Source organism: Lepidochelys kempii, chromosome 3 (genome assembly GCF_965140285.1).
Source record: "Lepidochelys kempii isolate rLepKem1 chromosome 3, rLepKem1.hap1, whole genome shotgun sequence".
Lineage (NCBI taxonomy): Eukaryota > Metazoa > Chordata > Testudines > Cheloniidae > Lepidochelys > Lepidochelys kempii.
The window spans coordinates 109,580,120-109,859,997 of NC_136382.1; the positions used below are offsets into that span (position 1 = coordinate 109,580,120).

Genomic DNA, 279,878 nt, shown 5'->3' on the forward strand with positions numbered 1-279,878 from the left:
TTAAATCCTTACTTTCGGGCTGTCAAGTTTCCTTCCCCACTCTGAACTCTAGGGTACAGATGTGGGGACCTGCATGAAAAACCCCCTAAGCTTATTTTTACCAGCTTAGGTTAAAACTTCCCAAAGGTACAAACTATTTAACCTTTTGTCCCTGGATTTTATTGCTGCCACCACCAAGCGTTTAACAAATATAACAGGGAAAGAGCCTGCTTGGAAACTTCTTTCCCCCTCAAAATGCCCCCAAGCCCTACACCCCCTTTCCTGGGGAAGGCTTGATAAATTCCAATTTGCAAAGGTGAACACAGACCCAAACCCTTGGATCTTAAGAACAATGAAAAAGCAATCAGGTTCTTAAAAGAAGAATTTTAATTAAAGAAAAAGTAAAAAAGAGTCACCTCTGTAAAATCAGGATTGTAAATACCTTACAGGGTAATCCGATTCAAAACATAGAGAATCCCTCTAGGCAAAACCTTAAGTTACAAAAAGACACAAAAACAGGAATATACATTCCATTCAGCACAACTTATTTTATCAGCCTTTAAACAAAACAGAATCTAACGCATATCTAATTAGATTGCTTATTAACTCTTTACAGGAGTTCTGACCTGCATTCCTGCTCTGGTCCCGGCAAAAGCAATACACAGATAGAGAGAACCCTTTGTTTCCCCTCTCTCCAGCTTTGAAAGTATCTTGTCTCCTCATTGGTCATTTTGGTCAGCTGCCAGAGAGGTTATCTTAGCTTCTTAACCCTTCACAGGTGAAAGGGTTTTTCCTCTGGCCAGCAGGGATTTAAAGGTGTTTACCCTTCCCTTTATATTTATGACACAGGCATTAAAAAAATTTCCCCTGTCAACATCCACACTATGCTAACAGGCACAGGTCACTTCTCTCTCTCTTTTTCTTTTCAAATGAAACAGTTCTCAAATTTATTTTGCAAATCGTATTCAATCATTTTTTTCAGTTCTTCTTAGCACAGATGAAGTAAGAGCTTGCCAAAAGCATAGCATGATTTAACAACATCTGAGTTATATAACCTTAACAATTAAATGGATTTATTTTTTAAAGCTTAACTACTTACATTCTCATTAGTACCTGATATCCTCTCATTAGTAGCCTTCTCAAACAGCCAACTTCAATTTTTAGAATATCTTCATTCCAAAGGATCCCAGAGGTCTTTTTATCTAGAGAGAGAATTTCACTTATTTTGGGGTGGAACATTGCACACAGTAATACTGCCTGACAATTTGAGGATAGGTGAAGAGGAATACCATACCCACTTGAAATGGCAGGGGGCATTTAGAGAGGAAAAATTAAAATTGCCCAAACAAATCAGCTGAATTTTCACCATATTACTGAGGCTAACACCATTACTCTTCTGAAACATGACATGGGTCTCTTAACGAGCACATGTGGTTCGGACCTTGGTTTTACATTTCATGATATTTCCCACAGCACAATGCCCATTAATACTCTGCTGGTGCATTGGTTCAGTACTGTCTCAGAGGGAAGTGTGCCACCTACTGAATGACCTATGCTACTTGCTACAGCAGAAGAGGGCTTTCTTTGAAGGTAGCCCATCCAAGCACCGACCAGGCCTTCACACTGCTTAGTTTGTGAAAGCTAATAAACTCAACCAAACCTGCAATAGGCATCTCTACCAAATGAACAAAGGTATTACAGACTGACTCAGTCCTTCACTTGTAGCAGTTGTAGTAATAGTGTAGCTTGAAATAAAATGAAATTCTTGTTTCTGAAAGCCAATATAAAAGTTGTGCCTTCTAACATTGCTGCTGCTGCAGCTGCAAGTGTGCTAAGTCTCAAAAATGAATTCTGTAACTGCAAAAAACTCAAATACTAAAATTCCACTATGCTTTCCACATCAACTGGATGTGCTGGTGTACCGACCTTGAAGGTATTTGCTAGCTATGTGTCCTAACAAATTAGGGAACACCCTCTCTTGCTTCATTGTCAGATAGTAGTTCCCTTTGTGTACTTTCTTCAGTTACTCATTTGATTGGGCAAGAACAGAGGAAACTCCCCTCAAGTGCTGTCATAATCTGTTAAAGGCACCTAGAAAGTTTCCTGTGGTTACCTGCATCTTATGTTATCAGGTTACTCTGCAGAATGTGTCATGCTGGACTCAGAGTAGCAGCCGTGTTAGTCTATATCTGCAAAAAGAAAAGGAGTACTTGTGGAAATTTGTTAGTCTCTAAGGTGCCACAAGTACTCCTTTTCTTCATTCTGGACTATTACTGAAACATTATAATGACATCTTGAAAAAAAAACTTGGCACATATTTAATGATGGTTTATTATCCTTTTAGCAGCTTGTACTTATTTGACCTTTTACTTATATAAAGTACAGTAGGATTTTAAGGTCCTTGTACCATCAGTAGATTTAAATATATAATTAAATAGCAGATTTTAGTTCCATTTGGAGGACCGGATGATTCAAGATATTCGTTATGGGAACCTTTCACTTCTAAGTCATCGATCCAAATCCAGTTCAAATATGTGGTGGCAAACCTTGAGCATATAAATCCTGATTCATTGAAATTCTTGGTTATCAGGACATAAGTCTTTAAGAGATGGTCACACATCTGTTAGTTTAAAAAGGAGCAAACTTTTTCATAAAAGTTCTACATCTACATTTTGAAAATATAAGAAATTTTTACCAGCTCTCTGCAGCAAATAAGTCTTCATATGTTAATCGTCCTTTAATATATGACAGTCTTTCACCATAATTAAGGAATAAAGACACCAGTATTAAAATGGTGGAAATTTGTTAAAATATATTTCAATTCAAAAATAGCTTTTTTCAAAAATATAAGCATTTGTGAAAACATTTTAGCTTTTTCAAAATTTTCTATTCTGCTACATTTTTCAGCAGAAGCTTTTGATGAAAAATTCAGCTTTTGCTTCCAATTATTTTTTTATTCTGAGAGTATAACAAGAGATACAGTTGCAAAATATATTTTACATTCCCTTCTTTTGAAACAGAAACATTAAAATAAATCTGGCATTTTTTTTTAAAAAAACCTGTAATTGTGTAGGTTTCAGAGTAGCAGCCGTGTTAGTCTGTATCCGCAAAAAGAAAAGGAGTACTTGTGGCACTTTAGAGACTAATCAATTTATTTGAGCATAAGCTTTCCTGAGCTACAGCTCACTTCATCAGATGCATTCAGTGGAAAATGCAATGGGGAGATTTACATACATAGAGAACATGAAACAATGGGTGTTACCATACACACTGTAAGGAGAGTGATCACTTAAGGTGAGCTATTACCAGCAGGAGAGCCGGGGGGGGGGGGAACCTTTTGTAGTGATAATCAAGGTGGGCCATTTCCAGCAGTTGACAAGAACATCTGAGGAAAGGGGGTGGGGTGGGGGTGGGGGGAGGAAATAAACATGGGGAAATAGTTACACAAAGTAAAACTATTTCCTCATGTTTATCCCCTCCCCCACAATGTTCCTCAGATGTTCTTGTCAACTGCTGGAAATGGCCCACCTTGATTATCACTATAAAAGGCTTTCTCCCCCCTCTCCACTCCCCCCCCCCCCGGCTCTCCTGCTGGTATTAGCTCATCTTAAGTGATCACTCTCCTTACAGTGTGTATGGTAACACCCATTGTTTCATGTTCTCTATGTATATAAATCTCCCCACTGTATTTTCCACTGAATGCATCCAATGAAATGAGCTGTAGCTCACGAAAGCTTATGCTCAGATAAATGTGTTAGTCTCTAAGGTGCCACAAGTACTCTTTTTTTTTTGTAAATGTGTATTGATTTTGCTAGGAATTGGCCAATTCTAGTATTTAAAACACCAATGTAAAAATCTCTTTTCTGAATGCCAGAGGTTTATAAATGTGAAATATTAAGGACAACAAACTTCTGTATTAGTTGAAAATATTTTGGACTTGTTATGATAGTTTTAAAACATATTGTATCTCCACTTAGAAGTCCATAATATATTTTGTAGTTTATAATCCATACATCATTCAGCTGTAATAAACTGATATGGAAAAGAAATGAATCAATCAATCAATCAATCATATTCAAGAAGTACATTTCTAATCTACTGATACATGACAGTTGCTAATTAAGTAGCAATCTGCTCCTTATAAAGATAAAATATGTTTTAAAACTACATATTTTAATAATAGTTTTTAAATGTTAAAAATATTGTACACTGTAATGGAAACAACACTTCTCTAATGAAGTATTCAACATCACTTAGGACCTGATTCAATGGGAGTTGGATATGGTCTTTATAGTGCAGTCAATTTAGCAAAGCCCCAATTCAACGAAGTACTAAAGTACTTATTTCTAGTCTAGTGCTAAAAACACTTGCTATTGGTATAATGATTATGTCCAATAAAGGAATTACTAGGCAGTCTGTTCTGCTTTGGACAACTAGAACAGGTCACATAACGGACCCTAACATGTTATATGTTCATTCAGTGTAGACGTACTCAAGCTCCTGTGTACTCTGGGTCAGGATCCTTTGCCACTGCAGCTCTCTGGTGCAACAGGCTGGAAATTATGTGACAGCTTCATTTAAATTATTATTTTTAAATGAACAACAAAATGAGGGTGGACGTCATGGCAAATTGTTTGGAATGCACAGGACCCTGGAATGTTTGTGTAGATCAGATACCAGAACTAGTGAAAAGCAGAGAAGAAAATAGGCATAAAATTATAGAAATTTTCCCCCAACTTCCACTTACTGTCAAGGTTCCTTCCCCACTCTGAAATCTAGGGTACAGATGTGGGGACCTGCATGAAAAACCCCCCAAGCTTATTTTTACCAGCTTAGGTTAAAACTTCCCCAAGGTACAAACTATTTTACCTTTTTCCCTTGGACTTTATTGCTGCCACCACCAAGCGTCTAACAGATATATAACAGGGAAAGAGCCCGCTTGGAAACGTCTTTCCCCCCAAAATCCTCCCCAAACCCTACACCCCCTTTCCTGGGGAAGTCTTGATGAAAATCCTCACCAATTTGCATAGGTGAACACAGACCCAAACCCTTGGATCTTAAGAACAATGAAAAAGCAATCAGGATCTTAAAAGAAGAATTTTAATTAAAGAAAAAGTAAAAGAATCACCTCTGTAAAATCAGGATGGTAAATACCTTACAGGGTAATCCGATTCAAAACATAGAGAATCCCTCTAGGCAAAACCTTAAGTTACAAAAAGACACAAAAACAGGAATATACATTCCATTCAGCACAGCTTATTTACTAGCCATTTAAACAAAAGGAAATCTAACACATTTCTAGCTAGATTACTTACTAACAAGTTCTAATACTCCATTCCTGTTCTGTTCCTGGCAAAAGCATCACACAGAGCGAGCGAGCCTTTGTTTCTCCACCCCCCCCCAGCTTTGAAAATATCTTGTCTCCTCATTGATCATTTTGGTCAGGTGCCAGCGAGGTTATCCTAGCTTCTTAACCCTTTACAGCTGAAAGGATTTTTCCTCTGGCCAGGAGGGATTTTAAAGGTGTTTTCCCCCAATTTTCACTTACATTTCAACATTTTTGAAATTCTCCCAGCATTATCAAATACAGACCACATTCAGAACAGAGCATGAATGTGGAAGCCTCCATACATATACAAAAATCAAATGGGCATAATTTTGTGTCATTTTCTCTGCACTGGTCATGCAAAGAGGTCTGTTAAATTTTTTTGGCTAAGTGCTTTTATCTTCAAAAGAGCAGAATGGGGTTTTTAGTCTGAGAACAAAAATAAACTAGAGGCTATAGGCCAAATACTGCATTGACTTATGATCCCTGCAATCCATCTTAAATTAATTGAAATGCCTGGTGTGTAAATCAGCACAGAATTTGGCCACAAGCTCTAACTTTAAAAAAAAAACTTTCAGTGCACTGATTAGATGAAAAGTGGGAGTTACTGTGAAAAATAAATCAATCATTTAAACCATTAGCTCAAGGCACATCTGCAGTCAAATAAAAGGAAATAAGATACTAAATTTTATCAGCAGAGATATAACACAAAAGAGGTGACTGTTAGAAGAATACATTTTGCCTGACAATCATATCTGGGCAATCCTACTGACTTCAACCCAACAGGATTTCAGTGAGGTTGTATCCGGGTAAGCAAAGGCAGTAATATGGCTGAGTGTCATAGAATCATAGAATATCAGGGTTGGAAGGGACCTTAAGAGGTCATCTAGTCCAACCCCCTGCTCAAAGCAGGACCAATCCCCAACTAAATCATCCCAGCCAGGGCTTTGTCAAGCCTGAACTTGAAAACCTCTAAGGAAGGAGATTCCACCACCTCCCTAGGTAACCCATTCCAGTGCTTCACCACCCTCCTAGTGAAAAAGCTTTTCCTAACATCCAACTTAAACCTTCCCCACTGCAACTTGAGACCATTACTCCTTGTTCTGTCATCTGCTACCACTGAGAACAGTCTAGATCTATCCTCTTTGGAACCTCCCTTCAGGTAGTTGAAAGCGGCTGTCAAATTCCCCCTTATTCTTCTCTTCTGCAGACTGAACAATCCCAGTTCCGTCAGCCTCTCCTCATAAGTCATGTGCTCCAGCCCCCTAATCATTTTTGTTGCCCTCCACTGGACTCTTTCCAATTTTTCCACATCCTTCTTGTAGTGTAGTGTGGGTCAATAAGGTCTAAGATACTCTGTGCTATACAAGTTACCATAACGGAAGAAGGATATTGGTGAATTGTAAGACACCACAAAGTGTGTTTGTCTTCACTGCAATATAAAACTCACAGCACCAAATCTCAGAGCCAGGGTCAATTGACTCAAGCTGTAGGGCTAAAAGGGTATCTTTACAGTTCGATAAAAGTCTGGGCTCAGACTCAGGCGTGAGCCCAACCTCCACCCCTTCCATCTACACAAGAATCTCTCAGACTCAGACCTAGGATTCTAGGACCTTGCGGGGATAGAGGATCCAAGCCCAAGTCATGCCAAGACCCAAGGTTCAAGCCCTGTTGCTTTGCAATGTAGATTCAGTCCCCTCAACTTGGGTCGTGGGAGTCTGCCAAAAGTATCCCAAAATCCCATAGACCAACTTCCTTTGTCCTCTCTGTCCCAAGATTCTCCAATTGACTCAAGTGAAAATGGAAGCCACCCATCCCCAGCAGTTCAGTGAGTCAGTCCTTCCATTATCTTCTGATCACCTACCTGCAAACTCACCGTCAGAGAGCCTTTTGTGTTTGCAATGGAGACTGACCACAACAAGCCTTTTGCAAAGTGTGCTGCTTCTTGGTCACAGGAGCACAACCAGATTTTGGTGAATCTTTGGTTCAAGGCCAACAAGGCCAGTGGACTTTAGTAAGAGTACCAGGAATGACCACACATACCAGCAAATAGCCAAGAAGTTTGCAGCATTACAAATTGAATGTAAAAAAACTGTCCAGTGACCAGTGCAGAGAGTGGGTTCAGCGACTCAGGAGTGAGTACCAGAAGACCAGGGACCAAGGATTAGAACTGCACCTTGGGCAACAAACTGATATTGTGCCCGTTTTATGAGGAGTTTCACAGAGCCAACCATGGTGCATGATGACCTAGTCAGCCTGGATGGTGCCATGCTGACCCTAGAATCCAGCAGGGAGACTAATGGGAGCCAGCAGAAGACACTGAGTGAGGACCATGAAGTCACTCTGTTGCTGAAAACCAGTCCCAGAGCACACTTTAGAACAGGATCAGCACCAAATACTGGGTCCACACTCAGAGGTGCTATTTGATGCACCCCCTGAGGACCATCCTGCTGCTGAGCCTGAAGCAGACATGGAAGGGATGGAAACTGCCCCCGAGCCCAGCAAGTTTCTGGCTCCACATTAATGTTTATTGATACAGTAATGGGAGGGATTTCCACTCTGAACCAATGCAAAAGTTATGAGAAGCCTTGGCTAGCAGTGTATATCCGCTAATGGCAGATTGTATCCCAATGCCTTAGCATCCCTCCTCCCCTTCACCTGCACCACCTGGAGTTCAAAATGGTGACCAGGAAAAGCAAACAGTGAAGGACACCCTTAAAGAGTACTTTTACTGGAAAGGCACACATTTTTGCAAGGGCCATTCCTATTTCTTAAAAATAATAACATGACATTACCATGCTTTGAAGACTGCCACTCTGTAAGCACTTAACAGACTCTGGAGTCATGTGGAAACAGTGAATTCTGTGTGGGTTTGGGGAAGTGTTTTTCATTTCCAAATCTTGTCCATTTCAGCTACAGGTAGTCCATCCACTCCAGAAGTGATCAAATCATTTGTTCCAAGTACAACTGCAGTTTGAATTTCTGTCCAGTAATGTGCATAGGGTGGGGAGGAGAAAGACTGTGGAGTTGTGTGTTTGCATGCCGCCATTACAGGGTAAGCCATATGGAAACTAACACAACATCCTTTTGATTCCCTCATGAATTCTGACCTGATCCAATCCCAGGTGCTGATAGCTGCAAACTTTCCCTGAAGCAGGAACTCCAGATGGCTAATCACTTTGCAGGGAATGGCATATTTGCCAGGGACACTTCAGAAGCTGACCAGCCCATTCCACTCATAAATGTGCTGTTCAGTCACTATACATTTGAAAACTTTGAATAAACCGCAGGTTTCCCATCAGTAGCTTGGAATAATGACTTCCTTTGCAATCAGGCACCACAAGAACACTTATGTCTTCCAAAATGTGAAAGGCCTGAAATGATAGAAAAAGCTTTTATAGTCAGGCCATTGACCGCCATCCCCCCTGCCCCCCTCCCAAAAATTATCAATTTTTGTAAAACAAAAACAGTTTAGAATTTTTAACTTACTATTGTCTCTGTGTAACCCATGCCTGCTTGAAATGGCAGTCTGTCCCCGTCTAGTGGCAGCTAGACCAGCTAGAGATTGATGAGTCTGCTACAGCCTTGACTAAGTAGAGGCTCATGCATTAAGCTCCAGAGGTCCCAAGTTTGATCCCGGCCACCCCTGACTCAGGTCTGTTGGCGTTACATCTTGCAGCACTTTAACTGTGAATAACCAGGCTCTCTCCAGGGAGAGTCTGTGGACTGAAGCATCCCTTTCACATACTTTCATACTGAAGTTCAGTCGTGAAATGAAACATTTTATGTCCTTGAAATTCCACAAGAATTAATTCTGTACTCCTCCACTGAACTCTTTGAAACAATAACCCTCTGTGCCTCGTCCTATTGCAGGACCCTTGACCTCTACTGGCTGCTGTACCTCCACAGCTCGACCTCAGTGTAGTACTAGGCTGGCCCCACATATCTTCATGGACTGTTCCAAAAGGAAGCATTTCTGGGATGAACTTATGGTTGAAGTTCTTGATGGGGCCAATGAGCAGGTCCAGTACTGGAAACAGAGTGACTTATGACTCCAGAAAACACATGCCAAGAGACGGGAGAAAAGGCTGAGGCTCCCCGCACAGCTTGAGGACAGGGTTTCAGTGCTGGAGCAGGCACTTGCTGCGCAGTTCCTAGAACAGGAAGAGAAGCTAATGGAGGAGGAGGAGGGAGCACAGTGGAGAGGGTAAACAGCTTGGAAAACTCCCAGCAGTAGGGGGTTTCTGCCACGTTTGCACTTTTTCAAGCACTTTTTTTTGTTTGTTTTGGAAATGTTCTTTTATAACTGGGTGCTTGGGTGTTGTAAGGGCAGCTGGCCTGCCTGGCAATGGGTGACTGTTGTATTGTATGAACACATGTTTACAAATAAAGATTTTTATGTCATCAAGAAAGTTTATTGCTACCACTGCATCTCATCATACAATCACGTATTTAGCTTTATTATCTCAAATACTGATCAGGAACAATTAGGAATTAGTAAGCAAACACTATTCCTCTGTACAGTTAGGTATAGCAATCCACTCTTCAATTACTTCCTTATATAAATCCATACTCTGAATCAACCTCCCCCCCATTTCATAAGTTGTCATGTCATTCATAACTACATTGCATGGCAGCCAACTCCCCTTTTCTCCCCAAGCACTGAACCCTCCCCGAATCAGTTAGCCCCATTGAAAACCCTGGCATCATGAACTTTCCAGTGCAACTCACATTGACATTCATAAATTGATCTCTACGGTTCACAATGTGCATAACAATGGAGTAGTCCTCTTTGCAGTTTATGTACTCGTGCTTCTTGAAAACGGCAAACTATGGACACACAAGTCCCACCAATGGCCCTGGCGCAGTTTGAAAACCCCATTCTCTCAAAGCCAGCAATTACCTCAGGAATATCTTTGTATGCCCGCCACCTTGGAGTAAACCAAACCCTTGACTGCCACCAAACTGCCACCAAACCTCTACCACCACTGTACACACTGTCATCTTTCCAACACCAAACTGCTTGACCACGGACCAGTAGCAGTCTGGGGTAGCCAGCTTCCAGACAGCAATCTGCTTCTGAACTGGCAAAGGTGCTCTCATGCCTTTATGCTGAAGGGTTGGGGCAAGCTGCTCACAGAGCTCCAGAAATGTAGCTTCTTCATGCAAAAGTTCTGAACCCACTGCTGGTCATCCCAAGTCCCTGTGACAATGTGATCCCACCAGTCTGTGCTTGTGGCCCAGCACCAGAGGCACCAGTCTTCATAGGGGGCTTCAGTGGCTATACGGAGTGTAACAAGCAGCACCAGCTAGTGCGAGTCTGCCATGCCAGGTTGCTCTTCCTCCTCCTCCTGCTCCATCCGAAGCTCTGTCACACACCTTTGGTGGGTCAGAAAACGTTGCCAAAATGTCCACCAGTGCCTCATGGAAGCTCTGCCTGTTTCCTGACACAGGAGTGAAAGTATAAGCAAGAGAACTTCATGAAAAGGGGTCTCCTCCATGTTGCTTGGCAGGCTGTTCAAACTTCCTGTAAGGTGCAGGGTGGGCAGGAAAGCTTTCCCACAGTGCACCACGGACAAAGGGCTAGATTGGCCACATTTGGGATGATCACTAGGGAGTCTGGGATATGGTTGGTTTGACTCAGGTCTGCGTTCTGCAGTGTAGACACCAGAGTCCCAGATTCAAGCCCAGGTTAGAAAATTCTGAATGTGCAGATGCTCAGCCCCTGGATTCCCTAACACGGGTCAGCTGACCTGAATTCCACTAACCCTGGGGTTCCATTGCAGTGCACGCTTACCCAAAATCAGAGTGTACCAGCTCAGGTTCAAGCTGGAGACAGAGCTCTGAGACCTGCCCACTTCATGGGGTTTCAAAGCCCAAGCTCCTCCTTGAGTGTCTACACTGCACTATTTAGCCCCACAGCCTGAGAGCCCTGTGAGCCTGAGTCAACTGACCTGGGCCACCCACAACAGTGCCACGGATGTTTTATTGCAGCATACTCATACCTGAAGGCATAGGTGCTGGAACTCAGGATGCTGCCGCACTCCCTGGCTTGAAGTGGTTTCCGTTACATGCAAGGTTTACAGTTTGGTTCAATGGCTCTCAGCACCCCCCTACTATACAGATTGTTCCAGCACCAAAAATCTAAGGGGTGAGAACACAAAAGGTTTCAGAGAGTTCAACTCAAGTGTAGTGCTGCTGGAATAGTTCAGAATAATACTAATTAGAGAAGTAGTGGCAGTCACCTCAGCCAGCTGGTGACCCTAACTTGCGTATGATTTGGAATCTCTATTCGTATTACCCCAATAATGCTGTTTCGCTTTATGCAGCAATTCCAGAAACTTTTCTGCTTCAGGATCTGCATTTTCAAGGAAACATAGGATGGTGTAGCAATTGGAGCTGATGCAGAAACGGATGCTGCTTTCATAGCAGGGGTAGGACTGGGCATCTGAGGAGCATATCTAGGAGTTAATCCAAAGCCCACTCAAGTCAATAGGCTTTTTTCTTTTGCCTTCAATGAGCTATGGATCAGGCTCATAGAGAGTGAGGGATCAGCAAGAAAATAAAGAAGGCTGGAATACAGAGCAGGCAAGGGAGGGTGGGACAAGTGAAGGGGGAAATGAAGGAGAGAGAAACAGAAAGTGAAGGGGCAAAGAGAGAATGGAATGAGTGGAAGCACTGAGTGAAACTAGCAAGGTAAAGGGCCCTGACTAAGGAAAGGACTTGAGCATGTATTTAAGTGACTTCCTGAATCAGGGCAAATGTGCTTCAAGTTAGGCATGTATTCAAGTACTTTCTGAACTGGGGTCCTAGTTTCTTCATCCCCTCTTCTCCTGTACTTAAAGCTGAGCATGTGCTTAAGCAGCCTTCCTGAATAGGGATGCTTAATTTCAGTGTCTTAACTATTTTTCTGAAGTAGGCAAATGTACAAATACCTTCATGCAAAAATGGCTTAAAAACAGATCCATTTGCATGACTGGAAATAAATAAGAAATAATAATAATTTGCATTTTCAGAACAAATATTTCTGAAAATTGTTTATTTCATGAAGACATGCATGACAGATGGCATGAGCAGTGGTAAGGCATTCAAAACAGTACAAAATTTCTGTGTGTTCTATCAGTTACTTCCATGCTCTGTTCCATCCATTAAACACTGCGGGTTTTTCCCCCCTTCATAAACTCGACTTAGTCTTTTAAAACAAATAGTGCTTTTGTTATGCATTGCAGACTGAAAATTCTGGTAATACGTAAAAAACCATTCTCAAATCTCCCAAGTTGATGCCAGTGGAAAGATATTGCTTGAATTATTTGCCTCCATCATCATTCAACATACAGTGCACATTTCTCATTGCTCAGGGAGAGACCATTAAATAGTACTAACCATTTAAAAACTATTAATCTGTATAGCACAGTTGGCACAAGTAATACCTTATTATTAATAAATTAAACCCACTATAAATATCCTAAATATCCAGTCAGGTTAGTAATGGAAGGCTAGAACCATCAACATGAGTTATGCCACTTGATGGAATATATTTTATATTGATATACATTAACCAGATTTTTACTGTGATGTACTATTATTTATAATTGTGATAAATTGCTATTTATAACATATAAAATAGCTACACCATTCATAAAAGTTCTTTATAATGGTTTATAGTCACTGGGATCAATAATTACCCTTTCTTTCTTGAGTTATAGGGGCTTTTTATATGTCCCAGTTCATCCAAGCAATTAATCCTTGACCACTGTGAAGTTTAACTATATTCCTGCTTTTGAACTTTACGAGCCTTAAGTTAAAAAAATGTATAAAGGTCTAACTAGAAAACATTTAGAAAAGTAGGAGACAGGATGTTAAATGGGTTTTCTCGATTCTAAGTCAATCATCATTATTACTGTTCTCTCTGAGTCAGAACACTGTTAGAGCTGACTGCCGGGGTTCATTTATTGGTCTGTTGGGACAGTCTGAGATTTAGTCTGATGTGAGAGAAAGACTTCAGTCTGCTGGAAAAATCAGAGGAGACTCATATGTGAACAGGAGAGTTTTAATGGATCTTTAAAATCATCTTTTTAAAGGAAATGTGTCTCTTGGTGAGTCAGCGTTCACAATCATGGCAGTTAGGATAACAAACTGGCCTGCATTAATCAGTAGTCATATTTAGAGGGCCTTGTACTCTTCTCCCCCAATTCCTTGCATCTGTATGTGTTTTGTGTGTGTGTATGTGCATGAATGTGCACTAACTAACCCATGCTAAATTTTAGGATTCAGCTAAATCCTTCAACCTGCATCTGCTCCTATTGAAAATGATTTTTCTAGGTGACCACCATCACTGTGGAATCTAACTGTGTCTCAGAAAGTTAATACATTGATCCCCACAACAGGGAAATATAATTATCCCAATTTTATGGATGGGAAACTGAGGCAAAGAGAAGTTGAGCTCCAGATCTTCACCTAGCATTTTGCAGTCATGCAGGGACATAAGAGGGGAGCAAACTTCCCCACTCCTCTCAGCGACCTCCCCTATACCATGGCTACAGTCACTGCGTGCCTGCTCACTTCCAACACACAATTGGCTAGAGTATGTATGGAGAGCGGCAGGGAATGGGCTGAGCCTTGACTCCACCATCCATGTGCCATCCAGTGCAGCTGAGGTGGCATGGAGCATGAAGATAAATAATCTGTCACTGTCAGGGCCAGTAGCAGATAGCTGACCTTCAGGGGCAGGAAGGGAAGTGTACCTTTCTGAGACATATAATTCCTGCTCTTCTTGTGTGTTGCCCCTTACATAGGGGGAGAAGACATTACTCAATCTAGTGCTATGGGCCTGATCCAAAACCCACTGAATTACAAGGCACGACTTCCACTGTCTTCAGCGGGCTTTGGATCATTCCCCTAATAACTTGCTAGTGTCACGCAGTAAGTGTGTGGTAGAGCCAAGCATAAAACCTCAATCTCACAAGTCCCAGGCCAGTATCTTACTCACAAGTCTAGATTTCTGCTCAAATCAATGGTAAATCTCACTGAATTCGAAGGAAACATAACTGGGTCTCTTCTGCATGATTTTCTGGTAGACTGGCAATACACAAACCAGTGCACATAAATCAGCTTAGCTGATAGCTTAGATACATGCAGGCGATTGTTTACAGTTCACATGTGTTTTGTTACATACACAGCCTGAAAGAGCCTTGTGGTAGCAGGGATCCTAAACGCAGTAACAAAACTTGTAGAGAAAAGGGAGGCTATAAGGAACTAAGTAATTTGTAGCTCTGTGTTATAACAACAACAAGAACTAATGGCTGTTACTTAAAGTTGGCCTATTATTGCTTTTTCCAACATTCAGTTATAATAATCAGACTAAAAGTGAAGTTAGGTGTTTTATTTTGTTCTGGGTTTTTAGTTTATTTGTTTGTTTTAATTTTCATGGATCAGTTGCATAATATTATTTGAAATTCCACAAAGGAAACCCTAAGTAGAACTAATGTTAAAATGCAGTATTTTTTAAATTTAAGAACATTATTAATCTCTGTTTCCTTTTCTTTTATTTTGGGGGCTCCTGGATTTAGACAAATCTGATTTTGGGGTGCAGTATTTACCTTCTCCTCCACAGAATAAACAGCTCAAATGGAGAGGGTGTGCTTCTCTTACAGTCTTTTAAGCAAATAGATTTCATTGGTTAAATTAAACGGAGTACTTGTGGCACCTTAGAGACTAACCAATTTATGTGAGCATAAGCTTTCGTGAGCTACAGCTCACTTCATCGGATGCATACTGTGGAAACTGCAGAAGACATTATATACACAGAGACCATGAAACAATACCTCCTCCCACCCCACTCTCCTGCTGGTAATAACTTATCTAAAGGTTTCAGAGTAACAGCCGTGTTAGTCTGTATTCGCAAAAAGAAAAGGAGTACTTGTGGCACCTTAGAGACTAACCAATTTATTTGAGCATAAGCTTCTGTGAGCTACAGCTCACTTCATCGGATGAAGTGAGCTGTAGCTCACGGAAGCTATGCTCAAATAAATTGGTTAGTCTCTAAGGTGCCACAAGTACTCCTTTTCTTTTAGCTTATCTAAAGTGATCACTCTCCTTACAATGTGTATGATAATCAAGGTGGGCCATTTCCAGCACAAATCCAGGTTTTCTTGCCCCCCCCCCCCCAACTCACTCTGCTGATGGTAATAGCCCATCCAAAGTGACCACTCTCTTTACAATGTGCATGATAATCAAGGTGGGCCATTTCCAGCACAAATCCAGGTTTTCTCACCCCCCCACCCCCATACAAACTCACTCTCCTGCTGGTAATAGCTCATCCAAACTGACCACTCTCCTTACAATGTGTATGATAATCAAGGTGGGCCATTTCCAGCATAAATCCAAGTTTAACCAGAACGTCTGGGGCGGGGGGGGGGGGGGAGGTAGGAAAAAACAAGGGGAAATAGGCTACCTTGCATAATGACTTAGCCACTCCCAGTCTCTATTTAAGCCTAAATTAATAGTATCCAATTTGCAAATGAATTCCAATTCAGCAGTTTCTCGCTGGAGTCTGGATTTGAAGTTTTTTTGTTTTAAGATAGCGACCTTCATGTCTGTAATTGCGTGACCAGAGAGATTGAAGTGTTCTCCGACTGGTTTATGAATGTTATAATTCTTGATGTCTGATTTGCGTCCATTTATTCTTTTACGTAGAGACTGTCCAGTTTGACCAATGTACATAGCAGAGGGGCATTGCTGGCACGTGATGGCATATATCACATTGGTGGATGTGCAGGTGAAAGAGCCTCTGATAGTGTGGCTGATGTTATTAGGCCCTGTGATGGTGTCCCCTGAATAGATATGTGGGCACAGTTGGCAACAGGCTTTGTTGCAAGGATAGGTTCCTGGGTTAGTGGTTCTGTTGTGTGGTATGTGGTTGTTGTAAGTATTTGCTTCAGGTTGGGGGCCTGTCTGTAGGCAAGGACTGGCCTGTCTCCCAAGATTTGTGAGAGTGATGGGTCATCCTTCAGGATAGGTTGTAGATCCTTAATAATGCGTTGGAGGGGTTTTAGTTGGGGGCTGAAGGTGACGGCTAGTGGCGTTCTGTTATTTTCTTTGTTAGGCCTGTCCTGTAGTAGGTGACTTCTGGGAAAAAAAAAAGGGGGGGGGGGTGAGAAAACCTGGATTTGTGCTGGAAATGGCCCACCTTGATTATCATACACATTGTAAGGAGAGTGATCACTTTAGATAAGCTATTACCAGCAGGAGAGTGGGGTGGGAGGAGGTATTGTTTCATGGTCTCTGTGTATATAATGTCTTCTGCAGTTTCCACAGTATGCATCCGATGAAGTTAGCTGTAGCTCACGAAAGCTTATGCTCAAATAAATTGGTTAGTCTCTAAGGTGCCACAAGAACTCCTTTTCTTTTTGAGAATACAGACTAACACGGCTGTTACTCTGAAACCATTGGTTAAATTGTGTGGTCATACATTCTCCTGTAAATTACTGAGATTTCTGTATTATGCTTGGGATGCAGTTATTACTGGGGCAGGAAGGGAGACAGTGGAGAATGGAGGGGGGGGCTGTTTCATTGCTTTTTTTCCATTCTTTTCATTTGTTAAATTAGAATGGGCATAAATTGGTCTATACCCCAATCTCCCTCACAAGGATTGTTCCAACTCAGCAAAGTGGAATCTTCACAAGTTTCAGCTCACAGAGTTTTCCAGCAAATCTTCCATTGTATGGGTGGGGGTGAGTGGTGAGGCAGTGGGGGATGAGTCAATGGACTTACTCCTGATTTACATCTTTGTAATTGAGAGCAAAATCTAGACTCCTATGAGTTATTCTTGAGACAGAATGAAATTCTGTTTGCAGATTATAGAGGAAGAGGAACTGATTTGTAGTGACTTAGCCAGCAGATGCTGTATTTGACCAACTAGTGAAAAAATACCTGAAGAAGAACATGGCTAAAACCTAGTTGAGCTTCACCGTCTCTGTAAAAAAAAAGATATTTAGTCAAGATGAACGAGAGGAATGGACATGGTGGATTATCTAAATAGGCAGAGATTCTGGTTTCAGTACTGTTGAACAACCGTAATGAAGCATATTTTACTGTAGTCTTGTCTAGGTCTTGCTGAGGAAGAGAAGAACGTGCTAGATATCAGTGCCATTGGTCTCATCTTGAGTCTTATTTGGGCAAGATGTCAACTGACAGGGACCTAAGTCTTTGATTATATTGTCTAATGCAAAGTCAGTGGCCAATATGGTTAATATTATCGATGTCTTGATCACAAATTAGGCCCTCACTGTGCACGTATTATTGAGAACTGGTTAAAGCTCATGGAAGAGGAAGTGTGTGAACTCCTTTTGTCTCTGTGGGAGCACAGGGGACATTTCTTCTATGCTCCAGAGAAGGGTGGAGATTGACAGACCCTCAAAGGAGGACTATGATTTGAGGAAAAGATTGGGTGAAAGTTTTTGACCATCTATTGGACTTTTTTTTTTTTGCTTGCACTTTCATTTAACCCCCAAAAGGGGCAGGGGTATTGCTTTACTAGCAGACTAAACTACCCAACCAATGAGACAGAACTCATTTGTATGACAGAAAGGTACACCTCTGTTATAGTCCCTCACTCCAAAACAAATTTCAGCTGCATGTATCCACATTGTGGGTAAATGCTGGGATGGAGCTTAAAATGGATTTTCTTATACAGCTGCCCACTAGACCAAAGTAGCTGGTGGAAATCACAGAGTTTGCATCTAGAGTATGTTGAAGTCATTAAGACTTATTGTTCTGGGTGACTTCAATGACCACGTGGATGATGATAGCTCTTCTACTGCAGGTTAGCCTAGGATCTTGTGAATCTACTTCAGGATCTTCAGCCTACAGCACAGAAAAAAAATCTCAGATTCAAGCCAGAGTGTTTGTTGAAGCATATCAGGGAGAAAATTACTGTCTTTTCTGTTTTAGTTTCCGCTAGTGTAACTCATTTGGATTCTAGAAATACTTGGAAGATTCAGGCTATGATCTGCAAGCTTAACTCCTGTTTTACTTGGCAGATAGAGTCAGACAGGAGACATTAGCTCCGTTATTGGAGGAAAACTGTCAACACTTCTGTTCAGAAGAACAAGCTACCAGCATCTCTTAAAGAAGCTCCTGTTGGGCTCTTGCTGAAGAATCGACAACTTGAGAATCTCTCGGAGAATCTCCTCAGTCTCTGGAGTCTTCATATTTCTTTAAGCCCTGCCAATCTGGTTTTCACCACGGGCATGGCTGGCACAGGATAGCTCTGGTCCCTTTGTTCAATAATCTCCTTTTGGCAACTTCCAGTAACAAGCCAGAGTTGTGATTTAGTTCCAGTGTGCACTACTTTGAAATATTCCCCCAGAGCTTCTGTTCTAATGTCTAATATTCTTATACTAATATTTCTGCAAGATGTAAGTGTTGGCAGAAAGTAAGCAGGAGTCAATTGTATGACAAAAAATCACTTAGAAAGTAAAAAAAAAGAGTTTTTCCATTGCCTTTTATATAAAAGACAGATGGACTTGGGAAGAAAATGTAATTCTTCTTTCTGAAGCAAATATCTTTGAGAGGCACTTCTGTCTTTGAGGAACTGAGTCTGGAAGAGCTGCCACTGTGCAAATGGAACTCAAGAGCAGTGTAAAGTAGTTCCCCATTTTTCTGTTATACAATTACATGGTTAAATGTTACTGTCATAAATATAAAGGGAAGGGTAAACATCTTTAAATCCCTGCTGGCCAGAGGAAAAACCCCTTCACCTGTAAAGGGTTAAGAGGCTAAGATAACCTCGCTGGCAGCTGACCAAAATGACCAATGAGGAGACAAGACACTTTCAAAGCTGGAGGGGCGGGGGGAACAAAGGGTTCTCTCTGTCTGTGTTGCTTTTGCCGGGACCAGAGCAGGAATGCAGGTCAGAACTCCTGTAAAGAGTTAATAAGCAATCTAGTTAGATATGCGTTAGATTCTGTTTTGTTTAAATGGCTGATAAAATAAGTTGTGCTGAATGGAATGTATATTCCTGTTTTTGTGTCTTTTTGTAACTTAAGGTTTTGCCTAGAGGGATTCTCTATGTTTTGAATCGGATTACCCTGTAAGGTATTTACAATCCTGATTTTACAGAGGTGACTCTTTTTTACTTTTTCTTTAATTAAAATTCTTCTTTTAAGAACCTGATTGCTTTTTCATTGTTCTTAAGATCCAAGGGTTTGGGTCTGTGTTCACCTTTGCAAATTGGTGAGGATTTTTATCAAGCCTTCCCCAGGAAAGGGGGTGTAGGGTTTGGGGACATTTTGGGGGGGAAAGACGTTTCCAAGTGGGCTCTTTCCCAGTGGGCTCTTTCCCTGTTATATTTGTTAAACGCTTGGTGGTGGCAGCAATAAAGTCCAGGGACAAAAGGTAAAATAGTTTGTACCTTGGGGAAGTTTTAACCTAAGCTGGTAAAAATAAGCTTAGGGGGGTTTTCATGGACGTCCCCACATCTGTACCCTAGAGTTCAGAGTGGGGAAGGAACCTTGACAGTTACACTACATTTTCACTACATATAGGGCCAGATTTTCAAAAGAGCTCAGTACTGAGAAGCTTCCATTGTGATACTTACGGTCTGATTTTCAGAGAATCTCAGTACCCAAGCTGCTGAGCTTCTTGTTTATAGATGGTGAGCCCTTCTGAAAATTCTGGTGCATTGTTCTGTAGCGTAACAGAGCCTTTGATATGCTTTTACCTGAGCTATTTATACATTGACACATGTTTAAGGATTGTTTCCTCTGTTGCTGTTTTTCCACAGATTCGGGTAAACAGTATTTACACGTAGTGGGAGAGGGTATATGGTAAGTATGGAGCGGGGGGAGGACGGGTATTAATTTAATATTATTTAATTATAGGCCCCAATCTTCCCACTGTGCCCTGAGAGGATTGTTGGAGATAAGGCAAGGGAGTACAAAAATGGGCAGCACTACTTTAATGGTACCATCCCCATACAAAAGGTAAAATATACTGTCGTTGAGTATGCAGTCACCAACAGGAAGATGCCTCTCTAGTACACTGTGCCTGTAAGGTAGGAGGACAGTGCTGCTAATGTGTCTCAAAGTAGAAATGTAGGCAGGGACACAACCCAGTCCACATAAGGGATGCATTCTGACAACCATCTAGTAAAATGCTAAGGCTGGGACAGGGATCTGGGACAGGGTTAGCGTGGACTACAAGAGCCTAGGACAGGACAGTTTTTATGTCAGTGAAACAAAACGTAATTCAGAAGTGCAGCAATGACCAATGAATACTGATACCATGTTGCAGTCACAAGCTTGTATCTGAAGGAACACACACAGGTAATCAATCATATGTCTGATGGGCACCTACGTCCCCTAACTTATCATTGTACCATGGAGTAACACACCTTCATGAGCCAAAAACATCCAGTGACTATACCACATTCGTCACAACAATCATGTCCATCAAATATTGTGCAAACAACATCAACATACCAAGCAACATCATGCAACAAACAGTTGGCAATGGCTGTGACATCCACATTTCCCAAAACACTAAAGATTGTCTATGCCTCATCTCCTGCATATCTCCCATGCCCTGGCCCTCCCAGCTCTTTGTTTAGGGATTGACATTTACCCTTTGCTGTGTTCATAGTTTGCTAATCTGTTATCTCTGTACTATGGCCCATTGTCACCACTGTGCACAGATAAATATAGCACACTTTTCTCTCTATTCCTGTTTTCTACTGACCACCCTGACGTGCATGACAATGGTACTCAAATAACACAGTGGAGGCTGCAGTTTGAGAAATAGATATATAGATAAAGTGTAGATATATAGATAAAGCTTTCTAGTGCATCTTTTGTATACAGCTGTTTGTGTACAGATTTTGTGCGCACATGTCTGAAAGGTTCAATCAAGAAAAAAAGGCCAATTCTGCATGATCCATACAGAAGTGGTCTCTTCCTTTGGCCAAACTTCTATTACTTTTTTACATGCCCATATTTTTGGGCAGGTGTGCATCACTAGGGCTATGCTGCTCACCATGTTTTATTAACTGGGGAAGCATGACAGTGCTGTTTGGGTTCATTGCTGTGGTGGGTGGACGTGTGAGAAACTTGCCTTCTTTTTCTTCTTGCATAAGTCACAATTTTAACATGTTTTCTCATTGCAAAAAGCAGGACAATTAGGCCCATAATGCTGAACCAGAAAAATTCAAGTCTACATATTAATCATATCAGATACTTTTAGTGTAAATTAGATTGAAAATTAGTCTCAGCCATCTGGAAAATGAAGTGTGTGTGTGTGTGTGTGTGTGTGTGTGTGTGTGTGTGTGTGTGTGTGTGTGAGAGAGAGAGAATATGCTTGTCAAGTGTTGCAGGGAGGGATTCTGTTACCAGAGGCCCCAGTCATACTCCCACTGGAGTTTTGCCATTTTCTTCAGTGGGAGCTTGACTGGACCCAGAGACAGAGAGAGATCCACCAACAGCTTATGCTCCTGCCAAAGGGAATATGCTTCTAGCAGCTTCTTCCCTCTTTCCTTGCAGATTCCTGCCATTATGAAATGGGAGTGGAATTCTGATCACCTGTCTCAGAATCCCTGCTCTTACTTCTCCAGGGGTGGGAAAACAGGCTTCCAATGATTTCTCTGTCTCATCCCCTGGTACAGAGCTTGGTGGCACCAGCCCACTTATGTTAAACATTGCTTGTGTGGGGAAAATTATGTTTGGTCTGCCATCTTAGCAACAAATAATCCACACAAATAATTGTTCTAAAAAAAATGTATGTTAAAAACAGCAACAGTCCTAATACACCTTTTAATTTGTACATCCTTCTGTGCTCTTGTAGAAAGACGAGCTTTATTTTCTCTCAATATATTTATGAGATGATAAAAATGAGCTAAATTAAGTATGATCAGGGAACCCCATTTGCTCTTATTGAAGCATCATACAATGAGTGCAAGAGACAGGTGGCATAAGTGCTAAAACAAGGATGGAGAGTATATGCTGCAGGGAATCAATCCACTACATTAACGGCTAACGGCACACTCAGTATTTATCCATTATTTATCACATGAGTATACACTGTCTAGACTGCAGATGTGCTTTCATAGTGGAGTTACACTGATTATTGACAATTAAAGAGTAAGGGAGCTGATCTTAACAAATTAATTGAAAATTAGTGAATTGTAAGTAACTCCACGTGGAGTATGAATTCAGTCTAAAAATACAAGTTTTTTCTGTGAAAATTAAGTGATTATGATGTATTACTTGCTGTGCAAATGTTATAATGGTAGAGTTCCTGGAATAATGCAATAACAATATATCTAGTTCAATATGTGAAAAATGGTGTGGAGCTTATGACAGAACCACAACTAATCCTGAAACTACTGGATGTTTTCTTTTGTACATATTGTTTCAGTTGAGCTGCTTTTTGGTTTTGTTTTAATATTCTGTTTGTTTGTTGTTTCCTTTTTTACTTGTTACATTCAAATGAACTGTCAACTAAGAACACTGCTGATGAGTCTAGTGAGGAATAACGTTATTCAAGATTTATTCTTTTCTAGATAAATTCTACCCATGTTCTTATGTACTATTTTTTTTCTGATGCCATGAGGACATTGGCCTTGAACAAGCAAACACTAAAGCACATGCTTAACTTTAAATATTTGGGGAGTGATCCTGCACCATTAAAAACAATGGAAGTTATGGCTCAGGCTTAAATGCTTAGCCAAATTTGGACATTAAAATTAAATAAACTACAATCAAAGTAATTTACAAAATTTTGTGGGAATATCTAAAAAAACAACTTCTCATAAAAGGTAGAGGAAATGGATGGTAGAATGAAGCAGCCTAAATGTATCTTAGAGTTAACTACCCCCAATATATAAAGCACTTAAAATTACTTCTAGGTCTGGGAATACATAGGTGTGTAGTTACCTATTTGAAATTTGTACTCATATTGGCTGATTTATTCATGTTCACCTCCAATATACCCCACATCCAACATACCAACAATTTTCCCTGTGTAAATATGCCAGTGGTGGGATCAATAAAGGCTCATTCAGGACTGTTGGCCCTTGAAGGAAACCAAATTTCCAGACTACAGAGCTATGGAAACTGCTCTTTCTTATATCAGAAGTTTGCCTATAAATGCCACCCACCCACATTAATGGCTGGGGGAAACGGATGGGGCCACCGTTGAAAGGGGAACAGTCCCCAGTAGCAAGGGAGGGAGATGTTTGCCAAGGGACAATATGTAGCTCCTCCCCCCGCAAGTCTCTGGCACTATTGGCCAGCTGGGAGAGAAGGGTGCTGATTGACCAGCATTCCCCAACTCCCAGGATTTAGCCCAGTGAAGGGCTAAATGCACTGTTCCAGCAACCCACCCTACCTACCTGAACTGGGAACGAGAATCCGGCCTATCAGATGGTGTGTGCCTAGCTGATCACCTATTTAGGGGGTCAAGAAGCAATTTTTTCTCCCAAGGGCCAATGGGCAGAGGACAAGGTAGCTTTTTGCCTTCCTCACAGCCTCTTAAGTGGGTTAAGTGTGAACACCTTTAATACCTAACTGAGGTACTGGAGTGGTGATGTTTATTCGTTCCAACTTGCGGTTGATTTCCAGTGTGGTTAAAAGAATAAAATGAAAAGTTCCCAGAGGTAAAAATACCTGTAATTTTGGTGCTGGGCCTTGGGCTAATGTCATAAGGACCTTCGTGGGTTGAGGTCAAACTTTGTGGCCCTCTAGAGCCGAGGTCCCCACCCTGCTGCACCCTCTGTCCCACTCATGGTGGGGATGGTACTAGGACTCTGAGAGCTGAGTCCGGGGGGCGGGGGGAGGGGGTAGGCTAAGGAGAGCAACCCCATGTTATGGGTTATATGGTAAGGAGCCCTGTAACTCTGGTCCCCGTTAATGAGGTATATGATAAGGAGGCCTCTAACTCCCACACTGGAACTACTTAAATGCCTGGTATAGAAGAGTATGGGTGATGGGCAGGTAGCGCCCCTCCCCTGTATTCAAGTTTAATAAAAGTTGCAGCCTGCCACTTAATTCCATGCATGCATCTGTGCTCATTTTGCCACTGTGTCCGCATCAAATTGACCTTTTAACTATACCAGTATATAGATTGTCAGCAAATATAATGGATGCAATTAGATAGCTATAAGTGCTAAATGACAAGAGGAAGAACAAAAAGTTCCATCAGTCTATGGACTTATTTTTACTTTTATCCCAGCCCAGCAAGCTCTGAAGCTCATAATGTAGGAACCAGGAGAAAGTTATTTTATAGCCCTCTCAATATAAACCAGTAGGGTGGGAGGATTTCTTTTAAAAAAATATGTAGAGGAGTTAATTACTAATTAAAAGTTAATTTATTCATCTATATTTGTGAAAATATAGATACTCTGGGAAACGGAATATAAAATTTTAGCACAGCTGGCTTTCACCTGAAGATCAGCCTAGACATAATCTTCTGACTTTCCCTTGCTTCTTGTCTCCAGGTATAACATTTACCACCATAGTTACCAATTCTTGACAATCACATGTCATTCCTAGCAGGCTACATGAAAAGGAGAAAGAACAGAGTGTTCCACTCTAGGACTGCTATCAGGTTCAATTAATTGATCATCAGACCACATGCATATAGAGAGTTGAGCAAAGAGTGGAGAAAGTTATTCACAAACATATTTGCTAAATCCAACTTGCAATTAAGTGTGACTGTTTCCTTTTTCACTTTTCTGTGAACATGGTGTGAATGGCTTTTGTTTGCAAGAGTGTTTCAGGAGATGCTTTCAGTTTTGTGACTGTAGATAGATGGCAGACAAGTAAAGGAGCATATTCACACCAAAGTGCTCACCCATCTCCCTCATGTATACTGGCTTTGTGTGTATAGGAATGAGACAGTTAGGAGGGGAGAGCGTAAGTGAGTCAGGAAGCCAGTGACTTGATCATTTAGTATAGGCAGCAGCAAGAAGGAAACGGTAGAGAGCAGTAGAAGGGAGGTGCTCAAGGAACATAAAGGTCTCTTGCTCTTCCATGTTCTGGGGGGCTAAAACATGTATCAAGGTGTGGCCAGATACTGCATCAGAGGAAGTGAGACACATCAGTAACTGGCACAAATAGCCTATGGAACCATCTCCACACATGGCACAGTGTCAAAAGAGTAATGACAGGGAGCCTTGGCACAGAAAAACATCAGACAGCAGGACCAGTTAGGGAGGAAAGGGATACAAGCAACAGCCACAACAGTAGCAGCAAGTTGGGTAACAGATGTACGGTCATGAGCACTATATACAAACCTCGGCAGACAGAACAGCTTCCAGCTGATGATGGAGTGACCTTTGTTGCTGCTGCCTTTATCTGGCAGGTGATACAAGCAAGAGATGTGGCTTGCTGCTAGGCAGCCACTCTTATGGAGAGAGCAGGAGCTGGCAGAGGGTGAGCAGCAATCTGTTGTTAGTTTTCAGTTGCTTTTTCTTAAGACATTTTGAAAATGTAACCAACTTAACATCCAACTTAACCAGAAACCTGAGCGCTGGAAACGTTGTTACTGTATATTTTTCCATTTCGGCTTTTCTTTGAATAGTACAGGAGTTGTCTCTGCCTCTAATCCCTTCCCCATTGTTAGTGTATATTTATACTGTACCGTACCAATGCAAAACATATTTGATTGACATCTGTGCTCTTGGGACAGATAGTGAATCCATTAATTACATTACCAGTAACATGCTCAGTCATTGCATATGTAAACAGCATCACATGAACCAAGTGTTTAGATACTGAAGAGAAAAATTAAACAAACTAAACTTTCATATAGCAGCACCATAGCCAACCTTCTCCCTCTCTCCTGCCTTCCACTTTGGGCAAACATTCACAGCATTACAGGGTGCATTTTCTTGTTTTCTTTTAAGAAAAGTAAAGAGAAAGATAACTTCTTTATATTTGATCTAATACTTAATATTAGATTTAAATGGCCCCAATTACAGTAGACTTTGAAGTCAAGTTTCATTAGGTGAATGAGGTGAGCAGCTTTGCTGATGACATTGGGACAAATCCTGCACTTTTTAATCAGACAAAAAGTACCATTACCCTTACTCAGGTAAAGATAGCAGGATTTTGTCATTAGATAAAGTATCTTTGACATGTAATAGTTCTAAAAATTGTCTTCACTGTAGCAGGCTTTTTCTGAGTGCCTTTTTCACTTCTAGTATGGCCAGCAAACACCTTTTTGTGTCCATTGTAAGAAAATCTTCCTTTCCCCACCTCCACTCATGTCAAACTGAAGTGTAGTATTCACCATTTTCCAAGAGAGTTTGCTTTGGCAGATTACATGCACTCAGCCTCAGGCACTAGAAATGGCAATATCATCAGGAGCATCAGCATGAACACATTGTGATGAGACAATTCTAATAAATTTCCTATGAATTCAAACAGTTTGTGTACTACTCACTGAGGGAGGCAAACGGAATGTAGCAGAGTACCCTGTAAATACATTTCCATTTAGACTCACCGTTCCCTAATACAGTGAAAAAAGAAAAAAAAAGAAAAGGAACTCCCTTGCCCAAATCTCAAGTCAGCATGCAAATACCATCTACTGCCAAATTCTACTGAAGAGGGTATTTTACCTTCACGACTCCTAATATTGCCTAGAAATTCACTGAATGCGCCTATAAAGAAAATCACACCAAGAACGTGGTTCTGTTAAAGCCATGTAAACACTGATTAAAACATGGAGACTAAGAAGTTACATTTGATACTGCCAAAATAGTAAAACAGCATGCTCACATTATTATTGCTGAGTGTGCAGCCTCAGAGGGCCTTGCACGTTTAACATGGAAGACCCACTGTGGCAGCACCCCCTTCCTAGAATACATCCAGAATATCATATAATCAATGGCCCACTCAACCATTCCCTACTTTTGTTGACAAGCTTTTTAACAAAACTCTTCTAATAGATGGAACCTATCAACCGGCTCCCATGCCAGAAATAGCAACCCCCTGACTCTCCTCCCCCAGTTTCTAAATCCCTTCCCTACCCCCTGAATGACAAAAATGACCCAACACGCTGCCAAACTCTCTCACCTACAGATGAGCTACTGTGTTTGAATCATGGGAATCCAGTTGAGATCCTGCACAATACGTTTATATACCAGGCCCTCAAAACTCTAGGGCCAGCCCTATATATCATCATACTTTACATGTATATATGTATCTTTTCATGATTTGCACATTGTTTAGAAGTTACTTACATTTTAAGTGTTTTAACCATTGGTAAGTTACAGGTATACAGCAAGATAAAGGGGAAACCAGTAAAATACTCATCTTTATTGGACTGAAAAGAGAAAAGTCCATAGAAAACACTTGGAAGTCAGACTCTCAAAGATTTTGCTGCATGCTCCCTAATTGGGGAGGGGCTTAAGGACCGATGAGGAAAGCAGGGGATAGAAGATCTAAACCCTGTACAGCTCGATAATCTGTATGTAAATCTTGCAGATCCCAGGAATACTGTGCATGAAATCAATCCCCTCTATTGTACTCCCAGGGCAGCATGGCACTTGCTGAAGCCATGCTTCTATTGGTTTCCCTGTCCATACCTAAGCCAAACTCCCTTCTCAAGGGGTGTACAGACCGAGATCTTGAAGCTGCATTAATTCTCTAGAATATCTACCAGGATCCCACAGAGCATGTCACAGAGAGTGGCAGTTCCCTAAGTATCCCTTCCCACACTGCAGAGCTCAAATACCAAGGTTGCATGATGAAGAGGCCTCCGCTGATTGTTGTAAGGGCAGGGAGCATGTCACAGAGCTACTGCTTCTCCTAACCCAACACCAGTTCTCTGCTTCCCTCCAACAGTATAACTGGAAAGAGCACCAAGTCCTTATTGTTTGTTCAGGTATTGATTGTAAAGGGAGGTCTGTACACATGGTGTCTGTAGTAATAGTAGTAGTTTATCTCAGCCTGCCCAGACACAGCTGCTGCCTGTTTTCCTCCCTCAACCATAACCCTCCTGGGCTGGCGGACTCATTTGATATTTACTCCTCCATTCAAACTCATTAAGAGGCCTGCCCATTCAGGGTGAGGAAAAAGTCCAAATACAAAAACCTCTTCAGCCCTCCCCCAGCCTCAGTAGTCTCTTCTTTGTCCACCTCTGCCCGCCCACCTTCAGCTCTGCCTCTAGTCCTTTCTTCATTAGAGTCTGCCCTGAACTGACACAGGGAGTTGAAAGGGGTTTTCTCCTACCCTCTCCAGAAGTTCCTGTGGTCCCTAAGCAAAGACTGTTACCAACATGAGACCTTCAGCTCACATTATTACCCCAGGCACTGTCCTTCTCTTAATTCTCCTATCCCAGGGTCTTTTTATGTCCTGCCTCTTCGCAGTCCTTTTCCTCCTGAACATCCGTCTCTTTCCCAGGTCATTCCAGGCCTCCTCTCTGGACCAGCATGGCCCAGATATATTGCCTCAACCTTAGTCTTCCCCATAGGGAGGGAAAGCTGCCTTTTTTATAGTAGCCTCTATATAGTAGCTACTATACACCACGCCACAACTCACTTTGAGGAGAACAGACAAGTTCATGAGACAGAGAAGCAAGAAAGGGGGAAAGAAAGGGCACAACAGTCCAGCCAACAACTATGTCTCCTCCAAGATTACACCTCTCACTTCCGTGGGAAAGTCTGCAAGGCATGAATTGGGATCCTCAGCCACTTAAAAACCCACCAATGAACCCCCTTGGCAGACATCATCTTTGCATCAAGGGATAGCAGAAGAGTAAAGACTTCAGTGGCACAATCAGACACTTAGAACACATTTATATTTTTAGAAGGTTCAATCTTTTGTCCATCTGTTCAACTCCAATTCTCTGCAACAGGACAATGAACAAAAAATTATTTATTTCACTCAAGCCCCCCACTACAGAAGTACCCTGTGACTCACAGACTGTTTGGAGTGGACACCTGTTTTAAATGGACCACAGGAAATGCCTGTGTTGTCTTTTCATAAATTGACCCCATATGTGGTTGGCTAAAATTTAGTCATCTGACCTGTTAAAAAAATATCTGCTGCCCACAGTCTGATGCAATTGATATCCCACAACACTTACTGGAAGGCAAACTGGGAATGTATGTAATTTATATCCTTCTCGGTGAAGGAGATCCTAGTATTTAATAAAACAGTGACTTAAGTTTAAAAACAAAACTGGTGTCACTGGTTCTCTACACTACTGAATCACATATATACATCTATTGTGCTCTAATCTCCCAGACTAAAACAAAATAAGCAATCTTTGAAACATCCAGGCAATACTGCCTGCATGGAATTACAGTTGTTCTAAAAGCAGATATGCAAAACACCATTTTATTATGGTTGGATATTTTAAAATTTGATCTGTAAACAAGAAAAATAAATCTACATGTTTAAGAGGTTCATAATTACCATTTCGTAAGACCAAAAGCAATACATACAACCATGCATTTAAAAATATGTTTGTTTATTTTACATGGACACAGGGGTACATCATCTCATATTCACACTCATCCACTCTTCTTTATGTGTGGATGTGAGAGCAAGATGGTGTTAGCATGTTTGTGTGTGAACATAAAATATGAATGCATTTATTCATTTGTGTGCTTGTGTATCATTGAGCATGTGTGCACAAGTGCGTGTGTCTGTGTGTACACACAAGCTTGGGCATGCACGTGTGTGTGAGGATGTGTGCATGCATGCTAGCAAGTTTCTGTATTACATGTAAGCATGTGCACGTGTGCTCAGGTGTATGCATGGGTGTACGCCGGCGTTTGTGAACAGGTGCTCAGACTCTGTAGTCAGACTGGGTCATGGAAGTGCAGGGGCAGCGTGGGTGAAAATGCAAGGCTCTACAGGATAATGACCCTGCCCATATTTATTTCTGCATGTCACCGCATGCTCGCTTTTTGTAGCGCTGGCAAGAAGAATATACAAGTCACACTCACACAGCCCCAGAGGCGGAGGGGTCACCTGCTCCAGGGGTGTCTCCGCTGAAGCAGCAGCAGCAAGCTCAGGGCAGGTTTAGTAGATTGCCATGGTAACCCCTCCTCCAGCATCTCCTCCTTTCCCCGCCCACCTTTGCTCCAGGAAGCACCCTCTTGCCTGAGGAGCTCCGGCTGAGCCGCTCTCCCCGCGGCCGGGCGCGTCTCCCGCGCACAGAACAAGGGGGAGACCCAGGCGCGCGCTCGCGCTTCCTCCCCGGGCCGACCGTCGCGCGCCGCCCGCGCGCCGCCGCGCCAGCCCCGCGCGGGAAGCGCGCCCCCGCTGCCTTGCAGCTCGCAGGCCCCGCTTGCAAAGTGGCGACATGGCGCTCGTGCCCTGCCAGGTGCTGCGAGTCGCCATCCTCCTCTCCTACTTCTCCATCCTGTGCGCGTACAACGCCATTGACATGCCAGCGCATCAGACCTATGGAGGGAGCTGGAAATTTCTGACATTCATAGACCTGGTAAGTTGCCCTCACCTTCGCCCTCCAGCCTGCGGGAGCGTCCCAGCCTAAGCTGCTCCCTCCTGTGTGTGCACTTGGTAAGTGGCTGGAGGTGCCTCCGGGAGCTCTGGCAGGAGAGTCACTGGCCAGCCTGCAATGTTCTGGCCCAGGCGTTTCAGCTCCCTTGTGCATGGGGCTCCCTAGTCCCACTTCCCCCACAAGAGCATCATAATTAGGCGACTTTGTGGGTGGGAAAAAAAGAACTTGCCCTTTTGTGACTCATTGGTTAGTCTCTAAGGTGCCACAAGTCCTCCTTTTCTTTTTGCAAATACAGACTAACACAGCGGTTACTCTGAAACCTGTCATTAAATGGGTAACATTGAAAAGAGCTGGTCACCAATAAAGCAGCAGCAATACTGGATCGATTTTTAAAAAAAACTCCTCTGGCCTGTTTATTGTTTATAGTTGAACAGGCCACAGCAGCCATGTTTGTGTCAACAGAACTGTTAAACATGGTTTTCCTAAAGCAAAATATAGGAGAATATAATGCTGACCACAAAACATACTGTCAAAATAGGAAACATGGCTTGCCACACCTGGCCACCAGAATAATCTTGAGCCTAACACGGGTGAGGTAAAAGTGCCACAAACCACACATTTGGCAACCAGATTCAGCCAGTTTTTTCCTCCAATCCCACCAGTGCACCTGTCGGTTTAGACAAGAACTGTTTCTCACTGCAGTTCAGTGCAAAGATCCAGACCTTACTATCATGCCATAAGACCATTGGGAAAACCCATATCCAGCACTTCAACCATGCTGAATCCAAAAATTGTATCCCTGAACTCCATGATCATACAGCCTAAACAGACAGATGTTAATGCACCTAGTCCACCAGGGGGAAAAAAACAGATCCTGATGTATCCAGGTGCAATACAATGACAAACCTCATATGCAGCACCTGGACCCAGTGGTTTCCCTGCTGAATCCTCAAATTAGATGACAGAATTAGACAAGGCATTATACCATTGCCAGGCCACCATAAAAGTCTAGACCCTGATGCAAGAGCACAGCAGAAACCTGTACTAGCACAATGCCATTAATTTTTGGGCTCAAACTCAAATTCTCCCAACTAAATAGAGCACAAGTGTAACTACTTCTACTACACTAGCTGCTGATAATGCTTGCTGTCTTTTAGATGGTAGAATTTTTTAATTTAGAGCCTAAAACCTATGTGATTTGCTGGGATCCAGGTGCCAGATGCAAGATTTTGTGATACTGTTACCCTAAGGTTAATCAGGATGTAGATTTTCCTGGTGGGGTAGGAGCAACTATTCCATTTTTCTATTTAAAGAAGAGAATTTTTGTGTTTAAGGCCAAGTGCCAGTTACAGGTGTTTGCAGTGCATGCTATGGCTAAATGTATTCTCAGTTTTGACAGTAGGCAGGTGTGGGCTTGACCCAAACAACTGTCTATATCTAATAAGATCTATTTTTACATATGTTAATTTTTCATTGTACTTTACAAATGCAGAACTTTTGTTTTGGGCTTTTCCTATTGAAGAGTTAGCAAGCTTATATTGTTTAAAATTTTAATATTTTAAAATTCAGCTAGAGCTTATTTAATTTTAAATTTTATTCTTTCCCACTCTCTGAACTTTCAAGCTGTGTAGTAGGGTATTGTTGAAAAAAATAGTTTACACTTATAAGATCAGAAATTCTCAGTAGAATTAAAACCAGGATATTTGAATTATAGGTCTCCCACACACACTTCCTTTAAACTTTGAGTTGTTGGCAATGCTATCTCTTAAACCATTTGCAATTAACATAATACAGTATTAAACAAAGTGAGAAGAGAGAAACTCTTTGACTTCAAGTACAAGGGAGATTATTTTGCCCTATCTGGCATTGATATAAGAGTTTCTCCAATATTCAGGTTTCCTGATCATTCATTCTCTGGACATTTTGATCACAGCGTTTAAAAAGGAATCCGTTATTAATGACACTATCTAATGATCTCAATGTGGCAAGTCTGGCTGCGTTGCTGGTTCTGTCTATAATTCCTCTATAGCAGAATTGTCCTTACTTATTATTATTTATTTGTAATACTGTAGTGCATAGAAGGTCTAATCATGGACCAGTACCTTATTGTGCTAGGGTGAGTACAAACACAGAAGAAGGATCCTCTCTAAAGAGCTTACAATCTAAGTCTCTGGGTAACACTGACTCTAGAGTGCTAAGTTGTAGAAAGCCATTTCTTGGATGTAGGATGAGCTGCAAATATGTTCTGTTCGTCCAGAATTTATTTACCTTGGGCTTGGCTTTGTAAAACCTAGAAGTTTGGCATGTATGTTATCTAACCTATATCACTATCCGATTTTGCTCTCAAGACACCAGGATACAACTCAAGAAGTGTCTTAACAGCATTCCTTTTGTCAAAGTGAAATTTATATGCATATTTTGCTCTTCTATTATGCTGTTTGACTTGTTTTAGATTTTTCCCTTTGGGATGCTGGGCTGCACTCAGTGACATGGATTAATAATCCAACTCCCACTGAAGTCAAACAGAAGTCTTTCCATTTATATTAATAGCAGTTGGATCAGACCGTAACTGACTAAAGCTAAAAGCAGACTGTCTTGGTTTTGGGTCTGCTTAACCCTTTACCTGGCTTTCTTGGCCTTACCATTATTATCTAATCCTTGGCCTAATAAAAACAACAAGTAATACCTACCTCTTATAGTTTTTCATCAGTGAATATCAAAGCACTTCGTAGTCTTTAATGTATTCATCCTCACAACGCCTCTGAGAGGTAGAGTATTATTATCCCCATTTTACAGATGGAAAATAGAGGCATAGAGAGGCAAGTGCCTAACCTGTAGTCACACAGGAAGTCTATGACAGAATAAGGAATTAAATCCACATCTTCCAAGTCTTAGGCTAGTGCCCTAACCACAGGACCATCCTTAGGTGGGTGAAGGCTATTTTTAATGTAGCAAAAGTATTACTTGTCAGTAAATAACAATTATTCCCCCAAAAATTATGGCCCACTGTAACAATTTCACATGGACTTTCCCACCATGCAGTCTGATGTGGACTTTCTCACCATCACATTCGTCTATGCATGACATGATCAAAGAGCATCAGGTAAATGTGTGGTTTTTAAATATCTAGTAAAGTAGTCAACTATAACCATGTGCTTCTGTCCCTTAGCTCATAAGGGTCACCCTTTATGGCCCACTTTCCAAATCTGACAGCAGAGAAATATTAATGGTTTCTTAAATAGGGTATGTGTCCCTGACTGCTGGTTTGGTCAAGAAACCGAATCACTTGGATTTGTCTCCTAATTCCTAGCCACCAGACAGACATCTTTAGTTGTTGACGACGTTCAGTAATATCCAAGGGGCCTAATGGTGTCTCATATAAGGATACATTTCTCCATTTCTACTGGGTTAACTGCCCTGTCTTCAGGAAATAAGATGCTATCAGAGCCAGTGAGGCTACTGTTCTCCAGAAGGAAAGTTTGGATGTTTTCAGGCACACTTGCACTATATTGTATGATGGCTTTAAGGCTTGCAGAGCTCTTTTGTAAGTTTCAGTTTCCTCAACTACTTGCAATGTCCCTGCATCAGTCACATTCAGAAAATGTCTAGACAAAATATCGGCAACAGAATCTTGGCAGGCATGTATTCTCACCGCAGATTGTACATCAACGAGCTTAGACTGAGTCTTTGACATCTCACTGGCACACAGTGCAAGCACTTGCTGTTTACGAGGGGTATGAGAGGTTTGTAGTCAGTCAGAAGTGAGGTTTGGAATCTAATCTGAACAAGAAATTTGGACATTTTTTGCATGCTGAGACTGTCGTGAGGCATTCCTTCTCAATCGGCACAAGAGTCTCAACATCAGTCAGTCACCTGGAGAAATTAGGCAACTGGCTATAGCTGGCCATAATGCCCTGGCAATAATGCTTCCTCTAACCTAGTTATTAGTATCTGCGCTTAATATGGTTGTGCATCAAATGATACTATTCGGTAGCTGAAAAGAATTTGAAGCAAAAACTAAATAGCCAAAACATTCCTATTCTCTGCTCATTAATTTGTACTTTATCCTTGCAGTAGATTTCCAGCTCTTTCCCTGCTTATAAAAATCTGTGCTTTTGGGGAAATTCATGGACTATGAAGCCCCAGAGTAATGGCCAGTTCCCATCAAAATTAACATTTATTTGTTTTGTGTCATTTAGTTAGAGGGTGGATATCTACTGCATGATCTTTCAGACTGTTCATCATAATATATCCATTTATATAGTCCGTATTTGTCTGTTTTGCCTAGCAACAAGTATACTGGTAGAATTTGGATGTCCATTCTCATATATTTCCTTAGATGTGAATTCTTAGTCTTTCCTGTCCTTGAATTTTTAATTCCTAGCAATGGAACGTTTACCTAGTTCATGGAGCAATATTGAAGGTACATTTTGACAATATACCAGTTATGCTTACCACTGCTGCTGCGAATAACCGCCTCTGCTTTAATTTCTCTTCTTGGCATGTAAAGGTAGATGCTGTTCAAAGTAAATGTGCCTCCTTATTCCTGGTGAAAACTTCTTTATAGCTACAACAACATTTTCCCTCCTTTTCAACCCCACAAACTTAATTAGGCCTCACTAAGTTACCTACAGTGGAATGGTGAAGAAGGTGGTTCAGATGGGATACATTTAAGAGCAAACATAATAAGATGTGTAAAATTTCTTGACTTGGTATCTGCCCTCCTCCACCCAGTTTAGACTTTCAGAGTTAAATATAATTTGAAAAGCTCTGTTAGATTGGAAATGGTGTTTGAATGCGTAGTAGGAAGTGGAGGTTGGCCATTTGTTATGTATAGTAGTCATTTTGATACTTCTATCTTAATAAAGATAACTGTGATTTATTAACAACATGGTCTTGAATAATGTTGAACGTGTTAAGTATATTCATAACTTATGATTCAGGGTAGCTGGAGTTAGGAAAGAACTGATTCTCTCCCACACCCCCATTCCAATGTGTAACATTGCATACATTGGCTCTGTAGTTTTGCTTTGTTTTGTCGTTCCATTCAAGAGTAAGATTTTCGGTGTCATATCTGTACCTTCTTTTACCTGCAAAACACTTAGAACACTGTGGGGCACTACAAGAAACAACGGCAATGATCTGTATAGTAAAGCATCATGTATTAGCTGCTGTTGGACTAATTAGCCAGATCAGGTGTCTGATCCTGCATGGCTATGGCAAATTTAATGTTCCTGTTACCTTACCAAACCTGGAAAAGCTCTATTCTCCTGCATCTGGCACATTTACCATTGTCTGCTTCATCAAATGTACGGGACAATCTAGATTTCTGTTGAAACAATGTTGCAGTTGAAGTGATTTGAAACTATCTTAAAGGAGTTTTGTTCTTCCCCGTTGTTGGCATGATTTGGATCTGTATTCTCAGGCACATCCTTGCCAGAGGCAATATACACCAATGCTAGCAGCCTATGTAACAAACAAGGCCACGAAATCACACTAGTGAACAGAATGACTGGCTCCTTAAGCACCTATCTATAATATGTAGGGAAAAAACTTGCATGATCATGCGGGACTTAAATCTGAGTGAAATATGCTGGAGATCTCATTACACCAGTACTGAAACATCCTTGGAATTTCTAAATATTGTGGATGAAAGTTTCCTAACTCTAAAAAGTGTTGCATCCAGCATGAGGGATTTCTATTGACAGTTGAAGAGGAATTGATCCAAGAACTATAACATAGTGATAGCTTAGGCATAAGTGATCATGACTTGATCACATTTGTAATGTGCAAAAAGAATAAAGTCCAAACTACTCACCATTTAAAAGGGCCAATTTCACAAAGCTGAAAATAATTAGGAGCCAAACCAGCTGGGAAAGAGAATTTAAAGGAAAAAATGTGAAAGAATTGGGAATTCTGTAAGAACATTTTACTAGATGCCCAAATGCCACTACCACAAGAGAGGAAGAAGGCAGCACTGGTTAAAAACCATCTTGACTTAATGAGTCAGTGAAGGCAGCTATTTAAAAAAAACAAAATATAAAAATGAAAGAAAGGGGAAGTTGATGATAATGAATATATATATATATGGGAAGCAAGGAATTGTACAAAGGGGCATAGGGCGAAATCTGTGGCCAGGAGAGTTGAGGACAAGAAGTTCAGTAGCAGAGCGGGGGTGGGGTGGGATGTGGGAGCTATCCAATTTAATAGCGACTGAATGCAGTGCATATGCTTACCTGTCTTTTGGACAGTTGGTATATGTATGCACGCAGTGCAAGCAGCTCATGGCCTCAGAGACACAGTATGGGCTCTTGAGGCCAGAGTGGCTGCACTGGAGAGGCTAAGGGAGATGTAGGGTCAATGGTGAGCTGGAGCCGGTTCGCTAGAACCAGTTGTTAAATTTAGAAGATTTATTTATAAATATATTTATAAATTTATTATTAGGGTATGTGTCACCTCAGGAAGGGATGCAGAGTTATAATTTCTAGACACCTTAAATGACTGCTTCTTGGAGTATCTTGTCCTGGAACCCACAAGGGGAAAGGCAGTTCTTGATTTTGTCTTATGTTGAGCACAGAATCTGGTCCAAGAGGTGAATATAGTTGAACCGCTTGGTAATAGCAACCATAATGTAATTAAATGTAGGTTCCTAGTAGAGGGGAAAATACCAAAGAAACCCGTTACAGTAGAACTTAACTTAAAAAGGGGAACTACACAAAAATGAGGAAGCTAGTTAAACAGAACTTAAAAAAAGAACAGTCACAAGGATGAAAAGCCTGCAAACTGCAGGAAAACTATTTAAAAACACCAAAAGAGAGGCTCAGACTAAATGTGTACTCCCCCCACTGCCCCAAAAAAAACAAACAGCGAAAGAACCAAAAAATGCCACCAGGGCTAACCAGAGTAAAAGAGGTGGTTAGAGGCAAAAATACATCCTTTTAAAAATTGGAAGTCAGATCCTACTGAGGAAAATAGAAAGGAGCATAAAATTTGGCAAGTTAAGTGTAAAAGTATAATTAGGTGGCCAAGAAAGAATTTGAAGAGCAAAATCATACAATGTAATGGGGGCTAATTTAGCTACAACTAGTCAGGAGAAAGATCTTGGAGTCATTGTGGATAGTTCTCTGAAGACGTTCATGCAGTGTGCAGCGGCAGTCAAAAAAGCAAACGGGATGTTCGGAATCATTACAAAAGGGATAGCGAATAAAACGGAAAATATCTTATTGCCCTTATATAAATCCATGGTACTCCCACATCTTGAATACTGCATACAGATGTGGTCCCTTCATCTCAAAAAAGATATACTCGCATTAGAAAAGGTTCAGAAAAGGGCAACTAAAACGATGTATGTAGTCCATTAATGGCTATTTGCCAGAATGGGTAAGGAATGGTGTCCCTTGCCTCTGTTTGTCAGAGGGTGGAGATGGATGGCAGGAGAGAGATCACTTGATCATTACCTGTTAGGTTCACTCCCTCTGGGGCATCTGGCATTGGCCACTGTTGGTAGACAGGATACTGGGCTGGATGGACCTTTGCTCTGACCCAGTATAGCCGTTCTTATGTTCTAACTAGCTGAAGAAACAAAAACTAACAGCATATTTTTTAAGTACACCAGAAGCAGGAAGCCTGCCAAACAGTCAGTTGGGCCACTGGATGATTGAGGTGCTAAGGAAGCACTCAAAGGAGACAAGGCCATTGTGAAAAAGCTAAATGAATTCTTTGTATCAGTCTTCACTACAGAGGCTGTGGGGGAGATCCCCACACCTGACCCATTCTTTTTAGGAGACAAATCTGCGGAACTGTCCCTGACTGTCAATAGAGGAGGTTTGGGAACAAATTGATAAATTAAACAATAATAATTCACCAGGACCAGATGTTGTTCACCCAGGTGTTCTGGAGGTACTCAAATGTGAAACTGCAGAACTATTAAGTATGGTACATAGCCTCTCTCTTAAATCAGCCTCTGTAACAGGTGACTGGAGGGTAGCTGCTGTAACATAGATTTTTTTTAAAAAAGGCTCCAGAGGTAATGCTGGCAATAACAGACAGATAAGCCTAACTTCAGTGTTAGATAGATTTGTTGAAATTATAGTGAAGAACAAAATTATCAGACAGATAAACACAGTATGTTGGGGGAAGTAACAACATGGTTTTTACCATCAAGAAGGATCTTGGAGTAATCATGGATATCACAGAGTTCTGTAAAATCATGAATGGTATTGAGAAAGTGAATAGGGAGATGTTGTTTACCCCTTCACATAACACAAGAACTAGGGTTTACCCAGTGAAATTAATAGGCAACAGGTTTAAAACAAATAAAAGGATGTGCTTCTTCACACAATGCACAGTCAGCCTGTGGAACTCCTTGCCAGGGTATATTGTGAAGGCCAAAAGTGTAACTGGATTAAAAAAAAATTAGCTAAGTTCATGGAAGATAGGTCCATCAATGGCTATTAGCCAAAATGGTCAGGGATACGACTTCATGCTGTGGGTGTCCCTAAACCTCCAACTGCCAGAAGCTGGGAGTGAATAACGGGGTAGATCACTTGAAATTGCCCTGTTCTGTTCATTCCCCTGAAGAATCTGGCACTGGCCACTGTCAGAAGACAGGATACTGGGCTAGATGGACCATTGGTCTGACCTAATATGGCCATTCTTATGTTGTTAAGAAGGAGGTGTTTTGGGTTTGCTTGTTTTTTTAAGAATATTAGGAACAAAAATAATCCTAGCAATCCATTAGTAGGTGGGAATGGTAGAATTGTCCATAATAAGGCAGAAGTGTTCAAAAAATATTTCTGTTCTGCATATGGGAAAAAAAAACAGATGATGTAGTCGTATCAGATGATGAAATACTTTTCATTCCAATAGTAATTCAGGGAGATGTTAAATAGCAGCTACTAAAGTTAAACATTTTAAAATCAGCACATCTGGATAACTTGCACCCAAGAGTTTTAAAAGAACTAGCTGAGGATCTAGCTGGACCATTAATGTTGTTAATAACTCTGAACACTGGGGAAGTTCCAGAAGCCTGGAAGAAAACTAATGTTGTGCCAATATATAAAAAGGATAAATGGGATGACCTGGGTAATTATAGGCCTGTCAGCCTGACTTTAATCATGGGCAAAATAATGGAATGGCTGATGTGGCACTTGATTAATAAAGAATTAAAGAAGGGTAATATAATTAATACGAATCAACATGGGTTTTTGGAGAACAAATCTTGTCAAACAAACTTGGTATTTTTGATGAGATTAAAGTTTGGTTGATTAAGTATATTACATCAACCATTTTTACCATTGTCTTCTGTATGGCATTTAACTTAGCACCACATGACATTTTGGTTAAAACAGACTGCAGCGGTTCTCAAATTTTAATGGGATCGGCAGGGCTGGCTTAGACTTGCTGGGGCCAAAGCTTGAGCCACACCTCCGGGGGCTGAAGCTGAAGGCCGAGGGCTTCAGCCCTGGGCATTGGGGCTCAGCTTACAGGCCCCCTACTTAGGACTGAAGCCCTTGGGCTTGACTTTGGCCCCCCCACCTGGGGGTGGGGCTCGGGCAGGCTCAGGCTTGGCTCTCCCTCCTGGGGACATGTAGTAATTTTTGTTGTCAGAAGGGGGTCACGGTGCAATGAAGTTTGAGAACCCCTGGACTAGAACAATATAAAAAACATGGCACACATTAAGTGGGTGCAGACTGGCTGACAGGTCTCAAAACATAATTGTAAATGGGGAAGCACTAAGCAAGTGTGTTTCTGGGTGGGGAGGGATTGGTTCTTGGCCCTGTGGTATTCAACATTTTTTCATCAGTGACCTTGAAGAAGAAAAAAATCATCACTGATGAAATTTGCAGGTGACACAAAGTCTGGGGGAATCATAAATAATGAAGATGACAGATCACTGATTTGTGTGATCTGGATTGCTTGATAAGATGGGCAGAAGCAAAAAATATGCATGTTAATACTGCCAAATGTAGAGCTACCCATCTAGGAATAAGAATGGGGGCCATACTTATAGGACAGGGCCTCTATCCTAACAAGCAGTGTCTGCTGCAGTTTCCACGGTATGCATCCGATGAAGTGAGCTGTAGCTCACGAAAGCTTATGCTCAAATAAATTGGTTAGTCTCTAAGGTGCCACAAGTACTCCTTTTCTTTTTGAAAAAAACTTGGGGGTTCTGGTAGATAATCAGTTGAATATGAACACCCAGCACATAGTTGTGGGCATAAAACGCTAAAGTGACCCTTCGATGTATAACAGGATTTTTGAATAGGGAGGTTATATTATCTATATTTGGCACTGGTGCAACTGCCATTGGAATACTGTATCCAGTTCTTGTGGCCACAGCTGTCTCTGGGTCTCTCACACACACACACTAACTCTGGGTCACACACTCACTGTGTCTGGGTCACGTGCTCACACACACTCACTCTGTCTCTTTCATACTCACCTCCCAACACATACTTATATTGTTGTTGTTGTTTCTTGGTACTTCCTGCAAGGCACATATATTCTCTGTAATTTTATTCTTTCAAAGTGTGTTATTTTAGTGGTTTGACTGGTCCATGCATTTAATAATTTTTATTTCTCTTACACTTAAATCTAATTCTTTGACTAGTGAGTTCTAAAATGCCTAACCTGTCCTGGGTGGAGTAATTATCCCTATGATAACTTTTAAAAAAATATATTATAACTAGGTTTTTTGTTTCTGCTGCTGGCACACATCCACACATACCTCAGTGCACATAAAATTTATTCCACATATGGATGGAAAAAGTTAGAGGGAACACTGGTCACAGTTGAAAAAAGATATTGACAAGTTGGAGAGTATTCAGAGAAGAGCCATGAATATGAATAAAGGATTAGAAAACACGCCTTATATTGATAAAAATATTGAGCTCCTTGAATCTATTTTAACAAAGAGAAGGTCTTCATCGTCATTTGCACATACTTGTAAGGGGAACAAAAAATTGATAATGCGATCTTCAGTCTAGCACACAAAGGTATAACAATCTCCAAGGGCTGGATGTTGAAGCTAGATAGATAAGATGCACTTTTTTAATGGTGAAAGTCATTTATCATTGGAACATTTACCAAGGGTTGTGGTGGATTCTCCATTACTGTTAATTTTTAAATAAAGATTGGATGCATTTTAAAAAGATATACTCTAATTCCAACAGAAATTAATTCAGGGAAGTTCTATAGCCTGTTTTATACAGGTCATCAGACTAGATTATCACAGGGGCTTAGGGTGACCAGATGTCCCTATTTGATAGGGATAGTCCTGATATTTGGGGCATTTTCTTCTGTAGGTGCCTATTACCCCCCCCAAACCCCTGTCCTGATTTTTCACACTTGCTGTCTGGTCACCCTACAGGGGCTTCTGGTTTTATAATCTATAAAATTGGCATACTGATATTTACCCACCTTTGTCAAGTGACTTGTTGGGAGAGACAGGGCAGTTTGAGATTAAAGGCATTACATAAAAGTGAACTATTATTTGTTCTTCCAAAGGATGAGTCACCAGCATGTTTACACAGCATTGTAAAGGTCCATTGCACACCCTCTTGCAAGCTCAATATAATGCTGCAGTTGAGCCCCACCTCAGTTTCCCCTGATTAGGGCAGCAATAGATTCACTTGAAGAGCATGGGCAAGAAAAGCTAACATACATTAACAAAATAGCATGTCCCCTTTTAATAAGGCTTCAGGACAGGAGCAATTATAATAAACAGTTCATAAGGTCCTTACCTCAGGGACCTGGTTGAGAACTCCTAAGCTTAACATCTCTAATACCAAGTCTCTGCATCTGGTTAAGCTGTTCTCCTGCAGCCTGAGCAAAATCCCCACCTACTATAGTTTACCATCCCCACACCCTTGCATTGGTTCCTCTTTCATATAACCCAGCTCTAGGGTGTGGCAGGGCCACTTTGATTGCACCCAGGCTCTTCCTGCTGTAGCCTCCACCCTTTTCCATAATGGGGTAATACAGTCCTTCACAATCATCCTGTTCCTACTGTAGCTGTTGAGTACACAATCAGGAGCAATGATTTAGTTGTCAGTTCACAGAGCAGGAAGCTACAGAATTGCTCTTTACGGGATAACGAAGTGAGATTTCTTAATGGTGTTTAATACATTTGAGAGAAAGAGAAATACATATGTATGGGAGCCTTTTAAAACTGTATGTTTTACAGTTTTCTTTAATCTCTCAGGTTGTAAACATGTCAGAGAAACCGTTCTGAATAGCACCCTAGACACTAATAAAAATGTAATAATTTCACTCTTGTGTTTCTTATTGTGTGTGTCATGTTTCTCTGTTACTTTTGTAAAGCTATTGTAAACCGAATACTATTTTAGGGCTACATTTAAAATTTTTATATTAATATGACTTTATTTTACAACTAGAAGTTAATATATAAAACATGTAATTTTCATAATAATTCACAAATTATGTCCGTCATGAAATTTCTAATGTGTAGTATTTTCTTTTTTTGCAGGGGTGAGATTTGAGGTTTTCTATATTATTTATAGGCATGGTAGTGGCTTTAATTCGTAACACTAGAATTCTTTCACTAATTTACCTTACATAAGTTATAGGTATGATTATATAATAGTGCTACATTATTAAATTTGGTGAGAAATCTGGAATGTTGCTAGAACAGTGTCAAGCAATGGAAACTCCATCAATGGTTTCTTGAGAAATTTCCAGTCCTCTCTGGGTTTTTTAAATGTTTCTTTTAGTGATATGGGTAGCTAAATCATTGCTATTTATATGCATGTGAAAAATTAACTTTGTTGTGCACTATATAAAATATGTCTTGTTTGAATCCAGGAATTTTGGATGCATCTAATGTATCATATGTGCATTAGGTTGTCCTTTTTGGAACTTACTCCCAACATAAAATGTTTAAATGATATATAGTTGCCATTTTAAATATATTGCTTTTATGTTCGTGAGGATACATAAGTATAATCCAGGGACAAATTTGCTGACTTGGTTTAACTCTGTTGAAGAAAGCTTGTACAATAAGATAGTTAGCTGATATAGAAAGTTGTTGGACTTTGTTTTCATTAAAAATGAAACAAGGCTCTGAGCCATTGACTTCATTGTGGCTGTCTGTCCGTGGAGTGGTTTGTATGCATGCAAAGAATTGCAGGATCAGAGACAAAATACGTGCAATCACTTATTTTATTTCTTAACCTGAAAAAGGAAATGCAACTTGATCATTAGACACCAAACATACAAATCCAGTCAAGATATTAAAAGTAAGAGTCAGATATAAAAAATAAGAGGTAGGTTAAATCTTCACTAATGTATTATTGTATGTATAATGGATATACAAAGACACAAATATACCCAAAAAACCCAATAAAATTATATCAAAATTATATAAATCATTCAGAAAAAACTTCAGGAAACCAGAATAGCAAAACATTGAAATTCCACCAAAGTATACATATGTAGGGATTTCTTTTGCTTGCTTTTTTGTTTGGGAGGGAGGAAGGAAAAGTACAGTAAAATAAAGTAAAGAGTTCAGTAAAAATAAACCATATTGCAACAGATTAAATACTAACGTGTATAATATAACAAGATAAACTATGTGCTGTACATGCAGAGAAACTGTTTTAAATCCACAAGATACTATTATGCCAAGTATTTGACTGAATGAGATAGATTTAATAAAATATCCCAAATTCCTTCCATTGCACAAAGTCTTCCTTCTTTTTCTTGCTGCAACTTTTCATATTTAATCACCACAGATATTATATTCCAACATGCAGACACTGACATTTGGATATGTTTTCAGTTCAGCTGCATTAATTTAGGTCCTGATCTTACAAGGTGTTCTGCAGGGGCGCAGGTGTTCACCCTCCTGGAGTTTCTGGTAGGATTGTGGCTGTAATCCAGTACAACTCCAACCACTAAATGCTACCTAAACCAGCATCATTGGTAGCTTTATATCTTTTCAGCAGAATTCTAGACTGTGTAATGTATAGAAGTGTAGGTGAATTCACATGATATTGGATGAATTTTTGTACCTGAAACTAGAATGCTTTAATTACTGAGCTGTACATACAATAAGGTCCCTTTATCTGAATTACTGCTCTAATAAAGATGAGTCTGGGGACTGCTCTTCTCGTTTTAACTATAGTTCAACATAGGCGCCAGCTCCGTGGGTGCTCCGGGGCATGCTCAGCACCCACAGGAAGTCCCATGGATCAACTCCTCCCCCTCCACACCAGCCCTCCCTCCTGCCTGCGGTCCCCACCAATCAGCGCCTTCCCCTCCCTCCAGTGCCTCCCACATGCCTAGGATCAGCTATTCAGCAGCATTCAGGAGGCGTGGAGGGGACAGGAAGTGGTAGGGAAGAGCAGAAGCAGGAAGAGGTGGGGTGGAGGTTTGGGGGAAAGGTGGAGTGGGGGTCGAGCATCCCCCCCACGAATGGAGAAGTCAGCACTTCTGAGTCCAGATATACCTGTGGCTTATAAGAAAGGAAAGCTGACCTGAACATGTTGGCCTGTTTTGAGTACTTAAGTGGAGCGTACGCTTTTGTTTGGGTTTCTGCCCAGGGGTGAATTTCATTCCTAGTGACTGCTTTGCCAGATCTTTCCCCACTCAGTTGCTTTTATTTTTATGGATATATCTTTTTTAGCCAGTTCTTAAGAAGTTCAGTAAGTTCAAAGTCATCATTAGTTTTTAAAGCATTGCAAAGGAATTTCATTTTGTGCTCTTTTTTTCTTTCCTATTATGAGATAAACAAAGGGTTTTCAACTCAAAATGGTGAAATTCACCACACCTGCGTAAAGCATAACTAACTTCAGTGGGTGGATTTGCTTCCTTATGTCTCCATAAAAATTCAGATGGAAACTGATCATTTTGAGAACTATTAACAAAATATCTGGCATTTGGATAGGAAGAAATTGAATCAAGGTAAAATTTCCAAGCTTGCTTCTATATGATTTAACATCAAATTGTAAATATGGTAATTTCTTCCCGCCCCTATTCATTGGATTAAGTAAGTAGGTGATCTCCAGTAGCTTTTTGCCCGCCAGTTTGGGGAGCTGTATGGTACCCTCCCTTCCACATAGTTTTCATTGTGTGGTATTCTTCTGCATCATGGAGGAGGCCTGCAACATTTCGAGGATTTATTGGAAACAAGTTAGGCTCATCTGAAATGTTTGAAAACACACACAGCCTGATTCTCATTTACACTAAGGCCACTTGATGCCACTCTAGCTTTGTAAACAGGCCCATACAGTTTTACCTTGTAGTGTTTAAGATGAGACTTCCAGGGCCTACAGTCCCTGCGCACCCAAACTTGCCATTGACTCACCTCACTGATGACTTGCGTACACAATACATTTCCAAACCCATAATTCTCAAAGGGTGTAGCTCCATCAGCACTAGCACTAGTGGAATCTATAATGCAGACAAGTTATGGGCGTTTTTACCGTCAAGTTGTCTAACAGGGTTAGTTGTCACAGACCTTACAATGCCTGCGCCTTGTCTACAATATATTTTAAAAATGGTAATAGCACAAGTGGAACTTCATCTTTTGGTGGGTAGAGGTCTGAAATGTCTTAGTGAAGACAAGGCATAGGAGTTTGCCTCAGCAAGGAATTCAGGATTGTGCTCTAAATCACCACACAAAACAAGGCACGTTTAGACTCCGTCTGCATAGGCAAACAAGGTGTGTTTTCCCAAATAAGTTAGCTCAAGTGAGTTAGATTAAGTCAATTGAAAATGACCTTAACACCTGTCTAATGCCTTTTAGATCATTTGAGCTGGTTACATGGTAGCCTAGGAGGGAGCCTAATTTGAATTTTAATGGGATTTCAGTGTCTGGATCTCTTAGATGGCTTTGAAAATCTCCGCCTATATCTTTGCATGGCTAACATTTTTCTTTTTCTAATCTGGCTGTTTATGTGCTAGCTGGTGAATTTTGTTTTCTTTTGTAATTGTGTCTTTACATGTATATAATTAGGGACCTAGAAGCCTTTTCGCATTGGCACCATATAAATAACAAATTGTTATTTATTATTACTGCTCTTCTTAATAGAGTCCACACAGGGATTAGTGGGAGTTCTACATGCAGAGCAGAGGTGGCATGTGTCCCTAAAATGTTCTTGATCAGATATAACTTTAAAACAGGGATTCTCTACTTTCTGATACTGTTGTACATTTCTGTTGCGTGGATGAATGCAAATGCTTAATAACTTGATGGCTGAATGAAAGAGTTAAAGACAACACAGAGAGCAAAATGCTCCTCTCTGGTCCAGCCCAGAATCTCTGTGAAGACCTGGGACAAAGGAATAGAACCCTACCCTGTAGAGGAGATGTGGCTTTTAATTCCCCAACTCATGGAAATGTAAATGGAATGTGAGAGTCCCACCAAAAAAGGACTGGGTTCTGTAGAGCAGTGGTTCTCAAAGTTGGTCCGCCGCTTGTTCAGGGAAAGCCCCTGGTAGGCCGGGCTGGTTGGTTTACCTGCCACGTCCGCAGGTTCGGCCAATCGCGGCTCCCACTGGCCACGGTTTGCTGCTCCAGGCAAATGGGGGCTCCAAGAAGCGGCATGGGCTGAGGGATGTGCTGGCCACCCTTCCCGCAGACCCCATTGGCCTGGAGCGGCAAACCGCGGTCAGTGGGAGCCAAGATCGGCTGAACCTGCGAACGTGGCAGGTAAACAAACCGGCCTGGCCCGCCAGGGGCTTTCCCTGAACAAGCAGAGGACCGGCTTTGAGAACCACTGCTGTAGAGGAAGCAGGAAAAAGGAGAGGAAATGGCAAATGCTGAATTGGAGGAGACTCGTTGAGAAAGGAAGGAATGGGGGTTAGGTTTACTGCCTAATTGTGCACTGATAGAGGGACACTACGAGGTATCAGTGTGAAAAGAGGGGAAAGATTAACACTTGGGATGGGGGTCAGTCAGAGGCTGTAATACGCTGATGTTTAGATCCAGTACTGATGTTGATCAACTGTGTGGGGTGTGTGTGTGGAGAAACGAAGAGTGGAGATGTGGGGTGGCCAGTATGTCGCTAAGCAGAAGCAGCCTGTTAGCCAGCTATGGCTCCCAGTGCTGGTGCTAGCCCATCGGGAGCCCTAAGTAGGAATTTCCCCCCTCTCCAATACTAAAACAGGTACATTCTTGTAATGAGAAGTGAATAGAGGGCTCCCTTGAGCTGCTCAGGGCCCTAAACAATTGCTCAGGGACTGTCTACATTGGCACTTCATCGGCAAAACTTTTGTTGTTCAGGGGTGTTAAAAAACACACACACACACCCGAACAACAAAAGTTTTACCCACGAAAAGTGCTGGTGTGAGCAGCAATTTGTCAGCAGGAGCGCTTTTCTGCCGACAAAGCCACTGCTGCTTATGGGGGGATGGAAGTTTTTTGTCAGCTCTCCTGCCGACAAACAGCAGCTATACTGCGTGTCTTTTAGCGGCACAGCCGTGTCGCTAAAAGCTGTGTAGTGTACCCATAGCCTTAGTCTGCTTATGCCTAGCACTGGCTCTGGGGGCTCCCTTCCACTTACCAGGCACACACTACCCTCCCCTTCATGTAACTTGAGCTGCTTAGCACCCTTCTACGCAATGGAGGGTGCCTACAGAATTTTGCCCTTAGTTAGAAACCATAAGCACCAGCAGATGTAAAGGTCCCCATTTGCTGTTCATTTGAGTTTACAAACAAATTAAAATTCCATGCTGTGAAAATGTGCTTGACCTTAATTTTCTTGTTATAAGTGTGTTCCAAGCACTGAAAATTTGCATGCACAGTAGACACAACTAGTTACATTCATATATATATTTTTCAGGAAATGAACCCTAGGAATGCGTGAATCACAAAGGAAACCGTTACCTTGTTGAACTATCAGATAGAAATATACTTTTAAACTTGGCATTCAAGAGTTTGAAAGAGAACTGGAATTTTTGGTGGTGCGGCATACAATATATGCATCTTTTGACAGATCATTTGACAGATCGTTACTTGGGCATGCTGCACATAACAGGAAAAGAGTTATTTTTTTAAAAAACTCTTTCTATTTGATATACGCTTTTATCCTGTGCACACCACCGTGGCATCCAGGTACCTTCCAGTAGCAAATTAAACTATTACTACTTGAAATCAATATACTAGACATATATTCAGTTGATAAAAGTTGACTGAGTGAAGCAGGGATAGAAAATTACACTGGTCTGAGGTCCAAGTCTTCCTTTAAGTCTTGGATGAGTGTCAAAAAACACTCCTTGACTGAGTGTCCAGAGACACCCTTAGGTCTTGAGCTAGCTGACCTTATCACAGCTAGAAAAGAATGCTCCTATATCAGTAGAAAGCTGGCATTTGTTTCTTGTCCTATCATATGACTACAAGATATTCAACAATAAAATCCCGCCCGCCCTGCGCCGCCCCCCACACTTAAATACCAGCATGATTTTAGAGGCTGTTCTCAAGGAATAATGTTCTACTCTGTTGGTAATATGGCATTTCAGGCTTTCTGGTAGGGTATGTTATAGTTCGTAGCTCTAGTGGTTTGAGATAGAGGCCACTGAAACAGTATTGCCATCTTCATTCAGAAATCTTGAGTTAGAGCACCCAAAATCATGAGTGGCTTAAAAATAATGAGATTTTAAAAAATAAATGGAAGAGGTATGTGATGCTGGCAGACTAGGTATCAGTTCATGCCAGAGCCCCAGGCCAATTCACTTGTGTATCAAAGTGATTGTTAAATGTATAAGAGTATATTTGGTGTTTAAACTTCATGAAAACTAGTGTGAGGTTACTTGTGGTGTTTTCACTTATCTATATACCGTTATAATTAAGGCTAAGATTTAGTCATGGGTATTTTTAGTAAAAGTCATGGACATTTCACAGGCAGTAAACAGAAATTCATGGTCCATTACCTGTCCATGACTTTTACTATAAAGAGCCCTGACTAAAACTTAGCAGCTCCTGGGGCCTCGAGGTACTGTTGCTCTGGGGGGGATCTTGGTGTGCCACTGCTTTGGGGAGCCCCAGCAGCTGACAGCTGGCCACTGCTCTGGAAGCAGGGGTTGACACCAAGGCTCCCGGGACCGCTGCTTGGTCAGCCGGGGCAGCTCCTGGGACTGCTGCTGTTCCAGGACCACTGCTGCTCTGGTGTGGCTGGCCCTAGGGTCTACCCCAGCAGCAGCCACACCAGCAGATGCAGAATTTATGGAGGTCCCGGAAATTCACGAAATCTGTGACCTCCATGATAGACTCGCAGCCTCAGTTATAATGTAGTAGTGAACATTTACATTGTATATGGCCCTATAACTAAATAACCCATCAAATGAGAAAGCAGCCTTGTGCAATGTAAATGAAGAACTTTAACAGAAAAGTGCTAATTTCAAAGCAAGTAGTCATGGTGTGTGATGACTGGAGGTCAAAGACTCCAAATGCATCCCTCACTCTCCATCATCAAATGGAAAGCTCACATTGGTAGTGACCCTGTCAGCTTGTTTTCTGCGAGAAGAAGCTATAAGGTGGATTCAAGGAAAGATCCTGCACCTCTGGACTGTTTGGACTCTTACAGGGAAGTGTACCAGATGCAAAGTGCAGATCCCCAGAGACAATCTGGTACCCTGAAAAGACTTTTGGGAAACTGGCAGTTTATTACATCACTGCCAGCATTTGGAATTACAAACTGTGACTCACCTGTTCATATATTTTACCTGCTTTAACCCCTCAATAACTCTCACTTCCTTTTCTTAGCTAATAAACCTTTAGTTGGTTTACTGTTGAATTGGCTACCAGCGTTGTCTTTGGTGTGTGATACAGAGTACCAGTTGATCTGGGGTAAGTGTCTGATCTCTTGGGACTGGGGAGCAATCTAAATGTAATATGATTTTTGGTATTTGTGACCTTTTATCACAAAGTCCAGCTGGCCTGGGTGGCAAGATAGACTGGAGAGCCTAAGGTGACTGCCTGTGATTCCATGGTAAGACTGGCATAGTGATCCAGAAGTTCACATTTGTCACTGACTTGGTGAAATCTAATTATAGAACACACCACCAGTTTGGGGTGTCTGCCATGTTTTTTGACAGTCTGCCCTGAGGTAGGCACTCACAGTTGTGAGCCACTCCATACAGCGTGACAAGGGGCTTTAATTGTCACATGGGTTATGAGCCATTAGGGGGAAGCTGCCCACCCCCAATATGTATCTGAGCATCTTGGGTTCAAAATTCAACCTGAAATGCATATGCAAAAGGTAGGCATCCCAGTGGCTGGAGGAGGATTCCACTTATCCTCTCTTTACCCTGGTGGTGGAGGAGCTTTCATTTTATCCCTGTCCATTCCCATTCCTTATCACTGTCCTGTCTCTGTCCCTTTCCTATCTCCATCCCTACCTTAACCAATCCCTCTCTCCAATCTCCTCTCTCACATCTGCCCCTATATTCACCCCATATTTTCACAGGAACCTCCTACTCTTAAGATTTCCCTACTGGTCCTTAAATTCCCCCATTCTGTTGAGTCTCCTTCTGTCCTGCATATTCTTCTGAAGTCCCAACTCCTGTACCACAATTTTTATTTACACCTCCCAGTCTCCTTTCTAAACCCTATATTCTTGTCCCCAGTCTCTGCTCTCCACCCCACATTCCTCTGCTCTCATCAGTCTTTCTCCTACCCTCCATATTCCCTGCAATCCCTCAGTCTTTTCCCCTGTCCCCGATATACCCCTTGGTCTCCACCTTCACTTGACCTCTTCAGTCTGCCTCTTTCCCCCAATTCCCCATCTGTTCACAGCACCCTATGTATCCCCCTAGCCACTGAGCAACAGCCATCTTCCCAGAGAACAGCCTGGCTTCTATCTTGTTGTAAACAAAAGGAGCTGGCAACAATTTTACTAGGAGTAGCCTCATTTCCTCATTGAGACTGCAGGGAAACTTTGGCTATCTTGTCTGAGGGCCGTCTGGCTTAACTTCCACTGAGAGTAATGGCTGGTGATGCCACTTTGCATAAGGGAAAATTTGTATGATTAAAGCTGGAATCATGTTACAAGAAAGTGTGTATGTTTGTGTGTACACACACAAACACACACACACATAAACAAATTATGAGACTTATGATAAAATTATGAGGTAGTAACCCTGCGAATCGTCTTAAAATTCAGATGCTACAACGGAAATGGTAATTAGAATGAAATGATTTTAAGTTCCAATATCTCATTGCTTGCCAGGACTACAAATACTTTGCTATACCAGTAATAAATAAATAAATAAATTCAGAATCAGCATCTGTTTTTAAGCAATCACACTTAACTAGTTACAAGGAAGAAATCAATGAGTGTTGCCAACTCTTCCAATTTTATTGTGAATGTTGCAATCTTTGATGTTTTCCTTAAAGCCCCAGCTCCTGTGTTTATTTGGTTACTGAGAATCTCAGCTTTTTTTTTTTTTAAGTAAGTTTCTAGCCCTCATTGTAGCAGAGAAAAGCTTTAAAAATGTAAACCATACAAGCCTGAGAACCAGAAGGGAAATAAAAAATGTACAATTTATTATTTTTCTAAATATCATGTGATTTTTATGTTGCCTCATGTTTTATTATTACTACTATTATTTTATTTTTTTACAAACATGTGTGGTTGTCAGTACTGAAGACAGCCCCTGAACATAATTGATGTTACAGTTGGAGAATCTGAATAACATCTAATACAGGGCAATCAGCAATCACTATTCAAACATTTTCAGTTGTTTGTGATTTTTCACATTTGTCTATTTGAGGTGAAAATACAAGTAAATGCTGACAAATGATTTTAGTGATATTTTATATTTTTATGAAATAAGAAATTGGGTTCAAAACTATGCCAAATGTTAAGGTAATTAAAATGTTCCAAGATCAGTTGCTCACAGAATTCTGCCTGGCATAAAATAATCTGTTTAGAAGTTGGAACTGAATTCAAAAGGAAAATGAGTTTCCTTTTACTTGTGTACTTGCTATCATGCAGGTTGACAGCAACAGCATTCATTGAGGGAAAAACAATGTTTTAAAATTTACAACTTAACCTGGTTTATTGATTATTATTATTAATTGAAGGGACTTCTTTTTTAATAGATACACAGATTTAAGCGCCGCGTGGATGGATGGAGGGGTGTCTTTGCAGAGAGAGCATAGTTATGGTTTAGCAAACTGGGGGTTTTCAAACTGCGGGTCATGACACAGCACTGGGACGCGGAATGTAAGGCACTGGGTCGCAGTGTTTTTGGTCAGTACCACCGACCAGGCCATTAAACGTCCTGTCAGCGGTGCTGCTCAGCTAAGGCAGGCTAGTTCCTACCTGTTCTGACACCGCGCTGTGCCCCGGAAGCAGCCAGCAGCAAGTCCAGCTCCTTGGGGAGGGGGCACAGGGCTCCACGCACCTCCCCCACCCCGAGCACTGGCTTCACACTCTCATTGGCCAGGAACCAGTCCGCGGTGCCAGGACAGGCAGGAAGCAAGCCTTAGCACCCCCGCTGCACTGCTGACCAGGAGCTGCCCGAGGTAACCCCATGCCCCTGCCCCAGCTCAGAGCCCCCTCCCACACCCTGAACCACTCATTCCCGGCCCCTCCCTGCAGCCCTCAAATTGGAACAAAAAGTTGAAATCTCAGAATTTTTCAAAAAACAAAATATTCCAAAATAATTTTGACATTACCAAAATATTTTGAATTGATTCTTAGAGTTTAAAGCCAGAAGGAACCATTCAGTCATCTGGTATGGCCTCCTGTGTATTGCAAGGCATTCAATTTCACCCAATTACTGCTGAATGGAGCTAAAAAAACTTCCAGACTTTGTGCTATATAAATGTTGAAATGATAAAATCAAAACAAAATGTTTTGTTAATTTCCACTTGAAAATTTCATTGAAATCAATATGTTCCCACAAAATGTGTAGATTTGATTGAATCAGCATTTTCTGGTAGAAAACTGTTCCTGTGGAAAAATTTTGACCAGCTCCAATTATTAATAAATATTTTAAATCCTTACCATCCTTGCCTTATTGTCCCTAAGCACACTGCCATTTTCACAGAAACATCCTGATCTTGCAAGGTGCTAATCACTCATAATATCCATTATCGTGAAGGGAAATCTGTCTGCACTGTAATTCAAACTATAGTAAAGTAAATCCCATACACATTGAATCTGATAGTGAAAGCAAAATGAGGGAGAGACGAGATAACTATCCACCCCACAAAAGGCATATGAGTATAAGCCTTTGTATTACTAGGTAGGTCCTAGATGCTGAGTGTGTGTATGATACAAGATAGATGAGAAAGTGGAGTCCTTGGAAATATTTAATTTCCTTACAGATTGGCAATTCTTGGCCAACTTCTTTTCCCTTAAGATATGATATTTTGTCTGTTTTGGGGCTTGAGCCCAATGAGTATGATTGATCAGAGTTCCAGGTGCTGTGCCAGAGAAGAGGCTCGGGTGATGTATGTCTGTGTGTAGAGCAGCCTTAGGAGAAACCTGTTTGCATTGGGCGGATCTGTCTCTGTCTCCGTGGCAAATACTCCAAAGAGGTCTTGTAGGTAAAGCAGCATTGTAAACACTGGTTAGCCAACCTCCATTCTGTCCTTTTTTGTTTGCAACTTCTAGATGGCTTTTGTATGCTGGTTTTGGATTGAACACTTTGCATTGATTTTGTGGTTGCAAACTGTACATCCTTAGTTTTACACAAAGCACCAGGGTAAAGTGACCTTTGCAAAAGACTTCTTCAAGCCTAGTAGGCGAGGCTCAATCTCCAAGACTGAGCGTAGAACAGCTCCATCTTTTATTGCTATAACCTCTCCTGATTTACTGCAGGAAATTACTGAAATGACTAAGCAGAGTACCAACACACTACATAAAATGCCAGGATGATCTCCAAATTACTATGACAAATTCCAAAGAAAAAAACCTTAGTGCCTGCATGATCAGATTATAGAAATGCAGGCCACATCTCAGTTTTCTGGAAATATTGATGAAATGAGAGAAGCAGCAACAACATCAGATGGCAAAAGATTTCATTCTGGGCTTCCCCCTAGAATCTATAAAGGCTGTGTTGGACTGGAGCAATGCTCCTGCAGTTTCTCCCAATTCCACATTAAGTACCAGTGGGCATTAAGGAGAGCTGACTGACTGGTGAGCTACAGCCTTTAACCTTTACCTTGTAAATGCTTATCTTAATGTCATCTAGTTAGTACCAAATAGTCCAAGAAGTGGATGAAAATATATGTCTGTAAGCATAGATGAAGAGTTCTTGATTTGTCTTTGAAATTAGATTAATAAATCCTATTACTATAACAATAAAAGCATATTACTAATGAACAAAACTGCTTGGCAATTCTGTTGTGCCTTTCATCCTAAGATCTCAAAGCATTTTGAAAACATTAACTAATTAAGCCTCACAACATCCCTCTGCAGAAAGGCATAATTTAAATCAATCACAGACCCAGTGGGAAAGATATTGAAATGTATTGGGCTAGAGATGTGATGAATAATACCTTTTCATATAGTCATTTCTGTCATGCTATGTGTATTTTAAGAGAGAGATCCTTTATCTGAAAAATGTACAAAGCAGCCATGGAAGGCTTTCATCCCCAGGACCTGGCTTGTAGAATGTTAGTGGAGGTTTCTTTTGAAAGTGTATAGAGTGGTATTGTCCAGGCATGTTTGAGTAGGATGTGTATTTCTTTTGGCTGCAGGGAAGTAAGGTACAGTTGTCATGCCCAGATGGAATCTTTGAAATATGCATGATAGTGGCAGCTGTGTGTGGGAAGAATGACTTGGAGTGTGTTGAGTAGGAGGCTTGTTTACTGTGTTAGTCTTCATGTAGCTACAAAGTTGAGTGGAGAGGCAAATGAGGAACACATTTCATGTCCATGCATTACTGCCTCACTATGCCAGACAATTGACTATTCTAGAAAAACATTATCCCTTTCCTTATAAAAAAAAAATTGTAAAAGGTTAGTGAATTAATTAAAGAGACTGCGGGAAAGTATTACAGGCTATTGCCTGGTACTACATCATCATTTTGGGCAAACTGTCCATCCTGGTGTAAATTCAGTTTAGCAAGGATTCACTGTAGTTTTATGGATGTCCCCATTATAAAAAAAAATAATCTTCTGTCTTCACCCCCACCTTTCTGATGTTATAGGACCACACCTTTCCTTTTTATATATAATTTCATATTTATCTTATAGAGTTTTCCTGTTGAGAACTGGGTTGAGTGTACTGTGAATTCTGCATGGATGAACATATTGCTATGGTAGTTTCTTCTAATTATGAATTTCATGCATTCTAACATTTGTCAACATTTTTTTTTTTTTAGGCTCCAATCCTGTGAACACTGAAGTGCATGCATAAGTGTTTGCATGCTAGAGTTTACTACAGTTGTTAGTTGTATATTGCAAACAGTATGCAAGGAACTTTCCAGAGAGATATGATTACAAGTTCCCAGCCCCAAAGTTCTAAAAAGACAGCATATCAATCAGGGTAGGAGGATATAGGGTGCAACAAAAGTAATGTGATGGAATGGTGAAGTGGAAAAAGCATCATGTTAATTCAGTCTCTCTTGTGGGATTTTTGATTGATTGTTTTTAATTGAAAATCATAAAGATATAAATTATCTCATTAATTACCACTTTTCTGTATGAGTACAAGGGTTTATAGTTTTATTTTTTTCCTTTCAAGAATGTTTTCCAAGGGTATTTTTTAATGAATACATTCTTTCACATTCCCAAACCAGAGCATGAAATTAATATTTTCTGAATAATTTTGCTTCCCCTCTGTTATGCAGCCTAAAAAGGACTTTGATTCTATTAAAGAAAATTGGTCTGAAAAGAAAATTAGAAGAAAAGGCATATGTTGTAAATTAATTTATGCCAAGTTTTATGTCTACGTCTTCAAGAATTAGAATATTATAAATTTTCGTAGAAGGGAATACATTTGATAACAAAAGTATGTTCTTACAAGACAAGGGACAGAACTGAAACCTTGAAACAGAAGCTCTTAAAATTTTAGGATGGGGCTTGGAGTCCATTCTCCAGATCTGAATGAGCCCTGTTCAGTGATGGGTTGGATACCAAATTGGAAGATGGGTTTTACAGTTTGGGTTCAGATAAAGTTGTATATCTACTTTCATAGGATTTCAGAAATCTTCCATGTTCATCTGAACTTGAGAAATTGCTGCCATTTTAAACTGTAATCTCATGAGAAGAGTTTGCAAGACTTTGGCACAGCTGAATTTTGAACCTAAGCCTTTTCTCAGATTTGGGCCTGAATTAACGCTAATGTAAACACCCCCTTTACTGAGTACCTTGTACTCAGGTTGCTAGGACTTTGGTTGAACCATGCTTCTCATCTGTTTCCAAAGTACTAAGTACACCTAAAACATTCTGTTATTAACAACAGTGGGACATAAACAGACATGAAAAATGGAGAAAAGCAGGTGGAAGCAATCTTTGTACAGCAAAATTCTACAGATCATTTTTTCTTATGAGCTGTTTGAAGTGCTCTCCATGCTTGTATTTACTGGTATCATTCTTTAAAAGCGAACAGTGTTGGTATTTATATGTAATCTGATTTATTCATTTTATTATTTTAATACTGATTTATAGCCTGAGCTCTCAACCTTCTCTTTCTGAGGCTCCCCCAACATGCCATAAAAACTCCACGACCCACCTGTGCCACAACAACTGGTTTTCTGCATATAAAAGCCAGAGTTGGCGTTAGGGGATAGCAAGCAGGACAATTGCCTGGGGCCACGTGCCACAGGAGCCCCTGTGAAGCTAAGTTCAGCTTCAGCCTCGGATGGTGGGGCTCAGGACCCTGGACTTCAGCACCATGTGGTGCAGCTTCAACTTTCTGCCCCGGGCCCCAACAAGTCTAATACTGGCTCTGTAAAGAGTCACAGTTAGCTGTCACCAAACGTTTAATATCTCCAGTTCTCACTGTTTTCAACACTGAGATGTTAAATATATATCTCAAGGCAAATTTTCCTGGAGCTTTAAAAAGAATTGAATTGATCAAAGTGTTAGAACCATCAAAAAGGAAAATTAATAAGTGTTTGTTTCTGTGTTGGACAAACACAACATCTTTAGAATACTTCAAACAGAAGATGTTGCTGCAAATGGAGTGTGAAAAAATTATCGGTTTAATTAGTGGTAAACAATCATGGCAGCTAAAGAATTTTAGGTGTTTATACTGTTTGATTTAATAATACTCCAGATTTGCTTTTGAGAATTTCACTTGGAGAACGGTGGTTGTTTTATTGTTCTCTTAGCCTATTCAGAATTAGTGGAGAATTTAGCTTTATTACGGTTTCAACTTCTGTAGTACCTTTCCTCAAGTTTTAGGGCCTCTACCTCATACCTGGTGTTGCCATTTACATCTCTTCAAAGTGAGCATAAAAACCGCAGTACCATTCTGATTTGCAGGTATCTTGCCCTCATTGTGCACAATTATAAATGACAACACAAGGTACAAGGCAATGGAAATTCAGGCAAGTGATTGATTTAGCCTTATAATACAACCCCATGAGTTAAGTACCCCTGTTAGTATATCACCATTTTACAATGTACAGCTGAGACACAGAGAAGATACATGATTTTCCACTTTAAGGTTAGAGTCTGTAATTGACACCAGAACTCCTGACTCTTCATTCTACCTACTGGACAATGTTTTCTCCACCATGAGAGGCAATTAAAGTATTTTATCATCTATTTATTATTTTAAAGCTGAGAGGAAAAGCAAGTGGTTGTGATTCTAAAATATGTTTATAAATATTTCAAAGAAGTGTAAGGGAGTTAGGTGCCCAGAACCTTTGAATTTCTTTTGACTTCAAGAAGCATAGTTCAGTGGTCAGAGGGCAAAATCAGAAGTACTGTTATCTATTCCACATTCTGTCCCTTGATGTGTCACTCCAGAAAAACCAGTTAAAACTCTGTGCCTCAGCTTGGGCATCTAGGAAATTGGGATAATGGTAACTATTATTATTTCATGGTGTGGTGTAATAAGGAGTAATTAATATTGGATTCTCTACTGCCTTGTACCTTGTATTATCGTGAAACTCAATGGGATTTGGTTGCCTAACTTCCTTAGGCTCCTTTGAAGAGTCCATCTGTAGTGTAAAGCTTAGTAATTAAAACACTATGTAAATATTGCTATAACATATATCAAGAGATAATTTCTACAAAACATTGCTATCCTGGAATGTTCAATATGGTATTAGTGTCTACATATTTTACCAGCTATACAATAACTGGACATCAAGGACTGAGTTAAAAACATACGTTCCTGTACAGAAGATCCAGTCATGGGCCCTGTGGACCTGTAAACCCTTAACATGGGACTTGCGTGTTAATTTGGTATCAGATCTGACTACAGAAGGTGGGATTTTCAAAAACATTCAGAGTTGGCCTAATTTTGCTCCCAATGAAGTCAGACAGCCTCTGACTTCAGTGGGAGCAGAGTTAGACCTACACTGAGTATTTTTGAAAATCCCTGACAGAGTATGTTACACTCCGAAATGAAAGCAAAAATAACTGTGGATCCAAGATTACAGCTGTGTAAGCGTGCAAGTTGGTTTTCAACACCGGATGTGTATTATGTTCTTCAACACATTTAACAGAGGTGCATGTTGAGGGCGGGGTTGTGCCCAGTCCTACCTAACTGCATTAGCAACCGGAAGAGGAAAGAGACTGCCAGGAGCCACCTTCTCCTCTCCAGCCATCTCCCATCCCCTTGTGTCCTTGTGCTGGGATAAAAAACAGTAGCTGTTCTTGCAGTTCCCTGAAGACAAGGGCAGCACAAGTCTAGTGCCACCAAAAACACTAGTCTCACCTAAGAGGGTGTGGAGTCTTCCCTCTCCATATTGGCCAGTAGAGCTAGTTCTACACAGGAATGGTAAGGAAGTACCCATTGCACTCTCCCAAACAATGCTCTAGAAACCATGGTCCCCCTGTGCTTATAGAGGCAGTGTGCCTGTCCTTAGCACAATGTTTCCAGGAGGTCCTGCTGTGGCAGCATGACTCCATGCCTCCCTTACCATGAGTTATGACTTCAAGCCACAATATAGCTGTTTCAGAATTGTCATTTACTTAAAAACTCTTTTGGTCTAGATTTTCAAAGGATGTACTTTGTATTTCAAAGGATTTTCAAATGAAGTGTTCTTTTAGGGACACAGAGACACAAAACTGCTAATTCAAAAATAATGTGCAAAAATAGAATGAGTTTGAGTTGGTCTAACATCTTCAATAACACTTTAGAAAATAATTCGCTCTTTGTCAGTGTATAGGTCCTGTAATATGTCCCTGCTTGTATCTAAGTCCCTTATACCATTAACTGCTTGAAAAACTAACAGAGCTTCTTAAGACAAGCCATTGGCCTTATATTTCCCCTTGGAAGTAGTCTTACGGTTACAAACTTGAATAAATGTGTGATGTAAAAGAGCATCATGGAGATGGCTGAATCAGAATTAGCCAGATTCTGACACCGAGGTTTCAAAAGATACAGAATCAAATACCCTCAAAGAGATATCACTGAATAACTCTTAGCACAACCTGAATGTGAACAAAGAGAGATAAGACGTACATAATACTTGAATGAAGGAGATACCTTTCTATTTCAGGTAAACAGCAAGACTGTAAAACAAATTATATTTTAAAAATACACATATAATATATTTCTGTAAACTTTGCTCTTGGTTTCACTGAGGTAAAATCAGATTTTGGCCAACACCAAGCACATCAGAACCCTTGGAAGGTCAGTTTTTTTGGCTATGTTTGAACAAACAAAATCATCAGATTTGCAAAGCAGTACTGATACAAACTTTTTAAAAATGGAGGGACCTCCTGACAACACAGTGATCTATTAATCAGACAACTGGATGGTAATCAAATAACCACTTGTCTTCACTCCTGAGCATCTGGTAATGGATACAAATCCAAATGTACAAAGATCGCTTGTACTGATATTTATGGAAGAGTTGAGCGTAGCTAGTCTTTTGTTGCCGTTGCAGACATTGCTATGATCTCCAGTTATAGGAAAGGAGAGATGTCTAGAAAAATCTTTTATTTTTTTCCTACTGAAGGTATTTTCAAAGGTATTAACAGAGTAATGAACCAAATATAGTGACTGTACATTATATACTCTTAGGACCAGGTCCTCAGCTGGTGTATATATATTGACTTAATTTGCCAGATATTGAATAAAAAGTTTAAGCAGAAGGTTGGTACATCACCAAGGCAGCAACCAGTAACAGCACATCTCTGAGTGGGTCATCATCAATCAGAATCAAACCTGGGACCTCTGGCTCTTAATACATGACGCTCTACTGCCTGAACTGAAAGAGCCAATTCTTTTAACCAGTGCTGTAGCAGGCTCATCAACCTCTAGTTGGCCTAGCCACCAGGAGAGGGGGACAGAGTGCCACACTGAGCAGGAATGGCTTACACCTGTTAATACTGCAGAAGTGGTACCATGTATGCACCCAAGTCCTCTTGTGGAATTTAAACTTATGATCTTCTCTACTAAAGCCAAAGTGCTACACATGAGCTATGGGAATACCTTTGTGTAGTTAAGATCTAGTTGTTCAGTGGAAATCACCCCAAGTCCTTCTAGCAGTACTTACGTTACACTTCTTGATAGCAAAGAAGGGATATCATAGTCCCCGCTTGTTTGGTAAGAACAGAATATTTCTCCTATATGAAAACCAAGACACAATTTTATTCTTTAATACAAGCACACTAATGCCTTTTCTTTCTGTTACTGCCTATTAGCACTTCCCCAACATGTTGACTGTTAGTAATCTCATAGTTGATCATTTTGTTTTCTGGTTATGTACTTTGCATGATACTCTTATTTGTAACCCCTCAAGGATTTGGATTTTATCATCTCTTATCTGCACATAAAGCACATATCATTTTTTCAGTATTCCTTCTTGGTGTTTTAGCAATTCATATCTAGTTGGGTCTAGTTCTAAAAGAATATATTATATTCTTGTGGGCAAATATGTAATACAATATTAACCATCAACTTCCATCATAGTAATTCATATGCAACAAAAGAGAAAGATAGAAACAGGTTTATCCTGCATTTTCAATTTCCTGAGAATATAAAGGAGTGGATTCTGTAAGATCTCAGATCTTCCTATCTGATTCTAACTGATTCATGCTCAGTTTATCACCTGTATTTTCTTATGTCCCTTTCATTTATGAATTAGATTAGGGAGATTTTATTCTAGGCTTTATCTGCATTGCCAGGGCTCATTCCCCATCTCCAAACAGCTTGTTGTTTCTGCTAAACGGAAGAGCACTGAAACAGTTGACGCTGTTCACATTTATTTTTTCATTAATAATCATCGGAGTTACCAAGCTATTGGTACAAATTGGGCATGTTGCACATAACAGAGTTACTGTGTCAAATTCTGCCCCAAGTAAGGCTGCTTCCCACCACTCCTGCTTTGTACCTCTATCTTAAATGTGGCTTAACTGGCTACATGAGGATTCCCATGTTGTAGTGAAAACCCCTGGTGACAGAGAGATAATGTAGCTAGCTCTATACCATCCCTCCTTTCAGCTCTGGCATAAGGGCTATGGCCAAGGGAAAGGATGAGGCTGTAACTCTGATTTTATGCCAGTGATTCCTGGCCCCATGGGAGTTATTGGAGCTGAACGTAATTCAGTGCAACCTAAAGACTGCTCTAGTTACACCATGGAATGTGGGAATGCAAAGTGGCTTAAATCCATAATTTGCCTCCCTGTATCCTGAGCTGCACTAGTTGAAACTCTGGTGCAGCTGAAAATATGTGACATTATTTCTTGTCTTTGTCTGCAAACTTACTAAGACAAAACTGCATTGTTTCACATTCAGAAGGTTTGTTAGCAATTAAATAGACTAGAAGTGCAATTTTGTTTTAAAAAATTTAACTTTTCAGAAGCTGATTGTACCACCAGATAATTGCTAATATAATGTAGCATTGTGTGCAGCTTTCATCCATCCCTTGTCTGGATTCAGGATGCTTAGTCATTTCTTAAATACTTTTGCAAAAATCTTCCGCCCCACGCCAGGTATCTAGTTTTTATAAGGAAAAGGTTTTTTTTCCCACTTGTTATAATCTTTGCAGATTTCCTTCCTGGGCATTCACTTCAAATGCTTGATTTTTAAATTTTAAAAAATGAAGAGGAAGAGTCTGGTAATAATGTGTTCCACAATCTGTATTGCAAGTAAATTTAAAGTTTAAATGTCTCAGCTACAATGTCTTTTTCCTAAACGTGTTTTCGATTTAGAGACTTCTTGAAACTGCTTTATTTTAGATCTCAAAATATGATTCCTTAGATTGTAAGCTACTATACACCAAATACAATAGATTCATTATTCTTGTTTTGTTCCCATGTAGTAGGGCAAGCTAATACAAATGTGCCTACAGTCTGCAAATCTGTGAACTATGCTCCCTTCTCAGATTATGATCCACAATATAGTATTCCACTTCTCCCTCATAATAAAAGCATAAGCAATTCTGGCCAAATATTTCAAACATGTCCATTAATTTTGGGTGCCCAATTTGAAACTAGGATTTAAGGCCAGATTTTTCAGAAGTGGTCAGCATTTTTGAAAGTTTGGGCCCAACATATATCAAGTTCATCACACAAAGGTTGAAGATGCCCAAAGTCAAAGGCCACTCTTGCAAATGTGGCATCTGTGCCTTAGTGTGATGTGCAGTTGTACACCATTACTGGTAAATTCTGTGGTGTACTAGCATTAGTTGCAGGTTGGTATGTAATCTCACTAGTGTGAAGTCACTCCATAGAGCACACTGTACCCTATCAATCCAGATAATTGTACGTCGATGACTGTACCTATTAATTTCGGAAGCGAATCCATATGCCTTCTTCAGTTGACTGTTCTCCTGCTTGTTAATTACATATTGATATCTCAGTACTGTTGCCAGTCTGGATATGGATCTGGGTACAATACAGTATATGTGATTTCTCTTGGATGGAGATGTCCTTTTGATGGATGGAGATCAAATATCCATGCTAATATTGTTAGCTTTGCCTTTGAGACCATTGACCATGAGGTGCTGTTGACCTGCTTATGGATGACAGTGTTACTCTTAAATGGATTTATCCTTTCTCTCAGAGCAATCCTAGAGGGTGCTGCTGGGCAATAGCTCAGGTTCCTCGAGGGCTCTTTCATGTGAGGCTCTTTGGGATCCCATCTTCTCCAACATATATGTGATCCTATTTAAGAAGGCTATGGGAGAAGCATGGGTTGTCTTCAGTACTATGATGGCACTGATCTTTACGTTTCCATCACTAACTCGGATGGTGCAGTTGAGTGTTGTTCATAGTGTCTGCTTGAGATTGGGGCATGAATGATTGTGAACACGTTGAGGACTTGAGCTCTATGAAACAGAAGTGATAATGGTAGATTAAAAAAACAATGAGATGATATGGCAAAATGTCTGTTCCCCTGTTTGAGGGGTGCTGTTTGCCATTTGTTACTTGTCTTTAGACATTAGGAGTCTGGTTAGATTTCCAGTTACTAGATGATAAACCTTCTGCAGTAGCTGAGCTGTTTTTTTCCATCTGTGTTTATCAAGAAGATTGCCTGTGACCTCTTTGTGATGCAGACCTTGCTACGGTGATTTGCACCTTTTCACCTTGAGAATAGATTAATGCAATGTTCTCTACTTGGGTTCTATCTTAAATCCATTTAGAAGCTGAACCCAGTGCAGAATGCAGCAACCTGCTCGTTAGGTGAGTCTTTCCATGAAGACATTTTACGAGTGTTTCATGACCTACGGTGGCTGCTTCTGGGTTTCCTGTTTGAATTTAAGGTGTTAGGTGTTGATTTATAAAGTTTTAAATGGTCTGGGACCTACCTACTTGAGAGACAGACACTGGTTCCATGTCATATTGCTGCAGCTAAGATCAACACATGTACTTAAGATGGTATTCTCTTGATTTAAAAGGGGGCAGATGGCAGGGCATTCTCCATAAGTACTTCTTAGCTTTGAAAACTGCTCTCCTTTTTTGTCTGAAATAGCTTGAATTTGTTGTCCTCTAGGACATCTTTTTTATGGGGACCTTTAGGGAGAAGAATATTATATAAGATGAAATTTTGAGGGAGTGTGGTGTATTGATTTCTTGTTGTAAGGTTGAGCCTGCAATTATTGTAGATGGTCGGCACAATGTTACTGGCTTCTGTCTTTATGGTTGTTTTTAAATAATTGTTAAAGGGATCTAGAGTTTAAGATTAATGCCTTCTTTGTTCATTCAATAAATACATATAAATAAATGCATACAATTATCTGCAATTGTAAATAACTTGCTTCACAACCTTTTCCTTTCATAGCTTCTCACCTTAAGTGCATTATTTCAAACTGAAAAGTTTTTTTTATTTCTTTCCTTCTGTGCATTGTTTTCCAGCAACATATTTAACTGATCTGAGCAATGAGGAAGCGGTGAAAGTCAAATATCTGTGCATGTCAGTGTGGTTTTAGATATTTTATTTTTGGTTTTTAACAGTATGTAATCTGTCCATAGTAATTGTTTAACCATCTGTAATGAAGCCCATAAGTTAGCTCAGTATATGACAATGCAGTGTAAAATCAACTCACTGCATGTGTAATATTTAGAGTCCTATAAATTGGAGATGGATGAAGAGTGCTAGGTCACCTACTCCATCCTTCTACTGGTGAAGGGTTTTTTATTCTTTGGATGGCAGGTTCTGTGAGGGAGGAGGAGGAGAGGGCTGGTGTTACCTTAGAGCAACACTACCACCAGAGAAAGTGCAAAACGTACAAGTGCTTTAAAGGGAGAGGAACCCAGAATGATGTTTGGGAAATCCTTTCAGAAGTCCACTTAGACTTTTCTAATGCCCTGAATCACTGTTTTAGGGAGATGAGAGTGCCTTTTGCATACTGTACATTCTTATCTTGGGAAACTGGGAGAAGGTAACCTGCACTGTTTAAAAAAAAAAATGAAGAGATTAAAATGTATGCTACAGTAGTAGTATTGTTGTGGGGTTTTCCATGGATCATTTAATTATCCAATTAATTGAATTTACAGTATGGAAATAAATGGCATGATGGATTAGCTTTTAGCAAGATTAGTAAAGTTAAGATTAAAATACACATCACTCATTTTAGTCATATGGTTGTGGCACTTTAAAAAAAAAAAATTACCTGAAATTTTCTTGTCACCTATACATTGAGAATAAAAATGTTGCAACTATGTGTATTTGAAACATAAAAATGTTCTGTAGGTTTTTAATTTATTCTGCTGTTAAGTGTTCCACTGTAGTATTCATATCTTTCCTTTAAATTAAGTGTGTATTGTTTTTATGAGGACTATTACAACATCTGTAGTAGGATAAAAGCCGCTATTCTCACCAACAAGAAATCCCTACCTACGGCTACAGAAGCAGTCATCACATTATTTCTGTGCACTTGGGGAAGTTTATGATTGAATGTCAAGCATTTTATAGATCAAAGCAATCTTTATTTCCTATTTTCCTCAGACTGGTTAGCTAATATGATTTCAAAGAAAAGGCTATAAAATTGAAAGCTATGATCTTTTAACTTGAAGTGCGTGTGGCTTTTCTGGACTGCAATTTTATTTCAGTGTTCTGTTCTTATAAAAGGATGTTGTTCTGCCCATATTAGATTTACCGTATGAGTTATTGGCTTATTAACCCATGAAAAGGATAAGACTCTTGTTAACTTCAACCCCTTAGAAACAGATCTAGGTTAGCCTCGAAGGAGTCTTAAAAGCATGAATTCCAAGGCCACATAAGATCTAAACTATAGGCCAGATACATGGAATTTGGCATAGTGAGATGTAAATTGCCTCTCGCTATTAGGGTTGCCAGGCGTCCGGTTTTTGACTGGAATGCCCGGTCAAAAAGGGACCCTGGCAGCTCCAGTCGGCGGCCGTTAAAAGTCCAGTCAGTGGTACGGCGGGGGCCCGAGGCTAAGGCAGGCTCCCTGCCTGCCCTAGCTCTGCGCAGTTCCCGGAAGCAGCCACCAGGTCCCTGCAGCCCTTAGGTGCATGGGTGGCCGGGGAGGTTCTGCATGCTGCCCCTGCCCCCAGTGCTGACTCCGCAGCTCCCATTGGTCGGAAACCGCAACCAATGGGAGCTGCAGGGGCAGCGCCTGTGGGCGCGAAGGCAATGTGTGGAGCCTCGCTGGCTGCCCATGCTCCTAGGGGCTGCAGGAATCTGGCAGACGCTTCCTGGGAGCCACGGTAAGCACTGCTGGGACCCAGCACCCCGGTTCCTCTCCTGCACCCCAACCCCCTGCCCCAGTCTGCAGTCCCGTCCCAGAGACTGCACCCCACACCCACCCAACACCCCAACATCCTGCCCCAGCCTGGAGCCCTCTCCCACACCCTGAACCCCTCATTTCTGGCCCCACCCCGGAGCGCACACCCCCAGACTAGAGTCCACACCCCCTCCCATACCCCAATATCCTGCCCCAGCCCAGAGCTATTTCCCACACCCCCAGACCCTTATCCCCAGCCCCACCCCAGAGCCTGCATCCCCAACTGGAGCCCTCCCTCCCTCCCACACCTCAACCCCTGCCCCAGCCAGGTGAAAGTAAGTGAGTGTGGAGGAGAGCAAGCGATGGAGGGAAGGGGGATGAAGTGAGTGGGGGCAGGTCCTCAGAGAAGGGGTGAGGCAGGGGCAGGGCCTCAGGGAAGGGGTGGGAAAGGGGTGTTCAGTTTTGTGCCATTAGAAAGTTTGGCAACCCTACTCACTATACCACTAAAGCTCCTAGTGAGGAAAATGGATTAACTCCAAGGGAATACAGGCAGTGAGCCCAATTCCCAAAGTACACAAAGGTTCTTTTATGCTGCCAGAATAATGAGTGGGCTTCCCTGAGGCCGCTTATAGCCTGCATAAAGGGTTCTATGCCACCCCTGCTCCTAGTCCCCCCATACCTCCAGCATAACAGGCATCGGGATGGGGAGTGAAGTGATGGCCTTGGTCAGAGCCTAATGCATGACAGCTCTTCTCATAGGGACTCTGGGAAGCAAAATAAACTCTGCTCAAATTTACACCAGGGACTGAGCAGGTCGGCTGCTGCCCCAGAATATGGCAACTGCAAAGGTGGCTTAAAGCCACTTGTGCACTCTTCCTCTATGTCTCTCTTCCTGGCCCAAAAGCAGGAAGGGAGGAACTGAGAATTGAGTCAGTGGCAAAGAGTGGAGAGGTGATTGGTACATAATACCAACATATCTCTCAGGCGCCTTATGCATGCTTCTTCCCATTTGTCGTTGCTTGCTTACTTCCTGGCTTACTACACTGACTCTCTATAGTAATCCTGCTACAAGGGAGTTTATGCTGTAACTTCTCCTCACCTGAGCAGATTTTCCATCTCTGGCCTGCACTCCAAAGTTCTCACCAGCATAAAGCCAGGATGAATTTGGACATACCAGTTTATTCAAAATAACTGAATTTTGTGTAGCATCTTTCATACACTCTATTGCAAAATGTTTTATGGATAGCTTAGTGGCAGATCAGGTGAAGTAAAATTAACAAGTTCTCTGTGGTGTTAGCACTGCTGGAAGTCCAAATGTTTGCTATTGTGAATCAGAGCAGAGCAATAGGGTGGAAGAGCACAGAAGGTAAGGGCAGTGTATAATTAGCATGCTCTCTGAAGCTGCCACATTTCAGACCTTGTTAATTTTAGTTTGTTGTCACGCTTGGAACAGAGAGGTCAGATAGCTGCCAAGAGCAAAGTGTCAGTACATTAAATAATGTTGGAAGATACAGGAAGACTATTCCAGACAGCAAGAGCTGCAGAGGAGAAGGATTTTGTAGCAAGGTTGCATATGGAAGGGTAGAAGAGGCCTGTGCTATTTCCACCAGCAATCAGAAATTTAGGATTGCTTCCCAGTGTGGCTAAAATACGTCTGCCCACATGTATCACGCATAAAATAAGAGAATGAATGTGTAGGAGACAGCATAGTCCCAGGGATAGGGCACTGTCTGGGAACTGGGAGACCTGGGTCTGCCACTGATTTGCTGTGTGACCTCGAGAAAGTCCCTTTATCTCTTTGTGCCTTGGCTTCATCACTGTAAAATGACGATAAAGATACCTAAGTTCCTTTATAAATCATTTGAGATCCATAGCTGGGAAATACATCATAAGACTGAAGTATTTCACCAGTTTTCTAGCCTGGGTGAATAGTTAAAAGGTTTGGATTACAATGCAATGCCATTATTTCATTTTCTTTGAAATCAGAATATTTATGAATGTAAAAAATAATTAAGAGTTTAAGAATTGTGTTCTATTTGACACCTCGGAAAAAAAAAGTAATTTAATAAAAATACAATCCTAATCAGACTTTGAACTCAATATTTTCAGGATTCCTATCATTTTTCTAAAGCAGAAATAATATCAGATCCAATAATTTTGACATCATTAAGCAAAAAACCAGGTTAGGAAAAGAACAATTCTGTCATATCAAAAGGTATTGGAATCAGACATGTTAGAAAAGGGTTAGCCATTTAAATAGTCACATTTAGCAAGGCTGATTAAGTTTCCTTATTTCAGTTTTGATTTCCCATGTGTGTGTTTGAGTTTTAGGAGAATAAACAAGTTAACACTAGTGTTAACTTTATAAGATAAATGAAGGGACATTGAAGGCAATTAGATTGTCAAACATTTTATTTATTTATTTCCTGTGAAAATGAACATTGGCATTATGGAATCATGGTCATGACCCAATAGTTAAGGTTGTAACTCAGTACGTTACAAAATGGCATCACTATCTCTCTGAGAGAACCCATTGTTAAACTCAAGGAGATCCCTAAATGTTCTTTGATCACAGCGCTGTATTGTGCCCAGGACTTTGCTTAAGTGTTTAGTTACGAGTAGAAGCATATTTGAATACAGCAGAAAATTGCTAAGCTGCCTTTTGTTACCCTGCATGCCTTCATAATCAATACCAAAAATTATTAGTCTCCTCTCCTTTGTTTTCAAGAAAGTTTTAATAGCAGAGTCCTTTACTGAAGTCTAATTACCAAGACATCTTGACTGTTAAAAAAAAAAAAAATTCTACATTTACTAACATGCTGCAAAGATCCTTCATAAATTTCCTTTGGGCTGAACAAGGGACTTAATGTTGCCTTTGGGAAGCAACTGCTCTTATGGTAGATTTGAGTCACTGTTGACTGGTGCAAACCAGAACAACCCTGAGGGCTGATTTAACTTGTCCTAGCATCTTTTGTGGGTAGAAAGAAAGGGGGAGTAAAGTTACTGATGTGCCCCCTCTGCTGCTCCAGATGCGCTGACCACTGCATGGTGGGGACAGTAATACTTACCTACTTGGCTAGGTGGTTGTGAGGATTCATTCATGTTTTTACAGTGCTTTGAAGAGACAGATGAAAATATTTCTTTGATTATTTCCAGCTTTGGGATCATGGTTTTCAGAAGACAGTGTTTTTCTTTTCCTATTTCCATAACTGTTACAACACTACTGAGATTCATCAATCTTGGTCATTTGTGAATGTAACATGAATGACACATTCAGGATTGATGAGTCACCAGTTAAAAAGTAGCTGTTTCCTTATTGATTTTTTAAAAAAAACAACTCATTTAATCATTCTCCTCACTTTTTTCAAGTCTTTTTTTCAAGTCTGCTCTACCAAAATGATCTACACCTGGTGGCTTTCAGACAGGTTTTTTTCAATATTCAATAAGCAGATCGGTTGCAAATATTTCCAGAACATTAGGACACTTAAATTGAACTTCATGTGTCTGTTGCAGGGGGGTCCTACCAGTCAGTCTGGAAAGATTACTCTTTAATAAAATTTATTTATTTTGGGGAATAAATAGTTTACGTGTCAAGTTTTAGGAACCTTCCAGCCATCAGAAACCTTATCCTGAAGTTCAGTTTAGTACAGACAGCTGCAATGCAAGACTTTTTACCCTACTTAACTAACTATCCCAAACAGTGCCTAGAGTGCTGCCTTTCCTGCTGATTGCTGAGCACTGCTTAGGAGACACTACCAATCCTCCTGAAATGTATAAAATTAGCATTTAAGACAAAATAATGGCATAACTTTCTGTGCAGAGTATAATACTAATAAGATTAAGTTTTAGCAAAGAAAAACATAAAAGATGTAATCTAATAATACCAAAATACATTCTGAATAAACTATATTACACATGTTTGCTGACTGGATGATATAAGTTTAATTAAATTATACTGTCTTATAAACAGAATATGGTAGGTAGTAATGGCAGCTTTTGTACGTATAGTGCAAGAAAGCAAGGGGGGATTGGGGATTATTACAAAATGAATGTAGTACAAGCTACTTAAAATCAAAAAGATAAAGATGAAAATGGAATTGTAGTTTCTTAAATGCTTCTACAAGTGAAATTCATGTTTCCTCAGATATATTAGATGGGGTGAAATAGAAGGAGACAAATCTAAAATTGGGGGAAAAAAACCACCTAAGAAAACTTTCTTTTTCTGAAGGTGAGAGGTTGGAATGTGTGTGTCTGAGGGGAGTGATCCAAGTAAAAATTATTGCACTGATTTCAGAATGTGTAGTACTCTTCAGTCTCAGAATCTGGTAAAATTCTTATTTATATTGCTGTGATATACTGTATTTTGTCCATTCCATCTCTTCATGTGCTACATAGTAGAAGATTCCTGGCTGTTAGCACTTCTGAACCAGATGGCATATTCTTCTGTCATGTTGAGATCATGCTGAAAATGCCATCTATGTAAAACAGCTGAGACATAACACTTTGACATCAGGTTTTCAATAGTTACATAGCTATTGGTTTTTATCAGTTACCATTCATTTTTGGCCATTAATTTTTTTTTTGAGTTTTATTTACAGATGAGAATGAGTATATATTAAATGCATTATTAACCCCCCAACCCACCCGATTCCCCACACAAATACTGGATTTCTAAGGATTTTTGCCAGTTTACCTAACTCAAGTCCTGTCCATAGCATCAAAGAACTTTATATGGTTTTGAAAAAAATATTAACCATGTTATGGAAACTGCTTTTAAAACTACGTTAGTACAACCACACAGCTTCTCTGGTAAGTGTGTCATAACATATCCAACATGGTTCTTGAGAGGTAGTCAACTCTGGTAAGGCAGAATAGTGTTTCTGACTAAGGCCTGAATGCAGAAAAGGAAGTAGGCATCTAACTCCTTATTTTAGGCATTTGGATCCTGGTTTCAGCATCACTGCAATACACAACTCTGGCTTCCCCCACCAAATCCTCTAGGCACCGAAACTCACTTGGCACCTAAGTTTTTGTAGTAAAAGTTTCCTTAGTGCCTGTGTTTCTGCCCTGAGCATGTGCATTGCTGCCTCATTTTCAGTGACTGGACACCTATCTCCTGCTTAAGCCACAGAGCAATTCACAACCTGGGGAAGACAGGCATTTGGCTGCCTAAGGTTCATGCAGGGCCTGATGCAATAGGTGTGCTCAGAAGCAATTTACCAGATTGAGCCACTCGGGTGAGTTCACACACAACAGTTGGGGAAGCAGGGAAGAGGAGAAGGACTTCCCTCAGAGCTTTTACCCTAGTACTTAGAGCTAAACCACCTGGGTTTGGGAGACCCCTGGTTCAACTGCCTGCCCCATGTGAGGGGGTGAAGAGATTTGAACTGCAACCTGCCACCTCTCCAAAAAGTGCTCCAACCAGTGGGCTATGGGATAATCTGATGTGACTTTCCCTCAATCTCTCCTGTTGTTGTTGTTGTTGCATTCATGATAAATGACAAAAGAGTAATTGGAGCAGAGAGACTGGACTGGACCTGGTGTTTCCCACTTCCTGGGTGAGCTCTGACCATCAGGTGCTATAGAGTCATTTGAGGAATTCTCGTGCTTGTACTGTCTCCCTCTCCCTCTCCCTCTCTCTCTCTCTCTGGCCGCCCACGTGACTCTTTAAGAGAGAGAGCCAGGGAGAGGGAGGCAGCACAGAGTATGAGAATTACTCTATAACCTTGTGGTTAAAGAGAGAGAAGCCTATATAACTTAGATGGCAAAGTCCCATTTTCAGAAGTGATTTAGGCACTTAGCAGCTCAAGTTCCACTGACTTTCAGTGAGACTTAAGCTCCTATATAATAATAATGTCTTCTGCAGTTTCCACAGTATGCATCCGATGAAGTGAGCTGTAGCTCACGAAAGCTCATGCTCAAATAAATTGGTTAGTCTCTAAGGTGCCACAAGTACTCCTTTTCTTTTTGCAAATACAGACTAACACGGCTGCTACTCTGAAACCTGTCATTAAGCTCCTGTGTGCCTAAATAACTTTTGAAAGGACTTAGCTGTTTAAGTCATGTAGCCCTTGCAACACAGAGTAGAGCAACACCTAAATACCTTTAAAAATCAAAGCCTAAGACTCAATCTGGGTTCTTTCCTTCTCATTCATGAGCACTGCATGCCAGATTCTGTGCAATCTCATTGGTTTAAAATCATGCTCTCAGTTACACCGAAGGAACCCCACTAGATTTCAGTGAGCCAGATTGGCACAGTTGTGTAAAAGGTGGAGGAAGAGGGTGAAAGGAGCCAGTGGATGGTGACCTGTGTCATGTGATATGGAATTATTAATGTCTTATAACGCTGACTCATGTGATGTGACTAAATCCAGGAAATAAAGTTGAGTCTCTTTTTCCACTTCCTGTGTGTCACATTCTTATTATGGGAGCTTTGTCCATATTTGTGCATTACAGTCTATACACTAGGAGAGGACTCTCAGGATAGGATGAGGGTAGTGACAGGATTCCAGATTTTTATAAGGCTGGCCATCACTGCGGCATTTGTACACCTTCCATAAAAAATAAACACAATATATATCTCTCTACTGGCAAAAATAAGTTTTAAGGTATTGTTGGGATTTAAATAAATAGGAATGTGCGTATGTGTGTATGCATTGAGGTGTCTCTGAGCATTCCAACAATAACTCTAAAACAAAGAAATGGGTTTGGTATTTAGGTTTCCTTTGCCCTACTCTGTATTTGTATCCCTTTTGCTCTCTCTCTTACATTGTTTTTTTTTAAGAGAAGGTACTGTGTGTTATGGACCAAGTATAGGTGGTATGTCCTAGTAGTCAGAGCAGCAGTCAGGGCTAGTGGGCAGAGCAGGCATCCAGGTTGGGGAACGAAGCCAAGGGTCAGCAGCAGAGTCCACTGCCAGTTACCAGAGCCAGGCGTCAAGCCAGAGTTAGAGGCAGGAGCCAGGTGATCCTCCAATCAGAGCTCCTGTGGGTGGTGCCTTGGCCAGGGATATAGTCCTAGTAGCATCTCAGCCCACTGGGTTTCAATAGGCATTGGGTGGAGGGCAAGATGCAGCAGCTGTGTGAGGGACGCCCCGACCTTTCCCCCCCAGGCCAGACCTAGGTTCAAGACCCAAGACATCACACTGTTTTGTGTTGTAAAAGCACCTGCCACATTGTGGGACCTACTGAAAACAAATGAAAAATAATAAATCATCCAAAACACCTCTTGGCACTCCAACTGTGTGGAGGAGCATTGGCCACATCCCCAGATGGGCTCGGCTATAATAGCGTAACATTAACTACTCAGCAGATTAACTAGAATGCAGCTGCTCTTCCATCTCTGGCTCTTAATTAACAAGGCTTCTTCCCCAATCCTTGCGGGTTAGAAGAAGGTGACTTCAAGTAATTTGCAATATTTTTTGTAAGTTTTTGAATCCCTATAAATTTACTTAATTATGTATTGAGTGGTATTCTTCTTTTGTTTGAAAATTGAAAAAAAAACAACATCAAAGTTCAGTGCCCAAGTTTGTCATCCAAGATGATGGCAAATGGGAGGAAAAGGGCAACCTTCATGCCATCCTCCCTGTTAAGGGCTTTGGCATGACTAATGCCATCAACATGGCAACAGAACACTGACCAATGGCCTCATTGTGGAAAAAGCAACCCAAGCAATATGGCGCTTTTAGGGCAAACACTGAAAGAGGAAACATATATTCATACCTACATGTATGGCACTTCAAGAAGGCCTTTCTCCTGAAAAATTTAGTACTATCAAACTGTTCTTTGACATATATTTAAATAAAATTTTGTGAGTTCATGCTTACATTTTCATCATCATTTTCTTTCTTTTTAAGTTTTATTTAATTTTATATATTTATTGTCCATGAATACCATGTATTTCTCTGTGCTGTAGCTCCTGGTTCTAATATTCTCAGTACCATCCTGCAGTATTACACTCAAGCATGCATTCCCCAGTTTGTTTGCTCCCCAAGTTAACAAAGAGACAGAGATGGAAAAGGAGCTGAGAAGAATGCAACAATCATGCGGACACAGGAAATAGCGGAGGAGTCAGTAGCTGTGGAGAAGAAGGATCAATAGCTTGAGTTAGTCAAGAGTGGTAACAGCCCTAGCAAACAATTGCCACCCTAGGCTGCCTTCTGTAAACACAGAGCAGCCCAATGTCAAAACCACTTCATTACTCTTGTCTTACCTGAATGTGCTCAGGATATTTGAACTTTGGAGGATTTTGCTGTTGTAATTCACATTCCCGTGTATATAAAGATGCTAAAACAAGCATGGTCCCAGTACACCGATTCCAATCAATCGCACTTACAGTAGCCAAACAGACAAATAGTCTGGCCTAAAGTACTTCAATGTGTCTTAAATCACACTACCATGCTAACTGCTCAAGCATAAAATATGTTCACAACACCAGATTATTTTACTGATCCATTATGTCAAAAGCCTGAAAAATAGAAACAACAGTGCTCGAAGGTGACAAGGAGTGTAACAGATAATCTGAGGTAATAAATCATATTAGGGTTGTTTTTTTCCCAAACCATGGATTTGGCAAACTATAAAAAGTGTAATTTATGTGGACTGACAGATACCAGCAATTTTTGTTTTCGCATGCTGGTAGAGCTAAAATTTGGTGCTATTGTTTGGGCTGCTTGTTCTCTTAGAAGAGAGAGTAATAACAAATTCATATAAGGCTGCCTTCAAGGGACAACTTGTTCAGATACTGACAATATTTGGGAATTGCGAATGAAATGCCTAGAAGTTTGGAGATATAAATTATATTCTCAGAACAGTGAACTATAGCCACAAACTCATAATTATGAATCCCTCAAAAATACATTCCCCTTCTTTTTCACTGGAAACTTACCTGTAAGTAAACTAGGAGGTAGTATTACGTGAAAAGGTATGTTAATTTTATGCACAACCAGGGCCATTTCTGGAATGTATAAAGGCGATTTCACCCATTATGTCAATTTCTTGTTTTTGTTTCTTGATTACTATTGCATGTTTGTTTTACATAATGGACCTGTATTTATTTCTTTTTGTAAATCTGTGCTCTCTTCAAACTCTGTTCACAGGCTACCAGTATCTCTTTCTACATGGATGAGATCCAGACTTGCAAATTTAAAAAAAGAAAAAAAAAAGTTTGCCTGCATTTTGCAATTTTCACCGGGGTCCTAGTGGGGAGCCAGCTGTACTCACTCAATTAGGGTGAACTGCAAAGAAGGGGCAGACAATCCCAGTAAAGTTGGTGGATATTCCAATAAAATTTATCAAGCCAGTATAAAACAGCATCTTTATTACCTCACTGGTTACTCAGAAGTCCAAACAACACAGTTCCCTTAAAGTGATCCAGCCTTAGGCCTCCATTCAGGTACCTAAGTCAAATATGATGATTTTTGAAAATCTTCTTTCATCATATAAAAGAAAAGGTTCTACCTATCCCAAAGAATTGGACACATTACCTCCCAGACTAATGAAAGTTTCAGATCTTACCCAAATACACACTACAGCCAATTCTTATTAACTAAACTAAAATTTATTTTAAAAAAAGAGAGAGAGTATGGTTAAAAGATCAATATGCATACAGACATGAGTTCAATTAATTGAGATTCAGATTCATAGCATAGATGGTGAGCTTTGTAGTTGTAAAGAGTTCTTTCTGAAATAGTTCATAGTTTACAGTCTAACGTCCAAATATATTCAAGGTATACCAGCATAACTGGGACCTTAGTCTTGGGACTCAAACTTCCCCTGATGAAGCCTAAGCAGATCTGAGATGAACAGGATCAGGTTCCAAGGTCTTTTTATACAGTGTTCTAGCATCTACTTGACTGCACAGTCGTGGATAAACAATAGACTTTTGATGTAACTTTTCACTTTCTAAACACTACCAGTAATTAGTTACACAAATTAACAGGGGACAGTTTGCTTGTTCCTGCACCGTTCGCAGATTATTTGCTATACATATTTCAGGGAAGGGGTTGGAATGGGAGCAGGGAAGGGGTGGAAAGAGGCGGGGCAGGGCCTCATGGAAGGGGTGGAGTGGGGGCGGGGCTGGGACAGCAGGGGGGTGGGTATCAGTGATGCGGCCCTCAGGCCAATGTACTAGTCCTCATGTGGCCCTTGTGGTCATTTGAGTTTGAGACCCCTGCTGTAGAGACTCATATTTTCAGCTCTGGAGGTCCCTGGTTCAATTCCCAATTTTGGACAAAAGGGCAGTTGTCAAGATAGCACTTCTTATGCATTGTATGTAGGGAAGAAAGTGATTAGCCATAGCTCTGTGTGCTATTTGTATGGGGGAGCTGGGGAAGCTTCCTCCCTAAACTCTGAAGTATTTATTCCTGGCTCTATTCAGTAACTCTCTGTCAGGAAATGTATTTTTCCCTCCTGTCTTATATTTTTCTGTAGTTTTCATTGTTAGTTGTTAAATTTATTTGTTATACATTATCCCTCATACCACAACTTTTGAATCCTATGGATAGCTTCCTTCCCATCAGTATTTTCACAAATTCATCACTATACATTATGATAGCATTACATTTCCCCCCATGTAATTTTGTCCTCATAGCAGAATAACTGAAAGAAGCAGCTCAGTTTATGATTGATTAGGAAATGTACAATTTCAGTTCCCTTTGGAAATGTGGGTGTTTCAGGCTATATTACTTTGAATAGATCTCATTTCAGGAAATCATAGTTAGATTTGCAAACAACCTATTAGGTCACTCATCCAAACTCTGCCAGTGCAGTATTGGTCCCTACAGTATATTCTTGAATGTTTTGTCCAATCTCACTTTGAATGACTCAAGCAATAAGGCTTCCACTACTTCCTCTGGGAGACTATTCCATGGTCTAATAGATTTCACTGTTAGGAAATATTTCCTGTCACTTGGCCTACATTTTCTTATGCTCAGATTCATCTAGTTATTTGTAGTTATACTTCTCTAGACCTCCCTTAACAGGACCTTTTCCTTCCTTGATACTTATACCCTTCAGTAAATTGTAGATGGTTAACAAAAAGAAAAGGAGTACTTGTGGCACCTTAGAGACTAACCAATTTATTTGAGCATGAGCTTTCGTGAGCTACAGCTCACTTCATTGGATGCATACTGTGGAAACTGCAGAAGACATTATATACACAGAGACCATAAAACAATACCTCCTCCCACCCCACTCTCCTGCTGGTAATAGCTTATCTAAAGTGATCATCAAGTTGGGCCATTTCCAGCACAAATCCAGGTTTTCTCACCCTCCGCCCTCCCACACACAAACTCACTCTCCTGCTGGTAATAGCCCATCCAAAGTGACCACTCTCTTTAAAATGTGTATGATAATCAAGGTGGGGTTAACGGATCTCTTTGGTCATCATTTGGCCAAGGTAAAACATTTTTAGCTCTTGTAATCTTTCCGTATAAGTAGGCCATCTGATTGGTGGGGAGATTATTTTTGATTAAATGCTGTCTTAAAAGAAGCAAAGAGGAAAAAATGCATTAGCATCGTGGAGTTTCAGGGGACCCAAAATCTTATTTTTAAAATCAAAATGTTTAGGTTTTTTGAGTTTTAAGTAGAAGTGGAGAGTTTCCCCAAAGAACTTAAATTTTTTTTTCTAACTCTAACAATTTATCATGTATCATGGCTGGCATCATCAGTGCATGTTTTGGAATGTTGCTTGATCTATGTTTTGCACTAGTTTTTAAGAAAAATGTGTGCCTCTGCAGTATGTGCGGAGGGAGCTGTGGCAGCAGCAATAACACAAGCTGTTCCGTTAGTGTGGTGATGACACAGGATGCTCAGTGGGCATTTGAAGGCCTGTTTGCTAATTTACAGCCAGTAGTGAGAAAATTGAGCTTCTGGAATTCTGCAACAGCATCACCAGACAGCTCAGGTAAGATAGCCAGGTGGAGAAAAAATGGAGGGAAGGATTCTTGGGGTAGAAATAATTTTTTCATGTTGAATCCGAACAACAGACCCCTCACTTGTAAATCAGTCCCTCCAACCATTTAATCATTTATGTTGTATTTTTCTGAATTCCCTCTGACTGGTATCATAGAGTCCAGAAATATATTGTTGTCTCACTTGCTTTTTGTTTTTGTTTTTTTCTTCCATATTGCAAGTTCATATCCACTACCATCCTTGTAGGGTTTTCTAAGGTCCCTATTCTGCCAAGACTTGTGCATATATTTAATTATATTTTGCAGAATCTGTACCCAAGTAATTTTTTCCTATTTAATATAATAATGCTTAGCTCTTACATAACACTGTATAAACATGAACTAATAATCCTCATATTGGAATCTCCCTGTTGGACTGGTAACATTGAGAGGTTAAGTGACTTTCCCAAAGTGACACAATGAATCACTATCGGAGCTGAGATTTGACTTGAGGAGTTCCTTGCTGACTGTCCAGCACTATGCTCCATCTCTATGGTCCTGATTCAGTAAAACACTTAAAAACACGTATGTAACTTTAGGAACACACTTAAGTGCTTGGATGACTCAGAGTCTTTATCTGTATCTCTATTGCATCTGATGATCTGTGTATTTATAGTCTTCAAGATTGGATTTTATTTCCATGCAGGTTATCCAGGCTGTCTTTTTTGGGATCTGCGTATTGACTGATCTCTCCAGTCTTCTCACCAAAGGAAGTGACAGCCAAGAACAAGAAAGACAGTTAAAAAAGCTCATTTCCCTCCGTGACTGGATGATGGCTGTTTTAGCCTTTCCTGTTGGAGTTGTAAGTATGGTGCTAAGCAGTTAATTTCACTGCCATGCAGGTGCATCATTTAACTTGTTCATTGTTTCCTGACTGTAAAAAGATTGACATGATTAGCAAAAGGGATAAATGACTGAAAAAAGGGGGAAATGGGAGCACAGTTTTGTCACACTTTAGTTATCCTGAAGATAACTTTCAGTTACTTTTTAATTTCATTTTTTAAAAATAATCCACTGTTGAGGCATCTGGATTCATGATATAAATAAAATGTACTTACACATTAGGACGGGGTGGACAAACTACGGCCAGTGAGCCGTTTTAAGCTGGCCCACGAACTCCTGCTGGGGAGCAAGGTCTGGTGCTTGCCCCGCTCCAGCCGTGGGGTCCAGGTCGGGGGCCACACCATGTGGCTCAGCCCTGCTCCAGCCGGGGCGTGGCCCTGCTCCAGGGCGCACAGTTGGGGGCTACACCGCATGGCTCCCGGAAGCAGCTGCGTGGCCCCACTCTGAAGGTTGGGGGCCACTTCATGCACACGAGCCGGAGAAGGGATATGCCGCTGCTTCCGAGAGCTGCTTGAGGTAAGCGCCACTCAGAGCCTGCACCCCTGAGCCTCTCCCCATCCCCCAACCCCCTGCCCTGCCCTGATCTCCCTCCTGCTCTCCAAACCGCTCGATTCCAGCACGGAGCACCCTCCTGCACTACAAACCTCTCATCCACAGCCTCACCCCAGAGCCCTCACCCACAGCTAGAACTTGCACCCCTTCGTGCACCCCTGCCCCAGTCCTGATCCCCCTCCCGCCTTCCAAACCCCTCAGTCCCAGCCCAGAGCACCCTCCTACACCCTAAACTCCTCATTCCCACCCCTACCCCAGAGCCTGCACCCCCAACCAGAGCCTTCACTCCCTCCCACACCCGAACCCACATGTTGTGAGCATTCATGGTCTGCCATACAATTTCTATTCCCCAGTGTGGCCATCAGGCCAAAAAGTTTGCCCATCCCTGCATTAGGGTCTTGATCCTTTGCAAGTATGAGGTAGGTTGGCATGTAGACTGTTTGGGATTCAAGTTGGATTCTTTCTATATTGCACATCATCATCAGTGATAGAAGCTCTGCCCTCCATGGGTTTGCACAAGTGTAACTGACTGGAGTTTGCTAAGCAATTCTGTTGATGATGCAAAAGAGAGTAGAATCTAGCACTCTCCCTGTTAGCCCTTGGGCTCTTCAGAGCTAAGAGGAGTAAAAACATGTTTTTGTCATTAAGGTGCACTAGTTTCTCTCCAACACACAGAGGGGGCAGAGTAAGAAGGCATTTATGAGTACTTTTCAGAGTAAAACTGCTCTTCTGTGGCTCTTAAATCAATGGGACTTTTGCCATTGACTACAGTGGTGCAGGATTGGGCATGACGCAACTCAGATTGCCAGTGCTTTCCACCCAAAACTTGGACCAGGTTAGCAGAAGATTTGTGAACCTTACAATAAGCGCAGGCCCAAATTGTCAAGCTGTAATGAGACTGGAAATCATGCCTCATTTTTTGTTTCTTTATGAAAGTTTGCCAGTTCTAATTGCAACCTTGTGAACCACTGTTCGCCTTGTACTGTCTTCTAGCTATACTGTACTGTATGAGGTCTCATTGTCGACAATGTTTCATAACAACTAGGTATCTGTTGTAACTTTACAGTTAACACACCAATTTAAAATATCAAATTTTATATACTTCATCAGGCTTTGTTCAAATCCTTAGTGTGATATTTTACAGTCCACTCCATGAAGAAATACAGAATGCTTGTGCAAGGTTATAAAATATAAAACACATGTACAGCATTGTACAGGTGTTCCCTTCCCAGAACACCCAGTTGGTAGCCTTAAATTACTCATTAGCCATTGCTAAGGGTAACTGCTGCTATTCGTATTGGGTTAACTGGCTGCAATTTTTCTACTATGACATAAGAAACACACAGTAATAATTAATGTACTTTTAAAAAATACCTGGAAATAAACAGGCTTGCAAAATATCATTTTTTACAATTATATTTTGAGGAAGATTGGGAGTTATGTAGTAGTTGTGACTGTGACTGATAACAGATGCTTTTCCTGCTGTTGTTACTAGAAAAGAGAGAGCCCCTTAAGAACAGCATTACATTATTTTAAAGTTTTTAATTGATTCTTTTTGGGAAAAAACTCACCATATTAGCTTTTACACACATCAAGAGACACATTCTCCTGCCTTTTCTGGCTCTCTCGCCAGCAATTCAGTATCCACAATGCCACTTACGATACTATGTTTCTCTCTCCTCTGTTTTAACTCTCTGCTGGCTTTTGTGTACTCCTTCAGTACCTCCTCTCATATTCCCAGCACTGAAACTTTTTAAGACCATTTGAGGCCTCCTGTGAAGACATTAGCTACAGCTTCTGTTGGCAGTAGCTGCAGTTTCTAAGCATTCGGAGCTATATCTATTTTTTTTTTCTTTCAGGCGTTACTTGTTTTGCCATCTGTGGAGGAGGAGCTAGCAAGCATTGTAAGCACTCTCTAAATGAGATGTACAAATGAGCATTCTCTAAATTAACCAGTTCCTAGGGGATATACTTCACACATGGGAACTAGCTGGTTTCCTAAGGGTTAAAACACACACAAATGTCCTGTTGTCTTGTCTTTGTTGGTTAGTTATCCTGAACTGGAAATGGCCCTTAGGGGCTGGGTGTGTGTCCCTGAGTTCTATTGTCAAAGAAACCGAGAAAATAACTAGCTAAGTATATTGTAAATATAGTCTTTCTCTCTTTTTTTTTTTCCTAAAGGTGACCTCCAGATAGGGAACAAAATGTCTTTGCTTCATTTTTTGCTCTTAATTTTGTACAAAGAAGGCCTAAAAAGATTTTGTTGTTCCCGTCTCTCCTGGCTGCTGGGAGACAAACAGTAGAGCCTCCGAATGTAACACTCAGCAGCCAGACTCAGACTTTTCTGAATGTCTGGTCCTTCACCAATCAAGAGTCCCTCCTGAAACCTGACTCTTTCTCCGATTCATCAGTTACCACTCACTGGGTATGTCTACACTACGGAATAAGGTCGAATTTATAGAAGTCGGTTTTTTAGAAATCGGTTTTATATATTCGAGTGTGTGTGTCCCCACAGAAAATGCTCTAAGTGCATTAAGTGCATTAACTCGGTGGAGTGCTTCCACAGTACTGAGGCTAGAGTCGACTTCCGGAGCGTTGCACTGTGGGTAGCTATCCCACAGTTCCCGCAGTCTCCGCTGCCCATTGGAATTCTGGGTTGAGATCCCAATGTCCGATGGGGCTAAAACATTGTCGTGGGTGGTTCTGGGTACATATCGTCAGGCCCCCGTTCCCTCCCTCCCTCCGTGAAAGCAAGGGCAGACAATCGTTTCGTGCCTTTTTTCCTGAGTTACCTGTGCAGACGCCATACCACGGCAAGCATGGAGCCCGTTCAGATAACCGTCACCGTATGTCTCCTGGGTGCTGGCAGACGCGGTACAGCATTGCTACACAGTAGCAGCAACCCATTGCCTTCTGGCAGCAGACGGTGCAATACGACTGGTAGCCGTCCTCGTCGTGTCCGAGGTGCTCCTGGCCACGTCGGCTGGGAGCTCCTGCGCAGACATGGGCGCAGGGACTAAATTTGGAGTGACTTGACCAGGTCATTCTCTTTAGTCCTGCAGTCAGTCCTATTGAACCGTCTTATGGTGAGCAGGCAGGCAATACGGATTGCTAGCAGTCGTACTGTACCATCTTCTGCCGGGCAGGCAAGAGGTGAGGATGGCTAGCAGTCGTACTGTACCATCTTCTGCCGAGCAGCCATGAGATGTGGATGGCATGCAGTCCTTCTGCACCGTCTGCTGCTAGCCAAAGATGTAAAAGATAGATGGAGTGGATCAAAACAAGAAATAGACCAGATTTGTTTTGTACTCATTTGCTTCCCCCCCTCCCCTGTCTAGGGGACTCATTCCTCTAGGTCACACTGCAGTCACTCATAGAGAAGGTGCAGCGAGGTAAATCTAGGCATGTATCAATCAGAGGCCAGACTAACCTCCTTGTTCCAATAAGAACAATAACTTAGGTGCACCATTTCTTATTGGAACCCTCCGTGAAGTCTTGCCTGAAATACTCCTTGAGGTAAAGCCACCCCCTTTGTTGATTTTAGCTCCCTGAAGCCAACCCTGTAAGCCGTCTCGTCAGTCGCCCCTCCCTCCATCAGAGCAACAGCAGACAATCGTTCCGCACCTTTTTTCTGTACGGACGCCATACCAAGGCAAGCATGGAGGCCGCTCAACTCACTTTGGCAATTAGGAGCACATTAAACACCACATGCATTATCCAGCAGTATATGCAGCACCAGAACCTGGCAAAGCGATACCGGGCGAGGAGGCGACGTCAGCGTGGTCACGTGAGTGATCAGGACATGGACACAGATTTCTCTGAAAGCATGGGCCCTGCCAATGCATGCATCATGGTGCTAATGGGGCAGGTTCATGCTGTGGAACGCCGATTCTGGGCTCGAGAAACAAGCACAGACTGGTGGGACCGCATAGTGTTGCAGGTCTGGGACGATTCCCAGTGGCTGCGAAACTTTCGCATGCGTAAGGGCACTTTCATGGAACTTTGTGACTTGCTTTCCCCTGCCCTGAAGCGCATGAATACCAAGATGAGAGCAGCCCTCACAGTTGAGAAGCGAGTGGCGATAGCCCTATGGAAGCTTGCAACGCCAGACAGCTACCGGTCAGTTGGGAATCAATTTGGAGTGGGCAAATCTACTGTTGGGGTTGCTGTGATGCAAGTAGCCCAAGCAATCAAAGATCTGCTGATATCAAGGGTAGTGACCCTGGGAAATGTGCAGGTCATAGTAGATGACTTTGCTGCAATGGGATTCCCTAACTGTGGTGGGGCCATAGACGGAACCCATATCCCTATCTTGGCACCGGAGCACCAAGCCGCCGAGTACATAAACTGCAAGGGGTACTTTTCAATAGTGCTGCAAGCTCTGGGATGCAGAGGGAAAGGTACATGACGCTCGCATCTTCAGGAACTCTGGTCTGTTTCAAAAGCTGCAGGAAGGGACTTTATTCCCAGACCAGAAAATAACTGTTGGGGATGTTGAAATGCCTATATGTATCCTTGGGGACCCAGCCTACCCCTTCATGCCATGGCTCATGAAGCCATACACAGGCAGCCTGGACAGTAGTCAGGAGCTGTTCAACTACAGGCTGAGCAAGTGCAGAATGGTGGTAGAATGTGCATTTGGACGTTTAAAGGCGCGCTGGTGCAGTTTACTGACTTGCTTAGACCTCAGCGAAACTAATATTCCCACTGTTATTACTGCTTGCTGTGTGCTCCACAATATTTGTGAGAGTAAGGGGGAGACGTTTATGGCGGGGTGGGAGGTTGAGGCAAATCGCCTGGCTGCTGGTTACGCGCAGCCAAACACCAGGGCGGTTAGAAGAGCACAGGAGGGCGCGGTTCGCATCAGAGAAGCTTTGAAAACCAGTTTCATGACTGGCCAGGCTACGGTGTGAAAGTTCTGTTTGTTTCTCCTTAATGAAACCCCCCGCCCCTTGGTTCACTCTACTTCCCTGTAAGCTAACCACCCTCCCCTCCTCCCTTCGATCACCACTTGCAGAGGCAATAAAGTCATTGTTGCTTCACATTCATGCATTCTTTATTCATTCATCACACAAATAGGGGGATGACTACCAAGGTAGCCCAGGAGGGGTGGTGGAGGAGGGAAGGAAAATGCCACACAGCACTTTAAAAGTTTGCAACTTTAAAGTTTATTGAATGCCAGCCTTCTTTTTTTTGGGCAATCCTCTGTTGCGGAGTGCCTGGTTGGCTGGTGGCCCCCCCACTGCGTTCTTGGGTGTCTGGGTGTGGAGACTATGGAACTTGGGGAGGAGGGCGGTTGGTTACACAGGGGCTGTAGTGGCAGTCTGTGCTCCAGCTGCCTTTGCTGCAGCTCAACCATACACTGGAGCATACTGGTTTGGTCCTGCAGCAGCCTCAGCATTGAATCCTGCCTCCTCTCATCACGCTGCCACCACATTTGAGCTTCAGCCCTGTCTTCAGCCCGCCACTTAGTCTCTTCAGCCCGCCACTTACTCTCTTCAGCCCACCACCTCTCCTCCCGGTCATTTTGTGCTTTCCTGCACTCTGACATTATTTGCCTTCATGCATTCGTCTGTGCTCTGTCAGTGTGGGAGGACAGCATGAGCTCGGAGAACATTTCATCTCGAGTGTGTTTTTTTTTTCTTTCTAATCTTCACTAGCCTCTGGGAAGGAGAAGATCCTGTGATCATTGAAATACATGCAGCTGGTGGAGAAAAAAAAAAGGGACAGTGGTATTTAAAAAGACACATTTTATAAAACAGTGGCTACATTCTTTCAGGGTAAACCTTGCTGTTAACATTACATACATAGCACATGTGCTTTCGTTACAAGGTCGCATTTTGTTTCCCCCCACCCCGTGGCTACCCCCTCAACCCTCCCCGTGGCTAACAGCGGGGAACATTTCTGTTTAGCCACAGGCAAACAGCCCAATAGGAACGGGCTCCTCTGAGTGTCCGCTGAAGAAAAGCACTCTATTTCAACCAGGTAACCGTGAATTATATCTCACTCTCCTGAGGATAACACAGAGAGATAAAGAACGGATGTTGTTTGAACGCCAGCAAACATACACTGCAATGCTTTGTTGTACAATGATTCCCGAGTACGTGTTACTGGCCTGGAGTGGTAAAGTGTCCTACCATGAAGGACGCAGTAAGGCTGCCCTCCCCAGAAACCTTTTGCAAAGGCTTTGGGAGTGCATCCAGGAGAGCCGCGAATGCCAGGGCAAAGTAATCCTTTCACATGCTTGCTTTTAAACCATGTATAGTATTTTAAAAGGTACACTCACCGGAGGTCCCTTCTCCGCCTGCCGGGTCCAGGAGGCAGCCTTGGGTGGGTTCAGGGGGTACTGGCTCCAGGTCCAGGGTTAGAAACAGTTCCTGGCTGTCGGGAAAACCGGTTTCTCCGCTTGTTTGCTGTGAGCTATCTACAACCTCATCATCATCATCTTCTTCATCCCCAAAACCTGCTTCCGTGTTGCCTCCATCTCCATTGAAGGAGTCAAACAACACGGCTGGGGTAGTGGTGGCTGAACCTCCTAAAATGGCATGCAGCTCATCATAGAAGCGGCATGTTTGGGGCTCTGACCCGGAGCGGCCGTTCGCCTCTCTGGTTTTCTGGTAGGCTTGCCTCAGCTCCTTCAGTTTCACGCGGCAGTGCTTCAGGTCCCTGTTATGGCCTCTGTCCTTCATGCCCTGGGAAATTTTGACAAAGGTTTTGGCATTTCGAAAACTGGAACGGAGTTCTGATAGCACAGATTCCTCTCCCCATACAGCGATCAGATCCCGTACCTCCTGTTCGGTCCATGCTGGAGCTCTTTTGCGATTCTGGGACTCCATCATGGTCACCTCTGCTGATGAGCTCTGCATGGTCACCTGCAGCTTGCCACGCTGGCCAATCAGGAAATGAGATTCAAAAGTTCGCGGTTCTTTTCCTGTCTACCTGGCCAGTGCATCTGAGTTGAGAGCGCTGTCCAGAGCGGTCACAATGGAGAACTCTGGGATAGCTCCCAGAGGCCAATACCGTCGAATTGTGTCCACAGTACCCCAAATTCGAGCCGGCAAGATCGATTTAAGTGCTAATCCACTTGTCAGGGGTGGAGTAAGGAAATCGATTTTAAGAGCCCTTTAAGTCAAAATAAAGGGCTTCATCATGTGGACGGGTGCAGGTTTACATAGATTTAACGCTGCTAAATTCGACCTAAAGTCCTATTGTAGACCAGGGCACTGTGGTGTTAACCAGTAGGGAGAGGGATAACAAAATATAGGAAGGCAGATTCTGGCACATTCACTTGAGTGGGGCTACTTGTAGAATAAGATACTATGCAGTGTGATTAAGGGTGTGCCCACAAGTAGCTTAGGTCTAATGCCATTATTGTTCTGCAAATATATAAAATATGAAAATATGCAGTGAGGTCTTTATACGTCAGAGGCTGTAGAGAAATTATTATACAACAGAGAAAAATTAAAATTCCCTAACTTCCCCTATTCTCTCAACAGCTTCCTCCTTACAGAAAACAGTACTGGAAAGCAGGTTTCCTTGACAAGTGCCCAAACAGCTCTCTAAAGGGCTTCTCAGTGGTTTACATTAGGGGCATGTGGGAATCTCAAAATAGAAAATTAAACAGATGTGAATAAAATGCTAATTAGATTTCTGATTGAAACCAGAGTGGTCATGCTTAAAAACTTGTCAGTGGCCTTACACAGCTAAATTAATGTTACATAAATATTTTGTGTTATTCTGTGTTCTTTATACAGAATAATTCATATATTGGGATAAAGTTATTCAAGGAAGAATTGGAAAGTTTTTAAGTGCAATAACTGCAGTTCTGAGAATTATTCTAAATAATTGGCTCTCAGTTTCCTGCTTTCTAAAGTCTTCAAAATGGATTGGTCTGAAAAATAGATGAGAAAGCAGGTTTCCACTCCCAAGTCAAACAATGATGTGTGTAGTGGGGAAAAAACCCTAACAAAACACAGCTTTTTATTTATAGTGCCTCCTCATAAATAAGTATCACAGTTAAGCCATCGGGGTAGCCTGGTCAACATCCTCCTCCCTCCCCACAAAAAACAAAACCAACCTTTCCCCCCCCCCCAAGTAAAACACAACAACAGCAATGGAAACAATAGCCAGAAGATATGCAAAACCTTGCCTCTTTTGTGTTATGTTCTATATTTCTCCAGCTGCTCAAATGAAACATGAGCTGTTTTAGGAGCATAAAAAAAAAAACATACGAGCTTGTTAGATGGAACCAATAACCATCACTGACTACCTTGTTGTCCTTTTTAATAGGACTTTTAGTGATAGATTTTCTGTTTTTATTTAATGAAACCAGAAAATAATGGCCCAATTTTGCCATTCTTACTCATGGTGAGTAGCAGTTTATTCCATGAATAGTCTCATTGGACAACATTCTGATACCTTTACTCCAGTTAAGTGGTACCTTACGGTACTATTCAATGTGAATAAGTGTATAGGAACCTGATCCATTAAATTAATGGTACGGTTTGCATACTAAAGTATTGCTCAAAAGACCTCATTCCTATTTATGCGAAATTCATTTTCCACCAACCTAGCAGTAAAAAGTGGCCTTAAAGTGGCAGTAAATTAGTCTAGAGCAGTATGAAGTACCCTTAGTGAGACTATGAATGAATCTCAAAGCGAATAAGGGGATAAGTGTGGCAGAGTCTCTTCCAATGTTTTTAGTTTATCCCTCTTGTTTTCTGTTTGTTTGTCACAGATCACAAAGTCTGCCAAGTTTTCACGGCTAATTCAGTGTTTTATGTAAACTGTATATGGCAGTATCGTGTTTCTTGTAATTCACGTAGTAGAAGAAGAAGGTGAATAGGTATTTCTAGGTGATTAAAATTGTGCTTTTGTATTTTCAAGAGCTCAGCCTCTTCCTGTGTATATAAAAATACCCTTTTCCCTAATCCTTCCCATTTCAATAATCGTAAACAAACTTTCAAAGATTTATCATTTATCTTTTGGTATTCTATAGTTGGCTTTTTTTTAAAAAAATTCTTTTAGCCACACACACAGCTGACCTATTGAGTATTTGCTGGAGGAACACTGAAAAGATCACTCCTGCACAAACCTAACTAGTAGTCATTCTGTCTTAGAAGCCATGCATGGAAGAGATCTTAGGTCTTCCAGTCATTTTAAATCCTCTTCCCCTGTCTTCTAAGTCTAAGAAAATTACTGCAGATATTTGCCAGCTGTCCCCATCTAACGCCTTCCCCCTACTAGCCTATAAATGACAGGAATTGCCACACTAGAACAGACCAATGTCCTAGTCTGATATTTTGCCATCAAGAGTGGCCAATGCCAAATGCTCCAGATGAAAACTTAAAACTCTAATTGTGCAGCTCCATCCTGTGTAGGAAATTTCTTCCTGTAACAGAATGGCTTGCCCCCTATTGTCTGGAGGGCCTGGGGCTAGCTAACCTGGATTACTAAAGAGACACAGCTGGGTTGGATCAGGAACTTCCCTATAAAAGGCAGTGGGTGGCTGTAGTGGAGGGGGAAAGCTCAAGAAGCTATGACAGAGTCTGCAAAGAATGAGGAAAGGCTCCTGCAGGGAAAACCCTGACACGAGGGGATTTTCCCCAGGCATAGACATCTGGCAAAGATCCAGTCGAAGCAGGGGATAGAGTGCAAAGGCCTCAGGAAGGCCTGGGAGGAGTAAGAGAAACCTTGTGTGATGTGGACTTATGAGTGGACTTTATTTGAGATTTTGTGTTTTATTGCAATTTGTAAACCCAAACTCCAAGGAGGGGTATTTAGGACCAAGAAAATGCCTGAAGTGAAGTTTTATTTGAACTGTGCAAGAGGAAAAAATGAGGTAGGCTGCCTGTAGCATGACCCTGGGCCATGAGGGAGCAAACAGGAGGTGGTTGGCCCACTGCACTTCCTAATTCCTCAGCTCCTGCCCCTCATGACTTTCTTGATAGGCCTTTATAAAATGCATTTGGGTGGAGTGTCAACTGGTGTAAATAGGTGTAGCTCCATGGAAGTCAATGCTATGCTAGTTTACATCAGCTGGGGTTGGTCATAATGAAACTTCACATTTATATAGTGCCTTTCGTTGTGTAGGATCCCAAAGATCCTCACAAAGCATACACATATAGCACCACTTTACTACAGCCACCTCAGAGAGGAAGTCAGAAAGCTTACATCAAACTGCACAACAATGTGTGGAGAAGAAATTTTGCCCAAGGTCACAGGAGAAAATCTTTACTCTTACAAAAAGCACCAGAGGGTCTTTTTGTTCATGCAGAACAGATAAAGCATCCAGTTTTCCCTAGAAATCACTCAGGAAATGAGTGAAACTTAAATGTATGGGTTATCCAGAAACAAAAATATGCAGTAAAAAAAATTCCATTCATTTATATGGTAGTTTTTTTGGTTGGGTGCACATAAACAGCAAATTACACAGTTTTGGCCTCCCTCTGTCAGTTTCTTTGCTTCAATTTCTTTTGTTTTACTAATGCCCTTGGTGACTCAAAAGGAGAAATAATGAACAGTTTCCTGTTTCATGCTTTAAAATTTCCCCCTCAGTTGTATTTTGTGTTCTTTCTGTGTTACTTTCTGAAGCTTTAAAGCTGAGGGGGAAATTGAGTAATGTTTTTTTCTGAAGTGGAAGAAGGAAATTGTTTCTTGGGCCTTAGTAATGCTTTTGCAGCTGCTGTGTATTGTTTAGTGATATTGAGTTGCATATTACAAATCAGTTACTCCTTCTCAGAGGGAACCCAAAGCCCACTTGAAAAACCGACGTGCCCACTTGTCTAGAGTGTACATAGAATACAACGAGTAGCAAAGGAGGCTTTTATGTGCTATTTAACTTCCTCCTGACTATCCAAGTGGTATTGTCTGCAGAAGGGGAGAGAAGGAATTAACATAGGTCATAATTTTGCCATTCTTACTCATGTGGTGCAGCACCTTTGTCCACAAGTAATCTCTTACTGCTGCACAAAAATAAAGGTGGCAGACTCAAGTTGGCAGGAAGCTTAAGGGGCGCAGGCCAAAATGCAGCAATGTGACTATGACAGATATGGCAATTTCCTGCAATATCCCTGAGAAGCCTTACTGAATTAAGTTTAAGTAGCTTTGTAGTCCATTGTATTAAAAATACAAAATTTATGTATCATTGTGGGATTGTATGTAACTTCACTGTGGTGCGGGGGGTGGGATGTGGCCAATGTAAACCCTGGGATGTGTGAAGCTTCAAAGGCCCATTTTAAACAATGTGCCAGACAAGAAGGAACCTTTGTGACAAGCAAAGCTGAGTGGGTTTCCTAAGAAATACTTGGAAGGAAGTAAAATCCCACCTCCAAACCCAACTGTTTAAAGCTACACCCTATGGGGAAACCCACTGTCTGCTGATTACCTGTTACCAGAATCTGAAGATCAGAGCCCTGATTTGCATAAAGGAGGGTCTCTCAGATTCATGGAGGTGTCAGAGCTAACAGCTGTTATGAACTTGTAACCACAGAAAAAACCCTTGGTGGGATTTGAAGGGCTGGTCACCTGTCAGAGCCCTTGTTGGAGTTAGGGGTGATCTGGTAAGCTCATTAGCATATGTTTAGGTTTTCTTATTGTTTTAAATATGTTTTCTCTGTAATGCTTTTACTTTAACAATAAATGTGTTTGTTTAGACAGGACTGTGTGATAACTTACAGCTTCAGGGAATTATACTGTTTATAACCTCTGAGGAGAAAGCAAAGTGGGCCTGCTTAGGCAGTCTGCCTCGCTGGGGAACTCACAGTGTAGGTAGGAAACTGTGCGGTCTGAAGAAAAAAAAAACCTGGTCAGGAGGGAGAGAGACTTGGGCCTCTGTCCAGGAGAGGTGGTGGCAGAGGAACCGGAAGCCTAGGGTACGGGTGCCTTTGCTGGCCCACAGAGGGGGAATATGGGTGCAATTGCTCTGAACTGTGACAGTGACACCCCCATAGAGGCAGATTCTCTGCAGCATTAGCATCCGCTTTGTGCAGCAGAGTTGGGGAAAGGGAGAGAGCATCCCCGGGAGCTGATTATAGCTGCCTGGCTCTTTGCTACAACCTTGAGGCAGAGAAACTTGGGAGCAGCTCTTATTTGCACAGGTTGGCCTTGGTATTCTAGGAATAACATGGAAGTTGGGGATTGCTGAAGTGCATGGTGCTCTAGGCACTGCTTCTTCCCACTCCCATCATGCCTCTCCTGGGTCCTGAGATACTCCCTGTGCAAGGGACTGCAAGGAGGGAGGTATAGAAGCAAGTTCCAATGGCTCTTTGCCTACCTGTGCTACCCCAGTTGGGCAGGGATTGCAGTACATGTAAATGGGGAGCTCATTTTCCCCTTCCCCCTCACTGAACAGCCACATGAAATCTAGCTGAGTTTAGCCCAAATTAAATTACACTAATACCGATATAAACACTCTCTGATATTGAAGAGAATCTTAAACCTATTTAGAAATGTCAAACAATTGCTTATTAATCAAAGCAAGCCACAAGGGTGGGTAGGAAGCTATGTAAAATGTCCTAGAAATAAGATTTTTCTGTCATCCATATTAATTCATAAAAAAAGTTGGGATCAACCACTTAGAGACATTGACCGACCAATGTGAGAAGTATTCCTCCAATTAAAGAGACTTAGGTCAGTGTGGCAGCCGTTGAGTCTGAATGTCCTTCTCTTTGTTGGTTTACATTAGAACTGTAATGTTTTATTTTTTGTGTCTTTCCTTACGTCTGCCTGTGGTGGTGCTTTGCTAAGCAGCATTTACCGTCTGTAGCTCCAGATGGTTGCAACCAGCTATGTTGATTTAATTCCATCCATTGGCTGACTTTGGTTAAGAGACAGATGGTTCCTCCTCTCTTTTCTTACCTTTACCTCATTTTCCTATCATTTTACTTTGCCCCATGCAAAAATCCCAGACCCAAGTGTTTGCCAGTTTAGCTGGATTCATTCAAATATGTTTCAGCTTTACCTTTGGTACCATTGCTTAATGTAGGATTTTCTCCATACAGAGTGCTTTCGAGCCTGATTTTCATGCTACATATGTTTTGATGTCCCAATTGGTCTTAATACATTCTTAGTGACCCACTGCAATACAACATGACTTCAAGGAAGTCAAAGGAGTTGGGAAACTTTGCTTTATTTCCCGATTGTTCAACTGTTCATATTTTGGCAGATAAGTGTCAACAGGTGTGTAAAGAGCTCTGTGATGCCAATACCAATACTGGCACAGAGGAGAGACTTCTTGAAGAGCACTTTATACTTTCAGTATTTTGCAGGCTGTCCATCATAACCTATTTTTTTCCTGGCGCCTACGCACAAGTTGAAGGGTCCAAACTTCTTTTGAGCACCAAAAGCCATCATAACAGATGGGAAAGTGTGTTGGAAACTAAGGAACTATGTACTGTATGTGCGCTGAAGGAACAATTTACCAGTCTACATCATCCAAACGTCTGTCTTCCTTAAGCATACATATCTGTGGTTAGGACGAGGTGCCACCGGTAATCTGTAAGCTAAATTTTAATTTCCCAAAGCCAGAGGCATATGAAGTGAATTATGCTCATCCCATCCACTGATAATTTGCTGACCTTGAAACACCCTTGCCCCCATAAACCCCACATTCCTTGTTCCCACTCCTTAGTCCCCAAAAACCATCCCTCACCCAGCACAATTGGACACATTCCCATTGAATTCATTGAGAGCTGCACCTGCTTGCTGTAGGGCTAAATTTGGTCTAATCTATTCTGCATGGAGATCCTGTAATCTCTCCTGAAACTTACCAGTGAAAGATTCCTGGACCTGTTGTCAGTTTTTCTGTAGCAAGTGATAGCCCTTTTATCCCTACAGGACTGTGAACATAGTTTGAACTGAACTCAAATTACAAAGAAAACAGTGTAGGTTCACGGTATTTAGTTCTATGTTTTCTTTCCAACATTCAGGGTTTTATTAAGTTAAGCTAACACTAATATTTCTATATTGTGTTTATTTTAGATAGACTGCATTTTCAGGAAGGGAGAATACAAATTTAAAAAGAAAGCAGACCTTAAGAGGTTCATAATGTAAACATAGCTTCAATGGAAGCATAACCTACTTCTGTGAAATCTCCATGGCTGACAATGGAGTGTTCATAACACTCTGAATCAGGGGCAGGACTGTTAAATAGTAGAGAAAGAAAATGGAGCTAAATTAATGGTGAGCAAACCTCAAAAAATTTAGCAGTTCCAGCCTTCCAGTACTTATTGCTTTCAGTTAGGATAAAAATATTATGAGAAAAGCCTTTCAGTCTTTCTACTTTCATAGTCTTGGAGAGAAAGAGAAAATGCAGAGGTGGGTCAAAATAAAAAATGGTATAGAAAGAAGTTATCAGCTTTTTTGAACTTCAAAAGAAGTTAAAAGGTTTTGTACAAGCTTTGGCTAAAGGTTTAGGCTAGTATTTATTTTATTCAAACTCATTCTTCCATCCTCAGGTAAGGGGGGTGGGGGGAGAATGAATGCTCACTCTTTGGGCATCTAATAAGTTGTCTCTTTGACAAGAGCCAAGATGAGTTTCATATGGACAAGTGAGTAGGATGTTGGAAACCTATTTTTTTCTTTTGGACCTCTGTGCATAAATTCTGTGAATAACACTTCAAGGGTTAGATTTATTTCTTGGTTAAAGTGTTTGGTTGCGAAATGGGACATAAGAAGTGATGGCCTTCTATTCAAGGGTGAATTTCACCCCATATGAACAGAGCCCTAATACTCTTTATGTTGATATATGCTGTATCTTGTGAGATTTCACATTGTTTTCTATGCTGTTAGCGGTAAAACATAATTAATATACCACATCTACTACTAAAATATAGTACTCAATTGTAACTTGGCCCCAAGTATATAACTAAAAAAGTTATTTCTCCAATCTAAATGTCAAACACAGAAAAGAAAAATTGTAACTTTTGAGAATGTAAAGAACACTCTCGACCACACTGAAAAAAAGGAAGACTGGGTTTATGACCAATAATGTCTGTCTGCCTGTTTGTAGATCTTTAGGTAGATGTAGAGCTATGGATAACTAAAATGAAAAAAGGCAGTGAAATCAGATAATTGACCATAAGCATTTTTTAAATTGTCTTTTCTTTCCCTTCTTTCAGTTTGTTGTGACAATGTTTTGGAGCCTCTATATCTATGACAGAGAAGTGGTTTACCCAAAGCTTCTTGATAATTTTATACCCTCTTGGCTGAATCATGGAATGGTGAGTATAGTAACACATGCACTGTCTTATGTAACCAAAACTGTTAAGAGACTGGTTTCACCATGTAATGGTTCATGCATGTCTTGTACTAATGTCTGTAAAATTCTGATGAAAGAGCACACGATAATTAAGGAAGAAAGCTGAGCAAATGTAAAATCTGTACGTACTTTAGTCCCTTATTCTAGACTTGGAATAGACTTCTGCATATGCCTGGAACCTCCACACAAAAGTCAGCGAGCCTGGAGCCCAGAACTGGTATAAGTCAGCATAGTTTATGGCGCTATGCAGATTTACACTAGCTGAGAATATTACCCTTACTGGTCAAAGCGTATGATTATTAGGCCTATTGAAGGAATCAATATGATTATATCACTGTAATTTGTGATGAAACCTGTTTTAACAATATGCTGGAAAGTGAGAGAAGCTTGTTCAAGAAATTAAATTAATTTCCGTGGGCCATACGGTACCCTTGTGTATGGTTAAAAAACTAACAAAAGTGCTAGCTGCCTAAGTATACCAAAACTGTGTAGCAGAACCTACGTTAGATTATCCTTTTGAAAATGTGGACGTGTGTGTGGTTTTTAAAAAATGCTATTGGAGAAAAAATGGTGTAACTGCCACAGTACAAGGGGCATATCTTTGTTCCACCCCCTTTGCAAGAGGCAATGATATGCCTCTGAAACAGTAGGATATTCTTGCTAGCCTTCAACTAATGTGGCATTTTGTGGATGAGGTAAAGCATTTGATTAAGAGCCCACTTTGTTACCAGGCACTTACTGCAGTACATGCAATAGTGAGCTCACAGATTTCATGCTTGTTTCACACATCTTGTCTGACTGGACCTGTGTGAGATATTTTATTATACCTTTCTGTTGGCATCAGAGCATGGCAAACCATTTGGCACTGTTAATCTGTAGCTACAGCAGAGGCCATCCTTCAAGGGCTGTGCACCACATGGCCAGAGCAGATCAGAACTGCTCACAAATGTCGATCTTGATGAATTGTTTCACGTTCCAGGGGTGTACGCAAACTGGCTGTGTAGTTATTTATTGTTTCCCTAACCTGTGGGTATGGGAAGCAGCCTGGGAATCACTACTGCTAAACAGAGCTGTAACTTCTGCCAGATACTTTGCCATGTTATATGCCAGTTTTAGAGGGAATAATACGATGTAACATGCTCTCTTGCTGGTGGATCTTCCCATGTCTGTTCAGACCGCCCCCTGTCAGTTCTGAGGTCATCCACTAAGCACTCACAAAGGCTGCCAAGCTGTACATACATTCCTATTTTCCACACAGCATCATGCAAACTCTGAGGACATTCCTCCCAGGTGACATTCTGCATACTGAAAATGCCTCACTTGTGACATTTTTTCATAGACCTCCATTGTGAAGCACATGATAATGTGTGGCCCTGTGTATTCAGGAAGTCTCATCATCGAGACCACAAACCTAAAGGGCAATTCAAGCCCATGTTGTTCTGAAGAAATGTAGATTTGCTGAAACATTTGAAGAGGGGTTTTGTTTAAAATCTTTGCACATTGTAGCATTTGCTGAAATGAACTGCGTGCAAATGTCTGGGACATTTTTTATTTTCAACTGTAAGTATTGTAGAAGGCAGTTTTGAATGTCTTTTGAAGGAATTGTTTGCCTTGTCAGTCTCTATTTATCCAAGCATTACTTTGGCTGGGTCACAAGTGAGGCTTCTGGCTATTGGGCTTTTCACCGTCTTTTAATCTAATTTTATCTGATGTTTTACCCATCATATTATCTTCACCAGCTTTCATTCTAATTCATTCTGATGAATTGCCTATCAGAATATGAGATTTGGGGGATTTTCCTCTGGAGAGAAATATTTTCTGCTCTTAAAGTATATTAAGTATATTTCTCCTCAGTGTATTAGCACTTTATTTATGAGCAGGGCTATTGTTTTGACATGGGAGGTTTTAGGAAGTGTCATGAATTTGTTTTTGGTGAAAAGAGCAAAAGTCATGGCAATACAGTTTAGAAAAGTCAAAAGTTACAGGCATTATTTTGTTCCCAAATTAAAGTTTATTCTCCCAATTTTTACTACATTTTGATAACTTTTGAAGACAAGAGTTGCTTTATTGGAACCATGCTTTATAAACCAAAGCCTACATAGAAGACTTACAACCCCAAAAGAATTAAATGTGTCGGTGAAAGTCCAATAGCAGCAGTTGATGAGTTCATGCTCTCTATTGGCCTCTCATTCAGCCCAGTGGCACAGCACTCAATGCTTAACAGCTGCCTCAAATGTTAAGAACTACAGCGGGTTGGGAAATACTATGAAACTAAGCCATTTGCCATTTGGGGGAGAGGTTTTGACTTAAAATGAGAAAGCTTCAATCAAAATGAAAATTTTCCACATACACGAAAAATTGTTTGGGTTGAAAAGCCATTTTTGTTGTTGTTTTGACAACAATATTCTGACTACTCTACTTAACTCCCTGTTAACATCCTGTCAATCCACCCTTCAACTTGCAAAAATTCCTTAGTGGGAAAAGTTATGGATATGGTTGTTTTTTTTAAAACAGGAGCAATCATGACATCTATGGTTACCTTGGTAACCACACAGGGAATCAACCCTGATTCATTATGATCAGTAGTAGTATGGGCATACATCCAAATATTTCAGGATATTCTTATTTTAGATCCTAATTGGAGGAAGCTGGGGGTTCTTCTTTGGTTTAGCCCTACAGAGTGCTCCTTCTTATGTTAGTCCTACCTGCGGTTTTTAGGCCAGCCAGAAATAACTACATGTAGAGCAGCTGAAGGAGGGCCTGTTGATGCCTCCTGACAACAATAAAATGCATCTATAATTTATTATGGAGCGGTGGTAGTGGAGCTAAGATGAGGTTGGTGCTTTCATCTTATTATAAGCCTAATTTTTCTTTCTCTTTGTATCTTCCCCAAAAATGAACTTATCCCCCTGACATTTTTTGGGCAGCCTCTCATTCCAGAGTAGAGTTGTTGTTGTTGTTTTTTCTGGGAATATTACCAGATATCAGAATAGGAATAGTGTTTTGCAAATGTACCCATCTTTCAAATTGTAAACGTTTTCCTGACTGGCTTGGCCTACAGACTCTCCATTTGTTTTGTTTCCCTTTGTCTTGCTGAGACTGTTAGGGCTTTTTTGGGATGGGGGGTAAGGGGTGAATGGGGGTGAGAAGTGACTAGCCCAATGGGGAAGAATTAAAAAAATATGTAACAAATAGCTTCATAATAAAATAAACTGCACAGCAGGATAGGCAGAAAAAGGGTTAAGTAAGAGCCCATTAAAGCAGGGATAGAAGTTGAAACCTTGGGGAAGACCTTGAGAGGAAGGAGGAGTGTTTCCCTGCCCAAGTCCAGGCCAGGTGAACTGGAATCTGATGGTATTGCTCAGTGGTGCTGGAACAGTTTTATAGTGAGGATGCTGAAGGTGGAAACCATGTATTTGGGTTGTTATTACCACTTCAAACTGGGGGTACAGTAGCACCCCCAGCAACCCAAGTTCCAGCACTGATGGTATTGCTATACTGCTTAAAGAGACTTTGTGAGTGAGGGATAGTTTGCTCTTTCACTATCATTTGTTTTGCTCTTTTTTTGGAATTTTTTGAACCAGTCTGTGTCCTGACTCTGTGCACTGGATCAGGAAGAAATGCTCTGTGTAGATCTGTGTGGGCCTCAAAGTGTTAGGCTACAATATTTTGTTTCTCTCCTCCTTACCCCCCTCCCCATTGTCCTGTTATCTGCAACTACAACGTGGCTCAGCCATACAGAGCTATTTTCATTTGTATATAATGCAGTCTAGCTAACACTGTTTCTGAACAAAAATTCTTCACCCTTTAAAAAAAAAGTTAGACTTTCTAGAAATGAACGTTCACAAGAAACAGCAAATAAATATCCCACTTTTAAAAAATAATCATCAGTCACTCACCCAAACTCATTGTTGTCCCTGAAATTTGCTGTGATCAAAGTAACAAATTACTAGAAGATTATAATATCGCCTATTCTATCAAGGGATTTACATTTCTCATTTACCATAACACATAACATATATAACACCTTTAGTCTCTTAAAAAAAATCTAGATGTGTTAGATGGTACAGAATATAATTAATACATATAAACTTGCAAGGCTATGCCCTGTATGCTTATATAAGTCCACAGCATCACACGCTGATTAACATCTGCTAATTCGTCACTCATAGCAAATATTCTTCTATTCCACCAACACATCACATTATTAGAACTTATATAGAATTCAGAGATAATTTAATGTAACCTGGGACTGTATTTCTTTTAAAAAAATACAAACATCTAATAAACAATATATAAAATCATATACATCCAGCAGCATATTTCCATTGCAGAACAGAACAAGAGAACAAAGTTAAGTCTGGGTAGGCAGAAGTGAAGTGCAGTGATCGTGAATGATGAAGGATTTATATGGTAGTGGAGACCCTATTCGTTGTGTCCAAATGTTTGGGTTTAAAAAGATGAAGAATTTTTTAAAGGAAGTGTAACCAACTGTTGTTAGATATTAGCTAGACTCCAGTGAAACACACTTAACATTAACCTGTTTTTAACAATGTATTTTTTAATAAAATTTGGTATTTTGGGACACTTTACACTTAAATATGATTCAAGGTAACTATATTTTTAAGAGAAGACAAGGTAAGTGAGATCTTTTATTGGACCAATTTCTGTTGATGGAACGGACAAATAAATTTTAAGAACAATTGAAAACAATGGCAATATGATGTTTCTTTAGTTAAATTTTTAAAGCTGTACTAAACTGGCACTGTGAATTAAAACAGGAAAAAATAGTAACTGGACCAAGTTTGGTTGCCTAAAATAGCTCCGTTATCCATGCTATTTGGCATATTTAGTACAGTATTTGATTTGCCCATGCCTAAACAGTAATAATCGTTATATTGATGCTTACATCACATATACTATGGTAAAGAGGCCAGAGTACCTAGATTGTATACATTATGTATGATTTTTGTTATACACAGAAATTTGTGTAAAACAAAGACCTAACTTGAAATAGTGATCTCACCGAAGTCAATGCCATTGAGTTTGGTGGGCCAGGATTTGACCTGTTTCATTTAGTGAAGTGAATGCCACCCCTAAATAACCCAGGTTGAGTATATAGTTGTGTAAACCACAGGCTACATCTTCATTTTATACCGAGCAGATTATCTGAGAACAATGTGATTACATCAAGCAATACCTGTTTATAAATCGCTTATATCCTCTATTTATCAAATGTTTTGTAATTTTAGCAGACTGCACGACTGAACACAGCCTTGGTAGTTTGTTTAAATTAGTTCTAAAACTGAGCCCCTTCATCAGACAAGTTATTATTCAGTCTTGGGTATAGGGTCCTTCGCTCTGGATATACTTTCTATTTTTTCTCCTACATCACCAAAGATCCATATTGTTTTAAAAGTGCTTCAACCTCATGACTCTTACTGTGTCATTGCTCAGTTCTGTGGGCCTACTTTCTAATAACTCGCTTTCAGATTTGATCTCCAGTGATCTTAAGTATTGTTAATTAAAAAATAAGCTTTAGTTATTTTAAACTGTTGTGGTGCTGGGTAAAATTTGCGTCATATTGTGGCTACATGTCAGCAGTGGATGAAGTGGCACATATATATTCTATATTTCTAGGACTTGTCTTCACTGCATACATTCTTAGCTTGAGTTTTAACTCTAGGTTTGTCCCTAACTCAACTCCCATACACACAAATATCTAGCTAGGTCAGAGATGGGCAAACTGTGGCCTGTGGGACCACCCTGCCCGGCCCCTTGCCCGGGAGACTAGCCTCCAGCCCCTCCCCCACTGTTCCCCCTTCCCCACAGCCTCAGCTCACTGTGCCTCCGACGCATCACTCTGGGCAGCGAAGCAGCGAGCTCCTGGGGCAGCCCAGCTGCAGAGCCTGGCCTGACCTGGTGCTCTGTGCTGTACAGGGAAGAAATAGTTGCTCTGTGCTGCACGGCTGCCTGTCCTGGTGCAGCTGTGCTGCCAGCCACTGGTGCTCCAGGAAGCGCGGTAAGGAGGCAGGCAGCAGGGGGGCTTGAATAGAGGGCAGGGGAGTTTGGGGAGTGGTCAGGGGCTGGGGGTATGGATAAGGGTTGGAGCAGTCAGAGGGCGGAGAACAGGGTGGTTGAATGGGGGCAGGGGTCCCGGGGGAGGGGCAGTCAGGAAGAAGGGGGGGTTGGATGGGGCGGCGGGGGGCAGTCAGGGGTCAGGGAGAAGGGGTGGTTGGATGTGGTAGGGATCCTGGGGGGGCCATCAGGAAGGGCGGGGGTTGGATGAAGCAGCGGGGGGCAGTCAGGGGCAGGGGTTCCGGGGGCAGTCAAGGAGAAGGTGTGGTTGGATGGGGCAGGGGTCTTGGGGGGGCAGTCAGGAAGGAGAGGGGAGTTGGATGAGGTGGCGGGGGGCAGTTAGGAGCAGGCAGTCCGGGGTTGGTCAGGGGACAGACAGCAGGGGGTGGATGGGACAGGGGTCCCCAGGGGGCCATCAGGGAACAGGAGGGTTGGATGGGGCAGGAGTCCCGGGGGGTGGGGTGGGGGGGGCCATGTCTGGCTGTCTGGGGAGGCACAGCCTCCCCTAACCAGCCCTCCATACAATTTCAGAAACCCGATGCGGCCCTCAGGCCAAAAAGTTTGCCTGCCCCTGAGCTAGGTCCTTTTAAACAAGAGCTGGCTGGCCTGGGAAGGACAGGAGGGGAAAAGCTTGAATGCTGCTGTAGCTTGAGCTGGTAGTGCAGTGGGGATGCAGCAGTTTAAGTTACAACTCCTCCTCAAATGCTAATCCGGTCACTCCGCTAATCCGGTCACTCCGCTAATCCGGTCACTCCGCTAATCCGGTCACTCCGCTAATCCAGTCAATTACGCCATGTAGCTCCACTGCTATTTTGCAGTGTCCTTACTCTCATTCTGAAGTAATTCAAGTGTTCTAACTCAAGCTCACCCTTACCGTGAAAACAAACTCTTAGGTCTAGTCTACGCTTTCAAATTAGACCAACCTAGTTATGCAACTGGACTGTGAAAAATGTCATGCCCTGTATGACATAGTTAGGTCAACCTAACTCCCAGTATGGAAACGACTAGGTCGATGGAAGAATTCTTGCTACTGCCTCTTGAAGGGTTGTATTAATTACGTTGACAGAAATGCCACTTTCATTGATGTAAGAATCTTCTACACTGGGGCACTATAACAGTACAACTATCAGCTATGCTGCTGTAGCATAGATATACCCTTAAACGTTTGAGTTTCGTCCTACAGGTTCTAAGGAGATGTAAAGTGTCCTCAACTCTCATTGGCTTCATTTAGAGCTGACGACGCTCAGTACCTTGCAGTTTGCACCTACCACATGTACAACACACACTTTAATAGTAAGTATAATAATGCAGTACTTTATACTTTGTGCTTACATAGCAACATGTGAGCAGGCCTGCATATAGAATTTGTCCAAGTTATCACATGGTTTCAACAAGAGTCCTTGTTTATTTCTAACTGAGAACATCCCAGATTCTTAAAATACTGTTTACATATATAATACACACACACATTTTCTAGGAATCTGGGATGTTCTCAGTTACATGTGTGCGTGTGTATATATATTTGAATCAATTTAATTTGTGGCAGGGAAGATAACACAAAGTAGTAAAATTTACTGAAGTGTTTAGCGGGTTCAAAGATCAGAAATGATGAGCTATCTCAGGGATCGGCAACCTTTCAGAAGTGGTGTGCTAAGTCTTCATTTATTCACTCTAATTTAAGGTTTTGCGTGCCAGTAATACATTTTAACGTTTTTAGAAGGTCTCTTTCTATACGTCTGTAATATAGAACTAAACTATTGTTGTATGTAAAGTAAAGTTTTTAAAATGTTTAAGAAGCTTCATTTAAAATTAAATTAAAATGCGGAGCCCCCCTGACCGGTGGCCAGGACCCGGGCAGTGTGAGTGCCACTGAAAATCAGCTCACGTGCCGCCTTTGACATGCATGCCATAGGTTGCCTACCCCTGAGCTATCTCAATATGAAAATACAGAAGAGAGAATCTTGTGGGAAATATGGGCTGCCTTTACGGTGCTGGAAAGTTGATTATTGTATGGATCATGTGCCAGTGTAGTTTATAATATGATATTTTCCTTTTTTATGCTTCTTATTCTTTGATGATGTTTACTGAAAACAAAAGGATTACTAGAAAGACCTCTTAGCTCCCTTTGGTTTAAGTGAAAACATACATGCCAAAAAGGGACACGTAGGAGACATGGAAAAGAATTATGGAGCAGAGCATGTCCAAATGATACATTTCCAGCCTCTCTTACAGATTCTCTCTCCTCTTCATTATTGTCAGCTCAAATTAAAGATTCAGACAATTGAAGAGTGGGATGGATCCGGTGCTGTGATGTGTCCTGTTACATTTTTTAACAAACACATCTTACAGATCTAGTGAATCTGGAGAAGCAGAGGACTAATGCCAGAAGAAAGCACTGATACTCAATTGTCTTTTTGATTCAAGAATGATTCAGGCCAATGCAGAAATAGGAAAGCCACATGAAAGATGTTTTTGATCAAAGCTCATAGTGACCTGGCCTATATAGATCAAGTAAAAGTTATTGACAAACCTACGATTCCTTAGTCACTCCATCAGGAGCTCAGAATCAAGCCAGTTGCTCAATGAGTCTCTGTGAGGAACAACTAAGAAAAAACCATGGTTTTGTTTTTCATCCATATTGTCTCTTACTAGCATGCTGCACCCAGTCCCTTTGCAGACAAGCTCTAATAGAAGACTGTGGACTAAAGTACATTTAACAATTCATACTGCTTCTTGTACAAGAACACCCCATTTATGGGCCATTTAATTCAATACTCCAATAGCTGCTAACATCTGACAGGCTTGCTGGAAGTGAATTGTAATGTGGTCTCTCTGCTCGACTGATATCTAAATCCATGGTGAGCATCTCAAGGATCCTTCAGTTTAATTAAGCTCTCTTTTATTTTTATATATATATATATATATGACCATCAGAGGCTGATTATAAAGATTCAGAAATGGGACCTTTAAATAATGTTTCAGAGTGTAGACACTTGACTATGACATTAATTGAAAGGTTTACTGATAGAAAGCACGGAAAGTGTACAATTTACTAATGAACCCTGTTTCACGTGGAATAAATATCCATTACTTGAACAGCTGTCTAAATGATGGAATACCAAATAAGTAGACATCATTGTGGGCCCAGGACATTTAACTAGAACACTGAAAATAACTTTCCTGGCTTTGAACACTTCTTGCATGGTTATGGTTATGCTACATCTTCTGATATATCTCTTCATTATCTGCCAGTTCCACAACTAGAACATGAATACAGTGATATCAATTATCCCCACACACTGGGAAGAAAAACAGCAATAACATAAAAACTTATCTTGGTTTTCTGTTACTTTTATGTGGAGTGCTTGGAAACTGGATGTATGTCAGAACTTGTGTCAGCATAGCATCCAGAAACTGAGAGGCTCCTGGATAAAAAATGCTGGATTATGAGAGTGACATCCCCTGACATTCTGAAAAAAGACCCTTTACCTAATACAAAAAAGCACAAGCCATTTTCTATAAAGTAGGATCTGTGCCTTAACAATACTATGCACCTGTCAAGTGAGATTACTCATTATAATGTAAGTCTGAGATAACACTCCTTGCTGGACATGTGTTGGATGCTCCTCATTATCAGTCATTTCCAGTTGGTGCATCTGTGGTCTATAGGAAACGCACACTGCCTTCTCCAAGACTTAAGTATAACAATGACAGGTCTCTGTGACAGAATGCACCCCTGTATTCACTCCCTACTAGGGATGTAAAATGTTAACCGGTTAACCGGTAAGCATTAGGCTTACTAGTTAACTGACATTAACCGTTAACCCTCTGCTGCGCTGGCTGGACCCCAGCCCTGGTCCTGCCATGCTGGACCCTGGACCTGCTGGACAGACCCCGGCCACGACACACCATACCCCAGCCATGCTGGCCAGACTCCAGCTGCGCCACGCTGGACCCCAGACCCTCAGCGCCGGACCCAGCCACACTGGCCAGACCTTGGACCTTGGCTGCGCCACGCCAGACCCCAGCTGTGCTGGCTGGCTGGCCAACTGGCCCCGGCGCCAACCAGCTGGTCAGCCAGCCAACCCCAGCCCCACGGCCAGCCAACCAGCCCCAAGAGCAACCCCAGCCTCTCTCCCTTTAATCAGTTAACCGTTTAAACGCTAGACAAGCTGACGCCTCTAGCCAGGTGTCACCAAAGCTGATGGGCAATCACATATCAAGTGGCCATCCTTTGGCAAGGAAGGGGGGCAGGAACAAACAGATCTACATCTTAGCAAAACAACAGTATGTAGCCTCTTTCGCCAACAAACCCCTTGTCTCCATCCTTACAGTGGGAATGAACTTTATCTAGGTGTAACCCTCAGGAAAATGCATTTCACAGGGTGACTGAACTATAAAAGCGAGGGGCAAGAACACACCAAGTTCTCTCTCCCTATCCATCTCTCTCTCTCTTTCACCTAAGGCAACAAAAGAAACACCCGTTAGATTTTGGAAGCAGATCCTGACCTGGGAATTTGGTCAGCAATGTTACTGGGAACATGTAGTAAGGGACTTCACTTTGAACCAAGTCTAGTTAGTTATGTTTTAGTACTAGGAAGCATTTTATCTTTATTTCTCTTGTAATCATTTCTGACTTTAATGCCTTATACTAGTACTCACTTAAAACCTATCTCCTTGTAATTAAATAAACTAGTTTTATTCTTTAATCAAAACGAATCCAGTGTTTTGGTTCAACTGGGCTTTGGGGTATAAAATCATAGACTATCAGGGTTGGAAGGGACCTCAGGAGGTCATCTAGTCCAACCCCCAAATGGTAACTCCATTTACAGTAGCAGACTGGTGAATATTGATTCCCTTAGAGGGGCAATGGACCTAAAATCTCTGAACTGTCCAGGACACTGCAGAACACATATTTTGGGAAAATTTGGGACTGGGACTGTGTTTGGGTCACCCTGAAAGTGGTAACCAAGGCTGGTGAAAGCCAGAGTGTGACTGGAGTATGTATGCTGGCAGGCAACAGCTATACACAGACACTCAAGGTCTGACCTGCATGCTGTTCGGCTGTTTGTGAGAAGCCCAGATTGGCAACTACAGCAGCAAAGCATTGTGAGGCACCCCAGGTTGCACTGCAAGGGTGACACACTGCCTCACTGGTCTGGATTGCACCCTGGAATGTCATAATCTCTCATAAAATGCATTTGATTACTTAATATCAGTTGAATGTTCCTAGATCTGATCCCTACTGAAAAGAAGTATTCTTACAAGTTAAAAGCCATATTAAGTTAGGTTTCAGAGTAGCAGCCGTGTTAGTCTGTATCCGCAAAAAGAAAAGGAGTACTTGTGGCACCTTAGAGACTAACAAATAAATTTGTTAGTCTCTAAGGTGCCACAAGTACTCCTTTTCTTTTTGCATATTAAGATCGTTTTTGTCCCCAAGTCAAATCGTTTTTGTCAAGCCACCTATCACTGCCCACACGGGAACCTAACTCATATTCTGGCAGAAAATAGGGATGAAGGTAAGAAATGTGAACACCAAGGGAAAGAAAGGAAGAGAGAAGCAAAGAGAATAGAATGAGAGAGATGTCAGGGAGGAATAGCTGACTGTGATGGAAAGACAGGCAGGGGAGGTGAATCTGATCAGGGGAACAGGGACAGATCACAAAACAAAAAGCAGATGTTGCTCCAGCGTGTGACAAAAAATAAATAAATGAAAGACAAGGAGAGGGAATGAAAATGGGAGCAGAAAACAGTGTAGACAACAGGAAGAGAGACAAAATGGTCAAAGAAGAACTGAGAGCGGGGAGAGAACTATAGAAGAAAAAAAGGAAAGAAGAGGGAAAGGAAAATGTTTCATTCATGTGTCTTACTTTGCATTGCATGCCCTCTGGGAAACATCCCACAGTTCTGTTAATTACAGGGATGGGGGAGGAAGTTGATGGTGTAATGATGCTGCTAGTGAGACTTAAGCCAACTTGCTGCTGTTACTGTTGGACATGTAAATATATTAACAGGGCAGATGTATTTAATATTTGCATGGTGACAAGTCAGTTTTCCCCCCTGAATTTCAAGTATTGGTAACATTTATCTTAATGTTAATACAAAGATCTGTTTCTGCATAAACTATATCTGTGTGGTATCGGTAGACTGGTGTCAGTATCTCTGTGTATCCGTTTCTTTTTGTCCTTTAATTAGCAGTGTGATACATTATCTCAGCTCCCTAGCTAACCCTCAGAATATCATGTCTTCTTAAAAGAAACCAGTTTAGAGTAAGATCTATTTGTGCATATTGGCTAAAACACATGGTTTGTGCTGCACATTGAAATAGTCAAATAAGCTGCTTGCTAGAGGTCACTATTATGATGGAAAGTGACTCACTTTGTGACACCAGTGATAAGGAAGTCTAGTTTCAGAATTTGTAATCTTTCTGCTTTAATATTGGTTTAACATTCAGATGTATGTTGTTGACTTTGCTGTTCTTTAAAATATTGAAAGCCATGTTTTCAGAAAATTGCACATGCCGACATTTTCACAAGCATGATCATACGCACAAGTGACCAGTGAAAAGCCACAGGGTTAGAAACTCCCTCCCTCTTTGCGTTATATGCTGAGCACAGCTTGTCTGGAACCAGGGATTTGGCCCTAAAATTTGGTTGCGATAAAACCAGTACTACCACAGGACAGGATAGAAACTGGTTTACAATCTAATAGTTCACTTCCATAATTCTGATCATACATGGTCAAATGCAGAAGGCTTGGGAATGTTGATTTTAATTTTTTTAATGTTTATTTAAAACACAATTTACATCGCTGACTACATGATCTTTTGTGATCATGAGCAATTCTTTTGTAATGATTAAACTGTATAGTAGTTTTCTTAACAGGTGCATTTTTGTGATGCTAGTTCATATTTTATCTTGTTGTGATTCTCAGGAAATAAATATAAAATACTGTATAAAGGTAAAATGATTATACCATCCTGTATGTACATATGGATATGGATCTGTTCTCCCTCCTCAGCTAAAATAACAAACTTATTCTCTGGGTCCTCTGACATCAGAGATTTCTAGGACCCTTTTATATTCATATTTCAAGTATTTCTCCTTTTCCAGAGAATATAAGCAGACAATAGGATCAAAATTGAAAATGATACACTATTATGACTAATAATAGCTTATATTCAGATAGTGCCTTTCATCCACAAGAGGAACAATACAGTATATTGCAATGGAAAATTTATATGCAGTTTTTCTTGGGTTGGAGAGGAAATGGCATATACTGTGTGTAATGTACAACAGCCTGCTTTAATGAGTTTGTAAAATAATTGGAGCAGAAGTGATTATTTGAGAGTTTAATAGCTGATAGAGAAAGTATTCTAAAAGCACCCCATAAGCAAATCACTTTGGTTGTGCTTGTACTTTTACCAGTCCATACAAGCACAGGAAAAGGTAGAAATATCCTTATAGAAAAGTAGTGAATGTTGTATACATTCAGTTAATAGTATTTCAGGTATACTTTTGTATAGCTAGCGGACAAGATATTTTTACGGTAACTTTTTTGCACTCTTAGCAAAATGCAGTGTTGTGTATGCTAGAGACCAGCAGCTGACATCCATTAGCATGTAATCAGGTAAGAATAAATGTATCCATGTTATAAAAGTATAGTTGTGCTCTATTGTACTCACTGTATTGAACCCTGCTTAGTAAGCTAAAACCTGACTGCCAGTATTCACACATGTGGCAAATATGACAAAATCAGACCACAAATATTTTGCAGCATTCCATGGTATCTCATGTATTTGTTTAATTTGCTGCTATAGCAACTAGATTCCACCCCGTTAGGGTTGTGGTGGTGGTGGTGTTTTTTTCCACAGACCTATGATCTGCTTGGTTTAAGTTTGGCAGACAGTATTTCCTTCAATTGAAGACATATGCACCAACTCAGTGACCAGATTTTTACCTATTTATCATTGCTGGAGCGAGCCATTATTTCACACAGAAGCAATATCAGAAATCATTTTCTGCCATTGTCTTTGTAATAAATAATCACTTTTTAAAAGTTCTCTTTTTTGCCTTTTTAGTTTTCTAATTACTCTCTTTTCAGTTGTACTTGAAAACAGGCAGCATTTCTGCAGAAAAACACTCTAGCCAAATGATTAATGCATGGAACTAGTGCCACAGCAGTAATGCTGCATACCTGCTGATCTGCAGAAATCAAGGATTCGGGAGTGACCTTGAGACGTAGTCTTGCCTACGGTGACTGTGAGCATCAGCTGTGACCTATCTTTGGCCAGGAGCTCCATTTGCCCCCCATAACCCAATCACACCCTGTAAGATATAAGTAATAAATTCCATTTGCATTTCTAGTATCCTATAGTGGGGGGGGGGGGGGGGTCAGCACAAGGGAGAGAAAGGTGCCAACACCACCTTCTGGACAGCTCAAAAAGTGGTATTAGGAATGGCTTTGGCGGATGCTGTGTGCCTGTCTTTTAGAATGACCATCTTAGCTCCCTGGTGCAATGAAATGAGTGAGGAAATAAGAAAAATGGCAAAAAGCAGACCAGAAGCTGCCTTATCCTATTCTTGTTACAACTACTACTTATTATATCACTTGTATTTTTGTTCAGAACAAATGATGCAATGAGTTTTAATTAATATTATTTAAATCCACAGAGCTAGCAGCCCAGCTAGCATAGGGAGCAAGGATACAGCCTGACTAGAGAAGGGAGAAGAATTGAATGCTGGTGGTGCAAAATCTGTTTCAAAACCGTCCCCTCCAACAGCACAAAGGCTCCCTGCAAGACTCCTTTCTGTAGGGAAGGAAGCAAATGCCCATATCCATATACAGCATAGCACAACTGTCTGGGAGCATTATGGTGGTCTTTTATTTTCACTTTGCTCCCAAGTATGAAAAAGCATGATGTAGCTATTAAAGGACAGGACTGAGCTCCAGGAAGCCTTGGATCTGTTCTTGACTCTGCCACTGAATCACTTGGTGATCTTGGAAAAGTCTTACTGGGCTTGAACCTGCTATGTGCTAGCACCCTGAACTCCCATTGAAGTCAGTGGGAGTTGAGAATGCTCAGCGTTTTGCAGGATCAAACCCTTAAAACTTTTTTGTCTTAGCTTGCCTGCCTGTGAAATGGAGATAATAATACTGTCATACCTACATAATGGGGTGCTGTGAGTCTTAATTAATGTCTGTAACACCCTCAGATGAAACCTAATATAAAAGTCAAAAGTACTGTTATTTTTGTAACAAGGTGTGTCAAATATTTGTCACGGATTGTGGCAGGATACCAGAACTGATGAACTAATGGTGTGATCCAGTTCCGTGTAGGGTATACATGACCTATGTTTAAAATGATAAAATTATCCATGGATTTTATACTAAGGTTAGCATTGCCAATATCTCAAAAAATGCTTCCGATTGACCTGGTCCATGTGCACTATGGCAGCAGGCTAGGATGAGTGCAGAATGGGAGTTCTTCTTCGAGTGATTGCTCATATGGATTCCAATTAGGTGTGTTTGTGCCACATGCACTGTCATCAGAAAGTTTTTCCCCTAGCAGCACCCGTCAGGTCGTCTGTGGAGCCCCCTAGAGTGGCGCCTTCATGGCGCTCAATATATGACTCTGCCGACCCGGTGCCTCCTCAGTTCCTTCTTGCTGCCAGTGACAGTCGTTGGAACTGCAGTGACTTGCTTAGCAAGCTCTCCTCGTTTTCCCTCATTTTCAGTTTAGTTTTGTTTACAGTTATTCCTAGCCTCGTTAAGTTTAGTTTTAGTGTTTTTGGTTGTTACAGCAGATAGCTGTTGGGAGGGGAGGTATTCCACTTCACGTCGACCTCATTCCCCACTGGGACTTGGGGTATGCCTAAGTTCCAAGGGTTCAAACCCTGCAAGGCCTGCAACAAGCCCAGGCCAACGGGCAACCCCCACGACACTTGCTTAAAGTGTCTGGGGGAAGCACACCAAGTGGACAAGTGCAGCATTTGTAAAGGGTTTTGCCCCAGAACAAAAAAGGAGAGAGAATTTCACCTCAGGCAGCTCCTTATGGAGAATTTCCCCTCAAGCAGCACTTTGACCGCAACCTACATCGGCACAGCAAGACTTAGCACTGAGCTCATTGGTGCGCAGCAACCTGGCAGCAGTGGTAGAAGCAGCACCACGGAAGGACTCAGGGAGAGCCCCGCAGCGGCACTGAAATTGTCAGGATTCATCCGGCACCAGTCCCATTCCCCAATGCAGAAGCAATACCAGAAGCAGGGGAGGAGTGGATCTATGATTCCAAGACCCACCCCTTTGGAGCTGGCCAGTGGGGCGCGTCCCAAAGAGGAGCACCCAGGGCCGAAGACTTTGGAGCTGGCACCATTGACCTCGGTCCTGCAAGGGGGATCATCGAGTCCAGTGCCGTTGGACTCCCCGAGCCAGGTCATTGAGGAGGTGGAATTGCCATCCACCCTGAACACCTTTGAGGCCGTGAGGAACCTCATTGCCATGATGGCACCCCAGTCCTTTGAGCCAAGCCTCCGGTACCACAACGTCGTAGCAACGTCTTGAGGCAAACCAGTGATGCTTCATCCCTCATCAGTGCCAGTGGAGTCCCGGCACCGCTCGGAGTCCCGGCATCGCTCACACTCACAGCAGTGGTCGCACTCGCAGCACCAGTCAGAGACACAGCACCGCTCCAGGTCATGCCAGCGCTTCCAATCACAATGCCAATCCTCATGCTGATCCCCGTTTTGCAGCAGGACCATGGCCAGCGCAGTGGCCATTTTGGACCCTGTGGGTGTACCACCAGGCCCAGGGCACCCAATCCAAAGGTGCCCATTCGGTGGCCTCTGAACCGCAGCTACCAGAGGCATCAGCCAATCGCCCCATCCCGAGGGGTGCCAAGGAGGTACCAGTCACACTACCTCCCCTGGAACCAACCCCAGCTCCTGAGCCTGATCCATGTGTGGTTGGCCCCAACAGAGAGGCAGGACAGGAGGCCCCTGGAGACTAAGAGGGTCAGGAGGACCCTGTTCCCCCATTAGCCTCCTCCTCATCCTCCATGGACTAGGCTGTTGCAGGCACCTCCATCTCTGGACCACCCCCGTAGACAGCCATGCCCACCAGGACCTCCTTCTCAGGATGGTGCGAAATATGGGCCTGCAGGCTGAGGAGGTGCTAGAGTCAGAGGATCCAATGGTCACCATCCTGGCCCCGGAAGGCCCGTCACACATGGTTCTATCCCTCATCAAGACTGTACAGCCCAATGTTAAGACCATTTGGCAGACCCCAGCCTCCATCCCTCCCACCGTGAAGGGTGTGGAAAGGAAGCATTTTGTACCATCTAAGGGGTATGAATACCTCTTCACACACTCACAGCCTTGTTCATTGGTGGTGGCTGCAGTAAATGAAAGGAGAGGCAGGGACAACAAGCCCCAGTGCCTAAGTCCAAGGATGCCAAACGCCTAAATTTATTTGGACGCCAAGTGTATTCCACGGGGGGTTACAACTCAGGATGGCCAACCAGAGGCAATTCTGAGTTGATACAGCTTCAACTCCTGGAACTTGATGCTCAAGTTTAAGGAGCTGGTGCCAACTGAGTCCAGCGAGGAGTTTGGAGCAATAGTGGAGGAGGGCAAGGAGGTGGCATTGACCTCTTTACAGGCCTCGCTGGATGCTGCAGACTCAGTGGCGCTCACCTTGTCCTCCAATATCGCCATGAGGTGTAGCTCATGGCTGCAGGCCTCGGAACTCCCACCCGAGGTTCAACAGACCACGCAGGACCTGTTTGATGGGGCAGGTCTGTTTGCGGAGCAGACTGACTCTCAGCTGCATAGCCCTTGAGTCTTTCAGCCTCACGTGAAGTCCTTGGGTATGCACACCCCAGCAACCCAACGCAAACATTTCAATCCTCAGCAGCAGTGTTCCTGTCCTTCTTGGCCAAGGCAGGACTTTTAGAGAAGAAGGGGCAGAAATGGCAGACTCAAGCCTTCCCACTCCCCGCCCGGGCAGGGCCAGGGCCCTAATAAACCATCGTCAGGTTCAAAGCAGGCCTTTTGAAGGTTCGGCACAACGGCCACAATTCCAGATCCTTGAATCGTCTGTCCCACTTCTGCCATGCTTGGCCCCAAATAACTTCGGACCGCTGGGTTCTCCTTATGGTAGAAGTGGGATATTCTCTCCAGTTCTGCTCCTACCCTCCCTCCAACCCTCCTTCCCCATCCGTCTTCAGGGACCCTTCTCACGAGCAACTCCTTATCCAGGAGGTGCAGGCGCTCCTCACCATGGGAGCGGTGGAGGAGGTTTCTCTGGCAAGGGATTCTATTCCCGCTATTTCCTGATCCCCAAGGCCAACAGGGGTCTCAGACCCATTCTAGACCTGTGAGGACTCAACAAGTTCATGATAAAGTAGAAGTTCTGCATGGTCTCCCTGGGCACAATTATCCCTTCTCTGGATCCGGGAGACTGGTACTCCTCCCTCGACATGAAAGACGTGTACTTTTACATAGCTATTCGGCCTGCACACAGACAATTCCTACGGTTTGTGGTCGACCACAAACATTGTAAATTTACGGTCCTTCCATTTGGCCTCTCAACAGCCCCCCGAGTGTTCACCAAGTGCATGTTCATCGTGGCTGCTTTCCTCTGTCGGAGATAGGTGCAGGTATACCCATACCTTGACGACTGGCTGCTCAGGGGCCGCACTGGAGGCAGGTGGAGTCTCAAGTCCAATTGGTCAGATCCACATTCGAGAGACTGGGTCTCCTCCTCAACCTGAACAAGTCAACCTTGTTACTGACCCAAAGAACAGAATTCATTGGGGCGGTGTTGGACTTGGTTCAAGTAAGAACGCTTTTCCCAGAGTCCCACTTCCAAACCATGACGGACATCATTCAGGGCCTCAGGCAATACCCGACCACCACAGCAAGGGGATGCCTGGGACTCCTCGGTCACACGACAGCCTGCACTTATGTGACTTGGCGTTCCAGACTGAGGCTCAGGCCTCTATATGCATGGCTTGCTTCGGCCTATTGCCCGGGATGCGACAGCCTGAATTCAGTGATCACGATGCCGGGGCAGGTGCTCGAGTCCCTTCAGTAGTGGCTCAACCCTTGGTAGGTGTCTGAAGGAGTCCCCTTCAAGAGTCGTCAGCCCTCCTTGTCCCTGGTAACGGACACTCTGGGATGGGGAACACATTTGGGAGACCTCCAAACGCAGGGCCTTTGGTCGCAGGACTAGCTCACCCTCCATATCAATATCAAGAAGCTGAGGGCAGTGCGACTAGCATGCCAGACCTTTCAGGCCTGACTACGAGGTCAGTGTGTAGCAGTTCTGACAGACAACACCACTGCCATGTTTTACATCAACAGGCAGGATGGAGCCCGGTCTTCTCCCCTTTGTCAAGGTTAGACAGAGCCTTGTCGGCAGAGCGGTGCTCCAATCAGCGATTCCATAACTCTGACCCCAAGGCTTGGGGGTCACCTAATTGGAATTGATATGAGCAATCACTCGAAGAAGAAGAAAAAACAGTTACTCACCTTCTTGTAACTGTTGTTCTTCGAGATGTGTTGCTCATGTCCATTCCAAACCCATCCACCTTCCCCTCTGTCAGAGTAACCGCAAGAAGGAACTGAGGCGGCGCCAGGTCAGCAGGGTCATATATTAAACACCATGAAGGCACCAGTCTAGGGGGCTCCACAGCCAACCGAGTGGGTGCTGCTAGGAAAAAACTTTGCGATGACTGTGCACGCAGAGTGTGCACACCTAATTGGAGTGGATATGAACAACTCATCTCAAAGAACAACAGTTACAAGAAGGTGAGTAACCGTTTTTTCTCCCTTATCTGAGGTGGACTCAAATGCAAATTACATCCTTAACTTCACTTTCCGAGGAAGGAATTTAATTTGGTCAGTAGGACTTTTGGGGTTTTATTTTATCATCTTGAACTTTACCAGTTTTTCATAAACCCTGTATGCACTGTTCCAATCTGCTGAGTCACAGCCATACATGTTTTTGTGGCTTCTTCTGCAAATACAGTAGGCAGTGTAGAAAAGTTTTATGAACTATTTATGGGAAGGGTGAAGTATGTATCTCCATAAAACTGGTTAGAAAAGAAACTGAACATGACAGATATTTTTAAGCCACTTTATAAGATTAAGAACAGGAAAATGACATCATTTTCTGTAAGCCATTTTCTTTTATTTAAACGTAATATTGAGAATTTCTTTAATACAAAGTTTTATTGAGATTTCCATTAGCAAACATGGATAATTCATGTTGGCTGAAAATCTTTTTAAAAAGATATATGTACATATGCATATTTATGTGTGTATTCTTGGATCAGAAAATAAGGTTGAGAACATTTCAGTAGATGGAAGGCAGAGGAACTGCAGATGAAGCAGAAGAAGAAAGAGGGATGGAGGAAGAACTGAGTGTGTCAGAAGTTAAGAGAAAAGGTGATAAAGGTGCAAGTTGCTTACAGTACAAGACAGAGAGGAATCAATGAAGAGGAAACCAAATATTGAAATAAAGACGTGATCATGGTAGTCAGCTGAGAAGAGCCACAGAACATGGGACTGATAATCGTATGTCCTGTACATTGCTGAGGAGAAAGCTCAAAAGGGAAGTGAGAAATGTTTAAATTACATAGTGTATATTGAAAATTTGCCCTCTACTTTATTCTAGGCCATCATGTACAATTTTGGTTTTATTTGATTTCCTGTGAAGTGTATCATGCAGGGTCATCCTTTGCAGAGAGGTGGGTTTTTTTCTTCCCACCCTCCCTGCCTATGCAAAGCTTAAAAAAGCATGAATATGTTTTCTCTATGATCTTCATTTTGTGTTACCTGCCTCCCTGAATTCACAATCACGAATTTCCTCAGGGCTCTTGAGTCTTTTTATTTGATCTCTGCTCTCTGTCTGCCTCTAGTGTGCCCCAGAAAGCACATGGTAGCAGCACTGTGATGGAATGCACCCCTATATTCACACTCTACACACGATCGTTATAATCTTCATACCAAATATGCCTTGTGAGGTTTCATTTGAAAACTTAATAACTTTCTGGTCAATAATATCATGGTGAAATGTATCTAGCAATATATGTAAAGTTATAAATTGCTCCTGAATGATGATGGTGGCACATGTTCAAACACACATAGCCCCAGTTAGGCAGAACTGGCCAAGCAGGTCTTAAAGGATTGTGGGTTTACTTCAGTTTACGTATAAGTTGTAAACAGGGTCCTCAGACAGTGAGGGAGGGAAGACAGGAGACAAGAAAAATCTTCATTTTTGCAAACAGACGTGAGAAGAAACAGCATGGAACCGCTTTCGCTACTAGACACCATGTTGCCTCCTTTACTGTTTGAATAAACTTGACTTTGAGGGGTAACCTAGAAGAAAATGCATCTCAAAGGGGGACTGGACTATGAGAGCGAGGGGCAAAAACACCTGAAGTTCTCTCTCCCTAACCATCTCTTTTTTCACCTAAGACGACAAAGAGAAACAGCTGTTGGACTTTGGGAGTAGATCCTGGCCTGAGAGTTTGGTCAGCAGTGTTACTGGGAGCATGGTTCAAGGTGAAGTCCCTTACCACAAGTCCAGCTTAAGTTTAGAAAGCATTCTATCTTTCTTTTTCTTGTAACCATTTCTGACTTTAATGCATCATTACTTGTACTCACTTAAAATCTATCTCTTTGTGAGTAAATAAATGTGCTTTATTCTTTAATCAAAACTAGTCCAGCGTTGTGAATTGTTTGGGTAACACTATTTGGGTAGCAGACAGTTGTATGTTGATCCCCTTAGAGGGGCAATGGACCTGATATATCTGGACTATCCAGGAGAGGGCTGGACAGCACAAAACACACATTTTTGGGGGAGAAATCCAGGATGGGGGGTGTTTTGGGGTCACCCTCCAAGTACTGACCAAGGCTGCTGGAAGCCAGAGTGTGGCTGGTGTTTGATGACAGGCTGCTGGAGTCAGAGTTGCTGGACCAGGGCTGTAGCTATGCACAGACACTCGGGGTGTGACCTGCATGCTGCTTTGCTATTTGTGAGGTGCCCACATTGGGAACTACAGCAGCAAAGCATAGTGAGGCTCCCCAAGTTGCAGGACAAGTGGTGACACAACCCCTCACAGGTCTGGATTGCATCCCAGAATGTCATAAGTACCCAAAACTCTCTAAAGTCAAGCATCACTTTTTAAAACAATATTATTATTTCTATTGATTAATTTATATTAGAGTGGCAGCCAGAAGCTCAGATCAGAGCCCCATTGTGCTGGGCATTGTACGTACACTCTGCCTCAAAGACCTTACAGTCTAAATGGACAGAACAGATTAAGGGTGGGAGAAAGGAAGCATTATTATCTCTGTTTTACAGATCGGGAACTGAGGCACAGAGATTGACTTGCATGAGGTGGCACAGGGAGTTTGTGGCAGAGCTGGAATTAAATCCAGTCCTAGTCTAGTGCCTTAATGAAGAAATCTTTCTTCCTCTCCAAAGCAGGCATGGAACACAAACTCATACAGGATAGAGATTCATATGTGATTCAAACTTGGAGAGATTTTGGTAATTCTGTTCGGAGAACAAAGTGACTCAATCTCTGGGGGGTGGGGGGGGTGCAATCTTGTGGAGGGAGATTTTGGGGCAGTTGCTCCAGGTTCTTCTTCACCCTGCTTACAGTTGTCATTTTTCATTATCTTAGTTTTAGTGGTGTTACTGGAAGCTGGTTCAAGGTGCACTGATTCTCGGGTTCCTAACATAGCCCTCTAGATGCTCTTTCAACTTGTTTGGCAGCTACTTCCAAAATATCTCAAGTGCACAATTTTATTTTGTACATTTTTTTTTACCAGGGGTAAATTCCCCAGGGATGCCCTCTCCTCTATGATTATTTGGGCGATGGGAGGAGAAAATCTGACCCATAAACAGAAAGGTGATGTGAGAAGGAACACTTTGAAAATGCAAACACTGTCCCAGGGGAAAGTGCTGCCTCTTCCTCTTCCCAGCTCCTTCAGACTTTCTTTGCAGTAACACTTTTTGGTGACCAGGACGTCTGGTTGAGGCACCAAGAGGAAGGGGCAGCTGTTATGATCAGTTACAGAAACACTTTTTGGTTGCACATTTTTAAAGGGACTGAGAAGCCTCTTGCATGTATTCAAGAGACACTTCAAGAGGCTTTGTGGAAGTCCAGTTAGATACATAGTTTGTGTGGGACATCAGAACAGGAAGTATAATTTAGATAACTTAAATAAAAGGTAGCATGGGTGAAACATGTTACTGACACACAAGTTGTGTAACTGATGGCCATGGAGGGGTTATATTTTCATTACTTCTCAGTATTAATTTGAACGTTGGAAGAAGGATGTGCCTGTTTAGAAGACAAAATATAATGTAATCTGATGTAGAAGCCTGCATTTACTTCCTTCAGATGAGAAATTACTGTTTGCTAGCCCTTTTTCAAATCTGATCTCTGCAGCTTAATTGGCAATAATACAAATGTTAACAGCTGTATAAGAGATGTTATTGAGTCCACAACAGTAGCCATGGTTACCTGCATACTTTCATTGCTTTATTAATGTGTAATTCATTTTTTTCTGGAAATACCATTACCAAGTAACATAATACAATACAGCTTCTTAGCGGGTATTACTGTGTAGAGAAGAGCATCTCTCAGTGAACCTGAAAGCTGTTTATATCAAACTGGATTATATACAGAACATACCACCTATATATTATAGATCCCGTAAATGCTGTATCGTAACAGAGGGAAAAGAGAATCCTACAAGTTTCAAGTGATATTACTCTAGAACTTTTCACAATAAAAGAAGAGACTACTTAATATTGTTTGGCATTAAAAAAAATGGTCTCTGATTTACACCGGTGGGCGTAGCTGATCTTGTGGTCAGAGTGCCCTTTCTCTCTGCTTCCTGCATCCAACTAGTGCTCTGAAAACTTGCACTACTGGTGAATCTCAATGAAAATAATTAGCCAGATCTAGATCCCTGCTCAATCCTTTTACTGCCAGTCTGGTACCACAGACTGGAGGGATAACTGACTTACATAGATAGCTGGCGACTCTGCTGATGTAGGGAAATCCCAGGATAGGATCACCAGTTCCTGCCCCATTTCAGCCCAGCATAGGGGCCCACTGGCATTTGGGGTGTGTGACTGGAATGCAGTCCTGGACCAATAAATTGGAATCTATAGGGCAGTTACTGCCAATATAAACTATAACACCCTTAAAGTTACTCTAATTTGTGTCAGAGTAACAGCCGTGTTAGTCTGTATTCGCAAAAAGAAAAGGAGTACTTGTGGCACCTTAGAGACAAACCAATTTATTTGAGCATGAGCTTTCGTGAGCTACAGCTCACTTCATCGGATGCATACCGTGGAAACTGCAGCAGACTTTATATACACACAGAGAATATGAAACAATACCTCCTCCCACCCCATTGTCCTGCTGGTAATAGCTTATCTAAAGTGATCATCAAGTTGGGCCATTTCCAGCACAAATCCAGGTTTTCTCGCCCTCCACCCCCCCGACACAAATTCACTCTCCTGCTGGTGATAGCCCATCCAAAGTGACAACTCTCCACACAATGTGCATGACAATCAAGTTGGGCCATTTCCTGCACAAATCCAGGTTCTCTCACCCCCCCCACCCCCCTCCCAAAAACCACACACACAAACTCACTATCCCGCTGGCAATAGCTCATCCAAAGTGACCACTCTCCCCACAATGCGCATGATAATCAAGGTGGGCCACCCCCAGCACAAATCCAGGCCTTCTCACCCCCCCACCTCCGTACACACACAAACTCACTTTCCTGCTGGCAATAGCTCATCCAAACTGACCACTCTCAAAGTTTAAATCCAAGTTAAACCAGAACATCCCGGGGGGGGGGGGTAGGAAAAAACAAGGGGAAATAGGCTACCTTGCATAATGACTTAGCCACTCCCAGTCTCTATTTAAGCCTAAATTAATAGTATCCAATTTGCAAATGAATTCCAATTCAGCAGTTTCTCGCTGGAGTCTGGATTTGAAGTTTTTTTGTTTTAAGATAGCGACCTTCATGTCTGTGATTGCGTGACCAGAGAGATTGAAGTGTTCTCCGACTGGTTTATGAATGTTATAATTCTTGACATCTGATTTGTGTCCATTTATTCTTTTACGTAGAGACTGTCCAGTTTGACCAATGTAAATGGCAGAGGGGCATTGCTGGCACACAATGGCATATATCACATTGGTGGATGTGCAGGTGAACGAGCCTCTGATAGTGTGGCTGATGTTATTAGGCCCTGTGATGGTGTCCCCTGAATAGATATGTGGACACAGTTGGCAACGGGGTTTGTTGCAAGGATAAGTTCCTGGGTTAGTGGTTCTGTTGTGTGGTATGTGGTTGTTGGTGAGTATTTGCTTCAGGTTGCGGGGCTGTCTGTAGGCAAGGACTGGCCTGTCTCCCAAGATGTCATCCCCCGGATGTTCTGGTTTAACTTGGATTTAAACTTTGAGAGTGGTCACTTTGGATGAGCTATTGCCAGCAGGAAAGTGAGTTTGTGTGTGTATGGAGGTGGGGGTGGTGGTGAGAAGGCCTGGATTTGTGCTGGGGGTGGCCCACCTTGATTATCATGCGCATTGTGGGGAGAGTGGTCACTTTGGATGAGCTATTGCCAGCGGGATAGTGAGTTTGTGTGTGTGGTTTTTGGGAGGGGGGTGGGGGGTGAGAGAACCTGGATTTGTGCAGGAAATGGCCCAACTTGATTGTCATGCACATTGTGTGGAGAGTTGTCACTTTGGATGGGCTATCACCAGCAGGAGAGTGAATTTGTGTCGGGGGGGTGGAGGGCGAGAAAACCTGGATTTGTGCTGGAAATGGCCCAACTTGATGATCACTTTAGATAAGCTATTACCAGCAGGACAGTGGGGTGGGAGGAGGTATTGTTTCATATTCTCTGTGTGTATATAAAGTCTGCTGCAGTTTCCACAGTATGCATCCGATGAAGTGAGCTGTAGCTCACGAAAGCTCATGCTCAAATAAATTGGTTAGTCTCTAAGGTGCCACAAGTACTCCTACTCTAATTTGTGCTAGAGAACAAATTCTCTCCCATCTGCCCCCACAATCAGTGGGATGGAAAGGTGGTATAAAGTTACCTAAGCCCTTTGCTCCTTGCTCTCTCACCCTCCATCCCACCCTATCATGCTGAGCATAGGTGAGGTGCACCTGAGGACCTGGCCTGTTTTTTTGCCAGATTAATGAAAAGCAAACAATTAACTGCACCAGATTTTTCAACTGCACGCTAGCTTAGCTAATAAAGATAATAATAATAAATATTTCCACTTCAGAATATCTCAAAGTGCTTTGCAAATATTAATGCATTCAACTTTACAAGAATGCTGAAGCCCATATATTCAGGATTTAGGTTGATTTGTTTGTTTTAGTGGGACGGGGTTAAATTAATCCTGAATGCATAACCAATGTAAATCAATTTAAAATAACAAGGAAATAGCACCCAAAGAGAGTGGATGGGTGTTTTGTTTCTATGGGATTGTGTGATCTGATTTCTTTCAATATAAGGTTTCTTTATACTGTTTCTACACTGTTCCATAGCATAACATAGCACACTTTGCATGCCTAACAGCATTTAATTGAACATGTATATAAACTGCATTTAAAAATACTGTTACTTGACATTTGTGTGTTTACAGTGAAATCTGGGTATTGATAGGTTGCTGCATTGGCTTGAAATAAAGACCAAATAATGCAATATTTAAATATGACACTGAAAAATTACTAAGATTGCCCGATGAAACCATGTTGAAAAGAATGTTAAAGCTTTGATGAGCCAGACCCATTTTCAGTGCATTTCCGAGGACAAGAAGCAGGATGGCATTAAGATTAAGAGTCCCATAGCAAAGCCGGCTGTTGCCACAGTCTAGCTTCTGTTGCTGCTCCAGTGCTGCCAGGTTGGAGCTATTTATAGACATTAGCCCGTATCTATCCGTGTGCATAGACATACTACTCTCTCAGAAGTTTTTGTGTTTCTACAGAAGTGACGTCTGATTTATTTTCCGGTCCTTCGCAGGGTAGTTTGTTCTGTACCATGCAAAAGGGATGAAGCTTGACACATCAAAAATCTACACACTGTACATTCTCTTGCTTTGTATGTTTCTATTGTTTATGTAAAATGAACTCCTTAATTTCTGTTTGTGTACTCTCCATCTGCAAGACATCGGGCTTAATTTAGCTCTGGGATATGCTGGCTTCAACCAACTTGAGCATAGGGCCGCTCTCAGCAGAAAATCTGCCGGGAAGAGATGATCGGGAGGGCTGGTGCCAAGAGCCTGCACACCCCACTTCTCCAGGGAGCAGCACAGCCTCTGACTAGGGAAGAGGTGTGGCCAGGAGCCCCAAGGGGTGCATTGATTGATCAAATCTCCCAGCGAGCCCCTGGCCAGGAGGCTCCCATGGAACATTAGCCAGAATTTAAACCTGCCGTCCTTGCAGTCACTGGTCGTGCAAACACTGGCCTGCTGAGGGAGTATGCCGACCTAGAGGCAAAGCTGCTCCTGATTTTCACCTGCTGTGCCAGCAGAATTGAGACAATAGCAGATGATTTCCCAGCTAAAATACCAGTTACAGATGTCACTCTTCACAAGGGACGAGAGTGTTGGTTGTAACCCATGCCTCTGAGGGAATATATTGGTGGTACGCCTGCCAGAAGGCTATAGTTTGGGGAGGAATGGAGAAGCTACAGAGTTCTGTGTAATCTGCTAACTAATTTATCATTTGGAATGATAGGTCTGTTCTAAAATGTATCATGTCAGCACTTTGATTTTTCATTTAACTTGAGATAAAAATTTCAGGAATTTTTTTTTAATTTCTGTTAAATTTAGAACCTCGGGGAGGTTGGAGTTGTTTCATTTGTGGGTATGAATGAGACAGTCCTTTTTAATCAATTATATCCAATTATGAGTGATGAGGGTATTCCCCCCCCCCCCGTCAATTTTCTGACTTCTCGCAACTATAAACATCCCTCATATCCTTTCACACATGGATGTTGTGGTTTTTACTCCTCAATTAACCTTGGCATTAAAAATTAACAGAATGCAATAGACTAAAGAGGAAAATAAGAGCACAGTAGTTGTACCTGATTTCTTTGGTCGCAGAAATAAAAACTCACTATAGAGCACAGAAATATGCTTAACAAGAATAAGAGAAATTGAAAGACTTATAACACATATGTTAACAGGTAAACTAGTGAAGGAAAAATGGACCAAGTGGGATGAAGTGATTGAAAACAAATCATTAATATACCTTATACAAGAGTATGGCTCTTCAATGTATACTGTAACTAATATTGCCTAAGTTCAGCGGTGTTCCCTTATCTTGCATATCTAAAACCCTCCCTTGTACAAGATATTTGTATTGTGCACAAATCTATTTACCGTTAATTTTTAAAAAGTAGTAATTAAAAAGTCTATTAGTGTAGTTACAAAGGCCTGATCCTGCAGCCCAATTCACGGTACTGTGACTTTAGTGGGGTTCCCTCTGAATGCAATACGTCTGTGTATGTGGATCAACTTGCAAGACTGGGGCTGTTTGATTCTAAACATGATTTCTGTCCTTACTCAATTTCTGTAAAACAGGAAATGTCCTTACTACCAAAATAGTAGGAATTTGGAAAGGGAGAAGGGCATAAGTTGCTTGAAGAACTCTTGCTTTGGTTTTGTTACAGTGGACTAGAATTTGGACTGTCCACTTGTGACATTCCAAAAAATATGAAGATGGTTCCCTGCATTCAGAATTCCCCCTGGCATCTTCAGAATTATGCTTTAAAAAAAAAAAAAGGACTGGTGTGCAAAACTGTCTAATAATTTTCAATTTGCATTCTCTCCAAAACAGTACTACAGCTTGTCTCAATAAAAAATTAAACCTATTTTCTGAGGAATCTCAGAAGGTTTCCCTCTGGTTGTAAAGGAAAGTTTTGATTGGGGCTGTGTGTATGTGTGCGTTTATACTACCAATAAAAAGGTCTCTATTTTAATCGCCTTCATCCTTCCTGGACCCAAATATAGGATATGATGTACAGTAGGCCAAGGACAAAATATGAGGACAGCAAGAAAAATAATTTAGAGAGGTGGGATCAGATTCCTTAGCATAAATAACATTTTCTCTAACCTTCATTTCATACTTTCACACTACTGATGACAATAATTTTAATAACAGTAGTGGGCGAACACCAGGTAAATGTCTGGAGTGGATTTTTCCTTATAATGAGGTGTCTCTTCCTAACTTACATTGGCATGGATGATATTAAGGAACAAAGCATAACATATTTGTTGACCCTTTCTACTGAGTAGCTGATGGTTGATATTTGACAGTGAATCCTGCTTACCATATCTCAGGCCTGGTTTGGGCAGGCTTTGAGCTGGCTGTAGTATTTCAGTCTAATGAATCAAACGATGGTCCCAACTCTGGGTGGTGCTGAGTGCCCTCAATTCATGTTGAAAAGCATTTCACAGAATTGGGTCTATAAAGGAGAAGGGCAGGACATAGGGAAACTTAACTGGGAACTCTCTTGGCAGTCTCAGCAGAGAGGCCAAGAATTAAATTGTCAGAAAAACTGACAGGGGTAGATCTTCAATTGCTGTAAATTGTCAGAGCTCCATTCACTGCAGTGAGAAGAACAGGAGTACTTGTTTCACCTGTGACAGGGTCAGGCCAGATGGTTACAGAAGAGTGATCCTATTGGTATCAGGGAAGTGGGCGGGCAAAGCCCACGCACTGCTGAAGGATCCCCCCCCAGCCTAAGAGGGGGATCCACAGGACCTGGAAACCAAATGAGTACAGGGGACAACTAATGAAATAACAGGGACAGGAGTGTGATCAAAGGGTCAAATGGGGGAATGTGATAGAAGGCAGATATATTAGCCCCAGGTTAAGTAGGTCCCTTTTCCCTGGGTAAGGTAACAGGGAAGGTTCCAGAACAATCAGGAACTTCTGGAAACAAGGCAGACAGGCTGATTAGAACACCTGCAGCCAATCAAGAAGCTGCTATCAGAATCAATTAAGGGAGGCTAATCAGGGCACCTGGGTTTAAAAAGGAGCTCACTTCAGTTTGTGGTATGTGTGTGGGGAGCTGGGAGCAAGAGGCACTAGGAGCTGAGAGTGAGAAGGCTGGAGAACTGAGGTGTACTAGCATTATCAGACGCCAGGAGGGAAGGTCCTATGGTGAGGATAAAGAAGGTGTTGGGAGGAGGCCATGGAGAAGTAGCCCAGGGAGTTGTAGCTGTCGCACAGCTATTCCAGGAGGCACTATAAACAGCTGCATTCCACAGGGCCCTGGGCTGGAACTTGGAGTAGAGGGTGGGCCCGGGTTTCCCCCCAAACCTCCCAACTCCTGATCAGACACAGGAGGAGTTGACCTGGACTGTGTGTTCACGAAAACGGCCAAACTGAGGGCTGCCGTGAATCTCTGAGGGGAGCAAATCTACCAATAAGCACAAGACCCACCAAGGTAGAGGAGGAACTTTGTCACTCACCTTAGAGACTAACAAATTTATTAGAGCATAAACTTTTGTGGGCTACAGCCCACTTCATCGGATTCATAGAATGGAACATATAGTAAGAAGATAGATATACATACAGAGAAGGTGAAAGTTGCCATACAAACTGTACAAGGCTAATTAATTAAGATGAACTATTAGCAGGAGGAGGAAAAAAAACTTTTGTAGTGATAATCAAGATGGCCCATTTAGACAGTTGACAAGAAGGTGTGAGGATACTTCACATGGGGAAATAGATGCAATATGTGTAATGCAGTGGAGCTATGACAGTTTACGCCACCTGAGATGATCCCTCCAGGGTATGGTTGAGGCAGATTGTATATTAGCACCGCTCACGTTGTTGTTGTTCTGTGGATACTTCACTCCCCTGGGGTATTAATCTGGCACTTTTCACCAGTCCCAATATGACTTTCAAAAGGAAACATTTACCATTTTAAAACTGTGTCTCGGTTATTTCATTTCATTTTCTTCCTGTTGCTAACTTTTTCAGATTACAAACCATTCCCTTCCTGTATTCTTCTAAGAACAACTTGAATATTCATCAAAAGATAGTTCTACAAAGAGTTTTTGTATCAGATATGCCCTGTGATGAACCTAGATTTGGGCCTTGCGCTGGAAGGAGCAATATTAGTGTTTTAATTTTATTGCCCAAGCCTTGGTTATTTATCTTCCACGTCAGCATCTGAAAACCATGTACCCAACCTCCACTCCCCTCCTCCCCCTCCCTGTTTTTCTGGCTTCTTCTTTTTTGGAGTTGCAAGGAAGAAAAAATTCTCCTCCTCCTGGAATATTTCTTTCCCTGAAGATTTGAAGCAACACATTTATTTTCTGCTAATGGAATTCTTTCCATGGCAGCAAATTATGACTTTGCAAAAACAGAGATTGTTGTGAACTGTCAGTATCCAAGTGAAGTTGCAGCCATACAGAGTCAAGTTTGAGTTTGAATTTCAACTCCCACTGTTACCAACTCACGTGCATATACACATACTCAGCTACTTTTAAATAGAACAGTTGTAGAATAGATGGCCTAGTTAGATTATTTTTAGTTTTTGACCTTTTCAGATATGAACTACAACACATTAAAACATAATGAGGTGGCACTATTATTTATTTCATAGGACAGACCCAAGGTGAAATATCAACATGAGGAGGGAGGAAGAATAAAGACTCTGATACACTATCATTTTTAGTAACAAATGGCCCGTTCCTTTTGGTAACTCTAATTTTACATGAGGCTGATAGGGCATACCTACTGCACACTCAGAGTGTGTGGGAAAGGGTTAGCAGCCAACAGATGGGAAAAGGGTAAGGACCAACCCAGATAAATTATCAGATTTGATGATGCAAGAGAGAGATTCCAGCTGGGATTCATGTAAGAGGAAGATGTAAAGAGAAGGCTACTGGGTTGGGAGCCTGAGCACAATAAAATCCCTCTCCTTCCTGCTATTATCATAGCAGAGGCAATTGCTAAACCTGCTTGGAACAACTAACCAAGGGTTATAATAGAGTCACCATCTCTGGAAAATTTTAAATCCAGATGGGAGGTTTTTCTAAAAGCTATGCTCTAGTCCAAACAGCAATTAAATCAGGGAAGTCCTAGGGCCTGTGTTATAGAGGAGGTCGGACTAGATAATCACAGTGGTCCCTTCTGACATTATTTATGAATGTATGAACCTCGCTGATGAGAAGTGCTGGGAGGGAATTGGTGAGCTTATCTCCTGGCTACCCAGGGAGAGCTGGGATGACCTGGATAGATCTGAGTCAGGGACTGTATTAACTGTTGTTAGCGCATGGAGAAAGCCCACCTTAACCGTTGGGATTCAATTGATGGACCCTCTGGGTCTCTGCTGGGCTTGAAAGGAGCAGGAGTTTCATTAGCTTTTTGTGCTGGTCCACAATGAAGTCTTGGAAGACATTCTGAATGCTGATCCAGCTGCTTCCTTCTTTATTAAGTTTTGGGAACCTCCAGGCTCCGTAAGAGAGACTAGCTGTTTGAGCTGAAGCTGGAATCTTGCCACAAGCAAAGCACTCAATGAGTAACTTTTATATACATCATTCTACCTTTTTCTTTTTCAGACTTGTTGAGAGGTGAATGGATGATGATATACAGGATCCACTTCATATTCCTTAAATCCATTGACTTGTCTGGGTGTCTGGCTAGTTAAACTTAGCTTCCTGGTTTAGAAGTTATGTTGGAGTACTGTTAACAGTCCAGCTACAAATTCAAAGCAAATGAATATGGACCCGGCATAGTCAAACAGCGTGACCTTCCTCAGAAACACCAAACACACAGAAAATTACACCTGAAAGACATTTTTCATTGAAGTGCTTGCAGGGGGTATTCTTGACAAATTCCAATGTGCTCCTCAAGCATCCTTGTGTTCCTCAAGGAAAGTCCAGCCACCTTTTTCGTGACCCATGATAAACCCTTGTGAATAAAGATTATTGGAAAGTCTCCATTGATCAATGCCCATGCTGTTTCTTTAGATGTGATACTGTCCCTAAAACAGCAATGAGAGTAGCATGCTTTTCTGAATATCATCAATGCACACTGAAAACCCAAGGGGACATTTTTAAACCTCCAGACGGTTCAAGGTGACGGTAAAGCTCAAAATTAAGAGGAATATTTTCAACCTGAACATTTGAATTTGGCAATCAGTGTGCCATTTTAATAGTAGTAGTTTAGTTAGCTAGCCATACTTTATCTACCGTATCTGAAATGAAGATTTGTTAACTGATTTGTTCCTCTCCTACAAATTCTCTTTCTGTTACTTTTGCTGAATGTTGTGCTGCTTTCAAGGAATTTTCCTCCCCAAAGCCAGTTACAGAGAGTACAGTGCCACCAGGAAGCCTTTCTCTATTGTATGTCCAAGGACACCGGGGTACAGCTTATTCATCATTCCATCACATCCGTCTTCCAATGACTGAACTTGAGCAGAAGCATTTTAAAACAAAAAAGCCAATGTGATCAGAGCCAAATAGGCACATATGTATTTTCTGCTTAAAGACAAAAGGCAAAATGTTATGACTTTTAATGTTCATACTTTGCTATAGCAAGGTAAAAAGCCGTGTGAGGTATGTTATAATTATAAGATTGACCATAAGCATTCATCTCATCTGCCACATATATTAGTAGAGTATTTCTTTACCTAGGCTCCCACACCTGGTGGAAAGCCTAGATAAACCCAGGGTATATAATGCAGGTAGGTATTAGTATACACTAGGTATCTTTCTTTTAGACCCTGCTCCTGTTCTTCAGTAATCTTATTAGCATCACTAGCCCCAAGCATTTAAAAAAATGAGTTGGATCCCAAACATAATGACAGAGTTAAAAATAATAACTTGTAGAGCTATTTATTTGCCTCTTGGTGTCATAGTCTATAGGTTTCAGAGTAGCAGCCGTGTTAGTCTGTATTCACAAAAAGAAAAGGAGGACTTGTGGCACCTTAGAAACTAACAAATTTATTTGAGCATAAGCTTTCGTGAGCTACAGCTCACTTTATTGGATGCATCCAGTCTATAGGGTTCATTTTTTTTTCAAGCTATTCTCCACAACCATGAGGGCTAGAAACTTCTTGTGTTTTTTGTTTGTTTGGTTGGGGCAGGGGACTTGGTGTGGGGTGGTTGTTGTTTTTTTTAGTGAAAGCTGAGATTCTTGTCTAATCACATAATACCCCAGCTTCAGGATTTAAGCAAAACACCAAATATTGTGAGACTTGTAATAAAATTAGCAACATTTGATTTGTCCTTTATTATACTGAGAGCTTAATCAGGCCTGTAAATGTCAGTAAGTAAGACACGAGAAGTAATTCTTCCGTTCTACTTCATGCTGATTAGGCCTCACCGGGAGTCTTGTGTCCTGTTCTGGGTGCCACTTTTCAGGAAATGTGTGGACAAATTGGAGAAAGTCCAGAGGACAGCAACAAAAATGATTAAAGGTCTAGAAAACATGACCTATGAGGGTATATTGGGAAGGGAAATTTGTTTAGTCTGGAGAAGAGAAAACTGAGAGGGGACATGATAACAGTTTTCAAATACATAAAAGGTTGTTACAAGGAGGAGGGAGAAAAATTGTTCTCCTTTATCTCTGAGGATAGGACAAGAAGCAATGGACTTAAATTGCAGCAAGGGCGGTTTAGGTGGGACATTAAGAAAAACTTCCTGTCAGGGTGGTTAAGCACTGGAATAAATTACCCAAGGGAGTTGTGGAATTTCCATCATTGGAGATTTTTAAGAACAGGTTAGACAAACACCTGTCAGGGAAGGCCTAGATAATACTTAGTCCTGCCATGAGTGCAGGGGACCGGACTCTTCCAGTCCTGTGATTCTATGTCTGGTATGATACAGTGTTGTGGGGATATGATTCACATTTTCTCAGTTTGAAGATGTACCCTGTGCTGGAGTACAGTGTTCTTGTTATATTGGGATGAGGGGCTGGGTATTTGGGGACATGGGGGGTTGCATTAACCTAATTAATTATTTCATTGATTCTGCATGAACCTCGGAATCCATTCCTGCTGAGTGTGCTATTCCAGCCTGTAATGGACCAGTGTTCCCTGGAGGTCTTGCTTATTAAGCTATTTTAAAAACAAGCAGTACAGCCTCTCACTGGAGGGATTTCTCTCCCCAGAGCTCTTGCGGTAAAGTTTAAACAAACAAACTGAAAATTTTTGTAATATAGTTAGAGAATGGCCTGCCCACAGGGCTTCTTCCTGCCGAGTGTTCCTGGTGGGTTACCAGGCTCTTCCCAGAAGTTTGGCAGTTAAAGTCAAATTAAGCAGCGTTCTCCCTGTTTCAGGATCTAGCAGCAGTTCCAGTTCCCTCCACACTCTCCTAAGTTACTAGGAAGGAGCGACTGCTATCTTGCAGCCTCTCCAAGCATGCCTTTCTGTAGAGGTCTACAGCAGACGCTGGGATTTCATTTTCCAGGATTCGTTCTGGTTAAGTTGTAGGGGAGTCTTGCCCTGCCCACGTTCAAATCCCTGGTCCCAAGCCTTACACAGAGTCAGCGGCCTGGATACTTTCCCAAACCCCAAACTGCCACTCTGAGACCACTTCCTCTTTCAGGGTAATCAGTTCCTTTGTCCCACAGTTCTGTCTTTTTTTAAGACACTATACCTAGAAAGGAGTAATATTGCCCCAGAAACTTCCCAGCTCAGTCTTAAAGGGCCAGTATACCCCCTTACACAGCCTACTGACAGGAATAGAGACAATTGCCACTCTACTTCCCCTAAGAAAAGGTTTGGATCACTGGTTCAGAGCAGGCAGAGATCTTCTGGCCTTCCCCAGCCAACAGACCACTCCTTACTAGTCTGTTTAGAATGAATACAGAGGCAGGGAATACAGAACTCTGCATCTTCATACTTTCCAGTTTTTTTAGTTTGACCTTAACAAAAATTGTATGGCTTTCTAAATGCCCCCCAATTTCAATGTTCTTTTACAATTTTTCCCTTAAGTTACTGATATGGAATTACAACCTTAACTCCAGCTAAACAGAAGTTTTTCTTCTGGTTACTTTTGGACATTTGTGTTTTAGCTTTTTTCTTTTTTTAAAGGCCCTGGTTTGGATTTGTAAGTTCTTACGTACCCAGAAACTTTCAGTACAAGCTGAATCAGAAGTAGAATGTCTGTCTGTCTGTCTTTCATTCAGTCACATGCACATTTCACTCAGCCAATTTCTATTCTGTTAATAAAGTTTTTATATTAAAAAATGGCACTTCTTAGACATTTTGAAGAGAAAATGAAGTGTAGTATATTGTGTCTTAAGGAGTTTTAAATCTTTACTGGAATTTAGTGACCACTGGTAAATATAAAATCTGTTTGAAGTCAGGAGTAAGAATCTCAGACTGGACCGCAGGCTAGCTAGGCATCAGCTTCTAGAAAGAATGACTGAGTCAAACTACTTTTGGCACTAGTTTTAGTGTTTCATCTTTAGACATTTTTTATTAACCTTCCGTACTCTAGATGATATTAGATGAGCCAATGGGAGGATCTTGTGATCAGCAGGGTCTTATGTTTGTTGCTACAGTAGTTTGTGCAAGATAGCTTTAGAAACAACTGTAAATTATACTTCTGAAAGGGGAAATTTAATTAATTGAGTTTGTCATGTTTGTCTCCATGGAGTTTTTGTTCAACTCAGGAGTTCTGAAGATAAGGGTAAAGAAAAGCCACAGATTCAAAGTAAAGAAATCATTAAAAAATCACTCTTCATTATTTTATTGTTTAGTTTTATCCCTTCGCCAATGAAATAGCTTATATCAAGTTTCATCTAACCATATAGATGACAACGATGTGGGTTCTTGACCTGAAGGTCATGCACAGCAATCAGGGGGTCACAACCACCCTGCCCTTCCCATATTGTGAAGTGGGTGGAGGGGATTCTTCACTAGATCTGGAAGTGGGTCCTGGAGTGAAAAATAGTATGAAAAAGGTTGAGAACCACGGCTTTAAACCATGAGTTGTAGGAACTATGCCTCTAAGGCTATGTCTACACAGCAGCTGGCAGGGTGCTTCCCAGTGCAGGCAGACAGACTTGTGCTAGCTCTGCTGCAGCCAGCGTGTTAAAAATAGCAGTGCGGCTGCAGTGACACAGACATTGTCTTGGGCTAACCGCCTGAGTACATAGCTGGGGTTCGGGTGGGACGGTACCCAGGTAATTAGCTGATGCCACCCTCAATGCCACTTTGACCCCATTGCTATTTTTAGCATGCAAGCTCAAGCACACATCTGTCTACCCACGCTGGGAAGCACCCTCCCAGTTGCTGCATAGACAGAGCCTAAGAGACACAGCACACAACTTGCAGCCCAGGGAGAGCAACAAAGGTGTCTTTAAGCCACCTTTATACCCTCAATCCTGGGCTGCTCCAGAGGACCAAGAGGTCTCCAGGGTGAACAGGGCCAGGGCCCTGCATAAGTTTATGGCAGACTCTCCGTGCTGCCCTATGGATTGCAACTCTGTCCGGAATCCCAGTGTTACATGATGCCATTCCAGCCCTGGAATGCCCCCTACATAAGGACTTGTGAGGAGATCTATGGAAGAGTAGCCTGACAGCTGTTCCCCCGGTGCCTGTGCTGGGGGAATCCTTCTCTGGGAGTTTACAGAGCTTGTAGGGCCCCTCTGCCTTTTTTAGTCAGCGTGAAAAGGCTGGAGTGCGGGTGAAGATCTCACTCTCTATTTTCTTCCAAGTCATTTTGATGAAGTTAAGCAAAATCTTCGCTTTCAGAGCTTACTTCTTGGATGGCTCTTGGTGAAATAGGTCTAATTTTTAAAATATTTTTCTCAGGATAAATGTGTGTCTGTCTGGATTGTGATAGTTTATACTGGATGGTATGGAGTACTAGGTGAAACTTATAAAACATATATGAATATGGATTCCTGCCTCTGAAAAATGTTTAATAACTATGTTAATCCGTTTATCCCTTTCATGCTGAAAACATATCTTCTCAAACAAGGAAAATGTATTATGGTTTAGTTTTCTCTTGATGTAGTTTCTCATTTGATATATACGGTGAAATCCTGCCCCCACTGAAGACAATGGGAGTTTAGCCATGGACTTCAGTGCAGCCTGGATTTCACTGGTGGCTTACTTATTTTGAGCAGCATGTTCACCTATTTATTGAAAAAAATAATTTAAAAATACCATTAAAAATTACCAGAGTTTTAAAGAATCTTCTAAGGTTGTTTTGAATTAGTGATAGTTTAATAAGGCAAGGAGTAGGGGGAATAAACAGGAAGAACTGGAAATATTAGCACATAGGCAAAAATAGTAGTATTGCAAAAATAGTATGGTAGTAACGGGGGACTTTAATTACGCTGAGATCTGTGGGAAAGGTAATATGGCAAAACACAAAATTTCCAGTAAGTTCTTGGAATGCATTGGGGACACCTATTTTAGGCTTGATTCTGACCAGCAAGGAGGAATTGGTAGTGAATCTGAAGCTGGAAGGCAATATGTGAGAAACAGATCATGAAATTATATATTTCATGATTCTAAGGAAAGAAAGGAGCGAGAGCATCAGAATAAGGACAATGGACTTCAAAAAAGTAGACTTTAAACTCAGAGAACTGGTAGGTAAGGTCCCATGGGAAGAAAATCTAAGGGAAAAAGGAGTTGAGGAGAGCTAGCAGTTCCTGAAGGCGACAGTATTAAAGGCACAACTGCAAACTATCCCGATGTGAAGGAGAGCTAGGAAGAATAATACGATGACAATATGGCACCAACAGGAGCTCTTTAATGACTTGAAAATAAAAAAGGACTCTTACAAAAAGTGGGAACATAGATGAATTGCTAAGGAGGAGTACAAAAGAATAGCACAACCATTTAGGGACAAAATCAGAAAGGCTAAGGCACAAAATGAGATACAGCTAGCAAGGGACATGAAAAGCAATAAGAAGAGGTTCTTTAAATACATTAGAAGCAAGAGAAAGATGAAGGAAAGTGTAGGTTCTCTATTTAGTGGGGAAAAAGAGCTAATAACTGATGACATCAAGAAGACTGAGTTGTTTAATGCATAGTTCGCTTCAGTCTTCACTAAAATGTGACCAGATAATCCACACAATTAATATTGATAAGAGGAAAGAAATGCAAGCCAAAATACAGAAAGAATAGGTTAAAGAACATTTAGATAAGTTACATATATTCAAGTCAGCAGGGCCTGATGAAATTCATCCTAGGGTACTTAAAGAACTAGCTGAAGCAATCTTTGAGAACTCATGGAGGATGGTTGAGGTCCCACAGGACTGGAGAAGGACAAACATAGTACCTATCTTTAAAAGGGGGAACAAAGAGGACCCTGGGTACTATAGATCAGTCAGCTTAACTTCAATACCTAGTACCTAGAAAGATACTAGAACAAATTATTAAACAAGCAATTTGTAAGCCATAGAGGATAACAGGTTATAATGAATAGGCAGCATGGATTTGCCAAGAACAAACCATGGCAAACCAACCTATTTTTCTCTTTTGACAGGATTAGTGGTCTAATATTACTGGATGAGGGAAGCATAGACATGATACATCTTGATTTTAGTAGGGTTTTTGACACTGTCCCTCATGACATTCTCATAAGCAAACTAGAGAAATGCAGTCTAGATTTACTGAAATTATTATAAGGTGGGTGCACAACTGGTTGAAAGACAGTACTCAAAGAGTAGTTATCAATGGTTTGCTGTCCAACTGGGAGGGCATATCTAGCGGAGTCCCACTGGGTTAGTCCTGGATCTGATACTATTCTAGATTTCATTAATGACTTTGGATAATGGAGTGGAAAGAAATCTTATAAAATTTGCAGATGAAACCAATGTGGGAGGGTTGCAAGCACTTTGGAGGACAGGATTAGAATTCCAAATGACCTGGACAAATTGGAGAATTGATCTGAATTCAACAAGATGAACTTCAATAAAGATAATTGCAAAGAAGTACACTTAGGGAGGAAAAATCAAATGCGCTACAAAATGGGGAATAACTGGTTAGGTGGTAGTGCTGCTGAAAAGGATCTGGGCTTTATATAGAGGATCTTAAATTGAATATGAGCCAGCAATGTGATGAAGTTATAAACAAGGTTGCTGTCATTCTAGGGTGTATTAACAGGAGTGTTTTATGTAAGACATGGGAGGTAATTGTCCTGTTCTAGTCAGCACTGGTGAGGTCTCAGCTGGTGTACTGTGACTAGTGCTGGGCATCGTGCTTTAGGAGAGAGGTGAATGAATTGGAGAGAGTCCAGAGGAGAGCAATAAAAATGATATAAGGTTTAGAAAACCTGACTTTTGAGGAATGGTTAAAAAAACTGGTCATGTTTAGTCTTGAGAAAACAAAACTGAGCAGGGACCTATTAATACTCTTCAAATATGTTAAGGGCTATTATAAAGAGGACTGTGATCAATTGTTCTCCATGTGCTCTGAAGTTAGGACAAGAAGTAATGGGCTTAATCTGCAGCAAGAGCGATTTAGGTTAGATATTAGAAAAAACTTTCTAACTATAATGACAGGTTTCAGAGTAGCAGCCGTGTTAGTCTGTATTCACAAAAAGAAAAGGAGTACTTGTGGCACCTTAGAGACTAACAAATTTATTTGAGCATAAGCTTTCGTGAGCTACAGCTCACTTCATCGGATGCATAAGTGAGCTGTAGCTCATGAAAGCTTATGCTCAAATAAATTTGTTAGTCTCTAAGGTGCCACAAGTACTCCTTTTCTTTTTTCTAACTATAAGTGTAGCAAAGCAGTGGAATAGGCTTCCAAGGGAGGTTGTGGAATCCCCATCACTGGAGGTTTTTAAGAACGGGTTGGACAAACACCTGTCACGAATGGTTTAGGTTTACTGGATCCTGTCTGAGCACGGGGGCTGGACTTGATGACTTCTCAAGTTCCATTCCAGCCCTACGTTTCCATGAGTCTATAAGGCAGGCTATTTCTTTTCCATCTTTCTTGCCACCCGCTTCGTTGGCTTACATGCTACCTAAGGATAAATGGCACAATGGGGAATTTATCTGTGGATCTGTGTCTACAGCAAAATAATTCCAGAAATTGCTAGCATGTAGACATTTGTTTGTGCACTTTAAACATACTTGACCAAATCCTTAATTGTCAAATGCCCAGAAATGATGCATTTCTGCTGAGCAAATTATGAGAACATGTGCACGCTTTGGAGGTGATGTCCAAGGCAGGTCTTCAGGGAAATGTTGGGAGCAAAGAGTGGGCATGTTGCCTACCAATGGAGATACGGTTAATGGGTCTGTGCACCCTTCAGATAGGTTTGGGCCAGACCCCAGGTAAGAAGGGGTCACAAGGCCACATCTGCTATCCCTTCACCCCCATGGCCACAGCCCAGTTATGCAACTGATGCCCATAGAGCTCATTTTGGCACCGAAATTTTCCCCCAGGTCCACTGGCTTTTAGCATATTTTGGTTCTAAACAGGCATTTTACTTGGGCTTTGCACATGTTTTAAAGATCGGCCCTTAATCAGCTATATCAGAAAATAAATATAAATGGAGACTAATTTTTAAATATATAAATATATCCTTATGATTTCATTGTTTGATCCAGCAGGAAGAGGAGAAGATAAACCACGAGAGAGAACATTTTTGTTCATATACTAATACAACTTCCAATTTTAGATAAGGAACTAGAGGAAAATAATTGGAAGCACATGCCTAAATTGGCACTTGAGCTCAATGTTAGTTTTTTTTGACAAGACAAATTCCACACAAAAAGAGGATTTGGGCCTGTTGAAGATGTTAAGGTTTACACCTGTGATCATGTTGTAAGTGCTTCTGGTAGGCAGGGAAGGGGCAAGAGAAATTCCTTCACATTTTTGAGAAAATTAAAAGAGAAATTGAACATAGTGCATGCCTCCTGACCATGGTAATTCAAATTCCTTTGTGCTGATACATTGTGAGCTAATGCTTCTGTTTTATAGGAGGAAGGAATAATTAAAATTTAAAATGTAGTTGGAAAAAATATCCCACCTTTTATTATTTGTGTAGTGACAACATCTGAGGTAGGTGTGTTATGCTTATAATAACACGGGATCTTTATCAGGGGAAAAGGCAATATGCCGCTGTCATAAATGTAAAGGGAGGGGTGGCCACCTTTCTGTATACAGTGCTATAAAATCCCTCCTAGCCAGAGGCAACATCCTGTTAACTGTAAAGGGTTAAGAAGCTCAGCTAACCTGGCTTGCACCTGACCTAAAGGACCAATAAGGGGACAAGATACTTTCAAATCTTGGGCGGGGGAAGGCTTTTGTTTATGCTCTTTTTGTTTCTCTTCAGCTTCGAATCTGGCCAGGTCTAGTTTATTAGCTGCTTGACTGGTAGTCATTTTCCTGCTTTCTTGTGCTTAACTCTAGCTATACCCGAGAGTTAGGGGAAAAAAAACTTGTGAATTTCCCTGCAGAAGGTTAACTACCCTGTCTTTAGGTAGAGAAAACTCCAGCTCAAAAAAGAAAAATCCCTTTGTAAAAAAATTAACACCTCTGTCTCCAGGCAAATAGACAGAAAACCCTCTAGCTGCTCTCAGCTTAAAAATAAAAACCTCTTCAGGTCTGTGCTTTTGGTTCAAAATGATCTCTGGTTCAAAATGATCCCACCTCTCTGCCACCGTGTCAGGGTTCCTTCCCCACTCTGAACTCTAGGGTACAGATGTGGGGACCTGCATGAAAGACCCCCTAAGCTTATTTTTACCAGCTTAGGTTAAAAACTTCCCCAAGGTACAAACTTTGCCTTGTCCTTGAACAGTATGCTGCCACCACCAAGCGTTTTAAACAGAGAACAGGGAAAGAGATCACCTGGAGACGTCTTCCCCAAAAATATCCCCCCAAGCCTTACACCCCCTTTCCTGGGGAGGCTTGAGAATAATATCCTAACCAATTGGTTACAAAATCATCAAAGACCCAAACCCCTGGATCTTGGAACAATGGAAAAATCAGCCAGGTCCTTAAAAGAAGAATTTTATTTAAAAAAAAAAAAAAAAGAAAGGTCAAAATCATCTCTGTAAAATCAGTATAGAAAATACTTTACAAGGTATTCAGATTCAAAACACAGAGGATACCCCTCTGGGCAAAACCTTAAAGTTACAGAAAACAGGAATAAACCTCCCTCTTAACACAGGGAAAATTCACATAAAACAAAAGATAAACTAATCCGCCTTACCTGTCTTACCTATACTGGTTGCAATATTGGAGACTTGGATTAGGATGGGTTGGAGAAGATGGATTTCTGTCTGGCCCCTCTCAGTCTCAAGAGAGAACAACCACGTAAGCAAAGAGCACAAACAAAAGCCTTCCCGCCCCCAAGATTTGAAAGTATCTTGTCCCCTTATTGGTCCTTTGGGTCAGGTGCCAGCCAGGTTAGCTGAGCTTCTTAATGCTTTACGGGTAACAGGATGTTGCTCTGGCCAGGAGGGATTTTATAGCACGGTATACAGAAAGGTGGCCATCCCTCCCTTTATATTTATGACAGCCATGTTTATTGAAGATACAACAATTAGCAAATGCATTCAATCACACACCACACACACACACACTGTCCTGCCAGTCGATGTTGTAGTTACCAGTCCAGATCAATCTAGTGGCCAGCTAGGTTGATCTCAAGTAGGGAAGATCCGGGTTCTGTTGGTCACGACACGATGCTCCGGGGAAGTCTTGGCAGGACGAACCCAAAGTTTCATGGCAAGGCACCCTGTTTATATAGTGATTTTTCTTGACTGGGGCCAATGAGTTTTGCACCGTCATGCTGTAATCAATTGTTGTTTGACAAGTGCTTGTTTTTTTAAATTGTCCTTATTTATCATTTTGGTTTTTTATTAATTTTTGTAGGGCCTTATTCCATTCTGGTTTTGATTACCACTATTTTGTCCCTATTGATAGGTGCCTGTCTCATTTTTAGAGGAGTCAATCTGCCCTCCTCTGACATTTCAGTAGGGGTATGTTGCAGCCTCCTGGCGCCCTTGCGTCTGTCTCTGGTTCCTCCCTAGACTATCTGGTTCAGCAGTGGCCTTCACACTTATTTTTTAACCCACACATTCCTGTTTCACACACAAAACAGAATTAATTTACACAGAACATTTTGAACGGGAACATCAAATTGCAATGCAAAAGAAAACAATCATTGCATTCTTCTACTTATTTTAAAATGCTAACCCTACAACAAATTGATGACCCTCAAAGGATCTGTTACTGCCTTGAAATCAGTCCAGACACAGATTCTGGCTGATGTATCTCTGCCAGTGGCCCATTAAGCCATTCCTTTCTGCTATTCAAAAAGGGTGGCTGGCAGGATATGATCAAATCAAACACTAATACATTTAATACATGCTACATTATTATTCTTGATTTTTTATTTTAAATTATATAAAATACAAACATAAAATTCTGTTACTACATGTGCAACACTTAACAGTGACAGCAAGACTATAACAGGGTTAAGAAAAGAACTAGATAAGTTCATGGAGAATAGGTCCATCATGGCTATTAGCCAGAATGGGCAGGGATGGTGTCCCTAGCCTCTGTTTGCCAGAAGCTGGGAATGAGCGACAGAGGATGATTACCTGTTCTGTTCATTCCCTCTGGGGCACCTGGCACTGGCCACTGTCAGAAGACAGGATACTGGGCGAGACGGACCTTTGGTGTGACCCAGTATGGCTGTTCTTATGTTCCAATTATGCTCTATAACAACCACATTAGATGGGAGGCAGAAGAAGGAGGCTAGTTCGTGCTAGACTATTAAAGGCTAAGCGGGGTTTTCTGTTACTCAGGTCAGTGGGGATGAGGTTCTTATTGTTCCAGAATTTTGACCAAAAATGACAAACTTTTCAACTAAGTTGTTTACCTTTTTTGATCAGCTTTATTGTTATCTCCTTACCCAAATCCAGTGGACCCCAGCAAAAGTTCTAGACTCTTGGCTCCCTGAGGCTGTGCTCTCTTTCTACTTATACTGACTTCCCAGTCTCCTCACACTCTGCGGCTGAGCTCCCAAACTTAGCTGGGTAAGTGTGTTGAGGGGCTTGGGAATGGCTGCTGTGATTTATTGATTCATTTATTTGCGCTGCTGTGCCATTCTCAGGCCTCTAGTAGAAGACTGACTCTGTTCCTGGAGGTGATACGCAACAGCATCTTGTCCACCCTGTCCTTTGTGAAAGTAGTTTATGCCATACCTGATTCCAAATCAGCTGTCTCTAAACCTGCCCAGAAGTAATACTCACTTCCAGAGGATGTCTCTGGTAGCGCCCGTGAACCTGTAAGAAGCATATTTACATATCTGATTCCTGGCTCTAAAACCCTTTCTGTTATTTGCATTACAGTAGTGCGTAGGAGCCTCAGTCCTGGACCAGGATCCTACTGTGCTGGGAGCCCAGCAAACAGAACAAAAACATAGTCCCTGCACCAAAGAAATTATGATCTGTATGTGTCTGCCCCTCAGCAAACAGGGTCCCTGGCAAAGGGGAATGGAGGGCTCACCAGTGTCTTCCATTCTGAAGCTGCACTTCAAAATTCGGGCTTCAGAATCAAGTGTTAAATGTAACTACCTGTCAAGTACTCACTTCTCAGACTTCTTGCGCAGCTGCCAACCGAAGGCATGGACGGGGAATTTCCTCTGAGGTGGCTACCATTGAGACGTCATTCTCTCACAGTCATTTTCCTCACCCTTTTCATCTTTCACATCCTCAGCAGCTACTTGAGGCTGCTGCATCTTGTCATGCCAGCTGCATCATCACCTCCTGTTTCATGCTATGTTTATACAAAAAAGAAGCTCTTTCCAGATTTACAAAATGACAGGCAGCAGATTTTCTGTAATATAACTGCAAACAAGGAAGGACTGGTTCTTGAACAATGTGCTTGTACTAGGAGATTTAATTTCTTGCTGATCAAGTCACAGCACCAAATGGTTGACCTACAGCATCCTGAGTATCTCTGTTTTCATGATGCAGATCATTCTTAGGAGAACCTTGTTGGCTGCTGGCCTGTCCTCTCCGTGACACCACTCACAGTTTGGCTCAGGCTCTTTTTTCAGTGCTTCAGCTTTATTTCTTCCATCTAAAAACTGGTAACAGATTCCACATCAATCATACTCCCCCCTGCCCAATACCATGAGAAACCTTGGGGTGTTCTGCAGGTGCCTACAGGTTTCCACACTACAGACCACATGCCTGAGTGTCATCCATAAACTGTGCTCTTTTCTCCCCAGCCAAGAAGCTTCCTCTCAGAGCCTTCTTGCTCCTGGCAGCTCTTCTCCATTCCTGCTGCAGGCTATCTGCCTGGGAATCCACCTGCTCCACGGTCTGAAAGAAAAAAAGAAAAGAAAAAACCTTTCTGCAATGAAAGGGAGACCCAGGTGCACTTCTACGTAGGGTGTGTCAGGCTGCAGCTCCTCTTTTGGCTCCTTCAGAACCTCTTACTGAGGCTCTGACTGCACTTTCCCTTACTTGTTTATCCTAGAACACCCTATCCATGGCCCATGAATTACATGAGACCTTGTCAACCTCTTCCTGGCACTGGCCAAGATGGCCTTCCAACACACCAGTAGGAGGAAGCTAGCCGGGGGGGTGGTGTGTGGAATGCTCTACAACTGGGCCATGTCCACTGACTCCTTAGACACCGTTATGGAGCAGTGGGAGCGCTCTGGGCTTCTCTTCTCAGTGTCCCCTTCCGGTTCCCTGATTTGTAACCTTTGGCCTCACTCCCATCCTTGTTTTCTCCTTCTTAGTCCCAAATAATCACTTGTGGCCTGAGCTCAGTGGTTCCTCCCCCACAGTTGAGGGGATGGTCCTTTAGCTATGGGCAGGCCTAAGTCCGCCATTTTCTCAGCTACCGCAATAGGTACACGAACCAACACTTTCCTGGAGTGCTTTCCCCCTCCCACCTCCTGGATCACCTACAGTAACCTTCCTGCTCCCTGCAGCTCTATTCCCAGCTGAGTTTGTGTAATCAGCTGATTTCTCACTGATCAGTTGCAGCTGAGAAGTAGTTGATCTGTCACAGGTGAAGTTGGGTCCAACCCCCCTTAAAGGGCTAGTGACACTGGGACAATCCTCATAATACAGATAACTTTTAAATGAACACAAAGATACTCTCATAATTATGTGGTGAGCTCCACAATTATCTCTTTATATTTAGATATTCAGTTTTCATTTCCTTCTCTGCTTATGCATTTACAGATCAGCGATGTCTGAAGTGGAATTCAGTTTTACTGATCACCACTTGTAATGATTGTTGGTGGCAACACAGCTGAGAACTTAGATTCCTGAAGACACTTTCCTTCCTTGTGGCCTTTTATGGCACAGCCCCACCTTAAGGGTGTCAAGTCCTATTTTATCCCATTGGAGCTATGACTCAGCAAGGTAGAATACCTCTCACAGCACGGCAGTGCACAGAAGGCATGAACTTGCTGCTACATTGTTCTTAGGAACTGCAGCAAACTCTCTACTGTGCACCTGGCTAGCTGCACGGGCAAGGGAGCATGGCAAAGAATGACTCGCACCACAGAGGGAGAAATCCATGACCTTCCCAGAGCACAAGGACTGTGCTTGTGCCCTGTTTCTGTGTAATAGTGCTGGGTGGGAAATGGTTTTCCTGTCACATGAAAATCTTGAAGAGCTAAAAAATGTTCCTGTTCCACATTGGGATGAACCTGAGACTTTTAAGTTTTCACAGGAGGGAGGGCGACCTCCCCACACATAAAATACCCAATAATCCAGTGATTAAGGTACTCTCTTTGGATGTGGGAGACAGCCTCAAGTCCTTTCTACAGACCGGGGAGCGTCCTAAATACCGGGCAATAGAGTCAGTCTCTCTTACTCGCTCTGGCCTAATGAGTATTTAATTGTTTATACATAGAACAGCTTCAACAGGACAGGAGAGACTGAGAAAGACCCATCCTCAAATAGCCTGTTGTCTGGTGGCTAGGGCACTTATATGGAAGTCTGAGGTTCAAGTCCCTGGTCTAAATTGGAGCTATTCTTTATTCTCAGGGAGTGTCTCTCTTTCTTTAGTTTTGAACAGAAATTCCATCCTTGATTCAAGAAACCTTTCCCAGTGAAAGTTTTGTTGAAACTGGTGCATTCCTGTGAAGAATTTTGGTCTCAACTAACTGATATTTTCCTTCAAAAAAAGAAGTTTCATCTGAAAATTCAGGACTAGCTCTACTGTGCAGGAGTGTGATTCTTACCACTTCCCCCTCACTTCTTTGCGCTCCAGTAGAATAGCAAGGCACAATATAGCTTCCAGTAATGTCTTTGGCCCTAGCTTATAATTATTAGTGGGGCTTTTGGCACCAAGGATCAGATAGGAAGGAATTTCTTTGATTTTCTTTGCTATTTCCAAAGGTAAGAAAAAATGTTTAAGTGCCTCTTTTCTGTAGGCAAAGCATATTTTGTTGTGTAGGGCTGCCAGTGACAGCCAATTACAACCTGACTGACCAGCTATGATACTCAAATACCTAACAAAACTTGCTCTTTCCTTACGAGATGGAGATTTTACTTGTATGCCTGGGCCTGTTATGTATATAGTTTGGGTTTTGAACCTTACATAAGTAGTAACCTTTTAATTTTTGCTTAATTCAGTAAGGTTCTTCTCTCTGATGAGATTTAAGTGTGGTGAAATTGCTCTACACTTGAGAAGATACCATAAAAACAGCACTTTAAGGAAGGAAACTTTTTCTATTTGTCACCCACCCTTTCTTTGCTAATTTAATTAAATTTTTAAAAGCTGGGTGGAAAATATATTTTCACTGCTCTTAAAAGGATTCATTCAGCCTTTCTTTAGTAGTTCAAGTGGTTGGTATTTCTGCTGGCTTCTGAAATATATTACAAGTCACAATCTGGAAAAAGTTCTTAAGCGGTTCCAAGTCTTGTTGTTGGATTTGGATACATCATTGGGTCTTACTCTCTAGCTCATCCTTAACAACTGACAAAATATTTACTCTGCTCAGTACAGAAAAGGATAACTTTTTCCAAAATATTATACAAGGCTGGAGTCTGAACACAGACAATGAGGCAAAAAATTGGACCTATCCACCAAACCATTTAGTTGAGTCATTTTCCAGAGTGCCATCAGAACTGAGCTTCATCAACTCCTTGTGCTGCACTTCTTGAAATATAGGAGAGATGAGTAGGTAGCCAGGTCCTGAATAATGTAAACAGGAGGTATCCAGGTCTGAATAATGTCAACTGTCCATGTATTTGTAGATGCATTTAACATGGGGGAGTTCATTGCTGTATGTATAAAACCTGCACTGCATAACAAAACATTTGTTTTCATTAAGCTGATCTCATATTTTCAAAGTAAACGCCTGAGTATCTAATCTCAGATGGATAGGTTGTTGCTTCTGGCCTTGTTGTCTTTCGGTCAGTTTTTGAGTGGAGGAACAGTTCTTAATCCATTTAAACCCCGGTGTAGACCTTAAAGTGGAACATCCCAGAGTACTGTTAATGTATCAATCAGGAAAAGCTATTTTTAATATTATTTCTTGCTTATTTTGAAAAATATATGGGTTAGGAAATAACTCTGACCCTAACTAAATTGTCCCCAGACAATAAGAAACAAAATTTCGCACAAATAAGCATACCAAATAGTAGGTTTTCTTCTGTATATGTGCTGTCTCAATGTGATTCTTTGCACAAGCGACTCCTAAGTAACTATCTTCCATTGTCTTTTAAACAATAGTATAATGTCATTGTTAGATCAAATAGCATGGCATATCTCCAGAAATAAGATCACACCTCATTACATACTTAAGAAATTCAGTGTACTGCCGTCAGTATTTCTGGCACATAGATTCTTTGTTTTTTGTTTGCTACATGTAGATTTCAGTATTTTTTTCCTCGCTATAAAATTCCAGAAATAACAAGCAGTTGTTCAGCTCTTGTGTTTCAGAGCCACATTATTTTTTAAGGTAATTGTTTTGTGAAAAAATTTTGTCATGGTTACCATTGCGTTTATATCCATTGATGTCATGTCACTGTTTTCCCCTGTTAGTTAAAATAATAAGCAATATCATCTTCCATCTCTCTAAGAAACAGAATGACACAGCTGAGGTGACTGCAGAGATTTGGGGGCGAGGGGTTGAGGTTTGTTTAAAAAAAATACCAACAGATTGAAATGTCTTTCCTAATCACAGTGATGTGCATCTGAGTTGTGTGTGAGTGCGCCCTACAAAGCAAGGCAGATTGTGCTGCTGTCATCTGTCCAGAGCCCCAAAGGAAGCAAATTCTTTGATTCTTGCTAACTGATCCAGATCAAAGTGTTCATAAGGGCAGGCACAAAATATCACACACTCCAAGTGGAAAAGCAAAGAGCCCCTGTTTGAATTTGTTTAGGAAACGTATGAAGATTGGTCCTCTCACTTCCCTTCTAAGCCTCTGAAGCAGTGACATGAAAGTCCTGTGAATGCTGTTACCTTGAACCTGTTTTGAGTTTATAAACATTAAAACCAATTGGCCAGCTTTTTTCACTGCTATATTCTTGAGATGTTTATGTAACCTCAGGAGGTGGAGGTGGCTTTCAGTGGTGTAACTTAGTATTTGAAGCGCTTAATTTATATTTTAGACACCAGTGATTAATTATTTATTAAATCATTGACAAATTGGAAGCATGTACAAAAGAAAAGTAAGATCACAATTCACTTAATGTAATTTTGTCAAATGGAAACCCTCTAAATATCTTGTGTGAAGATTGCTGATTTTATATGTAAATGACAAATAGGAAAAAAGTCTGTACTGTGTTTGTATCTAATGTTTCATTGCTAAATAAGAGCAACACTGCCACAAATCAATGAACATTTCCTTTTGAAACGTATACATTGCCAGTGTACATATCTGCTCTTCAAACTCATTCAGGATGAAATAACAAAGTAAATATCTGAGCTATTGTTCTTCTAGAAACCAAACTTTTCATATCGAGGAAATGTGGAATCAGATAAAGCATCATTGTCAGCCATTCAAATTAACATCAGCCACATCATTATTACTTTTGTTTTGGCATTTCTTAAAAAAGTCACAGTATATTCATGCTTAAAAAGTGTTCGGACCAGTGCAGGAGGATTTAACTACACATTCTCCTTATATAATGGAAGACTTGGGGCTAGATCTCCTACACTACTTTAAAAGGCTCAACAAATATATATGTCTCCAACACCACTTTGGAATTTTGCCAGCAAAAGTACTAAAGCTTTGATTGAAAGAGATTAACCAAAGATTTTAAAAAAACTTTTCTCATATGATTGAGCAGCCCTGGCCAGGTACGGACATATATGATTTCCTCCCTCTTATATATTTTTTTTAAATAGCAAAACTCTTTCTTTCTTTTCTTTATCAGTAGTAGTCAAAAAGGTCAGTTGAAGGTCTGCTTAAAATAAAGTTAGACATGGCCATAGGTGGCTTATTCTTTAACAAGATTGTACAAATATTTTAAAATTTGGAGAAGATGAATACATTCAGTGTATAATATTGAAAAGTAATCAATTGCTGAAAATATTCTAATTCCATATCGTAGGGGCCAAAACATGAATTTTACATGTCTGGCATTGTTTTACAATAATTCAACTTTACAATATAATATAGTTACGGTCTTTAAACTATCTCCTGGAAGTTGGACACATGGAGCAGAGCTGTATAGCAGCTGGGAGGGTCACCTCAGCTCCCCAGACGTGTCTCATCCTCACTTGGCTACTGAACACCCCGAACACTTTCTCTACTTTGGGTAGGAGACAGGAAGGCGTTGTGTAAAACCAGCTAAACCTCCCGTATGCCACGGAAGGATTCTCTTGTACCAGCCAAGCCAGTTTTGTGGCCGCTTTACACGGGCAGACCAGTGCCGAATAGCTGCAATGGGGCCAAGGTCTGGTCTTCTATATCTTTATCAAAATCAGTCATTTTAAATTAAGGGAATCAGTCTTAGATTCAATCAAATCAAAACAGACAGAATTCACTGTAATTTATGGGAATGTTTTTGAAGAAACATGATGGAATCCAAGCAGCAGCTTGGAGAGCCTCTGTTACATTTGATGCAAAGGAGCATGTGAAGGAGAGGTTAAAACAATAACTTCTCCTCCTGCCTCTTCCACTGCAGTATTCCCAGAAAGTGTGGCTACCACATATTTACAGTTCCTTTGTCTTCCAAGTTCTTCTGTCGTCTCTGAGGAGACATCATGAAAAAAAGGAAGAGAATTAGAGCTGGACTCTCCAGTCTGCTACATCCAGCTTCTGCTGTTTGAATGGCACAAAGTGGGCAGAAACTGGATGGCAAAGGCTAGTAGAGAATTCTCCTTTTGCAGGGGAAGTCTCTGGTGCTGAAAAGCAGATGGAGGCCTAACCACTTCCTACAGCAGCTGGTCTCCAAACCCTGGTGTAGGGCTTGTATCTGGATGGGTTTGGAGGGGGTATGGCAAAGCGCAGCTCTGCTGTGCTGATCTTCTGCTTGTGCAGGGTCAGTTAGGACAAGTTACCTTAGAAACTTTTGCTGGCGTAGCAATGTTGGTTAGGGGTGGCATTTTTTACACACTTCAGTAAAAGCCCTCATGTAGATGCAGTTATAGTGGCATAAAAGGGTTTTTGCTGGAAAGGCTTATTTAGCCCAGGGAATTAGTATAAAGTGCAGCTACACTAGGGGGGTAGGCCAGTGTAGTTCTACTGACTTTGCTCTACCTGCAAGTCTTTTCTCCTATAGATTACATTTTAGGAATCTTGCACCAGTGACATCAGCAGCTTTAATTTATGCTGGGGCCAGGCAGCATGGGATCATGGAGTAGTGGGTGAAATTCTGAGGCCTGTGTTGTGCAGGTCAGACTAGATGATCATAATGGTCCCTTCTGACCTAAATATCTATGAATCTATGAATCTGCAACTGGTTCCCAGCAGTCCCCTCTCTCCCCTGCTTCTGACTAGCACTTGGATGCAGTGGAAAATTGAGCCTCTAATGTTTTCTTTAAATTTAACACAATGACCCTGATCTCAGCTCAGAACTAGTGGAGGGTGACCGCAGATGATTGTGGTTTCCTTATTCAGAGCTTCATGGCTTTGATGCAAGTTATGGCAGCCCTAACATAAGCCACTGGGCTTTATATCAGTGGAGAATCAGTTATAGTGGAGCTTCACTCCACCACACACTCTTCCATCCCAGGTCCTGCCCATGGAACTCCCGTGACATGTCCCCTCCTTCCCTTTATATTGGGCGTGGTAGGAGGAACTCGTGTAGAAGACAGCAGAAAGCTCATGTGTAGAGGGGAAATATCCACTAGTTATTTGCTGGCATTTGAAGGTCAATTTGTGCTGCTAATACAGTGTATGATGCATTAATCCCACTTCCCTGTATTGTAAGTCTGAGACAACTTCTTGAAATCCTTATTTTAATGAATAAAATATTTTACTATTGTATTACTGTAATACAATTGCTGTAATTGCTGAGGCCATCTGATGAATTCCAGTTAAAGACTCAAAGGTAAATACGAGCTGTCAGATCTGAAAAGCTGAATGTTTTAGACATTAAGTATTCTGCTTTAATTCAGAAGTTTTATTCTGAATTCTTTTCATATATGGCCTTTCAGTTTTGCCAAGACCTACTATAAATATTCACTTACAGCTTCTAAAATTGTAATCTCAACATGAAGAAGTGTGTTTGTGTGGCTCCACTGGGTTGTTTTTTTTTTGACAGTTGTTTGGCACAGCCTCTTGTAACAAGATGATAGAGACTCAAGAATAGAACCTGATCATAAGGGCTGCCATACCCTTGGCCAGTGAGGGGTCACATCACGGAAAGACTACGCAGTGGGGCCTGGTTTTCAGTCCTTCCTCAGATCTCATTAAAGTCAGTGTGAGCTGTGGGTACTTGCACCTCTGACAATCAAGCTATAATTCTTCATAAGTGGGAGGAATATCCAGAACCCTGCTACAATGTATGATTTTAGCTTAAATTAACTGGGCATAGCATGATGAAGGTTTTAGAAAGTCCACTACCTCTGTGCCCTGCATTTTGAAATGAATTCTTAAATGAGAAATCCAAAAGCGGTAGCTATGCCACTTTGTCTAGAGGAGAATTTCCATGAGAGGCTAACATTAGTCTTAAATGAGGCCTGCCCTGCACAGATTTCTGTCAGAAGCAAATATTTGAGGAGGATATTAACTCAACCCAGAACCATTTAAAATGTGTACAGGACTTCACTTACTTTGACAAAAGAAACAATGGTGGTCCGTGAACAAAAGGAGGTGTTCGAATCAGGCAAGATTGTCAGTAACTAGTGATGTTTAAACTGAAGACTGCTCAAAATTAGCTTTTGTCCAACTCTGTCTGCATATCACCAGGATTTTTATCTGAACTCCCAGAGATGGTGGGGGAGAAAAACTTTTTTACATTTTCTTTTGCTCAAGCTGCATATCCCCAAGCCTGTCCAGGTGGAATGTAAAGCTTGCGTGCTGATTGTTGGGATAGACAATATTCAGGAAACCACATAGTACTTTTCCTATGTCCCAAACTTTTCTACTATCAAGGTCAGCCCAGCTCAGTGGAGGATGGGGGGTCTGGCTACACCGGGAAATTACACCATATTAGAACGTGTGTTAACTAAAATGGTAACTTACACAATGTTAAATGTGACAAGGACTATCATGTAGTTATCTGGTTGTGGTTAGCCCTATGGTGTTTGGAGCACAACAGTCATTGTCTATATCAAGCATTTCACCTTATATTGCTTTACATGTGTTACTTACCGTGTTTTAACACTGTAACTTACAAGTGTAGGTAAGGCCAGAGAGGCTACATTTCTGCTGAATTATTTCACCCATGTAGAAAAATTCAGGAAAAAGAACCATTTTCTCCTCATCCTTGCCTCTGTATCTCTGACTTTGGCACTAAATAGTATGCTTATTACATTTCATAACTAGTTTGGAAACTTAGTTGTCCTGACATAAGTACTCTTAGTTTTAATGGTGAAAAACCTACAATCCATTCCCCACATCCTGGTATTACTGTCTTCTGGAAATACTTCAGTTATTGCCAGCGAACTGATTTATTATTTATTATTCAGCTTCATAATGTGTTGTATCATATATCTATGCTTGTTTCATTATCAGACCTTCTCCAGAGCATGATGAGCATCTGCGGCATAGGAGATGCAGCTTAGAACAAAATGTGCTATTATTAAGGTACCATCTCTGTGTGCCAGCAGTGGCTCTATAGCTTCTTCAGCACTGGTCATCTCCTTACCTGGCAGCTTTACCTGCAAACTTCAGGGATTTCTTCCCACACTTACCTTTAATTTATCAAACCTAACTGGGACTGAGCACTGATTAGGTACTACAGGGTCGGGCTACAAGTCCCCAGAGAGAATGCTGTTGCTGTTGCGGATGGTGATTATAAAACGATGGATTCCTTGACATTGAAACAGTGATTCTGAGTGAGGATGATGGAGAAGTAGGTACTGCAGACTGATGGACACCGAAATATTTTGTGGTTGGCAAGGAGAAGGAACAGTGGACTGACCCTTTGCCCCAAGGAAATCTTACACTAAGAACTCCCCTTTAAAAGTCCTACTTTCTGTTACAAACTCACAAAATATAGATGTAGTATGAAATGGTGGGACTGATGCCAGGGGGAGTAGTAAGGTGATGGTGGTGATTCAAACACTGGTCCTGCTCATAAGAATTGGCATCATCTGTGCCCCATGTGTGACGGGTTGGATCACAGAAACCCCCTTGGGACTGCCACCTGGTGTGCCTAGACTACCTCTGAGCCTGTTTTCCCTGCCAGCTTGGGACTTCAGTCCCTTGCCTGGTTTGAGCCAAACATGCTTGCCTGCTTCAAACACAGATCCAAGTCTGAACCACATCCCCCAAAAGCTGCAGGCTTAACTGAAAACAGCTTAAGAAGTGCTCCTGTCTCCAGCGCTCAGATACCCAACTCTCAATGGGGTCCAAACCCCAAATAAATCAGTTTTACCCTGTATAAAGCTTACACAGGGTAAACTCATAAATTGTTCGCCCTCTATAACACTTATAGAGAGATAAGCACAGCTGTTTCCCCCTCCTCCCCCAGGTATTAATACATACTCTGGGTTAATTAATAAGTAAAAAGTCATTTTTATTAAATACAAAAAGTAGGATTTAAGTGGTTCCAAGTAATAACAGACAGAACAAAGTAAATTACCAAGCAAAATAAAATAAAACACTCAAGTCTAAGCCTAATACAGTAAGAAGTTGAATACAGATAAAATCTTACCCTCAGAGTTGTTTCAATAAGCTTCTTTCATAGACTGGACTTCCTAGTCTGGGCCCAATCCTTTCCCCTAATACTGTCCTTGTTCCGGCTCAGGTGGTAGCTAGGTGATTTCTCATGACTGCAGCCCCCTTTGTTCTTTTCCACCCCCTTGTATATCTTTTGCACAAGGCAGGAATCCTTTCTCCCTCTCTGGGTTCCCACCCCTCCTTCTAAATGGAAAAGCTTAAAGATGGAGTCCATTTCAGGTGACATGATCACATGTCTCTGTAAGACTTCATTACCCACTTGCCAGCACACACATATACAGGAAGATTTACAAGTAAACAGAGCCATCTACAGTCAATTGTCCTAGGTGATGGGAGCCATCAAGATTCCAAACCACCATTAATGGCCCACACTTTTGCATAATTACAATAGGACCTCAGAGTTATATTTCATATTTCTAGTTTCAGTTACAAGAGTGATACATTTATACAAATAGGATGACCACACTCAGTAGATTATAAGCTTTGTAATGATACCTTACAAGAGACTTTTTGCATGAAGCATATTCCATTTACATTATATTCACACATTAGCATATTTTCATAAAATCATATAGAGTGCAACATCACACCATGTTGATGCTGTCAGTGGGGGAGATAGGAGGGTGTGGAGAGAGCTGCCACCTGTTCAGGTTTTCTGAGGATCGTCCCTTTTTGGAGGTGGCTGTCCTGGGAAATCTGTAGGGATGCTCAGCTGGCAGCTGGCCAGTTTTATGGGCTCACCCTTATTCCAGATGTCCTGGTTTTTGTACTGCAGAATTGGCAAACCTAGGGATGGAGCACAGCGAAATCCCTCCTCTCAGCTTCATCAGCACCCGCAATGAATTGGCAGAGATTAAAAAAGCACCACCATGGGTTGTGTTTCTTAAATGAAGACTCAATGTATCATATATTTGCAAGATGTTAGCTAGAGTACTAATGCAAATAGCTCTCTGTTCAATTGTTCCACTTAATAATAGAGAGACAAGTTGGATGAGATAATATCTTTTACTGCACCGACTTCTGTTGGTGAGAGAGACAAGCTACAACAATCACTTAATAATAAAGCATCCCTTTTCAATATAAGGAGCACAAGTTGAAAAAATTGGGGCATTTAGACCCCAGAATTATGTAGGAGTAGAAGGAAACCCACATCTTCCAAATAATTAATAATAATAATATTTTTCCAAGTTCTTTTCGTCAGGGCAAGAGCCAATGGTTCTCAGAAGATGAATAGCAACTGTAGGAACAAAACAAGTCTATATCAGTGTAACAGGTTACCCCCCCCACTTCAGGGTGTAACCTGATGTACTGGAGTCCCACTGAGCCCGCCTGTTCCACCAGCCTGGGCTCCCTCACCCTGTCCTGCTGTGCCAGGCCACCAAGCCTCCTCTAACACACACACAGGTAGGGACACGCCCAGCTGCAGAAAGACACAGACACTGAAATCAGCTCTGCATGGGAAGAATCAGCTAGGACAGTGGTTCTCAACCAGAGGTCTGGGGCCCCACAGGCAGGTTTCAGGAGGCCTGCCAAGCATGACAGGCATTAGCTTCTCTAGGGCCCAGGGCAGAAAGCCAAAGCCCCGCTGCAAGGGACTGCAGCCAAGGATACTGAGCTCCACCAACCAAGGCTGAAGCTGAAGCCTGAGCGACTTAGCTTTGCGGTGCCTCCTGTGATGTGGGGGCCTGAGCAACTGCCCTCCTTTTTTTGCTATCCCTTAATGCCGGCCCCGGCTTTTGTATGCAGAAAAACCGTTGCTGTGGCACAGGTGAGCCGTGGAGTTTGTATTGCATGTTTGGGGGGCCTCAGAAAATAAAAGATTGAGAACCCCTGAGCTGGGGATTTCCCAGGATTCAAGTGCACCCCCCCACACACCTCCCGTGGTGCAAACCCAAAATTGTATTGTCTTGTGCTGCACAGAGAACTGTATAGTGTAAAATCATGAAAATCACCACCACCACCCCCAATGTGGAGGAAGATAGGCACAGCTTTTTGCCCTCCAGTTATGAATTTCACAAACTGGGTTAGAGAAAGCAAAACAAGTTTATTAACTACAAAGAATAGATTTTAAGTGATTATAAGGGATATTAAACAAATCAAAGCAGATTACTGAGCAAATAAAACACACACTCAAATTAAACTTAATACATTAAAGAAACTGGCTACAAGTAGTAATTTCTCCCCCTAAATGTTGTTTAAAGCAGGTTGTAGAGTTTCTTGATGACAAACTGCTCTTGCTTGCAGCTTAGAACTCCAGGTGTTCCTTTCACAGGCCAGACACCTTTTCCAGGCTGGGTCCAGTTCTTTCTTCCCCAGATCAGTCTTAGGTGTTTTCAGCAGTCATCCTGGGCAGGGATTCAGTGAAGAACCGACCCTGATTAACTCACTCAGGATTTACATATGGTGGGAATCCTTTGTTTCTCAGTTTGATCCCTACCCTACTAGTGGAAAAATACTAGCAGTATTAGCAGTACAAGATGGGGTCCAGTACCAGGTGACATGATCACATGACCCTGCAATGTCAAAGAAGCATCCCAGGAAGGTGGGAGATTAGCATTTTCAAAGTCCTATTGTTCTCCCTAATGGTTCGCCCTGGTTCTCATGGGCGACTTTAATCATCCTGATATCTGCTGGGAGAGCACTACAGCTGTGCACAGACAATCCAGGAAGTTTTTGGAAAATGTAGGGGACAATTTCCTGGTGCAAGTGCTGGAGGAGCCAACTAGGGTGGAGAGCTTTTCTTGACCTGCTGCTCACAAACCAGGAAGAATTAGTAGGGGAAGCAAAAGTGGATGGGAATCTGGGAGGCAGTGACCATGAGTTGGTCGAGTTCAGGATCCTGACACAGGGAAGAAAGGGAAGCAGCAGAATACGGACCCTGGACTTCAGGAAAGCAGACTTCGACTCCCTCAGAGAACTGATGGGCAAGATCCCCTGGGGGAATAACATGAGGGGGAAAGGAGTCCAGGAGAGCTGGCTGGATTTCAAAGAATCCCTATTGAGGTTACAGGGACAAACCATCCCGATGTGTCGAAAGAATAGTAAATATGGCAGGCGACCAGCTTGGCTTAACAGTGAAATCCTTGCAGATCTTAAACATAAAAAAGAAGCTTACAAGCTGTGGAAGATTGGACAAATGACCAGGGAAGAGTATAAAAATGTTGCTCGAGCATGTAGGAATGAAATCAGGAGGGCCAAATCGCACCTGGAGCTGCAGCTAGCAAGAGATGTTAAGAGTAACAAGAAGGGTTTCTTCAGGTATGTTGGCAACAAGAAGAAAGCCAAGGAAAGTGTGGGCCCCTTACTGAATGAGGGAGGCAACCTAGTGACAGAGGATGTGGAAAAAGCTAATGTACTCAATGCTTTTTTTGCCTCTGTCTTCACGAACAAGGTCAGCTCCCAGACTACACAGCATGGGGAGTAGGTGGCCAGCGCTCTGTGGAGAAAGAAGTAGTTAGGGACTATTTAGAAAAGCTGGATGTGCACAAGTCCATGGGGCCGGATGCATTTCATCCGAGAGTGCTAAAGGAGTTGGCTGCTGTGATTGCAGAGCCATTGGCCATTATCTTTGAAAATTCATGGCGATTGGGGGAAGTCCCGGACGACTGGAAAAAGGCTAATGTAGTGCCCATCTTTAAAAAAGGGAAGAAAGAGGATCCTGGGAACTACAGGCCAGTCAGCCTCACCTCAGTCCCCGGAAAAATCATGGAGCACTTACACGAGAGAATCAAGGAATCAATCCTGAAGCACTTACACGAGAGAAAAGTGATCAGGAACAGTCAGCATGGATTCACCAAGGGAAGGTCATGCCTGACTAATCTAATCGCCTTCTGTGATGAGATTACTGGTTCTGTGGATGAAGGGAAAGCAGTGGATGTATTGTTTCTTGACTTGAGCAAAGCTTTTGACACGGTCTCCCACAGTATTCTTGTCAGCAAGTTAAAGAAGTATGGGCTGGATGAATGCACTATAAGGTGGGTAGAAAGTTGGCTAGATTGTCGGGCTCAACGGGTAGTGATCAATGGCTCCATGTCTAGATGGTAGCCAGTATCAAGTGGAGTGCCCCAAGGGTCAGTCCTGGGGCCGGTTTTGTTCAATATCTTCATGAACGATCTGGAGGATGGTGTGGATTGCACTCTCAGCAAATTTGCGGATGATACTAAACTAGGAGGAGTGGTAGATACAGTGGCAGGTAGGGATAGGATACAGAGGGACCTAGACAAATTGGAGGATTGGGCCAAAAGAAATCTGATAAGGTTCAACAAGGATAAGTGCAGGATCCTGCACTTTGGACGGAAGAATCCAATGCACCGCTACAGACTAGGGACCGAATGGCTAGGCAGCAGTTCTGCGGAAAAGGACCTAGGGGTGACAGTGGACAAGAAGCTGGATATGAGTCAACAGTGTGCCCTTGTTGCCAAGAAGGCCAATGGCATTTTGGGAGGTATAAGTAGGGGCATAGCCAGCAGATCGAGGGATGTGATTGTTCCCCTCTATTCGACTTTGGTGAGGCCTCATCTGGAGTACTGTGTCCAGTTTTGGGCCCCACACTACAAGAAGGGTGTGGAAAAATTGGAGAGAGTCCAGCGAAGGGCAACAAAAATGATTAGGAGTCTGGAACACGTGACTTATGAGGAGAGGCTGAGGGAACTGGGATTGGTTAGTCTGCAGAAGAGAAGAATGAGGGGGGATTTGATAGCTGCTTTCAAGTACCTGAGAGGTGGTTCCAAAGAGGATGGTTCTAGACTATTCTCAGTGGTAGAAGATGACAGGACAAGGAGTAATGGTCTCAAGTTGCAGTGGGGGAGGTTTAGGTTGGATATTAGGAAAAACTTTTTCACTAGGAGGGTGGTGAAACACTGGAAGGCATTACCTAGGGAGGTGGTAGAATCTCCTTCCTTAGTTTTTAAGGTCAGGCTTGTCAAAGCCCTGGCTGGGATGATTTAATTGGGGATTGGTCCTGCTTTGAGCAGGGGGTTGGACTAGATGACCTCCTGATGTCCCTTCCAACCCTGATATTCTATGATTCTATGATTCATTGTCTAAACAGCCAGACTGATTGCATTTTGTCTGGTGGGCGTTCCCCAGGTGCAAACACTTTTGTAATTGATACATAGTTAGTATTCCTAACTTCAGATACGGAAATGATACATGCATACAAATAGGATAATCACATTCCGTAAATCATGACCTTGCCAATGATATCTCACATGACCCATCTTGCATAAAATATATCTTTGTTATGCCATATTCATATCATAGCAATATATCTATGAAGAATAGGGGGCATAGTGTCACAATCAGTTTCTGTGAGGTGACAGGAAACAGAGTTTGGGATAAAATACAGACCTAAGCTGAAATCAGAGATCAAACTGAGGACAAAAGAAGGCTTAGCAAGTCAGTTAAAAAATCAAATGAGCAATATGTCAATCAGGGTTAAATTCAATAGGCAGCAAAGTCAGCAGGAGGCAGTGGAATGAAGACTTTTTGGAGATGAGAGAATGATGATGTGACAGATCTGGAGCTGCTCTGTAATAATTTATTGCTATGCTGTGTTGACCTGACTACTGGGCTGTTTACTGTATGACTATATTGGCTGAGTTTAATAGGGGGCTGTAAAGTAAAAACAAGCAGGAGGGGAAAAGCAAGTCTCAAGATAAAACACTTCACCACAGACACTTGAGGGCTGTTAAGAGAAAATGCCAGGATGGGAAAAGACCCACACAGAAATGAAGCAAGTTTAAAAAGGAAGGCTCTCTCACCAGAGGGAGGATTTATTCAGGGGAACCAGAGTGACACAGGCATCCAATGGGATGTCTAAAGTGGTTAGGCCTGTCTAGGTTACCATCAGAAATGTGTAGGCTGTTTATTTTAAAATCTTCCTCCTCCCCCCAGCCCAAATGCTTCGTTCCTACTGTTAAAATAAACAATACTTTGTTTGAAAAACTGATCCCTGTACACCACTGGTCAGTCACCTGAAGGGAAGAACTGCAGGTACTCAATCACAGCCAGACCTGCTGGGCAAGCACAGTGGATACTCAGGATATGGTAGCCCAGGGCCTGGTCTGAGACTAGGAGTATTGTGGAATTCCATCCTGGAATAGGTAAAGCCATGAGGCTTAAGACCTGAAGGGCTGTGTGCAGAGAGATCAGAAAGGTGAGAGAGGTGTAACTAGCCTTGTAACCATGACAAATGGTTTGTAGGGTAGCCTGTGTGTAGGTGGTTATGAAGAAACAACCCAAGTGTCCTGCTGGTGCAACTGGTGTCACAAAATAAGCGTGGCTGGGGCTGTAGACTTTTCTAGATGTCTTAGACAGCCACGCAGAGGGATACTTGGTCTTGATGAGAGCATAGATAGGGGAATGCATAGAGACTGCCTTCATTCAAATTAACAAACATCTGCTCTTATGCCACCACTCTATACATGTATTGGCCAAGGAGACAATTTGTGGGGATGAGTGAGGACATGGAGAATATCTTATCACGTGAAGTAATTGTCCACAATGTACCATGTTGTACCTCAGCCAGCTGTTGTCTTCCAACAAGATACATGCTGCCTTTTAGCGTACTAAAGACAGTTTAGTGACTTTGCTGTGGTGATTTAAGTGGATCGACCTACAGAGTGAGGAGAGCTTGAGTGCACAGCTACAATGCCAGTTGCCGTACCAGGTCTTTCTGTCTGCATCTTTCTTTTTGTTTTATGAAGGTGAACAGCAGTGATATTTGGCTCACACTTTACAATATATTTCCATGGTAAGTGGCAGCAGCACTGTTTTGAACCACCAGCTCCCCAAAACACAACAGTCTACTGCTAGCTGTAGATAGCGAACTTTCATTCACACTTGTCTCTCTCCCCTCAAGCACATTGTGGGTTAAATTGCATCCACTGACATAAGCAGGAGAGGCCGTGTTCCAAGTCATATTCCCCCACTGAGGAGGCAGTTGATGTTTAGGTTCACCAAGGTAAGCAGCTTAATGACATATCAGAGCTGCTGACAGTCCCACAAAAGCCATTACAGTTACAGACCTGGAGTGAATCTAGCCTGGTACAAGCTCACATCCTGTCTTCAGGCCAGCCATTGGAAGACAGGATACTATTATTTATATTATGGTAGCATCGAGAGTACCCAGTCCCATTGTGCTAGCCACTGTACAAACGCATAACAGAAGGATGATCCCTGCCCCAAAGATCTTACAGTCTAAAAGTAAGGATTTGAAATAATGACAAACTGATTAACACTTGAGCAGTCTGAATCTCGCTAGCTGAGATTAATGGTGCACATACACCTGGATGCTAACTTGCGGTAGGGTGTCCAGACAGGAAGTGTGAAAAATCGGGATGGGGTGGCGGTTAATAGGAGCCTAGATAAGAAAAAGACCCAAAAATCGGGAATATCCCTATAAAATTGGGACATCTGGTCACCCTAACTTGCTGTGCCAACGTTTATAGGTCCACAGAAGGCTGTAACAATCATATATATCTAGGGTTGCCAACTTTCTAATCACACAAAATCAAACACCCTAGCCCCGCCTCCCACTCACTACATTCCCCCACCCTCGGTAGCTCACTCTTCCCCCACCTTCACTAACTTTCACTGGGCTGGGGCAGGGGGTTGGGGTATGGGAGGGGGTGAGGGCTCTAACTGGGGGTGCAGGCTCTGAGGTGGAGCAAGAAATGAGGGGTTCAGGGTCCAGGAGGGGGCTCCAAGGTGGAAGTGATGCCGAGGGATTCGGAGTGCGGGAGAGGGCTGTGGGTTGAGGTAGGGGATTGGGGTGTGGGAGGGGTGAGGGCAGTGGCCTGGGGGTGCTGTCTCTGGGATGGGACCAGGGATGAGGGGTTTGGGTTGCAGGAGGGAGAGCGAGGTTTTGGGTGGGGCTCAGGGCTGGGGTAAGGGGTTGGGGCGTCAACTTGCCTCAGGTGGCTCCCAGTCAGTGGCGCAATGGGGCTAAGGTAAGCTGCCTGCCTCTCCTGGCAGTGGCATGGCACTGTGCACTCCTCGGAAGCAGCCAGCAGGTCCGTGTCCTAGGTGGCCGGGAGGGGGGTGGTGCAGGAGGCTCCATGAACCGTTCTCTCACCCCCTCCCCTGGATTTGTGCAGGAAATGGCCCAACTTTATTATCATGCACATTGTGTAAAGAGTTGTCACTTTGGATGGGCTATCACCAGCAGGAGAGTGAATTTGTGTGGGGGGGTGGAGGGTGAGAAAACCTGGATTTGTGCTGGAAATGGCCCACCTGATGATCACTTTAGATAAGCTATTACCAGCTGGACAATGGGGTGGGAGGAGGTATTTTTTCATATTCTCTGTGTATATATAAAGTCTGCTGCAGTTTCCACGGCATGCATCTGATGAAGTGAGCTGTAGCTCACGAAAGCTCATGCTCAAATAAATTGGTTAGTCTCTAAGGTGCCACAAGTACTCCTTTTCTTTTTGTAAATAAGGAAGTGTTATTTACTCCTTCTCATAACACAAGAACTAGGGGCCACCAAATGAAATAAATTGCCAGCAGGTTTAAAACAAACAAGAGGAAGTATTTTTTCACACAACACATAGTCAACCTGTGGAACTCTTTGCCAGAGGATGTTGTGAAGGCCAAGACCATAACAGGGTTCAAAAAAAAACTAGATAAATTCATGGAGGATAGGTCCATCAATAGCTATTAGCCAGGATGGGCAGTGATGGTGTTCCTAGCCTCTGTTTGCCATAAGCTGGGAATGGGTGACAGGGGATGGATCACTTGATGATTACCTGTTCTGTTCATTTCCTCTGGGGCACCTGGCATTGGCCACGGTTGGAAGACAGGATACTGGGCTAGATTGACCTTTGGTCTGATCCAACTCCAGCCTCAGGGTCTGTTAGGTGTCAATCCTTTAAAATCCACAACTGGATTTTCCCTGTGGTTACAAGGTGGTAATTGCCTCAGATTCAGAACCAAAACATCCAGGAATAGTTTAGTCATTCCTTTATACAGCATGGGCCTCTGATCTTGGCCTCGTGTACCAGGTGATCAGCAGACAATGGCCCAGTCTTCAGAATGTAGATTCAAAAGGCTGGGTTTTTGCATAAATGCTGGTGCATTTACATTCACCTCTCCCTAGATATTCCCAAAGAAATTCACTTCATGCGTTTTGTTCTGAAAGTCCATTCTTGTCTGGCACATTGTTCAATACAGTCTTTTGAACCCCCAGGTCTCACAACTGTCACATTTACCCCTTTGAGAGGGGACATACAATCCCTGCTGCAACAATACATAAACCATTCATTTAATACAATGGACCCCCAAGCTACTAAAACTTAATTCAATAAGGTCTCCGAAGGATATGGCAGGAAATTGCCATAGCTGTCATAGATAGTGCTATGCATAGTGCTGCTTCATATACAATGGCAAACTAAAAATCTTCTGCTCTGATTCTTTAAATTTCTCCCTGGTCAGGTTTCCCAACCCCATGTTCCCCTACTGTCTCTGGCTTCCCACATTGCCCCCCCCCCCCACCATTTGGATTTCTGCCATTTTTCCCTCTCCTCAGGCTCTTCTATTCCCCCCTCAAGTTTACTCCTACCCATTGGTTCTCCTTCCCCCTCAGGCTTCTCCCTCCACCCTGACCTGGAATGTAGTCCCAATATGCTCACACTCTTCCGCATCACTCTAGCCATATTTCCATGGCTATCATGGGTTGGTGGGGTCTATGCTCTCGGTGGGGTCTCTGTGGTTAGAGACCTGAAGAAGATTAACTAATAGAGACACATCCTAGAGTTCTTGCCCCACAGCTCTGCACTACTCCCAAGGGGTAGAATAAAGTAGCCACTCAGAAACCATGGAGGGGAGTCTCCCAACCAATCCAGGAGATTTAATGGGCATGTCCTAACCTTCCCCACCCTTCCCTCTCTATCCACACTGCTTCCATGATTTTTTCATTTAAATAGACACAAAGTCTGGGCCTGTTACCAACATGTTAAGAACAGAATTCATTTTGCAGGTAATAGTTTTTTGTCTTCCCGCCCAAGAGCTACCGAGTGTAGAGCACCCTCCACGTTGCCAGCACAAACACCTTCATGCTACTTTGTACTCCTGTCCTGTTCCTGAATGCAGCAGCACCCCCTCTGCATATGCAGCCTTACTTTAGCTTTGAATGTGCTGCACAGCGTATTTGTTGATATTTATTATTGTTCCCTCTTGTGTACTTAACTTTGCTTTACAGAGAGATTATCTGGTCATAACTTTGATGTTTGTGTTGTCCTTGTTAGATGAGCCTGTGTGAGAGCCCAACACAGAGTCAGCCAGCTATGGATGTATGTTATTAGCTCTTCAGTGACTTACACCCCCTCTTCTCTCTTGTCCAGTCCTTCCTGAGCCAGTTGCACTGTTTGTAGGATACGTTTGAAGCTCAGCCAACCTGGCAGTCATAATTTTCCATCCATGTAGCCTCTAACAGCAGTAGGCTCTCGTTTATTTTGTCATTCTCAAGCCATCTGCTCAAGTTTTATTTTCTGCCCTAACTCCCAAGATACTAAAATTTAGATGAGAGTGGTTGGTTATTAAACAAGCCAAATGAAATATGAACTGGATTAAGTATCACAAATTTTAATATGTCTTTTGGCTAATTATAGCAGTTGAAGCAGCGACTTCTACAGCTGAGGTTGCATAATAGTTTCTATGCTAATCTGTTTTCAGTTGCTCATAATTGTTGTTAAACTTCCACCATTTGGGCTTGAAATAATCCAGGGTTGATCTCTGCCTAAAAGTATTATTTAAAAAAAACAAAAACTTAAATCATGTTTTCACTGTTTTTAGAGCATTAGGTGGGAGGCGGAAATAGATGTTTCCCAAAATAAAAGAAATCCTGCAACTTTGTTTGATCAGCTGTGCAGTCAAAATGTCTGGGGTTTGAAAAGTGAAATCTGGCATGAAAATAACCTTCTTTGAGAAGCGGTGCCTTTCATTGTTCTTGAGGAAATTGGTTTTGATTTGACCAAATTATTAGCCTTTGTAAATACTGAGTGGGTGCAGAATTGTTTTTCTTTCTTTTTTGCTAAGCTTAATTCAGGAAGGATTCACTGTGTTTGTCTGAGTGGCTAATTTAACTACACCAAGAATGCTCTGGAAGGTGGTTGGGACAGAGGATAAGCTTGCACGATTTAGACACAACTATCTTAGGCCCTTAAATAGTTATGCTTGGGAGAATTTGCAAACTCCCCTTACCATTTGCACAAGAGCCAAACAGAGCTGAGGTCCCTTTGCTCGACAGCATGGAGGGACTCTTCCTGCCTAGCATCGGCAGACCGTATAACATCTCTGTAGTTGCTCACTCTTTCCACGCTCCTTCTCCCATGGCTCAATCCTCTGCTACAGCGAGCTGAGGGGAGGAGAGAGACAAAGCTAGTGTACCAGTCCCTGGTACAGTTTGTGCTAATTTGTCCTGACATGGTTGTCCCACGAAAGGGCAGTTTTTGCCAGCGAGGATGATCAGATTGCACCTTGACTGTCCATCACATGCCCCCTGAAGCAGGCTGGGAGGGCCAGGAGGGGCTGGTGTAGAGCTGGCTTTATGTCAGCTGGGATTTCCTGATGCTGGTGATATCCTCAGCTGCCCACTTAATGTTTAGGGGAATGGCACAAAAGGACCTTGGTAGTGCTAAGGATCTGTCTCCCAGTCTCTAGTGGGTACAAGGGAGATATGAAGGTCAAAGGTCCAGACCCGGGCATGCCTGTTTGCTGTTCCTCCGGCTTGTATCTGACTCTCATCCACTCCCACTTCCACAACAACTCCGGGATGTTTAGAGAAGCAACTGCTTTGCCTGACTGTCAGTACGCCATGAGGGCATGGAAGATGAGGCCATATGGGAAAACTGGTCTAGCTCAGCCAAGAGGAATGTGAAATTTGGTATGTAGCCAAATTAAGATTCCCTTTTTGATGGTCATTTGCATGGATATGTGGGGGCAGGGTTGGGGATACGTGAGCCTGTCAAACTGACTCAGCAGTTGCACATACAAAGGCTGGCAAGGATTCTCCCAGCTCCCGTTGTCAGTTTAGTATCTCCTCCAGCCCCCAATCATCCCTATCCAGGGGCAAATAACCTTAATTGAGAAATCAGACAAACACATCCCAGGTGGTCAGATGAGGCTCACAGAAGAGGAACAGCTGAGGCACTCCATCCAGAAAATATAAGCTCTGTGTGGGGGAGAAAAAAAACACACATTGTCTCTTCCCATTCCTTTCTTGTATTGCTTCATAGCTGCAACCGCATTGACAGGGTTGGTGGTCCCACTCTTTGAACTAGCTTGTCCAACTTCCAGCACAGTGCAGAGAAAGGTGAGGCCTGCCATAGCATTGAAAATCTGCTCTCTTAACTTTGGCTTGCACTAGGCTGCTCCTCTTTTGTAGTATAACTGTGATACCGCTAGATCTACCTCGAGTTCCTAATTTTGGCCTGAATCCTCTAGTGCTGGAGGAGGACTCAATTATTTATCTATTTCTACAGCACCAAAAGTGTGGCAGGAACTTTAAAGACAAGATCCCTCCTATGAAAAGCTTACCATTTTAAACACCCCACAGCCCAAAAACCAGCAAAAAACCAGTGTACAGCAGGAGGAGGGGAATGAGTTGCAAAAGAAATCAAAGTGAGAAATAAAATTTCATATATATTATAGGTGGCACAGGGTAGTGACACCTGTGGTTAAGGTTGCCTGACACTTTGCATTATAAGACCCTGTTTTCAGTTGCTTATTACTATGCCAAACTTTTACAGCTAAATGATTAGGGGTTTGGAAGGGGTATCATATGAGGAGAGGTAAAAGAGGCTAGGACTTTTCAGCTTGGAAAAAAGGAGACGAAGGCGGGATATGATAGAGATATATAAAATCATGAGTGGTGTGGAGAAAGTGAATAAGGAAAAGTTATTTACTTGTTCCCATAATAGAAGAACTAGGGGCCACCAAATGAAATTAATGGGCAGCAGGTTTAAAACAAATAAAAGGAAGTTTTTCCACACACAGTGCATAGTCAACCTGTGGAACTCCTTGCCTGAGGAGGTTGTGAAGGCTAGGACTATAACAGGGTTTAAAAGAGAACTAGATTAATTCATGGAGGTTAAGTCCATAAATGGCTATTAGCCAGGATGGATAAGGAATGGTGTCCCTAGCCTCTGTTTGTCAGAGGGTGGAGATGGATGGCAGGAGACAGATCACTTGATCATCACCTGTTAGGTTCACTCCCTCTGGGGCACCTGGCATTGGCCACTGTTGGCAGACAGGATACTGGGCTGGATGGACCTTTGGTATGACCCAGTATGTCCATTCTTATATTCTTATGAATTTTTCCATGTCAGGTATGTACCTCAGGCAGAATTTTGTAGAAAAACTTCAGCAAAAAAAAAAAAAAATCAGCCATTTCTCAGAACTAGGTTAGCCTCCTTAAAAAAAAAAATACAGGTGTTTCACTGAGAAGCTCTAGCACCATCATTAGTTGGAGTAAGAACTTGAAATTTGGCAGAGTGGCATTAATTTGGCATTAGTTGGAGTGAGAACTTGAAATTTGACCTTTGTGGGTACATCTATACCATGGCCAGTCCAGTTCAGCTGACTTGGGCTTGGGCTGCGGGGCTAAAAATTGAAGTGTAGCAGTGAAGTTTGAGACGCAACTCCCTAGCGTGGTTTCAAAACTCAGGCGCCAGCCCCTCCGCCCAAGTCCTATGAACCTGAGTCAATTGACACAGGCTCTGAGACTCAGTGCCATGTGTTTTCTTATTACAGTGTAAACATATCCTATGTCAGGGGTGTGTCTTTTGCTGTGCCAGTGAAAATCTATCCAACATTGTCCAAGTAATGAGCCTTTAAAAAATCTCAGTTCACAGAGTAGAGACTTATTAGAGTCTGTCAGCTAAATTCTCCAAAGATTATGTTTTTACTGGGTATACCCCATCCCCTTACAGTTCCAATATGCTGACCAAATTGGGCATGTGCCAACCCAACAAAGCAAATGAGCATGCTGTGGCCTGGGGCTGGAAAGGATGACCAGGACTTTCCCTGCAAGTGCTCCTTCTGGCTGATGGAGGTGATGGAGGTGTGCCAGCTGCAGGTACTGAGAGCAAGAAGACTGGCTCTCTGGTGCTCTCAGGTGCCCAGGCAGCCTGGAGCAGAAAGAAGAAACAGCCACACTGGAAGGGTGAGGAGCTGGGCTGGTCAGGGGAAGATGAGGGAGGGGACTGGGACAAGGGGCTAGAGGAGATGAGCGGGCAAGGGTGAAGGACAGGGGTGTTCACCTCAGGGTGAGAGAGCAGAGCTGGAACTGAGACAAGAAGCTGAAGGGGAGCAGTACAGGAAAACTGCAACTGCGATGAGGAGTCAAGAGGGTAGGGAGGAATGAAGACTGGGACAAGGAGCTCAGTGGGAGATTGGAACCAGGATGAGGGCAGGCTGGAGGGGCCATGGACAGAAGGGGGCAGGGTTGCATGAGGTGGACAGGGTGAAGGATCTGTGCCCTCTCAAAAACGCTTCCCTGCAGAACGTGGAATGGAAACCATTATTCCTGAGTCTCAGTATTCCTTTGCTGTCAGCAAATAGCGGTGAAACCCACTGATAAGGTGTGTTTCTCCATCCACCTATAGTGGCAGGTCCACACAGAAGGTAACAGCCTTCAACTGCTACCAGTTACTCCATTAGGTCAAGTGACAGAGGACAGTGCTATAAATCTAAAGATCCCAACCCAGCAGATGACCTATGTGGGGGTCAAAATGATTCCACAAGATGGAATTTCTAAGTTTAAGAAGCTTGTATGAGCGCAAGGTGATATAATTAAGGTGGTAATTCGTAACTATTGAGTGCTTGGTTCTGCAACCTTGATGGTCTTTTACAGTAGGTTTTTTTTTTTAATTAGGGCAGGTCTACGCTTAAAATGCTGGATCAGCGGAGTTGCACCTATGCAACTGCACCACTGTAGTGCTTTAATGAAGATCTCTCCCCTTGGTGTAGTTAATTCACCTCCCCGAGAGGCAGTAGGGAGAAGCTGTCTACATGGGGGCTTAGGTCGGTATAACTACATCGAACGGGGTGTGGATTTTTCACACCCCTGAGCGATGTAGTTATACTGATGTAGGTCTATAGTTTAGAACAGACATTATATATATTACAGTGTTCCTCCCTCCACTTGTCTATTTTGTTGGCACCTATTCAAGAGGAAAAGTCTGTATATAAGTATTATTTTCATGAGTAGCATTGGCAATTATACAGGCCTCTGTTTCAGCCTTGAACAGCTTGACATCACATTCCCTTTTCCCAGAGAAGTGTAACAATGGCCTGACGAGTGGAATTGGAGGGCTGTCTGTCATTGAAAACCATGTGCTGTTCCACAAGCAAAGTAACCAACTATTTCTCTTTTGTAAATTGCATAAAATTGTAAAGAATGTTATTTGTTAACAGGTGGATTCTCCAACCAGAAACTTTTCCTTAATCTCCCTTTTTATGTTCATTCCTGTACTGTACCCCAGAACCAGAACTGTATCTACTTTTTAACCTACTGCTTCTCACTGAGGGTATGTCTACACTATGAAATTAGGTCAAATTTATAGAAGTTGATTTTTTAGAAAGCGATTTTATACAGTCGATTGTGTGTGTCCCCACACTAATGCACTAAGCGCATTAAGTCGGTGGAGTGCGTCCACAGTACCGAGGCTAGTGTCGACTTTCGGAGCGTTGCACTGTGGGTAGCTATCCCACAGTTCCTGCAGTCTCTGCCGCCCATTGGAATTCTGGGTTAAGCTCCCAATGCCTGATGGGGCAAAAACATTGTTGCGAGTGGTTTTGGGTACATGTTGTCAGTCGCCCCTCCCTCTGTGAAAGCAACAGCAGACAATCGTTTCACACCTTTTTTCTGTGTGGGCGCAATATTGCTTTCAGCAGACGGTGCAGTAGGACTGCTAACCGTCGTCGTCGTCATCCACTGCTTCCACTGCCACTCTGCTCTCCTGCTCTCCTGATTCTATGAATCTACGTCGCAGGTCCTCTATATGACTGTCGTCATCCACCGCTTCCGCTGGGACTCTGCTCTCCTGGTGGTCTCGCAGGGCCGCTTCCGCTGCAACTCTGCTCAGCTGCTCTTGTTTTGCCATACCATGGCAAGCGTGCAGCCCACTCAGCTGTTGTGTCCTGGCAGCAGACCAGTGCAGCAGGTCTACAAAACTGGTCATCCAACCACCACTTCCCCTGCAACCCTGCTCTCCTGCAGACCCCATACCATTGCAAGCATGGAGCCCGCTCAGATCACCGTGACAGTTATGAGCATTGTAAACACCTCACACATTATCACGCACTATATGCAGAACGAGAACCTGCAAAAGCAGGCGAGGAGGCGATGGCAGCGCAGTGACAAGAGTTATGAGGACATGGACACAGACTTCTCTCAAAGAATGGGCCCCGGCAATTTGGCCATCCTGGTGGCAGTGGGGCAGGCTCATGCCATGGAATGCCGATTCTGGACCCGTGAAACAAGCACAGACTGGTGGGACCGCATAGTGTTGCAGGTCTGGGATGATTCCCAGTGGCTGTGAAACTTTCACATGTGTAAGGGCACTTTCATGGAACTTTGTGACTTGCTTTCCCCTGCCCTGAAGCACAAGAATACCAAGATGAGAGCAGCCCTCACAGTTCACAAGAGAGTGGCAATAGCCCTCTGGAAGCTTGCAACGCCAGACAGCTACCGGACAGTCGGGAATCAATTTGGAGTGGGCAAATCTACTGTGGGGGCTGCTGTGATCCAAGTAGCCCACGCAATCACTGAGCTGCTGCTATCAAGGGTAGTGACCCTAGGAAATGTGCGGGTCATAGTGGATGGCTTTGCTGCAATGGGATTCCCTAACTGTGGTGGGGCTATAGATGGAACGCATATCCCTATCTTGGGACCGGACCACTAGGGCAGCTAGTACATAAACCGCAAAGGGTACTTTTCAATGGTGCTGCAAGCACTGGTGGATCACAAGGGATGTTTCATCAACATCAACGTGGGATGGCTGGGAAAGGTACATGACACATGCATCTTCAGGAACTCTGGTCTGGAGTTGGACCAGAAAATAACCATTGGGGATGTTGAAATGCCTATAGTTATCCTTGGGGACCCAGCCTACCCCTTAATGCCATGGCTCATGAAGCCGCACACAGACAGCCTGGACAGTAGTCAGGAGCTTTTCAACTACAGGCTGAGCAAGTGCAGAATGGTGGTAGAATGTGCATTTGGACGTTTAAAAGCGCGCTGGCGCAGTTTACTGACTCGGTTAGACCTCAGCGAAACCAATATTCCCATTGTTATTACTGCTTGCTGTGTGCTCCACAATATCTGTGAGAGTAAGGGGGAGACGTTATGGCAGGGTGGGAAGTTGAGACAAATCACCTGGCCACTGATTATGCACAGCCAGAATCCAGGGCTGTTAGAAGAACACAGCAGGGCTCGCTGCGCATCAGAGAAGCTTTGAAAACCAGTTTCATGGCTGACCAGGCTATGGTGTGACAGTTCTGTTTGTTTCTCCTTGATGAAAACCCGCCCCCTTGGTTCACTCTGCTTCCCTGTAAGCCAACTGCTCTCCCCTCCCTGCTTCGATCACTGCTTGCAGAGGCAATAAAGTCATTGTTGCTTCAAATTCATGCATTCTTTATTAATTTGTCACAGAAATAGGGGGATAACTGCCAAGGTAGCCCAGGAGGGGTAGGAGAGGAGGGAAGGATAAAGCCACACTGCACTTCAAAACTTACTGAATGCCAGCCTTCTGTTGCTTGGGAAGTCCTCTCGGGTGGAGTGGTTGAGTGCGTGGAGCTCTTCCCCCTCCCCCTGCAGTCTCAGGCGTCTGGGTGAGGAGGCTATGGAACTTGGGGAGGAAGGCGGTTGGTTACACAGGGGCTTCAGTGGAGGTCTGTGCCTTTTCTGCACTTCAACCATACGCCGGAGCATATCAGTTTGATCCTCCAGTAGCCTCAGCATTGTATCCCGTTTCCTTTCATCATGCTCCCACCACCTTTCCTCTTGACCTCACCACCTCTGCTGTTGCTCCAGCCATCTATCCTCTCGTGCATCCCTCCTGTCCTCGCGTTCATTTTGTGCTTTCCTGGACTCTGCCATTGTCTGCCTCCACGCATTCTGCTGAGCTCTTTCAGTTTGGGTAGACTGGATGAGCTCAGAGAACATTTAATCGCGAGTGCGTTTTTTTCGCCTTCTTATCTGTGCTAGCCTCTGGAACGGAGATGCTAGTCACAGCATTGAAACATTTGCAGCTGCGGGAGGAAAAAAAGGGTGAGTAAAATTGAAAAAGACACATTGGTCATTTAAAAGGAGGGACTGATGTTTTTGGGTTAACGTGCAGCACAAACCCAACTAACCCCCACACACACCTAATTCTCTGGAATGATTGCTTCACACCTCCCCCTACCGTGTGGCTAACGGTAGGGATGATTTTTTTTCAGCCACAGGCAAACAGCCCAGCAGGAATGGCTACCTCTGATGTCCCCTTAATAAAATGCCCCTGTTTCAACTAGGTGACCATGAATGATATCACTCTCCTGAGTATGACACAGAGAGATAAAGAACGAATGTTGCTTGAATGCCAGCAAACACCAGGACCACATGCTGCCATGCATTTCTTATGCAATGATTCCAGACTACGTGCTACTGGCCTGCCATGGTAAAGTGTCCTACCATGCAGGACACAATAAGGCTGCACTCCCCAGAAACCTTTTGCAAAGGCTTTGGGAGTACCTCCAGTACAGCTTCATTGAGATGTCCCTGGAGGATTTCCACCCCATCCCCAGACACGTTAACAGACTTTTCCAGTAGCTGTACTGGCTGCGAATGCATCCCAAGTCTTCAGGGCAAATTAATCATTAAACACGCTTGCTTTTAAACAGTGTATTATATTTACAAAGGTACACTCACCACAGCTGCCTTCTTTGCCTTCAAGGTCCGGGAACCCAGGTTGGGAGGGTATTGGCTCCAGGGTGATAAACAGTTTCTGGCTATTGGAGAAAACGGTTTCTCCGCTTGCCTGGTGTGCGCTATCTTCAACCTCTCCCTCCTCATCATCTTCCTCATCCCCAAAATCCTCATCCCTGTGGCATGAGACTCCCCCCTTGCAGGAGTCCACGTACAGGGGTGGGGCAGTGGTAGGGGCACCCCCTACAATTGCATGCAGCTCATCATAGAAGTGGCAAGTCTGGGACTCTGACCCTGAGTGGGTGTTTTCCTCTTGGGTTTTTTGGTAGGCTTGCGTAAGCTCCTTAAGTTTCATGCAGCACTGCTGTGAGTCCCTGTGATAGCTTCTGTCCTTCATGCCCTTGGAGATTTTTTCAAATATTTTGGCATTTCATCTTTTGGAACGGAGTTCTGATAGCACAGATTCATCTCCCCATACAGCGATCAGATCCAGTACCTCCTGTTCGGACAATGCTGGAGCTCTTTTGCAATTGTGGGACTCCATGGTCACCTCTGCTGATGAGCTCTGCATGGTTACCTCGGCTGATGAGCTCGCCACACTGGCAAGCAGGAAATGAAATTCAAAAGTTTGCAGGGTTTTTCCTGTCTACCTGGGCAGTGTATCCAAGTTCAGAGTGCTGTCCAGAGCTGTCACAATAGAGCACTGTGGAATAGCTCCTGGAGGCCAATACCATCGAATTGTGTCCACACTAACCCAAATTCAACCCAGCAATTTCGATTTCAGCGCTAATCCCCTCGTCGGGGAGAAGTACAGAAATCGATCTTAAGAGTCTATTAAGTCGACAAAAATGGCTTCATTGTGTGGACAGGTGCGGGGTTAAATCAATCTAATGCTGCTAAATTCGACCTAAACTCATAGTGTAGACCAGGGCTAAGAAACCTTCTTGCTATCTATTAATGAGAAATGTAATCAAGGTAAAAAAATATATAAGCATAACAAATCTCACCTTGCAAATACATAGTACTCTGTTTAACCGGGCAGTTCCAGAACTACTGTGCAATGTATGTGATACCACAAAGGATGAAGCAGCTCTGAAAAGCTGCGAGGTAGCCCTCAGGGAGTTGTTTGAATGATACAAGATTTGTAACTTGATTTGCTTGTGGGCAGCTTTGGATCGAGGACGGGTCTGAATTAGAAGTGGTTTTCAACCTGCATAGGCAGTTTCTGTTGAGCCTAGTTGTACTGAGTTCTTAATAAAGCTGTAGTTACTTTTCTAATTCACCGTCAGACTCTTCATGTGTTGGTCCAAACACAGCACAGGATTTTCAAATCTTTGTTCAGAAAAACATGATAGAGATTGAGGGTTAGATTCCCTGCCCCACTCTGTCTCCCAGCATGGGGGAAGTCCCCTGGGGTGTCAACCTTCTAGCTCACTCTCTGCTTAGGGGCCACATCATGGATATGTTAGGGATGGACTGCTCTAACCTGTGCCAGAGCTGGGCAGAGCATCATAGCTCATCTTAAGTGATCACTCTCCTTACAGTGTGTATGATAACACCCATTTTTTCATGTTCTGTGTGTATATAAATCTCCCCACTGTATTTTCCACTGAATGCATCTGAGAAGTGAGCTGTAGCTCATGAAAGCTTATGCTCAAATAAATTGGTTAGTCTCTAAGGTGCCACAAGTCCTCCTTTTCTTTTTGCGAATACAGACTAACAGGGCTGCTACTCTGATAGCTGTAACTGGCTCCCTGATGGCACTGCCTCTCTGTTGTGCAGAGCAGAAAGTTGGGGCAGCGGAAAACGTGATGCAGAATCAGGACGCCACGGCATTGTGCTCTCTCTCAATCAGCAAAGACAAATTTTGGATGAGTGTTTTAATATTTCGATTTTTCTAGCCCAGAAATGATTTAAGTTATTCACAATGAGAACGCCGATATCTCAAATAGGGTAGCTGCCACAGGTGAACTGCCAAAGGCAAAACATCCAAGTACACAAATATATGCTTAGTGACCTAATTAAACAAAATTTGTACATTCCGTTCAAAACTCTGAGAGCATTTGAATTTATTTTCTGGTTTGCATATTTATCTTGCCATTGTAACTATAAACAACTGCCCACTGAGTTTTCATTCTACAGCACTTGGTCTCATCATCCTTTTAAAATATGATTAAAAGAAGTGAGATGGTACAGGAGATCAGTGCACTTTTCACTCCCAGGGAAGAAAGTTTAAGTGTAAATTAGTCCAGTGGTCTCATCTTAGTTCTTTGTTCTATTTTTTCCACAGCATAGAACAGTACAATAAAGCACTCTGTGCTCAGTTGAGGCAAAGGACTGGAGTAGTAAAAGTCAATAATATAGTAAAAGTGTTTAAAATTAAGATATTCAGCCAAATTCTTTGTCATAGTGCAATTTGTCATAATGCAATGATGCTATGCCACAACTCACATCTGAGACTGACAGCACAACATTGTGACATAAAGTTAGTTGCCAAGCAAAACTATTTATAATGCAAAATTATGCTGGGATAGTTCTTTGCAAGAAAAAGTATTGTCCTGTCAAACTCAGAATGATCCCAGAAAAAAATTGGGTCCCCATACATCGGGGAATTGCGAAGGTAAAGCTGTTTGTGAAAACGTATACAGTATCTATCTGTGTTCAGTTTGGCTCAAGTCATTGGTATTAGCACACACTCTCTCTCACACACACACTCACTCTCTCACACACACATGCACATACACACACAGAATAAAGTTAATAACTATGGAGAGAAGAGTAGCATGAAATTGACAAGGCGGGAGAGAGAATGCTGGTTACAGGACAAAGATGGAGTGGTTTGATGTGATGGGTGTATAATTAGCACAATCCAACAAAGCAGAGGCAATTGTGTCAGTTCTTTTTCTAGACAACATTTTGATTATGTGCTGTAGCCGAGTGTACTAAAATGGTATCTATTTATACATTAGTAATAAAGGGAGCACACAGCTTCCAAAGAATATGCATTCAGTTTAATATCTTTATTCTGTGAGCCTTGAACTAAATTAACTGCTGTTTATATTGTGGCTTTGGTGGTATTTGGTACTCTAATTAGGATAGATCAGTGCACTGAAGCCAATATTCCATATGTGTTTTGGGTCTGAGTTGGGAGTGTTAAATGTTGGAACAAATTTCATCTACAAAAAAAGCTGAATCAACTGAAAATTATATATTTAAATTAAAGGAACAGTTAGGGTTTATTTAATAAAGTGAGCCGGACAGTTCTATGGGTTACAAAATTAGGCTGAAGGTCACCCGTATTCTCTGCAAGTTTGTATGTGTGTACATGGAGCGATGGCAAGATTTGTTGATTTTTATTTATTGATTTTGCTAGCAATCTCTTAAATAGAAAAGATAGTTATGGGTGTGTTATGGGAGCCATAGATGAGAGCAAAGTGTGTGCAAATTTCAGGATGAGTATTTGTCAATCAACATACAAACCCCCTCAGTATACTGAGGGCAGTGGTGTAGTTAAATACTTCAGTATAGCCAAAACATACATACAGTAGAGTGAGTAATGGATGCAAACCTAGATGTGGAATGGAGTGTTTATAAAGGAACAGGTTGTCCCTGTACTCAAAAAGACAGGATAGATGTGTTAGGGCCAGGGGTACTCCTGAGGGAATTCTGTGCCAAAACATTAAAAATTCTGTGCACAATATTGCAAATTTTTTCATATTTTATTTGTCAAAATAACATGATATAATCATATCAGTGTTTATTATTTTGGTAATTTATTTCAAAATACCTGTCAGCAGGTATTTCTGTAAGAATACAGAGACAAAAAAATTCCTCATCTTCCCCCAGAGCCCAGAGATCCAGAGGGAGAAACAGCCTGATGTTGGTTCCTGGGCTTGTATGGCGTTTCCTATGCCTCCTTCCTTCAGGGCGTGCTGAGAACTGTAGCTGCCAGGAACCCTCCAGCTACATCCTCCTCCCCCTGTCAAGCTGTCTTCTACTTGCAAGCTGTGCTCTGCTGCATCCAGTGGCCCCTAGTGGCGGCCAGTAACTCTGCAGCCCATTTCTGTGGAGGAAAAGGAAATTCTGCGCAAAAAACATTAATTTCTGCACAAATTTTGCATGCACAGTGGTGCAGAATTCCCCCAAGAGTATAGGGGGAGGAAGGGTAAAAGAAACTTCCCCACCTTCTTGCACACATCACACAAGGGCGAGGGCAATCACAGCTGCTGATACTAGGAGAGCACAAGGACTGCTCCCCTTTTGATTCAAATTATCCCACAGTGTGTGAGGAGAAGGTGGGATCATGACCCTCTTCTCTTTGCACTAGCCCACAAAGCTACCCGGTTATGCTTGGGGGAGAAGGGTGCTCCAGCCCCAGGGATTTTGCAATGTGTACACTCACTTTGCATTTTGGATTATTTGGGAAGGTATTGTGCCCTGAAGTTCTAGGTCTCCCAAAGCATCCCCGGGACCACGTTCACCTGTGGGGCAAGGAAACTACTGCACTTGAGATATTGGACTTCTCATGGTGAATGCCCCTATTCAGGCTATTCAGGCTGAACTGAAGTCCCAGGTTATGTTTAATTGATTTTTAGAAAATAATCTCTCATTAAGGGCTTGGCTCTACGGGGGGGGGGGTGCTAAACCAGATTAAGTCCAATTAAACCACTTTGAAAGTGCTTACATACGCACAATGTAATTCAGTATAAAACACTAATTCTGTATTTATTGGGAACTCCAGAGTCCTCTTTCAAAGTGAACTACATTTGCTGTGAATTGAATTGGTTCAGTCTGTTGTTTATGTGCAAGTAATACTGCTGTGTACTGCTTTGGCAGTCCTGCAACAGCTATCTTACACTGCTTTGCAGGCAGCCATTAGTGACCTGTCTGTTTACTGTGTGCACCCCACTTCTCTAGTGTCAAGATGACTGGATGCCCCCTCCCCCATTTTAAAAACTGACACGGGGCCAAAATTTGACCATTTGCTCTTGGATTTGAGTGTATCAGCACGGTGCAGTAGAACTCCAGCAGCCTTACAACAGGCCTGGGGCAGTCACTTGGAGCCGTGCTGAGACCCTGGAATTTATTGCCATCTAGGGAGAAGTGACTGTGCAGGAAGATCTTGTGACCAGCCATTCGAATAAAGATCTTTTTATGGGCATCACTAAGCAGACGACTGTGAGGGGGCACAGCCGGGACACTGACCAGTGCAAAGAGCAGACAGCTCAGGATGACTTATATTCAAACCAGGGAAAGAGTCAAGTAGTGGAATTGTGACCTGTCCATTTTTTGAGGAGCTGGACAGGATTTTCCACAATTACACAGCCTCCCAACCCAAGAAGGTCGTGGACCCTGCTGCCCTCTCTCTTTCCACCCCCTCTACCCTCTGCAAGGACAACCAGCAAGTCTCACTGGAGGATGAGCAGTGGGAGGCCAGTGAAGAGCTATCTCTGGAAAGCCAGGATCTCTTCAGGCCTGAGGATCTTGAAGCCAGCCAGGTAGATGTCAAGCCCAATTCCTGTTGTGCAGCAGCTGAGTCCAATTCCTAGCCAGAAACCCAGGCCAGGAGGCATGAGGGCGTTGCACCTATTGAGGCTCTGGGGATGGGCGGGCACAAGCCCGTCCACATCTAAAGGTCCCCCCCACCCCCGAGCTTAATGGGAGGAGCCACTGGATCCAAGCATCAAAAGATTAGGGGGGACAACAAATGAAAAAACAAGGACAGGAGTGAGGGTCACTGGTTCAAAAGCAGGAGGATCCTCTCAAGGGAACTTCAGCATGTAAGTCCCTGTCTTTATTATTGTGCTATATGGGCATGCTAGCTTCTGTTCCAGGTGGCCCATGGCCACAGCCATTTTAGGCAGACGTGAGCTAGGAACCTTTCAGAGTCTCCAGCTCCCGCCTCCCTCTCTTCCTCACCCAGCCCACACTGTCCATTTGGCTCCCATGTACACATTTTCAAAATGACGGCTGCTCCAGGTGGGCAGTTGGCCTCTGTTTCATTCTAAAGCCCTGACTATCGGCTGTTTGTGAGCCCACATAACCTGCATTCTTACAGTGAATGCTTCAGACAGTCATTGCAGAACCCTGTCTGTTTTTCTCTGCTCTTTCTCCATGTCTGCAAGGGAGATCAAGCAGAATCTAACACTGAGAAATTGCTCAGTTTTGGTCTGGATATTATGGGGATAGCTGCTCAGCCATTCCCCCCGGTATAGCTTGCACCTCCTTTCCACTCCCACAGCACTTCTGGGGGGACCATCCTAATGAATAACTTCACAGCATATCTCTGTCTTACTGGTCTGCCCTTTGGCTTTTTGAATAAGGCCATTCTCTGCCTCCCAGTCACCCACTTCAGTGTAATGTCATCAAGAGTCAGGACAGCCTAAAGGGGATGTAGAGGGAATTACTATTCAGTTTACCCCCAGATACCCCACATTAATCCCTCTGACACCATATAAGCAAAAACCCAAACTGGAAACATAATTCCCAACACATCCCCTCCACCTTGCTTTTAAGGCACAACAGCAAACCCCAACAGCATATACTGCACTGGCAATAATCCCAGTACAACCCTCCTCATGCATACACCACTTAACATCTCTGAGGTTCCCTCAAGACTGGAAAGAATCTCAGAGAGGGAAAGTCAGAAATGCATATAAAAAAAAGCTATCACGGCATCTTTGGAATGTGAACAATAACCACTTGTGGGTTTTTCCTACTCCTACCCCCCAAAGCACCTGCAGCAGCCAGGGCAGGGCCTTTATCAACAGCTCGGTGTTTGGGTAACCTGAGAGGTGAAAAACAGAAAACTCGGGATGAAGTGTTTGCAGACATCACTGCCGAGACCCAAGGAAAAATGAAAATAGCAGAAAGGTGGAGGCAGCACTTGAGGACGCAGCTGGAAAAAGAAATGGAGCTCCAGAGAGATCTTTGGACTGGCCAAAGTCTGTGTCGCAGTGGCCAGGGACAGTGCGGCCATGGCAAAAGACAGCACAGTATTGGAAAAGACAGGGAGATGCAAAGGCAAACCCTAAGGAGGCAATACAGAGCCAGGAAGCTCTGCTGCAGTACATGTTCTGTAGCCCCTGAACCAGGGCTTAAATTCAGCTGGAGCTGGCTGGAGTGGAGCTCTGGTAAATATTTTCAAACCCGCAGGTCTGAAGCCTGAGCCCTGGCGTCTCCTACAGGTCTGAAGCTCCCAGCCTTGGTGCCTCTCGCGGAGCTGAAGCCCTGTGCCCCGGGAAATACTCTGTGAGAATTTAAGCTGTGCCCTGGACAATACAGGGTACTAGGAATGCCAGCAACTCCTCCACTCTGTACCCCTGGAGCTGTGCTCCTAGAGGCCTTTCCCTTCATCGAACCAGGGCACTGAGAACAGCTGAACCTGGGAGCCCAGCTCTTTTGAGCCAACTAACAACCCTGGTAACATCAAGCCTCACCGCTCAACGACAGAAGACTCAGGAACAAGAAGTGGCAGAGGGAAGGCATATATCTGTGACTTGAATCCCCCTCCCCTGGATGTGTTCTGCCCTCCATGGTACTGTACCACTGTGAATTTTTGCTTCACTCGTGCTCTAATTTAATACAGTATTTAATAATAAAAACTTGATAACATTCATTTATGAGGAGTCATCAGTGTATTCTAAGCACAGACCTGAGGAAAAATAAGGATTCCCACAATGCTGCACTTCCACCACCTAGAAACAACATTGATCCCAATCCATCCCACCCCTAGCCCGCCTGATGGCTTAGTAGCTGGACGTTCAGCTGCATAGTCTCAGGCCTGAGACTCAAAGTACGATGAATAGGCATTCCATAATAGTGTTGCCCTGGCTGTTTCCATTTTCTATTGGATGCCTTGCTGGCTGCTCAAACCACTGAGCAAGTCTCTGCACCTCCGCCTCCCACCCATTGTTAAGGCTTTCTCCCTTAGTCTCACAAATATTGTGCAAAGTACAACATGCTGCTAAATCTTTGGCACATTTTTTTCTGCTGCTTCCAACTTATTCCACAAACAGCACCACCTTCCTTTCAGATGGCCAGATGCACATTCCACTGCCATTCTGCAACTACTGAGGTGATAGTTAAACTGTTCCCTCCTTATCTCCCTTTGAATGGCATCATGACCAGCAAAGCCAGAGGATTAGTCAGGTTTCCCTGGATAACCAGAGCAATCTCCACACCATTACTGTCCATAGTGATCCTGAAGGCAAGCAGTCCGTTCTCCATTAAGATCGATAGAGCGGAGTTCCCAAAGCTCTTAGCAGCATAGACCTTTACATACTTAAATTCAAGGTGGTCTGGAAACTTGCCAGGATAATGGAGCACCATGGAGAAATACCCCTTTCAGTGTATAAATTCTGTGCCCTAGGGAAGAGGAGGCAAATAATAGGCACATGAGTCCTTATTGCTCCAATACAGTTTGGGAATGCCTTGTGGGCAAAAGCCATCAACAATCTCCTGAGCATTTCAAGCTTTACAATCTGGTACAACAGTACCTTTTCCTTGGCATCACACACTTGCGTGACAGTTGCCCCAGTGGTTGACCTCCCCAATTGTGTGGCTATCAACTGGTAGTATTTGGGTGTCGTCAGCTTCCAGATGGCAATGGCGACCCGCTTCTCCATGGATATGGGGTACTGCATGTTGATACACTGCCACTGCAGCTCCCAGGATTGAGACTCCTATCTCAAAAAAGGGTGCCTTCGCCATCCTGAAATTCTGTCTCTATTGCTGGCCATTTCAGGTCGGCAGACCAATTCTTTCCCACCAATCCACATTGGTTTCTCAAGCCCAGAAGCGGTGCTGTCCAGTGTGAAGCTGTTCCAGGAATTGCTCCTCTAGTATCAGTTGCTCTGTGTCCTCCTCTTTTTCATTCTTGTCCCACTTCCTCTGCCACCACTGAATCTGCTGCTGCTGCCAGATCTTCCACTCAGTGGTGCAGCTGGTGAAGTTCAATGCTGAATTAATCTGGCTTTAAGAGCTGAAATACACTCAAGCAGCCTCTGCGTACTTGTGATTACCAGCAGAATAGCGCAGAGTATTCTTGAGTCTATGCTGACCCACAACCATTTGAAAAGTCTGCCTGGAAAGGAAGCATGGGGTCAAGACAGTGGAAACATGGGATTTTTAAAAACTTTGAACGCAACTGGCTTCTGCTAAGCAGAGCAAGAAAAATCCCAGAGCGCATGCTGCTGAGCAGTGACGTAAAGGACCAATGGGATACCTTCTGAGAATGCCGCACACTTAGCGTGCGGCAAGCCACTGCCATGTGCACACAATGATGTGAATTGAAAGAAGGCGTAGCGTCCTGTGTGCATGCTATTACTGTGCCTTCCATGCTGAGTTAAATAATGTGTGTCAAATCACTCCGGTTTAAACCCTCCCCCTCCTCAGTGAAGACAAGCCCTAAGACATGTGTTTAAATACAGGAGTCCTTTTTTTTAACAACGTACTCTTATTGTTTAAATGTAGATCTATATTTTTAATACACAAACCAGGAAGCCTGCCACAACTCAAGCTGGACCCTTAATTCCCAGGCCCCAAGAGTTAGGACTGCCTCAGTCAAATGTCATGTGATCTCTGAAAGGCTCCTTCCTCCAATCGCTACTGCTTGCACTGACGAAAGCTCCTGGAAGGTGGGAAGTCTTTCAGATTAATTCTTCAGATGTCTCTAAGCCTGGATCTTCCTTCTTTTGATGTCCTCAGATGCTCCCTAGGACTTCTGGGGCTGTTTGAGCTCAGCCCTGAGCTGCCTGCCTGTCCCATTGGGTGCCATTTCCTCTTCAAAGAACTGTTCTGCAGCTGCTCGGTTCTGTGCAGGGAGCGGAAGCCTTTGAAATTGTTGCAGCTCCATTGCAGTCTGTTGGAGTAACCAGCATTTTAAAAAAAAAGAATAAAAAAAGCTCTCATCTGTTTAAATTAATTATACAGGCTCCAGCAAAGTTTTAAAGTCAGATAGTGAGATGAGAGCTGTTGGGTTTCTGTGTGTGTGGTTTTTAAAAAAATGATTCCTGTTCTGTGCAGCAGATTCCGCTTCCTGCTCAAAATGGAACAGCAATGATTCTTTTTAAAATAAAACTGGGACAGACGAGGAGCTTGAGGGCCAACTGGGCAGCATAAAGGCAGCATAAAGCTGTCTTTGCTCCTCTCTTTCTGGGCTGCCTCTTCTGCGCTGAAGACACTGAATAGAACCTAGCTCACGGGGTGGGGGGGCAAAAGGGCAGCTGCCCCGGGGCCAGCGATTTAAAAGGGCCTGGGGCTCCCGGCCACTGCTACTGCGGCAGCGGCCAGAGCCCCGGGCCCTTTTAAATTGCCGCCGGAGCCCCAGGAGGCACAGGCCATGCAGCGTGGATGGGCTGGCTGGAGGAGGCTGACCCGCAGCCCCACCCCTTCTGCCCGAGGCCCCGCCTCTTCCAGAGGACCAGAGCCAGGCCCCTGTACCGGTAAGTGTTTAATGTTACTTTCACCCCTGGGTGAGCCATACTGATCTTCCTCACTGATGAGTGGGGAGACACAGCTTGTGTCTGGGGAGTGGAAAGATGAATTGCTCATATGATGATAATACCCATGTAACGGGGTGCACACTGCACCGTGTAGGATTTGGCCCCTTTGGCCCGCTCCTTAAAGACTCAGGGATGCTCCAAGCTGGTGCAACACCTGTGCTCTTTATTTTGTGTCCGTTTCCCACCACCAGTTTCCCACTGTTTACAGGCTATTTACACAGCTTGGCCTCACACCGGCCTGACCAGTAACAGACTAGTAGGCTCCTTCCTCCCTCTGAGCCTGATCTTCCCCTCCTGGTCTCCACCCCACTTCCTCCACTTCTTCCCAGTCTTTTAGCTCCCGCTAAAAAGGCTGGCAGATGTGGGAAGTTCCCAGCCAAGCACTGGCTATTTACCCAGCCCCAATCCATTCCCCCTGATTGGGGCTGGGGTGACAGGAGCTGATTAAGGACTTTCCTAGCAGCGCCCTGCCTCAAACAGCTCATCAGCACCTTGGCCTTGCAGCCAGGCAGTTTGTGGCTTTAGGGTATGCTGAAAACTAAAAATTAAAAAGTGTTGGCACGCAAACCTGCTTTATTGCTTCATTCCCCTGGCTGGACGAAAGGAATGAAATAATCTTTCCCTGGATGAGGTGCAGATCAGACCAGGATGGTAGTCAGATACTATGCTGAAGAGAGCCATATGAGTACTCAGGCAGAGCAGGACATTTGTTACATCCTGAGCATCTACTCCTAGGCCGAGGATCTGAGCCAGCATGTGCCCAGCTGAGTGTGTGGGAACTTTGTGTGAAACCTATGCAAGAGAAGAGTTGGATGCTGTGGTGTCCTTGGCACTGTCTATGTGGAAGTTGCAGTCACCAAGAACAATGAACCTCGGGGGGCAGCAGCACCAGACTAAGGAAGGAGGAGGTCCATCTGTTGCTCTAAGGGTATGGAAATCACTAGGGATCTTGGTTCCTTTTGTGCTCTCCTGTCGGCATAATTACTCCACCTCCATGAGAGGCGGAAGCTATGTCGGCAGGAGAGAGCGTCTCCCACCAACATAGCACCAAAGTGGACAATGCTTAGGTCAATCTAACTCAGATTGCTGGGGGGTGTCTTTTTCACACCCCTGAGCAACATAAATTACATTGACTTAAGCGGTAGTGTAGACCAGCTGTTAGAGAGCCTAGTTTTTGCATGAAGGAAACCTGGGAATAACAGATATTTTCTGTGTGGTTGCATATGGGTCTGAATAATAATATGGAGCAGAAGGTTTCACACACAAAATATATAAAGTATGAGGTTGAGCCAATATGCATCTAAAATAAAACAACAAATAGTTAAACAAGGAAGTAAGTCTATATATTTTATAGGTATTTATAGTGAAAAAGCCATAATGTTTATATTGTACATAAAATAATCAGTAGAGTTAAAATAACATGTTTCAGTTGCATAAGGCATTTTTTCTTAACATCCTTGTCAAGTCACATTAAAGATACCTTGCACGTTTATGACTTCTCTAAGTTTAGGATGAAGATGACAACCATCTTGAAATCTGAAGGGTCCTATATCTGTAAGATATCGTTAATATATCTTGATGTGGGCATTATAAGAAAAAATGCATCCTGAAATTAGTTTTAACTTTTTTACTGATTATTGTCTGTAAAGTTGTCAGCACTGGAAAGGTACAAGTATAGCTAGTCGGATTTTTTTTCAGAGAGAAATTGAAAATCAAAAACCAAAACATTTTCAGGTTTTTGAAACGGAATTAAAAAAGAAAAGAAAAAAACTTCAGTTTTCAATAACTGAATGAAAATTTTTACTGGAAAAAAACTCTGGCTTTCAAAGAACTGGAAAAAAAATTATTTCCGTTTCAGCATTTCAACAAAATATTTTCATGCGGAGTTTTTGCGGGGTGGAATTAAAATTTTCCATGAAAGACAACTGATAAGTTTTGACAGGTTTCAGAGTAGCGGCCGTGTTAGTCTGTATCCGCAAAAAGAAAAGGAGGACTCGTGGCACCTTAGAGACTAACAAATTTATTTGAGCATAAGCTTTCATGATGAAGTGAGCTGTAGCTCACAAAAGCTTATGCTCAAATAAATTTGTTAGTCTCTAAGGTGCCACAAGTACTCTTGTTCTTTTTGATAAGTTTTGAGCAACTCTGGCCACAGTCTCTAAGTGGTTTCATAGATATTGCAGAGGAGGTGAGATAGATGCCTACTGGACTCCACTGGTTCTTTTGCTCTTTGGGCATAAGAACAGCCAACCACCTCCACTCTGACATGAGCGAAATGATGGAAGCCATTGTAGTGCTGTGTCATTCGCTCCTTTTATGTTGTGTAATTAGGTGAGGAACACCTTGTGTTTAACAGTGTTGAGAGTAGGAGAGATGTTACTAAAGTAATCTGTGGCCTATGGGAAGGAGCACTGGGCTGAGCATCAGGAGACAAGAAGAAGGATGATCTGTAGTGAAGGCACTGGACTGGAACTTGGGTGATCTGGATTCAGTTCTAAGCTCTGCCACAGATTTACTGTGTGCACATTACTTAAGAACATAAGAACGACAATACTAAGTCAGACCAAAGGTCCATCTAGCTCAGAATACTGTCTTCCAACAGTGGCCAGTGCCAGGTGCCCCAGAAGGAATGAACAGAAGAGGTAATCATCAAGTGATTCATCCCCTGTCACCCATTCCCAGCTTCTGGCAAACAGAGGCTAGGGTCACCATCCCTGCCCATCCTGGCTAATAGCCACTGATGGACCTATCCTCCATTAACTTGTCTAGTTCTTTTTTTAACCCTGTTACAATGACTTAATCTCTCTGTACCTGAGTCTATATAGCCTTTATGTGACCTCTCTATTCTTCAGTGTCCCTATCTACTTCACAAAGCTGTTATGAAAATTGTTTATGAAATGCTTCAAGATTCTGAGGTGAAGGGTATGATAGAAGTACAAAGTATGGTGAAGGCTACAGGTAACATGGCAAAATGGTTTCACCCACAGCTTGCCTCTTTGCACAGCTTTTTGGACTGTATTGCAGGGATCTTCCCATATTGCGCCCATCCTGCTAGGTGGGCTTGCTGACATCAGAGACCAGCTGTCCGTTTTCCATCAAGAGACTGTCAAACTCATAATCTACATGAAAGCAACATTATGTTTGCACAGTTAAAAGCTAAAAAAAGAAAGGAAATGCAAAAGATAAGCTTCATACAGCAATATACAGGCATGTTTCCTATCTAGTGTGTAGTAAATCTGTATAATAAGATTCCACTAATATCACTCTGTGTGTCACTCTGAAGCTTAAAACATCTGTTGAAGTTAAAACATCAGTGTGAAGCAATGGAAGCAGTAACTAGTGTAAGCAGTGTCAGGATGAGCTCCACCCTGACATCTGGTGGTGAGGTGTGGCAAGTTGTGGAAAAGAACTTCAGGGGCTGATCTCATTTGCATAGGCACACCCACCACGCCTAGAATGAGACCATAGCTGCCCAAATGGTCACTTTGGCTGCTGTGGGATCCCCAATGTCTCTGTTATTGGGGCAGGAAGAATAAATTGTTATTACCCTGATTATGGGAACTGTGCTTGGAACTGTACGTGGCCTTTTGTTATGATGGAGGGATTCACCATCAACTAAGTAGCACTCGCTAGGCAAGGGTCATGGGTTCCAAAACTGTGTGAATGGAGAGAGGCTGGGGACAAGTATTAATACTTGGTGGCATGGGCCCCTTGGTGAGGGCCTTACATGCTGATTGCACTTCCTCCTCTCTCCACTGTGGAATATCAGAGCTAATTTTGATTTCATTAGAAGTCTAGTTATAGGCTGCTGAGCTCACTTTGGGCTGACAGTGCACCAGCACTGGGGCTCCCCTACTATAAGCTGAATTCACCTAAGAGCTGAATTCACCTAAGAGCTGAAATCACTGAGTGTTGTGTTAAGTAGTGGGGGAGCCTGAAGATATATTGTGGAGCAGGTTGCGGGACGGCTGGTGAAGCAGTTCGACGCGGAGCAGTGTGTGGATGGCAGGAGCTGCTTGTGGGCCGTGGAGCTGAGTGAAGGAGTTCGTGGGGCGGCTGGCGGAGCGGAGCGGAGTGGAGTGCAACTGAGCGAAGAAGTCGTGGGGCGGCTGGCGGAGCGGAGCGCAGCTGAGCGAAGGAGTTCGTGGGGCGGCTGGCGGAGCGGAGCGCAGCTGAGCGAAGGAGTTCGTGGGGCGGCTGGCGGAGCGGAGCGCAGCTGAGCGAAGGAGTTCGTGGGGCGGCTGGTGGAGCGGAGCACAGCTGAGCGAAGGAGTTCGTGGGGCGGCTGGTGGAGCGGAGTGCAGCTGAGCGAAGGAGTTTTGTGGGGCAGCTGGCGGAGCGGAGCACCGCTATGGAGCTATGGGGCGGTCAGCTTCAGATCACGTAAGGTGCCTCTTACCCCCGTCCCATTTCCACCCAGGTTGGGAGGTAAAGCTCCGCCGATAAACTTTCAAACTCTGGGGCTGCCCTGACCAGGGACAGAGACTTTTGGGGCATTGGACTTTTGGGACTTTGGGTGATTTGGGGTTGCTGGACTCAAGAACCAAAGGGAAAAGGGCATGCCCCAATTTGCCTGGGGTGGGGTTGTTTTTGCTCATGGGTTGTGTTATGAATCCTGTTGGTGGTGTTTCCCCAACATAATGCCACAGTGTTTCTCTCTGTTATTAAAAGACTTTTGCTACACTCAGACTACGTGCTTGCGAGAGGGGAAGTATTGCCTCTTGGAGGCGCCCAGCGGGGGTGGTATATATTTGTCCCAGGTCACTGGGTGGGGGCTCGAGCCGGTTTGCATTGTGTTATTGGAATGGAACCCCTAGATATTGAACCCGGCCCTTGTTGCTGCCAACTCTGACGGGCAGAAGGGTTACACTAGCATGGTTGAGAGGTCTTTTTGTTCAGACTATCACCAGGTTCAGTGATCACTAGAATTTGCCATCTGTTACCATCCAGTTTTTAAACTCTCATTAATTTTGATTTTATGAATTACACTTGAGCAGTGTATAGATACAGTAAGGCATGAATCTATGCCATGGCAAAAGTTCTAGACCATTGTGATATCAGAAGTAACTCAACTAATCATTATCCTTACCCTACAACTAATTTAGAAGCCACAATTTCATTGTTTGTATGACGGACACTGCACTGATGGTGGATTACTTGGTCCAATGCCCATACCCATGTGCCCAACTGCCACCTGCATCGGTCAACACCAATTCTCCCAGCACAATTCCTCTAGACACAGATCAACACAGCCACCCACACACCACCGCCACCACAAGCATACACAATAACCCCAAACACACATAGTCCCTCACTGCAGCACATGCAATAACCCCAAACATCCTTCTGTAGCCTACAAGGTCTGTTGAGTCAGTGTGAAGTGCTGGAAAGAGCTACGAGAATGATTGAGAGCTCTTTTTGCTCAGAATATCACCAAGGTGCAGTCATCACTGGGATCTGTGGTCTGTTACCATCCAATTTTTATATTCTCCACAATTTTGAGCTCTTTTACACACGTGAATTTATGAATTACAGCTGTGTGACACAGGCTTTCGTTACTAGTACATAAATATGCTCAAAAACATATTAAATTGCACATTTAACAAGAAAAACAGGAAAATAAAATTCTCCTTACTAATATATATATATATATATATAGTGGCTGAATCTATTCTTTTACGGAAACCTTATCTTTCATATTTTCTGACATTTTTAATTGTAACTCTACAACCTTAAGATTGCGTTCATGAGTAGTTTGTGTTAGGTATCATAATACAGCTGGCATGGTTAACAAAAGAAATCAAATAATGCCTTAATAAAAGTTTGGATGAAAGGCAAAACACCTTCCAGCCACAATAAAAAATGCTGTTTCCCAGAAAATGTATGTACCAAGGTGTACTTGGCATATGCCCACTTACAATCATGCAGCAAATTCATAGCTTAGGAAGATGTGTCATTATCAGAATTATTCATCTATATTAAAACAAGGGCAACTGATTTCTTGAGCATACTACACTGCTTAACACTGAAATTTCTCTCATTCTAAGCGTGTGTGTATGATTTAATGTGATGCCATTTGTAAGAAGTATGCCACCTTCTTGAGACCCTTGTATTTATCTGCTTTCAATTAAACCTGAAGTATTTAGAAAGTCTCCTATACTAATCCCATCCAACTTGGAAGCCACATAGCTCATGCATAAGGCTGTCAAACATGAGTAGTTTCAGATGTCAATGCACCAATGGCAGAAATCCAGCAAGAGAGATCAAGGCTTAGTCACTGAAAAATACATGCCAAAACATCTCCGATACATAGCATCGCAGCACCTCATAAGGAAAACATATCGTGAAAGGAAATCAATAACCTCTTGCAGGCAATCCGTTTCTGAAATATTCTTGATTAATTATGCCAGTGCATGTTTGGCAAAACTGCTTGATCCAGCATTAACCTAATGCTTTTTGCATGAAGCAGTGTTGTAACTGGTCTCATAAGTCAAACTTGATGGTTCAAGTCAGGCTTTAAAGGTTCAGGTTATAGATTTCTATAATGTCCCTATGTCAGACATAATTGCCTTTACTGCAGCTTGTAGACTTTTGCTGATCAATCAAAATAACATTTCTTTTAACATAAACAATGCCAGATTAAAATAATCTACAATAATTGCATTTACAACGCAAGCTAGTGGAGTGAAGTAGAGTGAAGAAGCTTGAAATACAATGGGCAGAATGTGTTGGAAATGTATAACATAGTTTATGACAAAGCACATTGCTGTATCTTTCTCACAGTGGTATCTTGCTATTTAAAATGTATAGTGCCATACACATCATGCAAAACAAATTACAAATTGGGTTGTTGTGTATATTGATGGTACTGGATTCCTATTTGCCTGCTTCTCTTTGTAATCTCAGAGGGAAAGGGCTTACCGGCTTATGTAAAATTGTCTATTATAGTGTGTATGTGTGTAATGTATAAACACATTATATATGTAGTGGCAATAGCCTTGAGATAAATTGTAGAACCATGTGATAAATTGCAGAGCCGTGTGATCGATTACATTTATGCATCTTTGGCTACCTCACCTGAACAATCCACCTCCTCAGAATCCACTTCCAAGTGTTCAGATTTCTGAGCAGCATCTAACAACCCCCACTTGTCAATTTTGGTTGGCGTATTCCTGAGATCTCATCACATGACATAATATTTAATTAAAGATTAATCTTTACTTCCTGGAGACTCCAGGGCAATCCTGGAGGGCTGCAATCCTAGCCACCACTTAAAAATGAAATTGCCAAAGAAATGTTTCTTGCCTTTCCCAAATGTGGAATTTCTGCTCCAAAATTACACTGGTCTGAGGCCCAGGACAAGCAATGTTCAGCCCTGGACTAGTCATAGGTTCAAAGTCCAGTATCTCCAAGCCAGAAACAGGAGCTTTACATCTTTGTAAAGCCAGAAATATCCTTCCCCAAATTACTAAAGCTTTGTTTTAGCCCTGGTAGATTGCAAGGACTTTAAAATGATACATTGCATGTATAAATAAGCTATTTTAGGTCATTTTAAGTGGTTTATAAAAGGTATTGATTATAATATTTCTCTCTATCAGAAACCTGTACAATTGGACTCATGGTACTCAGAGAGCCTGACTTTTCAAGGAGAGGAATACTATTTTTCATATCAGTAACATTTTCTCAAATAATCTGTAAAATATACCTACAAGGTTTATTTTAGTGAAATGTGGCCTATTAAAACGTGATGGTGCAGTGTGGTATAAAGATTCCATTGGCACTCATTTGCGCATAAAGTGACCATCCAACAGTCATGCCAATAAAACCTTTATGGTACACATAATTCAGTATATATGCACTGGGCTTGTGATTTTGGGGGCAATTGGAAGAAACAAGGAAATATTTCTCTGGATGGTCCTTTAAAAAAAAATTGGCAGCAGTTTGCAGTAGTTCCAGTATGTGTGTGTGTTGTTATAGTGGACAGGCTGTGGCTGCTCCATAGTGAAGGTTTAAATCCAACTTGCTCCCCTCCCTCAGAAATTCACAGAGGAATATCAACTTCAAAACTGGAAGATTAGGTTTGTGGATGAAATAAAATTTCTATTAAATTTGAGATCAGTTGGACAAGAGGTTCATGAATTATAATACTCATTAAGTAATAATTATGGCACTCATTAACAAGTGGCATTCGCCAAAGTTCAGAAACTCTGCTAGTGGGTTTTTTTTTTCTGCTGGTGTTTTGACATGAAGTGGAAAGTTAAATTCTGGTTCACAGGTACTTTATGGTCTCAGGGAAGAAAGGAGTAGGATCTGTTATTGGAGAAATATGTAGAGTAAATCATTTGCTTGGTTTACTATTTCCTGTACCACACAAAGGGTAATGGGGACAGACATATTACTGTTGTATCACTATATTATGTAGCACTGCAGTTTCAACTGGTGGCACAGAATTGTTGTGGGGTTTTGTTATGTTTGGGGGTGTATTGCACTAAAATAAAAATTTTGCTACACTATCTTGCATTCCACCTTGTTTCAAGCACTAGTGACAAAGATTTTCATGTGGTCCAATTATAGAGTACTATGTATACCTGGAGGAGATACTAAATTATGTAAAGAGAGGAGCTGTGACAAGTGGAAGATACAGAGAAACAGAGATAATAAACGCATCATCAGGTAATGGAGGGGGAAGAGCAGAGAAGGAGTAGCTTGGCTTGAAAGAACAGGAGCTGCAAGAGAGCAGCTTGAAGCAACAGGAGCTGAAAGATGGGAGTGGAATAGCTCTGAGGGAGGTAATCAGAGCAGCCTGGGAAAACTGATGGAGGAGGATCAAGGACAGAAGGTAGATCAAAGGAACTCAGAGATGCAGAGTTCCAGAATGTCCCAAAGCTACAAACATTAGTGTCTGGAAACGGTTTTAGCCAACCTTTTGTTACCCTGTCTCCCCTCTGTATGAGAGAGAATGGTCTTGTGGTTAAGGCACTGGACTAGGACTCAGGCTTGAGGTCTGTTCTCAGCTCTGCCCCAGAGTTCCTGAGTGACTTTGGGCAAGTCATTTAATGTCCCTCTGACTCAGTTCCTCTTCTGCAAAATGGGAATGATAATACTTCCTTTCCATTCCTTATAGCAATATTATGAGGATAAGTTTATTAATATTTTTGAAGAGTTCAGATACAGCAGTGATTGGGATTATGGAAAAACTATAAATAAATAAACCTAAATAACTCCCACTAATCAACCCAGGAGTATGGTGAGAACGGACCACCATTGCTATTTTAATGTACGGTATGTACTATGTATATCAGAAACAAGGAGGCTGAGGCCGTCAACAATGGGTAGGGGTGGAGAAGCCTACTGTACAATTCCAGTTAATTCAGATGTACAATACCCTGTATATATAGCCACACAAAAGAGGAAGAGAGGGATTTACATGCAAGAGTGTTAATTTTTTTTTCCAAAGAGCATTGCACTCTCATATTGATTGAAAATTGTTTTCTCTGGCTCTTGTGGCATTGTGTAGTATGGGTCTTTGTTTAGATCACATAATACTTCTTCCTCTCTTAAACCATACAATAATACTGAATGATCTGTCTGTGGCTGCCTTGGAGTGCATCCTGTGCATCACTGTGTCTCAGTTAATAGTAATAATTTCTCATTTGCAAAAGGGAAAGTGCTGCCAGTGCTCTCGGTCTCAAAAGGTTTCAGACTCACTCAAGGATTCCAATTTATTATATGCCCAGTTCTGATACCCTGCTGTTCTCTGTGTGGATTATGCTGCCTTGGCGGAAGATGCCATCCTTCAAATGACACATAAATATTCCCTGGTCAACTGTTTCAGCTCTCATAAATTTAATAATCCTGCCCCTTGTCTTATAAGATAGCTATCTAGTTCTCCATTTATCCCAAGAACGGAACACGACGTTATTATGACAGGTTTCAGAGTAACAGCCGTGTTAGTCTGTATTCGCAAAAAGAAAAGGAGGACTTGTGGCACCTTAGAGACTAACCAATTTATTTGAGCATGAGCTTTCGTGAGCTACAGCTCTCTTCATCGGATGCATACTGTGGAAAATACAGAAGATATTCTTATACATACAAACCATGAAAAAATGGGTGTTTACCACTACAAAAGGTTTTCTCTCCCCCCACCCCACTCTCCTGCTGGTAATAGCTTATCTAAAGTGATCACTCTCCTTACAATGTGTATGATAATCAAGTTGGGCCATTTACAGTACAAATCCAGGTTTTCTCCCCACCCTCCCACAAACCCACTCTCCTGTTGGTAATAGCTTATCTAAAGTGATCACTCTCCTTACAATGTGTATGATAATCAAGGTGGGCCATTTCCAGCACAAATCCAGGGTTTAACAAGAACGTCTGAGCAACAGTGTGGGGGGGGGGGAGTAGGAAAAAACAAGGGGAAATAGGTTACCTAGCATAATGACTTAGCCACTCCCAGTCTCTATTCAAGACTAAGTTAATTGTATCCAATTTGCAAATGAATTCCAATTCAACAGTCTCTCGCTGGAGTCTGGTTTTGAAGTTTTTCTGTTGTAATATCGCAACTTTCATGTCTGTAATCGCGTGACCAGAGAGATTGAAGTGTTCTCCAACTGGTTTATGAATGTTATAATTCTTGACATCTGATTTGTGTCCATTTATTCTTTTACATAGAGACTGTCCAGTTTGACCAATGTACTTGGCAGAGGGGCATTGCTGGCACATGATGGCATATATCACATTGGTAGATGTGCAGATGAACGAGCCTCTGATAGTGTGGCTGATGTTATTAGGCCCTGTGATGGTGTTCCCTGAATAGATATGTGGGCACAGTTGGCAATGGGCTTTGTTGCAAGGATAGGTTCCTGGGTTAGTGATTCTGTTGTGTGGTATGTGGTTGCTGGTGAGTATTCGCTTCAGGTTGCGGGGCTGTCTGTAGGCAAGGACTGGCCTGTCTCCCAAGATTTGTGAGAGTGTTGGGTCATCCTTCAGGATAGGTTGTAGATCTTTAATAATGTGTTGGAGGGGTTTTAGTTGGGGGCTGAAGGTTACGGCTAGTGGTGTTCTGTTATTTTCTTTGTTAGGCCTGTCCTGTAGTAGGTGACTTCTGGGAACTCTTCTGGCTCTATCAATCTGTTTCTTCACTTCCGCAGGTGGGTATTGTAGTTGTAAGAATGCTTGATAGAGATCTTGTAGGTGTTTATCTCTGTCTGAGGGGTTGGAGCAAATGCGGTTGTATCGCAGAGCTTGGCTGTAGACAATGGATCGTGTGGTGTGGTCAGGGTGAAAGCTGGAGGCATGTAGGTAGGAATAGCCGTCAGTAGGTTTCTGGTATAGGGTGGTGTTTATGTGACCATTGTTTATTAGCACTGTAGTGTCCAGGAAGTGGATTTCCTTTGTGGACTGGACCAGGCTGAGGTTGATGATGGGATGGAAATTGTTGAAATCATGGTGGAATTCCTCAAGGGCTTCTTTTCCATGGGTCCAGATGATGAAGATGTCATCAATATAGCGCAAGTAGAGTAGGGATGTTAGGGGACGAGAGCTGAGGAAGCGTTGTTCTAAGTCAGCCATAAAAATGTTGGCATACTGTGGGGCCATGCAGGTACCCATAGCAGTGCCGCTGATTTGAAGGTATATCTTGTCCCCAAATGTAAAATAGTTATGGGTAAGGACAAAGTCACAAAGTTCAGCCACCAGGTTAGCCGTGACATTTTGAGGGATAGTGTTCTTGATGGCTTGTAGTCCATCTTGGTGTGGAATGTTGGTGTAAAGGGCTTCTACATCCATAGTGGCCAGGATGGTGTTATCAGGAAGATCACCGATGGATTGTAGTTTCCTCAGCAGAGCGCTCTCAGAAAAACTGCGGAACCACCTGATCAACATCCTCTACAGCAAACAGGGAAAGATAAAGAATGAGCTCTCAAAAATGGATACTCTCGTAAAAAAACAACCTTGCACACAAACTTCCTTGTGGCTGGATTTTACTAAAACTGGACAAGCCATTTACAACACACACTTGGCTTCTCTACAAAAGAAAAAGGACACTAAACTTTCTAAACTACTACATGCCACAAGGGGCCACAGTAATGGTTCCCTCAACCCACCCAGCAATATTGTTAACCTATCCATCTATACTCTTAGCCCAGCAGAAGCAGCTGTCCTATCTCGGGGCCTCTCCTTCTGCCCCTCCACCCCCACGAACATGATACAGTTCTGTGGTGACCTAGAATCCTATTTTCGACGTCTCCGGCTCAAGGAATATTTCCAACACACCTCTGAACAACATACTAATCCACAGAGACCTCCCTACCAACACTACAAAAAGAAGGATTCTAGGTGGACTCCTCCTGAAGGTCGAGACAGCAGACTGGACTTCTACATAGAGTGCTTCCGCCGACGTGCACGGGCTGAAATTGTGGAAAAGCAGCATCACTTACCCAACAACCTCAGCTGTGCGGAACACAATGCCATCTACAGCCTCAGAAACAACTCTGACATCATAATCAAAAAGGCTGACAAAGGAGGTGCTGTTGTCATCATTAATAGGTCGGAATATGAACAAGAGGCTGCTCGGCAGCTCTCCAACACCACTTTCTACAAGCCATTACCCTCTGATCCCACTGAGAGTTACCAAAAGAAACTACAGCATTTGCTCAAGAAACTCCCTGAAAAAGCACAAGATCAAATCCGCACAGACACACCACTGGAACCTCAACCTAGGATATTGTATCTACTACTCAAGATCCATAAACCTGGAAATCCTAGGCGCCCCATCATCTCAGGCATTGGCACCCTGACAGCAAGATTCTCTGGCTATGTAGTCTCCCTCCTCAGGCCTTATGCTACCAGCACTCCCAGCTACTTCGAGACACCACTGACTTCCTGAGGAAACTACAATCCATCGGTGATCTTCCTGATAATACCATCCTGGCCACTATGGATGTAGAAGCCCTCTACACCAACATTCCACACCAAGGTGGACTACAAGCCGTTAAGAACACTATCCCTCATAATGTCACGGCTAACCTGGTGGCTGAACTTTGTGACTTTGTCCTTACCCATAACTATTTTACATTTGGGGACAATGTATACCTTCAAATCAGCGGCACTGCTATGGGTACCCGCATGGCCCCACAGTATGCCAACATTTTTATGGCTGACTTAGAACAACGCTTCCTCAGCTCTCGTCCCCTAACACCCCTACTCTACTTGCGCTATATTGATGACATCTTCATCATCTGGACCCATGGAAAAGAAGCCCTTGAGGAATTCCACCATGATTTCAACAATTTCCATCCCATCATCAACCTCAGCCTGGTCCAGTCCACAAAGGAAATCCACTTCCTGGACACTACAGTGCTAATAAACAATGGTCACATAAACACCACCCTATACCAGAAACCTACTGACGGCTATTCCTACCTACATGCCTCCAGCTTTCACCCTGACCACACCACACGATCCATTGTCTACAGCCAAGCTCTGCGATACAACTGTATTTGTTCCAACCCCTCAGACAGAGATAAACACCTACAAGATCTCTATCAAGCATTCTTACAACTACAGTACCCACCTGCAGAAGTGAAGAAACAGATTGATAGAGCCAGAAGAGTTCCCAGAAGTCACCTACTACAGGACAGGCCTAACAAAGAAAATAACAGAACACCACTAGCCGTAACCTTCAGCCCCCAACTAAAACCCCTCCAACACATTATTAAAGATCTACAACCTATCCTGAAGGATGACCCAACACTCTCACAAATCTTGGGAGACAGGCCAGTCCTTGCCTACAGACAGCCCCGCAACCTGAAGCGAATACTCACCAGCAACCACATACCACACAACAGAATCACTAACCCAGGAACCTATCCTTGCAACAAAGCCCATTGCCAACTGTGCCCACATATCTATTCAGGGGACACCATCACAGGGCCTAATAACATCAGCCACACTATCAGAGGCTCGTTCATCTGCACATCTACCAATGTGATATATGCCATCATGTGCCAGCAATGCCCCTCTGCCAAGTACATTGGTCAAACTGGACAGTCTCTATGTAAAAGAATAAATGGACACAAATCAGATGTCAAGAATTATAACATTCATAAACCAGTCGGAGAACACTTCAATCTCTGTGGTCATGCGATTACAGACATGAAAGTTGCGATATTACAACAGAAAAACTTCAAAACCAGACTCCAGCGAGAGACTGTTGAATTGGAATTCATTTGCAAATTGGATACAATTAACTTAGTCTTGAATAGAGACTGGGAGTGGCTAAGTCATTATGCAAGGTAACCTATTTCCTCTTGTTTTTTCCTAATACCCCCCCACACACTGTTGCTCAGGGGTTCTTGTTAAACCCTGGATTTGTGCTGGAAATGACCCACCTTGATTATTATACACATTGTAAGGAGAGTGATCACTTTAGATAAGCTATTACCAGCAGGAGAGTGGGGTGGGGAGAGAGAAAACCTTTTGTAGTGGTAAACACCCATTTTTTCATGGTTTGTATGTATAAAAACATCTTCTGTATTTTCCACAGTATGCATCCAATGAAGTGAGCTGTAGCTCACGAAAGCTTATGCTCAAATAAATTAGTTAGTCTCTAAGGTGCCACAAGTACTCCTTTTCTTTTTGCTCCATTATTATGGAGAGCTATTATGCTACAAGTGTGGCTGCCTGCTATTGTGGCAATTTTTAGATATTGTATGTCATTATCCATTGCTAAGGTAAGCACACTGGCAGAGATTTTAAATGTAGTGGAAAGTAGTAGGTTATTTTGCTAATAATATTTTTCATTTCTACAACACCTTTAATCTCACAATGTTTTACATGCCAGTGGGAGTAGGGAAGGGAGGGACATGGATTGCTTCACCCACTCTGAAATGCAGCAGCTGTTTAACAGCACACAACTACATGAGAATTTAGAACAGAAAGTGAAGGATAATGCCATATCTGATAGAAATGGCAGAGAGAAATTTAGAAAAGCAGAATAATATTGGAATTTGGTCAGGACACCAAGGTTAGGAATGTAGGAATTGCCCCACACAGACCAATAGTCCATCTAGTCCAATATCCTGTCTCTGACCAGTACCAGATGCTTCAGAGGGAGGCATTAAACCCTGTTAATGGATAATAGGATGCCCATAAGGGAAGCTCACCCCACCCCAGGAGTTCTCGTGCCCTTACAGAATGTGTCATGAGATTGTATCTTCAATGACCCTAAGTGGTCAGGATCTCAGTTTTGTTTCTTATTCAAAAGACAACACCTCTGACCTCCCTTACTAGTACCATTCTGGAGCATTATTCAGTGTTGGCTGAGAAGGAAGAGCGCTAGCAGTTGAATCACAGCAAACATTTGCTGCAGCACCTCAGTGTAGCTCCGGTATGGCTACACTGCAGCTGACAGCGAATCTCCCAGTCTGACTTGCCCTAGCAACGTGGATGTTCCAGTTCAGGCTGGAATTTGAGCTCTCGAGCTCAGCTGGGGTGAAGATCCTGGTTTGGAACATCCACATGGCTATTTTTAGCATCAGAGCTTGAGTCCTGCTAGTGCAAGTCCATCTGCCCAGGCTGGGAGGCTCACTCCCAACTGCAGCGAAGACATACCCTTAGAGGTCTCCCATTCAAGCACTGCCCTGGCTCAGTATTGCTTATCTTGTGGGATCTGATGGGATCACAGCACAAGATGGTAAGTCTAGACGATGTGCTGTAGCCTGATGATTTGCATAAGTCTCATTTTCAGAAATGAAACGCTTTAGAAGCAAGTGTTCTGATTAAGCATGAAAGTGTCTGTTGCATATATAGAAATGCTACCTGTAATATGATAATTGGAATGGAAGGATGAGGGTCAGGTTTCAGGAGGGACCTAGTGTGGTGGGTACTGGAGGCTCAGGAATGCAAGCCAAGGCCAGGCTGCTATCACAGCAGCACCTAGAGCCTCAGCATGTAATGCTGGCCTCTCACAATATTCCATAACGTTCTGTTTCCTGCACTTCTGTCGGTCTGCTGCATCACTTATCGCTCATGAAGGACTGCAGCTCTTCATAGTTTTATATAGTATCCATGGATACCTACATATTGTCATCACAGGACAGAAACATAATTACTCATTAATTTTTGTAGAATCATTCAACCTTATTATTCTGTGGAGAAGCCAATACTTCAGACCCTCACAGTCTGTTGTGACAAAAGATTTATTTCTGATATCAAAGCCATTAAACTTCCTTTTTCATCACTTTATTGGCTTGTACTAAGTATTAACACTCTGCTATATACCTGTCATAATTAAACCCTTTTGCTAACAAGACAGGATGGCTCATGGGATTTCCACTGAACTAAAATAATCTTTCACCTTTAGATAGACTCATAGAATATTAGGGTAGGAAGAGACCTCAGGAGGTCATCTAGTCTAATCCGCTGCTCAAAGCAGGTGCAACATCCACTAAATCATCCCAGCCAGGGCTTTGTCAAGCCAGGCCTTAAAAACCTCTAAGGAAGGAGATTCCACCACCTCCCTAGGTAACGCATTCCAGTGTTTCACCACCCTCCTAGTGAAATAGTGTTTCCTAATATCCAACCTAGACCTCCCCCACTACAACCTGAGACCATTGTTTCTTGTTCTGTCATCTACCACCACTGAGAACAGCCGAGCTCCAACCTCTTTGGAACCCTCCTTCAGGTAATTGAAGGCTGCTATCAAATCTCCCCTCACTCTTCTCTTCTGCAGACTAAATAACCCCAGTTCCCTCAGCCTGTCCTTGTAAATCATGTGCCCCAGACCCTTACTCATTTTTGTTGCCTTCCATTGGACTCTCTCCAATTTGTCCACATACTTTCTGTAGTGGGGGGACCAAACCTGGACGCGATACTCCAGGTGTGGCCTCACCAGTGCCGAAGAGAGGGGAATAATCACTTCCCTCGGTCTGCTGGCAATGCTCCCACTAATACAGCCCAATATGCTGTTAGCCTTCTTGGCAATAAGGGCACACTGCTGACTCATATCCAGCTTCTTATCCGCTGTAATCCCCAGGTCCTTTGCTGCAGAACTGCTGCTTAGCCAGTCGGTCCCCAGCCTGTATCAGTGCATGGGATTCTTCCTTCCTAAGTGCAGGACTCTGCACTTGTCCTTGTTGAACCTCATCAGATTTCTTTTGGCCCAATCCTCCAATTTATCTAGATCATTCTGGACCCTATCCCTACCCTCCAGCATATCTACCTCTCCCCCCATCTTAGTGTCATCTGCGAGCTTGCTGAGGGTGCAATTCATTCCATCATCCAGATCATTAATAAAGATGTTGAACAAAACCAGCCCTAGGACCAACCCCTTGGGCACTCTGCTTGATACCAACTGCCAACTAGACATCAAGCTGTTGATCACTATCTGTTGAGCCCAACAATCTAGCCAGCTTTCTATCTACCTTATAGTCCATTCATCCAATCCATACTTCTTTAACTTGCTGGCAAGAATACTGTGGGAGACTGTATCAAAAACTCAGATCTTTAGTTTTGAATCTAGCCTGAGCCAGTAATAAAAATCATCATCATCTGATTGCTCTTTAGTGACTAATGTGAAATCACATGTTGGTTTCAGGCCATTTCCTGGTGAACAGGTAACTACATGACAAGAAACACCATCAGAACTTGCACCCTGTAACAGTGTGGTTTGCCATTAAGGGCTGGAGGCCTGGAGCCAGGCAACCCTGAGTACTGAAGGAACTGTTCCAGCCCACCTGTGTTGTGCTAATAGCCTTGATGGGGCCTGATGAGGGACAGTTGATTCTCCCAGTAAAGGGAAGAGAGAAGCTGTGGCAGAGACTGAGGAAAGCTTTCTGCAGGGAAGGCTTGGAGACCAGGGGAGTTGCCTTGGCTAGGAGGACTGGGAGTAGCCTTCTACGTCAGGAGGAAGACCCTGGCACCGGGGAGTTTGGAAGTCAGAGCCTGAAGGCTGAGCACCATCCAAGCAACACCTACGAATTGGTGATCTGAGATCCTGCTCTGGGAAGGAGTGCTGTGGACTTCCTATCAAGTGTTGGGTGGGAGGAGAGAGAGACACTCTGAACCAGGCTTTGTAAAGATCAGTGGGACTCAAACCTGGGTTGGCAGAGAAACTAGGCAATTGACAACCTCACACTACCACTTGGTGGCAACTGTAATCTGGCTGCTTCCCATGACCCACAAACTGCAGTGGATGTACATGTATGGGAAATCCTTCCCAAGAGACCCAATTGGCAGTTGCTTTTGAGGCTTCTGATTGGTCTTTTGGCCCCATATAAGCCCATGGGGCATACCAGGAAGCATCCAGGAAACAACACTCATCCCCAGCGAGCTGCCACAACTGATTTTGCTTCTCTGTTCCTCTTCTCCTGAATTCCCAGCATGGACTTGGGCTCTGACTTGAATTCTGACACTTGCTCTGGATCCAGAACCTTGACACAACTCTGACCTCTTTTACTGATCTTGGCCTGGAAATTTGACCTTGAACTGCTTGATCCCTAAGTCCTGCCTCAGAACCCTGGCAGAGTTGTGGCCTAGAGGGCCAGTGTGTACCTGAAGATTAAATAAATGGACTCTAGAAGGGGAGTGTTTTAACTAACTTCAGATTGTGATCTGGACTTTTTGAGGAGGGAAACTAAAGCAGTGTGCCTGCAGACCAAGCCCAGGCCACGAGGGGATGCGTGGGTGGTAGTCGGCAGATTTGACAAGAGTACCTCCCATCAAGGAAGGTGACACTGCAGCTTAGGAAAGCAAAATGGAGGAAGCTGTTTGGCTGAACAGCAGCAGTGGATGCAGGCAGATCTGCAGGAGCAGCGACAGAAATCACAGTGGGTCACACAGTAGGCTTTGGGACCCAACAGTGCTGGCAGGAAGACCACTGCCACCTGCAAAGGAGTAATCTCTGTGTGTTGCCAGTGTGGAAGACCGGGGCACAGAAGATTTGAGTGCCCCAGGAAGCAGTCTGAGTACTTTAGTGGGGAATGAATAAGAAAGAAACAGATGCACAAAAGGGTGGGGGCCATCTGCCCAAGTGTTTGATATGGAGAGGTGGGGCGCATTAAAAGAGTTTGTACCTGGGATAATGGGGTGGAAGGGAAGGGAAAAGCCCAGCAGACCAAGAGAGAGTCAAAGAGAGAGAGGTAAAGGGGGAAGCAGTGTGTCAGCCCTGAAAAACAAGTGGAGCAGTGATAGCCACAGTGATAGCCAGAAATGGCCATGAGGAAATGTGATCAAAGCATAGAGATGTCCAGAGAATGGCATGGTCGGATTAGTGTTTGGGAGACCACAGAGGCTGCAGCAAAAGTGAATGTTGCAGTCATGAGAGCAGTTCTTACGGCTGCCAAGATGTGCAGCACAACACCCAGAAAAAGGGATATAGAAAGCCTGACCTCTTTAGGGGAGAAGTATTGGCAGGAGCTAGCTGCTACGGAGGAGGTCAGGCAGCAGGCCCTGAGGCTGAGGGACAAGTTAGACAAGATTCATGAGGCAACTGTAGAAGAGAGAGAACTCACTCATTATGGAGAGCTGGAGAGCTTGCAGTCTGAGAAGCAGACTGGCAAGGGGCAAAGGAAGGAAGAACATAAGAACAGCCATACTGGATCAGACCAATGGTCCATCTAGCACAGTGTCCTGTCTTCCAACTTTGGCCAATGCCAGGTGCTTCAGAGGGAATGAACAGAACAGGCAATCATCAAGTTATCTATCCCCTGTCATCGACTCCCAGCTTCTTTCAGTCAAAGGCTTAGGGACACCCAGAGCATGGGGATGCATTCCTGACCGTTTTGGCTAGTAGCCATTGATAGACCTATCCTCCATGAACTTATCTAATTCCACAGGTTGACTGTGCATTGTGTGAAGAAATGCTTCCTTTTGTTCATTTTAAACCTGCTGCCTAATAATTTCATTGGATGACCCCTGGTTCTTGTGTTATCAGAAGGAGTAAGTAACACTTCCTTACGCATTTTCTCCACACCATTCATAATTCTATAGACGTCTATCATAGCCCCCCACCCCTCTTAGTCATCTCCTTTCCAATCTGAAAAGTCCCAGTCTTTTAATCTCTCCTCATATGGAAACTGTTCCCTACTCTTAATAATTTTTGGTGCCCTTCTCTGTACCTTTTCCAATTCTAATATATATTTTTTGAGATCGGACACCAGAACTGCAAGCAGTATTCAAATTGTGGGCTTACCATGGATTTATATAATAGCATTGTAGTTTCTGTCTTATTATTGATCCCTTTCCCAGTGGTTTCTAACATTCTGTTTGCTTTCTTGACTGCCACTGCACATTGAGTAAATGTTTTCAGAGTACTATCCACAATGTTTCCAAGATCTCTTTCTTGAGTAGTAACAGCGACTTTAGACCCCATCATTTTATATGTATAGCTGGGATTATGTTTTCCAATGTGCATTACTTTGCATTTATCATCACTGAATTTCATCTGCCCTTTTGTTGCCCAGTCACCCAGTTTTGTGAGATCCCCTGCAAGGTATGGCAGAAAGCTTGCATCAGGATTGGCAAGACTCTGGGAGGAATCTTGGGAAGCAGGTGTGAGATCAGGAGACACTGGGAACCCAAACTGAGTTCCAGGGGGATGAAGTCAGAACCCAGATAACACATGCAAGGAGGTGGGGTGCCCAAACAGTGAGCCTTGGGGAAAACAAAGGAAGCGTAGGTAGCTCAAGTTCCTTGTAAGGGTGCATGGGACCTGGCCACCCCTGGGGGGCAGGAACAGGGGAAGAGTATCCCCTAAGGTAGAACTTTCCCTGGGGTGGGCAAGGTTCTAAGGGGGGATTGTAACAGGATGGCTTGCCCTAAAGGGCTGGAGGCCTGGGGCCAGCCAACCCTGATTTACTAAAGGACCTCTCAAGCCTACCTGCACTGCATCAACTGTTTTGATGGGGCCTAATAGAAGACAGCTGATTCCCCCATAAAAGTCCCCACAAAGTTGGGGGGCTCAAGAAGCTGTGTCAGAGACTGCAGGGAATAAGTAAAAGCTTCTGCATGGAAGACCTGAGACAAGGGGAGTTGCCTCAGCTAGGAGGATTGGGAGTAGCCTGCTAAGGCAGGAGAAAGACCCTGTGACCAGGGCAGTTTTGAATTCAGTGCCTGAAGGCTGAACTCCAGCCAGGTAAAGCCTGGGAGATGGTGAACTGAGATTCTTCTTTATGAAGGAGATTTGGAAACCCTTTACCAAGGGGGTGAAGAGAGATAGAGAGAGATGCTGAACTGGGGTTGAGGCCTGAAGGACCAGTTTGTGCAGTATCTTTAAATAAATTGGACCCAAGAAAGGGGAGTGTTTTAACTAACTCTGGATTGTGATCTGGAGTTTTTGAGGAGTCCAAGGGGAGAAAATGAGGCAGGATGCCTGGGGAGTGACTTCCGGCCATGAGGGGGTGCTTGGGTGGCAGTCATCCCTTACACACCCTTACTGAGCATCTCAGAAGCACAAATGGACTGTTGAACTGAACCAACTTCTCACTTCTAGAGTGACTCAAGGTGATCATTTCAGGATTGGGATTGGGTCAGACTGGCGAGGAAGGTTACATTACAATGTTAGGTGCTGTACCTGCCCTGAGGAAAGAAGATGTTAATATGCAGGTCTGACAGTTCAGCCAGTATCTTTTTAAAAACTACCTAAAATTCATTTTAAAACACAATTTTGAGTGCGGGGGATGGGAAGTTAAGCAAGGTACTGATGAAAATAGTGTTAAAACAGTACTGACTGGTGGGAAGGCAAAATGTAATCAGGCTTTCAACACCAGAGTATTTAATTTTTTTAAAAAAGTCTATTACAGACTCATTCTTAATGTACCTGATTTGCATAAAACCTTTTATTCTGAATACCTCTAGTAGTATATAACTAAAAGTGGGAAGTATAGTACATCAAGTCTAAATTTGCTGGGCTGACAGTTCAGATGTGCCTATTTGTAATATGATTTTTTCCATCTAAAATTTCACTAGGGTCATATGTACACACGCAGAGCAAACCCCCATGAGGGGGATGGGCAGAACTTTTAAAAATATCCTTTAAAAAGGCATTAATAAATATGCATTTTTAGCATATGTCTCAGTACAGCTCTGTCTCTCTCAGAAGCGAGTACGGTGGTTAGGGGCATTGCTCCACCTTGCAGCTGTAAGGGAAAATTATTGCAGTCTGTGCTCACATAAGCATGTTAAAAAGTCAGTCTTTTTAAAAAGAGTGAGGTGGTGAGGTTTGGTGTTTAATATCCATCAGTGATTTCCGTATGTAAGATGACCTGCAAACTCAGCCTGGGCTCTGACAGTTGAGGTTTTGCTTTCTCTGCATTATTTCCAGTAGTAAAGGTTCTGCAGGCCAAGTTACCCTTAGTTACATCTGTGAAACGCCACTCTCTTTTAATTGTACCCTCAGTGACACCTGTGCAACCTCTTTGCCTTCAGTAGGTTTGCACAGATGTAACTGAAACTTAGGGCATTTCTATGCTAGAATGGCAAGGATACGGTGAAGCAGCTGTGATGCTGTTGGCCATAGTGTAGACACTTCCTACACTGATGGAAGGGGTTTTTCCATTGATGTAATTAATCCATCTCTCTGAGAGGTGGAAGCAAGGTCAACAGAAGAATTTTTCCAACAAACCTAGCTGCCAGGGGTTAGGCTGACCTAACTACAGCCTAAGGGTGAGACATTTTTCACAGCCCTGAGTGACGTAGTTAGGTCAATCCAATTTTAAGTGTAGATCAGGCCTTAGGGGAGAACTCTGATGCACAAGATGGAATAAAACCTGTAGTCCCACAGAGAGCAGTGCCAGCTCTTCGGAGTTAGCAGGGATAAAAAGCAGAAAAAGCTTTTTGTTATTATTATGCAATAGATCTGTTGAGTAAAATTGTGCCATTAATTTTTACATAGCCATTTTGCAGAGTACACCACCCTTTAGGGTATGCTATTATTTTTGTGGTAAACGCTTTATTTTCTTAGGTTTACAACCTGATCATTTTAATTCGCATTGGATCGAGAGCTGATAGGCACAAGTTCTCAGCCCATAAGCTGGATGTTCCTTCTAAATTTTGCCAAACTGTGTAGCTATGTATTATTTGTTTAGATGGCAACAGAGTGCTATGAGCTGTACAAAACACAGTGATAGCCATGGTCCCCACTACATTAAAACTAGAGTGAAAAAGAGAAGTGCAAAACAATACAGATACATTAATGTCCAGAGTAGTTGGCACTGCATTTTTTAAGGTGTGAACCACAATACTTCTAGCTGAGGTGGGAGGCTTAGCTAAAGTGTGTTTTAAAGAATGATTTGAATTAAGGTCAGGATGATTGCCTGTCTGACAAGGTGTGAGAGTGAGTCACAGCTGAGAGGGGCAGCATGGCAGAAAGTCCAAAAGTGGGAGAAGCGTACAAAACAGAGCAATAAGGTAGCAGGGAGTGGCAGAGCAAGAGGGGGAATAGGAAGAAGTGGGGACAGAGGTGCAGACAGGGCCACAAGATTTAACTTGATATAGCAAGTGAGAGAGAGTCAATGCACAGATTCAAAGGGCCTGTCTACACAGCGAAGAAAAACCCATGGCTGGCCAATGCCAGCCAAGTAGGGCTTGCGGGGCTCGGGCTGCAGGGCTGTTTCACCATTGCCTAGACTTCCAGGCATGGGCTGGAGCCTGAGCTCTGGGACCCTCCCACCTCACAGGGTCCTAGAACCCAGGGTACAGCCTGAGCCCAGAAGTTTACACAGCAATGAAACAGCCCCGCGGCCCAAACCCCGTGAGCTTGAGTTGGCTGGCATGGGCCAGCCATGGGTTTTTCCCTGCTGTGTAGACAGGCCCAAAGAGTGGAGTCAAAATGAAAGATGATTAAGGCACAGATGAACTACAGAGCCATACGTATCTGTGCAAGGGAAAAAATGAAGTTCCCCTGACCTTTTTCATTTGTGTACCTCAAAATTAAGGACCATCCTGAAGACCTGGAGCAGCAGCCACTGGAACTGGGGATAATGACATCTGCCATGTAACAGTTACTAACCTGATGTAATGCTAACCCATGTCTCTCTGGGCTAGAGCCCAGAACTAAAGATCAGTTTGTTCAACATTCCTGTGTGTCATACTGTTATTACCTGGTGTCAAAAGAAACATTGATCTTTGTGCTTTCTCCCATGCTGCCCCTCACGCTTGGGAGACACTCCCATAAGCATCCACAAAACTTCCTTCAAACCCCTCCTTAAAACTCTACTTTGCTGTGAGGTCCACACAAAAAAACTTGACAACAGTTAGACTGCTGGTGTGCTGACAAATATTGTCTCATTGTTTCCTTGGTGTCTCTCATCTGTCTCTATCCACCTGTTCTCTCACATCTTATGCGTAGGTTGTAAGCTCCTTGGGGCAGGGACTGTCTTTTTGTTTTATTTGTACAACATCTACCACAACGGGGTCCTGGTTCATGGTTGGGGCTTCTAAGTGCTACAAGAATACAAATAATTATCCATTATAAACCTGATTTCAATGCATTATTATTTATTAAGACTTGGTGAACAGATCAGAAAGAACTGATAACTTGGACAGAATCAAGGGGGTTTTGGAGGCGAACATATTTACTGACCCTTGGTTCCAAAATAGATTATTGAGCCTGGGCTGGAGTTGTTTGCACAGCTTCAGCTACACCACAGTAGCCCAGGCATATGAAGCTGGATACCAGAACTGTATCTAAAGGGTTTCACAGATAGACCCCAAACCTCCAAGTGAACATTAGGGTTGCTTTGCTGCAAACCCATGTCAGTGCACTCTGAAGGTTTTTCACAGTTAATAGACCTTAAGATAGTAGTGGGTGCGACTATAATAGACCACATGTAAAACATACTTGCATTCCCTTGGTGCTGATTTATATTGTTTAAAGGGATGGGGGCGGAACAAGCTGTTAAAAGATGAAGAAATTGAAAGCTCTCCTAACTGCTATATTATCCACCTGACATTCTCTAAATGCCAGTCATTAATTACTAGTGTATTGAAAAATCAGAACACTTATCCAATCCAGATTATGTTACATCTGTGAGCCAGAGAAATTTCCATTGTCTTTGTCTTTCTCATCTAAATAAAAAAAAATGTTATGGTTGTTAAAGAAGAGTAGGTCTACGAAAGGCTGTTCTGTTTTATCTCATTAAGGCCTGTTATCCCCACAAAGATAGATTTTAGCATCTCTGTCCCTCCCACCATAATACTGGTTAACATTTTAAGGCGTTCACAGTGTAATTATTAAATTCCAAATTCAGCCCTCAATCTGCAGCTTCTGCCGAAGTCAACAAATGAGGGCTGCACATGCACATCTGCTGGCAGAATTTGGCCATAAGCAACAACATTCTTGTCTTATTCCTGAGCCAGTATTAAGAAAGGATTGAAACTGGTTTGTGATTTAGACTGCTCCTGCAATCCTGACACCTGTAGACCTCTCCTTCAGCTCAGTGGGAGATTGGTGTACAGATCCACGGCAGGTCTTCAGTGCAATGTATTCTGCTGGAGTCACCAGTAAGATCACTTCTGCCTGAGCTGTATGTTCAAAAATGAAAGTTTTAATCCAAAACTTTATTTTGAGATGGAATTGCTCCTCATTTCTGTACATTTTCATACCTAACATTTTAAAATCTGTACATCGAGTTATGTATAGCTTTGGGCCAGGGGGAGGACACCCTTTTTCACTCTGCTGATATTCATTGGAAGAGGAGATCATTTTGGAAGGTGCAGCACAAGAAAGCTATAAGGTGGAATGATAAAATAAGGACTGTCCCTTCTAAACATGAACAGGTGCTATATAGGCATTGTTAGAACGCTAGCCTTGGTGCCTTTTATCTGAGGATATCAATTAATTTTACCAAGATTAACAAATTAAGACTCATGACACCTCTGTAAGAAAGGTAATTATCCCTAGTTTTACCCCTATTTTTGGGTCCCCAGATTGAGACACATTAGGTCTGTTTCAGAGGTGCTAAACACTTGCAGCTTCCATTGATTCACTTGGAGTTGTGGGTGCTCTGTGCCTCTAACAATCAGATTCTGAAGTTGGGTATCCGAAAATAGTGGACACATTTGACCTAAGTGATGTGGCAAAGGTCATACAGCAATTGTGGAGCAGAACTGGGAGTACAATCCAGTTCTCCTAGTTCCAGGTCCTGTCCCTTAATCACAAAATGATCCTTCACTGCAACCCTCAGGCAAAACAAAGTGTATGTTCTGCTCGCTATTTCCTACACTGCCCTCAGTGATCAGGCATTAAAAGGCCAATTTAAGTAATAGGGTTTAAATTTGATCGGCTTTATATGCTCATGGTTTTGTCTTTTTCCATACCTATAAAGAGATTACCTCAGAATTTTGTTTTTCTCATGAGAAGTCTTTGCTATTAAGTTTCCTGTTGTAGAACAAGTGTTGAAATGCAATGAGAATCATTTGTATCACCTGGCTTTCTCCTGTTGCGTTTTGTTTTTTTCTTAGCATACAACAGTTTTGCCCTTTATATTAATCGAGATGAGAACAACACATCATCAGTATCCCAGCAGGAGCTGTGGACTGGCTGCAGTATGCACCTTCTCTGTTGGCTATATATTATGGTAAGGACTGTACATGCTGTGTTTTCATATTGTATTGGGGGTTTGTACTGCTAAATTTGGGCACATATTTCATTATGGATATAATCACTAACAGATTCCCACTGCATGTCTCGTTTGGTCCAAGACCTGGGCTTTGTCTGGCTTCCCCAGATGCTGATATTTTTAGAAAGTATATGCCAAACCTCACACAACAGGAATTTGTTGAACAATCCCATGTAAGCAGTGATCTTTCCAAAGCTACATTTTTCAACCTTTTTTCAAACTAAATGTTTTTCTTGGACCCTGGTTTTCTTGCTTAGGGTTTTTTATTCTATCAAACAAAAATTGAGAATAGGCAAATGATTTCCTTCAACAGCATTTTAAGCCCCTTCAGAAAAAATAACGCTTTTTTCTTTTTCTTTTTTTTTAGTTCACTCATTCTTGTGTTAGAAATCAATTACAGAAATCCAAACATTCTGTAATTTATTTCTAATGAAAATATTTGGGAAAATGTTTAAGTAAAGAAAGCATAAGCAACACTAAACTTGGTCTTTGGGGAGTTTTCCAATTGAAAAAAACCTGACTTATCTGACAGAGCAACTTTACCCATCGGACTTTTTTTATTTTTTTACCCTGCAATTATTTAGTCATTCTGGCTTTCTCCCCTCCTCCCTCCCCCCCGCATCCTTGTTTGGTTAAAAAGTCTGTCTGTCCGTCCCCCCCCCATCCCCCTTCACACACGCGTGAGCGCACATACTCTCTCTCTCTCTCTCTCTCTCTCTCCCTCCCTCTCCCCCCCTTGAGGCCCTTTATGATCTCCTGTTTACCTCTCTTCCTACTCCCTTCCTCTGAGGCTTTCCATCACAACAGCCTTCCCATAGCCTAAGAGAACGGGATACAGCTCCTTCCAGAACTCAGGAATACTACTTTTTCCACCAACCAAAGGGGGCCACTAGTTCGAAAGCAACATAGGGTCTGAAAAGTGCTACCTCTTCAGTGCTCCCTGCCTTTATATGGGCCAAGGAAAAAGGGGGCATTATACCCATGTATAGATACTACACCCACACAGTGATCATGTAATAACCAAAATCAAGGAGATCTGAGTCAAATTTTGTGGCTGGATTTCAAAAGGATCAGAATAATTTTATTGTTAATAATATTTGTAATTGTGCTTGGTGAGATACAGATAAACAAATCTCGTGCATCGGGGCATAAACTGATTTCTCTAGGGGAAAAGAAGGATTTTTTTTTCACCTCTACCAAAAAATGCACAATTAGCTAGGTGTGTTATGGGTATTTTTTCACTTTCCTCTGAACAATACACAGCAGCAGGATACCAGACTTAATAAATCAGTGGGCTGATTTAGTACAGCAACTTGTCTTTTTTCCAAAATGGTCCCTTCTGGTCTCGGAGTCTATGACTCTGTGAAAATCATGTGATGAGGCCCATGGAAAATTATTCCACAGGAATGGAAAAGTTGAAGCAGCCCACTTGTGTAAGTGGGAATAAATTTGAGTAGTGTCTTAAGAGCTTTTTAAGGCATCGTTACAAAATCAGTATGAAAAGATTGTTTTACATGTGTTTTTTTCCCTCTCAAGTGAATTGCAAACATAAATTGACACTGACTCAAGGGGATACATTATCTTGCAACTTCTACAGGGCCACATCACATCCTCCATATCAGTTATTTTCATTACATTTATATGTGTAAAGAGTCTGATGGAAATTGCTATTGCACAGCATACACCTGTCATTCCAAGTACTCGGTAATTTATTTCTTAAAACAACTAAGAACGCTGTATAGGGCTTGCTCCTTCCCAGCACAGGTATCTGCATCCTGCATCTAGAAGCACAAGATAAAAGGAGATGAACAGGACAGGGAACACAGGGGAAACTGATTCTGCATTAAGAGATGTACACTGCTACCCATTCACTTTGTTATTCCTGCCTACATATTTCAGTGCTATCATAATATACTAAGCCCTGCTATAGTGTTTTTCATTCATAGATCTCAAAATGCTTTACAGAAACCAGTATCATAATTCCCATTTTACAGCTGAGGGAAACTGAGGCACAGGAAGGGAAGTGACTTGCCCAAGGTCATGCAGCAAAGCAGTGGTAGAGGAGGGACTTGAATCCAGCTCCCTTATATTCCAGTTTTTTGCCCTGTCTACTATACCACACTGCTGCCTTTTCCTCAGTGAGCTGCCTTCAGCATTGTTGATCGTTTAGGTGTGATTCATAACTGTGTAGGACTGGAAGGGACCTCGAGTGGGCATCTAGTCCAGTCTCCTGCCCTGATGCAGGACCAAGTATAACTAAACCATCCCTGAAAAGCATTTGTCTAACATGTTCTTTAAAATCGCCTGCGATGGAGATTCTACAACCTCCCTTGGAAGCCTCTTCCAGTACTTATCTATACTTATAGTTAGAAGACGTTTCCTGATATCCAACCTCAATCTCTCTTGTTACAGACTGAGCTGACCATTTCCTGTCCTACCTTTAGTGGACATGGACAGCAATTGATCTCTGCCCTCTTTATAGCAACCTTTAACATATTTCAAGGATGCTATCAGATCCCACTTCAGTTTTCCTGGCTCAAGACTAAACGTGCCCAGTTTGTTCTTTTAACCTTTCCTCATAGGTCAAGTTTTCTGAATCTTTTATCATTTTGTTTCTCTCCTCTGGACTCTCTCAAATTTTTCCACATCTTTCCTAGAGTGTGATGCCTAGAACTGGACACAGCGCTTCAGCTGAGACCTCACCAGTGCCAAATAGAGTAGGACAAGTACCTGCCATGTCTTACATAGGACACTCCTGTTAATACATACCAGCATATTAGCCTTTTTTAGCCTTTCCATTTGTGATCTAATATAACCCCCACATCCCCTTCAGCCGTACTACTGACTTGCCAGTTATTCCCCCTTTTGTACTTGGCCATTTGATTTTTTTTTCCTTCCTAAGTGTAGTATTTTGCATTTGTCTTTATTGACTTTCGGTATGTTGATTTCTGACAAAATTCTCTCCTTTGTCAGGTCATTTTGAATTCTAATCCTGTCCTCCACAGTGCTTCCCATCCCTCCCAGCTTGGGATCATATGTAAGATTTATAAGCATACTCTTCAGTCCATTATTGATTTACCTACAGACTGTACCAAGAGTGGATAGGGCTGCTCTCAGCTAACTCCATTTCTTCCTTGCTGAGCATTCCCAAAAGGGAGTTGGGGCAATTGCTTCTCCTCTGTAAGGACATGCATGTGGGGTTCTGCAGGATTGCCTTTTGTTTCCTCTCATGTTCATGGCCTATAAGGGTCAGTGGGAGGATTAGTGAGGCAGCATGGTCTGTTGTGTGTTCAGCCTGCGGATAACACCTAGTTCTATATCTCTGAATCTCCCCAGTGCTACTGAAGGTTCTACCCAGTGTGTGGCTGAGACTGGAATATAGATTCAGGATCATTGGGTTAAGTTCAATCCAAACAGAACTGAAGTGATGATGGTAGGCTTAGGCTGGAAGGAACAACCAGAAAATATGAAAAAGGATTGTATCTGCCCCTTTTAGCAAGGGTATGCCCATGTTTCATAACAAGAATTTACCAACTTGAGGTAGTGCTGGATTCCCCACCTGTTGGTAAGTGACCATATGCAAACCCTAACCAGGAATGCTTTTATTCATCTGTCTTGCCAGGAGGTTGTATTGATTTCATTTGGAGATGGGCTTTGGGATCCAACTACTGATCCATGCCTGTGTCACCTCAAGCTTAGTGCATTCGATTTGAGGCTGCACCTGGAAAATAAAACTAGAGCAGAATGCAACAGCCTGCTCATTAAGCAGTGTTTCTTGCTGGGAGCACACACCACCATTGCCCCAGGACCTGGTTGGACTCCCTGTTAGAGCTTACGAGATTGTTTTTTGACTTATAAAGCTCATGGCCTGCCTGCTTGAGAGACTGCCTCTCTCCCTGTGCCATCCTGCCATATTTGAGATGAGGAGAGGCAGATGCGGTAGAAGCTGGTGCCACGGTGGTTTGTCCTCAGGTTTTAAATGTACTCTCTGTGTGGGTCTGACCTAGCCCAGATCTTTTGACCTTCCTGACACACTGCAATGACACACTGGAGCCTTCCTGACACACACCTTCCACACACCTTCCTGACACACACCTTCCACACACCTTCCTGACACACTGGAGCCAGCTGTTTGGGGAGAAAGGGGTACATTGGGGATAGTGTTTAGGTTTGACTTTATTTGGAATTAGTTATTTTCTGGTTTTGGGGTGAGGGGAAGCAGGTGTTTCTATTTGTCATGTGTCTGTATTTCATGTATGGAAAGGTACTAGGGTGCTGAAAGAGGTGCTTTTCCCTCTTAATTAGTGCATAAAAATTAAAAAAATAAGTAGCAACAGAGAGGAGCAGAACCAAGGTATATGCTGGAGATTACATTGAAGCCCATTTCTCTTCCCCCCACAACCCGTCACCCCTTTATTTTCTCGTTCACCCTGCATTCATGAAAGGATTAGAGTAGGCACACAAACTGCAGAGAGTCACACCATCTCTGTGGAAGGACAAGCCTTAGGTTTTAATTAACTTTTCTCGTGGCCATGCACGGCAGTCTCTCAGATTTGCACCAGGGGACAATAGTCTTGCACTGCATGCTGCCCACCTTACTTGGACTTTCAGGATCAAGGCCTTGGTATCATGTGAAATGACAGTTTGCTTTATTGATAATGGGATTGAAAGGATCACACTTTATTTTCATTAGTGCTAGAAAACTGTCCTGAGTACACCCCAACTACCCAAAAACAAACAAACAAAACAAACCGCATAGGCACTGGGTCTATGAATTTGATTGTCATGGCAGATAAAATAGCAAGATATTGTTTTGCTCACGGTAGCAATCATTGTCTCATGGCAACTACTGTCTGAGCGATATGTGGCCATAGAAGAAATGAAGCCAAAGGAGTATAGTTAAAAGATGTTTGTGTTCCTTCTGCTGCTGAGATATACTGGATGCCAAAGAGCCACTCCCAAGGATGTGACTGCGCTTTAGTCATATGGGGTAGGTGTCTGGTAGTAAAGCACTTGGTCAGTCCTCTTGTTCCTACATTTGCTACAGTGGGAGTTGCCCCCACCTGTGCCAGGGCTGAACATGGGTTCATTTTATCACTACTTAATAAAACAATTCAGGCAGGGCAGGTCCAATCAAACTGATTTAGAAAAACGTGTGGATTTTCTTACAGCCAGCTTTAGGGAGGTCTGTTAATTTGATAAGGGGAGGAAGGAAAGTTTGCATAGTGTAGTATATGGTGTGATGATTGTATGCATTTTTTAAAAAAGTAAGTCCCTAGGCGTTTGGTAGTGTGATAATAAATCAAGACAAATAGTGTTGGATATATGCAAAAGAAAAATTAAATTTACAGTCATTTATCAGAGGCATCCCATGTGTTCTCATGCATCTCACCCCCCCCCCCCCCGTAGTGATCTCCATCTTCCGTGTGCTGGCCATTTTATACTTCCATTCACTACAGCCTACCTTTATTTTTAAATCCCATGTACACTGAAGTTCACACTACTTTCTTCCAAAATGAACAGGGAAGAAGAAATCAGTATGGATCAAATTTGCAAAAAATACATTCCTGGCTAAAATCTCTAGCAGCTTTCTGTCAGTCTATTTACCCTGCATCACAGAACTCAGAAATAGACTAGACCTACTATGGGTCATTGAGTTCATGCCCCTGAAAGTGCAGGGTTGTTCCCTACACTATAATCTTGAGTGATTCATTCATTCTGGTTTTGTCTTCCTCACCTCCTCTGGGAGACATTCCACAGCCTGCAGTGTTGTTGTCGCTGTATTGGTCCCAGGATATTAGAGACAAGCAGGGGTGAGGGAATATCTTTTATTGAACCAACTTCTGTTGGTGAAACAGACAAGCTTTCAAACTTACGCTGAGCTCTTTTTCAGGTAACACCTTTTTCAGGTAACCAGGGTCACATCATTCAATATGTCAAGAATTTTTTTCGGGTAGATATGTACAGAGTGTCACACACTACATGCTTGGGCTCAGTTGGTTTACCTCAGTTAGCCCTAGAAGTAATAGAGATACAGAGTTTTGCAATGCATCTTCCACTTCCTCAAGCAAGCTCGTTTTGTAAAGCAAATGCTAGAAGAATGGCAGAGAGGAAGAGTCAGTATTTTGGTAAGAAGGAGCTAAAGGCTCAACTGCAATAGTAGCAGTTTAAAAAAAGGGGGGGGGGCGTCAATGTTTTGAACCTCAGAACAGAGCTGTTCTCCCTCCAAAAATGTTTATTTGAAAAAGAGCTACATTTTTCTAATTTTCTTTTTACCTGTTTTCAAGCCAGCTATTGAGCAGGTTGAAAAATTTCAAATGTTTCATTAAAGTAATGACAAATATTTTGTAAGAAATTTCTTGAGAAGTGTCTTTTCAACCAGCTGAACTCAGTAATAATGACAGGATGTTATTTGGGACCTTTCGGATATTCATCTTAAAAAAAAAAAAAAAAAGCTGGGTAGTAGGAATGATACCGGTGCTGTCACAGAATCAGAGGGAGAGCAGAGGTTCTAACCCTCTGGACTTTTAAGGTAAAAATATTAAACATTGCATACATGAATATAAACCATTTAATGAAGATTGCACCTCTGGGTGTATTTTAAAACTAAGTTGACTTTGTCTACTGCAAAGTTAGCTGGTCCAGTTTTAGTTTAATCCCCCCGCCACCCGCCACACACACACACACACACACAATATTTATATCTCAACTTGCAACTTTTTTAACCTGTACAATAGTAGGCTCTTAAATTGGCTCTGGTTTTGCAATCCAAAGTGTGTCTTAATGCATGTTCCCCTGTGCTTAGCTAATAATGAGGTTGAACAAGAATAATGATTGCTAGAATTGCCGTGTTGAAGGCATTCATTAAAGTTAATAATCAGTAGTCTTGTATCGAAGACTTATACCTACAGTTGATCAGCCCTTTATTGTGCAGTGTTGAGTTAGTGAGTTCATTCCTACTTGAATACAAACCAACAAAGGACCTCAGGTAATGTTTCCATGGTAGCAGTCCTACTTTTGCTACTGGCATTTGTAATATAGACAATGCAGCAATACTCGCTGTGTCATTGCTCAGTGGGAAGAAGTACAATGTTAGTAATTCCAGCATAGTAAACTGGGTTGCGGGGTTGATTTTCAGTGAGGTCAGGATGGCTAGGCAGGTGTGCTTTTGAACTTTGTTTCTTAAGCAGCACTTGTTTTACCTTGTTCTTGTCATATTAGTTCCAGTTAGTGACCTATTGCTCTGGCGACAGCCACATAAAGTTGGATCCACAAAGGGACTTAAGCCAGGATGCTGCATTCAACAAGCCATAGATGACATTCAAGAATTCTTTAGTGACTCACTTGGGTTTAGACAATATTTTTGGTGTCCAAAATAAATTCATTCTAGGAAGTGTCACTTCTCCTTGGTTCATGAACCAATCATTCAAGTGCACCGCAGTAGATCAAAGACCCTTTTGAGTATTCCTCCTCTAAAGGTGCTGTAAACTGGTGGGCAGTTTCACCAGTCAGGGAAGGGAAATAAAGCTCCAAGCACTGGTCTTTTTAAGGCTTTTTCCTCAAGGTTTGTTTTACAGTCCACCGAATGATCACAAAACTAAAAGTGGAAAAAATACTGAACACTAATTCCCATAGGGTTTCTCTGCTTTGACTCAGCCAAAAGGGGAGAGGACATACCATTCCCCTTTGACCTAGCTCCCCTTCCTTTAACCCCAGCAGCCGTGTGACAAGCTGGGACCTGTTAGTCATTTTACAGTCTTTAGCACTTTTACCTTTTCACAGGTACATTCTGGCACAGTACAAGATCTGTAGAATACAAGCTATCCACAAGTATGGAGGGACTCTTTCACATGTGGACTCTTTCAGAGAGGTAGGAGGGGGGCTAGGGTCAGCAGCCAGTCACAGTTATCTCACAGATTAGCCTACTGCCAACATTTTAATTCCTACATGAAGTTTCTAGTAATTTGGGATTTGACTGTATAATAAAAGCTTCTATAAGAAGCCGCTGAAGGAGGGTATGGTAACCACGTACAGGACCAAGGTAAGGAGACCACTTGGAATGGATGGAGCTCAGGTTTTTTTTAAGGCCAGAGAGGTCCAGTGTGATCATCTAGTATGGCCAGCTGCATAACACAGGCCATGGAATTTCACCCAGCGAATTTGAAGCAGAGAGTTTTCACAATTTCTGCAAGAGATTTCCCAGAACTTGAACCCATGAGCCCTCCCATACACAGTCAGAACACTACCACTACTCTAGCAATCTAATCCCATAGGGCATTTCCATAATCCTTCCTCAAGGTGACAAAGGCCCTTATTAGTCTGCAGTTTTCCCACTCTTAGACTGGGATCTGGGTACAATACCCCACCTATGCCAACCACTTTCTACCATATAAGTCCAATAGGACACCGGCATCTCTTTCCCTCAGGAGCCCGTGACCAGAGATATAGTGCCCCAAAGCCTTCCAAAAACAAGTAGGTTTATTAACAAATGGAACAGAGCAATAGAGAAAAGGATTCCACAACAAACGGCCTTATCATTCCAGGCTGACCCAGGGCACCCCCTTGTAGGCAGGCACGGTGTTGTGGGTGAGCTCTTACCCAGGATATCAGCAAGTCCTGACAGACTTCAGTGCTAAAGAACACCTTCTTGTGGAGGGTCTCATTTATTGACAGAAAAGCTTACACAAAAACCGAACTTTCACCTGCCACATCTCAGCTGGGTGACCCAGTCATTCTTCATCCATCTGTCCTCAACCTGAGTCTGGTGCTCTCCTCTACCTAGGTTGTTTTACAGGGGTTCTCTCCATTCCAGTCTTTGTCCCTGATGTTAGGCATCTTGCCCCTACTGGAGAAGGATCCCTGACAGAGAAGAATCTGGGGAGATCCATCCTCTGCAACTCTTCTCCAGGGACAGCAGGTGATCCTTGCCAGACTGGGCTTCAAGAGAGTATCTGGGAGACCCTCTGGCTGAGATCAGACCCTCTTGGATGCCTGCCAACTCTAGCCGTGAGTCTGTGAGGATCCTTTCTCTAGGAGCACCTTTTAATCGGTCCCCATTTTGATGTGTTCCCTGGAGAGTTCACCCTCTAGGCTCCCTGATCAGCACTCTTACGAGCTCCTCTCCCCCCAGCAGTTTCTCCCCATAACTGAGTTTGGGTAACCTTTTTTATTTACTAATCAGTCACCTGGGGCAGGCGGCTACCCCCAAGGAGGCCTTCATAAGGCAGTCGCACACTGGGTAGGCCCTAACTCCCCATAAAGGGAAGGTGCCCCATGACAAGCCTACATACATGTTTAGTCTTATCTAAACTTGTGATTCCCTAAAAGCCAAGTTAGATGGGCTTCCCTCTTGTGTTACAGGAAGAGAAAAGAACTAATGTACATTCTTTTAGGAAGCCAAAAGACTGTTGGGATCCTGCCTCATCTCCAATTGCTTTCCACTGTGTGACTCCCCCTACCACTAGTCTGTTCCCTCCCCTTTCAGGAAAGCTCCCTTTCCTCAGAGCCCCACAGTCCGTGTGTGAGCCTAAGCCCAGTTACCATATCACTCTAACTTTTGATATGGGGCCTAAGTGTGTCATCTTCTCTTTCCTTCCAACTGTTTTCCCTCCCACCCCCAGTCAGCCAGCCCAGCCATCTAAGGAACGCTCCTATGATGGCTGCTCCATTCTTCGGCAGTTAGACCATTCACCCTTAATGACTTACAATCACTTGTCTTATGACTGTGGGGGGAATATGCTAAAACTCTCTGTTCCCTTCTGACATTACAGCCCACCATCTTAGAAATACAATACAACACGCCATATTTTACAGATCAACATTCACCACCAAGCACCTTCACATTTGTTACAGTAATACCCTGAGGAAAAGCCAGGTACTTATGCGGAGTTCTTTGGAAACTGTGCTAAGGTTGACAAACTCTGTTTCTTGGGTCAAGAGACCAGTCACCTGAAATGCCAATGAGTGTGAAGAATCTCTGCCTTGAATGGTCCTTTACAATATGTGCTAAGTATTTATACTGAACAATCTGTTCCACCTTGCATTTTGCGGGGAGGCTGGGAATTCATTTCCCAGACCTGAAGAAGAGCTCTGTGTGGATTGAAAGCTTGTCTCTCTCACCACCAGAAGTTGGTCCACCCACCTTGTCTCTTCTGAGAATCTGAGTCCCTCCAACAATTCATCAGTGTTTTGGGAGTTGAGTAAAACCTCACAGAAACTGGTGGATGTAACCACTGCCCTTCATTTACAATAAACAATCAAGCTCCTTTATGGAACCAGATAGCTGAAACAATAGAAGCCACCATCCAAAACACAGGCACATGGCAAGGCTTGACTAGAAGCTGAACCATGTAACTCGAGGGGTTTCCCTGGGGACTGGTATAGCAAATGCGGGTGTGGGGGATGCGTCATTGATGAGTTGATCTGTGTGTGTCTGGTTCTGACTGAGAGAATCAGCAGAAACACGCAGAAAGAGCAAGGAAGCCCCGGACACAGCCAGAAGAGTTGTGGTAGCATGACTTTAGGTAAGGCGGGGGAGAGGGGAAGGAACTAAAAGAGAGTTTTCAGGTAAAGTGCTGGTTCAAAGGCTTGGAACTGAAATCGAACAAACTGTCTCCTGTTGGTTTATGCCTCCTGTGTTCAGGGAAACAGGACTTTGTAAATAAGCAGGATTGCATCAGAGAAATACCCGGTCCAGCCTCAATTCCTCCTCCTAATAGAAACAACCTGATAACCAATTTTCAGGGTTTAACTACTCAATTCAAAAGGGGTAACAATATTCTTGTAAAACTGTTTCAGTTTCATCATCGTGTCACCCCTATTCCAGGAGGACATCGTCTCAAGTGATCCTACGAATCAAACATTCAATTGTACCTTGTTCTTTGGAAAAATTGACTCATTGATAGGTTAGAGTAACTACACACAGTAGCCAGAGTTGCTTTAAAACCAGTACATAAGCAATATCTTCACTGGTCTTTTGATTCCATTTCAGGGTGTGCTGGATCCATCAAGTAACAGGGGTCTGGGTGTACCCTCTCCTGGATTACATCAGCCCAGGTGCCAAGATAATTTTCTTTGTAACGGTCACCCTAGTACTTAACATTTTCTACTTGCTGGGAGAGGTCCTGAATAACTACATTTGGGATACACAAAAATGTAAGTATTGTTTTCAGGAGACTAACCAATAGGATTACTCTCTTAGGGCTTGATCCTGTTCCTATTGAAGTTAATGGAAGTTTTAGGATTAAAACATGGGGGAATTGACAAGATTTCATTGTAACTTTTTTTTCTTCCTCTTAAAAAAAGTCAAATGAATGAAATGTCTGCCAGGTAACATGATTAGCTATGAATATGTATTCACTTTTATAACTTCTAATACTAATTTAAGAGCTGTTGGCAATTACCTGAAAGATTTACAACCCACTCTGTTTTATTAGCTGAGGAACCAGTAAAATCTAGCTAGAATAAAGTGCCATTCTATGGAAATTGTTATGCTTGAGGTTAGGAAGAGAGATTGTTTTTAAAGGTATTTTCAAGCATAAGGTACTCATCTATTTATAAATCAATTTGTCCTATGAAATTAAATATGTCCATATCCAACGGTCCAAGTAATAGGGATAACAGACAACCATGCTGCAGAATTCTACAGAATCAATATCATTAGCCTATTTAGATTACCCATCACTTGCAACTAGGCATATAAAATGAGAGGCACAAAACTTAGTGGATTCCTCATAAATAACTGTTAGATTTTTTTCCCTCCAAACCATCCAAATAGATGAAGTTACCCCCACGCCAAGTCCTCAGCAGATCATGATTTGAACAACTTATAAAGTTCTTCCCCTGCTTGTGGCACACGAAGAATTCTCCAAAAAAAAAGGGTCCTGTTTCCTCTCATTCCCCTGAGCAAGGGAGTCAAGAGTCCAAAAGGAAGAAGAAAGACAAAGGTGGTCAGTCTCTTAGGCAGTCTTTTTGGTTACTCCTTTGGAGTTTCGCTTATTTGCAGGTATAGTGTCTTGTTATGGCCTGCCTCCAGCCCCTCCTTTAGGGATACCCCCACTTCATATCTGGTTCATACAGTCTTAAGGGCAGTCAGCTCTGTAGCTATGTTCCTGGTTGCTGCTGTGTTCCTGTAGCCAGCAGTTTTCACACCTCCCCTTCATGTGGAAGTCTTTTCCTTAAGCTTCTTCCGTCAGGCAGAGCAAGCCCTACAGGTGCACCTGATTGGTGTTGGCTAAACTCAGAAGAGCTCCTTAGCCTCCTCTCTACCAGAGTGAGGGTGTGCCCTCTCACATAATCCAGATGGCCTTAATCATCCTGCTGGAACAGCGCCAAATTGGGTGAAATCCTTGCCTCATTGGAGTCAATCGGCATTTTGTCATTAACGTCAGTGGGGCCAGAATGTCACCCTTAACTTCTAATTAGAATCTGAAACAAAACCTGCTTTTCTGTGTGCCTCATGTGTCCCTTTTCAGTATTAGAGTCCAGACATCAGGCACCTCTTTTCTTAACTGTAGAGCATCTGGTCATTTGGCACTGCATTTATGGCTGGTCCTGAACCTGTAATTCAATTTCATGTTAATGGCTATTTAAACCACTTACCTTTTCTTCTGATAATGCAGGAAAGGTCCTTTAAAGAAAGGTTATCCAAAAGATGATGGCTTCACTGTGAATAAATTCCATATGATATAAAACATAATAATAATATGATAAAGCAGCACATGTTCTTATTGAATCCACAAGCAAGTCGCTCAAGGAAAATCTCCCTCACTGTTCCATAGTATGTATAATAGAAACTTTATCTCCTTTGGTTCCTCATCCCAGAAGAATTGAGGTTAATGTTGCCATAGGCTCAATAGGCTCAGCAAGGCCTTTAGCTACTCTTCAATTTTCCCCCCAGTTGGTTGGGAGACATTGACCCAAATTCTTTTGGTTCAGCGACATGCAAGCCAGCAAATGGCATGAGTCACCTGCTATGTGGCCAGGTATGAAGCGTGGTATATAAATCAGACCTAAAGTGTATGATAGGAACCCCACAACCATAAAAAATGAAAAATTATAACTATGTGTAAGATTTGGAGCAAAAAATATTTGGAAACCAAACCTTTAAAAGGGGCCTTCAGATTAAAACAATCTGACTTGAGAAGGTTTCATTTATTTCTGTGAGCTTTTTCCTCTGGAGGTGCATTAAGAAAAAAACCCACTACTGACTAAATGATTTTGTACTTAGTTTTTCCAACCTAAACCACAAACATGATAGGGAAGGAAAAAATTGCCTTTTCCTCAGGCCTTCTCTCAGTGCTGAAGATACCTGCATTCCTGCCGAATTAATTGATCCATCTGCAGTAGAATACCTCAGAAGAAAGGAAAGAGGCTCTTTTCAAAAGACACATACAATGCTTTAATTAAAACCACTGGGTAAGTTCCTCGCAGCAGAGGACACAAGGGACCTGAGGTTGGCTCTAGAGCAGATTCTTAGGCCAATAGTGTTCTTTTGGAGCCAGCCCATTTGTTTTGTTTTTCAGACCTTTGACTATGGCAATCACATGGTTGCTGGCAAACCAAAAATACAACGCCCATTGTGTTCAGACTGCTGGCAATGTCTGGAGCCATTTGTGTCCTTATGGCTTCTTTCAGTAAAGTCTCCTCTGTAGATGCTTTCCTCCTACCCCCATCTGGGTATTAAAAGGTACATTTTCAGAAGGGCCCATGGGAAGAACTAACATCCGCACACATATTCCATTAGTAGGTAATATCATCTATGGTCGGATTTCCCTTTTGCTGCTTTCAGAATGACTTTTCATCGGCCTTATATCCTGAGAAATCTTTCTTCTGTGATTTGCAACAGTCCAGGAAACCTCCAAAAGAAACATTTTCAGACTATCTTTGATATCTTGGGCAGGGAGGTTTAGTCAGAAGAAACAAAATGGACAAAAGAACTACACTTTTGCTAGATTCTAATAATAAATTAATTGCCCAGGAGCAAGCATCTGAAAGAGCTGACTTTTCATCACCAGGAGAACAGCCTGTTGCCGCACCCAGCTGCCTTTCAGCACAGACGACAGAGAGCAGTTCTGCAGCAAAGACAAATCTTCTAAAGAGAATATGTACTGTGCTCATGCTACCTAGATTACTAAAAGGAATGGACATTAATGAGAAAAAAAACTCTATTAGCAATCATTGATTCTTTGTGCACTGTCAGGAAAAATGACTTCTACTTATGGTTTTTTTTTTTTAAATCTGACAATGGAAAGAAAGGGGGAAAAAACCTAAATGGAATTATCAATAATAGTTTTGAAAATGTACTTTAAAAAAATGTCAGTGGCTTAGCTTCAGCTAATGGTAGCCATAATAAAATCTGCTCTGTTTTGTTTGTATGTAAGCAATTGGAACCCCAGGAGACAATTATCTTCATTCTCCTGAAACAGTCAGAGGCAGAGCATGCTCTAGGTTCAGATTAAGATTCTGAAAAGGGTCCTGGGGAAGGAAAGGGTTAGGGAGGTCATTACCAGACAACTGCTGGTTTCAGGTGTATAGATGTTCTTTTCCTTCACAGAAGGTCAGGTAACATGACAGAGGCTGCTAGCAAAGAAGAAGAAAGATTAATGTATTAGGTTTCCAAGTAAATGATCAGTTTTTCATCACTCAGGTGTTTTCCATATTGTTTCAGGTATAGAAGAAGGAAAAGAAAAGCCTAAAATGGACTGAAAATTGAATGCAACAAAGAGAGTTTGCTTTTTGCTCCACGGAAAACTTTTCAGCTTGAACAGATGCTGGCAGGGAAAGGAATCTCTTGGAAAAAAGTTTATATGGACCATGTACCCCAAGGATGCTTTCACTTTTATTTAGAGGAGAATTGATTTTAGCTAAAAACATTAAATATTTGTACATATCATATCCATGGAGATATGTAAATTAATTATCTCCACAATGCTCTCAACACGTATATCGGTGTAAATGTATTTCCATTTATTGTGAGAGGAATGATAGGTCCATTTGTGTATCATTTTCAGAAAGAGGTTAAGCAGATAGGCCTACTGTGGATAAATGTAATAATCCTGTATATTTTAGAGTATACTGTAAAGATCTATTAAAAGACCACTACACAAGCTTACCTGAAGAAATAATCTAATCAAACTATGATATATTAATGTACCAGCGTATAACACTTGCCTTAAGTAGGCAATGTTAATAGTAATTATATCAATTGAATCAAACCCTAATTGTAATTAGAACCTATGTGCATATGATGGAACTTTTCTTAAATACAAAAGCACATAAATAAAGACCACAATATGCCCAGTTTTCTGTTTCTGAATGCTGCTTCTCAGAATTCCAAATGGATAGATGCAGCATGTACTGTATAATCTATTTCCAGTTTTTGTTATGTCGATATACTAAGCCAGGCAGGGAGCCAGAACCCCAGAGGACAGCAGGATTCTCAACAGGAAGTGGGGAGCCTGGGTGGCAGCATAAGCCAGGAGCCTGTGTGGCAGCCCTGCTTGGAGCGAAGACCTGGCAGCAGCCCAGTTGGGGAGCTGGGCTTTCTTGTCAATTTCACGGCTCCAGTGCAGACGTGAAATTTACAAGACAGCCAACAGTTGATGTAAGTAACTCAGTGTCTATATTGATACTGCATCCTCCTAACTACACCGACATAAGCCCTACGCCTCTCATGGAGGTGGAGTTATTATGTTGGTATAGTAGGGCACTTACATCAGCTACAGTGTGTACACTGACATAGTTAGGTCAACATAAGCTGCCTTACGTCGACCTAGCTGTGTAGTGTAGACCAGGGCTTACTCAGGCCAGGTCTACACTACAGACCTATATCATTATAATTATATCACTTGTGTGTGAAAAATCCACTGTAGCACTGTTCGTGAAGCCAGCCCCCAAGAGTGTTGCAACTAACTACAATGTGGAACTGATTGTTTAGCATAAGAAGTTAACATATATTCTAAGGAACCATTCAAGGTGAAGTGGCCCTGTGGCAGGATGGACTAGGTCCGGAGGCCCCCTGCTGAAGGCCTCATGGCCCTGCATTACCCTGTCCCACAATAGAGTAGTGAGAAGTCCTCCAGGCAGCCTAGAGTGGCTGCAGAAGAGCAGCCAATCAGAAAGGCTGCTGGAGTGACCAATAAGGGGCCAGAAGGGCCAGATAAAAGGCAAGCAGCAGAGCTTCTAGTTGTTGTGTAGAGCTTGACAAGGGAGGACTGGATGCCTGGCTAGTTAGAGGAACAGCAGGACTGTGGCTAGCTTGCTGCAGAGAGCTCAACAGACAGAACTGAGCCCATAGGAGGGTGCTAGAATAGCAGCAGAGCCATTGAAAGGTCACTGTGGGAAGGCTTAGCCCACGGGACTGAGCATAAAACCTGGCCAGACCAGATGAGGGTACCAAGATGGGCCCTGCTGGTCTGGTAGCAGTCTGAGCCCTGGGAGTGCCTCTGAAAAGGACACCCGTTGAAGGTACCAAGATGGGCCCCGGCTGGGTGCCTGAAGAAGGCAGTGCCTCTGGTAAGAAGCCTAAGAGCTACGGCCCCATACCAGGGCTGTGATAAGGACTCTGAACTGTATACCCTGGGACAGTGTGTGTGCAGCTTGGCTGGAGGGCTGAGCTGCTGAAGACTGGCTGAGAGAACCAGAGGCCGGGGGTGCTTGTGAGAGGCAGGTGCCACCTTGATGTAAGACCAAAAAAGAAAAATGGTAAGACAAAAATATCACACCACACAAGGACCTAACCGAGAGGAAAGGGGGCCATCCATGAGAGGGGAGTGTCCTCTCCCCTGTGAAAAGACTATATTTGCAGGCACTATCAGCCAGAGAAAGAGGGAATGCATGAGAGGCGGGTGCTGACCCTGTTACGTGCCCTTAACACTTCTACTGTCCTAGGGACAAAAAAGGGAGGTTGGTAGGTCACATATTGTTTAATAAGCTGTAAATCCAATGGCTTTATAAGACCATGTTTTTAGTGTCTAGCAAATTTATGAATTTAAGCATCAGGCCTGTCTTTTGAAGGTGTTCTGCAGGTTTCCTTTGGGGACAAGGACTGAGAGGTCAGATCTGGATTGATTGCTCCGTGAAAAGTGTTCATCCATGGGTGGTGTTGTATTTTTGTCTTATCATTTTTTTAATGTGAGTTCATTCAAGAGCATAGGGATTGTCTGGTTTCACCCACATAGTTGCTATTGGGGCATTTAGTGAACTGGATGAGGTATATCACATGTTGTGATAGGCATGTGTAGGACCCATAGATCTTGAAAGGTGTGTTGTGGGGGGTGTTGATCATTGTAGCAGTGGAGATGTGTCTGCAGGTTTTGTATGTGGTGTTCTGGCAGGGTCTGGTGCCGCTTTGAGTTGGTGTGTCTGGTCTGTGGGGAGCTTGTGTCTGATGATGAGGTTGGGGGTTGTTTGAAGACCTAGATAACTTGTCCCTTTCTGTGGAACCCTCCTTAATGACTGCATTTGCCAGTGTTACATATTACTGTTAAGAATAAATTCTAATATAGGGGGAGTTGGTAGTGACCACCTACATTTAGATTTCCTAACACTTTCCAGCCAATCCACAAGCCAGGTGACTCTTGGGGCAGGTATATAAATGCCACAGGAGGACCAGCAGCTTACCTTGCTCAGTGTCACTCCGGGGCTTGCAACTCTCTCCTCCCCAAGTCTTAGCCTGCTCCAGCCCTGGTCCTGCTCCAGCCTTGCTGTCTCTCCAGCCCACCTCTGGACTCATGATTCTGGCTCTGACTCCAGACACTAGGGCCAACTGCCATGGCTCCAGCCACTAGGTCAGACTATCCCCATCATGGTTGCTGACAGAGATCAATGCTGTTAAATGAGTTAGATATCTAAATGCACAGTTAGGCACCTAAATCAAAGTGACCTTACTTTCAAAGGTGCTGAGTACATACAACTAGTATTGTTTGCTGTTGGGTCTGTAAGCATCAGCACCTCTGGAAATCAGTACACTCAGAATTAGGTGTCAAATATGGATTTAGCCACTCAAGTTTGAAAATGTTGGCCAGTAGCAATACATGCAGTGGAGACTGTAATAGGTTACAATTGATTTGGAAAATGCATAGTAGTCTGGCGAAGTCTGAACTCGGTTTATCCCCATTATCTCAAAGCTAAATCCATATTTGAGTACTCCTGTGTACTTTGGGTCATAGGCTTTAAAGAACAGAAATAGAGGGCAATTTAATTCTAGCCTTTAATACAAGACCTATGTTGCAAAATCTTTGCTGCCTAAAGTACCCAGGTGTAGAGTACAACTGAATACAAGATATTTTTTTTCCTTCAGAAATAGATTTCATAATTCTTCTATAAATGGGCAGCAGGTATCCTAGGCCAGGGCAGGCTATGCCTCCACTGACCCAGGCCATGGCCCTGCCCATGTTGTGCCCTGAGGCTCCACCCTCTCTCTCTACCTCAAGCCAGCTGGTGCTCAGCTCCAGCTGGCAGCCCTGAGCTTGAGCCTGCCATGCCTCAGGGGCAGCTCTGGGGCAGGCTGGGGGGGTTAGGCCAGCGGCTCGGCCCAGCACTGTGGGGGCGGCTGCTGGGCACCAGAGCCAGCCCAGCACTCGGTGTGGGTGGTGGCTTGGCTCATTCCAGGTCTGGATCTGGCCACCAGAACTGAGAGCAGGGATCCTGACTCTCCATGCCCTCACTGGTGCCTAGACAGCATGGAGAAGGAAGCTACCTTAATTGAATGCAGAGGGAATAAGAGCTGGACTGGGGGGAAGGGAATTAAGTTGGGACAAGGAGTCAGGGGATGGAGGGAAGACTGGGACTGGAGGCTGGCGGGATTGGAGGGAAACTGGATCTGGAAGTTGGACGGAGTGACTGCAACTAACTTGGCAAGGAGACTGGGAGCTGTGGGAAGATGCTGTGGCCTTTTCTAAATCTTAAGTGCTTGACTTTTCAACCTTAATGTTCTTTTAACATGGTCTGCTTCTCTACTACAGAAGAGAAAAAACTGAGATTTTTCAAGGCTGACTAAGTAGATTTGGGCCACACAACTCACATGACTTTCAATGGAAGTTCTGTGACTAAATCCCCTAGGTGGCTTTGAAAAATCTCATCCCTAATTTCTGTGTGCAGCTGGAAGTATGTACTATAAGCAGGTATGTACAATATTCGTATTCCTTTAAATATTACTATGAGATTGCCACACATCTGCTAATTGCTACCAAAATGTGAAGCTTCAGTAATTTGTGAACTCCTGGGAGATAGAAACCCATTTTACTGTCTCTCCATGTCACCCATTGTCTAACCTTTGAGGGTAACATTGTCAAATGTTTACCCCAGTTTGTCACATCTTTTCCCTCACCCTTACACTCCTCCCTTTTTGACCTTTTGATCTTTGTCATGTCAACGTTCAGCTTGCTGGCAAGAGGCTTCCGTTCTGGACATGAGTAACACTAGTGGCACTGATGCCAATGCATGCCAAAGCCATGAGAGGTGACCAGTGATGGGACAGGCTCTTAAATGACAGTTCAGAACAATAGTGCATAAGGTTTCTGCTTTTCCCTTGGCTTTCTCTTTTAAATTTGCACTGAGACTCTTCCAGACTACACATATCAAGATGGATCAGCATGGAGAGAGACCTCAAAGGCACACTCTGGTGTCCTTCCGTGGCTATCCTACCTCGTTAATTGGTGTTAGGTTCCACAAAGTGGAATGTGAGAAAGCAAATCGACTTGAAGATTCTCTCAACTTCACATATCATTGCAAGGCATCAGGTTACAGTGATTGTGGGAAATCTGGCCTTATTTGGGTTAAATACACAAACTCTAATGTGTGCATTGGCGTGTTGTGCTATAAATGCAGTTTCTGAAATGTGAGACAGTGTGAAACAATGTGTCTTATTGTACCCTCTGCTACAGCACAGGTGCAAGTGCTAATGCAAGAAAGCATTCTGCCAAAGGTATATACAGAATAGTGTATAATGGGCCAGATTCACTGCCTTGCCTCAGCTGCTTTGTGCTGCTCCAGTGACTCCATGCAGTTTAGCTAGCCATTGAAGCTAGGTTCACACGTGCTTTGCCTCACTGGAGTGAGATAAAATAACTGGCGGGTACCACTAAATCTGTCCCAACACATTATGTGTATGTGTAAAAATGTATATGTCACTAGTATGAGATGCATGCCTACAGGTAATGACAGAGGCAGGGTGTGTGCATAGCTTTAATTAGTGCAAAACTCACAGCACATAACATTTACATTTTTAATTGAGTTAAACAAACTCCTATAGTTGCAACAATTACTTTGGTGCTCACAAACCGGGAAGAATTAGTAGGGGAAGCAAAAGTGGATGGGAACCTGGGAGGCAGTGACCATGAGTTGGTCGAGTTCAGGATCCTGACACAGGGAAGAAAGGGAAGCAGCAGAATACGGACCCTGGACTTCAGAAAAGCAGACTTTGACTCCCTCAGGGAACTTATGGGTAGGATCCCCTGGGGGAATAACATGAGGGGGAAAGGAGTCCAGGAGAGCTGGCTGTATTTCAAAGAATCCCTATTGAGGTTACAGGGACAAACCATCCCGATGTGTAGAAAGAATAGTAAATATGGCAGGCGACCAGCTTGGCTTAACAGTGAAATCCTTGCAGATCTTAAACATAAAAAAGACGCTTACAAGCTGTGGAAGATTGGACGGATGACCAGGGAAAAGTATAAAAATGTTGCTCGGGCATGTAGGAATGAAATCAGGAGGGCCAAATCGCACCTGGAGCTGCAGCTAGCAAGAGATGTTAAGAGTAACAAGAAGGGTTTCTTCAGGTATGTTGGCAACAAGAAGAAAGCCAAGGAAAGTGTGGGCCCCTTACTGAATGAGGGAGGCAACCTAGTGACAGAGGATGTGGAAAAAGCTAATGTACTCAATGCTTTTTTTGCCTCTGTCTTCACGAACAAGGTCAGCTCCCAGACTTCTGCGCTGGGCAACACAGCATGGGAAGGAGATGACCAGCCTTCTATGGAGAAAAGTGGTTAGGGACTATTTAGAAAAGCTGGATGTGCACAAGTCCATGGGGCCGGATGCATTTCATCCGAGAGTGCTAAAGGAGTGGGTGGCTGTGATTGCAGAGCCATTGGCCATTATCTTTGAAAACTCATGGCAATCAGGGGAAGTCCTGGACGGCTGGAAAAAGGCTAATGTAGTGCCCATCTTTAAAAAAGGGAAGAAGGAGGATCCTGAGAACTACAGGCCAGTCAGCCTCACCTCAGTCCCCGGAAAAATCATGGAGCAGGTCCTCAAGGAATCAATCCTGAAGCACTTACACGAGAGAAAAGTGATCAGGAACAGTCAGCATGGATTCACCAAGGGAAGGTCATGCCTGACTAATCTAATCACCTTCTATGATGAGATTACTGGTTCTGTGGATGAAGGGAAAGCAGTGGATGTATTATTTCTTGACTTGAGCAAAGCTTTTGACACTGTATCCCACGGTATTCTTGTCAGCAAGTTAAAGAAGTATGGCCTGGATGAATGCACTATAAGGTGGGTAGAAAGTTGGCTAGATTGTCGGGCTCAACGGGTAGTGATCAATGGCTCCATGTCTAGATGGCAGCCGGTATCGAGTGGAGTGCCCCAAGGGTCGGTCCTGGGGCCAGTTTTGTTCAATATCTTCATAAATGATCTGGAGGATGGTGTGGATTCCACTCTCAGCAAATTTACGGATGATACTAAACTAGGAGGAGCGGTAGATACGGTGGCAGGTAGGGATAGGATACAGAGGGACCCAGACAAATTGGAGGATTGGGCCAAAAGATATTTGAGGTTCAACAAGGATAAGTGCAGGGTCCTGCACTTAGGACGGAAGAATCCAATGCACCACTACAGACTAGGGACCAAATGGCTAGGCAGCAGTTCTGCAGAAAAGGACCTAGGGGTGACAGTGGATAAGAAGCTGGATATGAGTCAACAGTGTGCCCTTGTTGCCAAGAAGGCCAATGGCATTTTGGGATGTATAAGTAGGGGCATAGCCAGCAGATCGAGGGACCTGATCGTTCCCCTGTATTCGACATTGGTGAGGCCTCATCTGGAGTACTGTGTCCAGTTTTGGGCCCCACACTACAAGAAGGGTGTGGAAAGTCCAGCGAAGGGCAACAAAAATGATTAGGGGTCTGGAACACATGACTTATGAGGAGAGGCTGAGGGAACTGGGATTGTTTAGTCTGCAGAAGAGAAGAATGAGGGGGGATTTGATAGCTGCTTTCAACTACCTGAAAGGGGGTTCCAAAGAGGATGGTTCTAGACTATTCTCAGTGGTAGAAGATGACGGGACAAGGAGTAGTGGTCTCAAGTTGCAGTGGGGGAGGTTTAGGTTGGATATTAGGAAAAACTTTTCCACTAGGAGGGTGGTGAAGCACTGGAATGGGTTACCTAGGGAGGTGGTAGAATCTCCTTCCTTAGTTTTTAAGGTCAGGCTTGTCAAAGCCCTGTCTGGGATGATTTAATTGGGGATTGGTCCTGCTTTGAGCAGGGGGTTGGACTAGATGACCTCCTGAGGTCCCTTCCAACCCTGATATTCTATGGTGGGTGGATAAAGACCATGGAACTAGAAGGTAAAGCTACCCAAGTGTCTACCTGTCTAAGGCCTTGATTCAGGAAAGCACATAGGCTTGCCTCCAATGGAACTTGACCACATGCATAAGTGCTGCCCAGAAGAGGGATGTTTTCCTCAATCATGGCCTAAGTGAGCCTTCAGGCCCCAACTTTTCTGTAATGCTAATAATAACAGGCGGTAATAAAAAAAACTTCAAGACATTGCATTTTATCAAAATAGGTCTGTGACCATAGCTGAATATTCTAATTTGTACTATTAGTAACACTAACAAGAATAGTGCAGTACAATATACAGACCGTAAACAGCAAAGATTTTATATAATAGTCTCCAAAGTAAGCTATTCTATTTTTAACCGCAAAACACTCTCCGTTTTGTTCAAGTGATAGATGGAAATCAATTGATTTAATTTCACCATAGAGGTAAGTTGTAGTCTTAGTCCCTTAAATCAGTGTTACTGACAGTGGTGGTCCGCGGACCGGAACCATCAGCTGCTGGTCTGCACACACATTGGGGGGAAAAATTGCCGGTCCCCCACATCAGATAGCTTGAGAAGCACTGCCTTAAGTGCCTTTTTGTCTTTTTCAGACCACAGCTGTAAAGCCACAATTACATTTTGAACCTCAACACACTAAATGCTACTATAGCAATGAAGAAACTAAGCCACGTATTTCTTTGCCCAGCAAATGATGCATCTGCTGTAGCTTAAAATAAAATAAAACCATGCAAAAGAAAGAGCAGCTTGTTCATATAAATCCTATTGTAGCTAGCCATGGTCTCCAAGTTCAAAATTTTATAGATCATATGCATATTAAAAAGTAAACATTTACTGGGATTTTGCATAAATATTGTACCTCTGTGGTGTACATTCTAAATATAGAGAATATTGTGGTAAAATCAGCACCATGATATAATATTTGTTTACCTTTTAACATATAAATAGTACCCACTGTATGTATGTAGATACTATATATAAAAGTTAAACAGCCACAAATATATATAAAATGGACCAGATTCTGTCTCAGTTACACTGATGCAAATCTGGCCTTTTATGGAGACATACAGAGAAATATAGCTAGATGTTAGACGCACAGTTACATGGTTAAAATGAAAAGGAATCCAGAAGTGGGGGGGGGGGAGATGAAGTTTCCCTACCTTATCTTTAACTCTACCATATAGCAAATATGCAGTATTTTTTGTTCCTATTTCTCTTGTTAAATGTGATGCTGAAAAACTTCAGATTTTGTCAGTAGCATCTGAGCACTCTCATTTGGGATTACCTGCGTATGCATTATAAGGTCTATTTGTGTTGAACAGGCTGTGCAACTTCACTGAGTTAATGATGCTGAAGGAAATTTACCTTCTGCATTTCTGGACTTTTTGTTTTATTTTTACTCTGTGTACATAACATTACCTGAATAGTTTTCTACATTTAATTTTCTTGGTTTATTTATTAAGTGAAAATAAAATAACTTACTTAGCAATGGTCCCAATTTGGCTTTTAAATTGACACCTAATCAATGTGAATAGAGTAGGAGAGTTAGGCATTTACAACTTTTCTGCTGTTATTTGTCTGGAAACAGTTTTCTATAGAGTTGGGTTAATAGGACAGCAGTAATATCCACCTCTAGATCAAGAAAAGGCTATTAAGTGCATAATACTGAGAGATCAAAGAGGCAGCAAAAATTATAATAATGAAGAACTTCAACTACCTGCATATTATCTGGTCAAATGTCACAATGGGGCAAGGTTTTTCTTGACATATTGAATGATTGCTTCTTGGAACAGCTAGTTCTAGAGCACACAACAGGAGAGACTATTTTCAGTTTAAAATTAAGTAAAATGCAGGAATTGGTTCAAGAAGTAATTATAGATGAGTCATTAAGCAACAGTGACCACAGTGTAATTAAATTCAACATCCTTGGGGAAGGAAAGGTATCAAAATTTAGTACAGTGACACTATACTTAAAGGAGGGGAAGGGAAGAGGAAGCTAATTGAAAAGTCAAGAATAAAAATATTTAAAATCTTTATTTGTGCATGGCTGTGTGAGGAACCAATAAGTTTGAGGGCTTGTCTTCACTGCAAAGTTAACCTAAAGTCAAATGTTGCCCACGGTTCCTAACACATCCTCCACAGTGCTCCTCCTCTGATGGTTAGGCTTTGTTGGTACCTCCACCAATTGTCCCATCCTGTCAGCAGTGTCATTATGTATTTGTTACACTCAGGTTTAATGCTTGCCTCTGACACATTTTACAGAAACAATTCTACTCTCTTCAGTCTGTGAACAGGATTAACTAGAACCTTTTGCATATGATCCTGCCTGATAAGATAACGACTGACTTCTATCAGATATTCAGTGAAAGTTGGGATATCAGCTGTGAGCCTTAACCTAATTGGAATTGAGAGATGAGTTGTTGTATGCAGAGGATTTACATCCAAAATGGAAGAGTTAGCAAATATTCCACTACCACCAAGCATACACCATCAAGGGCCTGGAGAGGTGATTATTCCTTTTATGGTCCCTCTTCTTTTTCCTTGACCAGGTACAGTGTGTGGTATTACTCAAAGTCTGGGGCAGAGCTGGTGTGTAGCCTAGAGATCTTCCTACACTTACATAGCACTTGGTGTATCTATTTGTATTTTGCTTGCCTTTCCCCATGGGTCCCATGACTACTCCTGTTACTTGAGTACTCGCATCATATCCCGCTGAATTGGGCAGCTGAAACATGCAACCTACTTCAGCCCATTCCACCACTGGCCCACCTGAGCCTGTCCATGTAATACAGGTTTTGTTGCTGCGTCAGTCGCCAGGCTGCCATCTAATCCACCTGGCTTCATTCAGTGCTGTATCACCTATGGTATCACTTCTCAGCTCTATACTCAAAATCCAGGAGGCAGCTGTTTCCTCCGTGTGAGGTCCCAGATCTTTACTTATAACCCTGATCTCCTCGGGAGAGTACAGTTTAGTAATGGTCTGGGACGTTACTTTGGTCTCGGTGTTCTCCCCATGTCCAACCTCCATTCAGTGTAGGGTTACTGGGGCCATGGGGAGGTTACCTCTTCTAGGATCTAACAAGGCCAACTGCTGTTTTAAAGGGGTGTAAGGAGGTGAGCCAAAAGTAGCAATGGATCTATGACCCACTGTCCATCGTCCTGATCATCCTGCCTGGAGTCCAAATCATCATCATCGTTGTCATAAGGGTTTTCATCCCCTGATCCTGAGGGCAACATAAGAGGGCAAGGAGCATGTACCACACTAACAGCTTGGGCTGCCTGAAGTTGCTGCTGCAACAATGATATTTCCAGCCTACATCCAGCATGATCAACCATGGCACCATGTACCTGTGTGTCAAACACTACAACAATGGCAGCCTGTGCTGTAGTATGCCTCTGTTCTAGGCAGTGGTTCTGTTCTGTCAGCTTCTCGATTTCCTCACAACAATAGCTGTTATTCTCTGCCAACTGCCCGATCTTTAGGGCATCTTTAAGTGCACTGCCCTGCAAAACAGGATTTTCTCCCTCTAGCTGTTTACAATGCTCCTGACTGGCAGCCACTTGTTTCAGCAACTGCAGTATTTGCTCCAGAGCATCACCTAGACACTGGGAGTCTTCTTTTGGCAGCTATATGAAGTCCTTTAAGGCAACTCATATTTTTATTCTAATTGGTGGGCTTAGGAAGACTCCCCGAGTCTTTTTCCCAAACATTTATCCCACTGATCACATAGTTGACCAAACAGGTCACTTGTAGGCAAGTTTCCCAGCCACCACACCGAGCCTCTGCTCTAGTGGATGTGGTCCTATAACCACTTTTCCTTGGTCTTAAAGAAATGTAAGGTACCAGTCAAAACAAAGGTTTGTCCTAAGCCTCACTCCTAATCCACCCTGGACAGTGTGGGGAAGGCTGCAACCCTTCACCCAAGCAAGCCTATAGTACTATCAGTTGACTGACATGTAGTCTCTTAGCCTGTGGGTCCCTTTTCGGGCGCCAATTTGTTACCCTGCTATTAAGGGTATGGTTCTGGGCCACACAGCCTTAGGTAGGAGACTACGAGACCTGCTCCATAAAACACATGTAGTTTATTGAACAGTACTGTTGCACATAGCACATTTGTACTATTGTGTATATGTCTGGTTTAACTTAATCCTGTCTGAACTGGAGGGGTCCTAGTAGCAAGAACAAAGCTAGGGGTTTCCTGTCTGCTGTCCTCTGATGTCTGAGGGGAATTAAACAACTCCCCTCTCTGCCTAGAGCCAGGTTTATTTTCAAGTTTGCACATGTGCAGTGGGGTTGTTTACCTCAGACTGTAAAAGGTGAGACAGACTTTTCCCATTTTTCTGCCAAAACAGAACAGTAACCAACTACCAATCATAACTGTTGTCTATGAATTCTGTGCATGGCAGGACTGCACTGTCTCTCACTAGCTATGGTCTCTGCACATAGTCCACGGCCACAGTTAACTTAATCTACAGCCCTAGCATCATGCGTTCGGCTTGTTGTCCCATAAAGTTGGTCATGAATCTCCCTCAGTAGTTGACCAAGGCCTGCAGAACAGTGGAGTAGCATCCTTTTCAGTTTACTTAATCATGTGCATGTTGGAGGGGGAAGGCAGCTAATGGGTACAATTTGGGAAGTCCATTCACTGAAAGCCTTTTATTATTTCAGAGACATTTTCAATCTTAACCACCTGCAGGTGAACCAAAGCTATAATTGCCTTGCAAACCTCCATCACCGCAGCACTGACTGTGTTTACTTCCTGACGGCAAACTGCTCAGCCACTAATCTATAACAGTCCAAGGTGGCCAGCTTCCAGATGGTAACAGCAGCAATGCTTCTGGACCAGAACAGTCTCATCTAGGTATTCCAGCATGGAAAGGCTAGGGCAAGCTCCTTACTTAGCTCCAGCAAGGTGGCCTTCCTCATTCAAAAGTTCTGAGCCTGCTGCTGGCAGGGCTGGATTATGGCATTCTGAGGCCCTAAGCTATGTCAAATGAAAGAGGCATGATACCATAAAAAACGAATTTATTATTTTCACAGAAAGGACATTCAATATATAAACATTTGCATATATACAAAGGCAAAATTGTAAAAACAGAATAATCGTCATTTTTCACCAGCCCTCTCTGTAACGATGACATCATGACAGAAATAAATTTTAGATAAATTCTTTGAACTAATTGTATATGTCAGTAAAGTAGAAGTAAACAATGCAATATAAAAAAATACAGTAAAAATACAATTTACTAGAAGAGTTCTCAGGAAATGTTTCTTCTCTGTTGGGGCATCTAAATTGTGGAATTCCTTTTCTGAATACGCAATGAGACTCTTAGAAGATATAAGATGGCAATAGAGGATACAAGAGGCAACAGAAGATATAGGATGCTGATAACTCACAAGTTTAAAGCTCAACTATTAGTTATATTGATATGAATTATACCCAAGTAATAAGTAAACAATTAGAAAATTGTATGCAGGTTATACTTTTCCAATAAATTGATTTGTTTTGTTTTTATAGAAGGTTATGCTGAATTACCTACTATTGGTGCTAAAATTAGTAGCAGACGGCTTTTATTGTGTCAAAGTTTGACTCAGACTCACAATTTATCAGACCACTCTGTTTTATTAGCAAAGCTGCTCTGCTAATACATTTAGAAGTGAGAATTTAGATTCTGATGCCTGCTTCTTGAGACGTGCTGGCTCTATCTTAATTGCTTCTCCATTCAAAAGCTAACTGTCCATACGTGTGCTCCCTCAGATACTTTGTAACATGTTTTGGCATGCCCTCTCATATACAATGTATCCAGCATGTCCCCTTATACAACGTTATACAATGTTATACTTCCACAATTGAAACCAGTAAAATTAATTTTATATTATAAATATTGAGATTTATATATCTATACAACAAACATTTGTATTTAAATATGCCAGGGTTTCTCAAACTTCATTGCACTGTGACCCCCTTCTGACAACAATAATTACTACAAGACCCCAGGAAAAGGGACTGATGCCTGAGCCCCCCACTCTGGAGGGTGCTGAAGCTTGAGGGCTTCAGCTCTGGCTGGTGGGGCTTGGACTTTGGCTTCAGCTCTGGGCCCAGCAAGTTTAACAGCCCTGGCAACACCATTCAAACGTGGTTGTGACCCACTTTGGGGTCCCAACCCACAGTTTGGGAGCCGCTGATATATGCCAAAAACCTGTGGTGTTTTCCCAGGATATTTCTGTGAAAGTTTGGTGCTATTTTGTCTATGTTCTCACAGAAAAATGAGAGAGGAGATATCCTTTTTTTACACTATTAATAAGGAAAATTATCCTTTTCATACGAATAAATGAAAAAAAGTTTGAATTTTGTTAGGGAAATACAAAGTTTATCCAGACTATTTACAAATGTTTATTCCAATTTAATATTCGCTACAAAACAATTAATTGTTGGGCTTTTTTCTTTTGCCATACTATAAAAATACAATGCATTACGCATATGGCATGGTATTTATGTCTATATAAGAATTTTGACGTCTCATACTACCGATAGTAAAATATCTTGCATGCTCCAAACCCACCAAGCAGAAAATCCCAGTCTTTTTTCTAGGCAGACATCTCTTTGCATTCGCTTCTCTATCCTGTCTCCCCCAGGAGCACTAATCTTGAGTAAACCTCTCCGACACACAGAATGACCACAAGCTCTATGAGCAAAAGAGAATGGTAATCTCTCGACAGGCATTGAGAAAGTGAGGAAAAACTAGCCTATATTCAAGTAAATATAATGAATAGTATAGGCTTTAATAGCCTATAAATCATATATGCACATAGTTTGAAATAACTTGCTCACCAAGTACTCAGAATATTTAGATTATTCTGAAAAAAGAAGAGGAGGACTTGTGGCACCATAGAGACTAACAAATTTATTTGAGCATAAGCTTTCGTGAGCTACAGCTCACTTCATCGGATATTATTCTGGTATATCTTCCTTCACTTCTCTCAAAACTCTCTCTTTATCCTTTCGTCAGCACTCTGGTATTTACTGTGAAGGTTCCCGAAACTGATGGAGAGACGCCAACACAAATTTATCCTCCAAGATCCACTCGATCCAAGTCTATAAGACTATCACCTGCAAACTCTATCATGTGAAGCATGCATAGCACATAAAGCAGAACGTGGCATGCGCACGGACACACTGTATGGATCAAAAGAAGAAAGACCACACTAACCCTAACATACAACTATGAGCTTGGCAGGGTTGCTTCATGACCGCTGCTGTCTCTGACCTCACATTTTTCCTGACTTTTATCGGCAAAGAGATTATTTTATTTATTTAAATAAGTTTTGAAGGCACAGTCAGAATTTTACCAGTAGCAGCTGGCCAACAAAACGCTGCCTTAGGAGACTGATAGTATTTCTAAAAGTACAAGTGCTAAATGTAAGTACAGTTATTGTGTTTTTTCTCAGCCCTGGCCTTCCACCTGTCAATGAACAAGTAGTGAAGGGTTAGAGTATTTGTGTAGCCAGATGTGTATATTTTTGTCATATTTGAATGAAAATGTCTGTTTAGAGAGACTCTCTTTCCCAGATCTCCTTTATTTATCAGCTGATTTTGATTAAAATTTTAAATGGACTCTTTTCTTTAGAGACCCTAAGCTGTAATTTAGTTTATACTTTAATCAGGCGCTGGCTGCTGGTCATCCCAGTTCTGCCTGACAATGTAGTCCCATCACTCAGTGCTTGTGGTTCTGGTCCAGAACATCCAGTCAGCACAGGGAGATTTCTCAGCTATGAAAATCTGTGTGAGCTGTCTCCACTCCACACAATCTGCATGCAGACATGGTACGAGTCTCCTTACTAAAGCATATTACTGCCTTGTAGGAGTGAGAAGCCACTGCCAAAAGAACCTCCACTACATCTTTTACTCCATATACACCTCATGTTCCTAAAATGAGTACTAATGTGTTGCTGGTACCATTAGTACTAAAGTGATGCTGGTAAACCAGCTACCTGCGCTTGCCAAGGCTGTAGGTGTCAGTAAAGCACTTACGAATTCATAGCTGGAAACCAGACCAGCTCACCTGTATGTTAATATTGTTAAAGATGGGTGTTGAATTTTGTAAGAATGTGTTTAGACTCTGGCCTGGTCTACACTATGAACTTAATTTAATGGAAGCCACCTTACGTCAACCTAATAATGTATGTGTCTATACTAACAAGTCCCTTCTGCCAACCTAACTCACCTGTAATGCCAACTTCATTACTCTACCTCTGTGAGAAGTGTAGCACTTAATTCAGTGCTGATGGGTCGACAGAGAGCTAGTGTAGATGAAGTGTTGTGTAATTTGACTGAATTGGCTTCCAGGAGGTGTCCAACAATGCTCCGGTGTGACCGCTCTGGAGATCATTTTAAACTCTGCTGCACAGCAACCAGATTCACAGGAAACAGCCCCTCCCCTGTTAAAGCCCCAGAAACTTTTCAATTGCCATTTCCTGTTTAATCAGTGTGGAGAGCTCGCAGACCAGTTGATCATGATGATGACTCAACACCCCAAATGCGCTCCAGCCTGGAGTACATAGGAGATGGTGGATCTTACTGGTCTGTGGGGAGAAGGGTCTGAGCAGTCACACCTCCGATTCTGCTGAAGAAACATAAGACACCTACGTAAAGATTGCGAGGGGTAACAATGAGGAGGACATTCAGGAGGAGGAGGAGAAGGAGAAGAATGGAAGACAGGTAAGCAGTGGATCCATTCTCCCAGAGAGCCAGGAGCTGTTTTTAACCCCAGAGCCCAGCTGGTCCCCGGACAGCATGGTGGTTGACTGTAATGCAGGGAAGGCACCTCTGGTGAGTACACATTTCTAATCTAACTGTAGGGGTTACATGCTCTGATATTTTGTTTAATCTGAACAAAAAATGAGATGCAATGGGTGTTTGCTCCAGCTAAGCCGAGGGTGCTCCCCAAAAAGAACTGCTTATGTGCACAGACAAATCCTCCATGGAGAGCTCTAGGAAACTTCCATGTAGTTACTCTACAATCCTTTGCAGAAGGTTTCTGGGGAGAGCTGCCTTATTTGTTCCACCATGATAGGACACTTTTTCCCATGCCACTCCAGTATTCACTCGGCTGGCATCAGGGCCGGCTCCAGCTTTTTTGCCACCCCAAGCAGCGAAGGGAAAAAAAAGAAAAAGAAAAGAAAAACCTGATTGAGCTGCCGCTGAAGTGCCGCCAAAGAGGAAGAAAGGGAACAAAGGACGTGCCACCCTAATAGCGCATGGAGTGCCACCCCTGCCTAGTGGCTGCCCCAGGCACCTGCTTACTTCGCTGGAGCTGGCCCTGGCTGGCATCACTGCAGTACACAGCAGAGCAGCATAAGGACCAGGTCTGTACCCAGATGCTTGTAGCATCTGCTCCTTTTCCAGTAGAGAGAGGGAAGTGTTAATACCGTTATACAAGGCATGGGTGAGACCTCATGTGGAATAGTGTGTACAGTTCTGGTCTCCCATCTTTAAGAAAGATGAATTCAAACTGGAACAGATGCAGAGTAGGGCTACTAAGATGATCAGAGGAATGGAAAACCTACCTTATAAGAGGAGACTCAAAGAGCTTGGCCTGTTTACCCTAACCTAAAGAAGGCTGAGGGGAGATATGATTGCTTTCTATAAATGCATCACAGGGATAAATACCAGAGAGGGAGAAGAATTGTTTAAGTTAAGAGCCAATGTGAACGCAAGAACAAATGGATATAAACTGGCCATCAACAAGTTTAGGCTTGAAATTAGACAAAGGTTTTTAACCATTAGAGGAGTGAAATTCTGGAACAGCCTTCCAAGGGGACCATTGGGAGCAAAAAATCTAACTGACTTCAAGACTGAGCTTGATAAGTTTATGGAGGGGATGGTATGATGAGACTGCCTACCTGCCATTGTAGGCAATCTGTGATTACTTGCAAAAAAAAATAGCCCCAATGGCTGGTGATGGGACACTAGATAGGGAAGGCTCTGAGTTACTATAGAGAATTTTTCTTCCAGGTGTCTGTCTGGTGGGTTTTGCCCATATGCTCAGAGTCTAACTGATGGCCATATTTGGGGCTGGGTCAGATTGGCAGAGACCCTGGCAGGTTTTTGCCTTCCTCTGCAGCGCGGTCACGGGTCACTTGCAGATTTAAACTGGAGTAAATTGTGGGTTCTCTGTAACTTGAACTCTTTAAAAATGAAGATTTGAAGACTTTAGTAACTCAGCAAGAGATTAGGGCTCTATTAGAGGAGAGGGTGGGTGAGGTTCTGTGGCTTGTAACGTGCGGAAGGTCGGACTAGATGATCATGATTGCCTGCTGATTACCAGAGAGGTAAGGCTACTGCTGAGAAGCTAAATAATTCTTTGCATGTCTTCACCACAGAGGATGTTGGGAAAATACTTACTCTAGAGGTATTCTGGTAGTACACCTTTATCACTAGAAAAGATTTCAGAGGTCAAAAGAAGAAATGGTGGAAGAAACTGAGAAATTAAAAAGTAACTGTGACGTTGCATTCCATATGTATTATGGAAATATACTGAGTGTGAATCTAATGTAACTGAAATATGCTTCATGCAAAAGGTCTCTTGTAAGGTATCATTACAAAGCTGATAATACACTGAGTGTGTTCATCCTATTTGTATGAATATATCATTCTTGTATCTAAAACTAGAAATATGAATTACTCTGAGGTCCTATTGTAATGATACAAAGTGTGGGCCATTAATGGTGGCTTAGGATCCTGATGGTTCCCATTGACTAGGACAATTGGTTGTGAATGGGTTTATTTACCTGCAAGCCTTCCAGTGTACGCGACCTGGGTAATGAAGAATGAGGTCTTACAGTGACATGTGACTGTGTCACATGATACTGGAATCCATCTTAAATCTGGTGCTTTTCCATTTAGAAGGAGGGATGGGGACAAAGGATTCCCATCTCGTGCCAAAGCTATAAAAGGGGGTGGAACAGGACAAAGGGGTGCCAGTCATGAGAAATCCCCTAGATACCATCTGAGATGGAACTACAAGGAATGTACCAGAGGAAAGGATTGTTGCAGCCGGCTAGCATGTCTGGCTCAACAAGATAGGGTTCTGGAGTCCAAAGCTGGTAAAGAAAACAGGCTCAGAGGTAGTTTCAGCACATCAGGTGACAGTCCCAAGGGCGTCTCTGTGACCAAATCTGTCACAGCAAAAATTCAGCAGGCCCAGATTGTATATAAACAAAATGATGCCTAAGAATGAAGTGGCTACACTGCTAGCAAAAATGTGCATTTTCTCATTAATATCAACTACTGTACCAAAGGACTGGAAAGTAGCAAATGTGGTATTTATATTTTAGAAGGAGTGCTTGGGTGATCCAGGAAATGGCACACCAGTGAGTCACTTTTTTATCCGGTGAGCTGGTTGAAATGACAATTTAAAACTAGAATTATAAAATGGTTAGAAGATCATGATATGATTACAGTCTAGCCAGTATAGCTTCATGCCTTTTCTAACTGTTGGTTCTTTATATGTTTTGGTAAATTAGTGGACAAGGAAGAACATCTTGACATAATTTAGTTAGACTTTCAACAGGCTTTTGACAAACTTCTTCACAAGAGATTCTAAAGAAACTAAGCAGTCATAGGGTGAGAGATGAAGTGATCAAAGAGGACGAATAAACAGTCAATTTTCATCATGGCAAAAGATTACCTATTGGGTGGCTTAGGGTTCCATGCTAGGATTGGTGTTGTTTTGTATATGTATTAATTATCTGAAAAGAGGGAGAGGGGGGCACAATCCAAATTTTACAGATGACACAATTCTGAAATTCAGTCAAGATCTAAATTTCAGGAACTTCGGAGAGCTAATCAGGGTAGGTGAATGGGCAGCCTGATGGCAGATCAAATTGACAAATGCAAAGTAATGCATGTTGGAGGGAACTCTACCTTGAGTTCTTATTTAACAGCATCAGCTCAGGAGAAAGACTTGGGCATCAGTGAGGACATTTGGGCAGGGGTCTTGATTCAATGTATAGCAGCAGCCAAAGAAACAAACAAATACTAGGCTGTATGAGGAATGCTGGAGGGAGGATAATATTTTTCTAGTAAATAAATCAATGGGGCACTGGAGTACTGTATACAGTTCTGCTCACCCTATATCAAAAAGGATAAAACAGAAATAAAGGGGATTCAAAGATGGGTGGTGAGAGTGATGGACATGGAAAAGCTCTCATATGAAGAGACTGAAAAGACTGACTATTTTAACTTACACAGGAGATGCATAAGGAGGGCATGACAAAATAATCAGTACTATAGTCAGAGAACTTTTATTTACCCTTTCTCATAATACAAGAACAAGGAGAGATTCCCCTAAACTGAAAGATGGCAAACTCAAAACTGATAAAAGGAATACTTTAATTATTAGTCTATGGAACTCATTGCCACATGATACCTTTGAGAAGCTTAGCAAGACTCAGAAAATTAGACCTTTATATGGATAACAAGAATATCTAGAGTTCTAACATTGACAATTTCGACTTTATTGGCTGTATTTACTAAAAGTGCTAAGGGAAATAAAAATCTTCCAGTGCCTGCATAGTTATAGTTCTGTTGAAGCATTAGGGCATGCCAGTAACTCCAAATACAGATAATGGGGTGATCCTGCAAGATGCTAACCACATTCAGCTGCTATTGATATTAGTGGGAAGTGAGAGCACTCTAAAATGGACCCTTTACATAGGCTTAAAAATAGTCAAAGGCTCAGCATGCATCCTGGAAGAAGCTGCAGCACAACAGAAGTATCCAAGAGTTTTTTGGGCGGGAGGAGGTCTGTCCCACATTCTCTTAATGGGTGAGGGTCAAAGATATCTGATGTAAGGAGGTTAATTATCATGCCCTCTATCTTGAATATAAACATTTAAAAGGTATCCTATTTCCCCTTGTTTTTCCCTCCCCCCCCCCCCCCGACGTTCTTGTTAAACCCTGGATTTGTGCTGGAAATGGCCCAAGTTGATCATCATACACATTGTAAGGAGAGTGGTCACTTTAGATAAGCTATTACCAGCAGGAGAGTGGGGTGGGGAGAGGTATTTTTTCATGCTTTGTGTGTATAAAAAGATCTTCTACACTTTCCACAGTATGCATCCGATGAAGTGAGCTGTAGCTCACGAAAGCTTATGCTCAAATAAATTGGCTAGTCTCTAAGGTGCCACAAGTACTCCTTTTCTTTTTGCAAACATTTAAAAGCTATAATTAGGGTCAATCCATGAGAAAAATAGGGATAAACAATTAACTCCATTGAAACACATTGGACCTTTTATAAAGCTTTTTCAGAGTGAAAGACAGATTTTGTTTTTAAAGAAAGGGAGAAATTAAATATAGTAGGCATGGTTGGCACATATGTCTGGAGATTTAAGGTTAACTCCAAAACAAAAAGATGTAAGGCTTTGTTCAACAGAACTATAATTATGCAGGCACTGGAAGATTTTTTTTATTATTAGTAGTATTCCCCTTAGCGCTTTTACTCACAATTTAGACTCCAATGGATGTACTTAATTTTTTAAAAAAATCCTGCACTTTGCAGTTTACATTTGCATAGCGTAGGATTACTGTCAGGAACATATATCTGAAGATCCGGGGGAGGCATGAGCTGTTTTCAACATTTCTGTGGGATGGAGAGAAAACAATTTGAAGAAGGGTGGAGGGGAGGACTTTTTTTTTTAAAAAAAGGAGCAATAAAAAAAAGCAGACAAATGTGTCAATCATGAGATATACTTTCTCTTTAATTTTATCACAAATACCAAAGTTCACAGTGTGTGTCTTGTGCAGATTATGCAGTCAAGGAAGCACAGTGTGTCATAAGATGTGAATGTTGCCATGGTAATTGCTCCCTTTACTGAATATTAAGTTAACGAACAAGCCAGTTGACAATCAGGGATGTTAATTTATGAACTCACCTTCTTGGAAATGTTAAACAATATTTATCTATTCCCTTGAATAGGCAAAACATTGTTTTCTACCCTAGGCCTCATAAGCCCCAATAAAATAAATTTCCCGGGCTCCCATGATGCAGATGCTTCTGTAGATAGAGATTTAATTGGATTCTGCATTTAGCTCTTACCTAGTTTATCCTGTGTCCTTTGAATTGCAAACTTGTTAAGGAAGCCCCAAAGACACAGGCAATTCCGCTGTGGTGCACGTCTGCAAAAATCATTTTGCTGGTGTCAGGTTGCATGGCTTAAGTGATCCAGCGCTCTTTACTTCTGCTTCCTAAAGGAGCAATGTGTTCCCCTTTGCCCTGCTACCATTGGCAGTAGACACACAGAGGGACTGAGCCTGGGTTACTCCTCCCAACCAAAAAAGGTCATACAACGTTGTGGCCATGGAGCACTACCAATCCCCCATTTAGTGCTCAGGATGCTCCAGGTTGGAATCCTGCCTAGGCATGCCAAGATAGGAAGAGGCTCCCTTCATATCCTGCTACTCTAACTGTGCATGAACTTTACATTAGATATAATATTCAGCTTCATTTCCTGCCCTAAACTTTGGTGTACTGTTGCTTTTGTAATTAAACCAACAGGCCAGCTCCATGCCAGAGGTGGTTACATTTCAGTGGCAGAAAAGAGTGATTCCTGTGTTATAGGAAGAACTGGGAGCACCACCTATTATTAAGATTGCCCGAGATTTCCTGTTATAAGTCTGTTTTCAGATGCTTATAATTTTGCCAACCTTTAACCATTTTCCATGCCTGGTGTTTGCCTCCAGAAGCCCTTTTTTTTAAAAAAAGTTTTTTTAGTTTAAAGTAAAACTAAAATGATGGTGGTTTCCAAGAATGCAGTTAGGGGACAATTCATAATTTTGCCCATGTTAAAAAAATATTGTGTAACTATTTCATTCAGAAGCTCTAGCACCTCAGTGCTATGGAGCAAAATCATGAAATCTTCCTCTAGCATTAGGCTTGTGCCTTCTTCTGATCCTGTGACCATCTGCCCAAATTTGGCCAAGTTAGGAGCCTTTGAAAAACCTCAGTTCATGCACTCAGCAGAGACTTGCTAGAATTTGGTCCCGAAATTCTCCAAAGATTTCATCTGCACTAGACATTCACCATCCTCTCACAGCTACTACGTGTGAGCAGACTGAGCATGCACCATCCCTGCAGAGCCAAGTGAGCATCTCCATCCTGCGGCTGAGCAGGACTTTTCCTGAACTTGTTCTTCTTGACAGCCAGGGACTGCTGTGGCACCAGGCACAAGAGCTGAGAGCAGGAAGACTGTGTCTCCTGTGTTATCAATGTGTTGGCGTACTGGTGCCCAGGCAGAGTGGAGAAGGAGGAAGCCCACTGCTGAGAATATAAAGGATGAGTGGTGAATGAGATGGGTGCAAGGGAGAGAGTTGCAGGAGCCATAAGGTGGAGAGGAGCAGAAGGGGTGGGGGCAGGAGCCAGGGTGGATAGGAGGAGAGAAGAAGGGGGATTTGGGAGAGGAGCTTAGGAGGGGGGCTGGGCTGTAGATTGGAGAGAAGGGACAGAGACAGGCTTGGAGCAGTGATGGGGACACAGCAGAAGGATCTATCACCAGCAGAACACACTCCACTCAAGAATCTAGAACTGAACCCAGGAGTCCTGAGTCTCACCATTCTCTGCTATCAACACAAATATCTGTGAAATCCACCAGGAAAGTGTGTGTCTCAGCCCCCCTAGTGCTGGTCCCCATTGAGAAAACAGCCTACTACTGCTATCAGTTACTCCATTAACTCAAGTGACAGCAGTCTGTGCTCCTAATCTAAAGGTCTGTTGATAATTCTAGTTGGGGTCAATATGATGCCACATGATGGAATTTTCCACTTAACTTTCCACACACACACAACTTTTAAGAAAGTACATAGTCTTAATTATTTGTCATATACACTTTTCCACAGTATCCCTAAATTTTTCAGTGAACAGAATGGAGTGTACTCTGGGGATGAATCAGGGTTCTATAGTGAAGGAGACTGGTGTTTGTAGGGCCCCTAGCTTCTTTGCTAATTGTGTGTTCCTCATTTTCTGGGTCCTCAACATGAGACACTTGGGGCCAGATTCACAGAGGTGCTGAGCATTCACAACTGCCACTGAAGTCAATGGGAATTGTGCTTTGAACATTTTTATGTGATATAAAACTGCTAAGCACTCTGGAAAATCAGGTCCTAAGTGTCTCAATTAGGGTACCAAAAATTAGTTACTCCTAGGGGAATTCTGCACTACTCTGTGTTGTTGCAGTTCAAATACAAGACAGCACAGAGCTTTTAGCAAGCAAGCGAGCTGGTCTGCCAACCGACTTCTGCCTGTCAGCATTCCACTTTCCCCTTTATTCTTTCTCTCCCCCCGCGCATTACATTCTCCAACAGATAAAAGGAATACACTGGCTTTGTTTAACATTCTTATTTACCAGTTTCTATCTACCGCATTCCTTGCTCTTGGGCCTTGAGCCCAGTCCTGGGAGGCTTCCCACAGTTCATGTCATCTGGGCGAGATTCCAAGGTTCATGCCCTTGAGAAGAGCTGTGTGTGCACAGCTCCTATACAACACTCCGGGTGTGCCCTGAATGTTGCCAAGCACATGAACCTTGTATGAATCCTACATCCCCTCCTTTTTTGTTTATTTGTGCTCGGCCATCTCATGGTAGCCATCAATTTGCTTTTGCAAGCCAATTAACTCCAGACGAGGTCATAACTCGTGGAGCCTGCCAGGGCGGTTCTCGACAAAGCCTTAACAAAAAGGAAATACATTGCACACAGCAACAGCAAAAAATGAGCTTAAGAAGGTAAAGTGTAATTGGCCGGGCCTCAACTAGCCATGCTAGAGTACTGAGAAGAGAGGTTTGTGTAAGCAGCGAGCATCATCTCATTCCCAATTTCCTCAGGGTGATGACATACTGGAATAAGGCACGTACCTAACAATTCTTCAGCTGCTACAAAATCAGATAAACAAAAGTGGGTAACATTTGCTATTGAAGCCAATCTTTCCCATATGTCATTCGGGCCCGTAACGGAGAAAGCGCTCCCGAGCCAACCCCTACAGGAAATAGCAGGCACAAAAGGCATACAGTCAATACAGAATTAGCAGTAATTTGGGCGAGAATTGCCACAAACAAAGTCTCAGGAGTCTCTGGCTGTTGGTTTGCTGCCAGTCTTCGTTGAGCCGCGGCGACCAATGCTTTTACTGCTCCCCATGTCATGGGCTGGCTTGGGACGCTACGCCTCCTCCGTCTCCGTCCCGCTCTTGTCGACCTGGGAGGCACTGCGTTCTGCTCCAAGGTCAGCTGAAACTCCGGTATGGGGTTCGATAGCCCCTGGTGCCATGCCATGCTGTTTCAGTGCCAGTCGCACGCACTGGCCGGAACCCACAACAGTCCTGACCACGTAACGCGCGATCGGCGCGCGCATTGCCCTCAGTGAGTAGCCCAGGCAGAGGGGTATGACTGCGAATATGAGCAACAAAATAAGGGAAATTATGAGTGGTGATGAGATACTGTAAGGACAAAAACAGGCGAAGAAGGTCCGCATCGACCTGAGGGGTAATAAGGGCAAGGGTAAATGATCAATTACCTGATAAACATAATGCGTGTCCATGATCAAATTAAAGGGACAATCAGCAAAAAGTTGAAAGGCCAAAATAACAGCAGCTAGTTCCAAGGACTAGTGAAGGTCTCCAAGCGCTGTGCATGCAAATATTGTTGTACAAGTGAATGAAGCGCTTTCAGTTTTTCTAGGGGGAGGGGCCACTGGTCAATCCATACGGGCTCTAAGGATTGCCATACCAATGGTAATGCGGAGGGCAAGGTGGGTGAGGGAGGGCTTTGGGCCATTATATATTAATATCGAGGGTGGTGTCCAGCTTTACAAGTAAGTCACGGCCCCAAATATTGAGGTGGACAGGGAGTACATAAGGGCGAATTGTAGCAAGGGCACGGCCTCCTGGTGTAGAGACCGTGACCCAAGACAAACTTTGGTGCCCGGGTTTGCTATCCCCGATCCCCCACAACTCTTTAGAAGGAACTGTTGGCCAACCGACCGGCCTCTCTGGATCACGAATCACCGTAACGTCAGCTCCAGTGTCCACCAGCCCTGTAAAAGGAACATTATTTAAGAGAAGTGTTAACTGAGGTTTCAAGGGGCGGACCAACATTGTTAGAGCAACAAGTGGAGAGGACGTGTTGTGAGACGGCAACTGAGACAGCGTCGATCCAAAGCCATTCCCGCCCCGGGCTCGATCCTCTGCGGCTGGCACCTGATAGGGGACTAAAATCAATTGTGCAATTGACCGTCCACGCGGGAGCGACTGCGGAAGATGGGTCCATACCTGAACCTTAATAACGCCGGTGTAATCGGCGTCAATGACCCCTGGGATGACAAAAAAACCCTGTTTCCCAGCGTGTGAGCGAGGGAGAACCAGACCCACAAATTCATCAGGGAGAGGTCCCGTCATCTGGGTAGGTATGGCGCAAACCTCCCCTGGCAACCGAAAATCAGCGTTCTCCTGCATAATCAAATCAAGCCCTGCACTTCCGGCAGTCGCGGCCCTCATGGAGTCTATGGATTTTAAAGCAGAGGAACAGTTGTCTGAGTGGGGAACACCCCCGTTTGGCCCTGGGTTCGGGGGGGACCCATCGTGCAGTTTCCTGACCCACTACGACACTGATTAGCCCAGTGATAGCCCTTCCGACACTTGGTGCACTTCTTTGAGGGGTGGGCGGGCGCCATTGATGAATGGCACTCCCGCTGAAAGTGACCCTCCTTACCACAGCGGTAACAACGCTTCCCCTCCTTCCCACTTTTCCACAGGGCGGCGGCCAGAACTCCAGCTTTATGTGCTTGGGTTCCGATGTTTTGGCACGCCCGCAGCATGTCTGACAGCTCTAGAATTCCAGAGGCTTGTGCCGCCTGGAGAGCACGGCGGCAATCCTCGTTCCCATTTTCAACCGCCATTTTTAACAGGATCTCCTGAGCTGCCTCAGGGTTATCCACCTGTCGGAGGATAGCCTCCTGCAATCTGTTGGTAAAATCCATAAAGGACTCTGTTGCACCCTGACAGATACTGGCAAAGCTTTTGGTAGGCTTGCCTGAATCCGGGACCTTCCGGAAAGCATGCTGGGCGCAGGTGGAAATAATGGGGAAGACGGCTTGAGGAAATTGAGACTGCATCTGAACGGTAGCAAACTGGCCCTCCCCTGCCAAGTGCTCATAAATGATACCTTGCTCTCTATATACCTGAGCTTGGCGTTCCACCATCTGCCGATACTCACTAAGCCAAATAACATACTGACTGGGCGTCAGCATCATGCGCAACAGCGCCTTCCAATCTTCAGGGATCAGGGTGTACCCAGTACCTAGCCCTTCAATGAGACCACTTACATACGTGCTAGTGAGGCTGAACTCGCGAATCGCTTTCTTTACGTCTCTGATCACCGAGTAGGGCAAACTGACCCAGTTTGCAACCTGGTTGCCCTGGCCATCATCCTGCCAGGTCACCGGACAAACTGAGACCAGATCAGCCAGCTCCTCCGCTGTAATATCTGAGCAAGTCTTCGCTGCGTGAACCATTTGTTGCACCAGCGAAAGCCCCTGAGCAGACGCGGATGACCCCCCGGGGGGCCCCGGAGCATGGGGCCCCACGGGGGGATGATGATCACACACCGGCTCCGGTGGGGAAGGCCAGGGAGGCGGTGGCAATAGAGGCACTGGGGGCGAAGCAGGGGGAGAGATGGCTGCAGGAGCGGACGGGGGTGGCGGGATTGGCAGCCCCTCTGTTGGCGTGGGAGAGGGCCTTTCCGAGGCGACACACTGTGTTGCATCGCCAGGAGGGGGGATGGCTGCAGGAGCGTACGGGAGTGGCGAGAGCACCAGCCTCGCGAGGGAGGGCCTGTCTGAGGAGACACGCTGTATCGCATCACGGCAGAGGTGCCAGGCATGTAAAGCCTGCACGGGCGCCCGAGGCTCTTTGTGCAATGTCTGGCCCAACTGCTCCCAGTCCGCTAGCTTAAGGGTTCCAGCTTCAGGGTACCACGGGCATTGGGCACTCACCTCCTGTAGCAGGAGAGTGAGTTCTCGAGTGGGGCAATCATGCTGAGCCTTACGCAGCAAATACTGTAGCTCACTGCGGTGTTGCACTTGCAAAGCAGAGAGGGAGCTTCCCATACTTACCACAATGAAAAATACTCACCGGGATCCACGAAGCGGATGAGTGACGCGTCTGAAACCCTTGCCGGGCGTTGGGCGCCAGTTGTTGCGGTTCAAATACAAGACAGCACAGAGCTTTTAGCAAGCAAGCGAGCTGGTCTGCCAACCGACTTCTGCCTGTCAGCATTCCACCTTCCCCTTTATTCTTTCTCTCCCCCCGCACATTACATTCTCCAACAGATAAAAGGAATACACTGGCTTTGTTTAACATTCTTATTTACCAGTTTCTATCTACCGCATTCCTTGCTCTCGGGCCTTGAGCCCAGTCCTGGGAGGCTTCCCACGGTTCATGTCATCTGGGCGAGATTCCAAGGTTCATGCCCTTGAGAAGAGCTGTGTGTGCACAGCTCCTATACAACACTCCGGGTGTGCCCTGAATGTTGCCAAGCGCATGAACCTTGTATGAATCCTACACTGTGTGTGCATAATTAATGAGGCCCTGCATATTTAATTTTTTTGCACAGAAAAAAGCTTCTGCAGAAATGTTGCTGAAGTTCTGCCCTTTTGCCCACCAGAGGGTGCTGTGGAAATAGAACAAAGCAGCAGCTCCCCACCAGTTAGGGAAGAGAAAGAGCCTTCTTTGCAGCACCTGTCAGGTCAGGAGACAGGGGCTACAGGGAGACAGAGTGGGGTGCTGGGGGGAGGGAAGTGTCAGACAGGCTTATAAGGGCTAGTGTCAGAGGACAGACTGGGGCAGGGGCTGAATGGGAGTGGAGGCACAGGGCTGCAGGGGGTGCAGGGCCACATGGTGATGGGGGAGGGTGGGGACAGACACACATAGGGGAGAGGGTGCAGGGCCACATGGGGATGGGAGAATGGGTGTCTGAGTGGAGGTGGAGGGACACGTGGACAGGAGGTGCAAGGACACATGGGGGTGCAGGATCAGATGTGCCTGACTGAATGGGAGAGGGTAGGGTTCAGCCAGGGTCTGCGTAGGGGAAGCTCCCTAACAATCCCTCCCTGCCCCACCAAAAACATGTTCCATACTTTTCCCACCCATACCCAACAACCCTCCAAGTTCACATCCACACTCCTTCCCAGCAATTTACTTCCCTCTCCCTCAGCTCCTCCATTACCCCTGACTCCCCAAAGCCTTTGTACTGCTTCTGAGGGGTGCAGGAAATACGGTTCTGTATGGTTCTATATTAATATGCCTAGTAAGGAATCTATTTACCAAAAAAAAATTCCTGAATCTTTTTTGTCTGTATTGCTACAGACATACTTGCTGACAGGTATTTTGAAATAAATGACCAAAAATAATTGAAACTGGTGTGATTATATTGTGTTTTAACATACAATTTGCAGAATTTTTAATTTTTTGGTGCATAATTCCCCCAGGAGTAAAATTAGTGGACACATGCAAATGAAAAAAGGCAAATGACATTACTGTAAATGATGGCCTTGGAAAACTATATATATCAAATCACCCAGGTGATCTGGGTTGAGAATGAAAGATACCTATTACATGTGTTTGTTTGATCCTACTATATGCAGTTACTGAGTAATAAGATCAACAGAAAATTATAATAATCCTTCACTGGGAAGAAGTTGACCAAACTCAAAAGATTCTCATCAGATGCACACATTGAGGATAACTGTCATGGTAGGAGCTATTTATATATATCAGAAGAATGTTTTCATGATGGCAAGCCCATAAGTATGTGTAGGGCCCAAAGAAATCCCAGGGTGCAGAATATCTTCTGAAATCACAGAACCAGGTACTCCCCACAGAAATCTGATTCCTGTATGTATTACAGGGAAAGCACTCATTTTCTGACGAAAACCCTTAAATAAATAGAAGAATTAGAAATTAAGGGCCTAATTCTAAAGTGCATACTCAATTCTAATTTAGGCAACAAAACTATCATTGAATTAATTATTAATTTTGCTTCTCTTTTGTGCAAGGCCAGTCAGGACAGTAATACTTACTCCAATGTCTGTGGTGACTGGTCTGATGCAGAGACAGAGGTTAACTTCTGAGTGACGTGGCTTGGCAGTGAGACTTCAAAGACTTCACCTGGACAAAGTGTACAGGCTTCTGAAGTACTTGCATGCGCAGGGGCACTATCATAGAATGCTGCACTCACAGCCATCCAGACCTCACACTGTAATCTTCCAAACTTTTCTCTACTTCCATCCCACCTCATTTTGTTCTACAGGGCTTTGACAGATTGATTTCAAAATCCAAAACTATTGCATATACTGTGTGGGTTATTTTTGTTTGTTTGTTTTAGCAAAGTGGCTAGAAAAACAGGAGACCAAGAGATTTGTTTACAAAGTTCTTCGGTGTCTAGAAAATATAAGAAGTGGCTGCAAAAAAATTCTTTTTCAACTTGCATATAAAAATGCAGGCAAATCCATGGAATATGGATCAATGTTGTAGTATATGGAAATTGGGTGATAATTGGGTGATATCTCTTTTAATAGCGTGCGCTCATCTAATGGGCCTCCCTGTCTTCTGTGGCAGAGGACATCAGAACCCTGCCAGAGCAGCAGTGTACTTAGGTAGCTAGGTCTTGCATACCTGTACATAGTTAATAAATGAAGTTATTTGGAATCCAGCTGTGCCAGTGTGGTTTCCCCATGGTCTCAATGCTGTGTAGGGAGCAAGGACAAAACAGAGAGAGTCCATTTTCTGATTAACATCATCAGATACTACTGTCAGTCACGATGTTCTATTGCAGGTTATCTAGGACAGTCCCAAAATTGGGAAGACCATGCCCCAGGATGCACTGAGACGCTGGCATTTCACTTTCCAGAAAGGTTCTTTTCTCTTATTGTTGGGTATTTTCTGTGCAATTACTGCAAGAGGACTTCTTAGTCCGTAGAATCCCCAGTGGTCCCAAACACTCTCCCTTCACTGCCTTTCCCTTGAGGTTAAAGGTTGTTTCACCTCTTTCAGAAGGTGTTTGAAATTCACAAATAACTGCATAAACTCACAGGAGCTGTAGTAAAACAAGCTTTATTAAGAGTGGGAGGTAGGGGGTGTGAATCTGATTAAAGCAAAATAAACAGTGCACACGACACATCAATTCTTCCGCTCTGCAGAAGCGAATCCCTTTTGTGTTACAGGCAAATAATCAATAGTTTATGTTTCTAGAGATTATCCTTTCTCCTCGCTGATTCTTTTGTGGGCAATAAGTCATAGACATAGCTAGTGCCCCAAATCTATTAAGGATTGCATTCATTACTGTGGACAGTTTCCACCCTCGTTTTACCTGTACCATTTGTACACCCTAAAAGGTTCTATTGAAGGTGTTTACCCATAATCACTGTCTACAGACCCCACTTCATTTCTTATTTCTAAATAAGCATCCCCCTTTCTACGGGCTGCCTTCTCTTTGTTTTGCCTATCAAGATGTGAGGTTTCTAAATCAGATGTTCAGGGCGGGGTTGGGGGGTCTTCTTATGTGCTCTTGAGGAAAAGATAATAACTCCTGTCAGAAATCTTGGCACTCTCACAGGATGCACTGACATCCCATGGCTTGATTTCTGAGACTGGAATGAACATGACACAAACTTATGAACACTGAATTCCTGTTTTTTCTTCCCTTCACCTCAGTCCCTTACTCTTCTCCCTCCCTCCCTCTCCTTATGACTCGCTGCTGTTTCCATCTCCGCAAACTTTTGCTGGCTGGGAAGGCAAACAAGCACCTGCCCCTGAGCTGACACCACTGCTGCTTCTTGTCCAGCTGGCAGGGGCTGTAGTGTGCTGGGGAGCCTGACTTCACCACTTCCGTGACTCGCTCAAAAACCACCGACCTTGGGCGAAAGGATCCATCCATCGTTTTGGTATCCTGAGTTCTCCTCCAGTGAATCATTGCCCACAGCGACAGGATGAGCTGTATTAACCCATCAGTGGGTGGAGTGTTATTTTAAATACTGAACATTTTTTTAACTCCTCCTTAAAAGGACAAGCAGATGGAAATCCCCCAACTGCCCTGAATTCAGATTCCCTCTACTCCAGTTAAGGTTTGGGGCACATTTTATACACACTTTTTTGAATGATGGGCCATAGCATGGACTGGTTTAAAGCTAATAATATGGTATTTCCTCCCCAATCACTGATCATGTACATTCAATAGCACCCAGTACCAGTCCCTAGTCACGTTTCATTTTACCTCCACAGTGGGAATAACAGCAGGCTGTAACTTTTTAGCCATCACCCGATTTTCTGCATAACAGCTATTCGCTTTGGGCTCTCAGCATTTTTATGAGATATTAGTTCCAGGGCTTGTGGTTTGGCATAAAGAGCATATTATTCACACACTCACAACAACAACTGCATTAAAATAACATTAAGAATCTGGCTTAAGCTGACAAAAGCTAGGAAACTCAGAATTATGGCTGGAAAGTATGTCCTTAACTCACCCCAATGTGCAGTGGCTTCTGCAGCTTATTTAGTATGTTAAACTCTCTGGCTCCAATCCCTGAGTCCATCTGAGTACACGACTTGGTGGAGAGGAAGGAAAAAGAGACTGTATGCCACATCTGCACTCCCCACACACCCTCGGTTGCTGGGAGTTGCTTCAACTCCTCGCATAAAATAGACCAGCCCCTAGGCTACTCTGAGGGCTGCTCTAATGAATGCTGGCTAGTAATGCCCCTCAAGGGGCTATTACCCCAGGTGGGGATTGCCAACTTCCCCTCTCCCCAGGCACCCCCCCCCAATACGCCCCTACAATGGGACAGAAGGGGAATGCATATAGCCACTTGAGCTGGCTCTACACCTGCTAAGGATTTCCCCATGCCAGCTGTGCAGCCCCTTCATGCTGCTATATTAGTGCAAAGGGGCTGTATAGTGGGCCCCCTACCCCCACCCTAATCTGAAGCTCTCCAATCGAAGGCCATATCAACTGCAACACCTAAGCACAATCGGCTGAGGTAGGAACTGAGCTCCCAAGTTGAAGGGGCCAAAACCAAACTGGCTGCTTCCCACCATGGTGCCACTTTGGAGTAACATCGTGAGATACCATTATGTTACCGCACCATGGTATGCTGCCATTGGGACAGCACAAAACTTTTTCATGAGGAGTTGCATAGCTAGAGGGGATGGAAAATAATTGTCAGATACCATGGTGCCTTGCTCATCGTGTGGTGTCACCTGTTCCATGCTAGAGAGGAGAGAATTTTTTAAAATGTAATGACTTACCCCCAAAGCCTCTCCAGCATACCTAACAGCATCTAAACTTACCAGGCTACCAATAAGACTTTGGCAGAGGTCTCAGGCCATGCAAAAACTGCTGAAAAAGCCAAGACGAGCAGAAACGCACCACCAAGAATGGAATCTTAGCCATGAGGCAGGAGCAGGTATTTCCACCGCTCAGAGAAATGTCAGAGAATATGGCTAGCATAATCTCTGCTCTGGGAGCAGTTCAGTTGACCCTGCAGTCACTGGCTGCCTGGATGGCAGAGGCTTCAGACTGGGTTTAACACTGAAGGAGCAATCCCAGGCTGCACAATAACTGGGACAAAGCAAGGCGGCCTAAGAAAAGCTTTTCACTAGAAAGAGCTGGAGCTAGTGAACAGATCCCAGTGCATAATTTAAGGATTTAGTGAGGTATGGCCAGGAAGTGTATCAGGGATATAGAGCTGGAGTTTGAAAGGACATACAAATCACTGGCACTCACACTGGGGGGAGACGAGGAGGACCAGACCTACTCCTTGGAGACAAAATTGTTTTGCAAGGCCCATGAGCTGGGGAGCTGCATTCCTTGTGGTAATTAGATCTTTGCTCTTAAAACACGTCATAACATCCCATGTCCGAAAAATAAGGGAAGGCCCTGGAAAGATGGGTGTGGTGAATGAGGAACACTGTGGCTTTGGCAAACTGAATGTAACTGGAGGATGCTGGCACTTTTTTAACCATTTCACCACTTGAGCCAGGGTGTTTGTCGTCTTATTGTCCACCTTATAACATGTTGGCTTTTGTCACAGAACACAAATATCAAACCTTCCATCTGGCATTGGCTTTCCACAAGACACATTTGATCACTGGAAAAGATTACCTCAGCTGCTGAATCTTCACGGCACAACGAATAAATAAAAGTAGCAATAACATCATGGGTCATATTCCAAGTATAGAATCAGCAGGTAGGTTCCTAGAACCCATGAGAAGGACCAGGGTGTCCACTCTGCTTCCTAGTGACAGCCCAGAGTGGTTGATTCTTAATGGCTTATTCCAAGGCCAAGAATTTGCCTCCAGACTGCAGCTAAATCATCTCCTCTGAAAACATGTTTGAAGTGAGTTTCACTTTTTCTCTCTCCCCATTTTTTTTAATGTGTGTGCTTTGCCATTTTACAGTAAACAGCCAAGAGGCTCAAGCGTGAGGCAGCTCTCTCTGATAGGTAACACCAAACACACCAAGTGTAACAGCCAAAAAATAGCATGCATGTAAGCCTCATTGGGTATGATTTTTCCTTCAAGTGCTTCAAATACTGGAAGCAAAACAAATAGAATAAATATTACCTTTTCCAGCAAATGTTAATGCAGCTGGATTTAGTTGTGTTCTTTTTATTTGTATATTATAAACCAGCCCATTCCTTAGCAAATTGGCATTTGGGACAGACCACAACCACCACCACAGCTGGTAGTTTCAATGGAAAGACCAAGGATTGAGTTATTGTCTGGGATTAACTATCCTGTGTATTGGGGAAATTCTATGTTATGCAAGAGGTCAGACTAGATGATCACAATGGTCCCTTCTTGCCTGGGAATCTTGAATCCTCCTACTATTAGCGGTCCCTCCATGTCAGGATTGAGACATACTGGGGGTAAGGAGATGAACACTGCCCCTGTCTTTGAGGTTCCTGTTCTGTTAATAAAGGACTTCACCTTTAGTTAGGCACCAGGAGCTTGGCAGCTTCTCTGAGCACTGAATTTATTGTAGGCCAATGCTGAGTTAAGTGTTAGGAGGACTTTTACTGTGAAATAAATGTTTGTTATATTGGGCCACATTTTTCAAGGTATTAACAAATTTTGGATACCCAACTTCAGACTTCCAGGGCCTGATATTCAAAGCTGCTGAGCGCCTATAGGTCCCATAAAAGCGGCAGAGTCCTGTGGCACCTTATAGACTAACAGATGTATTGGAGCATAAGCTTTCGTGGGTGAATACCCACTTCATCAGATGCATGTAGTGGAAATTTCCAGAGGCAGATATAAATATGTAAGCAAGAATCAGACTAGGGATAACGAGGTTAGTTCAATCAGGGAGGATGAGGCTCTCTTCTAGCAGTTGAGGTGTGAACACCAAGGGAGGAGAAACTGCTTTTGTAGTTGGCTAGTCAGTCACAGTCTTTGTTTAATCCTGAGCTGATGGTGTCAAATTTGCAAATGAACTGAAGCTCAGCAGTTTCTCTTTGAAGTCTGGTCCTGAAGTTTATTTGCTGCAGGATGGCTACCTATAAATCTGCTATTGTGTGTCCAGGGAGGTTGAAGTGTTCTCCTACAGGTTTTTGTATATTGCCATTCCTAATATCTGATTTGTGTCCATTTATCCTTTTATGTAGGGACTGTCCAGTTTCATCAATGTACATAGCAGAGGGGCATTGCTGGTACATGATGGCATAGATTACATTGGTGGACGTGCGGTGAATGAACTGGTGATGGTGTGGCTGATCTGGTTAGGTCCTGTGATGGTGTCGCTGGTGTAGAAATGTGGGCAGAGTTGGCATCGAGGTTTGTTGCATGGATTGGTTCCTGAGTTAGAATTACTATGGTGCGGTGTGTAGTTGCTGGTGAGAATATGCTTCAGGTTGGTGGGTTGTCTGTGGGCAAGGACTGGCCTGCCTCCTAAGGCCTGTGAAAGTGAGGGATCGTTGTCCAGGATGGGTTGTAGATCACTGATGATGCGTTGGAGAGGTTTTAGCTGAGGACTGTATGTGATGGCCAGTGAAGTTCTGTTGGTTTCTTATTGGGCTTGTGTTGCAGCAGGAGGCTTCTGGGTACGCTTCTGGCTCTGTTGATCTGTTTCCTTATTTCCTCATGTGGGTATCGTAGTTTTGAGAATGCTTGGTGAAGATCTTGTAGGTGTTGGCCTCTGTCTGAGGGGTTGGAGCAAATAGGTCCCATGGAAGTCAGCTGGAGTTGTGGGGGTCCAAAACTCTGAAAATCAGGGCCAAGCGTAGGTAGCCAAATTAGTGACGCTGGAACTAGGTGTCACACTGTCTGAAGTAGCTCACAACTGAGTGCCTACCTCAGGGCAGACACTCCAAACTGGTGGTGTGTTCTAAAATTAGATTTCACCAAGCCAGTAACAAATGTGAACTCCTGGATCACTATGCCAGTCTTATCATGGAGTCACAGACATTCCCCTTAGTCTCTCCAGTCTATCTTGCCAACCAGACAAACTGGACTTTGTGATAAAAGGTCACCTAAACCAAAAATCACATGACATCGGGTTGCTCCCCAGTTCCAAAAGACCAGTCACTTACCCCAGATCAGCTGGTACTCTAGATCTTACACCAAGGACAATGCTGGCAGCCAATTCTATAGTAAACAAACTAAAGGTTTATTAGCTAAGAACAGGAAGTGAGAGTTACTGAGGGGTTAAGCAGATAAAATATATGTACAGGTGAGTCACAGTTTGTAATTCCAAATCGTACTAGAGATGTAGTAATCTGCCAGTTTCCCAAAAGTCTGTTAGGGCTACTCAGAATAACTCTGGGGATCTCTGTCTTCTTGTTCAGTTATTCTGCCCTGCTAGAATACAAACAGTGCAGAGATGCAGGATCTTTCCATGAGTCCATACTTATAGCCTCTTCTCACAGAAAACAAGCTGACAGGGTCACTACCCACATGGGTTTTTCCTTTGATGATGGAGAGTGAGGAATGCATTTTGAACTTTGACCTCCAGTCATCACACACCAGGACCACTTGCTTTGAAATTAACACTTTTCTGTTATAGTTCTTCATTTGCATTTCACAAGGCTTCTTTCTTGTCTGATGGGTTATTTCATTAAAGTGGTATTTACAATTATGTTATAACAGGATACAGATAAGTAAAAGCAATGCATGTAACATCCCACTAGTTTTCACAAAGTTTAAACACCAAATACCCTCTTATGCATTTAACAATTACTTTCATCTATACTCACAGACAAGTGAATGCACCCGGGGCTTCGGCATGACCTTCCAGTGTCACAGTAGGCCACAGTGTACAGTGTATGTCAAGAGCATCCAAGGGATGAACAAAGTGTCTATGCATACACCCAGTCCCTGACCCTGACCAAAATGCCTCTGCATAAACCTAGGCGCTAGCTATGCCTCCCAGAAGGCCTGGCCGAGTAGTGAGGCAAAGGGTGAAGGTAGCTTTATGTCACCCTTGCATGCCCCTAGATTCACGGGCTATTGAGAGCCTCTAGTACCAGCCCCAGCAGGAGCTAGAAGAGCACAAGGAGCTCATTTAGCTTACACAGTCCCAAAGGGAATGCTTGGCAGCCCAGAATAGCCAGAGCACAGAGCAATATGGTCACATCCCCTCCTTCTCCGAACAGATCCCCCTCCCATCCCTGGGCTGGATCTAAAAGGAGAGCAAGCATAGTGCTGTCACAGTGGCCTATAGCACTTGAGGAATGCCTCTGTACTGGGCAGACTTCCTGGATTATGAGATCCAGCTGTTTTAGGGTCCTTCTTCGTTGCTGGAGCACTGTAAAGAGACCAGAACACAGCCCAGAATCGGTCCCATTGTTATGGTGTGTGTCATTACAATTTCATGTCTAGGAGTCTGGGCAGGGACAGCTGCCATTTTGGTTAGGCAGAGTTGATGCAACATGTTACAGAAGATACCCACACAGCAAAGGAAAGTTTATTAATAGCAATTTAGCTGTGGGCCAATTACAATAAAACTACATCTGAAATTATAAAATGCTAAAATACTTATAAATAAAGATTACAAAGGACATACACCTTTAAATCATATATGATCCCCAGGCTACTTGCCCTTTCCTTTTTTTAGTTCAGACGGAGCAACTGTTCTGGTCACAGTTACATTGTCAGTTCCTACCAAATGGTCTGTTTTCTGAGGAGTCATAGACAAAGGCATCTAGGACAAAAACACAGAAAGCCACCTTGACCGCAAATGGCAATACACATTTCAATATAATAAGTAGTGGGGGATAGGGCTTCCATTTGCCTTAAGCCGCATGGACAGGAGTAGACACATTTCTCTGTGCCAGTATATTACTGGCTTTCTAAGTAAGCTGTCTGCATAGACTGAAAATGGAGAGCTGTAAAGGCCCTTCTTAGATGTGATTATACAACAATCTAAATATCTGGCATACCCACAAATCTTTTTAACAAAAGGGAACCAAGGTGGTATATTTGAAATAGATCTGTTTGCTTATTAATATCCAAAGACACACACTGCTTCTGCTTCCATCAACTGCAAGGTGTGTTTAGCAGGCACCAGTAACTGCCTCCTCCTCTGCACATGGGTACCAGCATCCAGGGCTATGAACTCTTGTTTGCTCTTTATATTTCCTGGAGGTAAATTTACAAAGATGTCTGAATGGCAGGTGCAGACGAGACAATTGCACATGCACATGCTCCGCGTTGTGCATTCTCAACAGATGGCCTAAATCAGAAAACAAAAAAGAGAATGGGCCTTTGTCATAAACATACAGCTACGGGTAGCATAAAATCCCTCCTTTACCTGTAAGGGGTTAAGAAGCTCAAATAACCTGGTTGGCACCTGACCAAAAGGACCAGTAAGGGAAGAAGCTCCTTTCAAATCTGTGGGGGGAGATTTTGTTTGTACTTTCTTTGTTTGTGCTCTCTTGGGACAGAGAGAGGGACCAGGCAGGAAAAAACCCTCTCCTAAAACCCTACCTGAAGTAAGCATCCAAGATTACAAAAATTGTAAGTAAAGCAAGGAAATGCATTAGATTATCTTTTGTTTTAGCTTGTGAATTTTCCCTATGCTAGAAAGGAGGTTTATTCCTGTTTTTTGTAACATTAAAGTTTTGCCTAGACTGGAATCCTCTGTGTTTTAAATCTTATTACCCTGTAAAATTACCTTCCATCCTGATTTTACAGAGGTGCTTCTTTTACTTTTTTCTTTATAATAAAGTTCTGCTTTTAAGTACCTGATTGGTTTTTCGTGTCCTAAAAACCCAAAGGTCTGGTCAGTGCTCAGCTTGTTTACCTATTTGGTTGGTATATTATTCTCAAGCCTCCCCAGGAAAGGGGGTGAAAGGGTCTGGGGGGATACTTTGGGGAAACAGGAACTCCACATGGCCCTTTTCCTGAATCTTTGTCTAACTCACTTGGTGGTGGCAGCAATACTGTCCAAGGAAAAAGGAAGAATTTGTGCCTTGGGGAAGTTTTAACCTAAGCAGGTAGAAATAAACTTAGGGGGTCTTTCATGCGGGTCCCCACATCTGCATGCCAGAGTTCAGAGTGGGGAGGGAACCCTGACAGCCTTCAGGTGTATTTCAGCATGCGCAGGCACTTTCAACATAATGGCACAAACTCTGCTGTAAAATGTGGGTGGCCATTTCCATATTAAGGATTTAGGAATGAGTGACACACTCTGCTTTTACCCTCTGATTTCTGCCAATCAAATTTCTGAGGGAGAGAATGGACGGAGCATATTTAGAATATGTATTTTTAAAATGTCACTTCTGCCAACGCGTACTGACGTTAAGAAGTCAAACACCAAAAAAACCACCCAACCAGCTGTGACTAAAACATAGCAAACAAAATAGAACAAAACAAGTAATCAGAATGAAAATATAGAACAATGTGGATAATTCCCAACTAAAGCAGTTACGTTAGACAGACATCAGATCCATGTGCTCGCCACTAACACTTATGCAGATAAAAAAGAGCTCGAACCAAAGGGTGTGTTACATGCTCACATGCAAGGGCAACATTTAATCCTTTCCTTCCACCTTTGTTACCTCTCACTCTCCAGCCTTTTAATTTGGTGTGATTTGAGGAATGAAATAAAATTCTCTCCCTGACCCAGGGAGTGAGGTCCCCATGTGTTTGTTCTGATTACAGAGATTACAGTAAGAGTGGGATCCAGCTGGTAAAAATTCCTCATTAGGATGATGAGGATGAAAGTGCAAGTCTTGGGTGAAGCCAAGCAGCTGCCTGAACAGATCTGTTCTCTAGACCAGGAAAGACAGAGGTAGGCAAAGAAGCTGGCAGCAGGCTTATTTATAAATAGATATTTATTGCTTTTTTCATGATTTATGACCCAAAGAAGGTAGCACCATAAATGTGCATGGTGCTTTAAAATACAGATACAGATGGATTCCCTCGCCCCAACAGCATATAATCTAAGGGCTATCTTGTGACTAGCCCTAATGTGGCTAATCAGGGCAGTAAAGGGATCTGAGGCCTCATTTCATCCCCTGGCTCTAGCACTACAGATCTTGGGTCCAGGTCCTGTGCAACAAATGGGAGCTGTGCCCTGGATATTCCTCTCATCAAGTAAGTGCATGAGGAAGGGGCAGGGAGAATGGGCAAAGCCCAGATTCTGCTTTGTGCTCCACTATGTGCCAGTGAAAGTGGACAGCCCTGGTAGCAGGGGGGTATCTACTCAGACCATGCAGGAGATGAGCTGACTTTTTGTATCCATGGGTAGCCTGTGACATCTGGCCTCCCTGGTCCTATCGGGAACACCATAAAGGGACACTGTTCCTATGTAAGTCACTATGACTAGAAACAGAATAAACCATCCCAGTAGGAGGTTTTAGATAGGAGGAAATAGGACACATAGCAATGAAAACAGCTGCTGGTCTCTAGGAGTCCCTACAGTCTCTGTGCTGCAGCTAGATTCTCAGGGAAAGTCTCTTATCTGCATCTAACAGGGCCAGTGAAAATTAAGCAGGACTATGCTGCTGCTGTCCATAGCTGACTGAAATCATTGGGTCCCAATTCAGCCCTCAATACCTCCATGTAATACCCTGGAAGTCAATGGGAGATGTGTGTGGATAGCTGAGGAATAATTGGTTCCACTCTTCATAACTTCTGTGTAGTTAGCACCTTGGCCTGACTCTTATTTGATTTTGTGCAATTAAGGAGTTGCATTGAGCACCACTTCCAGTTAAAATGCAAAGAACTCTGCTGTACATGCAAAGGAAGGCTGAAGAGGACCCTACTATAGTCTAATAATTGTATTTGTTTTGCTGCAGGGGCATGCACAGGAATTTAAATTTGACCCCTTTTGACAAGAAGCTCACTGCGCCCCCTCTGGCCCCAGGAGGAGCTCGCTGCCCCCACACCCAGCCCTGGGAGGAGCTCAATCTTCCCTCCCTCCACCCTGCTCTGGCGCCAGGCAGGAGCTCAATCTTCCTTTCCACGCTGCCCCAGCCCGGCAGGAGCTCGATCTTCCCTGCCTCCATGGCCCTGGGGCTGGAGAAGTTGTGTGCCCCCGATGATTTGCCCCACCTTGCGCCTGCCCCTGCTTGATAATGATGATAAAACAGATACTGATATGATCTTACTCAGTTTGGGAAATCCCTCCATGTTCATTGAGTCTCCTTATTCACCGTCTTGTCCTTAGTTTACACTTAAGATTGATGGCCTATGCCAGACACAGCAGGGTTTAAACCCTAATTTAACACATTTATTATTATTTGTATTACTGTAGAGCCTCGGAGCCCCAGTCATGAGCTAGAACTCCATTGTGGTAGGTGCTGTACGAACACAACAAAAAGACAGTGCTTGCCCCAAGAGCTTACAACCTAAGCATAAGAGACAACAGATGGATACAGACAGATGGGGGGTACAAGAAAACCAAGAGACAATACTGGTCAGCATAACAAGCTGTGGTCTCAGCACACCAGCAGCCTAGCAATTTTCATGAGCTCCCCAAGCAAATCTTTGTGACAAAGGATGTTATCTCCACTCCTTGATGCAGATGCTGGGCCAAAATCAGCTCTCAACTACACTATTGTAACTGTTTCATCTCCTGTATTCTCAAGAATGGACCTGGGAAGAGAAGATTTTAAAAGCATATCAAATTAGCCTTTTTTTGTGTCTGGCAAAACACTAAAAAAGCCACTAAGTCACATTTTAGATCTAGATCGTTTACCCTAGTTCAGCTGAGGGCATCGCAAATATAACCAAGGTCTGAATGAACTCTCCCCTGATGGCTACTGATGAGCTGGGGGGAAGGCTTCAGGACCAGACTATGTTTACATGAACAACCAAAGGCTATGGCTACACTACAGCTTAAGTCAACATATGTCACTCAGCGGTGTGAGCCAGTTGCGTTGGCAGCAGAGCTGAGGCACTGCTTGAAGTTTCTTCCCCCAGGCGGGAGGTGAACTCCCATGAAACGCACCTCCGGACTCTGGGTCTTCGCTGAACAAAGACAGCAGCTGTGAGCAGGGTGCGGTGGAGGGAGAGGGGAGTGGTGTGTTAAAGGGATGTTTGTTTGTTAGGGCACATCTTCACTGGTAACATTAAAGCGCTAACGTGGCTTTCTTCTCTATTTCTTTCAGTGAAGGGAGGTTTTAAACCCTAATATAGAGAACAGTTATTATTGAGTCACTCGGATAACCGTGAAACTGGTTTACTGCCCCAGTCAGGCTGCTGCACTCCTTGTATTGAAATGTGAGGATTGTAACAGTGAGTAGTGACTGTCATTCTTTACTCCCTTCATGCACCAGTGAACTGTGCTTATGGCAGCACCAAACAATTAAACAGATTAACCTAATTGCTAACAAAGCACAACTCACCTTATCCTTATGGACCCTCCAGAGCTGAGTCATACTCAAACCATAATCCAACTACTGGGAAAAAAAAGTCACGTTTCTTCCTTCCCTTCACTTGGCGCTCCAGGCCAAATTCTCCTGAGTAAAGAGGCTCTGTGCTGTGTGTCCTGTGCAAGGACGGGGTGGGGAAAACAGCATCACCGGGGGGGCTGTGGCTGCTACTGTAGCTAGCATGTGCCCACAAACTGTGCAATATTTGGGGGCAGTGCTGTGCTTGTCCTAGTTGGCCACATTCCTGCCACTCCCTGAGCTGCTCATAACATCCCCTCTCTTTTGCAGAGAAGTAGGGACGGGGCAGGGAAATGGGTTTCTGTTTGCCAGTCGCCTTAAGCAGAGGAAATGGAACACTTCTGCCTTGTGCACCTACAGAAGGAACCAAACGATGTTGCCATCAGTGACTGAATTTAATCTTTCCACATCCATCTCCAAACTGAGCTCGGCCTTCCTGCGGATTCATTATGGTACATATGAATCTATTTTATCAGCTGCCTTTCCCTAGAAATACTTTACGCTTAATGAGAATCTCGTTGGAAGGCACCGAATTGCTTTGCAAATGTTAAGCCTCACAACAACCTTGTGAGGTATTATCATGTGCATTGCATTATAGAGGGATAAACTGAGACTCAGAGTGGTTATATTATTTGCACAAAGTCAATAGCAGAAGTGGAAAGAGAACCCCCGAGTTCTACTCAACCACTCCCTTCCTAAGTAGTATAGCAATAAACAATAACCATGCATGTATTATCAGGGTACTGGTACATGCCTCTGCTACATTTGACTAATGCTTTCACTCACCAATAGCCTACTGATGCACCTCCTGGTGTGGCTTATTCATATCTGAGTATGTTTAATAATTTAAATAGTAAACTCAGTAGGACAGGGACATTGTCTATTTCTATGTCTGGGAAGTGCCTAATACACTCTGGGAATTATATGAAAATGGTAATGGGGTTCCAAAACAGGAATATTGAACAGTTTGGAATTTAGAATTATAAATGATAAAGGGCAGGGGATAGTTTAAATCTAATCACCTTTCTCCTCTTACTCCCTCTGGCTGCCTGTATTATCTCTGTCTCTTAATTCACTTTCTCATCCCCCCATTTAGTATAAGGGGCATAGGTTGGTTGGTTGGGTTTAAGTTGTTGCGGTTGTTGTTGATAAGGTCAATGCTAGGAGTTGGTGTACAGGTACAGAATCATCAAAAAGGCCCAGCCAGAATGTTGCTTTGGAAATGCTCTAAAAAAGTGGCAAGCATTTTCTTACCATACAGTAATTATTTTCCAGTGTAGGGTCCTATGACAACATAGGGAAACTGACTGTACAATTTATTAATTCTATGTGACATTATGAATTCTCTATATGTATCTTACCAGACTGTAAACTCTGTTTTGGATATGGGTTCTTTACATTCTTTGTTTTCCTATTACCTACATGTTGGATTAAAATTCCAAAAGCAAATGGCAAAAGAATAACAGAAGAGGTCACTGACTTAAGTGCCCAACCATTGAAACTGCTGTAGACAAAACACTGGATCCCAACTAGGAGAACTAATTTATCAGGGGAGAGCTTGCCTAGCAATGAAGTTACCTGATAAATATCTGGGATCACCTAAGAGGCTGATACAGAAATCACCTGACAGAGGGACTGGAAGACGATAAAGGGTAGAAGCTACTTTTGGTGGGGTTTTTTGGTTGTTGTTGCTTTTTGTTTTTGTTGGGGTTGGGTTTTTTTTTTTTTTTTTTTTTGCTCTTTCCCTGGCCATTTTTCACTCGCTTAAGATGAGGGAAGCTGCTACAGGAGCTGGATGAACTGGGCGGTGCGGGGGACCCTTCCTACCTACCTACCTGAACACAGATCCCAAAGGACTCCCAAGATAAGGGTGAGCTATAGTGAGAGGAAGTGTGTGCAGGGTTTTGCTTTTTTTTTTTTTTTATGCATCTGTGTATTTCTGGGGTGATGAAGTAAAGAGCAACGTGTTTAGTTCTGTGCAAAGTGTCTGTCTGTTACATGCTACAGGTACCTGAGAGAGCTAAACCATAACCCAGAAGGCTGATACTTTTGATGGGCTTTTGGAAGAGGATGTGTTTAAGCCTCAGAGGAATTTGATGGATCAGCATTGGTAGCATGGGCTGGGTAGCTGGACTGTGTGATAGCAGCTGTCAGGAGGGGGTACTAGACAGAGTTGTCACTCTGACAGTGTCCCAAGGAATCCCAAGCATAGGACAGTGCCTGGGGTCTGTTCAAAATCCAGAGGCTTAAAACACCTGAGTATCCAGAGGCTGGGATTCCCCCACAGCAAAGTGGTGGGCTGCGGACAGGGAGATTATGACCAGATCTGTGACAAAGGCCCAGCCAGAGTGTGGCTTTGAAAATGTGTGCCCCATGCTAAGCTCCAAATAAGTATCAAGCATTTTCTTTTCTTACACTATAGTAATTTGTTTCCAGTATTGATTGTTTAGGTTCTATCTTGCAGCTTTTACTCCCTGTGAATAAAGGCTGCAGGATCGGGCCCAAGTTATTTGGGAGACTGATTGCCTCTCTATGGATCAACAGAACAACTGTAACACTAGCCGCAGCAGAGCAAGCTTTTCCCAGAATGCTGTGCCAAAATGCCTGTGCTGTGGGCACCAGTTCTAAGGCTACATCTACACTGGGCACGAGACACGTAGTTTATCAGCTCCCATAGACACACTCATGCTAGCTGTCATCGAGCTAGCATGCGAACTGTTGTCATGTAGCGATGGTAGTACAGGCAGTGGTGAGCAGTGGCATGGGTTCGCTCTGCCGAGTACATACCCAGGAATTCCAGGCAGGGTTGTACTTGGGGTGGCTAGCCGGTGTCGTTGCTCACCACGGCTCATTAAGAGCTCGTGCAAGGACATCTACATGAGCTGGGAATCACACCCCAAGCTCCAACTGCAGACATAGCCTAAAGGTAAGAGTGTAGTTCATTCTCCGCTTATTCAGGCCTCTCTAGTGAGCCTATCAACAACTACACCAACGAATGCCAACCAAGGTGGTTTTGTTTTTTTTTAATTTGTCTCTTGTCGATTAGGATTGGGAATGAGACCACCAACTTGTTTCACATGAGCCACTAAACAGCCAACAGATGGTAATAACTTTCAGTCACTGACAATATGGATTCAAAGCAGAAATATGGAAGTGAAAAACGATTCCATTGGCCATTTCTTGAACCATTCCTGGCTTTACTAATCCTAATACTGAATAGATTAAGGGCTTGGGCTCCTAAATCATCTAGGTGCCTTTGAAAATTTTATCCCATATTCCTTCTGGTTTAAATCCGTTGAAGTTAATGGGGTTTCACAGGGGACTGAATCTAGCCAAATAAGTGTCAGTAGCTAGGAAAATTTAACTTTGATGTTCATTTTTTCTCTCTGTGGAATTCTAGTTATTATTGATTTAAATATATTATTGCCTGGTCTTCTGTTTCATTGCTCATGTCTGGGTTCTAGGTATTTAGAAATCTAAATAGCTAAATTATACGGTTATATTGTGTAGTTGAATTAATCTTACAGTATATTCTATTGTGTGGAATAAAAAAAGGCATTTCCTAGCAAAGATAAGATGTTAATGAATGGTAAAATAGGCATTAATTTATTATCTACATCAAATTTATTTTTTCAGCTGGTATAATTGCTATAATATGTAATGTATGCATATGAAACAGTTATTATAATGACAAGTTTCAGAGTAGCAGCCGTGTTAGTCTGTATCCGCAAAAAGAAAAGGAGGACTTGTGGCACCTTAGAGACTAACAAATTTATTTGAGCATAAGCTTTCGTGAGCTACAGCTCATGCTCAAATAAATTTGTTAGTCTCTAAGGTGCCACAAGTCCTCCTTTTCTTTTTGCAGTTATTATAATATAAATACAGAATTGAGACAGTTCTAGTTACCATCAATCTAGAGCACACTATTTAGAAATAATTTATGGACTGTAGTTGTCTTTTCCTCCTTTTTCTTTTTTTAGATTAAATGTACTGAAGGGGAACACAATTTAATGAACATGGAATTGATTTCATGTCAGCTAATTTTACACAAGTTAATATAATGGTATTAATGAATTGCCTGGTCACCCCTTGCTGTTGAGTTGTATTGTAGTCTCTCTTCAAATTGCTTAGTATTCTACAGGGAGTAACTATTTAATTGTTCAGAAAGTGACATGACCTACTGAAAAATAATTAAATATCTAAAAGGTGATTGCATGCTTACCAGGGAAGATAACGAATCGCTTGTTTCCATTAAATCGCTTAAATCCTTAAATTGCTTGTTTCCATTTGCTCATGCAAGACTCGAGTTCAAAGGTCAAATCCTTCTTTTATAGCAGGGATCGGCAACCTTTGGCATGTGGTCCACCAGGGTAAGCCCCCTGGCAGGCCGGGCAGGTTTGTTTACCTGCCGTGTCTGCAGGTTCGGCAGATTGCGGCTCCCACTGGCGCGGGCTGAGGAATGTGCTGGTCACTGCTTCCTGCAGCCCCCATCGGCCTGGAGTAGCGAACTGCAGCCAGTGGGAGCTGCGATCAGCCGAACCTGCGGACGCAGCAGGTAAACAAACCGGCCCAGCCTGCCAGGGTGCTTACCTTGGCGGGCCACGTGCCAAAGATTGCCGATCCCTGCTTTATAGGCACTCATGGCCTCAAACACATCAGCACAAAGGCCTGGAAACAAAGTGACTCCGCTCTACCCTTGTGGAATAGATCTGGAGTGACAGTATGTATAGGAGCACAGAGGGAGAGGGATTCTAAGCTGGTAAAGTAGTGGTATGTCCAGTGGGTCTGTACCTGGCATGGATTCACTGTTTCAACATACCAGGGGAAACAGAAACTGGCCCTGTCCACTACTTCTCACTTATCTTTCAGATGTAGCTTCAGAGCAGCTTTAAAAGGGCTAGTAGTGAGGAGTAAAATCCTTAGCCCCACTGTATTCCCCTAAATGCACAGCTCATTTCTTCAACTAGTTTGAGTGCACAATATTTATTTTTTCCTCAGACCATTTTTCTCCTCTTCCCCCAATGATGATTCATTACAAACATGTTGTTAGCAAAACTTGTGGAAGCTTGTGGCCAGTGTATTAGAAATAGAACCATCTTCCTTTCCAAACACTAACCTGACACAAATAGGTGCCCTGCATATGGAATATAATCTGGGCTTCAGTGAAGTAATACATGAGAGATGACTTTGGCTCACTGTATTTACTGTTCTATTAGAATTTTTCTGACCCACTCTCTACTCTCTTTTTTCCCTCTGTCAAAATTTTCCACTTCCAACCCTATTCTTTCATTGTGAAGTAGGTAAATACATTTCTATAGGCCAGACTGATACCCTTAATTGCATTGAATAGTACTTTATAATCAGTCAATGGGATTAGCAGAGTAAGGTAATACATCAATCTGGCCCCATTCAACTGAATTTCTGATAAAGTCGGTATTCTTATGCCACATCAATCATCATGATACATGAGAGCTTCTGAATTCCAATGAGAGCTCACTATGCATCCTCATTCATTCAAATTACTCACCAAAGGAGCTTGAGTAATCTATAGGAGTGGTTATGTGGAAGTGATATGGAGGTGGGCGTTCTGTTGCTCACTGGAATTCAGACACAAAATTACATTTTATTTGTACTTACTTGAGGAGTGAAAGCAAAGATTCCTGACAAAATGGTGGATGTGGTCTTTCCCTATTATGACAAAGAAACCGTGAGCACAGGGAAATGGCCAGGAAGCTGCTGGCAGTGCAGTTTAAGAACAAGAAAGCACAGTGTGTAATATCATCTCTCTGCTTGGTCATCTGGTGCATGAGTTACAAAACCTCTGGACCTCGGTGATGTCTCTTGAGTTCTAAAAACCTACATAATTACTCTGAGTCAGCTGCCACATCTGAACTGACTCAAGGTCTCTTAAATAAAATGGAAATACTTATAATTCCTCAGGAAATTAGAGCACAGTTAGGTAGTCCTATAGCAGAGGGGAAAAAAGAAGCCATAAAATCTCTGGGCTCTGGAAAAGCTCTGAGTGAAGACGACTTTCTAATAGAATGTTATAAGCTCTTTTAGTCTCATTTGGCTCCTAATCTACTGAAATGTTTTTAGATATGTAGAGGAAAAGGGTTTCATTGCAGCATTAATTGCAGCCTAGATTTTTCTTACCTCTCTCCCCACCAAAAAACTCAATGATGGACCATTTGCAATAATTAAATTACAGGCCAAAATCCTTTGATTAATAAGAATATAAAGACATAGACTAAAATATCATCCAGAAAATTCCAGAACAGTACCTTTTATGGAGAATATTTTAGTATCTAATCTTGAGGTTCACATTAATCAGAAAAGGTGATACAGAATCTATAGGCCTATTATAATTTGCTATTTTTAAAATTCTCAAGTAATCATAAAAATAAAACCCAACAGCCCCTAACTGGGCTGCACCCCACCCATAAACAGCAGCTGACTTCTTTGTTTACCCAAAAACCATTTAGTGCTCTGCCTACTCCTCTGCCATACTACTATAATTGTATCCTTAATTTTTGTCTTGTTGCAAGTCTGCTGGAAAGCCAAGTGTGCAAGTCCTCATTAGCCGCAATTCATATGTAAATGGTTTAAGATGACATAAACAAAGTTTTTTTTTAAAAAAAAAGTTGTCCCAAAGACTTGCAAACATTGTGAAAGCTATTGCTCATCCTTCTCGGGTGTGATGATGGCTCAGCTGGGGTTATGATGCTTGGTGAATCTACTGTGCAGCGTGAAGGATGCAGAGCACCCTCTCCATGCTATTTCCTTAGATGCTGTAGAAAACATTTGACAAGCGAATACTTATCTCCAAATGCTCTATTATGCCACAGTTGCAGTATTGGAGGCACCTGAGTTGAAGCCTCATTAGCATAAGAGCAAGGGGCTGCTGGCAGGGTATTCTTCATTAGGTACATGAGCTTTTCGAAAGCATGTCTTCCCCTTGGTCTATACAGTGACCTGAATTTATTCATTTCCATGTGCATTGCAAGACTCATCTTTTCTACCCTGACCATAAAGAAATGGGTAGTGATGGAGTGGGAGTCTGGTGGGGACCTCATCACTGCTAAGGCAGAATAATTTTCCAAATTCATGGAATGTGTGTCAGGTGTGTTGCTCTATTGATACAAAGGTGTATAAGGTAACTGTTAATTGTTTGTGTTAGAGTCCACATTTGATGAAGTTGGTGTTGCTTTTTGAGTACCTGTTGGAGCTGGGAATGAAAGCCTCATGGACCGTTGGGGAGAGTCATTGATTGCTTTGTAGGCAATATGAAGGTTGAAAGGAACACACAATTCTTTCCCTTTATTTCCATACTTTTAGGGTGTTGGATGAATCGACATGAATCATCAGTTCATTCCAGCAAAAGTATTGTGATAACCACTGAGAAATTTGGGCTCCTATCCAGATTTTTAAAAAGTAGGAGAAAAGCAAGGATACTCCTATCCAGTGGCGAAAACCTATGTTAAAACTGATGGCACCCAAAATCTCCATTGATTTTGATTCTGATGGGGAGTTTTGCTTTAAAAACTAATAGGACCACATGGATTCAGATTTAACCCTTAAAATTTTTAATAAATGGCAGATACATGATCCTGGAAAATGTAAAGTCAATCATGAGTTAATATCTCCAACTCCTTTTGGGCAAATCCTCTTTTGTAATTGGAAAAAAGATCTCCAATAGGAAGGTGCTAGAAATACATCAGACAGGACAGAGATTCATCACCTCTGATCCATGGAGCACTTGTTGGTCACATGGTGCAGGTTCACCATGTTTCCAACTGAGAGAAACAGAACAAACATGAGGCAGAAATGAAACGCACAGGAAAAAGAGAGAACCACATTCTTTAGTCTTGCTGGCTGTACTGAGTGCTAGACCAGATGTGGTGAGCTGCAAAAGTAACTTAAAGCAATCTTTGCAAACCCTGATCCTTGGCTGGCTCAGCAGTGGACTAGGCTCACAACAGAGATTCATGTAGTCTGAAGGCTACTGAAAACTGTGCCAGATAATGACTGGGGAAGACTGGAAAGATGGCCTAAAATGTGTAAGTATCAAAAAAGCATAGGAAATAACATCCTAAACACATCATAGTACTCCCATTTATGCATCTAGCCTATGATACAGGGAATTTAGCAGTAAGAATAAAGACATGCCATATCTGCATTAAGAGCTGCCACAGTGAACAAGGAAACTATTGAAATAGGAGTGATAGTAAAACACAACAAAATGAGATAAACAAACACTTAAAAGACAGCCCTGGCACAAAGCTAAGGTAAAGAATGGGTGGGGTGGGAATGGGCCAAGGAGTCAACTCACTGTGTAAGGCTCTGAGGCATCTGTTGACATTCAGATCTCCAGCTGCCCCCTGGTGTGCAGGCAAGGTACAACACTGAACGCTGCTGGAATATTTTTTTTTAAAATCCCTAAACCTAAAGATTTCTCAAGCTGCAGTTGCTAGACATCCCCCAAGATGGAAATGCTATTAAGGTATCTTCAAGTCGAAGTAATTAAGAGTCCTGTTGTGCAAGAAGCTAAGAAGTTTGCTGAAGTCAACAGGAGTGAAGGCTCCTCAAGATCTCACTGGAGGTGCTAGATGCCCTACTAGAAAAAGCCCCAAGTTAGCAAATTATTACACAACGAATTTAAAAACTACAGAGCACACTCAGTAAGTCCATATGTGTGTGCATGTGAGTGATTCCTTTAGGCTGCTATTGCCAACAGCAGCAGCCCTGCAAAAGTGGTTGGAAATAAACTGTAGACTCTGCAGTGTGGAGGATAAGCAAATGAATCACATTGAAATGAAGTAGCAGCTGTCTTTGTGGAGAGGATTAACAAGAACAGGTTTGGCCACTTAGGAGCTGTCCATCTCCTTTCAGAGCCTGGGGATTCTTGGCCTGATGACAGCATGAGTTTATGAGTGAAGCCAGAGAACACAAAGGTAGCTACACAATTCTGTTCAAACATTAAAGTGACATTTGCTTGAGTAATGCTGTAAATCACAAACAAACTGGATTGATTTCATGTTTAAAAGTAAGAACATTTTCTTAATACAAATAAAATAAAAACTACTCTTCTCTTCTCCTGGCAGCAAAATTATGTGAGATGCCCAAATTCATCTTCACCCATTTTTTAAAAAAGTTTACACCACTTTGATGCACTAGCCTGACTCATATGGATCGTTTGCAAAGCAAGGAGCAGAGCTATTACATGACTCCAACGTAAGTGCTCCTCTCCACTTGTCACTGCTCAATTTGATGGGGACTTTGGAGAAGCAAATCAAAGAAAAATGCATGAAGTGCGAGTGCAGGCAGGAAAAAGATGGCACATGGAATATCCCTACACACACAAACATCTATGTAGTTGCTAATGACACCTGCACAAAAATTCCATGTGGCAGACAGACCATACATAGGGACAGAGGTCAGGGAGTGGAAGAACCGGAGAACAGATGCTCTTAGCATATGTTCTCCAACTGTGTAAAATATTCTGGTTATTTAGTGATGCTTGGAACAGCATTATTTATTAATTATTATTTAGCTGTACTAATAAACACTCTCAGAGAAAGCTCTAGGTTTCCTAATTAATTATAGTTACAGAATGATGACCATCCAGCAATATTAAATAATAGTAAAAGGGGAACAAGCTAACTCATCCAGTCAGTAAATCAAAACAGAAAAGCCCCTTTTACTTCTCTCCTGAGGGATATATCCTCATCTTTTCCCTCAAACTGTGTCAAATGGGTGGCTTTTGCAGTATGCCTGGAAGGTTCTGAAGTTTGAGCAATTTCAGACCAAGGTGGGAAACCAGTTAAAGTCCTGGGGCGCTTGCAGAGAAAACAGTACCAGCAGCCCCCTCATATTTCTAAGGAGGAAAATCAAACTTGAGAGCCTCTGCTGATCACAGCTATGGCAGTATGTCACAGAAGAGATGAGGTCCCTCAGGTAGGCAGGTTCAAAGCCATTTAGGGCTCTATAGGTCAGAACTAATACCTTAAACTTCACTCAGAGACCGATAGGCAACCAGCTGAGATCCTGGAATTCTAGTGTTATGTGCTCCCAGCAAGATGCCCCACTCAGTAAGTGAACTGCTGTGTTCTGCACCAGCATCGGTCTCTGAAGGATTTTAAGCGGTCGTCCCACAGAGCATATTGCAGGTGGCAAAGGCATGGCTAGCAATAGCAAAATCCACATCCAAAAGTAAAAGTTGCAACATCCTGGCTAGGCACAGAGTGTAAAAAGCCACCTTAGTTACTGCTGCAAGATGATCCTCTAACAGCAGCTGGCAGTCTAAAATCACTCCCTAAGTCCTAAACTTTGGTGATGAGTGGTGAATTCACTTCCTCAATCGAAGAGGTTGATCTATTATCTCCGCTATCTCTTCTGCAGCTTCCCCAAACCCAGTCCTCTCCATTTCTGATGAGCTGAGCTTCAGCCAGCTTGTTCTCATCCACAGCCCTGTCTGAACTGAATAATGGCTGAGGCACTGGACCACAATGCTATTCAAGCAAGACAAGAGAGCCATACAGTTGGATGTTATCAGCATACTGAAATGGCTTCCCTGTGCTACCCCATACATGAGAGCCTTTTGGGAAGGGGAGCCATAGCATTAGCTATTCTTAAAGTAGCCAGTGGCCACATGGCAAATCTGTCAACTGTGGTGACGTTGCTAAGCATTCTTGTGTGAAATGATGGAGGACAGTCTCGGAGTTAGGGCCACAATTTCCCTGGAATCCTCAGTCTCCACATCTTTTATTAGTCCTTCCCCCTGCCCACATCTGTTTACGCCTGGTATATTCCCATCACCAGGATATCTGAGCAACTAACATGTCACAGTGTAATGCAATCTAATGGCTGCATCTCAAAATTCAAGGCTTCTTTTTCACAGAAGTGGAATATAGGGTGCTGTGGACACTGAGTGAATTTTTCATGATAGTCACTTATAAATAAGCTTACAAAAGCCAAAAGCCTCGCAACAAAATGTATTTTTTAACCATATTAAAATGGAAAAACAGCAGGTGAAATCTTGGCTCCAACTATCCCAATGGCAGTTTTGCCATTGACTTCACTGTGGGCAGGATTTCACCCCATATCATTAAAATCTGACCAATTCCTTAATTCCAGAAATTGCCCCTACTTTACCCAACAGTATCATCAACACCTACATGTGCACATGCACACACACCTCTAAAAGGAATGAGAGTAACTAGCAGACACATTTTTTTCTCTCTCTCTCACACACACACACCCCTAAAAGGAATAAGAGTAGCTGGCTTGCTCTGTCTCTCTCTCTCACACACACCCACCCTAAAAGAAATAAGAATAGCTGGTGGACACACACACACACACACTCGCTCTGTCTAGTTCTCTCGAAATAAGAATAGCTGGTGGACACATTCATAGCTGAGGTCACTGAGTTGCTCTTCAGCCAGAAAGCAACAAACCCACTCCTTCTGTCCTCAGGCTATATGAGGCTAACAAACATAACATCCCTTAAGAAAGGCAAGATTAATCAAACAGCTCTAAACCATCATGTCTGCAGAGTCCTAAGCCTTTTATTTTATTTTAATCTTACCTTTTTCTTATTTTTTAATCATGCATATTTTGAAAGAGACAAAAGTAAGACAGCATTGAAAACATTTAACGTCTCTATGGAAACTAGGCTAACTCATATTTTATTGCCAAGTGACTACCTAACTAGAGTTTTATATCCTATTGGATCACTACAGGCCATCTGCCATACCAGAAACTTCTGAAAAAAAAAATCAGTTAAAGAAAGAAATTATCATTCTTGGCTTAGAACAATTTTGAAAAAATTCAAATAACCTCACTTCAGAGGTGGTTCCTTAAAAAGATAAAGGCCTGCCTTAGAGAATTAATATAAAATGACCTATTTCTATGTGTATTTTAATTATAAGCTTGTATATTGGCAGCCACAAGGCAAAACAAATGATTAAACAGCTGTTTCTTGTTCTCTAGCACTAATTGTCTTCCTCTCTCCTTTCCTCTGTTAGTGTCAAAAGCCTTTTCTTTTAAGATTTAACAGTTACTGCCCTTTTTTTTAAAGATTTAACAGTTACACTGGCGCTCCTGGCTGCAGGCTATCTCCCCAGAACTTGCTCCAGATACAACAGAGGAATAGGTTTCCTGCCAAGCCCTGTGAAAGTTTGAGGACTTTACTTTTAAAAATATAATCTTTTATCAGTGCTCCAAGCCTGCCAAGGTAATTATGGGCCATGCTGCATATACATCTCTGCAAGAGACCTGCAGACATTTCAAACACTTAATAGAAGAACTCCATAAATGTACATATTTAAATAAATAAAACTGTCATGTAAAGGTATCACTTAATCTCAAATAGTGGAAGGAGCTCATAATGAGAATGGAATGGCTCAATAAGCCTTTCAAAGCCCCAAGTTGTAATTTAAATTAATGCTTTCTCCTGCCGTGCCAGTCACAAAACATACTTATTATATCTTTGGATTGTCAATCACAGTCCATTTAGCACAGACAGAGCCATGTAGCTTTGTGCTCTTGCCCTTCAAGTTGGTTCAACAGATTTTAATGTCAAAATCTATTGACAAGCAAGCCAATGGCTGAAATAAGGTCACAGAATTTTGTGATTTAAACTGGAGAAGATACAGTCCAAGGTAAGTCTGATGCGGCAGCATATTTTGGGGGGCTGGGGAAGTCTGCATTTAAAATACTTAAATTAATTCTATGTTGTACAAGCTGTGGGTATGTTTTCTGTACCTTTTCATGTCTCTTGGCCACACTGTAAGAAACAAACAAAAATAGAAATAATGAAACAAAAGTCATTTGAAAATAATTTGCATAATTAATAAGATTGCACTGAGATTTCCAGGTGGCATTGATAGCCAAGTGTCATAAATATAAAGGGAAGGGTAAACCCCTTTGAAATCCCTCCTGGCCAGGGGAAAGCTCCTCTCACCTGTAAATGGTTAAGAAGCTAAAGGTAACCTCGCTGGCACCTGACCAAAATGACCAATGAGGAGACAAGATACTTTCAAAAGCTGGGAGGAGGGAGAGAAACAAAGGGTCTGTGTGTCTGTCTATAGTCTGTCTTTGCCAGGGATAGACCAGGAATGGAGTCTTAGAACTTTTAGTAAGTAATCTAGCTAGGTACGTGTTAGATTATGATTTCTTTAAATGGCTGAGAAAAGAACTGTGCTGAATAGAATAACTATTTCTGTCTGTGTATCTTTTTTGTAACTTAAGGTTTTGCCTAGAGGGGTTCTCTATGTTTTAAATCTAATTACCCTATAAGGTATCTACCATCCTGATTTTACAAGGGGGATTTCTTTATTTCTATTTACTTCTATTTTTATTAAAAGTCTTCTTGTAAGAAAACTGAATGCTTTTTCATTGTTCTCAGATCCAAGGGTTTGGGTCTGTGGTCACCTGTGCAAATTGGTGAGGCTTTTTATCCAACATTTCCCAGGAAAGGGGGGATGCAAGTGTTGGGAGGATTGTTCATTGTTCTTAAGATCCAAGGGTCTGGGTCTGTAGTCACCTAGGCAAATGGGTGAGGCTTTTTACCAAACCTTGTCCAGGAAGTGGGGTGCAAGGTTTTGAGAAGTATTTTGGGGGGAAAGACGCGTCTAAACAGCTCTTCCCCAGTAACCAGTATTAGTTTGGTGGTGGTAGCGGCCAATCCAAGGACAAAGGGTGGAATATTTTGTACCTTGGGGAAGTTTTGACATAAGCTGGTAAAGATAAGCTTAGGAGGTTTTTCATGCAGGTCCCCACATCTGTACCCTAGAGTTCAGAGTGGGGGAGGAACCTTGACACCAAGGATGCTCTGTTTAACATTCACGTTGGTCTTGAGGCAAGCCCAGTGAAGTCTAAGATTCCCATTGACTACAATAGGCTTTGGATAGGCCCCTGGTGAGGCTGTAATCATTTCTTCAGCATGTGGAACCTACCAGTTTTTCATGCCTTGGTCACCTCCACCCTGGTTTGCTGTAATGCTCTCTACACGTGAAACCTACTTGCCACATTGTGGCTACCTGCCTACCTGGCAAAGATTTTTCTATGGAACACATTACACCTGTGCTCCAAAAGCAGCAACGGATTCCTATTTGTTTCCAGCTGAGGTCAAGGTTCGATTTGGATTAGTAAATCATTATATGTTTTAAGTCCTGACTATAATGTCCTGCATTCCATACCAATAATTGAGGTAGGCTGTGGAGGTCTTCATGGTTCTGACCCTGGAATTCTACTTCAAAGGAAGCAGGAACAGCATACCCTGGCAGAGAGTTCACAAATCTGAAACCTATCTTCCTGACGGTCTGACAGAGTCTGGGTTTGTAGAGCATAAAAACGTGATGCAAGGTCT

The 279,878-nt window shown here is 42.7% G+C and overlaps 2 protein-coding genes and 1 long non-coding RNA gene across 8 annotated transcripts; 1 reads left to right on the top strand and 2 right to left on the bottom strand.

The window, feature by feature from the left end:
- The first annotated feature begins 30,412 nt into the window (after window positions 1-30,412).
- On the top strand, window positions 30,413-223,315 carry AIG1 (androgen induced 1). Of its 6 annotated transcripts, XM_073337498.2 has the most exons (6): window positions 30,428-30,757; window positions 79,611-79,766; window positions 95,479-95,580; window positions 207,857-207,972; window positions 219,005-219,168; window positions 222,683-223,315. In XM_073337498.2, the coding sequence occupies exons 1-6, from the start codon at window positions 30,617-30,619 to the stop codon at window positions 222,718-222,720; spliced, it is 717 nt and encodes a 238-aa protein (XP_073193599.1). In that variant the 5' UTR covers window positions 30,428-30,616; the 3' UTR covers window positions 222,721-223,315. The 6 variants fall into 6 exon arrangements, 3 of the variants coding, with proteins under 3 accessions (XP_073193597.1, XP_073193599.1, XP_073193598.1); XR_012158065.2 differs by lacking the exons at window positions 219,005-219,168; window positions 222,683-223,315 and adding an exon at window positions 102,880-102,989 and having other exon boundaries at window positions 30,418-30,757; window positions 207,857-207,943; XR_012158066.2 differs by lacking the exons at window positions 207,857-207,972; window positions 219,005-219,168; window positions 222,683-223,315 and adding exons at window positions 102,880-102,989; window positions 116,032-117,404 and having other exon boundaries at window positions 30,418-30,757.
- A 20,995-nt stretch (window positions 223,316-244,310) lies between these two features.
- On the bottom strand, window positions 244,311-250,754 carry LOC140909075 (endogenous retrovirus group K member 5 Gag polyprotein-like). Its single transcript, XM_073337499.2, has 2 exons — window positions 248,601-250,754; window positions 244,311-248,096 (listed from the first exon to the last, which is right to left on the bottom strand). Exon 1 carries the CDS (start codon window positions 250,721-250,723, stop codon window positions 249,128-249,130), a length of 1,596 nt encoding a protein of 531 aa, XP_073193600.1. The 5' UTR covers window positions 250,724-250,754; the 3' UTR covers window positions 244,311-248,096; window positions 248,601-249,127.
- Window positions 244,311-250,833, bottom strand: LOC140909076 (uncharacterized). The gene is made up of 2 exons (XR_012158068.1): window positions 250,749-250,833; window positions 244,311-248,653 (listed from the first exon to the last, which is right to left on the bottom strand). It is a non-coding gene; the product is annotated as an uncharacterized LOC140909076 (long non-coding RNA).
- Between the last annotated feature and the right edge of the window lie 29,045 nt (window positions 250,834-279,878).

Bases quoted from the DNA above. Each gene is read 5' to 3' on its own strand.
- LOC140909075 (XM_073337499.2), bottom strand. From the start codon at position 250,723: ATGGGAAGCTCCCTCTCTGCTTTGCAAGTGCAACACCGCAGTGAGCTA.
- AIG1 (XM_073337498.2), top strand. From the start codon at position 30,617: ATGGCGCTCGTGCCCTGCCAGGTGCTGCGAGTCGCCATCCTCCTCTCC. The intron at 79,767-95,478 runs GTAAGTATGGTG...CCCTTCTTTCAG, and splicing joins TAGCCTTTCCTGTTGGAGTT to TTTGTTGTGACAATGTTTTG. The intron at 207,973-219,004 runs GTAAGGACTGTA...ATTCCATTTCAG, and splicing joins TCTGTTGGCTATATATTATG to GGTGTGCTGGATCCATCAAG.